The sequence below is a fragment of the Hippocampus comes genome, unplaced genomic scaffold (assembly GCF_001891065.2).
Source record: "Hippocampus comes isolate QL1 unplaced genomic scaffold, H_comes_QL1_v1.1 scaffold111, whole genome shotgun sequence".
NCBI classification, from domain to species: Eukaryota; Metazoa; Chordata; class Actinopteri; order Syngnathiformes; family Syngnathidae; genus Hippocampus; species Hippocampus comes.
Genome location: NW_017805698.1, coordinates 2,204,335 through 2,466,438, shown reverse-complemented (window position 1 = coordinate 2,466,438; position 262,104 = coordinate 2,204,335). Strand labels below are relative to the sequence as shown.

Here is a 262,104-nt window from a genome sequence, read left to right as displayed (position 1 = left end):
CTCCCTCCCTCCCTCTCACATTCACAAGCACTCAACTTACGCAAACACAAATACAACCTGAATCACACCAACGCCACATATTTTATTTCCTATTGTGTGCGGCTCCAACATCAAGACTGTCCGATACAAAATATAACAAACATTCTGGCTTTTTCCTAAACTAATATTCAACATTTTGAGTTCCATCCACTTAAATTGATCAATCATCTGTACCCTCCCTCTCACATTCACAAGCACTCAACTTACGCAAACACAAATACAACCTGAATCACACCAACGCCACATATTTTATTTCCTATTGTGTGCGGCTCCAACATCAAGACTGTCCGATACAAAATATAACAAACATTCTGGCTTTTTCCTAAACTAATATTCAACATTTTGAGTTCCATCCACTTAAATTGATCAATCATCTGTACTCTTTTTATCCTTGCTATGCACATGTGATCGCCCTCATTCACTGACGCATTGTGCGCCACGTACTTGTGTGGATTTAGGCCACTGCGTCTACACACATGCTGTATAATTATACATTTTGAAAGTATTGTTTCAAATCAAAACATCCACATATTGCAGAGTGGAGAGTGTGATTTTTTTTTTCAGCGATTACTTTGATTCCTTGCACTTTTATGCATTTTGGCCACTGGCAAAAAAAAAAATGCTTCACTATTTCATCCACAGGTAGGTCTATTTAATGTTTGTGATTTTGAATTATGATCATCAGTGTTGTTTTAAATCAAGTTAAGTGCTAGTTCTTGCAGGACCACCACAACCTGACTCATGGTGGCCCAATAGGGCCACCATCCAAAAAGACTTGATATCGGACCCTGATGCCTGTGTTATATTGAGGTCTGCATGGATGAAGCTCCTATGTTTCTTTAGACAGTAAATCAAGTTGGATGCGGAATTCTTTCTGCTTCATTCCACACATAGAGCCAAGTAAGAATAGGTTTACTGTGCTATGTGTCCCGGAAATAGCAGTGTCTGGAGAAAGGTTCGGAGCCAAGATGCAGCTGCAAATTGGAAGCTAGTCCAAAATGCCAAGAACCGGGTAAACATTTAGTAGGAACTGTTTTTGCTAATTTATGGTTGCAAAGCACAAACTTTTACCGTCTCTTAACTTAGAGTGATACTGAAGTAATTTTGCCATTTTCAGCAATAAAAAGTTAACATTTTATCTATAATGAATTTGATAACGTCACTACTTTTCACGTCCAAATAAGACCTTTAAAAACACATGTTGCTACTTGGTGTCACATGTGATGTCATTTCCAGTCGATGGTAAGTAACAAAATGAGTTTTTTAAAGGTATTCATTGCACATGAAAATCATGTTAAAAGTTATCAACTTTATTATAGACAAAATATTGAACTTTTTACTGTGACAATTGCTAAATAAGTAAAGTATCCCTTTAAAGAAGAGTTGAAGAGACTGCACTGGAAAAAATATGGTTAACAAACATGGTGACGTGATCGTAAATAATGAACAAATTTAACATTTACAGTTGTGGGCACCGACCATTTTCTCCACAGGTGAGGGAGGGGGAAAAAAATAATAAAATCACAGTTCACACAACAGGGAATTGGACCAATTATCAGCATGTGTGTGTACCCGATTTTTTGAAACATTGTGGACAATTGGCTCTTTCCAACAGGAACAAAATTGAAAAAGAACATAAATGCCTGAAAGCCTAAACCTGTGCATAGTTTATAAAAATATTGTCTTAACAACTGGTGACTGTTCCATGTGCACAAGCTCTTGTCATTCAGACACGCTCAATTTATTTTGTTTGTTTCATTGGCTTTACCATCAAAACAATATTATTATCTCATGATCACATTGCAGGGTTTATTAAGCACAACCCTCCCCGTCCACATCGATACAAAATCTTATGCAGTAATGTTACGTGGGTTTATGCTGGTATTATTTTGTTGGTCCTCACACTCTGGTCTCTCTTCTCTCTTTGTCTGTCCCTTCTCAAAATCTCATTCTGTCTGACCACATGTCGAATAAATATGGCTGTCAACACAAACTCCAAGAGTAGCAGCATGTGAACCTCAAAAGAGGACAAAGCAAACTGTTCCTGGCTCTGACCAGCAGTGCGGAAGCAACTGTGAGCTTTGACCTCTCTTGGTATTCCGACTACAAGTATAACAGCTGCTTCAAAAGCAAAAAAAAAAAAAAAAAAAAACGAACACACAAAGCTCAGCTTGTAAATGAAGCAAATTAGGGCTGGACAAAGTGCAACACTTTTGAGAAAGTGGGTCTTGATGCATGTGCTCCTAAACGTAGCTATGTTACCGTGTTCCGCTTCCTAAATGTTGTTGCGGGGCAAAATTGGCAGACGACGTGTCAAAACTAGTACTGGGGTATAACTGTTGAGTAAAGAATTGGAAGCTGGCTGTACTGACATACCTGAGGTGTGCACATGTGGGGGTTGGGCTTTAAACATCCGGATAATAAATTGTATGGGATACTACAGTATATCCAGTGGTTGTTTTTAATAATATGAGGACATATTCTCCTGAACTGGTGTCAGCAAGAAAGGGTTGACCTTTACCCCCATTTTCAACCTCAGACTGGGAGACAAACGTGCAGAAAGAAGGCTGCTGTTAGTGACTGTGTGCCGTTTGTAAGTCTCTTCACATTAAGACTTCATATGATGTCTTATATATGTATATTCCATTGTTTACCACTGATAAAAACAGGGAAATAAAGGATATGGAAGCATGTTGCCTTACCTTGCTAGACATTCATTAAGCTGAGAGGAACATGATCAACTTCAGATATTGGTTTGTTTTAGAGAGCAATTATAGTTCATCCCATACGTGCCACGTGCAATTCAAAATAAGAAAATATTCAAATCCACAAACACACGGAGAGACATATATCCGTATCTGGCACAATAGCAGAGTACAAGTGCTGCATGATGTCGTACAATAGTCATTTTCTTTAAATATTATGACAAAACAGTCCACACATACATGTACAGCGCCTTCCTCCGTCCACAGTGTCACCATTCCTTTTCATCGGCCCCCTTCTTAGTCATCAACAGACCATTATTAAATGACGAACGTTTGTTTCACTTTCATTTCAACTGACAGTACCACGCAGTTCTTTTGACAGCAATGTCAACTACGCAGATAGTCGGTCCAAAATTTTGCATATCAAATTTAAGAACACTTCCTTAAGACTATACACTGTAGTTAGAATTTTACAGAGATTCTGGTACCTGGCAGTTTAACAGCTCTAATATAATCTCTGGAAAAAGGCAGTCGTATCAAGTTCCCTGCAAAAGATCCTTAAGTAACTATAAACTCGTCAAGATTTATTGCCTTTGTAAGCTATACAACAGAATATGGTAAACCTCAGTGAAATGATGTAACCTATGTAGCACGAGCATGTCTAGCTATATATACACGTTTTATGCTTTCTTCAGGGGAGGAAAAAAATGGAGTAAATCAAAACAACATTCAAGTGACGGGCCAGTTTTAGATTGTGCTCATGTTGTGTCAATTGAAATACTATTTTCATAGTGTGGCCTCATCAACAGACCAACAGAAGGACTGACCACAGACCAACCGACCTTCTCTGAGGCATCTGGCTGATGAGTTGGTGATGGCTGTTTGTCTGGTTTAATTTCAGCAGCGCTGGTGGGCCAGATTGAAAGCGCATTGACTCGAGAGCTCTATCGGTGTTTGCCACGCAAGGCCACATTTCACAAGACTCGAGACTAACTTTTTACACTGGTTGCACCGGTGTGCCCAACTTTCATTCTTGGGTGCATCAGCGCAAAAGCATGCAACACTGAAATTGGGATAGGTTCACTCCTTTTCAAACAAAATTACTAGCTTTCTTTTTTGGGGATATTGACTGATGAGGGTCATGTATCGTGTTCTCTATTTGAATCACAACTCCACAGGACTGCAAACTTACTTAATAGTATTGGTGCATGAATTGTTTTGTGTCAGTGTTACTTCGGACTTTTGAACACATCGGCCCTCCATTTAACATTCAATAAGTTGGCAATCGTTCTGATCATTTCTTCAAATAATGGCAATTATTTCCAGTCTATATCTGATGGCCATTTTTAGACCAATATATTTTCCCCAAAACTATTATAACAAACAATATTGTTGATGTTTTTATTTTACACCGATAATATTATGATTGAGCATCTTAAATCGAGTGTATCCATTTTTAAGTGTGCATAACTCTTAATTAGTAGATAGTAATAGTGAACATTGACACTGAATAATGGAACAACAAAAGTATCCTAGATCAGTTAACAAATTTAAGTATAACAGACTCAGGCTCTGTTCGCAAATATTGCACTTAAGCAAATATATAATACCTTCCTCCCCCCACCTCTCAATAGGCTGGTTAAACCGGTGCAATCACTTGCTCCATTGATATATTAGGTTGCCTGGGCACCCACACTGGTGTTCGCCAAGAGCCCTGTTTCATATCATTACAGTTGTAAGACGTGTAGTGTTTAAGGATCAATCTGAAACTAAGTTCAAATAACTTGCCAAAAGATCGATTGGTGTTCAGCCCACTGCGAAGTAAATCTGGCAAAATGGATCTATTGATGGGTCTGCAAACAAAGATCTCTCCCAACTCCAGACTGGACTGCAAGCTTTCCAGGAGGTTCCGGTCGGATGGACAGGCAGCCGGTCCACTTGGTTAAACATGAACAGGCTCCTCTTTGACCAGGCTGTCACCAGCAGACGGCAACGGTCAAAAGAAGCCCGGTCCCAGTCAAATAAATGAAGGGCGCTAAAAGGTAAACACCACTCCATCTCAAATTAGTCCAGTTGTGAAACAAATAATAAACTAAGCCTTAGTTGGTTAGCTTTAAACTCTTACTGCAAACTTTAAGAAAGGGCCATTGTTTATGATGCAAGACACTGATGGCCAACTAAAGTGAATCATTCAAAACCAGATCATTTATTATCAAGTGTTCAATAGATACACAACGCTGGGAGTTAGCAGATGACCTAAAAACTAAGCAGGTTACACATGAATGAGTAGAAACTGACAATGGCTGAAAGAACGGCTTAATCAGTAAATATGAAAAAGGTTATCACATCAACGCACCATCTAGTTTTTTCACAGTCAAACAATGTCAGTTGGTAAGTTTAGTGTTTGTATTTTATAAATGCTACAAAATTAAAATGAATAAAGAATTTCATTAGTGCTGCAACTAACAGTTTACAATTTGATATGTTGACTTTTTTTCACTTAAAGAATCTTTTCATCCCTCTATTGAAAAAAAAATCATCCGTTTCTTCCCAGATCTTTCTAAGAATACTGTACATGTCTACATGCACGTTACTCATGTCAAGGTCATGGATGCGAGGACAATAAAAGTGGGGGCAGTGCCACAGGATATCTGATCTGAAGCATGTGGGTCATACTAAGCACGTGAGGTGGCAGAACCTGTGAGAATGCAGGTATGTCATCTCACATGAATCACCTTGAAGATCCTCACACCCGTAGGACACATATGACAGTGGCCAGTTGCTCTAAAATGGGGGGGTTTAACCAACCGATGCGACACTGAGAGACTTCCAGCGCAACGGGACCTAACATCCTTTCATGAACAGAAGAGCACAGGACATCGCGTGTTTGCCATTTCTGCAGCTGGGTGGGAAACGGGGTTGTTTTAATATCACTGAATTCTATACGCGACATTTTTTAAAAATCCAAAAGAAACAAACAAATCCTCCTTTTCTTTTTTAACACCACCATTCTCGTTAAAACGTGCTGCACTGTAGACATGCCTCTTGCGCAAACACTCTTCCCTTGGGAACTTGAAGGTCCCTTTGGGGCTTAAATTTGTGTAATACTAAAGACTGAGCCTTATTGCCATATTAGTAAGTATGCACTGTCAAAGGTAGTCAAGGTTTTTAATTGAGTACACTATATCGCTGCTGTAACACAATCTGGGCTGTGCTCCAGTCACAAGGAACAAGCTCCTTTCCTGGTTGTCATGGTAACAAAAGCCAGACTTGCCATTTGTCCAGCAGGATGCAGAAAGGTGTTCAGTCACTCACTTGCATGAGGACTACTTTCAGCGAGACAAGAAACAAGGTGTGTAAATTGTATAGTGGAATTCAAATTCATCTTCCATTCCCTTTAAAACCCTAAATGACACACAGATTATTATTTTTTTTTTAACATGCATTGGAAGTTGAAGGATGCTGATTTGTGTCACCGCTTTCCAACCTCAAAATGGACCAATTACGACTTTCCTATTAGTTATTTTATTCCATTTTTGAATCAGTGATACATATATGCAGATGTCTTGAATAAATACGCTAAAAACGATGCTTTATCTTTAACTGAAAACTAACTCGACCTTACATTGAGCAGTTTGCAGTTACCTCCTGATCAATTGTTAACCTCCACTATTACCACCAGGGATCCAGACCTTTCTCTGAATCATCTTGTCGAGTTTACCACCCTGCTCTCTCTGGCGTCAACACCACAAGGACCCTCGTCTGCCTGTCGGACCGCTAATGGGATCTTTGCTGTCAAGACGGTCGGCCATCAGCGGGTGGTCAATGCTAGCTACTACTCTTTTAACATTTTTGAGTGGCATATTTTTAGCATTTCAAAAAGAGCAAAAAAGCATGCGTAGCCATGAATAGGCGAGTTTTTCAGTGAATGATGGTTGCTGTTTGGTTCTATAGAGAAAAATTTGCAAGTGGCAAATCGATTGGAGGGGGCATTTGGTACTGTTCCGCACAAAGAGACTGAACAAATAATATTTTATTGACAATTAGAGTCTGAAAGAAGCATTATTTGGAAAATCAGATACATCTGCTGGTGCCTCTGTCAACACGTGTATCTCTGTCACATGATGGGGGGGGGGGGGCAAGCAAAATGATTACAAAAAAAAGAGCTTGGACAGCTTCTTCAAAAAAGAGAATAGGTCAAATGATGAGTCAGACAATGGAGAGAAACCGATATGTTTGTCTCAGGACCAATACCGATTAGCAGTAGTTAAGCAGGTCGATATTTGGAGCCAATATTCATTTACAGTAAAAAGGAAAATATTTCTGGACAAATTTTGAATAATACAAACTCCAGCACTTGGTCGAAATGCCGTTAAGCATGTTTGTTCAACAGCTTTGCATATTTGTAATTTGTAATTTTTTTTTCTTTTTAATCTTGGAGAAGTAGACATTTTTGTTTTCAAATTTTAACAAAAATTGCATTAGTCTGTCTTAGAAAATTAAAAGAAAACTTGAACAAATGGCTCCTTACAGTTTTTTAACAGTGAAATTTTCCAAAATGTCACTATAACTGCAATGTTAACATTTCACTAAGCTTTGTTTAAAACAAATAGTTCAGGGAGTTCAACGTAGAATGTTAAGAGAAAAAAATATATATAATCATCATCATTATCATCATCGTCATCATAATTCCCTGCTGTTTAACCAATTTTAATATGAACTCTTATTGGCCAGCAGATTTTTGAAAAAGACAGATGCCGATATTTATCAAAATGCCAAATATTGGCGCCAATAATCAGCCCGGACAATAATATGTCTACCTCTAATAGACAATATCGGTACAGCAGTCATTTTAAGGAACATAAACTACTCCTTAATATTTTGCTACAAGCTTGCAAATGGGGCAAAGAAAGTGTCAAACCTGATTTGGAACATGTAGCTTGCACTACAAAAAAAGACAACTTTTTTGGGGTGGGGGAAACATGACTCCAAGATGGGACTTGTGCAACAGAAAATCCTGAAAATTTTGTTGCCCGATGTGTGCATATGAATGCATTTAAAAGGTCAACAGCAGACCAGAAGAATACTGAGACGTTAATACCATACACGATTTGTGAGGCCAGGGGGCAATGCTGTATGAGCTCTTATTCAGCCTGCATGTCTTTCGACATGCCTAACCCTAACCTTGCGATGAAACCGAGTTTAACTCTGTCAAATCACATATTCTTCTATTTTGCGTTCAAGTGCAAACCATTGGTGCCAACATTTCCCCTTGGAGTCACAAATAATAATGAGTCTATGAGCAGCACCACCACTAATAACAACTAACAGTATAACTGTTGCATATTTGATTATGTATTTGTTTCTATGGTGGGTCAGCAAAATGTACCAGAACGTGAACCTGGTTTGTGATGCTAAAAAGGTTGGGAACGTGTGCTCTAGTCTATACAGTATTTCATCAAGTATTTAGCAGCATGGGAGCCTGGGAGTGGAGGGAGATACCTTTTTTACTGATCCCTGATGATCCCCAATCACACAGTGGCTACTTTGGAGGAAAACACATTCCAGATATGCCTGCTCAATAATACAGCAACCCTTCATTGAAGGATGAACCCTGACCAAAAATTGAAGGTTGCGCAAATGCAATACAAAGCGAGTGCTGTGTATGCACACAAACGGGCAGGAGCAGATATGATGTGAATATGATATCTGAGCTGCAGCAGGCAGCAGAGGGGCCGACTGCGACCCAAAAGATGTGGCACGGATGGTGGAGGATTACGTCATCGAGAAAAAAAAAATAATGAAAGGAGGACGCCTCAATCGCATGCAGGCTTCACTGGCATTATTAAACACCGCACCACTGTTTGATTACCAACTGTTTTGTGCAATTAATGACAGGCACGACAAAGACAATGGTTGACATGAAAGGCATAATGATTCCAAATGAATGGGGATGGAAAATGCATAGTTTAATTGTCACGATCTTCCCTCGCCATATTGTACTTTCAGAAGAGCGCACAAATAAGCATGTTGCTCTCGTTAATTGTTGATTCGTTTTCTTCTTCTTCAAATCAATGTGCGCCATAGAACTGGCTCTATTGACCACCAACCGGGCTGTCATTAAAGGGGCTTATTGTACACTTGTAACGTTACAATGAATGACCTATTAACGAAGTGGGACATTTATGTCGACACACGGAAGGCTGAGGCATATAATGCTTCATAAACGGCACTAAACGCGATACAACAATGCGGATAATTGATCATTTTGGTGTATTTCGTGGCTATGAGAAGTAACTGCGATGTGTTGAATGGGCAAAGCAGCGTTAGCAAACAAGGGAGCTGCACACTAGTGATGTATATTAAGACGCCATATACATTTAAAACATACCACTCATTAAAACCATTTGATGTTACATTTGGCAATCCGGGGAAAGCGTTAACGTAATGTTAATGTAAATTATTTTGCTTGGTGAATCAACTTGGAGTAAAGTGACAGCGCCGAGCTAGCCAGCTATGCTAGGTAACGTCAGCTGTCTGGAAAGAAGGTTAAAATGTTTTTAAAAATATGTCGTTATAAATCTTTTTCTTACCGTCATAAACTGCTCCGGGGGCGTCCAGTTTTCAAGGAATATAATTTTCGCCGTATGAGGAAATGGTCTTTGTGGGTAGGGCGACGAAGCCCGAACATTCAAGAGGAGTTCGCCCGCGGATGCCGACGAGACCTGGGCATCATTACTACGGACGGTCGGTCTTCACAAGTGGTCTCAGTCTGCCGCTGCCTCACACACATCCATCCGGCAGAGAGGGGCCTCCACCGGCCGCGACCATGCCACCACTGCCTCGGCAGCCACGGATGATAATCCACGAGACGCGCCGTGAGCCCCCGCAGTAAGCATTGGCTAAACGCGGCCAGTATCGGTCACTTCAGGCTCATTACATAAAACGGATGCAAATGCAAAAAAAACCCACATATAAAAATGAAAAGTAAATCGCTTTGTCAATTTAACCCCAAAATGTTGCGTTTCTGACTTCTGGCGCTCGCTAGTTGACTTCAGCCTCACTCCGTCTCACTGCAGCTGCTCATCTGAGCGACACAACAGCGGCGAGTGGCGACGTAATGGCGCAATTGGAGCGCGCGGAGGCGGGGCAACAAAAGCGGGAGGTGCGCTATTAGTTATGGAGCGCACCCAGGTAAATCGGCATTATCCTTTTATGTGTGGAGCTCCTCACGAGACCCGGATGTTGAGACTACATTGTGGTTCTTTACAAAGGGACGTTACATTACTGCGTAACCTAATTTTCCTCGACCGTTGAGAATCTATTTTGTTTTTTTTTATATTGGATATCATTAAAACTATTTTTTATGAATAAATAAATACCTCAAGTGTATTCATTCACATGTTTTGACCGAGCCGCCGTGTAATTCATATTTCTTGTACCGCGGACACGTCCTGATGTGGGTTGGAGTGGCCTCACGTGGCGAACAACGTAATAGCAGCCAGTGCACAACAGCAAGACAATGGGCCTTTGTACTGTCCATATCAATGGCACACTATTAAGTATAAGAAGATCAAGAGGAGACAGTGAGCCCACTGTTGCTGATAGGAACATCCCAAAGCAAGTCACACACGATGGACTGAGCCACAATAATGAAGTAATAGTTTTCGGGGGGGTTCTTTTGCTTAATTTTTGCATTGCATGCATTCAAAGCTGAGGCCTCGTTTCATGTTTCATACTTAATATAACGTGCCATTTCCACTCAATAATGAAACACGGAATAGTGGGACTTTAAGTAAAGTCTCTGGCCTCCTAAATTGCTCCAACCTGAGCACAAAGGGATCCCAAATCACATCTGGCATTGGACCAGGCACTGTTTTACGGAACCTCAGTGACAACATGTTGGGAATTCCCATGCACAGTTCCCCTTACTCGTAGGTAGAGCAATAACTGGTTGCCAGTCACTCAGAGGGCACATCTAGACAAACAACCATTCACACTCACATTCTCCTATACACAATTTACTCGCTTCAGTGAAATTCCGCACAGAAAAACCTAAGACAAGATCCAAATAAAGACAGGCTATCCAGTCAGCCAATTCTGCAATATTATTCATGACAAGCTGCTATATTTAGTTGAATCCTCAGGGTACCTGACTAGAAATGTAATTAAAACACATATCGGAACCTCGTTAATATGCAGACGGATGACCTCAGGGAGTGTGGTGTGATGAGTTCCAAGGTCCCACCGAGGTGTATATTAAGATGATTATCGCCAAACAAATTAGTCGGTCATGCAAATGTGTGCATACTTAAGCACGTTTTTCTCAGTTAAGGTTGTTTTCCTGGGCTATGATGGGGGAAAGAACATCTGGAGACACACCATGCTGGAGGGGGGAAAAAAGACCACAGGGGAAATAAATGACTTGCGCTGTGAAGAAAAAAAAAACATATATATTGCCTTGGTGTTCTTTTCCATGAGGTATGGCACACTTGCTTTCGATGTCATACCCAAAAACATACACTCAGCTGCATGTAATCGCAAATATGCTCCTCATAGTCCTATTATTTTTCTTTTGCAAGGTTTAATTCATGTATGAAGAGAGTGGTGTGCATTGCAGCACTTACAAGCTGTCATTTCACTGCCCGACCTTAAATTGGAAATAAGCACTGCAGTTGGCAGGCATAATAATTGGCCATTTTCAGTTGATTGCTGAAATTTGTAAGGAAATTATGTGTGTAGGTTCATGCACATTTTGTTAACCTAATAAGATAATTTCTATGAAAATAATATGAAATTAGAAAATAGTCAAATGTCCGTTTTTTTTTTTTTTTTTTTTTGCTTACAATGCTACTACTATAGAAGTACAGTAACCTTAAATCTTGTCCCTTTTCATTAGCGCGAGGATGCCCTCCCTCCTTGAGGTGTACGGCGTGTGCTTCAGTTGAAGGATGTTGGCGGGAAACAAGTTCCCACTGGGCGCATACATCTCTTCTCCTTTCTGTCCCATGAGTGCACGTAGGGTTTTGTTTCTGGACAGAATCTTGTCATAAAACTCCACCCCGCCCTTCGCATAGTCACGGGAGACCCCGGCGGCCCGCCGGTCTGACCTGTAATCGGACCACTGGGTGACAGCGTCCAAGGTGAGGAAGTAGGATACGGCGCCAAGCCCCAGCGCCACAAGATTCACGGCTCCACGCAACAAAGCGGGCCCAGCGTGAAGGCTGAACACTTGCTTCAGCACCACGCTGTACACCCAAACCCCACCCAGGCAAAAAGGGGCAACTGCAGCACTCACAATGGGTGCGCCTGAATGCAAACGTGCCACCTCTCGCGCTATGGCGAATTTCTGCGCTTGGAGGGAGAACACCAGGGAGTCCTTGAGAGCCGTGCCCATCTCACTGTCCCACTCCACAGTTTTGCCATTGATGAAAATAGTCCGGTTCGTGATGCCACTGTGGTCATCGTCCGTGCTGTTAAAGTTCGCTGGGATGCCAATGTGGGCCCCTGCAGGGAGCCATGGGACACCAGCACTGACTGGATGAAAACCAAAGGAGGCGAAGGCAGAGAAGTTCTTGGATGAGCTACCGCTGTAGTCTTTTAGCACCTATGAATGACAAGATTAACACACAGGTTTTAATATAATGTCACTGGGATCTATTATATTGCTTATATTGTACACTCTTCATGGCATCTTGGGAAGTTCATTTCGGGAGTCTGACGGTGTCAGAGTGCCCTGTGGAAAATATGCGTAGTTTCTGGCTGACCATTTCCTGTCACGATATAAAAAGAAGAACTGTGCCTTTGGATTGGATTCGGATTGGATACAATTTTATTGTCTGCCTTCTGCAGGAAAATCATTTCTCACACAATCCCACAATACAAAAGATATCATCGAAGCTGTTCCGGCTCTGGATATTGATGGGGGGGGGGGGGGGGGGGGGGGGGGGGGTCACAGGTCACTCTACCACTGAGCCATGCCGCCCAAAAATACTGGCCAATATCATCTTTTGATCTCAATCCTATTAAGATGCATCTTAACTGGGAGGGCTGGCCGTGAATGAGTTAAAAGAAAGCGCTAAACAGTAAAAAAAATAAAATAAAAATCTCCACATCATGTATAACTCAAGTGATATTTTATTTTTAGAGGAAAAGTCTAGATGCTAGTAGTAGGGCTCTGAGGTCTGCAAACCCGGGTCAATTAGTGGATTCCAGGTTTCAAAACAAAGCAAGGCGAAATGGCATTTACGGTAGCTGTGATGATGTTTGCCAATGTAAGAAGTTGCCAATAGAAGTGAAGTCAGCAACAAGTATAAATGCATTTTAAGTCCTCTTAAAAACATGTATTTTTTGCACATTCTTTTAAGATCTTGTCTTATATTTCAGAACACACTAACTTAAGCACAGCATACAGCAAATTTGCCCCTTCTGCCGGTATGACAACATTAAATATAACTTGGAAAATGCCCAAAAAACGAGTAATTTAAGTACGCACCTGCTGGAAAAGGTCCTCTAGCTTGTCAGAAAGGGTGACTGGCTCTCCTTTGGACCAGGCCTGGTAGAGCTGGCGGTACGACACGTCAGGGAATACGTGGTAGAACATGTTGGCCGCAAAGACGCCACCGCAGCTCGCCACGAGCAACGGAGTTCTGTACTTCTGAAGAAGCACCGCATACTTGAGGAAGCTAGATGCCATGGGGTTCTTTTCTTTGACGTCCGCTTTCGGGGGAACAATCTGAGAAGATAGATGGCAAGGATAGAAATCATACTGTGCACATCATTAAAGCATTAATATGACTGGAGCCTATTTCAGCTGTCTTTGGTCAGTAAATGAGGTACACCCTAAACTGGTTGCCAGGCATTCGCAGGGCACACATAGACGAATAACCATTCACGCTCACAATCACACCTGGGACAATTGAAAGTGTTCCATTAACCTACCACATATTTTTTTGGAATGTGGGAGGAAACCAGAGTACCCGGAGAAAAAACCATGCAGGCACGTTGAGGCCATGCAAACTCCACACATGAAGGCCAGATAGTGGATGGATGGATGTTTGACATCTCAAGGTTACGAATGGTGCAAAATGAACTCCTTTGTGCAGTTGCCTTGTTATTCACAATAATGCACACTCAGTTACCACCACACTTGGTTTTTAATTTTATTTTATATTCATTATGTAGAAGTGAAGTCGTGCTTGTATAGTGGTCACTGCCATGCATTGTGGCCGCAACGATCCTGGTTCGAACCCTGGTCTGGCTTTGTGCAAAGAGCATACTTGACTTGTTCATTTTCTCCGGGTACTCGGGTTTCCTCCCGCATTCCAAAAACATACATGGCAGGCTGATTGAACACTACAAATTGTCCCGAGGTGTGAGTGTGCGTGCGGATGGTTGTGCGTCTCTGTGTGCCCTGCGATTGGCTGGCAACCGGTTCAGGGTGTCCCCCGCCTAGTGCCCCGCGACCCTTGTGAGGATAAAAAGGATCGTAAAATTGATGGACGGATGGATGGACTTAGAAGTGTCTTTGTATACAAATATTGACTTAACCACTGCCTCTGTGTAGCGAGTGATGGGCTGCACCACATTTCGACCTACGTACAAACTTCGGTTACTTAATTTTGTCCACTTTTACACAATAACGATATTAAGAAAAACGTATGACAGCAACAATGAAGATTTAAACTATACACACAACACTGCACTGTATAGTTAGCGGTGGCTAACGGGCTGTTACTTACATGGCTTTGCTCTGGAGAAATTGAACACCAAGCAGCAAAAACTACTGCAATTAGAGTTTAGAGACACCTTAAAACGATCGTGTTGCCCGGATCATTTCAAGGACAGCTGTCAGTGTGTACGAATGTAACATGACAACCATGACACAACTTGGTCGTAAATCGACAGCGCTGCCGTACGGCTGAGGCACGACAGTTTGACGACAGTCGCAGTTGTCTGGCGTGAGCGAGAACTTTCTTAATTTCTAAGTGCTAAATATCGTTTTTATATTACCTTGTGCTTTGCAGTTACGCGGGATTGACAAGCCACAACTTTAGATAGTCCTGCACAAGTTAATCAGCGTTTTTGTGTAGTGTTGTGTAGCGCTAAACGTCATCCTACAATGGGAAAGCGTTTCTTATCTGTCTGTTACCTTGGTCCGAATACAGAGGCATACACTATCACTAATTCAGTGTTACGATGCATTGCCCGTCAACGAAGAAGAAATAGAAATCATTTCAAGATGTAAAACAATTCAATACACCAAGTGACAATAATTATGGTATTCACTTGACGCACTTTATTTTTGTCTTGCTGAAATCAACCTGTACAAGTGTGTGACTGACTGTACAGAATTTCCCTTCCCACATACTGCTGGGTCAATGGCGAGTACAGACTCAACTGCAACCCAGGGCATTGCTGTGGGAATGAACAGACAAATCGCACAGAAAAAAAAGCCCAGAATGTGTGTGTGTGTGTGTGTGTGTGTGTGTGTGTGTGTGTGTGTGTGTGTGTGCGTGCGTGTGTGTGTGTTGGGGAGGCGGGCAATGCGTCCATGAAGACAATACAAAATTTTCACTCAGGGAAACAGCGCCTCATTCACTATGTATGTTGTGTGTATGTGGCCCATGGATACATCATCAAACACAAATACCCCCACTACCACCAGGTCGACAACCTCAAAAAGCAAATTAGTACAGTATGTGTCACTTATTAGTTCACTATTCTATACACCCAACAAACCTCCATGCAGCTATGCTTACCTTTTGCCGAGACATGATGGCAGGAGAGTCGCAGCTGTGGGTGATGTTAGTGTTGCTGCATGACAAAGCCACAACAGTATCTCAGACAATGCAGTCATTTGAAAGTGACCTTGGATCTTCATCCAATCGGCAGACAAATTCAGTATGGGAGCGTATCGGGTATTATATAAATTAGCCCCACTGTAACAAATCAGTTGGCAGAAGTTTAGACAGGTTCGCTCACACATACATTTTCAGACAACAAAATATTTGCACAGTTGTTTAATTTCAGCATGCACTCCCAAAATACCACTACTTGTAAACAAGCCATTAAAATGTACGTTTTCCATTGTACGTGCCCTGCAAATGATGTTTGTTGACCGCTTGATGACTGATGACTCAAACAGAACAAAATAATCATTGCCAAAACAGAATATTTGGAATTTGAAAAACAAACATGTTTTGAATATATTTGAAGACAATCTCCCATACTCTTCATCTGTTAATTGTAGCTCAAGGTGAGAAACATGCATTTAATAAAAACATATAAAACCGTGTGAAAATTATTGAGAACATTATGCTTGATAAACCCCAAATTGAGTTTTTGTCCATAATTCTAAATGCACATCCGTCTCACAGCGCAGAGGTGCAGGGTTCGATTGCGGCTCCTACTGCCCCAAGTCAGCTGGGATAGGCTCCCGCACGCCCGCGATCCTCGTGAGGAAAAGCGGATTAGAAAATGGATGGATGGATAGATATTAAATACTAATCTTACTCTGGTGGCATCTGTTTGAGAAACGGAAGACGTGCAAATGTAATAGAGAGAAGCGAGTGAAGGATAATTGTGTGCATCTGAAAATTTTATAATTCGGGTTTATAGGCTGTCTGCGTATACATATGTGTTTGCACATATATACCAGATATGCTGATCCTAGTGGGTAAAGAAAATCCTGCTCACATGCTGTTGCCATGGAAACAGGCAAGTGAAAGTGTAGATAGGTGTGCATGTGAGTGAAAGAGAGAGAGAGAGAGAGAGAGAGAGGGCTGAGAGAGTTAAAACATACTGTAATGTGTGTGGTACAGTTTTAGCTTTTTTTTTTGTTTTTTTTTAAGCTTTTAGACTGTAAGGCAAGTATCAATAATATGCACTTTGTAGTATAAATCAAAACAAAAAAATGAATCCTGTCTAGATTAAATGACATTTTGTCATATGTGCTCTGAGTGCTCATGAGGTTTCAGAGAGCAGTTTACAGTCTTGAGATGTTAATGGTGAGGTTAATGAAACTACTTTCTGGACATGCATGTGCATCGGAGGATTGGCTTTCCTCCATATGGCTGCATGCACTTAAATGTGCACTCTGCAATCAATGCACCACAACTGCACACTCACATCTCCTGCCACCATAACGTGAATGCTCAAATATACACTTTTTAAAAGGGATATATTGTGGAGAATTGACTTTTCAATTCCTTGTATACAAATGATTCGGTCTCAGGAGTGCCTGCCCACCCATTCAAGTGTGAAATGAAACAACCACGAAAGTCTTTTCTCTGGCTACAGTGTTTCTGAAAATGTGTCTGTGAGCCATTGTGCATGTTATTAAAACAAAATATGGAGGGGCGGGGGGGTATATTTATCTTAACTGCTCTACATAACAAAGACAGAGAGAATCAACTTTAAAATACATTTGCTTAATGCATTGGTCCCGTAAAGTATAAAGAGTGTCAATGCAAGTTCACTATATTAAGGCCACAGTAAACCAAATTTAGAAAAAGAAAAATTTTAAAGACTCAAAAAACAGTTAATTACAGGCAGTTATTACATTGTCGTTGTAATGGAGAAGCAACAATTCTGTCAATCAGTCAGCAGACATCAACACTTCAAGGATTTCTGTGCTGTCCAATAAAAAATTTCCATCACAAAATTTGTGTTTTACTCTTTTTCACACGAAGAAAACAGAACAGAAAGTGTACACCGCTTGGAAATTGGTTTTCATTGGAGAGTAATTCATTTTCAATGTACTAGTAATCACTATTTGAGGAAGAAAAAAGTTGGTAAAATCTTGGATCAATCCTGTTAACCCAATATTTTATTAGCATGTTTGTTATGTGCTTATATTTAAAATACTTTGTCGCTTTCCATCCTGTGACAGTGAAGAAAAATGAAAAAAAAACACGGTCTGAAAACCGCCGCATTCTTTCGTCTCCTCGTCTTTTGACCGTACTGTACCCCTTTAAAGACGACCGGAGCAGTCCATTTCATCTGAAGGAGAGTTGTGCCGCGATTTGCGGAGACGTTACACGTATAACATAAGAAACGGCATGAAAAGAAAGTCAATGCGCTCTTTGTGGTGTTCTGGTTCACAGATAAACAATACTGAGTTGGTAAAGGAGTTATTCAAGTAGTTTTGAGTGTTGGGCAAAAAATGCTGTTCACCCCTTTCGGGCTACTCTATTAATAGCATCAGCTGTTCCAATACAAAGATGAGCTACTCGACGTATTGTTCCGCAGATGTGGGAAGCCCGACTACGGCGCGAGGGCGGCGGCGTGGAGCCAACACGGACGGAAAATGACAATTATGTTGTCTTCAGGGCTTTTCTAAAAAATATTGTTCATCAGAGGAACATCTAACGGTAAGTGGCTGCGTTGCCAATGAAAAGGACAGAGGGTGGTAGACGTATGCTATCGCGGATGAATTTTGCGTTTAGTTCCTGTAATATTTGGTGTAGAAACTGTTCCTTAAGTGCCACTGATGTAGGAAAAACTACTCGTCAAATGACAGTGCTTGTGATCGTTGCGGCACGTTTCGCTTCTCGTTTCGACTCAGGACCGTGTGCCGTTTTATGCTGCAAACTTGAGGAGAACGACGAAGCCACTTGTATATGGTACTGTATTCTTGGGCGGTTGCGATAGGGCTTCTCGGCGCGGCCGAATAAAGAGTCGCACAGCACGGGGCCTCGGCTCTGTGTGCAACGTTCTGTCATTGACAATCAGTGAGGATAATGCTCCTCTTTGCCCCTCCTGCATTTTAAGGAATCCTCGCACACCCACCTCTCCACCCAATGCATCAACGGTGTTGAGCCACTGAATAGGCACACAGGCTGGTGAACCTCTGTGCAAAGGGAACAGGGAGATTCTTGTTGTGTTTAATCATAGGATGAGATCATTCAGAAGCAACAGTCAGCAGAGACACGCACGCGCGAACACACTTACGCGCGCGAGTGCACGCACGCACACTACTCTGCTCAGGATGATGATAATGATGGTCAACATTAAGGTTCATTCATTCTGTATTATTGATTTGCCTCGTGGTTGGAACATCTGTGTCACAGTCAAGATTTCCTGGGTTCGAATCTCAGTTCAGGTTTTCCTAGATGGAGTTTGCATGTTCTCCCTATTCGTGCGTGGGGTGATTTGAGGACTCTAAAAGGTGTAAATGTGTGCGTGAATGGATGTTGATGATCAGTGTGCAATATTTTTGTCAAACCAGAATTGAAACATCTCTAAAAACAATGATGTTGCTGATTTTTTTCTGAAACATCACGATTTAAACAACACATGATAAATCTATATTGCACAAATTATCATCATCTCAGTGGGCAATAGTTATTTGAAAAAGTAATAATACACCCCCTGGCAGCCCTCATCTCCTTACTATGACCAACATCCACATGCCAAGTAAATACCAGAGCGCATAGTGCAGGGGTTTGAAAGTAAATTTACAGTGGGGGGGGGGGGCTGCTGGAGTAGGGTCTCTCTACATGGCAGGTTTTAAAAAAGGTGTGATTGGGACTGAGTGACAGGATATTTTTTCCTTCATGTCATTTCAGAATTTCGTTTCAACCAATAATTCAATGTGGGCCAACTTGTCAACAGCACTGCCGAAAGCTTTCATGAGTCTGAGCTGTTCATCCAGAAGTGATTAAACATAAAAGGCAACAACACGACAATAAAAGTGAGAGCAGCACTAAAGTTAAAATGTGATGTCAAGTAGGAGGCCGCAAATATCATGTTGCGGGCTGCAAATGGCCGCTGGGACCTGAGTTTGAGACCCTTGTTGTAGTACTGTATATAGATATACAACTAGCTTTTGGACTTGCACTCAAAATCCATGTTCGCACCTCGTTTCCCGTTGAAGCAGTGAGTCCCAAATCAACCCAAATGAGGTACTAATTGTACTTTTGCCGAAAAACACATCGTCCAAAAAATGAAAAATCCAGTTTAATGCTAATGGTAACTGGAGTGCACTTCTATAGTGCTTTATCTCCACCATATGTTACCCAAAGCATTTTATCAAGCCTCATGTTTTTTTGAAAACTCATGAGTGTTAACCAACGAGCTAAAACAGCTGTGTCAACCGACAGAACCGTTTTCCTTTTTATTTTAAAATAACTGCAACCTCCAGGAGCCCTTGCCATACACTGGCCTAAATCACTTTTGTTAAAGGTTTTAAATCCATCTGTGTTCTGTTATACCAGCGAGCTAGCAATAAGCTAACCCGGGAAAGTTGATTTCTCCGGTCCAACAACCTTGTTTGCAAACTTACTTAGCGCTAGGATGGCGTCAGAGGCTAACAGCGAAGTAATAAGGGAGGCCTGCCTTGATGGGCGTGAATGACTGATTGCTTAACAGTTTCATTTAATGATCATTAGGCGGCTAAACATTCCGATACACGTGCAAATACCTCCGGCTGTCGCTCTGCATACTCCACAGACGTACATACCGTATTTTCACGACCACACGGCACATTGTATTGCATCTCAATTCGCATTATCAACAATTCGCGCAGAGCCCTAATTCAGAACAAGAGGTAGCTCCACCGTTCAGTTTTGTTTACATATTTACTAAATTGATTTAAAGCTCAAATGTACACCATCACTTCAGCCTGAAAAGCACATCGGCTGATAGCAAGAAAGGCTGTTTTATCCCCATATGTATAGTAAAATGATCCCCAGCAGTATTTTATGAAACATCATTGTGTATACTACAAATGATTTTCCTTTGTGACAGCCATCCATATGTGACTGGATCAGGGGGCTTTGGCTCCGAAATTCTCCACCTACTGCTCATATTGACTGGCAGGTTTTCGAAAGGAAGGAAACATCTTCCTTCCCTCCATTGTGCAGGCCAGGATAAAATGGCCGGTTGCCAGCTGACAGCTGCTTCCCGGTCGCCCATAAGCTTACTCACATGCATGCAAATCTGTGTGGGCGCACACCAGTGAAAGGCCAAATAAGGTATAGATTAATTACTGAGATTGGTTAGCCCAATATTTTCCCCAAATTTGTATTTAAGCACCGAAAGACCTGTCGTAAGGTCTTTTGGTAGAAACTGATACTTATCAGATCTTGGGAGATTCCTGATTCTGATCTGCAGATGTCTGATTTCCTGCGTTTACCGCCCACTTCTTTTTATGTTGCCATGACACATAATCCAATATTCACTTATAAGCCAAAAATCCGCATTATGTCACTTGAACAATGTAACGTATGACTTTTAAACTGCATGTGTTATAAGCAAAAAGGCTGACTAGTCCAGCAGCATCAAGTCATCTTCACACCCTCATCTTGCCCCTTGGCTCGCCTCCTACTCATTCTTTTTGGCACTCTCTCCCACACTGTGGCCCGCTGTTACGTGAGCATTCTGCCATAATAGCACGATTGAGTGACATATTGACGCTTCGGTGTCATCACTCACAGATTGATTGCGAACACATGGTTCTCCAGACTGCACATATGTGACCATTTCTGCAGATAAGTGTCGGACACATGCAGAGTGGTGATACATGACCGTATTAAGTTGCACACAAAAAGGTCAAAACAACAACCACATTGCGAGGCTGATAAATAGTTTTGAAATGCAACATCAGAAAAGACACCGAGTCAGGGAGGGGAAATGAGAAAGGTTGGTATTAACCAGAATAGCAGTAACCATGGTTGCGGTACAAGCTGTGTTTGCTTGCATGTGCGTGTTGACTCCCTAAACTTGTTAACCACGAGCTTCAAACGAAGGGGTGAACGGAACACTGAAGCACCCTTGATTACATCTCTGCGGTAACAGGAGAAAAACGAATGTGAATGTCAAGTTCAGAGTTGTTTTGTTTCACCTTCAGCCAACTGAGCTAAGCCCTGCCAACTAATCAGCTCTTTGCCTGCTCTCACATTCTGCCCAGTTTTGTTTACTTTAGTCTTATAAATAGACAAGATGATCTTGAATTGCCTGTTTTTTTTGGAGGGATGGGCTGGGAGACAGATTAACTTCTTCCACCTTGAAGTGGCTAAAAATTTTGGTGAAGATCTTCACACTGAAAAAAGTGCTATTTTGCAATTTCAATGAAAGGGAGTTACCAAATTATGGAAAAACACAACTATGGTGCAAGAAATGTCAACAGCCTGGCCTTGGCAGAGGTCTGTGCTCGACTGAGTGCCGTGGTACAGGACAAGGTGTTCTCTGTTGGTGACGAGGTTTTGTTCCTACAACGGCAACAAAAACCCGAATCCGAGGGCAAATTGTTGCAAAAAGACAAACTCCACAAAGTATTCCTGCAGCTTTAGTGGCATATATTTGTGTATTCATTGTTGGCAAATTTACACATCTCCTTCTACATTCATTTTCTGATGACGATCATTTCCATTAATATCAGTCAAGGATGATTTAAGACAATGGCTACATTTTTGTATCTTATATAACCCCAAACCCTTTTATCATAGCATGAGTACCTCCTCATATGTGTGGATGATTCTCCAAAAGTAGAAGGCAACACAACTAATTAATAAATAATTTGATCTCATCTCCTTAATTTTAACATTTAATCATCAGGCATCGCCTTCCTTTTAACCGAAATTATAAAAAAAAAGCCTTCAAATTAATTATGTAATAAATTGTAAAAATATATAAAAACCAATAAACCCGTGTTTTGTTCAATATAATTAATTTCTATAATATTAACCATGCACACCTTGAAACAAGAATTCAATATTTAATTATCAGCAAAAAAAAAAAAAAAACACTATTTCCCCCCCAGGGAAAGAAATAAAAGCCCACATACCATTTATTGTCGGGCTTTTAAAATGCCAGAGCATACAGTATTTACTTATCATTCATCCATCCATCCATGTTCTAATCCGCTTAACCTCAAAAGGGTCACAGGCATGCTAGAGCCTATCCCAGCCGTCTTCGGGCAGTAGCGGGGGGACACCCTGAACTGGTTGCCAGCCAATCACAACCATTCGCACTCACTCTCACACCTTGGGACAATTGAAAGTGTTGCATTCACCTGCCGTGCATGCTTTTGGAATGTGGGAGGAAACCAGAGTAACCGGAGAAAACCCACGCAGGCATGGGGAAAACATGCAAACTCCACACAGGAAAGCTGGAACCGGAATCGAACCCTGCACCTCTACACTGTGAGGCAGACCATGCTACCCAGTCGACCACCGTGCCGCCTACTTATCAGCTTTGAAATAAAATATTAAATTGCACTCCGAGTTGAGCGCTGTTACAACCTCAGCACGTTACAATATTTGTAGGGACTGCCGTGACCGGAGGCCTCCCCTGTAGTTTGTTCCTGCGCCTTGTTGCACCTTCACTTGCAAAGGGTGACTGTTAACCGTGCAAGAGAACATTATTTGGGAACAAAGATCATAAAGTTCGCACCCGCCGTGGGAAAAGGAAACAAGTTACTGCTCTGACTATGGTGCACTTTACTGGCTTCACCTAGAATTCACTGGCGGACCAACCGGTCTTGTATTTACGATTTTGTATTTAACAATTCTTTCATATATTTAGAAGACTACAGCAAAGGTTCAAGCTTTGGCTCTCAAACAATGGGAAAATGTTTAATCTTTGTCGGCCAGCTTTCATCACAACGGCAGTTACGGAGTCGCTAGAATAGAAATGAAACAAAGGGCTGCATTTACAGTAAAGGCCTTTTGTGGGTTGCCACTGGGAGCCCCTGGTGGGATAAAAAGCATCAGCCACAGAAAGCACTCTATGCTAGCTAATGCAGTATCACTCCGTTTAGCTTCATGCCGTTTAGTGTTTCTTCCCAAATTTCGACCGATCTTAGCTGTAATCACAAACCAGTCGGGGTTAAAAAAAAATAATATAAATCTCAACTCAAGAGTCTTTTCTCTGTGTCTTCCATCACAGACCAGTGCCACACACGAGCCGCCTTCCCACCTTTCAACTCCGTCGTTGAGGGGTAGCCATGGCGACCAGCGCGGTGCCAAGCGACAACCTGCCAACGTACAAGCTGGTGGTGGTGGGAGACGGCGGCGTCGGCAAGAGCGCGCTCACTATCCAGTTTTTCCAGAAGATCTTTGTGCCAGACTATGATCCCACCATAGAGGACTCCTACCTTAAACACACCGAGATCGACGGACAGTGGGCCATACTGGATGGTGAGTGCAAGTTGGGGTATGTCGGGAAAACCCACGCAAGCGGGGAGAACGCGCAAACTACGTGTGGTAGGGCCTGAGCCAAGATCTAAACCCCGAACCTGTTGACTGAGAGGCAAATGTACTAACTACTAGTACACTGTGCTGTCCTGCTCCATTTGGATGTTTCTAAAAAAGGGTGGTCAGTTCCCATCTTATTTCGCAACTTGCTACATGTGAATTAATGGCAAAAGTCACCTATTCACTGTTTTTGATCTGAGGCCAAAGCATTATCTGTAGAAGACGTACTTTGGCTCTATCTTGTGGGATCTTGGCGATAGCAAACTTTCCTGTCGTAATGAGCGGAGCTACTTGTAATCATTGAAGCACCAACCAATATTTACAGGATGCCTTTATCTGCAACCACTTTCAAGCTACAACCTTTTGCAATTGTGATATTTAAAATGAATATTGTATTGAAAAAAACTGGCGCCCCACGGGTTAAGATCAAAACCAAAGCCATGTAAAACCATTAAACCTCCAGGTTCATGATTGCTAATATCAGAGATTTGGGATGCAGACCGATATAATCCGATCTAGGTGTTTTTGCTGACATCTGATCGGACACCCCGAGACATTTTTTTTTTTTTTTTTTTACTGTGTTCCTTGACTACGGTCATCATGTGTGACAGTTTATAGCTTTAAAATGAATAGGGAAAGAGTCAAATTTTTGGTGTGTGTGTGTGTGTGTGTGTTTTATTGTGTTTTTTTTTTCGTGCAAATGTACACCCACCCAGTGCTGGACACAGCCGGTCAAGAGGAGTTCAGTGCCATGAGGGAGCAGTACATGAGGACAGGAGACGGCTTCCTCATTGTCTTCTCAGTGACGGACAAGGCCAGCTTTGAACACGTTGACCGCTTTCATCAGCTGATACTGCGGGTCAAAGACAGGTTAGAAGACATCCCAAAACACAATTTTTTGCTCCATTTTTATTTTACAATTCATGTGTCATTCAGTAACAGGATTTTCGTAGATAATAGTATAAATACACCTAAGGTACCACGTGTTTCAAAACCTTTTCTCTTGTCACAGTTGTTGTTTTATAAAAATCATAACCACTTTGACTTCCGCTGAATAATAGCATCAGTGTGGTTGAGCTTCACATGCTCAGCAGAAAGGTTGGCGGGCGGCGTTGTCTTCTCAGTGTGACACTCATCAGAGGACTTCTTCCTTTGATTTAAAAGTGCACCACCGTTGGAGCAAAATGTACGACTTGTTTCTAAATCTCTTAACTGTGACCAACAGCCACCCTAAAAACGGACATTGCAGGAAAGAGGAAGTGAAACCAAACCCATTGTCTGTTCAATATTAAGCTGCACTCGATTCCCTCCGGAAAATAGAAGTCTGATGAAATATGCAATGGTGCGTCAAACTCTGATTTAGTAGAATTTCAAATGCAAAATTCCCAAGAAGATCAATTATATTTGGAACCCGAATTGAAACCCGAGTCCAAACACGACTGTCCGGTGCATCAGCGGTCCGCAACCTTTCATGACCCACCGACCGGTTTAATGTCAGACAATATTTTCAGGGAGCGGCCTTAAAGGTGTGCCGGATAAATAGAACAAAATAATATGACATGACCTGCATGAAAACGGAGATACAGTCAAACCTCGATTTTCGAACGTCTCTGTTCTCAACCAAATCGGTTTTCGACCAAAAATTTCGAGTTTTTTATGCCTCGGATTAAGACCGAAAATCGGTTCTCGACCAAACTGAGCGCACTTGAATGCGCCACTTGACTCCTCTCGCCTTCCTTACACGAGGAAGTGACGCTTCCTCGTGTAGCGTTCCATTGTGAGCAGACGTGTTCAATAAAGTTTTTTTTTGTTTTTTTTAAAGAGCGTGGTTTCGGTTTTCGAACAAATCAGTTTTCGAACAGCCTTCTGGAACGGATTATGGTCGAAAACCGAGGTATGACTGTATTTTGTTAGCATAATAATAAACACGAATCATGACACGAGGAACGTCCTATCTAGCCGCAACACTCTCTGGTTGCTATGGTAACACTTAAGCGTGCCTTCAAAATAAAATACGACACAAATACAAAGTGCATGAAAAATACGACTCACCATCGCCGCATATGATGCAGAGCGGGCTTGGTGCGTGGGAATCTCCCATTGTGATAAATCCGTATTTTATGCTCCCTATACTGCCTATTAAATGTAGCCTTCTTTTTCTTGAAAGTTATAGGCTCCTTTTCTGTCTACTGACTGGGCCTTTTTCCTTAACCAAAGACGTTTGTTTTTTACTCATTTTGCTATCTCCTGGGTTTCATTTTTGCGGTAACCTATCACGTGACCGAAAACCATGCCTTGACCTGCGTCAAGAGTGACATACTGTAGACGGATGTAACAGAGAATCCGGTAATTTTTCAAAATAAAAGATCTTTCAGATTCCGAAATGAATAAAACGGAAGTAATGTAAGTTATTCTTTTTTTTTTTTCTGTGTGGCCCGGGACCAAATGACCCACAGACCGGTAGCGGTCCGGGGTTTGGGGAACACTGCTGTACGTGATAAGTTACACAAGTGGAAGCACAAGTTAACCATTGTTAAAAACAGTGACACACGATAAAAAAAGGATGTGTAAAAAGCGATACTTTATGATGCATCTCATCTTTTAATGTTAAAAGCCACACAAATGTAAAATGAAAGTAACTGCAAACGTTTTGCAATATAACACAAACATGACACTGTCCCTAGCAGAGAAGCTAACATAGCAGTCTAAACTTGACTCAGTGTTCCTTCTCTTCAAAAGCATGGCACTCAATTCCCGGTTAAATCCACTGCAAATTCGTCTTCTTTCAATCCTGCTCTATTTTCAGACGGTGTCCCTAAAAGCGAAAATGCACATGTTTAAGCAACAACTTGCAAAGGGCTACCAGTTTGATACACACTTCTTCAATTAAAAAAAAAGGCTCAAATTACCTTTAAGTATATGATTAATAATTGATGATATTCATCAACGTGAAGACACCAATCACGTTAATGATTTAACAATGTAGGAATGTCAATATCAAACGCTATTTCTCGAAATCTCCGGGTTTGCATTTTCAAATGATTATTTCTACAGCAATAGCTGGAAATCACATTGTCCCAACACTGGTAAGGTGGTCCACGGGCTACATGGGAGGGGTGGGGGCTACTCTGGAAATTACACTCATTGAAAATATGTAGAATGAAGGCGTTTTACAAGCTTTTAAAGTGTTGAACAGCTTTCTGATTTGCTGTAACGTCCTCACAGGGAGGCTTTTCCGATGGTGCTTGTGGCAAACAAGGTGGACCTGGTCCATTTGAGAAAGATCACCACTGAGCAGGGCCAAGAGATGGCTGCAAAACATAATGTAAGTCGATACACCTGGAACAATACATGAAAGTGTTTGTAGAAATTAGCCAGTATGCCAACAAGAACCATTAGAGCACTCTGTCCCCGCCCCCCCCAAAAAAAAAAGATCACAAAAGAAGTATATTGCATCTATTTTGTTTAGATAACATACATTGAAACCAGTGCCAAGGATCCTCCAATGAATGTGGACAAGGCCTTTCACGAGCTCGTCCGTGTCATAAGGTAATAGGTTCAATGTTTTGTTTTTTCTTCTTATCTGAACACACTTGTCGCCGTTTTCAGGAATTACCTCCACCAAGCACAAGGCATGTATTGTTTCCCATGTGCGGTGTCAGCAGCAGTATGCCAAGACTCGTCTTACCTGATTTCCAAGATTCTTGTCACGCGTGGCTTTGGTTGACATCCAGATCAGGAGCCGTCCGGTCAGAACAGAAGAGTCCATCTTTTTTCCACAGGATGGGAGCTCAAAGGTCGACCTAGGAATTTGTCGGTTTCTGACGTGGTATCAGAGGTGTAACGTCACCAGCCCACGGCCAGAGTATGACTCTTTAGCATCCGAGACTCACTGGCACACACCCCTTTGTGTTGAAAGCAATTGCCACCATGCTATTTACCATTTATTGGCAATATAGTGTGAAACTGGCGCTGAATCGTCATAGACGACAGGAAGGGGCGGGGGGCGGACGTCACACAATGACAGTTACATGTGTGATGGAGGGAGGCTATCACGTGATTCAACCGGCCCGGAAATAGAACGACCATTTGAGAAAATCGACATTTCCCGATGGCCAGCACGCCCCTGGTAATCACCCATACAGAGTACTGTCTCGCAATTGTGATCAAAACATTTAAACCTGAAATATTGTTCAAAAATACAAACTACCCGAGAATAAGGCTTAAGTTTCACTCAAATATAAAACTTTTGCCTTATAATAGTTCAGGATTTTTAGTTTTTGTTTTTGTTTTGGGTGACTTCCGTTATTTTAAATTCATTTAGTTTGCATGAATTTTTTGAGCAGGTTTCTTCATTTTTCTTTTACAAAAATACTTCATTTTAGTTTTAGAATTTGTTAGGTGTTTTTTTTTTTTAAATACATTTTTTGATAGCATTAAAGGGGTCACTAAGTATTCGGTAATAAACTACCATTCCCAAATGACAGTTTGACCTTCCTTCTTCTGTACATCAATACAGAAATAAATGCATTTAAAATGAACCCCGAAAGCCCATGTGTATATTACCGGTAATTGACAAAGACAAGAATGAAGAACAATTTTTCTAAAACACTAGTTATTAGTTTCATGAACGTAACATGTAGTTTCAGTTACTTTTTTTTTTTAAGCTTTTTTTTTTCGTTGAGTTACTCCTCATTTCTATAATAACCTTGGTAACGACGTTTTACATTCATACATACAACTACATGTTTTTCTAAAAATTGGCTGTAACACAAGGTGGATCAGTTATGACATGTTCACTGTTACTTGACACAAAAATATGCTCCACTTGCACTTTCTGAATTTCCATCTATCCTAAAGTCAACGTTATTGTTTTTTTTTTTTCCTTTTAGACAACAAGTCCCTGAGCGAAACCAGAAGAAGAAGAAGAAGATGAAATGGAGGGCAGAACGATCGACGGGTTCTCACAGGTTCCGCTGCGTCATATTGTGACCTCTTTCCTCCACAATCAATTCCCACATAACCCACACAAATACCTTTTTTGGTTGTCAGGGAACTAACTACCCAGTAGTCCATGACTCCTGGCGCACAAAAAAAAAAGGGAGACAATTGGGAGGAGGTCTTTTGCCTCCATTTTCCCATGAAGGATTTTAATATCCCCCTGTTAATACTAAACCAGGAGTACTGATGTGTTTATTTGGTGTCATCTTTACTGTGTTCTCCAATGTGAAAGAAGGAAAGAAAACAAAGATGGCCCAAAATCACATGGCCAAAAAAAAAAAGGGAAGATCTGTTTGTGATTTTACCAGTCATCACCCGCCATCCCGGAGGAGAAGAGCACCTGTTGGGGGTTGGTGGTTTTTGATTCTGTAGACGTCAGTGTGGAAAGAAATGGAAAATGATGAAACATGAACAAATGGTTGTTTTGGGACGTCGTCGAAGGGTGACGGAAGGACGTGCCGCAATGAGCGGAGAAAAGCGTAGTGTTTTACCCGTGAACTTTGTATCGTGTACGATAACATTGAAATATTGTCATTGGAAATGGAAGGTTGCTCCAATCCACGTGTTGATGCCAAAAACGGTTCAGGCCGACAACTCAAAAAGAAAATCTTTTCTCAAAAGGGAAAGTGACGGGATATCATTACAAAACTTTGAAAATGTATCCATGCCACGTAGAAAAGGAAAAAAAAAGTTCAATTATGGGGGGAAGTCATTAAGTTATGAGAATCACGTAGTAATGAGAACAGAAGAACCCAACAAAATGTATACAAAGGCCAAAAGCATTTACAATGATGGTTTAAGTTCCTTAATTCACTCTCAAAAACACTTCTTTTCTTTGTATGAGTTTTGGAAAATAATTTTTCAATACATAATTTTCTCTTTTAACATTTCTCGTTCCTGTATTTATTACTTTATTAAATTATATATATTTTTTCCTCATATTACAACTCATCCTCATAAAATCAACTTTTTGCCATATGATTTTTTTAATTGAGCTCGTTTTTCAAACTGCTTTTATTTTTTTGTAAAATTGACATCTTGTAATACTTTACTCTCCGAAAATATTTACTTTACACTTTGTAATATCACAACTTAACAAATGACATTTTCAATAATATGATTTTTTTTTCCATGATATTCAAACTTTAGTCTCATAAATGTATTTTTTAAAACTTTTTACCCCAAATATTACAACTGTATTCTTAAAATTACGATTTGCAATATTCAAGGAATATTACCGTAAACATTTTTTAACCCGTTAAATCAGATTACAGTTTTGTAAACATGCGACTGTTCTCATAATATTACATTCGTGTCAGACAATATGTATTTTTTTTCTGTAAGATATGTCCGTATGTAAAAAAAAAAAAAAAAAACTTAAACGTAAGCATTTTTTGTGTAATTTGACTTTATGTGCATCTTTTTGTAAAATTATTTCCCATTTTTTAAAAATCTCATTAACTTTTTTCTTTAAAATATTGTTTTTGTCACCGTCATCACTAACCTAAAATTATGACTAAGTAGTAAAATCATTGTGCTTTTCCCTCATCATACTCAAATGTTATTTTTTGTAACATTTCCACCTTATTCTCCAAAAGATTGTGACTTTATATCTAGCGTCTGTAAAAAAAAAAAAAAATTCCCTCTCTCTCTCTCACTGTGGTCCCAGTAATACTTCTTGGTAGATCATTTCTATTGTGAATAGAAAATTCACCATCTAATTTTTGGGTGTTTCTTCACAATGAATGTGAATACAAGTTATGATCTTAACATTGGTGGTGGACGCTTGAAATGCCAAACTAATGTGATCTGACTTTTCTGTTGTCATGTGGGAGCTTTGCAAACCAATGAATTCAGGTTCATCTTCTAAGACCAATCACGCTCAGCGAAGGGACAGCACATGTTGAAATTGGAGCCCTGCGACTAGTACGATGAGATTTTTAAAAGGCTATACCTCCATGAGGCAATATGACGTCAAAATACGACAATTATTTTACTTTAGCAGTGAAACATTCAAGGACAGGTTGAAGGGGAATGTACAATTTAATAACCTATGAAATGGCTTGTACTGTTAACGCATTATAACAAACCATTTTGGCAACTGATTGTCTGAATGAATTTTGTCTATCAAAGGAATACATTTTTGCACTTTCAATGTGACATCGGACTTTCCTATCAGCATACGAGAAATTAAATGGTCCAAACGGTTTGGAAGATGTATTTTAGAAGAAGGAAAAAAAAAGAAGCATTCGTATTGTAGCTCCGTCCGTGTCTGGGGTATGCCTGTTGTATTCGTAAAGGCTGGGAATGAGACCAAATGTGTACTTGAGGTATTCAAAGGGAAACAAAAACAAAGTGAATGGCACGCAGTCACCTCGGAATAAAACAGTCTTGATCAACATTGGACATTAAAGGGACGTGACAAAGACTGAAAAAGGAAGCCAGTCACTCTTAAAATTGAATGTGTGTCGTGACAATGTTGCATTATGAAAGTTTGATACCATTTTGTATTATTGATATGAAAATGTGTGTGCGTGTTTTTTTTTTCTAACAATAATTTATTGATGTTTGATACCTCAGTGTGTCCTAGAACTGGACAAGAAAAAAAAACATCCCCTAACCTTATTTTCTTTCTTTTTATGGGACTTCAAAATGGGTTCTAGGCTTTTTGAGCTCAACAGCCACGTGAAAAGGTTTATCTTGTCAATATTATATTTATTTGCCGCGAGAGGATCAAATCCAAGAGTAAATGCGATTTGGATGATCACATCAATACAGTATTTGTCTGTCTGAGCTAGCAGATCGTTAGCTTAGCTTGGCAGCAAAGCTAGCAACTGTTTAATTTCCAAAATTCAAATTATCAGCCACCAAAAAGGATGTATGGCCTGCTCACTAAAATGTGACTAAGTATCCTTTGCTATGCCAAGTTACGTTTGCCTTTCGAGCCCTAATGCTATGCTAAACAACTGCTTCCTGCTCATATATTATTTTAAGCAACTACTTTTCCCGCTGTTATGCTAAGCTAACTACTTCTGGTCCTTGTATGCATATTTAGTCCTTGTGCTATGATTTCTTTTTTTTTTTTAAACTCCTCAATACTAAGCAACTGTTTCCGTCTCTTATGTTAAGTGAAGCAAATCTTTCTCGCCACTGCATTACGTTACGCTAGTGTTGTTTTTTTGCTTTTGTAAGATCAAATGTTACTCTAAACAACTGTTTCTTGCTTATAATGTTAAGGAACTACTTTAAGCCCTTATGCTATGCTATCTGCTTAACCATTTCTAATATCAGCAAGTATTTTTTGTTTGTTTGTTTGTTTGTTTTTTGGGGGTCGGGGGTGCTAATAATGTGCCAAGCAATTGTTTCTGGCCCCTATGCTAAGTGAAGAAATTATTCCCAGCATTTATACTATGCTAATATTTTTTTTAAATAACTCTAATGCCACTCTTCAACTAAATAACCTTTTCCTGTTCTTATACTATGTTAAGAACGTATTTTCTGCCTTTATTTAAGCTCAGCAACTGTTTTTTGTTTGTATTTTGAGTTATAATGCTACCCTAGCATTTCTTACCCCTATTGTTAAATAATTCACTGCCATTAACGAATATACTCATCAATTAGGTTTTTCCAACTGGTGGGAGAGGGTCTGATGCTGCTCCACTGCAAATATCAAGCTTGGAGCAACTTTACTGACACACAGCTGCCAGTAGATGGCAGCGATGTATCATTTTAGATTTGACCTCAGCCCAGTTTGTGAGTACGCATCAGATATTATGACAAAATGGCTCGCACAGGTCGTAAGTTAGAGCAGGTCAAATTTCGGCAGACACTAGAACAGATATTTTACATAGACAGTATTCACATTAGCAGAGGTTTATGTGTCATGAATATGACAAAAGTACAACAAAGATCTTGAATATATAAACAGGATTACAGATGCCATGTAAGGAGCCGGTAAATACAAGCCCAACACTGACGTGCCATCTGGTGAATTAGCATCACTCACGCAGCATATATATTTTGGTAAATACATGATTATTTTGCTGTCAAAAGCCATTCCTAAATGTTTATATTGCTGGTTTATAGAATAAAACAATGCTGTGGGTCTTGAAATATCAGCCAAATTATTCCAAAATGGCCGGCAGTGAATGAGTTTTGAAGTGTTTTTTGTTTTTGTTTTGTTTTATGATGCTATCCTAAGACACTGTTTTTTGACCTTAATCTCTTTTTCGTTTGCCCTAGTGTTGTACAATTTTTTTTCCTGCTCCTAATGTTGAGTGAAGCAACTGTTTCAAACCATTGTGCTATGCTCAGCAGCGGTTTCCTTTCCTCTTTTTATTTATTTACCTACTTACTGACTTTAATGCTACCCTTATGTTATGATCACTGTTTCTAGCCCTTTTGCGAAGCCAAGCAGCTCATCCTACTCTAATTCTATGCTAGTAACATGTTTCTGGAGCTTATGTTGACCTTAGGTACAGTTTTTCCCCCTTGTGCTATGATAAAAACACCTGTTTTTCGAAGCAACTGTTATTTTTATTTTTAGCTCTAATTTCACATTGATGTTGCGCTGAACAACTGTTCCTTGGCTCATGCTATGCCAAGCAGCTGTTTCTAACTCGATGCTATCAAACTGTTTCTGGACCTTTTGGTGAGCTAAAGTAGGCTACAATTTGTAACACTTCTGCTACAAAAACAAAACATTGTTGCCCAAATGCTGAGCTAAGCAATCATTTCTAGCCTTGGTGCTAAATGAAGCAACTGTTTGGAGCCATTTTGCTGTGCTAAGCAACTGTTTTGGTCAAGTAACTAACTAACCATTTCTTGAGCTAATGCAATGCTACGGTGCAATTTCTCAGCAGAATGCTATGCCAACCTTACTCCCCCCATCAACCGCCTTATGCTTTTATAAAACCAAACTATTATGGAGCATCAGAAAAGTATACGGAGTGCTTGCTTTTTCCCCACATTTTGTGTAACGTCATAAATTGGTTCCTCCTACACCCTATAATGACAACATGGAGCGTTTTTGACCAGTTATTGGAAAAAAAAAATCACCTGTATTTTTGATGGAAAAAAAAATAAGTGCATAACTAAAATAATGAAATGTGTGAAGAGTGCTGTAAGCTTTCTCAGTGCACTGTAACAAGTGTTTTATTTTTGACCCTTTTCTCATTGCATTTTAGCTGTTACAAAAAAAAAAGAAAATCTGCTGTTTGTTAATGAATGTCTGGCCAGACCAAATACAAAACGCTGAAGGTGAATAAAGTGTCGTCAAAACCCTGAATGTTATGTGAGTTAAATCAAGCACTTTGGTGTTCCATATTTTGAAACATATTTGACAAATAAAGCTTTTTTTTCGGGGGGGGGGTGTCTCCTAAACCAGTGTCATTTTGTAAAGGCCCGTCGTCATGTTTTACATTTGGGAGTTGTGACACTGTGTAGTTGTAAATGTTTTTTTTTTTTTTTGTACAGATCATTTGGTCTTCTGACTGAGGAGCTAGTCGAGGTGCAAATTGTGCCTTTTAATCTAGCCTCAGGGGGCCATTACAATAAAAATATTATGACTCAACACTGACTCCATTATTTTATTTCATCCCCCGTGTTGAATTAACCTGCATCAGCTCTTGTCTCACTTCAGATACTGTACATTTGGTTTAGCGAACAGATGTGAACATTGGGAATACTGACCGCATTCATGTAAATGCTGAATTGTAAAATTAACACTTCTAAAAGGATGAGATACAACTGTATCATACTTAGAACTTAAATAACTGTGCTGAACAAATGTACTGCACGTTTTCAAAAAATGTTGAAGACACAAACTTGATGATGAACAGGTTGAACCTTTAATACAATAATCCATTTGTGGTCCACATAGCACACTTTGAGAATCACTGTCAATATAAATGTGTTGGGGGGTTTTTCAGGATGCAAATTTCTAATTTTGATATGAAAAAACATTTTTATTGTTTCTTTTGTAACATTCAGATTTCTACAGCTGGTGGATCTGGGGTTTTTGTGAACTGTTAAATCTAGTCAGCAAATAGAAAATTAAATCATTAAATAGTTGACTCTGTGTAAATTAATTTTTATCTCACAAAAAAAACATGTTAATAAAAAGGGAACAAAAATTTAGATGGAATGCAAAAAATAATAATAATCGCAATTCATTTAATTGAGGTGTCAATCAAAAGCCACACATGTGATATGTTAAAACAGTTAGTGTGCTTGTATAAATAAAGATATATTGCATTTAGCAATATTACAAATACTGCACATTGTGAAATTTGCTTTTACATCAGGAAGCATCTTAAGTATACAATAAATCCTTTTCATTGTTCATTTTTGGATAAATACAAATGATGCTTTATTTCTCTATTGAAAATCGATTGTTCTCTTCTTGTCGACTGCATTTTCTATGGCGACATGCTAAAAATATTCAGAGGGGTGAATTCAGTCGTAGACATTTGAAATATATGACGAATGATTTAAATTGTGGAGGTGAGTGTGATCGGTGCGATACATGATGGTGCATTCATGACATTGACTCCCTCAAATTCATTTTGTGTGTTGGAAAAATAATGAAGTGCATAAATCTAAAGATACAATGTAACACGAGCAAAAAGACATTCTATACTTGATGCATCTGAAATGTCAAACACTTGGAATTGCACACAGTGAGGGGGGAGAAAAAAAGTGCTAGATTTTGTTCATTTGCATAAGCACATTAGTAGTTCATGAACCGACAGCAACAAAGGCTACAACACACACAAAACAATGCAACCGAATTGCATGAAATGTGTTCGACCCACAGTTAATAGAATCATCATTAATTAAAACCTGAAGACGATTATACAGCATGAAAGATTTCCCTTTTTAAATACTTGTAGCTTTATCCGCTGCTTATTCCCCAAGGAAGCGTCTCAATTAATTTGACTGCGGAAAAGACAGTTTCAGTAGTTCAATCCAAAAAAATGCACCTCAAAAATTCACCAGTGCAAGGAATTACGATATTACATTAAAAATATTGTTCGTTAAGAAATGATGTAGGACTTCTGTAGGCATTCTGAAAATATGTTCCAATTTTGGGTTGAATGAGTCTTTGAAAGGAAAGTTTCCCTTTTGTGACGTGAACTACTGAAATCATTTCATTAAGATGCGCCTACGAATATATCATCGCTGTTGGACGGAAAACTTGCATGTTCAAACATGGTCAGTTGCATATTTTATCACAAATCTATACTATTGGCCCCTGTGCCCATGTCATCTGTTATTTGTATTTTTTTTTAATGAATTATTAACCAATTCAGAGTGTTGAAAATAGCTTGCGAACAAATCTACTGAACTCAACTCTACCTCTTCCTTCACTCTGCGGGAGCCGAGAGGCCTTAGATCGCGTTTTATTTGACAATCGATTGAAAATACTTCGGGTTAAATATGTTTGGGCAAGCCTCGTTTGTTAAAAACGGGGAGCTGTAATGCTTTGTGTCCCGAGAAACTGGTCAGCCACAAAGTTAACTGCGCGTAGATTCATTTCCACCTCTGAAATGACTTAGTCAGCTTCCCATTTTATGTATTGTATTACTTGTGGCTCTAAAACCTTTGAGAAAGATTGAAACCATCGTCGCTTTTTGTCTGGTCGCCTGTAGACCTGATTGCGGATGGCTGCCATATGGTGACATGTCCTACCGTTTTTAATCGATGACAGCGTCATAAGTTAGCAATGATTTGAAGAATTAAATTAGCAATTAAACATGATGTTAGGGTAATGTGGTGTTTATGTTAGTCCAAGTAGAGCAATGTTTTTTTTTTGTTGTTTTTTTGTTTTACTTTTTTAAAAGTAGTGATGTGGAGATGTGGGAATTCTGCCCAACAGCGGTGATATGGTATTTCTCAATATACTTTATGGGTCGAGTAGAAATTAACGTCCAGCTTGCAACCAATGAAATGCTTTAAAAAAAAAAGTTGACTGCTACAACATCCACAAAAAAGCAAATAGTCTGTAGTAATGGTGTTTTTTGTTTTTCTCCCATCCAAAAAAAATAAAATAAAAAATACAATCGAGAATGTAACATCGGTATGAACATTTTGCAGTATAAGTACTTGAAATCCCTGAGGCATTTGTGCGTGTAGGTGATCCAACAAGAGCTACAATAAGATCTCATTGTTTTAAAAATGAATTCAAGTTAAGAAAGTCCAGTGAGAAGTGTGGAAACATACTTGGTAGTAGTACTAGGATGGAAGGACCGAATGGTAGCTTGAAGCGGGGTTTCAGTCAATCCTGCTCACTGCTAAATCGGTGACTCCAACTGGATCTGCATGTAACACGCCTGCCACACATACCAACGTCAAATTTATTATGCATATTCTTAAATATGTTCCCGTCCACTCATCCGATGTGAAATGAAACAACCAGGTATCTATTCTCCCATTATTTTACAGATTTATAAATTCTTATCGAGGCCGTGAGCAGTCCCCAAAGCACTACTTTAAAGCTCCTCCTCTGACTTGAGCAGTTACATGAAACCAAAATGGCGCCGAAACACTACTTTTCCATGACATAGAGCTTTGGCGACATCTTGACTCATGTTTTCTGGGTGTGGTCACGGATGTTATTCAATGTGAGGCTGAGGGCATTTTGACATCAGTTTCAGTCGACACCAGCAGAGGGCGGTACAGGACAAAATGGCAATGCCCTGATATTGATGAAATTATTTCACAAATGCAAGATAGTGAGTTGAGACTAGCGGGGCACATCGACCGAGGGAATGTTTGCATTGAGTTGTGCTTGAAGCTGTTGCCTTGCGAGGGAAAGGCTTCAAAAGCAGCCTTGCAGTCTTCTGCATACCTATTAAGCTAATTTTAAGACTCAAACCCTCAACACTGAATTCGGAATGCTATTTCCAGAGCAGTAGAACAAAAAGAAGTGGCGGTTGCTCACCTTCAAGGTGGTGAACATTAGTCCCAGCTCTCCATGTTGAATGTTCGGATCCATCAAGTCTTCGATCAAACTCACTTCAGCTCCCAGGTTTCTGATTCTAAGCAACATAATCCAGTGGTACGATGAAGCACATTTTCCATATTGAACTGAACGAAAATGATCACATAAATGTGTTCGAGCCCCCCTTTCAAGGTTATCTTATCTTAAAAACCACCACAATTTATGTTACATGTTTCTCATAAAGAAAAAGAGTGCTGTAAAGTGGTGCCTTGAGATCCAGGTAACTTAGCTTAGTGGTTTTTCAAGATACGAGCCTTCACTTGGCATCTTTTTTGGTGTTTAGATGTGAGCCGCAGGAAATTTCACAAAAGTTACGTTCGCCTCCGACTCAAATTGGTTTTCTTGCGGCGGAAGGAAAAGTGGCGGTAAAGCACCATTGAGCAGGTTGGCCAACCACCAATAAAAAAAGCACAGAGAAGAAGAATATAAAAGGAAGGACAATACATTAAGTTCAGTCACGTGTTGTGGTCATATTTTCTTTTTTTGTTGTTTTTTTTCTGAAAATGCGGAGAGCAAATCTTAGGACCGTTTTCTTTCAAAAAATACACACACAAAATGTGTGTTTTTGTTCCCATTCAATTAATGGCTGACACTGCATCAGCAACTGTGGTTCTCCTTGCCCACATGAAATGGCATCACCGTACCTTATCTGATCTGATAATTAGAAAACACACCAAGAACTATCCACGGCATATTGTGTGTGCGTGTGTGTGTGCGTGTGTGTGTGTGGGGGAGTGCGCACCTCGCCCTGAGCACAATGTAGAGGAAGAGAGGGAGCAGGTCGTCCATGCACCACAGGAAGTCACCGTCCTGCATGGGTTTGATTTCCTGGGTCAGCTCCTCAAAAGTGTTCTGAATGACCAGGAGTTTATCCGAGGGAGTGAACGTGGTGCTGCGAGTGTGTTGGGGACATAAAGTACCAATTAGCATCTATGCATGTGAACATTTGCGACATTTAAAGGGGCAAATAAAAGCTACCTGATTTGTTGGAGTGTCTCGACAGCGCTACCGAAGCTGACGTCTTTACTGCTGGATACAATCTGTCCCGGAGCAGTAAGAGAAAAATTGACAAGGGTTCATGATTGTGTACACAGCAAAGGTGTCCGCAGACGCCCTGTCAAAACAGGCTCATTTTTTGAAAGACAAATCCATGTGATAAAGACAACAAAAAAGTGAATGGAATTGCGACGGCCATTTTGTCATCTCATGTCTCCTTTCTGACTGAATATCAGAGGTGATTAGAATCGCCTCATGACAACCAACTGACCTCTTTTTTCTCCCCGAGAACAGACATCCACTTTGGCCAGAACTTTCTGTAAGTTATTAAGAAAAAGACAATCACACAATGTGTTGCATGGACGTGCACTGCTAATAAGATCCAATAAAAGAAGTGTCACAGTTTCGTTAATTTAGCTATATGTGTATTATCATCTTTCACGTTTAGTTTCAATCCTGTTAGCCCTTTGCGGCTTTGGTAAATTACACATTTACGTACAACATAAGTACGCAAAAGCATTTTTGTTACAGTAACAGAAGTGCCGGAAAGCAAACAAAAAATAACACGGGGGAAGTAGAAATAAAAAGAACATATTTGTTTTATGCTTCATACCCTTTGTCTTTACCTAACATAGGAACGTGTAAGTCGGTTGTTGTGAATGAACTTCTGTACAACTGTTACAATTTCCTTCACTAAATCAGCTCTATATTTTACAATTTCGCAACACTTTCAAATTTTGTCAGCAAACTCTTTGTGAACAATGCTACAAAATTATTCGAAAAAGCCCGTAGTACAATACAGTGAAGTTTTACAACGCGACAATGTTCCCTTTTTAGTCAATATTCATATTACTGCAGTTATAAAGGCATTGTACGTATTCTTGTCATCAGCAGAGTCGCAACCCACGAGTTCATATTGTAGGTTGCCACCAATATGACCAGTGACTTCAAGCTAAGCACTCACTGCCGAACGCCCAGGAAGCTGAGCAGGGACTGGTCGGGCTGCTTGTTGAGTCGGATGATGCGCTCCCAGTACTGAGCCTCCTGCTGTTCGTCGTGGAGGCAGTACAACATGAAGAGAGGTTGATAGAGTTGAGGGAGCAGCAGTGGGAGGAGCAGAGTGGAGCAGCTCACAACAGAGACAAAGCTGAGGGAAGAGAATCAGGAGTCATGGATTCGCACAAACACGTTAAGAATATCGGGGCGCATGCCTCAACATAACACAGCTACTCTTCTTTAGCTGCAAACTTGTATCAATGAACCCACTTGGACAGCACATTAGCCTCTAAATGAAAAACGTTTGGTGAGATATATTGCTGGAATCAGCTGTCACACTGTCATATGCGCCTGCCTTCTCGGACATCGTGAACACACACCTTGGCTCTTCGGAATATGAGCTGTATCTGATTCTACATGGAGAAACGGGAGTATCTGGTAGAACGCTGCCATCTTCTGGTAAGCCAGGAAACAGGAACCTGAAATACAAAAGCAGTGTCATGATGTACACAGTGAAACCTCTGAAGTTGTACAAAATCTGTTGTGTGAGAATCAAAGGTAAATACAGTAAAGTCAAACAATATGTTCTCGGCTCAAACTGCTGCCAACGTAAAGCCTCGTCCGTCATTATGACCCGCACTAAAAGACAGTAGTGTAGTATGCCCAAATACATACTATACTCAATATTACTGCAAGCCAACGTAGCATTACACACAGCTTGAACATCAAACTGCCCATACGTCTAGGAAAATGAATATAAAATGCAAAAACGGATTCAACAGAGATGTCTTACACATAAACTTAAATAACAATTGCCCCTCAATAAATATTTGAAAGCAAAGCATTATAAAAGACTGAACAGCAATGTATTGTACTTCAACGTTAATTACAACTGACCAGTACTCAAATATACTGTACTGGATAAAAATAAGATGAATGAAGTCTGTGATTATATTATCTACCACTAGAGGGAGCCCGCGTACCACACTTTGAGAACCACTGCTTTATGATAAAAACTAAAACGAAGGAGAAAAACTCACTGTGTCTCTACCCATAAAACATGAAAAAGCTAAAGAAAAGAAAAAAACATTTCCAGAGCAGGTGGGAGGCAAAATACGATAATTAATGGCGCTACCTGATAATGGAGTAGAAGTGTTTGATGTAGGCCTGCACCTCCTTCACAGCTTCCCTGAGCAGCCTGTGGTTTGACTCCACACCCAGGTAGGTCATCCTGTAGACGGTCACCAGCGTCTCCACCAGCCAGCCCAGAGGGTGGAATGGGGTCTCACATGCCTATAATGTACACAAAAAGCTCTTTAAAAAAAAAATGCATGCACACGTGCACAAGCACACCCGTGTACACAATTAAAACACCTTAGTGAGGTATTTTCGTATGTTGTCATAATTTGTGGTGGTGACTGCATCTACGTGGTGAGGAATACACTCCAAACACTCCAGCACTTTACTCTGAGACCTGCTCAGGTCCGGGCTACAGAGACACACAGAAAAAAAGAAATATCACGAGAAGTTCAAGTACTACAACAACATTTGAAGTTGTGTGTAAGTATTGTAAATCAACCTGTGTCGTCGAGCACTTGAAATAGAAACGGCAATGTTCTCCCAGGCCACTGTCCTCTCCCCTCTGCCGGGAATGTCACAGCCCAGCCGCCTCCAGCTTTCGTCGAAAACACACACCCACCTCTCTTCTGCAGCCACCACATACTGACCCAACCGCCTATGCATGCACAAAAAAAAAAAACCAAACAAAAAAACATTCAGTACTTTTATTTATAAATTGCAACCGTTGTTTTTAGTATATTGTCCATTTATTACATTGCAATACGACAATTGAATATTAAAACGTAGGCTATTTAATTTATTTAATGTATTGAATTACTCATTGTCTGGTATAAAACCTTTATTTATGCTTATGGTGAAAGAGCTACTTGGAAATGCATTACTGCCACCAAGTGGCCTGAAGACGCCATGCTCCTATTTGGTCTCCAGCTCTCCAGTTCAAATGAGACAATGAGAAGCATGAATGTAGTCCTCCTAGTCTGTGCCAAAATTTGACAAAGCTTTACAAGACATGACAATCATATTAGCATATTTAAACATCAAAATCTACTGGTCGGTTTATGTCTTTGATTTCTCTTAAGTTTCAATGTGCAATAGAACTATATTGGTGCCCTCAGATACAATTGACCCAAATTCCGAAGTTTTATGTGATACAAGTCATTGTCCAGTCGATTTTTTGTTTTCACTTGCGGAAAAAGATTCAGGTTTCAAGATGGTGGCAGTGAACTCAGCTCAACTGACTTCACAACGTGAACATCTTCTTCTTCTTCTTCTCCTTTCGGCACATCCCTATTTAGGGGTCGCCACAGCGAGTCAGTAATTTCCATCCGCCCCTGTAAACCGTCCTACCAACTCGCTGAACATCAAAAAAAAAAAATATATATATATATATAAATAAAGGTACAATATCAAAAAGTGCTTTTTTTTTTCTCCTTTGCAAAAACACATTACAAAAATTATTGTTTTTGGGAGGATGGAACAAATGAATGGCACTTCCATTCATTTCAATGGAGAAAGATGATTTGAGATGACAGAGACTGGCTGATACTTCATACATTGAATATAATAAAAATCATAACAAAACACTCACATTAAGTTTTTTCTATCCTTGTCTTCAATCTCATCAGTTGATAGTTTGCTGTAAATTCCGTCCACTTTGAGACCTGTGCTCCACTCCCCACTGAAGTGACCTTCCAAAGTGTCACCATTTGCGAGGGACAAAACACCCTGACAGAAAGAGAATGACGATGATTAGATTCCAGTCACACCTCTGGAATTAATTGACAAGCACCTGTCAAAAATCCCACCAAGGTAGTGCAAGTGTTTGACAAATGAAAGCGATGTTTTCTACCTTCCCGTTGGCGGTCCAGTCTTCTGAAAACTCCCCATGGAAAGCCGTGTCATCATCTGATACCAACAAACCGGGACCCTGAGAGAACACCCGCATCATCAAAACGATGCATTTGTCAAGAGTAAAGTGAGTCCAATCGGACACTTACACTCATCTTGTTTTCCCTGAAGTTCCCTTCGTAGTAAACACCATACTGAGTCACGACCACGGCACTCCCGTGCCTGTCATCATCCAGCCACATACCCATGTACTTCTCACCCCTGACGTCAAGACAACAACTACTAATGGGATTCATACGTGGTTGAAGGAGCACTTAAAAATGTAAAGCCAAGCTATAAAGGAGTTTCAAAGCTGTACTTGTATGATAAAAGATGTACCAAACAAAGACATGCACAGGTATTTACAGTTGTGTTCAGTATAATAGCAGTTTGTGTACAGTGGCAAAAAAACAGTTTCTGAGGTGAAACCAAGAAATACAGAAAAATTGTGGAATTTACTCCAATCACCCTGAACTGAAATGCCAGTTCACAGATGCCATAAATCAGGGGTGTCAAACTCAATTTTGTCGTGGGCCACATTGGAGTTACTGTTTCCCTTCAAGGGCCATTATGACTGAAACCAAACAAAAAAGTCAATAATAACGATTTATTATTTGTGACTGTAATGAGGGGTTTGGTTACAAGAAAAAGCTTACAATATGTCTCTTATTCATTACATATGAGAATTTCAAATGTTGGTATAGATTTTAGCATGCATCATGCAAGTTGACATGCTTGATTTGCTACCGCGGGCCACATAAAATGACGTGGTGGGCCGGATCTGGCCCCCGGGCCTTGAGTTTGAAACCTGTGCCATAAATCATGGAGTTTGACTATTTTTTTTTTTTAAACACGCAATTATTCTGAACACACTCCTTTGTCTTGTGTCATACAAGACTAGTGACTGACTAGTGACCACTGACTCCCAATTATTTATGACGTGTCAAGTTTGTATCCATTGCTGTCTCCGACAGCTGGTATGAAAATGTCAAGACGGGGAGCTGCACATCAGACCTGGTGATGTCGTCAGAGACTCCATATCCAGTCTTCTTGTCACAGACCCACTGGCCGATGAACACACCCGACGACGTCTTGTCCATCTTGCCTGAGCGCAGCATGCCATAGCCGTGGCGCTGGCCGTCATTGAAGCAACCCTCGTATACCTCACCAGTAGCATACCTGAAAAAGTCAGTGGAAACACATTTAACAGCATTAAACAAGAAGCAACACAAACACGCAGCTTTTTTTATTTTTATTGACCTGTAAACAAGCAATTAAAAGAGTGCTAATGGAGAATCGCCAACATGCCTTTTAAATAGAAACCAGGAAACTGACCTGTAGATGCCAAAGCCATGTATCTTGCCATCTCGCCACTGTCCCTGATAGCAACCTGCTTTATTCAGCAGTTTGTCAGGAATCATGCATTCGCCATAGCTGGAGGGACAAATGGCGGGTTGTTAGAGAAACCTACAGAGTCATTTCACACTAGTTCAACACGCTTGTAATGTACTTACCCATCCTCCAGTCCATTTTTAAAGTTCCCCGTGTAGATACGTCCATCCTGCCATCTCATTGTTCCTCTGTAAGTGCACAATATATTGAAAAAGAAGAGAAAAAAAAAAAGTAAATCCTCGATTTAGGGCCATATCAGTTGTTTTCCAGGAAGACGCGCATGCGCCACAACAGGCATCCTCGCTTATAACGCAGCTATTTGAGATACGTGACGGGGACATTTCAAATGAAATTTGACAGTCAAAAGAAAAATGGATACGACATTAAATCAGAATTGCATCACCTGAACGTGCGTCCATTCGTTTTCAAAACAATGGAGCGTAGCTTTAGTTTACAAGCCTTTGCACCCCCGCAGCTCAGTGTCTCAAACAAACATACAGATGCACCACAGACAAGATTTTCTGACGAGGCATGAGCCCATCGCCGGTTTGACGATTTACGGCGGTTTTAACCAGAATTTCCTTATTTATTCATTTATTTACACTTATCATGGTACACGTCTCTTAATGTATCAAAGATAAATGTTTTTTTGTTTTAAAATAAAACAGATTGTGTTCAATGGAAAGTAAAGCATTCACCCAAATATTTTTTTAAAAACCTCTCATTTCAATATCGTGACACTGCAATATTTTTGCTCAAGGTTATCATACCGTCAAAATCTAATATCGGCCCATTCCGATCTCTGACCTGCCATGAACTCGTCCAGCTAGCCAGCTCCCAGTATACTGAGCATCCTTGAATCGTCCGTCTCCCATGAAAGTATAGGAGGCCGTGCGGGACATTGCTGTTATTCCTGGCGATGAACCCTGACCTCCACCACTCAGCACCCGGTCCACCTCTTGATTAAGAAAATGCAGCCACTTGTTCTACACGGTGAGTGGAAAAACAACCCCCCCAAAACTTGTTGAGTGACAGATAGTCATACGAGACAAAGGTTTATTTTTAAACCTTGCTTGGGAGTGAAAGAGCCTTTTAAAGATGAGCCTGAGCATGAACTGAATACTGTGTACTACTTACTTTGTACAAAGTCATTTGCAAACATACAAAAGCAAATTTATGAGGATATAGCGTACCAACATGAACACTATAAATGTGTGCTAGTTTACAAGTTGACTCATATTGTGAGAGTGACGTTTACTGCCAGTGAGTTACAAAGCTCATTTATCAATGGCTGCATCAACGGTGTTATTTATTCCATTGAGACGCTCTTAATAATATTAAAACACTTTGAAAAAAAAAAATGCATACCTTCTCTTGTGGTGTTGAGGCCACCAGGATGAACGTCTCTTCTGGACATGACATTTTGATGGCATAGCTGGAGACACATGGAAGAAAACATGACAGGACTTTTTGCTTCTGCTGTTGTGTGTTTATTTTCACTGCTTGTTTCGCTGCAAACTTAAACATGGGCACACAGGAGGAGACACGCAGAGGTTCTAATTATGGTTGTGGCGATATTGGCTTTTCATTGGACAGTGAGGATATGCTGGTTTTAAATGCGCTAAGCGGACCTACCATATAAACATATAAATTCAACACAAACTTACCATCCACTGTCGTTTTCAGGAAGTGGTTTAACCCACAAAAGGTTGACAGGGTAGACACGATGAGTGGAGAACTGGAAAGAGACGGATGGGTTGTTTGTCATCAATTCCTCCATTTTGTTTCCATTGTGATTTGAATTCTGTTTTATGATTACAAATGTCATGTTTTGGGACACAAAAAATATATATACAAAATATATCATTCATATCAACATTTTAAAAAGACCCACAAGACAAGGGAAAGTTTTCTCCAGGAATGAGAACAAGTAAACTGAACTAGTGAAATTTGCCAGCCACACCGCAGCAGTGAGTTTAAGAGCTTTGTGCTACAGTATTCAAAAACTTGCGTACATATAGTCACCTCGAATGCAAACACTCCAGGTTTGTCACCAGGGTGTCATGCACAATATAAATCTCAATCCAGGACGTATGAAATGTTAAATGTGAATTCAGGTTTAAACATGAACAATTTGTTTCACTTGCAACCAATTGCAAAATATTTGAATCCAAATATTTTGCTCCAATACAAAATTAACATTTATAGCTCGATGCAAATTGAAATTTCAATTTCAATTTCAATAGGCTTAGAATTAAAAAATCCAATGCATCAGAAAAATGTCTTCCCCTCTCATGTCGCTGATCAAGATTTTCCAGTATGCTGCCACACACTTCTAAGTGACCACAACCACACTGAAAAACAACGACACCACTATGACAGTGTCAATCGAAACCTCATATTATCGTTGCAAAGGCATACTTTTGCTATAACTCTTATTTCGGATATTATTAGAATGCGCAAATATACCTAATGTTATGATAAACAACTTTCAAAAATGTAGTGTTCTCCATCCATTTTATTTTTTAATAGTAAGCTATTCATTGAACATTACATACAGTCCTGTTTTAAGATGAATAACCCACATCCTGTGAGTGTTTGAAAAGTGTGAGTACTGCGCACAAACGGGCCTCCCCCCCATGCTGCTGTAGCACAGAGCTTGATGAACTGCTATCACGTAATACTTACGAGGCTCTTAGGAGGAGCGGCGCGCTGAATGGGTGAAAAGACAATGGAACGGATACATTGGATTGCATTAACATGTGTGACTGAGGCACCACGCTGGTTCAAAATCCACATCAAATAACACCACGACTGTAGTCCAAAGGGCATCACTCAACAATCTATGTTGGGACAGAGGTGTAGCTTGGGGGTTTTGTGAGCTGCAAGCTATAATCATCTAAATTCTACATATTTGAAAGATGTCAAATAAATCCAGTGGGTAGTGAGTCTCGATAATGTAGTATACGAGTGTGACTTTTTGATTTGGACAACTGAAATGTAGTAACTCTTATTTTACCACATTCCCTTGATCAATTATGGGAAAAATCAAATGGTTTCTTTCGCTGAATATTCAAAACACTTATGATATAGCGCTGTGCTCTTCTTGTTGACATAATGCATTGTGTGTTTTATCTTCTACTGAAAGCCTCATTTCGATATGTATGTATTAGAACAATGTGACCTACTGTAACTTTCTAATGCAGTGGTTCTCAGACCTCTTACACCAAGTACCACCATCATGGGACCAAGTGTTCATCAAAAACGAGACAGGTTTCGTTCCGAATTGCCACTAAAAGATGACGACAAATTCTACTTTTTTTTTTTAACAACTTCTTTCGATATGTATGTATTAGAACAATGTGACCTACTGCAACTTTCTAATGCAGTGGTTCTCAGACTTCTTACACCAAGTACCACCATCATAGGACCAAGTGTTCATCAAAAACGAGACAGGTTTCCTTCCGAATTGCCGCTAAAAGATGACGACAAATTCTACCCTTTTTTTTTTTTTTTAACTAACAACTTCTACAGCTTATATAGCACATGTATTGAACTTAGGCCGTGATTCATGACATACCGTCGAGCATAACCGGAACTAACATTTACTTATGATTGGAATGAAACCTACATTTGTGCAATAGGAGAGACAGGTTTCCTTCCGAATTCCCGCTAAAAGATGACGACAAATTCTACCCTTTTTTTTTTTTTTTAACTAACAACTTCTACAGCTTATATAGCACATGTATTGAACTTAGGCATTGATTCTTTCATGATATACCGTTGAGCATAACCGGAACTAACATTTACTCATGAGAGGAATGAAACCTACATTTGTGAAATAGGAACAGGGCCATGCCTACAGTACACTTCAGGAAACATTTCATCCCGCAAGGTGTCTAGGCTGCACGCCATTGACTTGTCACATAGTGTCTTTGCATGTGTACCTGTATGTGAACCAAGGCGTCGTTGAACAGTATGAACCAGTGGTTGGAGAAGCGGCCGGCGCCCTGCAGAGTCAGGGTTCTGTTGCTGCTTTCACATAAGACGCGACGCTGTGGGAGACGCAGACCCTCCTGAAAGAAACACACTCAAGCATGTGTGTGCATTCACAAGCGGCGAAGAGCTCAGCTGCCTGACGTTGTTGAAACTTCACTTCGGTTTCAGCTCACTTTTCCTCTGCCATTGTTCCTCTCTTAAGCATGTGTGTTCATTCAATTTGTGAATGCTAATGAGTTTAAAAAGTCAATAATGTTAATTTCACTTCAGGCGTGTGGCACCAGCGCACTAAAACTGGTTAACATATGTTGACAGTCACAACCTTTCAAGACTGCTTGTTTGAAGGAGGCTTTAACTGACACCTGAAAGTGAACACACTTAATTAATGAGCCCTTCTCTAACAGTGTCAATCAAATGTGATCATTATCTTTGAGTTGTTGACTGCCAGTCAACACTGTGAATTACAATATCATGCACAGGTGACCACTAAGTATAGGAAATTCTCAAGAGTTTTCTTTCAAAATGACAAAATGTAGTAGGTCACACAAAGTGGCAGGTTGCACTCACAGTGTTTTTCCCAGAGTGAGTCTTCCAGAAGAGGAAAGTGGCTTCAGCCTCCTTCTTTCTCCTCTGTAGTGTCACAGAGAGATGTTCGTATTGCACAGCACTCTGATGGAGGGACTGATACTCTGCTGTAAGCTAGGGGACAATAAAAAGGTACCCATTCATCACACCGACCCATTTGGCAGTGGCTTACGTATCAGAATGTTTACCACATGTGTATATATCGTATGTCTGACAGCCAAATAAACGGCTTCAGCCTCACCATGTCATAGCAAGATTCCAGTTGGAGCAGGACTCGACTGTACTGCTGGAGCTGCTGCAAAGGCCAGTACAACACCGAAGCCAGATCGCCATCACCGCTTACTGATGGGTCCAGTTCAGAAAGTTGAGCAAGTTTGGTCTGCTTAGAACCTAAACACTCTCTGGACAACATACACATTGAAACATGGAGAATCTATTACTGTGTTTTATGACAAGCCTGTATTGTCTTGAAATACAAACTGGGCGGGGGGGTAATCCGGACTAGCAGATCATTTAATGAGGCCCCCTAAACCAAATCAATTGTGGTTACTGTTTTTTTTTTTTTAAATGCCTTTTCAACATCAATGAAACAATAATCTCGATATCCACAAAACGTACATAATTTCTTGCCACTATTTTCCATGACCTACATATGATTTCAAATTCAATTTGTCATGAATAAAATACACAAAACAAATAAAAGGAGTTGAACACCCCTATCGTAATCACATAAAGAAAATTACAGTGAGAGTTTATGGAGCGACTGCAATCCACCCATGACCTGGAAGTCCCCCACAGCACTGCAATACCTAAACGGAAACAGAATTTAGGTATCTAGTCACTTCAACTCCACAATGTAATGACCACCTAGAATTTGACCTTACTCAGTATAGATGTCAAGGAAGTGCTGAGTGTGGGTGAGCAGGTGAAGGGAAGTGACATCTCGACGTAACACGTGCAGGAAATGGGTGAGCGACGTCGAGTGTTGACCGATGAGGATGCTCAGGCGAACGGACGTTTTATAGAAGGAGAGGAAGAGACGAGTGCAGGGCTCACCGAGGGATGGACGCGCCTTCTCTGTGGGGAAACGTGGGCACACACGTGAACACATTTTATACAACAGCATCGTCGTTAGTCTTGGCTTTTGAGGATGGTTGACGGTACACAATAGAGCGTCAGCATGATCCTGTTTCAGACAGTGTAGTTAGTCACTTGAATGTGGCTCATAACTGAGTTTAGCTGATCACTCATGTCATAGTTTAATTTTACTCACACACAAGGGTGGACAGTTTCCTCCAGAGACTAAACTATCTGTATGGAAGCAATTAAATGTATATTTTCCAAGTATGTCCTGTCTAAATGTGAACTTAGCCACCTGGTGAAAACATGCCGGAAGTGGACAGTAGATAGATACTCACTCACCTTTGTAGAAAATGGGCGTAAGAAGCAGCTTCCTGACACTGCTTAACCAGCAGTAAAACTTCCTCTCGATGGAAGCCAGCTCGTGGATGGCCAAGATAAAACCCGAGACGTTGCGGTCAGTCAGCAGCGCACACTTGTGACCGCCACTACACACGCTGCTGATGTAACCCATCTATGCATGGAGACAAATAACATGGATGTTACATGCTTATGTGTACAAAGTTGTTGGTACACTGTGCTTTCAAAAAGCCCCCCCGCCGCCCCCCCTTTTTTTTTTTTAACTGTAAGTCATAGTATGTCTCTAGTCTTCTCCCACAGGTGAACAACCAACCAAAGGCTGGCAAGAAACTTCACATTCCTGCCAAGAACCACACACAGCAGGTCAACATATTTCTATGGGCCCACACACCTCTATGCAAAAAGGCATCAAGGAGGGTCGGACTGTGTAACTTTCAGCCCTGTTCGGTGAGCGCTGGTTGGAACGGGCCCTCTGGCAGGATGTCTCATTCCGTTTCGACCTCGGCTCTTGCTGCTGCCCACAGTACATCAGCACGGGCTGGACACCGTCTCCGTCAGCCAAGAGGAGGGAGTGGCTCTGGCCCGCCGACACATCCCAAGCCCGAAGATCATCGGATAGCTACAGAAGCCACCCAAAGATAGAGAGTCAAGAAGTACAGAAAAGTGCAGATTCAATATCTTCAATGGTCAATCCTAATTCTGATGTCTACTCTTGTGACGAAGGACATACTGTATGTTATCATGGTGCAATAATTTAAGAGCTCTAAATAATGGCCCAACCAATTAACACATTACAACATAAGATAAAGACATTCAAACATTCCTCCTTCTCCCCCAAAAATGGCAACAAAAAAAAATGCCAATTTTTCGCTTTGTTGTAATGTTAAAAAAAATATTGAAAAACGGTGAAATGGTCTGCCTGTATGTCATAGTGTATCTTTGTTATAAGTGTGACATGACCAAAAATAAGTTCTTTTTTTTTTTAGATTCTTTTTTTAGAATGTTATCTTACAAAATATCGGAATCTGCAGCAGCCTTGGAAGGCACAGCAGTAAAACAGCATCCACAAATTCTTTCAAACATGACTTAACAATCAAAACTATGATTTATACCTTAGCCTGCTGTGGAACAGTAGCAGGACTGTTGACGTGACCAAGTTGTCCACACATGTTGCTGCCCCATGAGTAGACCTGCAAAACAAGAATGATTTCTTTGTCTATAATGTTGGACTGTATGTTTAAGAATTTTTGAGATTTGTTTTTTTTGTTTTTTTTTAAATCTGAAGGAAGGGGAAAAAAGAAGAAGTTGTGACAGCTAAGGTCAAGGTTTGGGGTCACGAGAAAGCATTTGTTAAGCCTCAGAGTGTGACAGTTACGGTACCTGGCACTGAGCGGTGAGAGCCAGTGAATGGTGTGATCCTGCGGCGACTTTGATCACTTCCTCGCCTGTCAAACTCTTAATACAAAGAGGCTGGAGTCTGGGAGCGCGCACATGTGCACAGGCACACGCACGCAACACACACACACACACACACACACACACACACACACACACACACACACACACACACACACACAATGTTAAAGGAATACGTCTCGGAGAGAGTCGCTATATTTTCAAAGCTAATGTGTTCGCCGCGCCAGCTCTGAATTGGATCCCTGTGCAACCAGTCAGACCTTGCCAGTTGATCTCCATGGCCCAGTTGCCCCTCCGACCCTCTGCCCCAGCTCCACACCTCTGTCTCCAAGGACGGAAAACCATCCTCTGAAGAAGAGGATGGCTTGCTTCCACAATGTTGTTGTCGCCTTGGGGTTGCTAAGAAAAGGGGGGGGAAGCATGTGATCCAAAGTAATTATGGCTGAAATTATTGATTGAGTAACTCTGCTTCAAAGCTTCACATTTTTCCACATGGGCTAATGTTACTGCACACCCGCATAGCACCGTGTCAAATTCATGTGTTGGCGTAATGGCTGTGAGTGTAACACTCAACAATACGCAGACTGGCTGAGAGGCAGTCATCAGCCAGTTGCTAACCTGAGCTCACGATAGCTAATTGTAAACTATCATTCGCTGACTCCCACGTCACTCACCAGGCCAGGGCCCACCTTTAAAAGCCAGACACCCTCAAAGTCACAGATACCGCGAGGAATGTGAGGATGGCCACCCCAAGTGGACAACAATAATACCTGCACCTCACATGTATTTTTTGATTACTGATCGATTAATGGGATCATTTTATAATAATTGATTCTTAAAATATTTGATAGCTCATAACTGCAGCACCTAAAAGCTATCAAACGTCAGTGGTGATAAACACAAGAGAAGTACAAGGGCGTCTAAAAGATGACCATATGCTAAAAACACATCTTCCCATGCCAGCCAAATGACATAATCCGTGCTGTGTGTTCCAGGTCCACCCCGGGTCAGCAGCTATACTTTGGACTCACTCCAGATGATTCAACTCTTCACCTTCCTGTGTAAGCTAAATCACACAACCATGCAGAGAGGCTCCTGACCGGTCAATTTGGAGGCAGAGACACGAAGGCACATTGTTTCGCTACAACAGCTGATCCTTCGCACGGCTGCAAACAGTCCGAAAACCTTAAAAAGGCCCACAACCAGGGGAGGTAAATATAACCAAATAAAGTGCAAATAAGTTTAAAAAAAACTATTGTGGTTATCCACAAAAACAGAACTATCTTAACTGTGATAAGAGCAAGAAGAACAACTTTGTTAATAACTAATTTTGACTATTTTGGTGACGTTGTTAATCAGGTTGCTGTCATTGTTACCAACCATTGGTGGGTGTTCCAGGTAGGGAGAATCTCCTGTTTCCCGTTTTCCCTTTCAGGTTAATGTCTGTCAGACTAGAGCTCTTGTGTGACAGCATTACTTTTTTCTTCCGCAGAGGATCCTCTTCCAAGCCCACTAAAGAGGAAGACCGGACCACCTCACTGCTGGAAGAGGAGAGAAGATGACAATGAGGTGCCACATGGTGTCCAAAAATATTTGACATCATTTGCAGCACATCTTGGGCAAACTAAACAGGCTGCATGTTGAAAAATAAGAATTAACACGTTCAAACAGTTTTTTTTTCAACCAATTTCACAAAGGTGAACAAAAGTTAAATATCAGCACTGCATGTGACAAATCACAAGTCGGTAGTCCAGCTCCTGCCAAACACGCTGGAGCTTGCCTTGGGTTCAACGCCCCCCCCCCACACACACACACACACACTGTGGGCTTTGCTTCTGCATGTAGCATGTTTTTTTGGAGGGGGGGGGGAAACGAAATATGGATAATATGACAAAATTCTTGATCCGGGGGGGCATTTTGACAAAAGCATGTAACAAAAATGTCATTAAGGCATTGAGTACCGTTTTAAATTGTGTGTGTGTGTGGGGGGGGGGGTTAACTTTGTTTTTAGACATCTTGAGACAATTTGCATGAGAATCGGCTGTGTTGTTGAATTATGAAATGATTTCACATTTTTGGGGAACGCCCGGTACTTTAGGCGAAGGGCCAATGTTTTTGGTCATGTCTTACCGAAATGTCAAGTCATTTTCACAACTTGTGTGTAGCAGCTCATTAGAAGGAGTTGAGGAAAAGCTATCATCTGAAAAGATAAAATTAAAAAAAAAGAGTAAGGAAGGACGGTTAGCAAACCAGAGAGAACAACAAAAAGACCACGCATATGATATTCTATACTATCTAAACTACTTTGCATATTATCCAACCACCTGAGGTGTGACTGCTCAGTGAGTCTGCATCACCAAGTCTTCTGCTATGTTGCATCTCTAATGAGTGACCAGAGAGCTTCTGAAGGAGTTTGTGAAGCTCCAGCTCATTAGGCAAAGTAGCTTTCTTTTTATCTGTCAAGGCTGGCAGCGGGTATGATGTAGTGCAGCTGTCCGTCTGGGTTAGGGGGTCAGCGTGTTCGGCAGGCTCAATCTCCGCACCGGCCAGAGGAACATTTCTAAGGGACAGAAGAAAAAAAAAACGCGAAAGTGGAAAAACAAGTCATAGAACGAAACAGAAATGCAACATTTTGTAATACTTTACTCTTTATTGTCAGATATGCTGCAGGAGTATGGAAACGGATCAGCTTGGGCTTCATGGCTAACGCCAGGCTGCCGGGACCTTTGTTTGGAGCGTTTAGTGGCTGAAGTCTAAAAATTGAAACCACACAAGACTTAATATTTCTCCCTGCATCAGATTTTTGTTTTCATCAAGTTCAACCTCTGCTGTCATGCTTTCCGTTAACTCCACCCCAAGTGGACAGTAGTGCGCATCTTCAGCGGTAAAAGGCTCATCCCTCTTTGATGGTCGCCTCTCTAGTGGTTTTGGAGTGTTTGGGTTTTGAAGATGTAAACAACGGACCAGAGCCAAGCTGTGGTAGGCCCCACAAGCCACCTGTTAGAGATTACAACCATCATACTGGAAAGCTAGAGTGTTTATTTTTGGTGTTTAGATGACAAGATGGGTAAAAAATAAAATTGTACCTGAATCACATGCCTGCCTGCCAAGTGTTCCACCTGAACCAAAAATATAACATAACGTCAGCAATGATGTCATCATTAATCATAGTTGATAACAGGGCAGCCTAGTGGGTAGCACATTTGTCTCAAAACAAGACTTTCTGAATTTCAATCTCTGCTCAGGCGTTCCCGTATGGAGGTTGCTTGTTCTCCCCGCGCTTACGCGGGTTTTCTCCTGAGGTACCTTGAAATACGAGTCACCTGACTTATGGGTTTTTGAAGTATTTATAAATTGGCCTTTATACAGCCCGCAACGCGCATTGAATTGAATGAGAACATTTGACAAAAACTATTTCATCGGTTTTAATTCTACTTATGTCATTACTGTATGTTTTCATCAATTATAATTTTATAGTGACATATTTCTCCTAAAAACATACTGCATTGTACCAATGTAGGTAAAAAAAGTCTACCGTACTTGTGGGGGAAATATATATATACATGTGTGTGTGCATGTGTGTGTGTGTGTGTGTGTGTGTGTGTGTAATCTTTAAAAGCTAAAAATCGACTTATTTTCCATAATTAAAGGTTGTATCAAGTGACCTTTTGTGGTTTCCACACGGGGAAGTTGCTTGTGACAAGACCGAGCTGGCACCCACTGCCCCAGGCCCACAGCTCATTCTGAGCAGACAACGCCAGACTGTGCTCCCGTCCGCAGGCCAAATCCACAATCCGAACTGCTACAGGAGGAACCACCTCATTGTCCACCACAGCCAGCGGGTATGGTTCTGCAACTAACACAAACTGGGAGTCAAACACAGAGGCTCAAAAATGAGATTTGAAACAGGTTGAACAAAGAGGATTTATGTTTTCGTGGAAAGAAGCCAAAGAATAAAGAAAACGAGGTGATGACTAACCAGTCACATTGGAGTCCGAATCCCCCTCACTTGGTCCACACTGTCCTGCAGTGTTCTCCCCCCACATGTAGATGCCACCCTGCTCGCTCAACGCCCCGCAATGAAAACCACCACAAGCCACATGGACCACGGTCGTCCCTCGCAGGGAGGCCTCCAACAATGGAGCTGACGGAGGAACACTGAGCCCCCTCCACAGTAACTCTCCAAAAGAATACACGAGACCACCTGAAAGATTCATTCGACACAGTGTGAATTGTTTGTTTGTTTTTTTTTTTTTTTTTACTTTGGATTATATTTTACAGCTGGTTAAAAAGAAATCAACATACACACACATACATATATATACATACATATATACACACACACATATATATACATATATACATATGTGTATGTATATATATATATACATATGTGTATATATATATATATATATATATATATATATATATATATATATATGTATTTTTTTTAATTACAAAATAAACAAACAAATATCAAAATTTGGTTGAAATGGATCTTCTGAAAAGTGTTTTTCTGTTTAAATGTCATGCAATGTAGAACTTTCAATTTTTGGATTGAACTATTCAAATAATGTTTTCCACGATACTCTAATTTATTGAGATGTTCTGTATGGAATGTTTCATACACAAAACATGACGAGTGAATTGGAGCGTAATCTCTTACACTGTGCCAGCAGGAGTCCGTGATGTTCTCCCAGAGCCACCTGAAGAACACACTGGGACAGAAGCACTCTTTCTGGGCTAAGCGGCTCACTCGGTCCCCCTGATTGCCAAATGTGGAGCAGTCCTCGCTGTGGAGGTGTGCCGGCCTGCTCTTCTGCAAGGCTGCAAATGTAGTTAGTATGAATAAGTTGTGCCTGACAAACTTGTGTAGCCTTGATACCAAAAGCAAGTTCTGGTAATTGCACATGGATTACGCTGAACAACAATAAGATAACAACAGCAACGACACTTCAGTACAAAGGATTATCTGTGGTCTGGGTATATGTATTTGTCTTTTTCTCTGACTTTTATATAACACCACAGAGTCAAGTCAAGTGAGGCTGAGAGTAGAAGACCAAAACAACCTGACGATCAAAAATGTGTCGCTTTGGCTGTGTTTGGAGATAAAAAAAAAAAAAAAAAGGCTAACTTCTGAAAACACCAGCATTATCTTTCCTGTGTAAATACGGAAGGAATGTGCACATTCATTCATGAAGCTTTGAACACAAGGCTGCTGCCTGATTTAAAAAAAAAAAAAAAAAAAGCAGCTGTGTGTACATTGACTGAGGGATGCATTACTCCGACAATTCTTGATCCAAATATACAGACGCACACACACACACACACACACACACACTATATACATTGGGTGATATATTGACTTTGGGTGAATGACGGGGTCCACCCTGGATTCATCGCCAATCAATCGCAGGGCACATACAACTGTCCTCACTCACACACAGCCTTCTGAATATTTTAAGGCCCACATAAATGACCTAACATGTATGTTTTTAAAAGGTTGGAGGAAGCCGGGGTACTCAAAGCAACCCCATGCAAGTAAGGAGAGAAAACGCAAACGCCAGCGAGCCGAGAGTCAAACCAGGAACCTCTCAAATGTGAGGCAGATGTGCTTGAACCACTATGACACCATACATATGTGAGAGAATGGAAAGAAAATATCCTAGCAAATGCTTTTTTTTTTTTTTGGAATTGCTCTTATGTCATTGCAATATCATTGGCCTTTTTATTGAATGATTTATTTATTTGTTTGTTTATTGAGACGTTATTTTAAAAGCGTATGGGAGTAAATAATATGTTGGGTCTATACCTCTGCTCTTCGTTCTCCATCTCTTCAGAATTCATCCATTCCAAAGGCCAGGGAAGACATTTTTAGTGCAGTGTCTTTGGTTTTAAGTGGAAATCTTCCGTCATGTCTTGACAGCATTGTGCCCAGCCAGTGTGCAGCTATACGTTGCCTATAGGAATTACACAATACAACTTTTAAAAATAACTTCATACAGAACAGCATCTAAATGACCAGAATGCGCAGCATTATCAAATAACATGCATGATAATGTAGGGTTGAATGAAAGGCATGTACAGTACTACCGTCAATGACATGTTAGAACTATCTCCAACATGCATCAAGTTGCTGCATGTTGGTGCAAATACTGTGCATTGCTCACGTTTGACACGCAGGACACAAAGAATGAAATCACTTGCAGAACGGTTTGCTGAAAAACACACGGACATCTACCAAACGAGGCTAACTGGTATACTTAAGTGTTCTTTTGTGTGGCAGGCCAAGCCTCAAGGTTTGTTTTCATTATCGACACTTGGCTAACGGAATGCTACGAAAGCTAAGCTAACTCTTCGGTGAAAACTTACCGACTCTCAAAGTGAACCCGATACAAGGTTACGTAGGTTTGTGATGAGGGCAAAAAAGAAAAAAGAAAATACACACCGTAGCTGCGCGTGTGGCTATGGTTGTAAAAGACGGCGAGTAGAGTCAATTGCTCAAATGTCAATCAGTGCAGAGCAGTCAGTCGAGGGCTGAAGTTGTGACAGCTGAGTTCAGCAATGTTGTGGTTGGGAATCAGCAACAGGCTTCCTACGGCGGCCCGCTAAAATCAAACTTTACTCAGGCGTGAATTTCTCACAGCGTTGATGGTGAAAAACAGAAACTTCAGATTTTGACGCCCCCCGTTTACTCGTGGGCAAATGTCATTAATAAAAGGTTTCTAAAAAGTATTTATTTAACCAGGTGACGCAACTGAAAACGCATGATTTCTCATTTACAATGCCCACCTGGGAGCAACAGAAAGAAATACAGTTAAACGAATGCAACAAATACAATTGGGTGTCTTCGAAAAGATATATTTGCAATGCAAACTATAAAATAAGTTTTTCCCTTTGAAGTAATTTCCCTGCAGTCTAGCGCACTTTCCTGGCCTCTGCCAAGCCCTTCTGCGCTCCTGGATGGAAGGAGCCACAAATCAATGCCCCTTTCGACAAGAGCCTGTCCTGTTTATATCATAAACGATTCCGATTACAAAAGGGGTAACCCATGGGGTCTTATTCATATCATAAACGATTCCGATTACAAAAGGGGTAACCCCCGTGGTTTTTAAAAAATGGCATATTCTATTTTTTGCGTGTGTTTACATGGCCTTTAAAAAACTGAATACTGCTCTGTCAATATTCAGGTTTTAAAAGGGTTATTATTCTAACATCAGGTGGCAACGATGAGTAGCTGCTCACTTTTGTTGCAACACCCTCAAGGGTAGTTTTAGGGAGGGGGCCGGAGCAGCAGTTGCCAGTGTCCCTGTGACAAGTGAGTCTGTTCCCCCCCCCCTTCTAACTCCCACAAAGATTATACAGTACAGTACTCTGTGACAGTGCACACGCAGAATGTGTAATGATACGCAAGGGTCAACATTCTAGTCGGTGCTGTCGTATTTTGTATCAAGACTTCAAAAAATATTTTACAATGTAACTTAACAACTCAAGTCAACAGCAACCCTATGGTTATGTTTGCCAACACTCGAGCAACATCAACATAACACTTTAAGTATCTGGTAAAGTGCAGCCTTCAAAATAAGCGAATGTCGGTAAAATAACAACAGGATCCTTTTAGTGCATTGGACCATTGAAAATAGCTGTCAAGTTTTGTTGATAGACATGACAAGCTTGAATTTACCGTTCACCTAACAAGAAGCACTCAGAAGCAAGAAACACCATGGCAATAGAGTTGCTATTCACATGGGATAGGAAGGATAGGGATCAGGCTGACGACAAATAGCAAAAAATGCCATATAATTGCCAATTGGTGAATTTTCTTTTCTTTATTTTTTTACAATCTCCCCAATATTCAACAAAAATGATAATAAACATGAGATAAATATTTTCATGAAAAACAAAGGCAAAATGAAATAAAATGATCTACGCATATATATATTTTTTAAATCTGCGGACATGCAACTCTGTGGGTTCCGAATGCCAATTATGCGGGGGTCGACTGTATTGTTAGATGCTCTTCTATTGCTCTGTCCCAGTCGTCATGGCAATTTGCATGAGACAGAGCTGCTGACCTCAAGCAGAGGCGATGTTCTTTTGTGCTCCTTGGAATTCTCTTTCCTTTTTGTCGTTTGATGAGAGAATCTCAGAGACCTTTTAGGAGGCTGTTTTAAAGTGTGAAAACATTGCATTATCTGATTTCTAACGGATTATTTTGTTACAGCTCATCCAATTGAGGTGCTTCACTCAAAAGACATGACGCACGGGTTGCAATTGTGCATGAGAAGTGCAGTTGCAATGAGCTGACAAAGAAAGAAGACATCAGGAAATGGAAGTTGGAGCTGACAGGCTGGGAGAGCAGGTTTTCATCCACTCCCTCATGTCAGGTGTTGCTCTTTTCACTCACCTGTTCACTCATCCTTAATATGATTTGTTTTGTTTTTTTTTTACCTCAAGACACTGGCGCCAAGTAGGATTTATGTGTCATGTTTCAAACACAATAATTCAGAATCAATTGACTAAATCCTTTTTACTGATCTTTATACTGATCTTTAAAATGGCTTTTCATGCATTCAGGCAATAACAACGCAGTTGTATTGGCTGGTCGGGACGGTGCACATTAATGAACATCTACATGTAAAAATGCCAGAATTAATCAAGGGCTGCTTTCCATCAGCAGTCTCTGGCGCGTCAGAAGATGTACATTAAAATAACAACAACAATAAAGAAAAACAATTCAGCACATAGAGAACTTTACAATTAACATAACAACTCGCAAAAATAATGAAATGACATCGAAGCTTTACTTTGAAATTAGACAGATCTAATTTTTTTCCAGCCAGGCTTTTCATGCATTCAGGCAATAACAACGCAGTTGCATTGGCTGGTCGGGACGGTGCATATTAATGAACATCTACATATAAAAATGCCAGAATTAGCCAAGGGCTGCTTACCATCAGCAGTCTCTGGCGCGTCAGAAGACGTACATTACAATAACAACAACAATAAAGAAAAGACAGAGAAAAAACAATTCAGCACATAGAGAACTTGACAATTAACATATCAACAACTCGCAAATATAATGAAAGGACATAGAAGCTTTACTTTGAAGTTAGACAGATCTAATTTTTTTCCAGCCATTTTTTTCAGATTGAATTTAAAAGTCTCTTCTTGTCTTATTGGAGTTAGTATCTCATCCCAGACCTCAGTAACTTTGACTTATAAAACCTGATTGTTGATGGTGTTTTGTCTTTGTGGCAGGAATCTAAATAGGTTGAAGTGTGCAAAGTTGGTTTACAAGGAAATAAAATCAGACTTCCACGGAAGGATGATGTACAGTTGGCCAGGGAGATCGTACATCTGTGAATTAGGCACTCGAACACTGCCTTCCTTGTGTGTGAAACTCTTCTTTGTTTTTCTGCATGTCTGTATTATACTGACACCCGGTGGCCAAGTCAAGCCACAATGAATTAATCATGATGCACAATCTATTTTAATTATTTTCATGTTGTTACATGATCATTTTGTTTGTATGAAGTAAAAATCAATGGTGCATATAAATAGACACGTGCTGACATGAAGCCAGGCCACAGAACACAGTTCTAAGAGTGTGGTTTCATCAACCATGATAGCGTGAGGAGAAGGCAAAACAAAAACACCCTCCAGATGTACGTTTTATAGAGTACATATTATGCTCTTATCTACAGTGGAGGTACATTCCCATATTTTTGTCCGACAGTTTTATTTTCATCTACAATAAGTATGTTCTAAGATTGAAATAATAAACCGACAGCAGAATGCACACTAATAGATGATCATCATAGCTTTTAATAAGGTAATGGCAAATTTACGAGCCAAAGTTATCATCTGACAGCACAGTGACCTAATGGGGTGCATATCGGCCTTCACATTTCAAGAGGTTCTGGGTTTGAATCTCAGTTCAGGCCCTCCTGCGTAGAGTTTGCATGTTCCCCTGTTCTTGTTTGGGTTATCGGGTGTGAATTTGAGTGTGAATGCATATTTGACTCTATGTGCCCTCTGGTTGGGTGGCAAGCAGACCCACTCGTCCAAAATCAGCTGGGTTACATCTGACAGCACAGTGACCTAATGGGGTGCATATCCGCCTTCACATTTCAAGAGGTTCTGGGTTTGAATGTCAGCTCAGGCCCTCCTGCGTAGAGTTTGCATGTTCCGCTGTTCTTGTTTAGGTTATCGGGTGTGAATTTGAGTGTGAATGCATATTTGACTCTCTGTGCCCTCTGATTGGCTGGCAAGCAGACCCTCTCGTCCAAAGTCAGCTGGGGTCGGCTCCAGATCACCCGTGACCCTAATGAGGAAAAGGGCGATCAACAATGAATGGATGTTTATGTACTGAATATTGAAATGCCTGTCATATTAAAAGAACCAAGCTACTGATGAATTACGGATATGCTGCTTGTGCAATATAAAAAGGATTTAATCATCGACGCTTTTTATCACGATAACTTATTTTCTTTGATTAAGACTTCTCAGCTTATCCTTCACTTGATCCCAAAAAATGGAAGATGAGACTTTATTTTTGAGACAGTATGGGTGGGGTCGAGTTTCAATCTGGAAATGTGGGCTGAGGCCATGTGTGCAGGCATGCCTTTTAAGAATATTGAAAACACATGTCTTGAGCCTTGGAATAAAAAAATAAAAATAAAAACTTACGGGCACTGTGTGACTGATACACAGATGCAGGCAACTGCACTCCTGCCTACAGGTACAGAAGTGTCACTGATGGTGTCGCAATACATTCACTTGACTTCAGTGCAAGCAGTGCGGGTTCAGTTCATACTAAGCGACAGTGTGAATGGTTGTCAATCTCTATATCAAAGGTGTCGGGCCAAAACCACATACCGGTAAGTTACAATTTGGTAGTCTCTCTCTCTCTCTCTCTCTCTCTATTTTTTAAAGTCTATCCTTTTCATCAGTCCACATGTGTGGGTGTTATTTTTACAAATGATTGGCTAAAGCGTTGAAAATGGCTCAGGATTTGTTTTATCTATCTAGGATCTATCTGTAGCTAGCTACATAGCTAGCTAGCTAGATAGATAGATAAAGTTCTATGTGAACACAAAAGCCGTCCTCGCATTGTTTACTTAAGAGGCCACGGTTATGGGCTGACACCAAAGTGACATCTTCATATGTGTATTTTACGAATACATCATTCATTTAGATTTATTGGCTGACTGGCTCATTCACACGACGATGTGACACCGCTCTTTGGAAATGCGTCGAGTGTTCTTGAGAAGCTAGGTGTGGTCAGAAAGAAAAACTGTGTCATAAAAAGACAGCGACGGCCATCTGGCTCAGGTCAACCTCCCACCGAGGGTGCTGATCACTGTAGTTTGTGTGTGTGTGTGAGTCCCTCATAGTGAAAGGTGATGACCACAGCTGTGTGTGTGACCTCCGAACCGCAGGGGGGCCTCCCCCGACACTACCCCGCCTAATCCTCTTCCTTCTCCACGTTCCTTTTGTAGGGCCTCTGCTCCTATTCTTCAGCAATCCCCTCCCCCACACACTTCTTTATTTCAAAATCCTCCATCAAACACACAAGAATTAACAATTACTTTAAAAATCATGAAACACAAGGACCACAGAGCCAACATCCCCTCCCCCGTTATTTTGTATCAATTAACACCTGACCTCCAAGAAACATTTGTGCTGTGCATGGGGAGGAGGGTAAATAAATAACAAAGAATGATCATGCTGCTATCTTTTGAATGGAGTCATCATTGAGTCAAGGCCAGAATCAGCATTGATGTTATCTTATAAAATTGATGTTTTCTTGCATTTTCGCATATCTGTTGTCTGGGTCAGCCTGGGAAACGACGGAGTGAACTCTTAAAAACAACGGAGCCCAATCCACGGATGTGTCCACTGGGCCATTTGCGGCCCACCGTCCATTTTTTTCGGCGCGCAACGGCCATACTAAAATTCACATTTGTCACGACCCCGTTTGATTTGCTTGCATTTTACAACTCACTTTCCACACTCAATGGTAAAGCAAGAGAAGAGAAGAAAAAGGCAATTGTTCTCATTTCTCACTTCCTCATTTTCCACCCATCACTTGTCACTGAAATAGTAACAATATTTCTATTAGTAACGCCCCGATGAGTAAAGATAATTCCACTACAGCGCAATAGCAATCGTTTAGCACACTTTCTGCTCCATATGACAGCCAGTTTAATAGAAATCAGGGGTTAACCCGATTAGTCAGCTATTCAGTATTCAGCGAGTCAACTTTACAATACTCTGCATCGCCGTTTAAAACTTTAAGTCAACTATTGCTGGTCACGTGTTTATGGCTTTTGGCTTCTCGTCTTCCCTGATCACCTAATTTACAGACAACTTTCGACTCGCCCACCTGGTGCTTTTGCTGGACTATAATGTGATTTAATTATTTCAGATTAAAATAGTCACTTTTTAAAAACGTTGCATTTTGAGTCTTTTAAATGCTGTTGCTGTAACAGAACAACACAAACTACATTTAAAAAAAATGTTGCGTAAATGGCTCCGTTGAGGTTCCATGGTCTCTTGGATGACAGATGAATTCAAAACACGCAATCCATGTTTAAAGCTTAAACGAGAAACCCAGTCTGCTGTCATAGCACTAGGATTTGTCACCTTTCTCGGCAGCAGAGGCTTTAACTTCCTGATGAATCCGCACCAATTGGCAACTCCTCCCAATTCTCACCACACACCCAAAGCAAACGTGGCGTCAAAAAAAGATTGACGGAAGAAGTGGAATGAGTCGCATCCCATGCAACTTACTCAACTGGGCCGAGTGTTGTCTTGTCCGTGATTTTGGCTGAAGTGCATGATTTGTAACACTCACCTACTCCTCTCGTAACTACAAAGTCAAAACACATGTCGAGACAAAACAACCCTTATGGGGCAGGAAGTGCTAAACAGTTGGTGTCTGTCAACCTCACTGTGGAAGCATCAGTCACACGACCAACCCCCATTATATAAACACACACACACACACACACACACACACACACACACACACACACACACACACACACACACAGAACTAATGAGTGGCAAAAAGTTTCAGATTCCTTTTTTGGGAATAATGGGAATAATGACCACTTCAGCTCTTCAGCTGACACTAAAATATGTTGGCTGCATTATGAGCTTAGAGAGGAACATTCTATCCTTCTGACTCAAGTGCAACAATTTAAGACCCTAGTTAAGACCCTATTCAGTCTGTTATACTGTATGATCATTCCTTAATGAGGATGTTCCGTGGAATTTTTTTTAATCGGACTTGAATATTTGTAAACTACCGAGATTGCACCCAGCTCCTCTGCCGTGAGCTAGCATGAAGGTTCCAATTCCTGTAGTAGCTTTTATACAGAGGCGTCATTCCATGTCACGATAACTCTGATGTCTTTAATAATGCTCAGGATCTTTTACAACAAAACTGCTATGGTGCTTTGTTGGCGCTTGTGTCTTGCGCCTGAAATAGGCAGCATTTTCACAGGGCCGCTCGGTGCTCATGGACAGTCTGCGGCTGGATGGATGCATGGCTTGAGGAGCAGACGATGATTAGAAAGGAGCGTCAGCGCAGAGCGCCGATGCATATGTGGAACTGGGAGTCGTGGCTTGGAATTGAAGCGGATTTACATGGGACAGGAGAAGATAGCCAATCTCTTTTTTGTTAATTGATGCTACAGCTTTTTGTTGCTTTCAAGCTTAGCTTGTAGCAGACGTGTGCACATTTCAGCATGACGTCTTCGATCCACTGTTGAAAAGGACACCTTGAATCGCTCCTCTTTCATCTATAACTGCTTCAGACAACAAAGTTTATGCAGGGAAGTGGTTAAGATTGCACGATTGTCTCTGTCTAATGAGTTGTCTTGTATTATTTTGTCATTTTATGTTAACTTTTCTTTTGATGGCGGCGCGGGCACCCGCAGCGGCTCCTCTTGTTGTCTGTTTAAGAGGGAGGAAATTTCACATTTGACAATAAAGTTGTACTTGACTTGTTTGGTGGGGACATACTTACGCATTCTTACACTGAACACTGAACAGTCCATTTTCAACATTCACATTCAAGACCCATTTTCAGGCATTTGTCTTGGATATAAACGTCCAAAACAATGCTACTTCTAGTCCATAATCAGCAAAACAGTGCCGTATAAACAGCCTATTCTGTAGTGTGAGACTCATAGCTTACTGGTCCAACACATGGAACAAGCCACAGCCCTCTCCTATGAGCTCCCTTCTCAGGCATGCGAGACTCCTGCGCTCCCAAATGACCAGTCCTTAGGCTACATTAATCTCTCCTAAGCAGACCGCTGCTTAAGACCATCTTTTTCTTGGGAGGCCCGACTAATCATTCCGCACATTGCTCCTCACTGGAATATTCAGATCCTGCATGGAATGAGGGTTGCAATTCCTTGGGGGAATCAGCTGAGGTGGTTCAAGCATCTGATTACAACTCCTGAATGCTTCCACTTCAATGTTCTGGTGTGTGTGTGTGTGTGTGTGTGTGTGTGTGTGTGTGTGTGTGTGTGCGTGCGTGCGTGCGTGCGTGCGTGCGTGCGTGCGTGTGTGTGTGTGTAAAAAAATACGCTGGTAGAATTAAGTGTTGGCGTGGTTCTTCAGCGGTCACAGGAGAACACTCCCTCTTTTTCCTATCTCGGCTGATTGCAACCCTGACCCAGTTCTTGATAAGCACTGAGAAATAATGGATGGATGCGGATATGATAGACAGATCAGAAAGAGAGAAGGGTACTAGTACAGTATTAGTCATTCTTTTTAAGAGGCTAATGAGCCTCTCGTTGCAGAACACACACTCTGGTGGCCCAAATAAATACTTCTTTCAGTACCGTGCATGTGTTTGTGTGTGTGAGAGAAAGCGGGGGGGCGGGTGAGTAGTCCAGCACTGTGGGCTCTCTGTGCTGCACTGACAGACATTAACCAGCTGCCTGCATTCCTCACTCTCTTTCTCTCTCCTGATTTCTTGCTTGATTTCCCCATACCCTTATCCAAGTCACTACACAATAATATTCCACCTTTTACTATACCACTAGCACTATGCGAGTTACGATCAATCAGTACTCCTTTTCAGGACTGCGGAAAGACCTATAGCAGGGTTGGGCAAAGAGTTGCATTAAGTAACAATTAAACATACTACCTCCGCCCTTAAAATTGGTTCATTAAAGCATCCTTACTGTTTTTGTGGCTGGGGAAAAAAATGAGACAGGACAAGAACTTTGTGAAAAAAATGAGAAATAGACTTCAATCGAAATTTGCATGCGAGGAGACAGCCAAACACAACCTAATGCCTGATCAAAGAAGTGTCTGCCGAGTTCACCACAGGTTAGGTCATACAGTATATAGACACACATAAACAAGCAATGATCGTTTGCTCCACGCTACTGGCGTCTTTTCCAACCACAGACATCTTGCTTTGTCTCACAGGAAAGTGATAATACGTTATCAGAGCGAGAGGAAAACGGTCTGCATTCCTAACCTGACAATAAAGCCAAAGATAATTTATGAGGTCATTATTACCTCCACTGAAAAAAAAAGTCCTTGATTTTTCGGTTGCACGTGATTAAAATGTGTTAAACTAACAGATATCATGTGTTTATTTTTTAGGAAAACACAGGAAAAAGACATTGGTTTACCAGATTTTAATCATCTGCAACCAATGTATCCATCCATCCATCCATTTTCTAATCCACTTTTCCTCACGAGGGTCGTGGGTGTCCTGGAGGCTATCCCAGCCGTCTTTGGGCAGTCGGCGGGGGACACCCTGAACAGGTTGCCAGCCAATCGCAGGGCACACAAAGACAAACAACCATTGGCGCTCACACTCACACCAAGGGACAATTTAGAGTGTTCCATTAACCTGCTATGCATGTTTTTGGAATGTGGGAGGAAACCGGAGTACCTACAGAAAACCCGCACAGGCCCGGGGGAGGGGGGCATACAAACTACACACAGGAAGGCTGGAACCGGAATCAAACACTGCGCCTCTGCATTGTGAGGCTGACGTGCTAACCAGTCAATCACCGTGCCTCCCCATATACAGTATATGTATCTAACATTTGTTTCTTTATTTTATTGAATAAATATTAATTCTAAATCTACTAATTCAAAATAATACATTTCAAAAGGAATGCTATCCAGACACATTTTTGCTTTTCTTTTTCCCTCATGGAATGACTTGGCCCATTGATCTCAAAAGTTTGCCTCTCCCTCTGATCTGTAGAATCTCTTCAAAACATTTTACGTAACTGCCACTTGCTACTTCTGATAAGCTAAAATTAGACTTTATTGATCTGTCATGCTCATGATAAAATGGAACTGCAAAAACAAGCGCAGGTCATCACGTGCATTTGACTGACACCATTTTTCCCCGGTGATGTAGTCAGACAACTGGTTATTCTGTCCTCCTTGCGAATGTATTCCGGGACTTGCAGTCGATGCTCAGGAAAACTTATTTCACGTAGTTAAAATGATTGCTATGTTAAATATAAAATATACAAAATACATTGCTTTAGGGTTAAATCACTATCTCCTGCTAAATGTCTGAAGGAGTCATTCTCATCAAACTGTGACAGTAGAGACATATGGAAAACTTTTTTTTTATGGCTTAAATATCAGTAAAGCGTGACATCAAGCAATCAAGTGAATCTAGCCACTATCATGCAGAAAAAAAAAAATCTCACACACCATGTTGTCATGTCAAAGCCAAAAGCTAAGTACGTACACAAATGTTACTGGACGCGCAGATTAGCGTTAGCTAACAGCATTACCTTCTGATAAGCGCCATTTTCTTAAACGGTCTCTGAACTTGTCAACAAGATGGCAGTGGGACGTGTTTGTGTTTGGTGACATGACAATGTGCCACATACACGCAAGACGTGTGCCTCCGTGAATGGGAATGCTTTGTTTATCGTTTTGGGCTCTCGCTTCTGTCGTCCATTTGTATAAACCACATACTTCACTGTGGTGCCCTTGACTTGTGCAAATAAAGTACAAATTACGCCAATCGTGACCCAGACTGTAGTCTGTACACAGGCTTTATTTGACTGCAAATCACAAGATACACAAGTCAAAGCGACAGATTAGACTGTCAAGGTAAATCCTCTCAAACATGTAATGTGGCCAACCCACATGCCAACGAGGGCTGTCCACAAATTGAAATACCTCCTTAGCAAAAGTAGAAACCTTGTGTTTTCCCCACCTCAAGGCCATAAATTACACGGGAATAGATCGACACCGTAGCTGTTTTTTTTTTTTTCATGTGGAAGCTCAAATACTTGGCATGACATGCATGTGTCTGACTATTATTAAACCGTGTCACCAGTGACTGAACCCGGATTCTTCCTTCTTTTGTTTATTTCACATTGGTCTCCAGTAAATCTCCAACAGCCGTCCAAATACCAGCAGACTGTCTGGAAACCTGTTGGACTACCTCCATCTGCCCAACCACTGCGCACACCGCCCCGAAGCCACAGACATACACAAGCAAACAGCAGTAGTTACACAACTCAAAGCGTAGTCAGTTGACCTGACATGGTTGCTACATGCTACAATATGCAGGGAGACTACATTTTATTTGCTCTACTTGGAAATATGTCCCATGTGCAATAACAATTCAGTGGAATAATTCTTGACTGAAGTACTTGGAAATTCTACGTTTTGCGGGGAGAGTATGTTTATGTGATTGGACTTCTTTTGTTTTAACTCTATTATAGATGTAACTTATATGACTATTTAAAGATCCCCACCCATCCATAGGTGTTCTACAGCACTTTTTCCTCATGAGGGTTGCGTGTGAGCACGAGTCTAACGCAGTCACAGGGCACATATAGACAATTACATTTATGGAGAATTTAGAGCTCTCAGTGAATCTAACTTGCAAATTCGGGGAATTTGTGAGGAAGCCGGAGTACCTGGAGAAAATCCACGCAAGAACATGGAAAACTGAGAAGGCCAGAGCCAAGATTTGAAGTCTAAACCTTCGAACCGCAAGGCAGATGTGCTAACCACTTGTACAACTCAGCGTCTCAAGCAAATCCAGTACATTATTTGTTGGAGTGTTTCAATTGCAAGCACACAATGTATACTAGAAGTTGATATGATAACTTTTCATGGTTTATGATTTACTTAAATTGAATGTTTGCAATTTCAGAGATGTGTTTCTAAAAATACATTAGATGGGTTTGAAGATAACTGATAAAAATGTGAGAGGATTGAGAACAATGTAGCAGGGAATTGTGGCGATATAGCAGAGACGTGTCGTCAGGGTCAGGGCCTTCCCTGCAGGCCTAAACATTAAAATATTAATTATGATAATAGAAAATATAGAATTTTTAACACAAGTACTCAAGTCATCACTGTAAAAAAATTATAATAAAAGTTTAAATATCCCCCTTGGCACAGGATGGGAATGCTCAATGATCGTACTGTACTGGATATGCTGATGCTTACTTGTCTCCAGTTGAAGAGATGGTCATGTGTCAAACATTTATTTTCTCTTTTTCTTAAAAGCATTGCAGGAATGTTTTTACAGCTATGTCAACCTGTTTTGAATGTGCAGGTGCTGAAGTTTTATGTTACGCCGTGACTATGAACTAAACTATATGCACGAATAGTATGTTGAACCGCTGAAATCTGATCGGACTGACTCCAACATTTAAATTGAATAGCCTGCACTGTATTATTTGAAGGCTGTTAGCCATTAAACAGATGGACAGTTCTCCTAACACAAGTGATTGCAACAGATTATGTTTTACATAAAATAATATTTACTGGTTATTTGGGTGCAGAACAATGACTTATCCATCGGGAGTTGTGAGGTCCTGGGATTGAAAATACAAACCAATATAGCCGATAGAATACAAACTAGTACAAACTGATAACAACCCAACCTTCTGAGGGACAAATTCAAGTGTGCAGGGGTTGCCCATCACCAAAAAGTTTGGATTGCTGACTACCTCACGAACCAACCACACTGTGGTAGGACGCGGGACTGCAAGCCTGACATGCTTCTCTGTAGCACCGGGGCCCCACAAGGAACTGTCCTGGGTCCTTTCGTGTTCACCCTCCGCCTTCATATCACTAGTGGAAAAAGTAATGAATGGACCACAATGCGGTAAGACGTGGAATTGCAAGTCTGACATGCTTCTCTGTGGAACTGGGGCCCCACAAGGAACTGTCCTGGGGCCTTTTGTGTTTACCCTCCGCCTTCATATCAGTAGTGGAAAAACGAATGAGCAAACAGACATTGACGTCGTACAAACATGACTGGAGTGACAAAAACAAGTTCTCTGCAGGAAAGGTTACAGTTGCCTCTCCCTGCTCAGAGGGATGAGGGCTTTCAGTGTTCAGGGAATACTCATGAAGATTTATAACTCTGTGGCCGCAACATTTTTCTATGGAGTGGTCTGCTGGGCAGGCAGCATATCTGCTTGGGACAAAAGGAGCCTTAATGAGGACAAGCGGTATATATATATACTGGATTGATGGAATGTTAGGTTACTTGGGCAAAATGAAAACAAATCCTCCATCCTGCCATTAATACTTGTGTTTCATTCACCGGTTTATTGAGCTGTGGCGGTCCGACAGACCCTCAAGGGAAATCACTGCGTGTGCCAACATTCCTAATCAATAACTTAAGTGGCCTGTGTCTTTAATTATTTCACAGTATTGTTGACAGACATTTCACCCGAGTAATGACAAGTGGTCTGCATGCTGAATTAATCTCTGGCACGCACCAATTAGTTTCTCCGCGACGCAGACAGATGGCGGAAGCCTTGTGTCTGTTCACCATGAGACAATTTCATTGTTTTACAGTGACAAGCTTCCTCTTGTCATCAATACAAACTGTCTTCCTTTTAATGCGATGACACTGGTTCGTTATGCATTGTAAGAATTAGAAACACACAGTCACAATAGGTGCATGATGTTGCGACGGACTGTCAATACAATACATTTTCAATATATTAGACGAGGGTTGGGCAACTTCAACGCTGGAGGGGGGGGCTGCAATTTTTCATCAGTGCTACTGTGGTGCCACATCGGACCATGCACTTCCTCACCAGATGTATGACAAAAATGTTCTTTTAAATTGAGACAAAATACAAAATATCTACTCTTAATATTCTGTGAATTCTCAGCAGTTGGTGTTCCAGTGCTCTAGAAATTGAGTCGAGTCTGTATTTGTAGTTTTATACTCTTGTCTAAAAACTAAAGTGGTAATGTGTACTTTCTAATTTTTAAGCGCATGAGTTGATTCGGGACTTTTCTCTTTATTTCTTTGTGTTGCCATTTTTTTTAATGCAAACATTTATATTTCTGAAGTACAGAGTGCCTATACGTTTCACCACTTGCAGCTAGAGATTTTTTTTCTAAATTGTTGTTGTTGTGAAAGAGTGGGTGTTTTTTTTTTTTATCTCCACCCTCTCAGTAGAAAATGAGAGTGGGCTGCGTGAGGGATGAAGACATTTTTGATGGAAAAGGTCTGAAAATTTGACGACAGAGGTTTGACTTTGGATGTACGTCACTTGGACGACCGGAATTTTGTCTCTTTGTTTTGACAGAAAGTTTTCCTTTTTCTCCTCTTCCACAACTATGGGGGCACTGTGGCGGACCGCAGGCTGCGCGCTTTTGCTGCTGCTGTGCGGGCTGGATTTCTTGGTGTTCACACACGCCAACCGAAGGCTCGAGGTTTGCCAGCCCATATCCATCCCGCTGTGCGCCGACCTTCCCTACAACGAGACCATCATGCCGAACCTCCTGGGCCACAGCACCCAAGCAGACGCAGCTACGGATATGCGCCGCTTCGACCCCCTGTTGCAGGCCCGCTGCTCAGCGGATCTCAAATTCTTCCTGTGCAGCGTGTACGCTCCTGTGTGCACCGTTTTGGAAGAACCCATCCCCCCTTGCCGGACTCTGTGTGAGCACGCACACCGAGAATGCGAAGCCAATATAACCGCGATAGGCCTGGAATGGCCGGAGAGGATTCGCTGCGAGAAGTTCCTGGTGGGCGAATTGTGCGTGGGCACTGTGGGCGCAGTCTAGCATACGCAGGAGCCTCCATTTTTTTCAGCTTCTGTCTCTTCTACACGATCGCCATCATTATGAACTGTTTGAACATGAACATAATGTACTTAATAATGATTCATCCATCCATATTCTCGACTAGGATTATGGTTGAACTGGAGCCTAACCCATCTTACTTTTGGAAGGAATCAGGATACACCCAGGACTGGTCACCAGCTGATGACAAGACATATGGGGAAAATAAATAAAAAAATAAATGCATTGTACACTGAAGTGAAAGTTAAACAACTTAAATGTTTAAACACATGCCAACGATAACATGCAAATGCATGGAACTTCAAAGTTGAATACAACTGAACTGCACAGAGGCAGTGATTCTTTTCTGTACCACTATAGCAGGGGTGTCAAACTCATTTTTGTTGTGGGCCACATTGTAGTTACCGTTTCACTTGGAGGGCCGTTATGACTGAAACCAAATTAAAAAAGTCAATTTACTCAACTATTGTTTAAGTTGCTGGACTGAGGGGTTTGGTTCCAAGAAAATGCTTACAAAATGTGTCTTATTTATTACATTTGAAAATGTTAAATTTTGGTCGAGATTTTAGCAAGCATCATGGAAGTTGACATGTTTGATTTGCTTTCGCGTTCCGCATAATATGATGTGGCGTGCCAGATATGGGGCCCGGGCCTTGAGTTTGACACGTGTGCACTAGAGGGAGCCCTGGTGTCTGTAGTTGTACATGTGAAGGAGCAACGACACTATGAGATTCAAGGCGTAACCTTTTTGAAAATAAGGGTGTGTATTTTTTCATTTTAAGAAAGTAATACTTTCCAAAGGGCGGCCCGATGATCGAGTAGTTTGCGTGTCGACCTCACAGTGCGGAGGTCATGGGTTCGATCCCGGCTCCGGCCTCCCTGTGTGGAGTTTGCATGTTCTCCCCGAGCCTGCGTGGGTTTTCTCTGGGTACTCTGGTTTCCTCCCACATTCCAAAAACATGTATGGCAGGCTGATTGAACATTCAAAATTGTCCCTAGGTGTGAGAGTGAGCACGGATGGTTGTTTGTCTCTGTGTGCCCTGCGATTGGCTGGCAACCGGTTCAGGGTGTCCCCCCGCCTACTGCCCGATGGCAGCTGGGATAGGCTCCAGCACGCCCTGCAACCTTTGTGAGGATAAAGCTGACCAGAAAATGGATGGATGGATGGATATTTTGAAAAAGGCGGAACATATTTTCAAGAGTGATTCATCATTTCACAAGAATAAAGATGTCACAAGTTCTAGATAATCGACAATAAGCTTTTTTTTGTTAGATTTACTGTAAATCATAATTTCACAAGAAGGACACATCATCATCAAATTATCGACATACAATATTATCTCCACTGATATCTCCTTCATTTCCCTTTGTAAAAGGATGACTTAATTCTTGTAATGTTAGGACTTATATCAAAATATATGTATAACTTTTATGTTTTAAAAAAAATGTATTTTTTCCCCTCATAATATTGGAATTCATTTTTGCATTAGTCGACTTAAATCACTTCATGTATTTTTTTTTCCTTTTCAGTGTTGCCTTTTTGACCCAGAAAATTATCAAGACATTTAAAACAACAACAAAAAAGAAACTGATTGAAAAGTTTTATGCACAACAAAAAGCCGGAAAAAAGATTGATTCTGCAGATATGTATTGATTTGTTTTCATTTTAATGCTCCGAAACACAGTTGATGTGTGAATTGTTGCTGTTTCATGCGCCAAAATGTAGTTGTCATGTAAAAATGAATGCCACCCCCCCAAAAAAAAACAAACAAACATGTTTTGATCCCTTTTCTGTTGAAAACAGTCTCTTGGTTTGCTTTGGTGCATCTTTTTTTTTTTTTTTTTTGAGACATTCTTAGCTTTTGGTTATATGAAGTGTCTATTATTGGGGATACTATTTTTGCAGCATTTTATCTGATTATACAACAGTGACAAAGATCACTTTGTATAATAAGTGATCATGTGTTTGCTCGTTTTATTTGCTCCACAGCAATTCAAGCTGTCATCGTAGACTCACGGTACCATTGATGTTAAAAATATTTACTTTTGAAGAGCAAAACGATTCAAGCCTTTTGCAAAATGTGGCAGTGTTGTCAGTGGTTTGATTGAAGCGTGTTAAGCACTAAGAACGTTTGTAGAACATATCTGACATCATTTGTGAAAGAGTTATGCCCCAGTAACCATTATGGCATGAACGCAAATATAAGTGTAAGTATTATTTCGTTATATTGTAAGTGGTTAGCTGTAAGACATGTTAAGGGTTAACATTCTGAGACTTGAAGTGCTTTGGGATCATAGTGTGGGGTGCAATTACTATTTAAACTAGGGTTGTTAAACTCGTTTGCACTACGAGGCATATCATAGTTATGGTTTAGGGAGGCTAAAATATATCATTGCTAAATCATCAAAAATCCAATTTCGGTATGAACTGTGCTTTGGGTTCTAGTTCAAGGTTCAAATCACATTGGGTCCAGCAAAGGAACCAACTCCAAAACAGAGTGTTGGAAGTCACTGAAAATCAAACTTTAACTGCTTAAATCTGTTCTTTTTAGGAATGTGCAACATAGTTTTCCTTCTGCTCGAGTGTGAGGCAGTTACAGTTCTTGGCCCTTACCTAATATTTTCTGCATGGGAACTCTAATCACCACCCTAAAAGTGTCCATGCATTTGAGTATCATCATTTTTGTCATCTGTTTGACACAGTTTGACACCTGCTTTTAGACCTACAGGGGATCCAGGAGCTGTATCTTGGGTTATAATCTTACAAGTCTAAAGTTGTATTTAGCAAATGTACTTTTTAAAATGTGACTCTCTTTCCTTATTAAACTTTGACTTTAATGTAACAATGTTATTACTTCATTTTGGAAAAATATGACGTTATTCTCGTGTAATGTTCATTTCCAGTTAGGATGATGAGGGGATGGAAAATGGTCTATGAGGAATTGTGAAGGTTGATGACAATTGAAGCGTGAAAAGAGAAACCATCATTGGTTTTCTCATTTAGTCCCAGGAGAAATCACGTGTTGACAAACTATTGCTTTTGCGAGATGCCTAATCCAAATTGACCTTCTGGCCCATTTCAACACAAGTTTACTTGTTGTTTGGAGGCTCGCTGACAGCAAGGAACTCCACTGACTTTTCTTTTTTTGGCTTGAGCGTCACCCCAACTGGATCTCCCACTCTTTTCTCCCCCTGCCTCCCCGACCTTCTCTCTTCTTCCTTTCCTGTCCCCTCCCCCTATGCCGACCTACCCCCACATCCTTTCATCCCACTCAGGCAAGAAACCAAATGCAGCGAGGCCAACAAGAACTGCCTACACCACCACCCTCACATTTTGGCTTGTGTGTGTGTGTGTGTGTGTGTGTGTGTGTGTGTGTGTGTGTGTGTGTGTGTGTGGGTGTGTGTGTGTGTGTGTGTGTGTGTGTGTGTGTGAATCGATTGTGTTGTAAATTCGACCTAGTGTTGGTGTTTGTTCTCACATTGGTTGTTGCTGGAGGTGTTGCAGGGGATAATGGGGGGCTTGCTTAGAACTTTAGACATTTGAAAGACTTTGCCACACTTGCCATGGGCCTGAAATTTTGAGACAGATAGATAGCTAGATAGATAGCACATTGGTTTCAGTTAAAAAGTAAACTTTTCCCACATTGATCGCATATTGCTTTTAGTTTAAAAAAAAACTTTTCCTTCTAATGTCTGTCACTTTTTCTTGAGAACTTGGCATGAGTCGTGGTTGCGATTATTTCAGCAAAATCTCTGGTGTAATTTAATTACTGTAGCATATTTTCCTCCGACGAGGAGTAAACGGCCAATCAGCGACGAGTCCAGTAGGAAAACAAGCGCCGCGATTGGCTGAGACACCAATGTCGGTTTCCAGGCGCCCCGCGGTCGACTGAGTAGGGGGAGGGGGTTCTTGTGAATGGAGGGGTGCCTTAAAACCGACCACAGTGACGAGAACGAGCGAGCCTGCGGACTCCCAACCGCCTGGAGAAGCCGACACTCAGCCGGGTCGAGCCACAAAAGATAGCAATTTAGGACTCTTTTCTTTCGCGTTTTTTTCCACCAAAGCAACAACCGAGCGTTGAACTCAGCCTGAGACCTTTGATTCCCGTCGTTTTTGCTTTTTCGAATAGTGCAGGACGTGTTTATTCCCCCCCTCTCACCGGAGAAGTGAGAGTGGGCTGCTTGGAGTCACTTACAAAGACCATCAAGAAGTCATGACACGACGGAGATTTTATTTGGATGAAAGTGTATGAACTAAGCCCGGATTCGACCGTGGGTGGACCCGTTCGAGATACACGGACTACCAGCGACGCGCGGGGACGTTACGTGCAGATTTGCGACGCTGTTTTGGTCCCTTTTTGAGTCGCCCTACTTGGATCAAAGTTTTTCCTTCCTTCCCTCCCTCCCCCTCTCCTCCTCCTCCTCATCCTCCTCAACTATGGCGGCGGCCGGGTCCACCGCTGGCTCCGTGCTTGTGCGGATCATGTGGCTGCTGTGCGGCTTGTCCTTCTCACCCTCTTCTGCTCAACACTACAACAGCGAGAGCGGAATATCCATACCGGAGCATGGATTTTGCCAGCCCATTTCCATACCACTGTGTACCGACATCGCCTACAACCAGACCATCATGCCGAACCTCCTGGGCCACACCAACCAAGAAGACGCGGGGCTGGAGGTGCACCAGTTCTACCCCCTGGTGAAGGTCCAATGCTCGGCCGATTTAAAATTCTTCCTGTGCTCGATGTACGCTCCTGTGTGCACGGTTCTGGAGCAAGCCATCCCTCCTTGCCGGTCGCTCTGTGAGCGCGCACGTCAAGGGTGTGAAGCCCTGATGAACAAATTCGGTTTCCAGTGGCCCGAGAGACTTCGCTGCGAGGCGTTCCCGGTCCACGGGGCCGGTGAGATCTGCGTGGGTCAGAACACGTCGGAGCCCAGCAGCCCGGGCTCCTCGTCTTCCCCGTATGCTCCCGAACTGGTCACCCTTCCCCCCAGCTTGAGCCGACCCAAGCCTCCGCCGCACAACCAGTACCCGGAGTTCTCATGCCCGCTGCAGCTGGATGTTCCGTCCTACCTGGGCTACAAATTCATGGGGGTCAAAGACTGCGGGGCGCCCTGCGAACCCACCAAGCCCACCGGGATCATGTACTTCCGGGAGGACGAAGTGAAATTTGGTCGGCTCTGGGTGGGCATCTGGTCCATCCTGTGCTGCGTGAGCACTCTGTTCACGGTGCTCACTTACCTGGTGGACATGAGGCGCTTCCGCTACCCCGAGCGACCCATCATCTTCCTGTCTGGTTGTTACTTCATGGTGGCCGTGGCCTACGCAGCAGGCTTCTTCCTGGAGGACAGGGTGGTGTGCGTGGATAAATTCAAGGAGGACGGTTACAGGACAGTGGCCCAGGGGACCAAAAAGGAGGGCTGTACCATCCTCTTCATGGTCTTGTACTTTTTCGGGATGGCCAGCTCCATCTGGTGGGTCATCCTGTCCCTCACGTGGTTCCTGTCAGCCGGCATGAAATGGGGCCACGAGGCCATCGAAGCCAACTCACAGTATTTCCACCTGGCCGCGTGGGCCGTGCCCGCCATCAAGACCATCACCATCCTGGCCATGGGCCAGGTGGACGGCGACGTGCTGACCGGCGTGTGTTTCGTGGGCATCTTCAACGTGGACGCCCTCCGCGGCTTCGTCCTGGCCCCGCTCTTCGTCTACCTGTTCATCGGCACTTCCTTCCTGCTGGCCGGCTTCGTGTCCCTTTTCCGGATCCGCACCATCATGAAGCACGACGGCACCAAGACGGAGAAGCTGGAGAAGCTGATGGTGCGCATCGGCGTGTTCAGCGTGCTCTACACGGTCCCGGCCACCATCGTCATCGCCTGCTACTTCTACGAGCAGGCCTTCCGAGAGCACTGGGAGCGCACCTGGCACATGCAGACCTGCAAGCGCTTCGCCGTGCCCTGCCCGCTCCACAACTTTGCCCCCATGACGCCCGACTTCACCGTTTTCATGATCAAATACCTGATGACCATGATCGTCGGGATCACCTCAGGCTTCTGGGTCTGGTCCGGCAAGACCTTGCAGTCGTGGAGGAGGTTCTACAAGCGCCTTAGCAACGGTAACCACGGAGAGACCACGGTGTGAAGTGGAAACAAGGTACAAAACTACAAAAATAGAGAAATGAGGTCGGATAGCTTTCAATTTTCTACGATTTTGGACTTATTTTTCTATTTGTGACAACCTCGCAAGCCCACAGACAGAACTTTTTCTCTATATTCGATATTAAATGGAAGAATCTGCAGTTTTCTTTTAAATGGTCCCTGAACTCTTGATGGGGTTTTTTTTGTACTTTTGGATCTTAAACACATAAGCTCTCTGTCATTAACACCGGACTTGAAGTTACCCTTAATTAGTCACTCACTACACCATTATTGTGTTTTCTTCCATGTTGAATGTACGTTGTGTGTCCGCTCACACGGTGGCCAAACATGATGGAATGAGACTGATGGGCCTAAACAAAGTGCCAAGTGCAGCCAAAAGGTCCAAAGACTGTGAACGCGTTCCATAGGCATACCTGGGGTCGACATTTTAAGTTACTCTGCTTGTAGACTGAAATGCTTTAAATTGTCTGTTAGATTTTATGAAAAAAAAAACAACAAAAAAAGGAGCAGCAGCCCCTCACGTTGTTGCCAAATGGCTACGCACAATTCTCAGTAAAAAACCTTTGCCTTTTTTTTCTTTTTCTCCCGCATTGAATGTTCACTCCGAAGGCGAATGAAGTTACTGTTTGTGGTAGTTTGCACAAAGTTTTTTTTTTTTTTTCTTTTTTTAAGTGTTGAAATAAGTGACTGTTACACTACAAAAGGCTTGTTCGCTTTAGATGTAATAGTGGCAACTCAATTCCCAATTTCTTTGGACCCTAGAACGGAAGAGCCACATTTGGTCTGTTGCTGCCATTCTGCCACCCCCCGTCCCCTCCTCCTCAACCCCAACTGTTCAATGCAGTCCGAGCGCTCCTCATCGCTCTTGAACTATTCTCGCATCTACAGTATAAACCTTTTTTTACGAGTTGTGATGTTTTTGTGTCCCGTTTCATTATGAACTCATCAGCACCATGAAATGGCCGCATTTCCCTTGCAAGACTTTTGGAGACCACACACACACACACATGGGCCTTAGCCCCGGTCTGTGTGTGTGTGTGGTCCCTTACATTGGTGGACCCCCGATCAGAAAGACTGTTAATAGGTTTCTTCTGTGGGAGTGGATATGGTGCTTGAGAACTTTTGAATGTTTATTCTTGCTTAGATAAAGACGATTGTTCACACTTTAAGCCTGCCATTCTTTATTTTTGTTACATTTAGACGTGTTTAAATCTGTACGGGGGGGAGGGCGGGAGGATATATATATATAAAATATATTTTTGAAGTTGTTCCACATCCAGACTGACCTTTCCATACAGGACGAAGGCGCATGCGCTTTATGATCCGCTAGCGTGTGCCATACAGAAGCCATGTTTCTGTTCTTGATCCTACATCTCCGAAAAAGCACAGATGATTTTAAAAGTAACGTCGCTAGTGGTTTGAGTGTCGAGACATACCTCACTGTGTTTAGCAGTTGTCACTCGTATGCATGTCTAAGTGTGCTTGCATTTACATGACCTCGAAATGTTTACCGGTTCATAATGTTTTTACTTATGGACATGAACCAAGTGTCCTCAGAAAATAACTCGACCCATATGTGTTTTACAGGCAAGTACTGCTCGAACATGGAGTCCGAGTAATTAAAAAAAAATATGTATTGTATATTGGAGACACTATACACTTTCAGGTAGGCATTGAAAATGGTTCAACCCTGAGTAACAGCTCTTCGGAACAGGGCTTAAAATTACAAGTCTGTAGAAGAACCCTGTTGTTGCAACATCATTTTTTTGGGGGGGGGGGTCATGTTGCACAATTTTGTATGTGTAAATAAGGCAAAGATAGTGTTTAAGATGGATGGAGAATTAGTTTTTTTTGTGTCCATCGCACAAACTATATTGTAAACACTAGACCGCACATAATCCAAGAATACAGTTCATACTCATTTTGGTAGTGACATCCTAACAGTTCATGTTAAAGAAATCCCCATATGAATGTGTAAGGGAGGCAGTGTGAATGATGCAAGATTTGCCCCTTATTTTTTTTTTTTTTTGGTATCGATTCAGATTTATGCATGTATGTATGTGCGTGTGTGTGTGCGCGCATTGGAGCATTATGCAAATTAGCCATTTAACAGCCCCAACTTCTTATATTGTATTTATGGGGATGCTCATCTGTCTCTTTTTTTTGTTTGTTTTTTTTTAAAAGCCTGTGTCTGTACAGTCTGAATTAAAGTGATAAGGTTTGTAAAGTTGTCGTGTGGCCTTGGTGGTTTTGTACAAGAATTTGACGCGTTACTGACGGTTCACCCGTTCCGTATCGGGTTGCGCTCAAGTTGTTTTGTCAATAAGCGCTTGCATTTCTTCACAGCGACCATTTTAGACTCTCGAAGCATTTCAGGCAAAACAGTCCTGTCCGAGACACATGACCTATTAGATATCAGCAGTGACACAGAGGCTACATTGTGAGCCAGCTTAACAGAAAATGTCGCCAGATTGCGCACAACTCTTAATGGTTCACGTTGCTGCTGCTACTGCGGCTGACAAATCTACTCTTTTAACTCATGAACTGATTCCATTTTCCACCATTTTATGTGGTTTGTAAACTCCAAAATGCCTGACGCAATGTGTGCTCTTTTTTCAAACACGCCAATTTAAGTGATAAATCATTTTAATTGTGACACCGACATCTTTGCTCATCTCTTGAAGTACTTACTCGTTCAAATATACAGTGACTATTAAAAGGCCACGCACGCCTATTCAAATGGCGGATTTGTGTAATAAAAAAAAAAAAAAATTGCACGAAGTTAGTTTAAAAATGTTTTTCACCCTTGTGGTGTATAACCTGTTCAACTCAATTGAATGTATTTTATTTTTTAACGTATTTTTGAGAAGTAAAATAACTGAAATGATGTAGTTGCGCAAGTGTGCACACGTCATAACTGGAACGTGGCTGTGTTCAGAATTCCATTAAAACTCATGATAAATGGGAGTTCACACACACTTTCCACGATTTAGAGTTCCTCTGATTAAAACCAAATATAGTTTAGCTGTTCTTGTAGGCTTTTCCTGACTTTTTTTTTTTTTTTTGCTCTTTTACAGAAGCCTCAAAGTTTTGTGCTCTAGTTTAGCTGTTCTTGTAGGCTTTTCCTGACTTTTGTTTTTTTTTGCTCTTTTACAGAAGCCTAAAAGTTTTGTGCTTAACATTATTTCGGGCTGTCCGTTATCTGTCCAACTTTTCTAAAGCCTCAGTTCTCGCGGAACCAAAATTGAATTAAACCATGATGCTGCCACCAACATGCTTTACGGTCGCTGTGGGGCACTTTTGGTAATGAGCACCCTTTGCATTTATGGCCAAATGGTTAAACCTTGTTTTCATTGGACGATGGAAAGGTCTCCTCCACATCATTGGGAAAATGTATTATGGGCTGATAAAAATCAAGGTGTTATTGGACCATAACACATATTTTTTTTTTTTGCTATAATTCCAAAAGGTGTTTTTGGTGCAAACAACATTACTCGCCAAAACAACTCCATACCTGCAAGTGAAGTATGACGGTGGCAGCATCATGCTTTGGGCTTGCTTTTCTTCAGCTGGAACTGTCAAAGCGGAGAGAATTATCAACAGTTAATAGCAGTCAGTGTCAGGACAAAACCTTCAGGCTTCTTTTCAAAAGCAAAAACGTGTCAGGGGAAAGCCTTCTAGAACCGCCGAACTAGATCAGAGGTACAGTACTTTAAATGGTGGCGGGTGTGTGCTGAGTTTCATTTAACATGAGGTTGGATGTTACAGTATTGGTTAAATATGACCACAGACACGTCAGCTCCCACTTGTAAGAGGGTGTGCATCCTTGTGCAACTTGATTATTTCAGTTGTTCATTTTTGCTTCCCCTTTTTAAAAGGATTTTTACAAAACTAATCGAGCTCCACGCGTATTTTTATCGACTCTTTATGACATATAATACAACAAATTCCATTCCTAAAAATTCTAATCACATTATTTTCAGCACGTCTCTTTATTTGAACTACGTCATGTCCATGTTGGCAAAAGTGCATTTGTAAAAAAAAAAAAAAGTATTTTTATGCATGAAAAATATTGACTATTTTCTTTTACGCAATTACATGACAATACACAGGAGTAATACGAATTGATCGTCTCAGTGTGTAAAAATGCTTTGATTGATCTAAAACCAGAAGGTATTATTCTATTATTAACCAGGATATAATCTGTCGAGCAGCTTTCGGTTCATGACAGCTCTGATATCCAACTTTGTGAAATTCCGAATGGCACACACAGAACTGGTTTGAGCAGTGACATAAGAATATATTGTCACGTGGCACAAGGAAGCACGCTCAGTTACTGCTCTACCTGTCATTTCACTCTTTTAGATTCATTGCCTGGAAGTGTTTTCATTCACTTATGAACTGTAATTAATAAATATGACTTAGTTACAGTCACAAATATTTTCATTTGATTCTCTTGTATTTATGGCCGATAAGTGTTTTTCATACTATCAAATATCGACTGCAATTATGAATTTACTTTGTCGGCTCCCACAATGATTCATGGAAAATGCATTGAAAAATGGCCATCAGGTTTTTCCCTCAGTTATCGTGAGCATTTTCCGCCTCTTTTGTGCGATTCACAACATTAGCAAAACTATGAGAACAAGCAAACAAGTAAAAGGAATCTCAAACAAACAAGAAAACAAAGCAAGGAATTGCAAAAAAAACCCAACAACAATCAAACAAAAAAAAGCATCACAAACAAAAAGTAAGCAATAAACCAATGAATGAGTTTGTACAACATAGATGAAGACATGTTCATGTCATATTTTAAAAAGCGTGGCTAAGTTAGCAATAGGAGGAAGACCAAGATGGCGCTTTGATAAAGCTCGTACATATTGACAGAAAGTATTGATAATATTCATTTCACCCTAATACAAGGTCTAATTACGTCATTCCTAAATCTAAGAAAGATGTGCTATTATTTATTTATTCTATGTATTATTTTTACATTTTAAAATATGTTTTTGCTTAATCTGATGTCTGATTTGTATTATTTTTCTCATACGCGGTGCTTCTGTTTAAAAAAAAAAAAAAGATGAACAAAAAAGGTTAAGCAACGAATATTTACGAAACACTTCCGGTTCGTGCTCTCATTGTGAAACTGAATTGGGACCACTTCTGGTACCTGACTTAGCGACGTGCAACAACTTTACGATCTCTTCCTGGTCACGTGGGTACCTGGAAAACGTCGCCCTAAAACACTCGTGACCAAACATTTTTGGTGGAACCGACTATGGCCGGTCAGACATTTCAATAAGTATGATACATTTTACTGATCAACGCACACGGCTAAACGAACTCACAACACTGTGCACACACAAGTTGCATTGCTTTACGGGGGCATTATTGGAGAAAAAAAAACATTTAGAAATGCGTATTTCAATGCACAAGGGCAAAAAAAAAAAAAAATTGAAATGCGTATTTCAATGCACAAATATATAAAAAGAATATGCATCCGTAACCAGTCACAATTGTCTAACGAGAATCATAAAATGCGTCATCGATGTTACTAATGTGTTAAAATGTGCACTCATTTGTATGCGAAAATATACGGTTCAATGTATCCTCTCTTGTAGACTCTTTCAAAGATGATGCAGCGAGAGTGGCAGCCTTTACAACAGCTCCCATCCCTGTTTAAGTTTCTTTTCGTCCTTTTATTTATCTCATCTTGGGAATTTCTCCATTGTGAGACAAGTAAAGGTTTTCTTATACATCTGTAAGTGTTCGATCTTAAACATCGAAGCCTCTTGTTTGGCTGGATCTTCACATTTGACTTTTGCTACAATCCTGCCGTACACGACTCACAAATGCGTGCGGTGATTTGCGAATAGGTGGCTGGAGATGTGTGTGTTCACATCCAGACCACAACTGAACGCTCGTACCACTAATATTCCCAATTCGGTTGCAATTTTGTTGACCCGGCCATCGCCGGCGTTTGCTTATTTTGCGTGTTTCGGAGAAGGGGAACATGGTTGCATATGATGGGAAAGTACTATTTATTTAACATTCTTTAAAATGGAACAATTGAAAGCGTACTTACTGCACGCCGACCAGATTCCATTGGGTCATCTGTCTGATGCACCTGTAGAATACTAGCGCCCTCTTGTGGTCTGAAAGTACGGCTACGCCCACAGCACGCATTTGTGAGTTGTCTTCTGCAGGACTCTATCAAAAGTGGCTGCGCACGCACGCACGCGCGCGCGCACACTCGCACGCACACACGCGCGCACACACACACGCACACACACAAAAAAAGGATACAGTCAACCAAGAGGCTCGGCGTTTACAGATCACACGCTGACAGATTTATGGACGTGCATTTCCACATACAAATCAATGTACACATTTGCAAAATAATGTGACACGTGTGTAACATCAGTTAACATCAACATCAGTCAACATTCGACCAAGTTGCAGGCTCCTCGAAACACGTGTGGCACGGTGCATGCGGAAGTCACGTGAACTCAATTTTCACACGTGAACATTATACAAAGTATGCAAATTAGTAACCGTCCTTAAGGTTACGAAGGACTTTGTAGCCTTTTCTATAGTAATAAACTAAAACTAAAATGAAAAAGTGGTGTTCCAGGGGCAAGTTATTTACAGATGGCTCCAAAACGGATTGATATGATTGAAAATGAGTCCCAGTTTTATTTTACTAAGAAAAAAAGTCCAAAATGTGACTTTATTTTAGTGAAAACTGGACCACGATAAGGGTGTAAGTTTTTGTAATAGCCAGCCACTACCTTGAGCCAACAAGTTATTGGATTAGATCGAGGGTGAGATGAATTTAATTTTATGTACCTAATGAAGATGAAAATAACGTGTATGTTTTATTGCAGGTTTACAGAGTTTTAACAAGAGGAACTTTGGTCATCGATTTTGCCTCTTTAAATGTTTTTGCACTTAAATGCATGTAAACCTAGAAAGACAAATGATAGCTTGTTGTAACTATTTTGCTGCAACGCTTCGGACGCAATGCCCTTTGTAGACATTGTTCTCTTTCTGCTTGAAGTATCTGGATTGATTTGAAATTTTTGCAGCAACATCAATCGGTATTTTCATTCGTTAGGATTGACTGCAAGATGGTGAAACTCCATGCAACCTCAGAGGTAAAACCTGCCGATCCTCGAAATGGGACTTCTCCTAACACAGGCTTTAGCAGAAATATTCGGTTTAGTCTAGCAACAGCATTACAAAGACAAGAAAAAAAAAAGATATTTCCATCAGGTAGGATTCATTTTTAAAAGAGTTGCTTTAATGAGATTCTTGCAATAAAAAAGCCCCTTTTTTCACCACAGAAATCTTTGCACGTCTCAGGAAGGTTGAAGCCATACATAAAGGTAAAAGATGTACATTGTCAGGTAAATCCACCACAGCAATCCCGCTGTCCGCAAAACTAAAAGTGCAGCTGACAACCAAATTTTGACACAGAAACAATATCAAAACAATCGGTCACGTATTTAGCATTTTATGGGCATTAAGCTTTTTCTTCCCCATACACATTCACAAAAGAGCAAAAGCTTCAAGTTGCTTGCGATTGACTGGCAACCTGTTCAGGGTGTACCCCGCCTACTGTCCAAAGACAGCTGGGAGAGGCTCTAGCACGCCTGCAACCCTCGTGAGGATAAGCGGATAAGAAAATGGATGGATGGAGGTCAATCTGTGTGTACCGAACCGAAAAAATACAGGGGTCAACTGTAATATAAAAAAAAAGAGTGGTTGACAAAAAAAAAAACATAACTAACTAAGAGTGCATTTTACATTTCGAAAGCAAACTATTATTATCGCAAAAATATCCTTGATTTGCATCATTGAGAATGAATTTTGGACACGAGATTTTGGTGACTTGTTTTAAATGTATTTATTTTGGTCTTTCTGCACAGCCGCACAGAAGAAGGAAACTCAAAACCGTTGTTTGGGAATTGTCGTTTACTTTATTGATGTTTTTTTACCATGCACTCCGCAAATATTCCAAATTCAGTGTATATATATATATATATATATATATAACATTAAACTAATTAAAAAAATACTTTCTGAACTAATTAAAAAAACAAAGTCAAAAGGAAATGAAAGAATCATAATAATTCCAAAGCTATTGTAAACCAGGTTTGTATTAAAATCTGTTTTACTGTACATGTGACTCACATCAATGTTTTTTCTTTCTTTTCCATTGCTATTTGCATATTTCATCTCAGTAAATTATCCACATTTGACAGCTTTTCCACCCCTTGATATTTCAACAATTTGTCCACAAAGAAAAAAAAAACCCTTTCACACTCAGTTGCACATCAATTCATTTCAGAAATATTTGCTCTCTTATTACATCTTCAACGTCACGTTCTTCAAACTGTTTTGTCTTTGCTTGTAGTATCTGGCTTGATTTGACATTTGCCGCAACTACATCTGCTATTTTTATTCTTTGGGATATGAAAGGTGGCGGAGAGAGATGGTGAAACTCCACGCAACCTCTGAGGTAAAACCTGCACAACCCCTCCATCCTCTGAATTCGTTTCTTTTCCTAACACCAGGCTTTAGCAGTAATACTTGGCCCGGTGGAGGAATAGTTGTCGAAACATAATGAAAGCTGACATTTCCATCACATGTCATTAATTTTCAAGAGAGTTATTTTAACCCCATTCGGAGACAACGGTTACAACAGTGGACGCCTTATCATGTGATCAGGTTACAGGTTATCACGATTGGCGCATGAAAGGGTTAATGAGATTCTCGCAAGAAAAAGACCTTTTTCTTCCACGTTCGCTTGCAGGCTTCTCTTATCTTGGGAAGTTTGAAGCCATACATGAAGGGGGTGATGATTGGCTGGCAAACCAGCAGATACATTGAAAAAAAAAATCTGGACCTTTTCTGAGAAATGACGCGCATCGTTCCAGCTGTCAAAAAAGACAAAAGCGCAGCCAACCAACAAGTTGGACACAGAAACAATCTGAGGCGTGCAGGTAGTGATCGCTTTCTGCTTATTCTCTTTGGAGGTATCAAAACAAACGAGCAGGATCTTGACGTAGGACACCGCGATCAGCCCGACCGGGAAGACACTGGTCAGGAAGGTAAACATGTCAATGATGCTATTGACCTTGGAAACGGAACACGCAAGTTTAGCCACTAATTGATGGTCACAAAACACTTTGTCAATCACGTTTCCGCACAATTACAAATTGACGACAAAGACGACGGTGAGCAGGCAATTGGCGCACGAAAACATCCAGATCAGTGGCACGACGACGCCCACCGTCCCCGCGCTCATGATGCTGCTGTAGTGTAAGGGCTTGCAGATGGAGATGTAGCGATCATAAGCCATGACTGCCAAACTGCAAAACTCCACAGAGGCGGAAGTGTACATCCAACCCATCTGTAGAAAGCACCAGGAAAGGGGCACTTGATGTGCGTCTGAGAACATCTGTGAGAGCATGAGAGGATACAGGGACGTGCTGCCGCTTATCTCGTTCACCAGTAAGTTGCACAGTAACATGTACACCGGCTCGTGAAGCCTCCTGTCCGCAAATATGACCGCAATGAGCAGAGTGTTGGCCGCGCAGATCGAACAGTACCACAGCAGCAATATGAAGAAATACAAGTACTTCAACTGTCCCATGTCACTGTAGGCAGCCAGCACGAAGTACTCAATCTCACTCGAGTTCTCCATTTCTTAAGCGCATTGCTCCGATGAGGCAAAGTAGCGCAGCGTCGATCGTAGCTGGACTCACACAAATATTTATAAATCAATGCGAACACATAAACAGACATTCAGGCCCGAGGAAGATTAATGACGGTCACCTGAGAAATGCAAAAAACATATCATGAAAATGGCTTAAGAGGGCAGGCACATGTTCCACATCGCTTTCATTTCGTCACATTCACTACTGCTGGTTGAATGTCCTGGATGCTCTGAAAGAAAAAAACATCGTCAATCACATACAGCAAGTAAATAGACGTTATGTATGTCGTGTGTGTGTGTGATGGTGCACCTTGCAAGGGTCAAGGTGAACTCTTGGTGGCTCCTGATTTTGCTCCTCCCAGTCAACCGGAGAATGTCTTTATATCAATGTATACATGAGGTTCAGTGAGGCAGGTCACATGACTGGCTCAACAAGTCTTTGACAAGTCACATTTTCGAAAAACTTCCTTGATTTTGTTCTTTCATTTATGCAAGTATTGTTCCTGTAAATATCAACGTCTACACACCCCTGTTCAAATTCCAGGTTACTGTACAACACAGCAAATCATTTCAAAACGTTTACGTTTAAAGTGACCTTCAACTGTCAATTTGGCGGAAAAAAAAAATCTTTTGGAAATCCTTTTGTATGCTTCTCCTGACTGATACATTCGATCAGTGAGCTCCTTCTGAAGCCGCGGAAGGTCACTTCAGACCTCTGCAGTAAAATGTGACTGAAAATGTCTGAAAAAAACCTACTTGAACATCTGACCTTTACTTCGGATGAATCAGATGCATTTTAAATGTTGGCTGTTGTGTGACGACCCCCATAAAACATGAGTCAGAATGTGACTGGTTCATTCTGCACACAACCACATCACCATTGATGAGGCAAGTGTGCGCACTTGAGCAACCACATTATCTCAATTGTTTATTTTTTTTTGCTTCCCTCTTTAAATTTGTTTATTTTTTTTCCTGATGGAGAACAGACATATCGACACCAGCTGCAAGAAAGCTGGAATCGCAGGTTTCCCAGGCTGTGCGGAGCATGCCACAATGATTCGGGAGCAGATCCAGCTTTCCAGAAGGGAGAAGAAAGACCAGAATGTCGCATATCTCAAACTGGCGCATTTGATCATTTTATGCCGCAAAGGATTTGCACTGGCTGGTAACAAATTAAATTGATCCCGATTGGGGCAACTCAACAGTTGAGTGGATCGAAGGTTTTGGCCGACTTCCGATGAAATGCGCCATCAAAATTTTGGCTCTTGAAAAGGAGGGAGAAGCTTATCGCCTTGTGCAAGGTTGAAATTGAAGTTGCAGAAGTCCAGAAGCCTCTTCCTGTGGAATGAAGAACAGAATGAACCGATCAGATTCACCGTTGGAGGAGATGGCATTCCTACTTTTTGGACCAGCGTGGACACAGTCAGGGAAGGCCCTGCAGGTCCTGCCTCTTCGAGACGGTAACCGACAAAACCAATCTTGAGCAACTTTCAGAAGGCTTGGGAAACATCAACGCCAGCAACTACCAGGAAAGTAGAAAGAGTGCCGTTATAATTTCACTTTTTACTCAAGGCAGCTTGAGTTATACAGTATAGCAGTGTTGCATGCACAAGGTAGATCAATGTGCTTCACATAGTTAAAAATATAACATTTGAAGGCAAGCCAGGGAAATAAAACCAATTCTGGAGTGTAACGTGCTACCCAATATCAGAAAGCTTGGACTCAGTCACATGCCCTTGGTCGTCCATGAAGACAAAAAAAAAAACCAAAACAAAAAAAAAAACAAGAACAACTAAAAACACTAAAGAATGACTGTGAACATTGGAGATCTCTGAAGTGGCCCTCTATGAGCCCTGATCTAAATCCTATTGAACATCTTTGGAAGGAAATGAGACACGCCACTTACAAAACCTGAGATGTCCGCATACTCTGCTTGACCAAAATACCTCTCTCGAAAGGCTGTGGAATATCGACCATTTTCATCACATTAAATAAAAGCTGTTCAGCTACAATTGAAAAAGCAATGTACCGTTTTTATTGGTGAATTTATTAAAATGATTTCAATTTCACATGAAGTTATTTTAAGAAGCCGTATAGGTTCGCAAAGACTACTAGGCTCTTTAGATGATTCACAGTGTCCCCAGACGGAAGATTGGTCAGGGACAGGAAGTTTGTTGACATTATAAAACTAATTTTGTCTAATTGCAGCTCAGTGGCAAATACAAATACTCTTTGTATAAACATCAACAGCCACAGAGTGACTCTGTTATGCTCCATTTAAAAAATTCTGACAGAAGTCATAAAACAGAATCTTAAATGATGACACAACACCTGAGACAAAGTATTGCATCATTTGATTACGATCGCATGAAAAACAACGGTCAACATGGCTCCTCTGTTTGTTTGGTACGGTGTTTACTTGTCCCACACGTCCTTTAATGACAAGTTATTTTTCTCCAAAAAGACACAGACCAAAACAAGAGCAGATGAGACAAACATGTTTTCCCCAGTATTGATTAGACGTATGATTAGCTGACGTAATTCCCATTTGTTATGATGCCATGACGCACGAGGCAGCAACAGACACGGCGTAAACACGATGATTAAACCTCCGAGTCATGCGTCCACTATCCCCAGGACATCAATCTACTGTCAGTATATGGCGCTGGGACTGACTCCACACTCCCTTGTGGTCGGGAGACTTCGCCACACAAACATGTGTCCACAGTCCCTCCACACATCAGAGTAACAATAGAGAAGTCCAGAAAAAACAAAACAAAAAAACAACAAAAAAACAGGACAATAGCTCTCCCCTCGAAAAGTATTGTTTTAACTATAGAATAAAACCATTTGGTTTTGACATTAAAAGATGAACATGGGACATGAGATATAAACATTTCAGTTTTTATTTCCAGGTCTTTACATCTGGATCGGACACGCAATTTAGAATATAGCATTGTTTGTAACAGACAAAACCAGTTTGAGGTAAACAAAAGGATTCCAAAGGATGGATATAAAACAGACTAAATTGTCGCGCTTGGACACACACCCCAAATCTGCGTTCACTATTCATGTTCACGAAAACTAGCTAGCAGCGAATGAACTGGAATCAGATACGTCTTGTACCTTTTCTGAGATGTTTTTCACAATCCAACAAGGGAAAAGTCAATTTTAATGAAATGGTAAATGGAGTGCACTTGCCGTCATATCCCGACCAACGATAGAATCCAGAGTGCTTTAATCCAGTATATGCATCTGCATTATGTCGTAGCGGCTTTTTCGCACTAAGCTAACCTGTCATTTCACAGCCGCTGACAGCGAGTGATGAATGTGACGGATCAATTGTGCCGATTCGTGCTGACAGGGTAGCAGGGGGTGGTACACCTATCCCATCCATGCTCAGTGACTGCCCAACAGCCTTTCTATGTGCCCCTACTGCATTACAATGGCGGCCGAATATCGAAATGACATCATATTAATTGGTGAAAATAAGGGTCAGTACGAGTGGACATTTTTCTTCATCAGTGAGGAGCATTTCCACATGCTGATGGGTTTTGGGGTTGAAGCGCAGATCAGAAACAATACAGTCATCATAATAATGAGCTCTAGATTTTTGGTGTATTTGATGCAGCGCAAAGGTCGTGGGTTCGATCCCCGCTCCGGCCTTCCTGTGTGGAGTTTGCATGTTCTCCCCGTGCCTGCGTGGGTTTTCTCCGGGTACTCCGGTTTCCTCCCACATTCCAAAAACATGCATGGCATGCTGATTGAACACTCTAGAATTGTCCCTATGTGAGTGTGACTGCGAATGGTTGTTCGTCTCTGCGTGCCCTGCGATGTGCTGGCAACCAGTTCAGGGTGTCCCCCGCCTAATGCCTGAAGACGGCTGGGATAGGCTCCAGCACCCACCGTGACCCTTGTAAGGATAAAGCGGATCAGAAAATGGATGGATGGATAGATTTATTAAAAAGTGAATGCAAAAACACAAGCTCCTTCAATGTCACTTCTTGATGAGGCAATGACTTCTGGATCCATAACTTAAGTTATACCAGTTATATCAAAGTGTGACATAATTCAATATGGATCTCATTAAAACTTCACAATCTGGAATTTAGGGCCACCCACAGATTTCACTGAATCATGTCTTTGGTGGTTGCACACATATTGCCATGTTAAGCATGATGGTGCGTGTGTTCAAAGCTGAGACAGGAAAATCACCGTCACTTGAAAGCAGGATTTGAATTTAGCACAAATGGGAGAAAATCCCCTGTAGTGTACAAAATCACATTGGCAGACTTCAACTGGAACGGAACACTGTATTAATTTTCCGGTCCTCATGTGCACCGGCGCACCTCTTCTGTCCACCCCTGGTCATGCTGCTAGAAATGCATATTGATCAAGCTCCCACACTTTTCTTTTCAGAACGTTAACTCCAAACAGCCCATGTACATGCAAACAGCAACATATGTGAGCTTGCTGACAGGTTGGACAATGACAGGGTTGACATGTCTGGCTAACATTAGCATTTAATGAGCACACAGTGGACCTTTAGTGGGCAACCTGATTAGGTTAATAAGCTACCTGTCCTGGTTAACAAATTCAGAGCACTTTTTGTAATTTTTGAAAAGTTTTATGATACTTATTGATACTTCAAAATGACAGTGTGGATTTGTTAAATTTGACACCATCCAACAAGACAAGATGAAAATTATGCAGCGTAAGTGTTAATATTTACAGTGCATTTATCAAGCATTCCAAGCTCCACTGAAAAAAGACATCAGAATGTTTTGTAAGGGCAAACATCAATTTATAGGACACTTGCAAATTGTTTTTTATGATAGCCAAAATACAATCTACATGATAAAAAAAAAAAAACCCTGTTTTATCGAACAGCTTATTTCTGGACAATGAATTCATGGGAATGTGTTTAGTCAAAGCAATGGGGCCAGCTCTACTGAGATGGGAAACAAGTGAAACTGACGGTCAGGATCGTGATTTTTGTTTAAAAAAGTAACAAATAAAGTGTTTTAAAAAGTAGCACACTTTTGGATACTAGACCATGAAATAACATTTTCTTTCATAAACAAGGGTAGCTGGAATTCCCTGGCGATGGAGTACAGCACACCGCTGTTTTCTGATTGGAGCGTCGCGGTGCTCGGCAAAAGGATAAAAAGAAGCGTCCAGGTTGACCATCGTCATCCTCAGCATCCAAAACCACGTAAGGAAGGGAGGAGCAGAGTGGAGGAGAAGACAGAGGAAACAGGCCAGGGGAGTCGATGCGACCGATGGATCAAGGATGACGAATGCAACTGCGCTTACCTTTTTTCACTTGGCAGGGTTGAGTCACATGACACAGAGGCTCCGATTGTTTCTGTTCGCTGTTACCTTGTTGTGTTACGCTGCCATTTTGCTGGTCAACGGTGTTCTTATTGTTACCATCATACTGGAGAAAAAACTGCACGAACCGATGTATATCTTTTTATGCAATTTATGCGTTAATGGCCTGTACGGGACGATTGTCTTTTTCCCCAAATTCCTTCATGATCTGTTGTCCACGAGCCACATGATATCTTATTTTGGCTGTATGATGCAGATCTTTGTCATCTATTCTTACGCGGCATCTGAAATTGCCGTTTTAACAGTGATGGCTTACGACCGCTACGTGGCCATATCCCGACCGCTGGAGTATCAGTCCATTATGACCAAATGCAGGGTGGTGTTGTTGGTGTCCTTTTCCAGACTCATGCCAGTGTTCTGCCAGACCGTAGTGATGATCATGAGCTCCCAACTGGAAATGTGCGGTTCCCACATCAACAAACTGTACTGCGAGAACTGGTCCCTCCTTCAACTCTCCTGCAATCCCACAACTTCCAACAGCATTGTCGGATTTATGAACGTTGTATTTTACTTTGGGCACGATCTTTTTATCATGTGCTCTTATGTGCATTTGGTTAAATTGGCTTTCAGGTCAAAGGAAGGGAAAAAGAAGTTCAGGCAGACATGCGTCCCTCATCTGCTGTGCTTGTTCAACATCACGGTGGCTTTGCTCTTTGACCTCATGTACGCTCGCTACGGCACCGGCTCCATGCCTCAGAGCCTCCGAAATTTCATGGCCATCCAGATTCTCACCTTTCCGCCTTTGCTCAATCCTATTATTTATGGCTTGAAACTCTCCAAGGTTCGCAACGCTGTTTTACAACATGTGAGAAGGAAGAAGGGCTGAATCGTAAATTAGGATGTATTTTGTGCAATTGAACAAGATAGTCTGCTCTCTTATTTAAATGAGGTTTTTGGAAATTTGTCATAAGGGGAAAAAAATAACAAGGCTTGTACAATTAAGTCCCATTCTGTAGTTTCTTTTTCAGCTGGCTGTGACAAAGACAAGTAACTATATTTTGAGTCCAATGCTTATTTTTCTGGTTCAAAACACGCCTGTTACATGTTATTTGTCAAAAAAGGAGACTGGATGTGTGACATATGAACGCTTATGAAATTGCGAAACATTGCTAGATAACAATTTGGCACTCCTCATTTTCATGTACAACGTACAAATGCATTAATATGATCAAAATGATGAATATGTATTGCTGTTCCCTTCTAAATAAAAAATAAAGCTAAAACGAGTCAGTACTCATTTGTATTCCATCTTCATGTTGGTTAGTTAATGGGTGTGTGTGTGTGCTAGTGTAGGGCATAATTTGCATTAACTAAGCTTCATTTACATTTGAGCAAACTAAATGTCAGTTCCTCTATGAAGCTTTCTACATTATATTTATCTTGTAATTTGACTGTAACCATTTGAAAAAAAAACACGTTCTACAATATCATAAATTGATTTGCATTAATTACCAAATACATACTGTACATTGCATTTTCTAAACATTACCTTCTAAGATGACACTCAAGTATTTGTATTGACTTTAACTCAAGCCGATTAACTAAAAAGCAGGCAATGTAATCAGTTGGTAAGCAGAGTGCGGGTGTGAGAGAACGGCACACTGCAGGGCTTGCTCCACATCTTACATTGTTTTTTTTTGTTGTTTTTTTTTGTGGAAATTAATAAATTCCAGTGTCAAAACTGAAATATGTATTCGATGAGCATCTCTCTCTCTCTTATATTTCTTGGCATTATATTTGAGACATATTTTATCATAATTGGGTAGCGGTGGCTTCATATGACCATTTGATATCTTATGTTCACAATTCCTGTCATTTATTCATTTATAGTGAAATTATACAGTGTGAAGTGAAACTTTTTTTTTTTTAAAAATTAGAGCACCAAAATGAGCTAAATTATCTGTCCATTTTCTGTATCATGCTTGTCTCCATTTGGGTCCCAGGTGGGCCGAGGTCAATCCCAGCAGACTCTGGGCAAGTGTCGGGCTCCACCCTGGGCTGGTTGCTTGTCGATTGCAGGTCAGATGAATATATTAACGTTTATGAAAGATAGTACCAGCGGTACCCCTGGTAATGATGGGGAAACGGAGTAATATTGCAAAGTTTGATACAAAATCTGGTGCTCATTTTTGTGTCTCGTCTTGTATTTGCCCAAATTATCCCCTTGGTTAATTTTAATGCACAGCGCCATGTTAGGAATGGATGTGACATCAAGTCATTGACTGGGTCATCCATTTCACCCACCAGTTGCTATTACGTGACATGCCAGATGGTTTGCCTCAAGATCAAAATCTGTCTTTTCATATTTTGTGGTGACTCTAAATAAACCATCGTAGAAAAGGTCTTCCCAAATTAAAAAAAAATAAAGCCAATCTAATCTTTCCATCTATTTATTTAACTGCAAAGGATGGAACCTGACCCACGTCACAGACAGTCTTCCACCTTCGCATGTGGACGGCTGATTACCGTTTTTCTGCACTATAAGGTGCTTTGGAGTATTCGGCCCACCTTCAACAAATGGCTTATTTCAAAACTGATTTCATACATAGGGTGCACTGCATTATAAGGCGCATAGAATAGAAGCTACAATAGTAGCTGTGGTTGCGTTGTGCATCCCCTAGATGGAGCTACGCTAAAGGGAATACAATAGAATACAGCTTTATTTATATCAAGCTTGCACAACCGCTGCAGCTGGAACAAAGCGCTTTCCAGAACATTTAAAACACTATGTCCAAGAAATCAGAATATCCATCTATATATAAGGCGCATCGGATTACAAGGTGCACTGTCCTGCATAATTTCACTATAAATGAATTAATGACAGGAATTGTGAACGTAACAAGAGGGTTAACACTCTTGCGGCAAAGTGTACATTTACTGGCAGGTGGCATGATGGTGGGTTTGCTTTTACAGCTGCTGGATAATTAGTTTGACGTCATACCACCAGGTAAAGCAATTTAGAATAGTCTCACTTAGAATGATGACCTGGCTGCAGACAGACCAGACCAAGATGGCCTTCAGTGCCGCTACATTACGGCTCACCTTCTTGCAGTCAAGTATAGCTGCGCACATTGGCTGCCGTGGCGTCTCGACAAATACCGGTTTGTTCCGCGAGCTATGATAAGATTGCTTTAAATCAACCAGTGTCACCAAAAACGAGTTAGGCGGCAGTTTTTCTTGAAAAATCATGTAGATTTTTCCTTCCACCACAGCTAAACTTTAAATTCGTATGTTTTATCTTTTTATATTTTTTTTTGTGTTTTTTTCCGGATTAGACAGAAAATGTATTAATTCCAGAAGTTGCTGTTTATTAAGATGGCACAACACAACTTATTCACCGCTTATCATTTTGGAGATGACAACAAATCTCTCAAACAAAAGCCATTTTGCTTTTTAGAATCTGTTGCTCTCACAATTAATGCTCCCTGGCTCACATCATTTCATGTAGCTTAAGTTTTTTTTTATCCACCCAAGAGCTCAATCAACCAAGATCTCAAGTCGGGGAGTCATCAAAAAGTAGCAAGCTTACTTTGACAAAGCATTGGGACAGAAAATACAGATATCTGTTTTTAAATGTAGGGAGTAAAAGTAAAGCGCAGTGGAACAAAAAAAAATCCTAAAGTAAAGAACAGATACCTGGGAAAAAAAGTACTTTTTACTTTGTTACTTCCCACCACTGCATTGGGATCAGATCAAATCCCAAGAGTGCTACCAGACAGCATTAAAAGGCGTATGAACTCAAGACGTGTATTTCTTTAGACGTGAGCAGTCGCATGTGGAGAACAACATGAAGATACGTGTTGGTAAGTATGCATTTCGAGAGGACACACATTGAAAACAAACAACAACAGAGCCAACATACTTCAAAAAAGTGACATTCAGGAGCAAAATAGACTGAGTGGAATAGATGAAGAATGGGTGGTTTTATCGGGTTCCGTCTTGAATAGTAAATATGTTGAGCGTATTTTTTTAGACCAGTTTTAATGCTGATGTTACAGTGACATGTTATCTTTCAAGACTTTATAAATGAAGATGAGCCTGTGCAAAAAGGTGCCCATGCTGTCAGCGGTGGATTTAGACCAGTCTCTGAGTGGGCAAAAGGCATTTTGTCATTGGGGCCAATTCAGGCTTTTTTTTTTTTTTTTAAGCTTCAGTTGACCTTACCACGACACTAAACCAAGCAGATCTACAGTAAGAATCTATTTTAACCCTTTCAGGAACAGCGGTTACTAAAGTGGACAGCTTATCATGTTATCACTGTTACACGGTGCATGAAAGGGTAAATGAATGTTATTTGTAGACTGGGTTGCTGAAATGCTGATCTGTTCAATTGTTACGTCCGTTGTTCAGGAAAAAAAAAATGGATTTTTACATCCTATTTCTGAGTAGATCAGATTCTAAGGACTCGAGCTTTGGAGTCAAGAGTGCACAAGTTGAAGTCCTGCTGCGGGCAAAAATGTAAAAAAATGGTCGCCTTGTCTGCTTGCTGTCTTCATTCCAGGGTGGGCTGAATTTCCAGTCAAGGGACGATAATTAGTATGAGTGTTAAGATGAATAGCAATGAGACAAAGCCAGATGATGGTGTTGAGAGAGCTGAAAAAGAAGCACGTTGAGAGCACCGCAAAGAGAGAGCCACATGCCTTGGAAGAATTAAATTTTTTTTTTTTTTTAAAGAGAGCGTATAAACAGAGAACATGATGAAGATGGTGAAAATGAGACACAAGCAGTGTGCCAGACAGCGAAAAAGAATATACAGATACTGTATTAGGCCCTGTGGGAGACAACCCCTCCCTGTGCAGAAAAAACACATACTGAGTAAAACACACTGAAGTGGATATTGTGTTTTCTTAAAATATACTGGATTATAAACAACGGACGTTGTAGATTCCAGCGACGGCATGAGGTTTGATTTTTTACAAATCAAAACTAAAATGAAAGAACCTTGTCGCAATAGTTAGATTAATTCCCAAAGTGAGATTTGAGTTGTAAAGTCAAAGATGAAGAGTTCAAGTGACATTTTTTGTGAATTGAGAAAAATGTGTTTTCTTTTCTAGTTCTAGGTTGAAGCCAACCCTTTCATAGAGAGCTTTAAGTTAATATTCATTAAAAAAAAAAAAAACAACGTTTATGGGGTGTGTGGGGGGGGGGGCACTTCAAAGAGTCGTTTCATTTTATCGCAAAAGCAGACAACTGCAAGAAAATGATTTAGTGCAGCTGAAAAACAGACAAGCCCAACATTTTCCCAGAACCATAAAATGACACCGATATTAGGTTTACAAATGAATACAAATGAACAATGGGTCAATATGCTGCAATTACAATCTGTTTTTTCCCTTTCTCTTTTCACAGGCGTGGTGTCAAGTAACAGGTTGTTATGAATCCCGAGTGTGTTGGGTGTGTAAGGATGCCAAACCAAACGCTGTTTCCTTACTTTAACCTCACCATGTTCATGAACATCGGGCCATACCGCTACCCGGCGTTGGCCTCATTTTTCCTCCTCTACCTCTTCATCGTGTGCGCCAACTTGGCCATCGTGCTGACGATCTGCCGCGAAAAGAACCTTCACGAGCCCATGTACATATTCATCGCCTGCTTGTCCTTCAACGCCCTGTACGGCTCCACGGGCTTCTTCCCCCGCTTCCTGCTGGACCTGGCGTCCGACACGCACCTGATTTCGCGGGCCGCCTGCTTCACGCAGATCTACTTCATCTACACGTACGGATGCAACGAGATGACCACGCTGTGCGTCATGGCCTACGATCGCTTCCTGGCCGTGTGCCACCCGTTGCACTACCACAGCAGGATGACGGTGAAAAAGGCCCTGACCCTGGTCGGTCTGGCCTGGCTCTTACCTCTCATCTTTCTCACCACGCTTATCTACCTGTCGGCAACGCTGCCCCTGTGCGGCAACGAGATCCAGAAGGTGTTCTGCGCCAACTGGAATGTCGTCAAGCTGTCGTGCGTGCCCACGGTGGTCAACAACGTGGTGGGCATGTTCATGAGCATCTTTACCGTTTTCATCCCGTTGGCCTTCGTCCTCTACACGTACACGCGCATCATGAACGCCGCGTGGAGACGATCGGCCAAATTCAAGGGCAGAGTATTCCAGAGCTGTTTGCCACACATGGTCTCCTTTATCATTTATTCCATCACTGCGTTTTGTGATATTGCGCTCAGCAGACAAAGTGCGGAGGAGATGAACCCCTTCGTTGCCATCATGTTATCTCTCGAGTTTGTGGTTATTCCGCCGCTTCTCAATCCCCTGGTGTACGGTATGAAGCTATCATATATACGCAGGCACATCTTCAAGATGCTGTGAGATCGTGCCGAAGAATAACTGTGTTGTCGTCATCAAAACATTGAAAATACTGCTTTTCTTCTTTAAGGCAACAAGTTTCATTGAATTTGATTCATATTGTATTTTTAAAAAATTAATTTATTGACAATTTTGAAAGCCATTATAAAGCGCTTGATGTTTGTTATCAATTCAAATCAATGACATTTTTTGTCACACGCATTTGCAGTATGCAGAATGTTTTTGTGACAATCACAAAGTAAAACGTAAAACACAATCAATGTGTTGTGTCATTCATTTAATAAAGAGTGCAATATCATTCAAAGTGTGGTGTTCATGGATTTCAATGACATTCAAGTCAAGTCTCAGGAAAGCCCCATGATTCATGATTTCTAGAGAGGTTCCATGGCCAATGAATGGTGGCTCTTTGGTAAGGACGACTTCATTCACAACTTTCACACAGCCCAAAGCCTGGACAGATGAACCAGTGACAATTAAAAGACCGTTAAGGAAAAAAGAAAAAAAAAAGATTTGGCCACAAATGTGAGAATTGGGCCTTAGCGCTTGTACTGAGAAGTTACAGTAATCCCTCGTTTATCGCAGTTAATGGGGACCAAAACCACCCGTGATAAACGAAAATCCGTGAAGTAGCGACCCCCCCCATGCAGGTACATGTACATAATATTTATAAGGCCGAATTTAATGGTATACATGCATGTAGAAGTAAATTTTGAAGTAATTAACACGACTTAATGCTGTATACTAATAGATTTAAACATTGGATTGGATACAACTTTATTGTCAAATGTGCTGTATGTGTACAGCACAGATGAAATTTCTTCCCTCTCAACATAAAACAAGAAACAAGAGGATGTATATGTTAGGTTAGTTTATGAATAACAAAATACAGTAAACATATACATGTAGTACTGTATATGTTGCTCTATGTGACTCGCTGTTGTTTTGCTGACTTTCGCTGCTTCTCGCGGACCTTTTGAGGACTTTTTGCGGACTTAAAAAAAAAAAAAACCAACAACAAAAAATTATGAATATGTTTGAAAATATCCGCGATGCACTGAAGCCGCGATAAACGAACCGCAAAATAGCGAGGGATCACTGTAGTTAGAACGTTGGCAAGTTCACAAGACCATAAGCTACCTTGTTCGTGTTGAGAAAAGGCCAATGTCTTCCCATCGCGTTGCTATCATTCTGAGTTAAGTAACAACATATGCTAAATTGGCTTGTGATATTAACTGAAAAAAATACTTGTGCGTGTTACCTCCACATAAGATGAATGTTCTGATTGCCAGAAACTGGCTGTTTAAAGGCTAGCATACAGTCCGACGCATTCACCAACAAATCATTCTTAGAGGGACCATATCAAACAATTCTCTTAAATAAGGACATGGGAGAGAAAATGTTCTCCAAATCTGTTGTTCCCCCATGTCACTTCTATCCCTGTTCCACCACTGCTCCCCGCCCACCTTTTAAGACTTAAGATCTCACTCCATCAAGATCTCAATCATAGTTTTTTTAATATTGTGTAGTCAAAAATTAAAACCTATTTGTGACAAAGCAAGGAGTAAAAATAACAGCTATTTGCCTTCAAATGTAAGCAGTAAATGTAAAAAAGTAATCAGAAAAAATCCCAAGCACAGATACCTAAAAAAAAAAAAAAACTACCTAAGTACAGTCACAAAATATTTGTACTTTGTTACTTCCTGCCACTGCGCTGGCGTCAGATCGAGTCCCAAGAGTGCAAAGACGCGTAATTAAAAGATGCGTGCACTCGTGACGAGTGTGTCTTCAAACCTGATCACGAAGAACAGCATGAAGACGCATACTGGTAAGTATGCAGTATGGATGTAGCTTTTGAGTCTGTCATGTATTCTTGAATTTCAAACCTTTATTTACGTCTTCAAAAAAAAAAAAATTTGCAGGCAAAGCCTTCATTTTCAGCGATGTTGAGACGCGGCAGAGAAATGGAAACAACCGAGCATACAGAGTTAAAAAGATTTACCGGTTGAAGGGAAATATTATATCATCTTGAAAGAGTACATGGAAGCAATTGTAACTGTTGCAGTCAATATTAAGTATGCAGCAAAGCAGTTTTACCAAAGGGAGTCACTGATGGTGTCGTGGTCCACTTGACCGACTTTGGCACAAGCAGCCTGGCTTCAGTGTGAATGTTTGTGTTCATGTGTCCTGAGATTGACTCGTGGCAAGTCCAGAGTGACACGCGACTCCAAACAGGAGAACTGGTAGCAATAGTAAATGGATGGTTGGTTTCACCGGGTTAAGTCTTGTCTGGGGAACTTTGAGCAGCAAACACTTGAGTGCTTATGATGAGACCAGTGAGGTGCGCAGGAACGGTGTGGCATGTTGTCTTTCAAGGCTTTTGTAGCTGAAGAGGAGTCAGTTCATAAGCGTGCTCAACATCGAGACCGAATTTACAGAGGGGTGCCCGAGCTGGAGACAGTGGATTTATCTGAGGGGCACGTTAAACAAAACAAAGGAAGCCTGTAAGAGGAGCCTATTCCAATTCATGTTATTTACAGAGTGGGGTGGTGAACAATTGCATTTTCCAGTGCTTTGCCCAAAGTTAAAAATGCCGAGACCATAGTTCTTGTTCTGCACTAGTACCTCAGTCCGTAAGGACTGGGGCTTTGCGGCAGGAGGGCAAACGTTTGAGTCCTGGCGTGGATAAAAGTGGAAAAATGGCAACAAGTGGCTGGATGTCTGCTCATCCGCTTGTTGGCACCGGTCGAGATGCAGCACTGTTTGCAGACCTCTTTCACTCGGAATCTCTCCTTTGCATGCCTGCACGTGTGCGAATTTGCTTCTGTATGTTGTGTACAACAGAAAGAGTCAGATAACGGTGTTGATGAAAAAGCAAAAATTGAGGGAGAGGGAGAGCCAGAAGTCTTTGGAGACTGTTTGATAGCGAGGGGACACGGAGCAGGAATAAGGGACGGTGATGAAGAAAGAGTGATGCACGGCAGACTGTGTGACACAGACATACAGGTACTGTAGTTTGTATGTGCATCCTCAAGCACGTCACCACCAGGTTTGTGCTGAAAAACAATACTTGCCAGTGTGTGCGTGTGTGTGTGTGTGTGTGTGTGTGTGTGTGTGCGTGTCCAGCAATCATTCATGATCTGAGTTGTTTATCCTCACCTCGGATAAGCAGTAGATAATGTATGGGTGGATATTTATCTGACAGGGAGCATTTGCTTCTTGAAACTGTCTGAAAATGAACTTACGGTAATTCTTTATTTTCATCCCTCAAATCTGATCATTTCCATATTGAACGAGTCCAAATGTGTACTGACCAATCTCAGGCAACTGTTTTTATCGCTTTCTCATATTGAAACATGAAACTGAATTCAATGAAATTAATTAAAGCCACGTGCCATTTATGTTCGGAGGATGTTGACAGTAAGCACATTGCAGCGAGCCACCAAAAATATTTTCAGAACAAACGAAATGTTGAGGTAGCAGAACTATGTGAAGATTTCGGTGTTAAAGGCCACATACGACATTAATAGGGGTGTCTCGATACATGCGGTGTGTGATACGATTGATACGGGTGTCTCGATACATGCGGTGTGTGATACGATTGAAGGATGGTTTGTTTTAAATCAAAACCTTTTCCACGATTTCAAATCGATTTCCCTTACACCCGTAAAAATCGCCCTGCTTAAAAAAAAAAAAAAAAAAATGCAACCCTAACCACCAATGAATGTTTCTACTTCCTCTTTTCACAGACAATGTCAAGTAACGGGTTGGATCACAAGTGTGTGGGTATGTGAAAATGCCAAACCTAACGCTGTCTCCTTACTTTAACCTCACCATGTTCATGAACATCGGCCCATACCGCTACCTGGCTTTGGCCTCATGCCTCCTCCTCTACCTCTTCATCGTGTGCGCCAACTGGACCATCTTGCTGACGATCTTCCGCGAGAAGACCCTTCACGAGCCCATGTACATATTCATCGCCTGCTTGTCCTTCAATGCCCTGTGCGGCTCCATGGGCTTCTTCCCCCGTTTCCTGCAGGACCTGGCGTCCAACACGCACTTGATCTCGCGCGCCGCCTGCTTCGCGCAGATCTACCTCATCTACACATACGGCGGCAATGAGATGACCACACTGTGCGTCATGGCCTACGACCGCTTCCTGGCCGTGTGCCACCCGTTGCACTACCACAGCAGGATGACGGTGAAAAAGGCCCTGACCCTGGTCGGCCTGGCCTGGCTCTTACCTATCTCCGTCATCACCATAGCCATCTACCGGGCCACCACGCTGCCCCTGTGCGGCAACAAGATCCAGAAGGTGTTCTGCACCAATTGGAATATAGTCAAGCTGTCATGTGTGCCCACCGATCTCAACAATGGTTTGAGCATGTTTGTGACCATCTGCACCATTTTCCTCCCGTTGGTCTTCGTCCTCTACACGTACACGCGCATCATGAATGCTGCCTGGAGAGGCTCGGCAAAATTCAAGGGGAGAGTTTTCCAGACCTGTATGCCGCACATGATCTCCTTTGTCATTTATTCCATCGCTCTATTTTGTGATCTCGCCCTGAGCAGGTACAATGCGGAGGAGATGAACCCCTTTCTGGCCATAATTTTATCTCTGGAGTTTGTGATTATTCCACCAATCCTCAACCCTCTGGTATACGGTATGAAGCTGCCGGATATACGCAGACACATCTTAAAGATCCTGTGAGATCGTGATAGCCAGTGGTGTGGTTAGGGCAAATTTAGGGGCGTGGCAGCAGCCCTAAAATAACCTTAAGCCCTATAAATAAGAACTCAATGAAGAGTTGAACGCACTAGCTATTTGCCAGTGTCAGTAGCTTTTCAGTTGTGAAGCTACGATAGTGATCACATGCTTGTCTCCACAAGAACCCGAAATGCATCTCGTCCATTTAAAAGTTCAAAGGGAAGGAGGGAAGTTATTCTTTGTATATTCGACAAAATGGACATCTTGTTTTGTAATTATCCACTTTGTATCCTTTCATCCACTACATTTTTAAGGTAGCAGGTTTAATTGACTTGAATTTGATTACGTTTTACGACATTGTATTGAAGAAAATGTGACTTTTATTGTCTATTTTCAGAGCCAGATTTAAGTCCTTGTGGGGTTTTTAAATCTATCAAGACTGTTTTTTTGGTTACATGCGTGTACGTTGAACTGGGGGAGACATTGTGGGGCCCACAAGCATGCCATGAAGTCCCTGGGAGACTATCTGCTGCAGCACATGAAGATTAATGTGACAATCACAAACTAAGACGTGAAATGCCACGAAGTAAAGGGACTGTTCGGTAAGAACATGGTGTTATGCTTCTCCCTTCATTTCTTGTTGGAGGAATCATCTTATGACTGATTTCAACACATTTTACTTCATCCTAGCAATGTGAATCTTTGGTGTTTGTAAATTACCCCCCCCCCCCAAAAAACGGAAAAAAAACATTAAATAAAGTGCTGTCGTATGTTTAAGTTCTTTGCTCAAGGTGCAACTTTACAGAGATGAAAGTGGACTTTTCTGAAAATTCCGGAAAAAATATATACATATATATACACACACACACACACACACACACACACACACACACACACACACACACACACACACACACATTCCGCACGCATGCACACGCACTTGGCCGATCACGCATGAATTACTTTACACAAAACGCTATTCAAATACTCGACATTCAATGATTAATCTTCCTTTTGTGTGCACACGTGTACCCTTTGTAGCTTCCGTTCGGGCCGAAATTTTTTCAACCAATCAGCGCCGACGCAAATGACGTCACACACGACAACAGCTAAGCTAAGTTAGCCGAGACGACACTCGAAGTCGGACGGACACGATTTTCTGCCAATCTGTGTTTTTCCCTTTTTGGCCAAATATATTTTTTACTACAACTGTCTTGTCGACGGCGTCTTTTATTCGTTCCACTGGGGTTTAGCAGGTGTGTTTATAAAGAGACGAAAATTGTTTGGGGACTATCCCCCACGTTCTAATTGAGATGGTATAACCCAAGAGGCAAAATGACGCTTGCGACTGTTGTTGCGAGTTGCCATTCGTTCTACTAAGCCATTAGTCAAACGCCACCATGTCTTCTGTCGTTATTACACAAACAAAAATCTCTTTACTGTTACTAGTGTTAGTGCCTCAATATGGCTACGCTCGTGAAAGCAATCCAGCGAACTCAAACGCGTCTTCGTTCAATGTTGTCAACTAATATCCGGATTAATTTTATGCAAATTTTCCTCAATTCTCCGGAGAAATTTTAATAAAAATTTGAAAAAAAACGGAATTCCGGGAAAATCCGGAGGACTTTCATCTCTGACTTTAGAAACTGATGTTAACTGCAATTGGGTGTAAGGTATTTCAATGGAGATGGAATAACTCTTGGTAGTATAGTGAATATTGAGGTGCAAGCAATTTAATCCATTTCCTGAATGCAACACACCACTCAGCAGTGCCATTGAAGAGTTTGATTGTTTCCCTCGTGTGGTTACAAATTCTACAGTTATTTTTAAGAGCTTATTTTCCTACTAAAATTCAAATAGAGAGTATATTTGGAGGACTAACACAATGAGACCTAATTTAAAAACAAACACACACACACACACACACACACACACACACACACACACACACACACACTATTCGATGACTCCTTCATTCAACATAAAATGCACAAAACATCAAGTAACGTTTCAACATGTTAACAATAAAATGTAATAACTACTTACACAGCGACCCCCTTGACCAATACAACGGCATCCACGTGTTGAGCATACAGGTATACCGAAGCATCACGAATGACGTCGGGTATACCGGAAATTAATGCCGAGTTGCATTGTAGGAAAAAATCCTGACCGGAAATCATGCACTGCAGACGTGATAATAAAAAGTACGAATAACGAACGTGTTGGTATAATGCAAGCCAAATGCCCCCCAAAATCTTTTTTGAAACGCTAAGTTAATGACATTTAGCCTACAAATACTTTCGAGTGTATTTGGAAATACGTTCGAACGTATTCACCAGTCAAAATAGTTTACTTCACATTGGCAGTTCCGCGCTTCCGTTTGCATGAGCTCATCAGTCGGGCGAGACAGAATGGGGACGGGAAGATTGGGGGTGATCATTTCAATAAACGAGTTCGAGCGTTTCCTGATCTACCAGAATGCATTGCTAGACATGTTGAAAAGCTGGCAATGCGGCCCACCGCTCTGGTCGAACGGATGGGATTGTCGGACGTTACTATTTTTAGCACAAAGGTCGAACGATGGAAAAACGTAGCACCTTGTTGCTTACACTTGAATGTGTTTATTCTGCATTGGAAAGAAATTGTTTAATTGCCAGAAATGCATGGTTCCAAGGCTGGCACGCGACACAACACATTACCTTACTACAAATGATTTTTAGAGCCAACAAAATCAAACAAGGCTCTTTAATAAGGCCATGGGATAGAAAATATTTTGCATCTCTGAATCTGTTGCCATCACCATTAATGCGTTCCTCCAAGTCGCTGCTGTCCGTCCCCCCCCCCCGGCTTTTATGATCTCAATTAATCAAGCTCTCAATCATAGTTGACTTTTTTTTTAACACTCTGTAGTCATAAAAAAGGAATAAGACCAAGTTGACCAAGTGAGGAGTAGAAATGTCAGAAATTTGGTTTCAAATTGCTGGTCCAGCAAAAACTCATCAGAAAAATAAATACTCATGTAATATACAGATACCTGAAAAAAATCTACTTAAGTACAGTAACAAAGTATTTGTACTTCAGTACCCACCACTGCGCTGGAGTGAGATCGAGTCCCAAGAGTGTAAACAGACGACATTAAAAGATGCGTGCACTCATGGTGAGTGTGTCTAAACGTGAGCAGTAGATCACGCAGAACAGCACGAAGACACCTGTTGTAAGTATGCAGTACGGATGAGGCGTTTGAGTGTGTCATGTTTGTTTTCTTGAATTTCAATCCTTTATTTACATTTGAAAAAAATATTGCAGGCAAGCCTTCATTTCAGTGATGTTGGGAGGGACAAAGAAATGGAAACAACCGAGCAGAGTGAAAAACATTAAAAAGTGTTTTTTTTTTTTTTTTTTTTAATCATCTTGAAATAGTACATGGTAGCAATTGTAACTGTTGTAGTCAGTATTAGACAATCATGAAGCACAGCAGTTTGATCGAGGGAGTCAGTGATGGTGTCGTAGTACAATACACTTGCCTGACTTTGGTGCAAGCAGCTTGTCTTCATTGTGAATGTTTGTGTTAGTGGTCATCCGGCTCAAGATGTGGCCTGAGATTGATTTAGCGGCAAGTTCAGCATGTGGTCTCCCTTTCGTCAAAAGTCAGCTTGGAAATAGACTCCAGCTCACATGTGACTCTGAACAGGAGAACTGGTAGCTCGAGAAAATGGATGGTTGCTTTCACCAGATTAAGTCCTGTCGAGCAGCAAACACTTGAGTGCTTATGATAAAACCAGTGAGGTGGGGAGGAACGGTGTGGCATGTTGCCTTTCAAGACTTGATAAATGAAGAGGAGACCGTTAATAAAAGTGGCTACCAGTGATATCAGATTTAAAGAGGAAACCTGGCTGGGGAGGTCAGTGGATTTTTTTTGAGGGGTATATTAAACAACACCAAGAAATCCAGCAACAGCCTACCTGCCAACCTATTAAAATGGCTTACTTTGCATGACGTTTTGCCTCTAGTTAAAAAAGGACATCATGTCCTCGTTCCCCACCAATAGCTCAGTCCCTAATTACCCGGGCTTTAGAATTGAGACGGCACAGGTTTGAGTCCTGGTGTGAATAAAAATGTAAAAATGGCAACTAGTTGTTGGATATCTGCTTGTCTGAATGCTGGCAACGGTCGAGGTGCATGTTTGCATATCTCTTTCACTTGGAATCTCCCCATGCATGCCTGCATGTGTGTGATGTGCTTGTACGTGGTCTGCAACATGAAGACAAATGATAATGAGACAAAGTCAGAAGGGACCGTTTTTTTTTTGTTTTTTTTTTTGAGAAGACCCAGAACGGGGGGGAGTTTTTTTTTTGTTTTTTTTTGAGAAGACCCAGAACGGGGGGAAAAAGAGACTTTGATGAAGATGAAGATCTGAGAATAAGATACAGCAGTGTGTGACCCCTCACGTGGTGGGATGCCTCCGGGTGGCGCGAGGGGGGAACGCCGGGGCTCTTGGACCCCAGACGCGGGTAAATGCCCACCAGCCGGCGGGGAAGGAGGTGGGGTCTCACCGGAAGGTGAGGCGTCCAGGGCTCGCCCCGCCGGAACGGAGGGGAGTGGGAGTAGCCGCCCCACAACCCTCCTTCAACAAAAATCAGGCGAGGGCCTTTCCGGGGCCCGCACTGGGTGTGAACTTTGCGAGGCAGCAGCGAGAGTCATACCGGGTGTGGGACCCCTGGGGGGCAAGTCCCTGACGGGGGGCGATTGCCCAGGAGGAGGAGGAGCAGTGTGTGACACAGACAGGGAATATACAGGCACTGTATGCACATCTTTAAGCACTTTATCATAAGGTTTGTGCTGAAAAAAAAAGCCAGCCATTGTGTGTTACTTTTTATTTCGATGACATTGAATGAATTTTTATTCAACAGGGATGATACCGCCATTTGCTTGCTCTAACTCTTTTCACAGATGGCGTCAAATAACAGATTGTTATGAATCACAAGTGCGTGGGTTTGTAAAGATGCTCAACATAACCTACTTTAACCTCACCATGTTCTTGAACATCGGCCCATACCGCTACCCGGCGTTGGCCTCCTGCCTCCTCCTCTACCTCTTCATCGTGTGCGCCAACTGGGCCATCGTGCTGACCATTTTCCGTGAGAAGACCCTTCACGAGCCCATGTACATATTCATCGCCAGTTTGTCCTTCAACGCCCTGTACGGCTCCACGGGCTTCTTCCCCCGTTTCCTGATGGACCTGGCGTCCGACACTCATCTGATCTCGCGCGCCGCCTGCTTTACGCAGATCTACCTCATCTACACGTACGGCGCCAACGAGATGACCACACTTTGCGTCATGGCCTACGATCGCTACCTGGCCGTGTGCCACCCGTTGCACTACCACACCAGGATGACGGTGAAAAAGGCCCTGACCCTGGTCGGTCTGGCCTGGCTCTTACCCGTCTTCATCCTCACCACGGTCATCTACCTGTCCGCAACACTGCCCCTATGCGGCAATGAGATTCAGAAGGTGTTCTGCGCCAACTGGAATGTCGTCAAGCTGTCGTGCATGCCAACGGTGGTGAACAACGCGGTGGGCATGTTCGTGACCATCTCTACCATTTTCATCCCGTTGGCCTTCATCCTCTACACGTACACTCGCATTATGAGCACCTCCTGGAGACGTTCAGCCAAATACAAGGGAAGAGTATTCCAGAGCTGTTTGCCACACATGGTCTCCTTTGTCATTTTTTCCATCGCCATATTTTGTGATATCGCCCTAAGCAGGTACAATGTGGAGCAGATGAACGCCTTCGTAGCCATCATCTTATCTCTTGAGTTTGTGGTCATTCCGCCAGTTCTCAACCCTCTAGTGTATGGTTTGAAGCTATCGGATATACGCAGACACATCTTCAAGATGCTGTGACATCCTGGAAGCCGGTGGTGTGTGGGTGTGTGTGTGTGTGTGTGTGTGTGTGTGTGTGTGTGTGTGTGTGTGTGTGTGTGTCCAGCAATCATTCATGATCTGAGTTGTTTATCCTCACCTCGGATAAGCAGTAGATAATGTATGGGTGGATATTTATCTGACAGGGAGCATTTGCTTCTTGAAACTGTCTGAAAATTAACTTAATTCTTTATTTTCATACTTCAAATTTTATCATTTCCATATCGAACGAGTCCAAATGTGTACTGACCAATCTCAGGCAACAGTTTTTATCGCTTTCTCATATTGAAACATGAAACTGAATTAAATGAAATTAATTAAAGCCACGTGCCATTTATGTTCGGAGGATGTTGACAGTAAGCACATTGCAGCGAGCCACCAAAAATATTTTCAGAACAAACGAAATGTTGAGGTAGCAGAACTATGTGAAGATTTCGGTGTTAAAGGCCACATACAACATTAATAGGGGTGTCTCGATACATGCGGTGTGTGATACGATTGAAGGATGGTTTGTTTTAAATCAAAACCTTTTCCACGATTTCAAATCGATTTCCCTTACACCCGTAAAAATCGCCCTGCTAAAAAAAAAAAAAAAAATGCAACCCTAACCACCAATGAATGTTTCTACTTCCTCTTTTCACAGACAATGTCAAGTAACGGGTTGGATCACAAGTGTGTGGGTATGTGAAAATGCCAAACCTAACGCTGTCTCCTTACTTTAACCTCACCATGTTCATGAACATCGGCCCATACCGCTACCTGGCTTTGGCCTCATGCCTCCTCCTCTACCTCTTCATCGTGTGCGCCAACTGGACCATCTTGCTGACGATCTTCCGCGAGAAGACCCTTCACGAGCCCATGTACATATTCATCGCCTGCTTGTCCTTCAATGCCCTGTGCGGCTCCATGGGCTTCTTCCCCCGTTTCCTGCAGGACCTGGCGTCCAACACGCATCTGATCTCGCGGGCTGCCTGCTTCGCGCAGATCTACCTCATCTACACATATGGCGGCAACGAGATGACCACACTGTGCGTCATGGCCTACGACCGCTTCCTGGCCGTGTGCCACCCGTTGCACTACCACAGCAGGATGACGGTGAAAAAGGCCCTGACCCTGGTCGGCCTGGCCTGGCTCTTACCTATCTCCGTCATCACCATAGCCATCTACCGGGCCACCACGCTGCCCCTGTGCGGCAACAAGATCCAGAAGGTGTTCTGCACCAATTGGAATATAGTCAAGCTGTCATGTGTGCCCACCGATCTCAACAATGGTTTGAGCATGTTTGTGACCATCTGCACCATTTTCCTCCCGTTGGTCTTCGTCCTCTACACGTACACGCGCATCATGAATGCCGCCTGGAGAGGTTCGGCAAAATTTAAGGGGAGAGTATTCCAGACCTGTATGCCGCACATGATCTCCTTTGTCATTTATTCCATCGCTCTATTTTGTGATCTCGCCCTGAGCAGGTACAATGCGGAGGAGATGAACCCCTTTCTGGCCATAATTTTATCTCTGGAGTTTGTGATTATTCCACCAATCCTCAACCCTCTGGTATACGGTATGAAGCTGCCGGATATACGCAGACACATCTTAAAGATCCTGTGAGATCGTGATAGCCAGTGGTGTGGTTAGGGCAAATTTAGGGGCGTGGCAGCAGCCCTAAAATAACCTTAAGCCCTATAAATAAGAACTCAATGAAGCGTTGAACGCACTAGCTACTTGCCAGTATCAGTAGCTTTTCAGTTGTGAAGCTACGATGGTGATCACATGCTTGTCTCCACAAGAACCCGAAATGCATCTCGTCCATTTAAAAGTTCAAAGGGAAGGAGGGAAGTTATTCTTTGTATATTTGACAAAATGGACATCTTGTTTTGTAATTATCCACTTTGTATCCTTTCATCCACTACATTTTTAAGGTAGCAGGTTTATTCATTCATTCATCTTCCGAACCGCTTGATCCTCACTAGGGTCACAGGGGGTGCTAGAACCCATCCCAGCTGTCTTCGGGCAGTAGGCGGGGGACACCCTGAATCGGTCGCCAGCCAATCGCAGGGCACACATAGACGAACAACCATCCACGCTCACATTCACACCTAGGGACAATACAGAGTGTTCAATCAGCCTACCATGCATGTTTTTGGAATGTGGGAGGAAACCGGAGTACCCGGAGAAAACCCACGCAGGCCAGGGGAGAACATGCAAACTCCACACAGGGAGGCCGGAGCTGGAATCAAACCCGGTACCTCTGCACTGCGAAGTCGACGTGCTAACCACTGGACTACCGGGCCGCCCAGTAGCAGGTTTAATTGACATGAATTTGATTAAGTTTTACGACATTGTATTGAAAATGTGACTTTTATTGTCTATTTTCAGAGCCAGATTTAAGTCCTTGTGGGGTTTTTAAATCTATAAAGACTGTTTTTTTGGTAACATGCGTGTACGTTAAACTGGCGGAGACATTGTGGGGCCCACAGGCATGCCATAAAGTCCCTGGGAGACTATCTGCTGCAGCACATGAAGAATGTGTGACAATCACAAAGTAAGAAGTGAAATGCCACGTGTGAAATGGACTGTTCGGTAAGAAGATGGTGCTTCTCCCTTAATTTATTGTTGGAGGAATCATCTTAAAGCTTAAAGGTATGATGGATAGTCCCTCCCACCCCCTCCAGCCCACCCTGACAGCACTGGGTAGCTCCTTCAGCCAAAGACTGTTACACCCGTGCTGCAAGGAGAGACACTGCCGCTCGTTCCTCCCGACTGCTGTCAGGCTGCTGAATAAACATGCGTGAAAACCTGTAACCATTGTAAATAGCACAGCCACCTTATGTATGAATAAGATGCATATATGCAACTTATATTTATACTGTGTACAGTTTTTTTCTGAAACATTTATTTATTTTGTGCATGCAACACTTTGTTTTTGTTTTTCTTCTCGACACCCCCCCAATTTTGCTGCTGTAGACTGCAAATTTCCCCAATGTGGGACAAATAAAGGTTATCTTATCTTATCTTATCTTATCTTCTGACTGATTTCAACACATTTTACTTCATCCTAGCAATGTGAATCTTTGGTGTTTGTAAATTAACACTCCCCCGGAAAAAAAGCAGAAAAAAAGAACATTAAATAAAGCGCTGGAGTACTTCTAAGTTCTTTGTTGAAGGGGCTACTTTCGAAGCTGATTTCAACCACAATTGGGTGTAAGGTATTTTAGTGGAGATGGAATAATGCTTGGTAGTACAGTGAATATTGAGGTACAAGCCATTTAATCCATGTCATGGATGCAACAGACACCACTCAGCAATGTCACCAAAGAGTTTGTTTGTTCGCCGGGTGTGGATACAAATTCGACAGATATTTTTCAGATCTTATTTTCCTACTACAGTTCAACTTGAGAGCATATTTGGAGGACTAACACAATGAGGTCACAAACACAAGCACACACACAACTCGATGACTCCTTCATTCAACATAACATGTACAAGACATCAAGTAACGTTTCAACATGTGAACAATAAAATTTAGGAACTACTTACTGACACAGCAACCCCCTTGACCAACACAACGGCATCCACGTGTTGGGCATATACCGAAGCATAACGAATGCTGTCGGGTATGAGGCAAATTAATACCGAGTGGCATTGTGGGTAAAAAATCCTGACCGGAAATCGTGCACTGCAGACGTAATAATAAAAAGTCCGAATAACGAACGTGTTGGTATAATCCAAGCCATATGCAATAAATAAATAAATGTGTTTTTTTTAACGCTAAATTAATGGGATTTAGCCTACAAGTACTTTCGAATGTACTTGGAAATACGTTGGAACGTATTCACCAGTCAAAAAAATTTTCTTCACATTGGCAGTTCAACGCTTCCGTTTGCACAAACTCATCAGTCGGGCGAGACAGAATGGGGACGGGAAGATTGGGGGTGATGCTTTCAATAAAGGAGTTCGAGCTTTTCTGCATCTACCACAATACATTGCTGGACATGTTGAAAAGGTGGCAATGCAGCCCACCGCTTTGGCGAACGGATGGGATTGTCGGACATGTTACTATTTTTAGCACAAAGGTCGAACGATGGAAAAACGGAGTACCTTGAACCACCTGCTTTCACTTCAATGTGTTTATTCTCCATCAGAAAGAAAATGTTTAATTGCCAGAGATGCATGGTTTTAAGGCTGGCACGCGACACAACACATTAACTCACGAAAAATGATTTTTAGAGCCAACAAAATCAAACAAGGCTCTTTAATAAGGCCGTGGAATAGAAAATATTTTGCATCTCTGCATCTGTTGCCATCACCGTTAATGCATTCCTCCAAGTCGCTGCTGTCCGTCTTTTCCGCCGGCTTTTATGATCTCAATTAATCAAGAGCTCAATCATAGTTGACTTTTTTTTTACGCTCTATAGTCATAAAAAAGGAATAAGACTATGTTGACCAAGTGATGAGTAGAAATTTCAAAAACTTGCTTTCAAATGCAAAAACTCATCAGAAAAAGAAATACTCATGCATGGGCGTCATTAGGCCTATTTTAGGGAGGCTTCAGCCTCCCTAAAAATGTCTTTAGCCCCCTAAATAATTTCGTTGCATTATTTAAAAAAAAGTATTATTTATTTTTCCTGTACTTTTGCCAATATATTGCATCAAATTCAATGTAATGTGGCCATTTTAAATTATATTTCGATTCCCTGCCATTATTGTAATGTTAAATCTCCCAGGTTTCCTGAACGCAACAGGTGTTGCGTGAGCATCTGACGTGTCTGTCACCATCGCCACATCAAATGCTAACGCAACAACTGACAGTTCATTGGCGAAAGTCAGGTTGAGTCGACAGCATGGATATTCGACAGTTTTTTAGAAAGGCAAATTAAGTATTCAATGCATCCATGCTGATAAAACTAGTGACTATAGTCCGCTAAAATATCTCCAGTAACAGCAGAAACTGCACTGTAACAAAGTGTTCACTTTTGGATAAATTAAGGTGTTGCTTCATAAAAATTAAGCAACATTTTATGATTAAATACATAAATAATCATTACACCAACTCTTTGAGGCAACACCTATTGAGATTTTGGCCTTTATAAAATAAATAAATAAATATAAAATAAATAAATGTATTTATTTAAGTGATGAAGCTTTTGCATCTCATTGTACTAACTTAAATTGCTTATCACGGCAGGCATCTCAAAATACATAGTCTTCTGGGGGCTAAGCATATATTAATACATTTTGGTAGAGAGGAATAGAGGCCTACTGTCATATAGGTTATGTTATCGGGCATCCTTCTAATTCCCTTGAACAACCAAGATTGAACTTTTGAACTCTTTCTAAGTTCTATTATCTAGTCCAGTTAAAGTCCAGGGGAGGAAGCCCCATCATAGTAAAGAGGATACTAATGTGATGTGTGTAGTTAGTTCTTCATAGCCTCTTCATTTTGCTCTCAAAGTGCACGGAATTGATGGATTTTTAACAGAATGTAGAAAAAAATTCTCAGATGCCCCCCGGACCCCCCTAAAGGGGCTGTGTTCCCCTTGGGGCTAAGCTCCCCTTGTTCTTGAAACCTAGTGACGCCCCTGTACTCATGTAATATACAGATACCTGAAAAAATATCTACTTAAGTACAGAAACAAAGTACTTGTACTTTACCACCCACCGCTTCGCTGGAGTAACATCAAGTCCCAAGAGTTTAAACAGACGACATTAAAAGATGCGTGCACTCATGGTGAGTGTGTCTAAACGTGAGCAGTAGATCACGCAGAACAGCACGAAGACACCTGTTGTAAGTATGCAGTACGGATGAGGCTTTTGAGTGTGTCATGTTTGTATTGTTGACTTTCAAACCTTTATTTACATCTGAAAAAAATATTGCAGGCAAGCCTTCATTTCAGTGATGTTGAGAGGGACAGAGAAATGGAAACAACCGAGCACAGTTAAAAACATTAAAAAGTTTTTTTTTTTTTTTTTTAATCATCTTGAAATAGTACATGGTAGCAATTGTAACTGTTGTAGTCAGTATTAGACAATCATGCAGCGCAGCAGTTTGATCAAGGGAGTCAGTGATGGTGTTGTAGTACAATACACTTGCCTGACTTTGGTGCAAGCAGCTTGTCTTCTTTGTGAATGTTTGTGTTAATGGTCATCCGGCTCAAGATGTACCCTGAGATTGATTTCGCGGCAAGTTCAGCATGTGGTCTCCCTTTCGTCAAAAGTCAGCTTGGAAATAGACTCCAGCTCACATGTGACTCTGAACAGGAGAACTGGTAGCTAGAGACAATGGATCGTTGGTTTCACCAGATTAAGTCCTGTCGAGCAGCAAACACTTGCGTGATTATAGACCAGTGTGGTCGGGAGGAACGGTGTGGCATATTGCCTTTCAAGACTTTGTGAAGAGGAGACAGTTCATAAAAGTGGTTGCCATTGATATCATATTTAAAGAGAGGACCTGGCTGGGGGGGTTAGGGTTAGGGGTTTCGGTGGATTTTTTTTGAGGGGCACATTAAACAAAATCAATGCCCCAACAGCCTAGCTGCCAACCTGTTAAAATGGCTTACTTTGCATAAAGTTTTGCCTCTAGTTAAAAAAATGACATCATGTCCCAGTTCCCCACCAAGAGCCCAAGTCCCTCAGTACCCGGGCTTTAGAATTGAGATGGCACAGGTTTGAGTCCTGATGTGAATAAAAAATGTAAAAATGGCAACTAGTTGTTGGATATCTGCTTGTCTGCTTACTGGCAACGGTCGAGGTGCAACACTGTTTGCATATCTCTTTCACTCAGAATCTCCCCATGCATGCCTGCAACGTGTGCGATGTGCTTCTACGTGGTCTGCAACATGAAAACAAACGATAATGAGACAAAGTCAGAAGGGACTGTTTTTCTTTTTTTTTTTTGAGAAGACACGGGGGGGGCGACTTTGATGAAGATGAAGACCTGAGAATGAGATACAGCAGTGTGTGACACAGACAGGGACCGAATGCACATCTTTAAGCACTTTATCATAAGGTTTGTGCTGAAAAAAAAAAGCCAGCCAGTGTGTGTTACTTTTTATTTAAATGACATTAAATACATTTTTATTCAACAGAGATGATACCGCAATTTGCTTGCTCTAACTCTTTTCACAGATGGCGTCAAATAACAGGTTGTTATGAATCACAAGTGGGTGGGTTTGTAAAGATGCCCAACATAACCTACTTCAACCTCACCATGTTCTTGAACATCGGCCCATACCGCTACCCGGCGTTGGCCTCCTGCCTCCTCCTCTACCTCTTCATCGTGTGCGCCAACTGGGCCATCGTCCTGACCATCTTCCGCGAGAAGAACCTTCACGAGCCCATGTACATATTCATCGCCAGTTTGTCCTTTAACGCCCTGTACGGCTCCACGGGCTTCTTCCCCCGTTTCCTGATGGACCTGGCGTCCGACACTCATCTGATCTCGCGCGCCGCCTGCTTTACGCAGATCTACCTCATCTACACGTACGGCGCCAATGAGATGACCACACTTTGCGTCATGGCCTACGATCGCTACCTGGCCGTGTGCCACCCGTTGCACTACCACACCAGGATGACTGTGAAAAAGGCCCTGACCCTGGTCGGTCTGGCCTGGCTCTTTCCCATCTTCATCCTCACCACGGTCATCTACCTGTCCGCAACGCTGCCCCTGTGCGGCATTGAGATTCAGAAGGTGTTCTGCGCCAACTGGAATGTCGTCAAGCTGTCGTGCGTGCCCACGGTGGTCAACAACGCGGTGGGCATGTTCGTGACCATCTCTACCATTTTCATCCCGTTGGCCTTCATCCTCTACACGTACACTCGCATTATGAGCACCTCCTGGAGACGTTCAGCCAAATACAAGGGAAGAGTATTCCAGAGCTGTTTGCCACACATGGTCTCCTTTGTCATTTTTTCCATCACTGCGTTTTGTGATATTGCCCTAAGCAGGTATAATGTGGAGCAGATGAACCCCTTCGTAGCCATCATCTTCTCTCTTGAGTTTGTGGTCATTCCGCCAGTTCTCAACCCTCTAGTGTATGGTATGAAGCTATCGGATATACGCAGACACATCTTCAAGATGCTGTGACATCCTGGAAGCCAATGGTGTCTGTGTGTGTGTGTGTGTGTGTGTGTGTATTTTATATATATATATATATATGGAGAGAGAGAGAGCGCGCGAGAGAACACACACACACACACACACACACACACACACAAACGTATGTGTACACGCACACACAAACGTATTTGTACTCTATTTTTATTCCAATAGTGCATAAGTATGAGCACACACTTATTTGACACTTCATATTGTCAGTGGAGAAAGAAAAAAAGGGAAAGAAATTGCGAAATTTACGATCAGCATTCACTTTCAGTTACAGCAATTTCTTGGATAATGTCTTTTATTTTGCTTGCTCCGTCTTTCATTTTGATCACTTTTACCCTCTCTTCCAGCATCAGAGCTCTTGTCTTAGCTGCTTGATATCCAAGGCCCATTTTGTCGCCATTTTAGCAATGCAATGTCCATCCTCGTCTGAATCTAACAATAACAAATACTTCCTGGCATGCAATAAATGAACTTTTAAGCCAGCCACGGTACGCTTCGTAGTCCTCGATGGCCATCGTTAGCTCTCGAAGGCTAAAAACCTTCCGCTAACTGGAGCACTTCTCTCTCATTCGCGCTCCAGTTAGCGTAAGGTTTTTAACCTTCGAGAGCTAACTATGGCCATCGAGGGCTACGAAGCGTCCCGTGGCTGTTTTTAGCATGATAACAAGTAAAGCATTCGAGCAAATGTTCGTTTATTTGAATGTCCGTTGAGCCATAAGCAATTTAGCATTAGCAGCTAATCGGATGCTACGGATCTAGCTTCAGTATCTACACACATAGACAGTGAGGTCCCTCTTGGCCAATCGGAGGCCAAGATGATGCTCGGTAAGCGAATGGCAGAGGTCGCTGTTGGATTCGACTTCGTTGTAGTGAATGTCTTCACAAGGCTGGAGCAGAGAAAATGATTTCGTATAACGCAACAGGGTTTTTTTCGTCGTATGGGGGGCAGGAGAATGGGAATTCTGTTAATGCATGAAGATTTTTTCACATAAGGGGGTCTTTCGCCCATGTAGGTTTCGTTCTAGAGGAGTTTCACTGTACTCGCAGGCACATATTCTTCATCCTCTGCAATGAATGAATATTATTGGGCTTCCTGAGGAGCTGAAACGTCCATCCAACTGCGTTTGTATTTTACTGCCCCCAGGCGGCCAGGACACCAGAAGCAGCAGCATATTGTCCATTGATTGATGGAAAAAATGTGGCAAAACCTATTTCTTTACAGTGTATTTCATTATTTCAGTTATTAAGGTATGTTTTTATTAAGTGCAATTGTATCAAGTGCTGTTTTTCTGATTCAAAACAAATACGATGAGCGGTGGTGGTGGTGGGGGATTAGGTTCATTGCTTTTCCATTCAACTGTGACACGGTGACTCATGACAACTAGATGTATAACCTCGCACTTCAGTCGGATTTGGCCATGTTCCATAACTGGCAGATAATGCAACATAAATTCCCCCACTTTGACATAGTTAATAAAAAGCAACACAATCACATGCTCAAGAAAGCCTCTTTAAAAATATTGGTTTCTTTATATTCAGAGGTCATGCCAGAGCTGCTGTGTGGCCTTTAAGTCCGTGAGTCGGAATTAATGTGATTCACTGACCGTATGCAAGACTATGATAAGAAACTGAGGTGCTGTTACAAAGTTGGAATCTGGCAAGTCTTTCTCGTGAGATGCCTCAGGTACAATACACACACACACACACACACACACACACACACACACACACACACACACACACACACGACTAGCTCAAGTATTTACAGCTTTTCACAAATACACACACACTTCCACAAACCTGGTGAGCTATTTCAATGTCCACTCTGGGGACCAGCTCAGTTTCACATGCACTGGCATTACCGAACACACACACACACACACACACACGCACGCACGCACGCGGGGAGAACTGTAAACAAGTTAAAAAAAAAAAAAAACATTCATTTCTCCTACGTACAGGATTGACGATTCACACTGTTAAGGTGGTGGACTTTGTGAATGGTGAAAAGTGTGCTGAAGGAAGCAATGACAAGGAGATCGAGATTAGTTAGCGTGTGACTGTGCTGCATTTCCGAGAGAAACACTCACGGCAAAGAAATGCACCAAGAGTTGCTTTGTGAGTCAAGTCTTTTAATAACAGGTGGTGAGGGTGACAAAAACAAACAAACAGAAAAAGAGCCTTGGGAACAAAACCAACAATCAAACCTGATGACTCGTGAGGAATGAGTGATAATTGTGAGTCTTTTTCTTTTTTTTAAACAGTCGTGAGATTTCAGAAAAAAAAAACCCATCAAAGTCATTTATTGATTGAATAAAAACATCCTGTATCAAATGCCTGCATCCATTCTGTGAAAGAATTAAGTGAGAAATAAGGACTCCGTGACCAATGTGCTGCACTCAAGCAGAAGGTGACGAGTTGAACAGCTTAAGTCAGCGGAGTCCAAACGGAGTACTTGAAGGCCCTGTCCTGCATGTTTTAGAGGTTGCCCTCTTCCAGTGCAGTTGATTCAAATGAACAGTTCATCAAGCTCTGCAGAAGCCTGATGACGATCCTGATCACTAGAGGAGGGAAACATCTAAAAACATGCAGGATCGCGGCCTTCCACGACCAGTTTTGGACACCCCTGAAGTTATTTCACAAGTATACTAGTTATCACAAATATACCAGTGAGTGCACCTCCGCCAGCTTTCTAAAGTATACTATCGTAGCTTTCACGAATATACCAGGGAGTACAAGTATACCAGTTTTTACAAGTACATCCGTGGCTGCAAGTATGCCATCTTCACAAGTATACCAGCTTTCACAAGTATATTAGTGAGAGCAAGTATGCCATTTTCCCCTAGTATGCCAGCTTTCACAAGTATACCAGTGAGTGTAACCAGTTTTCAGTATGTTCAAAAGTATGCCAGTGTGTGTAAGTATACCTTCTTTCAAATGTGAACCAGTTTCCGCAAGAACGCCATTTTCCACAAGTAGACCAGTGAGAACAAGTACACCAGCTTTCACAAGCACGCCAGTGAGCGCAATCATCCCAGCTTTTGCAAGTGTACTACTTTTCACCAGTCTACCAGTGAATGTGACGATACCAATTTTCACAGGTTTGCCAGTGAGTGCAATTCTACCAAGTTTTGCAAGTTATACTACTTTTCAAAAGTATACCAGTGAGTATTAGCACAGTGATTTTCACAGGTATACCAGTGACTGCGAGTACACCAATTTTCACAAGTATGCCAATGACTACAAGTATACTGTATCAGCTTACATAAGCATATCAGTGTGAGTATCAGCATATCACTTCTAAGTAGTGCGCTCATCAGTTTACATCAGTTTCCACAAGTATACCAACGAGTGCAATGGGCACTCAACACTAAAAGAACAGCAGTCATCTTTTTTTTCTTTATTTTCTACTCAACTACTGACCTTTAGTCCTGATCCACTAGCACGGGGACTCAGTCAGCACAAATAAATCAGAAGCAGCGATGTCTAGTTTTAAGGCTTGCATGAAATCTCAACGGATGGAGATAATTCTGTCATCGAAAGGAGTACACAGAGTGGCCGCATGATCGCGTGAGCGAAAAAAAAGTTCACATGGACGCTACATGTGGCACAGGAGGGAGGTGGAAGAAGAGAGTGGAATATGTAACCTGTTAGGGCAAAAGATTGCACGACACTATGTACAGCGGCAGCTGGGATTTCACATGGGGTAAAAATAAATGCTAAAATGCGGTTACTGTACTTCATTTGCATGGTTTGCCGCATCTCAGCAGCTCTGTGTTACTCATGACAACGTAACCATGATGTGCGAATTTGCTCAGTGATTCATTGTTTGACAGGGTCAGAAATGGTGGAAGTGAGGTTGGACGCGGGGCCCTTGCCTGAGCAAGCTTGATTTAAGGCAAAGGTCAACTTATCGCTATTCCAGTCTATATGTGGCCGAGCAAATATGTCAACAGCTGTGCGAGGCTACGTGGCGACAGCTGGTGACCTTTTGTTTGGAATCTGGCAGAGCCACCCCAGCCACTTCACCTGTCATGGATGCCAGCTGACAGGCTGCAGTGTTTGAGGGGACACGGGGAGTTGCCCTAATTCAAAATGAAATAATAATATGGATGAACATGTAGAAAAAGAGGCATGAAGTACAGCTCTGGAAAGGATTACATGAGTCAACGGCAAATTTTAATCAGAGATGGCTTTACGTGTTTGACATATTTGTGATGGTAATTTTTTTTAAAAATGACTTTTTTTCTAGAACATCAGTCTTTTGAGATATTTTCATTTTTTTTGTGTTTCAGTTCAACCTATAAAAGGTAGCCTAATACAGATTTTAAACATGCGTTGTCATTTTTAGCTATGACGTTGCAAAAGAAAAAAAAAATCCACCTGTTGCTAAACCTAACTCTTAATTCAGAAATATTGCAGATATTATGATGTGCTTGAGAAAAAAAAAGGTCAGATTCGGAATCTGCACAAAAAAAAAGATGCATGTCAGATTTTTTTTTAAATATTTTTTTGTGTTGTGAGACCACTGCAAAATAATTGATATGTCGAGTGGTGCCTTACGTGAATTTGCTTTATAACTCAAACCACTTTAGCTTAATTCATCTTTCCATATTAAAATGGATAAAAAAAATAGCACTCCATAGTATTGTATTCATACAACCATATAGAATGTAACTAAAGAGTTTTTGCCATGGTTTTTGCTTCAATTCATTGGACATTGTACCGCTCCTACTGCTGTGCATGCCTTGGCCACCTGGAGGCACTATAATAGACAGGTACACAAATGAAAAGTTTCACAAGTGACTCAAGTTTGTTGCCAAGGATAAAGAATATATGCCTTTCAGTATTGTTATATTGTCTGTCTATATGTATGGCTCCAGCATTTTGTGTTCAAATATCCTTTGCTTAAGGGGTTCTAACACGACAGCACCTAAGCGACTGGTTAGCCTTTCTATGGCGTAGTGCATTATTTGTTAGTGCTTATGAAAGCAAAGCTAAGGGGAAGTTTTAAATACACAAGGTAATTCTCTTTGTTTGATGTTTAGTTTGACAATAAACAAACCAGGAGTGGCATTAAACAGTTTGAAGATAATATCACTAAAGCAAAATGAACATTTTTGTTTCATTCTATAAGCGACTGACAACATGAAAGGGAAATGAACATTTTTTTTTTTGGATAAAAGTTTCAGCGTTTTTTTTTTTTTTTTTTCCAGAGCTGTATGTCAGGTATGATAGCTCGCACATGCACAGCCCTTATTGAAGACAAACACCAGGATCAGGTTGGCATGATCACACGAGTCAATCAAAAGGGGACTGAGTGACATTGGAGGCTTGACGAGGGTTACACTTGATTTGTGTCCTTCTGAACTCAGCACATGACACAGTGCACTCCTTAGGGGAAGCTTCCAGAAACTAAAGGTGGGAGTGGTCCTGGGTTTGCGAGTCAGAATACCTCGTAGTCCATCAAAGCTATGTTAATGCAGTAATTACAGTGAACAATTGTATGAAAAACACTTCTAGGCCATGAATATAAAATAATCAAATGAATCAAATGTATGGTGGTAACTGAGTGTGCCTTGTTGGGTCCCGTATTCTTTAAACTAGTGCATAGTGCACCATTCCAAACCTGGAATCCCAGCTCCGTGGTAAACTCAGGACCCCGCCTACCAGTTTTGACATGGCACACTTTAGCTCATCAAGCTGTTTCCATTCTACATTTGCGTATCTAAGCGCATGGTCCTCACCGGCGTAAGGTGAACGGTCATATTTCCATGGTTTGGGGAAGTTTTTGCTTTAAAAAAGGAAAGCGGGTGCATGAAAGGGGGACTTGGAGGGTTGGGGGTGCACGCGGATGGAGGGCCCTGTTCTGACCTGGACTACATCGCCACTCCCTAATTGGGTGACGACAGACAGGAAATGTGGTTTGGTAGGGAGGTAGTGCAAAGCAGGACGCAGGCTATGTTTGTGGCCTTCCATATGACTGCAGGTAGGTTAAGAGGTGAGAGGTGAGAGGTTTAAGATTGGCGGGATTAACGGGGCTTGGCTGTGGAAAGTGGGTCACTAGTTGTTTTAAGATGCAGTACAGCACCCCCCTCCCCCACCCCTCCTCCTTCTCCTCCCTCATGTCTTGTGGACCCCTAGTGCTCTTACTCATTACGGCTTCTAAGTCTGCTCTCTATTGTGGTTTCGCAGCTGGGTCTCCTCCCCGACCGAGCGGCCGAATGGACGGTAGGAGGAGAGTGGGAGTCGGTCCGGGGTGACGCGTCTTTAGTTTTGTTTCTTGGTCTCTTGGTCGCCGTAACTGGAGCCTGTCTTCTTGACCTCGGTGACGCCGATCAGGCGGCGGATCGCAATGGAGGCTGGAGACAAAGAAACAAATGTCAGCTGTTTAGTAGAGGTAAGACAAAAAGTGGAGGCATAACGTTTGAGTTTTAAGTTGGGCTGTGAAACTGTACCCGCTGAAACAAGCCTCCAGTGGCTGCAATTATAACGATCGGGTCAGCAACACTTCGCAGTGCGAACATGCTTGAGTTTCATTTAAAAAAAAAAACAAAACAAAAACACCCCCTGGCAAATGTGCTGCATCAAAGGAGGGCACACTGGTTTTTATATAGTGGGAATGTGCATATACAGTATACATATATAATATATTCAGACGCATATGTCTTCGACAGCGTCTTAAACCGTTTATGATGGGGGGTTGATTGCGTGTCCGTACCTATGATGAGAAAGATGATGAAGCCAATGATGAGAAGCGGGGAGCCACTGACTGCCACCCCACACGCAAACTTGATAAGTGGCGAAAGCAGCAGCGTGGCCCAGAACAGGAAGTTGAGCAGCGTCCACGGACGGCGAGGAGGGATTACTGTGGGCCCCGGGAATTTGCCTTCCTTGCTGTAGGTCTCCTGTAAGGCATCCTGAAGGGGGGAAATATTCGTGAGCAACAACTGGATGTACTGTATATGTCTGCTAAAGAGGTTGAGCTTAAAGGTCAGATTCCAAAGATTTTTCAGTCTCCCTTAAAATTCATATTGTCATTGGTAGTATGCTTTGTAACATACACGTCACTTCCTGCAAGTCAACCACATTTCAATTAAAAAAAGGTTTGAATTACTCATTCTGAGTGTTTCCGAACCTACTGGAAAGCTTGAAGCATCCTGGGTGTAATTACTCAAGCCACCGCATCATTCTTAAGTGTCGACGGTGCGTGCAAATAACCCCCCACCTCTGGCCTGCGCCATGACGATCGGTGTTCTTCCTGCTGCAGGGGGTTGAAGTCACGTTTGCCGAAGGAAAAATTGTTGGCACGGGAGCTGGTTTCAATCCGGGTGGAACTACACTCGTATACCCGATGCTCTCTGATAAATGTTTGCTGAAGCACGCCGGTTTCAACGTGATCAGCACAGAGCTTGAAGTACTTGCTTGCCGACCACAGTTGACCACGCTTTCCGCCCTGCCGATTGACTTTCCGATCCACCGGTCAGGTATTTCTTTATCTCTTTGTAAAGATGAAGAAAATGTCGCAATTCTCTTCACCAATAGGGCAACCAACTGTTACACAATGAGTGAGCCATCATTTAAGTGCTAAATAATGTGGAGACCAGCTGAACACAAACAGCACACAACCGCATGCCACAGAAGCCACTAAAATGTTTGTCTTCTGTGACGTCAAAGCTCTGGGAAGACCTGAAGATGCGAGGGCACGAGATTCAAACCGCAGACAACACATTCTGAATTGTATTTAGTGATTATACTCCTGTCTGCCAACAACCTAATCACTTTTTAATGACAGTTATGCATTGTAAAGGAGTTCTCGTGGTCTCAAGAAGAACTTTGGAAATCTTTCGTCTCTGACCTTTAATGGCATCGGAACATGAATAAGTTCACTCGTCACACGTGAATGGAATGAAATGTTACCTTCTCCTGGTAGAGCTTATGCAGCCAGTTGGCACACTCGGCTTCATCAGCTGGAATCTCTTCCACAGGGAAACGTCTGCAGTGAAGCAAGAACAAGGGCAAGAGTAAATTCAACTTCATCAAGGCACAAATTGAAACAAAAGAGCACAATTGAGATGTAAAATGAGGGTATTACTAATATTTTGACTAAGGCACTGGATTTTCATTTTCGCCATGTTCAAATGTGTTGCGTTTGGAAAGAGACAGTTCTAATGTTGGAAAGATCATTAAATGAGGAGCTTTTGCAATTAGACACACATCATATAACAAAAACATCATATGTTATGTGTGACATCACATTGGACTTTTAGCAAATGTACATTTAACACAGCTTTTATTATGACGTTGCTTTCACTATGGATCGGCTTAATTAATTGCAATAGCCCCTTCAGATTTTAAAAAAATCTGTATGCACATAAAAGCGTAATATCGGCAATCATTTTTTCAAATCAGCAAACTAATTTGTATCTGTTTACATCCAAATTTCAGATAAAATTTACTCTGTTGTTAAAGAACTCACACTTGCCCACTTTAATTTAATAACATGGAAAGTGTTGAACTGAATGCTCCTTTAGCAATTCCATTTAACACGAGAGTTAGAAAAGACACAAGGACTACTAAATGATTCATGATGGTAGCCTGTGTAACTGCCTCACAGTCAAAATGTTGTGGTTTGAAATCCGCCTCCATCCCAGAGTCGGTTGGGATAGGCTACAGCTCACCTGTGACCCTAATGATGTCAAATGCTCCAGAAAATGGATGGTTTGATAAATGAATTGTGAAAATAATGTGTGAGCAGTGGCACTCTCCTACCACTAGGTGGCTCCCTCGACTAAAGGAGACGATTTACTAAAACGCTGTGGATTTATTATGCAAACGGCACCATATCCGTGTCCAAATAATGATACGCATGACTTTTTCTTTGTCAAAAATGCTTCCATGGGAGAGGTCAAAGGTGCCACTGTCTGTTGTGGTACTAGATAAGATTCCTCACCCAAACTGAGTGTCCTTGTGGTCATATTATTTATAGTCGGCACTGTTATTCATTTGCTCAAGGCAAAATGTGCAGCGGTTATGTGTAAGAGCAAACAGCCCGCGAGAAACAATAGCCACATCAATGCAGAGGGTCATGTTCAGACAAGTCTGTGGCTCATGCCAGTGAAGCGTTCTCACCTTACGCTCATGTCTGCTTTGTATTTCTTGCCATTGACAATGCCCAGGAGAGTGGGTGTCTGCTTATCTTTGAAGTTGAGTGTCACGTCATAAACGGCAGTCACTGTAAATAAGGGAAAAAAAAAAGGCACACATCAAAAAAAGATACATTCCAGATGGCATGTGTGTATTTTTACATTTTACCTGTGCCCTTGAGACACTGCAGGGTGGTGGTAAACCCTTTGGTGCGTGGTAGAAGGTGATATTTGAGCTTGGGCAGGCCTTTACTCTCTGCGACCTGCATGCTTATCTGGTGCTTCTTCTCTGTAAAGCGGGTCCCTTCACAATACAGCAGGAACTGAAGAGGGAGAGTAGGGGGAGATTTGCCATGTTATGATAATACACACTGAAAACCTCGCTTGGATTGTTTTGCCCCAGTGTGGCATTTTAAAGGGGAATTCAGGGCTCAAGGACAAAACAAGAGAGGGGGGGTGGAAAGAGAGAGAGAGAGAGAGAGAGAGAGAGAGAGAGAGAGAGAGACAGACAGACAGACAGACAGACAGACAGACAGACAGACACCTGCGGTGAAATGTTCAATACAGCTGGAGCAGTCAAAGAGATTCAGTTGTGTACCGGTGCCAAGATAAATGGAGAAAAAAATGGGCCAAAAGGGAAGAATCTGCTGTTTGGAGGACATTCACTTCAAAACCGAACAACATTACTATCATTATGTATATTTCACGCAAAGATGGGCACTTTACCCTATTTTGCCAGACCTTCCTCCGTCCGCGACCTGTGTACCCTTCCTTACTCATATAATAAGTGTCCTCCATCCCTGTCTATCCTCATCCTTTTAAAGCGCTTGGTGGGTGGGCACCGAGAGACATACAACACAGCCAGCTTTCTTAGCCGGCTGGATTGATCGTTTGTGAAATGGGTGTCCGTAGGTACTTTATGTTCTCTGACTGTACACTAGGTGGCAGTGTTTGAAGTGGCAGTGGCAGTGGCAGAGTTGAAAAAGGAAGGAGAGTTATTTAATGGAGACTAAGTGAGTCGTATGAACTAGTGTTGTTAAAATACAGCGCTTGGCTACACTCTGGCCTTGTTATTTTGCCTTCCGACACCACATACTTAACCTGTTTAGAGACGATTAAAGCAATTGACGAAAATTTACTTGCGTCCTTGCTTAGTCTGTCCTTTTAAAAAAAACTTCTTGTCCTCTGTCCCCAAAATGGGCGGAATGCCCATCTCTGATTTCAAGTTCATTCTCCTTCATTTGAAATCTATTTATGTGAATTTGTCGGTTATATCAACCTGCAATATTACATTTATGTTCACCGCCAAGCATGCTAAAACATTATTACTGTATATAAGTCCGGTCTGGATTGTAAAAAACTGGCCTAGCGAGCTTCAACCCAAGTGGATATGTACGTGCCAGAGTGGTTTTAGCTCATTTGCTATGTATTTAATGAGTAGTGGTGTTATGATTTTCCATAATTTGTCCATCACTTATAACACGGAGCTTCTAAAAATGAACATACTTTAGGTTGCAAAATTTGGATTTCGACCAACATTTACAGTAGAAAAAGTCCCACAACACTTTAAATTATCAAGTATAATTACACGCGAGGAGACCTTCGTTTAGTGCATCAAATATTTAAACCTTGTTGTGTGTTTATCTTTTATTTGTTTTGTCATTATTATTAATTTATTATTATTATCATTTTTTTACAAAACAAGATTTTAAACAAGTCCTCAGCATATTTCACAGAGGATAGGACGATAATACACCAGACGTAAAGTAAGGGGACCCGATTTCAAAACAGTCAGAATATTCTTCTGTAGCATTTGGATTTGCACTCACCCACATATGTTCAGGATAGTCTTTAAGCCTGTCCAATCCGCTGAAGACAGTTTTCCGGTCCTCTTCCCACTTCCGCTTGCAAAAAACTATTTCTAAGAAGTACCAGGTCCAGCCAATCAGAGGAACTTTCAGTAGCTCATGTTTAGCTAGGACTTTTGAACTCTGAAGGGAAACAGAAGCAGAGGAATTCAATTGTCATTTTATTCATTTACATCAGGACTCAACTCAGTTATCAGCACATTGGTACATCTTTAAATGTGCTAAGTTACAGCAATCAATTAAATCCAACTGACCCCCAGGACACCATATCGTTCACACATGGTCCAGCCACACAGGAAGTCAATCTCATAGTTGTGGTTGAGAATGATGATGACATGTTCTTTGCCAAATTTGTCCACCGTAGCCTGGTCCGTATACAAAGTGCACTCTGTGCCGGACCACCACTCTAGCAGCATCACCAGCTCTGTCCAGAAACAACAAAACACTGTCATTTACAATATCTGTCTGATCCAAGATGTTGTAATAATAATGGCCAAAGTGAGGAAACGATTCCAAATGTGAGACCGTCAGCGTCTGACGGATTAATTCGGTTTTGACATTTTTGTAAGCAGTTTGTTTTCTTGCCCAAGGCTTGCCAATTGACATTGGAGCAGTGTCACAAAAACTAACGCCTGGCAAGAAGTTTTTCCGCCCCTAACCAAGTTCATTACCAGTTTGAGAAGCTTTGCAGCCATCACACTACTCCAACTACAATTTCTGTTATCCATGGCAAGTTTGTCGAACCAGGAGCTGTTCTTTACAAAGCAAAGGGCCTGCTTCTAATGTTTGTGATAAAATCACCAAACTCTTACAGAAGGCATTCGCACAAAGCCGGGGAGAGTCTAAGTGGAGGGCTACAATGGTATTCAGCATTTATAAAAGATTGACTGAGCAGATGCTTTGGAAAATGATAAAGCATTACCCGTACCAATTTCAAGTTGTTTAATGGCTTCAACTGGAGGACAACACATCATAATGCAGTGCACAAACAAAAATGGAGTATAAAACATTGAATACAAATATTGGAGAATTTTTTTATCATTCTGATAGCATGATAATGACGTAGTTAGCATGTCTGAGGCACACTGCCTAAAAGATTCGCAGGGGACAAAACCATTCATTGGTTCATCACAAAGAAAAAGAAACCCATTCTACTCACGGCTCCAGAGAGAGTACGCGAGCCGGCAGTTGATTCGGCGATAGAGCTGCTTGTTGATTGGCCAGATGATGCACGTGCACAGCTGGATGAAGTTTATGATGAGGCCGCTCACCACAAATACAAAGCCCATCAACAATTGAAGAATGAACAGGCTCTTGATGTAAGCCAGGAGAGCCATGCTTGAGAAGCCCAGGGAGCTGAGGGGGCTCCTCTCTATACACGATGACCAACCTGAGGGATAAAACGAACAACATTGAGGATCAGAAACCAGAGTGGGAGAAGAAGCATCACAAAAAAACAAAACAAACAAACAAACAAAAAAAAAACACAAAGAAAATGTCCTTACCACGGTGGTATCCTTTTACAAGCCTCGTTTGCACGGTCCTTCGGCCAATACTACAGTCCTGAAACCAGAGATTTAATCCATAAGAAAAAGAAGCTGAAATGTAAAATGGCTTTAAAATAGTGAGCAAAAATGTTCATAACTGGTAATTTCCAGAAAATGAACAGCTCCAAAGTCTCACTCATTAATCATTTATATATCCTACCAGTGATGCTGACAAAACAAAAGTAGCCTCTAACTGTCTGTCCAGGCTATTGCTTGCTTCTCCCAATCTATCTCCCAATCTGCTCCACATTCCTCATAGGCACTAAATTTATCTTACATATTGCTTAAATTACAGATGTCAGGGACTCAACAAGGATCCAAAGATGTCTTACCATAACTGTTGGGTCTACAGTGAGAAATACAAAAATTGCAGTTATCTAATGCCAGAAGCACTCCAGAGAAAACATGGCATTGAAATGCCTTACAAACACAATGGAAAGACAACAGCAGTGGATGGCGGTCAGAAAAAAAAAAGAATGGATATATAATTCTGTAATTAACTGGGTTATAATTGAATATTTCTAGGGTAAAAAAAAGAACCCAAAGACCTGAAACACACTTTCAGAATATCAGCTCCCAAAAACAATGCTCAGTGAAGGCAAATGCAAACTAAAAGCACAAACTGCGCTGTCATGGCTTGGGCTTGCATGTCGGCCTTGAAATGTACTCACTCGTTTAAATTGATGATGTAACAGCAGAATTCATTCTGAAGTCGACAAAATTATTTTGTCTGGCAATTTACAGAAAAATGCACCCAAACTAATGGGGAGAAGCTTCATCAGGCAACAAGATAAAAACCCACAACACACTGCCAATGCAACAAAATATTAATTCCAGGATGGGACGTGTAAGGTCTTATGGCAAAGTCAATCACCAGACCCAATAGAGCATACATTTCACTACTTGATAGGAGAACCGCCCAGAAACAAACAAGAACTGAAAGAGGCTGCAGCAAAGGCCTGGAAAAAGCATTTCAAATGAAGAATGCAAAAGTGTGGTCAAGTCAGTGTGTTGCAGGCTTGTTCTTGCGAGTGAGGGTTATGCCACCAAATCTGAAAAGTTATTCACTTTCAGTTAATTTTGCTGGCTTGAATTGTGGGTTGCTTTATACAAAAGGTAAAACAGGTAAGGCTAGACTCAGACTCACTCACAGCACTAATCACGACAACCACTCCAGAGAATAGGCAGATGGATCGTGAAAAATGTAATAAAAAGTAACCCGTGCCCCAACTTTATGCAAGCTTAGTAGTAATCAGTCAATTTTAATTGGCCACACTTGAGCAAGTTTATTATGATATTGTACTATACCGCAGAACCGTGACATTAATAGTGATAATAAAGATTAACAGTCACTTTATGATTAAATCCTTTTTTTTTTGTTTTGTTTTTTTTTTTTAAATAACTTTAAAAAGTGTACTTTCATGAGCTGCCCCCTCTCCATTTTATGCAACCAAGATTTGGAGTGTGGCTTCTGTTTCAAAGTTGTCTTAGATCTTAAAAGTGAGACTTTGGTTCCTAAAAACAACTCGACACTGGGTGGGAGGGTTGTAGCTGCTGGTCGCTCACTTCATTCTTATCTCCAACCTCAACTGCAGAAGTAATGAAAAAACAGTCGCCAAGAGTTGCTGATTCAGTTTCTCATGCTGCCCTACAAAGCCACGTGCCTGATGGCCTTTGCATCTCATGTTACCCTGGGCACATGTTGATTGGATCAAACGTGACCGTCTGAGTGCATCGGACCACACTTGCCATCACAATCGGTCTGACAGCAAGGTTTGGACACATCAGCTCCAATTGAATAACAGATGTCAGCTCCCACAGAGTACACATCAGAACATGAAGTATGTGCATTGCAAATACATGCAAAATGTATTATTATTATTATTATTTGATTTGGGCGGCTTGGTGGTCCAGTGGTTAGCGCGTGCAGAGGTGCACGGTTCGATTCCAGCTCCGGCCATTCTGTGTGGAGTTTGCATGTTCTCCTGCGTGGGTTTTCTCCGGGTACTCCGGTGTCCTCCCACATTCCAAAAACACGCATGGCAGGCTTATTGAACACTCAAAATTGTCCCTAGGTGTGAGTGTGAGCGCGGATGGTTGTTCGTCTGTGTGCCCTGCGATTGGCTGGCAACCGGTTCAGGGGGTCCCCGGCCTACTGCCCGAAGACAGCTGGGATAGGCTCCAGTGCCCCCAGCAACCCTTGTGAGGATAAGCGGATCGGAAAATGAATGATAAAATATAATAATAATTTGACTTGTTAAACTAGCTGAACCAAACAAATATCAATGACACAAATCTGTCTTAAAGCCAAGTGTGCCTTTACAATACACCATGCACGAATCCAAAGCACAAAAATAGTATCTGATATGGTTTCAACTGAACCCCCCTAAAATATTTAACTGGTGTATTTAAAATCATTAAAATCTCTAAGTATGGATGGATGACATTCATAAATGAATACAAATCCTTTTTAACAGACATTAAACATACTAATGTGAAATCAGCTCTTCAAAGTGACCCACTGAGTGACCAAAAAAAGTTCAACATTTTTCATCAACTGTTTGACGGTGCTTGGAAAGTTTCTTTTAAATATTGATCTTTTCTAAAGGCAAACTACGACAAAACACCCCCACACAAAAATGTAATATTTCCCACAAGTTCATTTGCTGCAAAGTAAAAAAAAATCTCGACACAAATGGGAAAAAAACAAAACAGCAAAGCTACGATTTAGATCAGGTAAAATTCAAACGTGTAAGCAGTATGTAGCCAACAATTACGCTACATCGACAAGGCAAACGCATGCTGATCAATTCAAGTCATGCAGCAACTACATTACCTCAGCTCAGTCCCCGCGGCCAATAGACAGGGAATGAATCCACAAGTCAGAATGATAAAATACTGTCACGTGATTCTCTGTGTTCAAAGTCAATTGATGTCGTCAAGTCCAAACATCCCCACCCGTCTCTGATCAGTGTTGGCGTCGTGATAAATAGCCAGTGCTCAAGTCACCCTCGTGGTGCCTGCTATGTAACCGGGAAGGTTTGGAAATGTCAACTTACTGGGAATCTGATCGTTCCGACATGATTATAAAAGTAGGTCTGTCGGAACAAGGGGTGTCCATTGCAAACAGCTTATCGGTGAATGCATTGCGCTCAATAACTTGAACCTTTACGTGAAGACCAACTAGCAATAAATCGTAGAATCAGTTGTCTATCTTATCTGTATGTTGTGTAACTTTTAGCACAATGGTATAACCTGACAACATATTGACGGTTAAGTATTATTTTGACTTTAAATTAGAGGGGATTTCATAGATCTTAAATAGATAGGCGGTAAAGATGCATTTTTAACAAATTTGCATTCATGTATTCGACTACACCGACACGCGATTGGAATTGAAATATTCATGTGGGCAACTCCCAGTGAAAGAAAGATTTCTACACTTGCCAAGACCTTTGTTCTTATTTCCTCTTGACACACTTTTCTACTTACCTCACATGCTTGCACTTTGTACACACATCAAGCACCAGGACAAAATAAAGGCAGCAGCAGCTCATGCTGCCGGCCGAGAAAAATGCTGCTTAACACAAATTTTGCGAACAGTCAGGACCTTGTAAAAATTGCAAAATCATTCTACCCACTGTGAAATTAAAAGATGAAGCGAGAGTTTCACCCCGAGAGCCAACTGAACTTGACGGAACGATAAATCACTGACCGGGTTAAAGCTGCTTAGAACTGCACAGCTGTTTGTCTAATACCACCAAATAGCCAGCCACGGGTCACTTATAGGTACTGCGGTTGAACAAACACTAACACTTTGTGTACTCTCCTACTCTTTAAACTCAAAACACTTCACCCTGCTAAAGTCAACTGCATACATGCTCTACTTGCAAACAATGAGCCCGTACGGCTACCGACTCATTTGAAATTTCAGTTGCTCGGTCACCTCTTCTGATCAATTTGGTAGTACCCAGGATATTCTCCAGTGCCCGGAATCCATATTTGTCCGTTTCACTCACCAGTAGACATAGTAGGCCATTGCCATGAGCACTAAGGCGCCACAAATTCCTGTGAAGATCATCACAGCACTCTGGTTCAGCATTTTGGTGGATGATGGTTCACCAAAAGAGGGCCAAAATAAAAACAAAATGCCAGCAGTGAGCAGCTGGTTGTCACAGGCTGCCCTGTGCCGGCTCCATCATAATCCCATCGAAGGAAAGAGATTATGATGACAACAAGAACACCTTCTGTAGAAGGAATTGCTTGATCGGCAAGTAATTACTGACGACCAAGGAAGTCCCATCAAAACATCAACAACAAAATTTGGATTCCCAATGAGAGCAAGTGGAAAACCTAAACAAATATCCAGTCGGAACTGCAGACCGCGAGGAGATTCAACTAATGGATGAACGCTAGGAGGGCAGGCACACAGTCCCGTAAAAACCATCTGACTGTATTCTCATTCTCTAATCCAGGGGATTAGATTAGTGACGATTAGCAGGCGACGGGCATCCAGGCATCCTGGATATGTCGCGTTTCATTACCATTAACCAATAGGTTGGAGACGGCCGGTTGTCTGGTTGAGTTTGTCACCCAATTTTGCCATTAGTTGTCGTCCCAAATTAGTTGTTACCATCTTTTAAATGATGAAGGTGTTCGGAGTGAATATCCTTCGTAGAAATGCGAAATATTTCCAGTGTTCCATGAAGGTTTAGTTGTGTTAGCATATGAGAACCTGTCACCATGTTACAACTGTTAAATTGGAATTAAGACTACCCTTGTAGGTAATAGAAAACATCTCCATAATGATGGAAAAATTGGGAAATCGATCTCAGTGTCGGTAGCCTGTCTATGATGTTTTATACGGTGTGGAAGCATGAAGACAGTAACTTGGTAGGATGGAGTGATTTAGTGAAATAAACTGTGTAATTTTCTTTGCTTTACTTTTACGTGTACAGTTAACCTGAACTAGTACTGGCAATAAGCATCTTGAAGACGTGCTCACAATCACTGCCTACTAAATTGCGAAGTGTTGTAAATGTCCCTGCAACTTAAATTTTTGCTTGCAATGCAAGACAAAAAAAAAAGTGTTTGAGTACAAAACTTTTATGCAGTAGATGTAATTCTCTTTTACCACAAACTGCATCACTTTTAATGAAGTTACAGTCATTTTTAGCCTTCAGGGGTTGACTCAACCATGACCAGTAATAAGTGATTATACAGGATATACTAAATAATATAAGTGTTGACCTCAGTCAGCATAATCCGAAAGTAGTACGTCTCTCTCTCTCTCTCTCTCTCTCAATATATAAATATAAAAATCGATTGAAAGATAGATAGATGAATCCCGAGACAGATTTCCACCTATGTTGCAACCTGCCTATTTTAAAACCTTATCAACTAATCCTTTTGGACTTTGAAACCACTAAACGCATATCCAGTATCTGGGATGACCGTGCATAATGTAGTCTTAGAAATTGTCAATACAAAGCTTCGTATGTGATAAGGATTCAGAGTGACCCGAGTTATTTCTGCAAAACGTTTTACTGTGAATATGAAGTTTGTCTGCAACAAGCAGTTGGGTGACAAAACAGATATCTTTTTATATATCATTTAAAAATACATCTAATACATTTTCAAATAAAAACAAAGCATAAGAACAGACATGCATGTGCTTACATGAATTGTTTTTTTTTTTTTTTCATAAATACGATACTTAAATTAACACCAGCATAACTATCAGCATTGCTACACCCATTATAATTCAACTCAAGGGTGGCCGGTTCACCTAACACTCTTCCCCAGGGAGAACCACAATTTACCATCCTGCCTGTCATCATAATCTATCGATTTTTCGCCCCTTAACCCTGAAGGCTAAAAAAACCCTTCTTTTAGTTGCAGGAGAAAGACCCTAAGTGAAAAATATGTCTATCTGTATATATCAATTCATACCAATTAGTGGTGTAACACGTTGGGCCTAACCGATTGAATAGAGCATCATTAGGTATTTGACGTATTAGGTATTTTGAAATCACCCATTTTTGCCGATTGTTAACACATACCAACATAAGACACAGATAATGACATTCAAGAAAAAAAAGCAGATTTTTCTGTTTTAAAGTTAAATACTAAAAGGGCAAACTGATGTAAGACTGTCAAATGTTCTGCCTGTTATTCATACACAGTATTTATTGTTGTAAGGTTTATGGGTTAAAAAAAAAAGAGAAACATGCGTCAAGTTAAGGAATTCGAATGTACTGCAGGGGTTTTCACTGCACAGTAATTGCAACAAGAATTACCACTGCACAGTAATGGCAACAAGCATTAAGACGTCACAACAACCGGATGATGAATGACAAATATTAAATCATTGCGTTATTTTCACAGCGCTCCCTCTCAAACGTCAGCTGTAATTGTGTTGAAATTAGATCGCGACATGGTGATGCAAGTTCAACGTCAGCAGACGTGTACTCATGCTTCCAGTGGTTTCACACACACAATTTGCCTGCGTATAACAAGTGCTCTAGTGTTCAACTGGCAATCTGTAAGCGGTTAATTGTCTGAGTAAAACCTCCATACGCCACTAGCTGCTAGCATACCACTCATATGGGGAACCGTTAACTGTGACCCATGTGCCCGGGACGTCACACGCCAGTCCTGTAAACTCCCAATAGAAAGCTATATTGTTGCAGGACTTTATTTTTGTGGAAAATTAAAATATTAGCCGAGCTCTTCGAAGCTTTCCCAAGACAAACAAGAGGCGGACACAAGCCCTGCATCTTACGTTTAATGTGTAATAATTAACCCAAAAACTACAACCCAGGGAAAGTAACCGCTATCCCGCCGAGATAGCATATTCCGACTGTTTAGGTTAGTCCGAAAATGTTTAAAGCAAAGAAGAGGAATGTTTAGGTCGTGCAGCTCAGTTGCCGGCGAACCCGTGCGGCTTTCTTGCTAGCGTTAGATGCTACGCTAGTTGGCTAGCTACGGCTAGCTGACAGTAAGGCACAACCTCAGTGGGCTTACCTGCAAATGGATCACTTGGGAGTGAAAGCCCAGTAGATTCGATAAACGTCGGCCGCAGGTTCGGGGCCTCGTGAGATTGTTAAAAAAATAAAAAATACCGCCCCCTTTACAGAGCCCCCTCTATCTACACAACGTGGCTTAACAGAGACGGTACAAAGATGACTTGAGGTCATGCGATTTTCAAGAGCACTATTGTTTGTCGGTTAAAGCGCCACATTTCCTCAAAGCCCCCCTCTGAAGATGTCCATCCGGTTAGTCCGGACTACCACCCCCCCTCTGCAACACACCTGCCTCTTCAACTGTAGTCACTACGCGACAATTAGAAAAAATGTAGTTGCTCAACTAGCACAGTAGACGACGTTAATCCTTTTTCCACTTGTCAGTCATTGCTTTGTTCCTTCCCTCCATGACCAAACTTTCATTTTTTTTCCTTTTTCTGAATAAATATTTACATTTTGGACGAATCGCTTGTGTTTGAAATCCAATTCACACATTATTCCAAAAGTAAATGCAATTCGTTAAATGTTCTCTTTGATACGCACGTCCAAAATATACAGTGCATATTCTGTCGTCTAAGTGCATTCATTCTCTCCGGCGTTAGCTATTTTAGACCTCTTCAGCCCTCTGCTGGTGTTTTAGCACATCTGCGTCTTTAAACGACTGTTGCCCAGTCCGTTATTAAACCAATGCACACCTTATATTTCACATTTCACTTTGGTGAGCCCTGCTTTAGACTCTGAAGTTTACAGTCAAAATTTGAGACTTCAATTAACCTAGTAAGTATGTTTTTTGGAATGTGTGAGGAGGTCGGAAACTCATACAAACTCCACACATGGAAGGCCAAACCTGGATTCCAACCATCAAACTTTAGTGGTGGATGTGCTTAGCAGTGGGTTACTGTGCCACACCTTTACATATTTATCTTTATCAATAACTAATATTTGTTTAGACTGATCATGTAAATAAATCATTGGAATTGGACGAGCTGTTGTATAATTTATCATAAAAAAAAAAAAACCCAAGTGAAATTGGGTCCTTCTGACGATCTCAATATAATCGAATGTGCAGCGCGACAGTAGTTGGGGTATCAACTGCTGTGAAATAGGCCCCTCCTGAGATCGTATCCATCTTTAAAATAGTCAAATGAATGTAAAACTCAGTAAATCAACACTGCCTGCACAGAAATTAACTTGAGGATAGATACACTGTATTGTCTTGAGGAGTTATTTAGGTTAATGCCAGCTCTTCATACTGTGGATTAGTGCTGCACAAACATACCTGCCCCTAATCACACAGCATTAAGCACTTTATCTGATGAGGGGAATATTTAGTTGCCTGTTTTTTTTTTTTCATATTCAGTATGTAATCCTAATTATGATCAAGTTAAAGGCACATTTTGACCGTATTATTTTAAACTGGAAGGTGAGATTTTAAATACCAACAACACGCTCCCAGCAAAACAAGTAAATCAAAACAATAAAAACACTTCTTTCCAAGAATTCATTTGGCCCTGTGTTTTTGATTAAAATAGCCGGCATTTATTTGGAACATTTCCATTTGGGCACTTAAGGTATAGCAGTTGTAGGAGACTCAAAGGCTCAGTACCAAAGTATAAACAGAAAATATATCACACATGGGAAAGTTATTACATTGTTTTTATTACATCAATCATTCCATTTGTTATGTTATAGAAGCAGCTCAATGTTTTGGCCTTCAATTTATATTTGTGAAGAGCAACTAATTCAGTTGTACACACACACACACACACAAAAAAAACATTCAAAACCAGCTTCACTTCCTATCTGCTTGAAGGCTATTGATTAGTGCTGAGATATGGCAATAACAAAAGAATGCCGATCAACAGAACAGTAAATATTGTCTTTTAAAAATGATCTGTGCAAGTACCTCAATTTGAGATGGTTTAAGACAGGAATCTAATGTGTACTTATTTGGAGGAACATCATGAAAATTAAAGGCGTGGATTTAAGAGGTGTGGTGCTTAAAACACCAACTAATCATAATTGTCAGTGGGGCTACAATTCTAAAACAACAAAAACACTGGCAAATAAATCGTACCAATAAAAGTATATGGATCATGAACAATCTTCACCGGGTTTGAATAGTTTAGTACAGCGTTGCAGTACACATATCATAGTGCCTCAAACCTCAACGCATGAGCTGTCACATTTATTCCATACACCGTTATTTTAAATGACGTGGTGACATCATTACTGCATATTTCAGCAAGTGACACCTCAATGATTTATCCCAACCTATTTTGTCAAGTTTTTAGAGTTAATAATTACAGATTTATCCGAACCTATTGTGTCAAGTTTTTCGCGTTAATAATTACAAAGAGAACAACACACGGATAGCGATGAATTCAGCTCTGACTGCAGCGGCATGTACAAGCATGCACCTGTTTATAAATTACAATATATCTAACAGGATTATTAAAGTACATTTAGTAGTCAAATAAACTGGCTCTAAAAATAAGCCCTATAGGCTAATATCTGTTTTAAAACTATGCAAAGGAAGATGATATTTACAAAAGCCATAGTACAGCGATGTATGGCAGTGATTCTGGAGTGTCTCCATACAGAGTGCGAGTAATGAGTCTTCACAGCTGAACATCTTCAGGGATTCTGAAAGGAAGAAACACATGACATGCTTGGGAAAATGTTACATATCCCATCCCGATCTTTATATTTATTCATGAATGTTACCATCTTTGATATTAGGACGTTTGTAAAATTTTCGCTTCCACAACGATGGCAGGATTCTCAATATCGCCTTTGCTCTGAACCATTCTCAGCTCCAACAGTGCAGGGCTGGGCCTTTGCCCTGGACCGGCTTTTTCTGAAACATTGCAGAGCAGTTCATAACATTAACTACAAGAATATTGCAGTAATTATTTTCCTTTGATAATTGTGATGCTCGTTTCAAATCTGTACAAACAAGGCTAGGAACAAATTGTATGAAATAGTCAGAAGTCTAAGAAAAAATGACATACCATTAGCATAATTAATGGTCCGTTTAATTACATGGTGCATAACCGAAACAGTCTTTTCACAGGCAGCCTGGGGGTAAAAAAGAAAAAGAGTCAGAATGATTACACCGAGTGGTCATTATCACATTGCGTCAGCTATTAAAGGACTGAGAGAGCATTGCAGAGGGGTGTCTGAACCTTCAGGTCTTTCGGATGATGATGTGTCCATGCAAGCAACAAGGCAGCAAACAGGTCCCCCGTCCCCACAAAAACAGCGTCAACTTTGGGGATGTCCATGCAGATCTTCTGAATGCTCATCGTACCATCTGGCTTTTCTACATGGCAGAATGGACAGCAATATTTGAGCGTGACGGGTACTGTTTGCAATTGCAGTTTGTTTGTTGGGGTGAAAGCCATTTGCAAAAACTACACAAAACTTTGCAGATCCAGGATGTTTTTTGAGTTCCAATTGAATTTTGTCTTTGCCCAAGAATGGAAAGGTACATGACAGATATAAATAGTTTAATGAGTCCTGGCCCCCATTCATCGTAGCACACAGGGTCACCATTGCATCATTAGAACAGCCTGTCCACAATCAAAAGTGAAATAAACACTGTTCTCATTTGATTTATAACGTTTTATCTACCATGAACCAACTAGTCACCTGCTAACAAACAGATGGACAAAGAGTGCTTCACTAAGAGCTCTTCTCGTTAAGAAATTGTGCATTTTGAATATTATTCTATTCAAAGTTTGTTTATAACTTACCTCAAAAGGTTAAAAAGGGTTGAATGTACACAGAGTAAGTGGCGATGCTACTTTACCAATTTTTTGGCTTCCGATGGCCACAAGGTACTGGCCTCCTTGATTCGAAGGCAACTCAGTACTAGTGAGTACCACTGTTTTTGGACCCATCTTGTGAAGCAACTCCATTGCCTGAGGAGTACACGGGACACAATTATGCACACAATCTTGGACTGCTTTTTATAAAATTCTAAATTGAATGACAAAAGGTACCCACATTAAGAGCATCTTCTATGGTGTGGATTTTCTTCCCAGTTAAAAGCCTGTTTAAGAAACGCAGATGAATTTATCGTCTGTCTCTTTTACAAACATTTACTCGTGCATTTCTCCTAGACTGTATCTCTGACCATGTCACATCAGTCGCTTTCTTTCTCCACCTTTGTATTCATTAAAAGGCCACTCACTCTGCTTCAAACTGGTTGGGGGTAAGAATGTCGGCCAAAGGCACTACTTTGTCCCGGTAGACTGGCAGAAGTTCCTCTGGGACATACTGGAAAAGGCACCAATTTAAAGGTTTGTTATGACTTTTTTTTTGGATATCGTCTCACTTCTGCTGAGTCTAAACACATATTGAACGTATGGAAAAACGACAACAAAAAGATCTTCACAAAATCTATGTTTATGACAAGGGGAAAACTCATAAGGCTCAATTAGCTGCTCGCACCAAAAATGGGATGGGGGTGGGGGTCAGGTCACTCTGTCTGCATAGACATCGTCAAACTTGCTTAATATTTGCAAGATACCATTTTTATCCTTTTTCGGATTATGGAGTAGGCAAGAATAAAGCAAAACCATAACGGCGTATTAATACAGTACATTAAAATGCTCACCATTGCACCATGGTCTCCCATTACAGGGTCACAAACTGTCACAAAAAAACAAGCCAAAAAAAAAAAAAAAAGGGAGGAGTTAACTACTTGGAAGATTTGTCTGTTCAATTTTGCATTGAATCAACCAGTATTGCACTCACCATATACTAAACTGGGATTGGCCTTTTTGAGCTCTTTAACAATCTCAACAACAGTCATCAGGAAGGACGTGTCCCTGCTGTACCCTAGGTAAGGAAAATGGAAACAAAACACGTGATTTAAGAGGTATGCAAATGCAAACGAGACTCGGTCTTGTAAAAGCTATATTTCAGAGCTTTAGCCGCACAATAACTGTGCGAACAATATAAACATTCCTTTAGAACAGGGGCAAACGCAAGGGGCCACATGAGAAACTGGAGCGCTTGCTGAGAGCACTAACCTCAACTTTGTCTCTAATATTTTGAATACAGAGTACAAATAAAAATTATATCGTCACGTTTTAATAAAGTGCTCTGTGTGGAAATATTTTCACACTTTAAAAATTATTTTAATTTTGTGCAGCAACTCATCTGGGAAGAATGTTAGCGTATTATTGACAGTGACATATCATGATGATGTAGTGATGACTTTTACTGTACTCAAACAGAGCTGTAGTACCAGAGTCCGGACTCGACACATTTTTTTTTTGGGGGGGGGTTTCTTTGACTCCTTGGCATGTGACTTGTAAAAGCTTCTTCGCCACTCAACTGAGTCCAGCGATATTTTCATTCCTGATTATTAACGTCCTTGAAACGAAACCTGAAATATTTTTTTTCAGATGATCAAAATAGCCACCTGATTGGTTAACCTGACCGCGAGCGCCAAAGCACGTTGTCTTTTTCTTTCAGTCATGTCAGCCAACATCGAGGTTAGAAAGTTTGTTACTACCAACCATCGAGAACTGGCCACGTCTTAAAAAAAACAAACAAACAAACAAACATGAACTTTGTTCGACACTTGCAGAGGCACCACAATAGGAGGTAATTGTTTTGGTTGTTTACCCTCGTGCACAGGTTCATAAAGTAAAGGGTTCCATGCCATCTAAGAAGAGTGCTGAGCAGAATAAAATTTCTCATACCGTTTGGTCGTGAAATTTGTTTTTTTCTGTCTTAAAGTTTACTCTTGATCTCATGTGGACTTGGAACTTGTGGACTCTGACCTCACTTGGACTTGGACCTTTGTGACGCAAGCTTGACTTGAACTCGATAAAGGTGGACTTGACTACAGCCCTGCACCCAATACGTACTGTATATGAACTTGTAGATTTACGTACAGTATTCTTCGGACAAATGTTTTTGGCCTTTTTTCCAACACTGTGCAGGATATAAAAATGTTGCAAACATTAGGACCACTCTTGTCATTTTTTGCTTGTTTATTTTTTTGTAAAAATTGTTGCTAGAGGGATTGAAAAAAAACCCATTAATATTGCAAAGACTTCACAAAAGTGGCAACGCAGCAGACATAAATGGTAGCTAGCTACCTCACTTTTACTCGAGTCCACACGTACAATAAAAGCACAACTGTCAAAATAAAAGCATAATGTATTTTATGTTTTTGTTTGACTTTATGGTCGCCGTGAGTGCTGGTCAGAGATTGACCCCCGGGCCATACTGTGTCCACATCTCCCTTAGACTCACCTGTGAGGATGTAGTCATAGTGGTTCACCTTATTGAGCTTGATCCCCTCATAGAGCACATTGAGCTCATCAGCTTTCAGTACTTGACCCTTCCAGTGGGCATAGCCTAGAACACGAGACAAAACTTTGATTATTGGTGTTTTTCAAGAACGCCATAGAAAAATAAATAAATAAACTGTGGTAATATTGGAGGGGAGATATTTGCATAAACAGGGTGTGTTTCTTCCCTTTTCTGTCTGATCACTGACTCACTGTGATGCAATCACCCTCTTAAACAGGGCCTCAACGCTGAGGGGAGACGATGTCTGTATACGGCTGCCAGTTTTCCCCTTTTTTGTGCCCCTTCACCATGAACCCACAATAAACTCCCACAGCTGTTCGGACTGCAAATGAAAAGACTCACAAAAACATGGGCCCTTCACTGACCCAGAGCTGGCCAGCACAGCAGCGAGCATCTCCTGCAGTGAGATAAGCTTTTACAGGGGAAAACACTCTCAGACCTGCACTGGGAGGTTATAAACGAGGACATTTTCTTGTACAGGTCAAATTACAAGAGTGTGATTTCGCCCACATGAACCAGTTTTGGCTGGAAAAAAGGAATATATAGATATCAGATATATTAATCTAAGAGGCTGCTGTGCAAACATCACCAATCATGTGTGAATTCAAATTCTTTCTATGCTTTGGTGTATAAAAGCCAGTTCTAATTATAATTATCTCATGAGCAACCTTGGGACCCTGATTTATTCTCATTAGAGCTGCAGGTGAATTCAAGGTTATCCAAGCTGAATGTTGATGAAGGGCAGACTACATCCTAATCATAGGACACATGAAGACAAGCTCACATTCACACCTAATGACAATTTAGTCTTCAGTGAACCTAACATGCGTGTTTTTGAATTGCAGGAAGAAGCCGGAATACCTGGAGAAATCTCAAGCAAGCGCTGCAAGAACAGACAAACTGCACTCAGGAAGACCAGTGCCAAGATTCGAACCCCAAATCTTAGAACTGTAAAGCAGCTGTGACGAACCACTGGCCCCACCATGCCGCCCTCCTCCCCACTGCATCTTAGTGGTATTTATAGTATCACTGTTGTGTAAGTTGAAATGAAACCATCCTCGCAAAAGAAAACAAATAAATTATTTTTATTTAAAAAAGAAGTAGAGCTTTTTATTCCCCCCAGGCTGCCCTTATAGTTGTTAAACACGAATCGAATGTATCTGCTAGTGTTTCCTTCCTTCGAAAAGAAGTTTGGACCTTCTGTGCAAAAGAATCCAGGGACTCCATATAAATGACACTGTTGTCCTTGTTACAAGCCAGTGGACCATAAAAACTGGAAGAAGTCCTTCTTAGCCGTGGATTATTAACGGCTCGTAGAGTAGTGCATCATGTGTTCAAGTATATTATACTCTTAAGTGGAAAACCTCACATAACCAAGTACTAAAAGCCTCATTTACCATATTGGAGCACTGCATCTTATAATGGTTGCGAGACAGTAATCATCTGTGTTGAACATCTACTCAAATTGACCAGTGGTCAACACTATCATTTATTTATTTATTTTCTTTTTCAAGGGAGGCAAAGTACAAAAGCCAGTAACTATGTATACACTACATAAGACTTTTATCTATACACCAAAGTCACCAGGTTAAAATGTTACATCGGTCAACCATTTTTTTGGACACTTGAGGGAGAAAAGGTGCTGAAAGCAAACTTAACACGGTCATTCCGAACATGTTTTGAAACCTAAACCACAAACAAAAGGATTGCAAAATACTAAAAAGAAAATAATTCCACCCCGAATTCACTCAAGCGAGGCCTCTGTAAAAGCATGAGCCAACCTGTGTGATTGGAGAACTGCACAGAATTGATGGAGTCCACTTCAAAGCCCAGAACCTGAGAAAAGTTTAACAAAAAGAAAGAGAGAGAAAAAGAATTGGAGTTAATTGACCTTTTTTTGTCCTAATACTAAACTATATAAAGCAACAACAAAATTTATTGTGCAGACTAGCCCTCATATTGGATAGGATTAAATTACATGGGGCCATTATACCCTAGTACGAACCCACTAAACTGGCGTTGTGTGGCTTCGTAGTAAAAGAGTGCGGATACTAGACTGGCCTGCCTACAGTCCTGACCTGTTGGCATTGAAAATGTGTGTTGCATCATGGAGCGTGAAAAAGGACAACGGAGACCCTGGACTGTTGAACAGCTGAAGCTGTACATCAAGCAAAGCTTCAACAATTAGTGTCCTCAGTTCCTAAATGTTTATCGAATGTTGTTAAAGTGATGTAATATAGTGGTAAGCATGATCCTGTCACAGCTTTTTTGGAACATGTCGCCGCCATAAATTTGTAAAATTATTTGCTAAAAAGAATAGCGTTTATCAGTTTGAACATTAAAAAGCTTGTCTTTGCAGAATATGTAATTGCATATAGGTTTAAAGTGATTTGAAAATCATTGTATTCTGTTTTTATTTATGTTTAACACAACATCCCAACTTCATTGGAAGTGGGTTTGAAATACAGCATGTTGACTTGGTATATCTACATGTATAAAACATTTTAAAGAGGATTGAGATCGAATAAAATCTTTACGAATACGTTCTAATCGACTATTTGGAGTGAACAAAATTGTAACTGTCCACACGCAGAGCAAGTGTTACAACTACTCACGGCGTTTAGTCACATCAAACACATCTCGTCTCTACAAGCGAACGGTTTCTAGTTTTCATTCATTGGTAATGTTAATATATTTTATCTTTTAGCAAGGTAAGACAGGAACACGACATGGCACATATTACATAACGATAATGCAATATAGGTATACTATCTAGGAATTGTTAGTGTCGTATATTGTATACCTGCAGAGGGAATGTTGCAGACTTATTTCCAACATATCCTCGGACAACATGACTCTGAATGGACAACACGCGACATTCCATCGCCGCCATGAGCAAAATTGGGATTAAAAACTCGAAACGCAATCAGAAAATAAAACAAGTGCAAGAGCAACATTAAAACTCCGCACAGCTCTGGGCGCGCTGAAAGTTAGCATGGAGCCCGTCCAGTCGTCAGCTGGGAAGGGCAACGAACATAACCACCCCCACCGACCTTTGCTTATTCAACTCATAGGCTATCTCCCAACTTGCTTTCTCTTGGGTTCGTTAGACGTCATCTCTAGGCGGACCGAGGAGCGAATTACAGTACTGTATCGAATTGCAATTCTACTTCCGCACACACCAAAGTACCCGGATATGGCAGCCCAGACTCTTATTGCAGCCCATGTGGTACGGCAATTCCAACAAGACAAACTAAACCATGAGGTCATTACTACTGTGATTACAAGTTAGATTACTGATTACTGTATACTAATCGAAAGGGCAACCAACGAAAGGTTTAAAACGTCATCATTCTTACATGTACAGTACCAGTATCTTGAAATGTCATTTTATGTCATTTTACACACAGGTCAAAACAACCTTTAGTTTCCCGTCTCTCACTTTAACTGGCCTTTAAGCGTGTTTCCACAATCTGACAAAACCCGTGTCTTTTATGCGTGTGACCACCAGATGGCGGCTCAAGACTTTTTCACGTGATTGACTGGAATTGTTTTATTCAATGTTCAAAGAGACGCACGTAAATCTCCAATTAGAATACATACATACATATCCTTAATGGATTTAAAACTGGAAATTGACTTGACCAGTCTAAAACCTTTATCTCATACATACACGAATTATAAAATATATTACAGCAACTGTTATAAAAGTAAGAAGAACCATTCAGCATTTTGAAGTGCTTTCATGTGATGTTTAACCATTCCAAAAGAGGAATGAAGAATTTCAAACTTAAGTGAATTATACCCAAATTTGAGCCAGCATGCAAGGCTTCCAGGAGAAGTTATTGACGTTTTTGAGTCTGTTCTGTTTGGTCTTCATAGTCTTCCACTGTACTCCATCTCATTCCTATGTTTGTTTCATGTTTATTTTTTTTCTACGTTAAGCTTTTGTCGACATCGGCCTTAGTTATCGCCACATGAAAAATTATTCAAACAAAAACTGCCATCTTATAATTTATTCATAAAATCCTGATCAGAAAAAATGGGCCTCTAAAAGGCCAATGCATGTGTATCTAATAATAAGAAAAATATATTTCATTTATTATTTTATGATTATTCTCTTATTTTGTGTACAACTCTTTGTTACTGCTGTGGTTTTTAAGTGTTCTAGAAATAAAGATGAATTTATGCGAAATTGTTCATCTCTCGTCACTTGCTCTCTAATTGGCGGATCCTACATCAGGGGCAAGAGATAAAGGTTTTAGACTGGTCAAATCAATTTCCAGTTTTAAATCCATTAAGGGTACAATTTACCATCTTAATATGAATAAGTGACTAGAAATAAAAGTTTAAATATTGATCTATTGTCTAATATTCATTTTTTGATGTGAAACCCAAATGATTTCTCTTAATAATTATCAACAATGACTTAGCAAGGCAGTAAACGCTTCAATATAAATTGTCACATGTTTACTTCTGCAACAATTAAAAAAATATATATATATATATATATAACAAGAAATCGCCATTTCTATAATACATTATTGTTTTGGGGAACTATTTGGATTTAATGGGAGATCATCATCCATCCATTATCTTAATCCTCATGAGGTGTGTTGGAGCCGAACCCATCTGACTTCGGGCAGTAGGCAGGGTACACCTTGAAGTAGTTGCCAGCCAATCGCAGGGCACACACAAAGGCAAACAAACATTCACACTCACCATCACATCTATCTGGACAATTTGGAGCACGGATGTCAAATTCAAGGTATGGGGGCCAGATCTGGTCCGCCAAATCATTTCATATGGTCTGCGAAAGCAAATGAAACAACTTGCTAAAATCTTGCAAAATTTCAAATTCTTCTATGTAATAAATAACAGACATCGTAAGCATTTTTTGTTACCAAACCCCGCATTATGGTCACTTAAACAATAGATGAATAAACCATTATTCTTGACTTCGTTACAAGGTTTGACAGTCATAACACTACTCCAAGGGAAACAGCGATGACACCGTATCCCTTGCATGTTTGTTTTGAATGTTGGAGGAAAAACTGCGGTACCCTGAGAAAACCCACGCAGGGATGGGGAGAACATGCAAATTCAACATCGGAAGGCCAGGGCAGGAATTGAACCCACAACCCCTGCGCTGTCAGACAGACGTGCGAACCAGTCGACCACTGTGCCACAGTCCAGCTAGTCAGATTTGGTAAATTGATTTATTGTTAATTGGGTAAAATATTTCTTTAATATAATAACGATCATACAATTTAAAAAAAAGATTGCCTCTTTCTCCTGCACATCCCCTTTGACCTACGAATGACCTGACCTCGTGTCCCTTTTAAAAATTTGGCTCTTGATCAAAAAGTGTAGATTATAACGAACCATGCCAACCGTGGTGACCATTCATGACGGGATTGTATGTGGTCATCACATGGCACAATGTGGGTGACCTAAATAAATATTCCTCCGCGTAGTTTTGCGCGCACGTCCACTAACAGGAACTAGACCCGCCTTGCCTGGCTGCCTCCGGGTTTGTCACCCACGTCAGAAGGGGCGGAGCTATGTAAGCAGCGGTCCTGACACGTAAGAGACTCACGCAATTTTTCAAACGGAAGAAGTTTCTTTCCAAGAAGTTGGATGAAGAAACGCCTCAGAATTGATGCAGTTGACCTGTAGCGTCTCTACAACGTACACCAACCTGGAGGTTCCTTAACAACTCACCGGGACGCTCCGGTAGAGCAGCCGACGCGCCGACATGAGATTCCCAGCCCTTGTTTCTGCCCTGCGGTCGATGGGCCCGGTGATAATCGGCATTTCTTTAGGATTCACCTTGAGTTTACTCAGTGTAAACTGGACAGAGGAAGCGTGTTATGCGGACCAGGGTGCTCCTGTGGGCCGTGATGAACAGCCCAAAGGAGCCCGAAAACCCAATTCCATTTCAGTCGTCCACGACGCAGAATTTGAAGCGGATTTCGAGCCACGAATATTGCCCTATAAACAAGTTGAGCCGAGTACCGCTAAGAAAGTTTTCAGGTGCGTATTGGGATTGCAATATTTATGTTGTACAGCAGCACACAAGTCTGTTCTACTACTACACCATGAACTAAGTTATAAACACCTACTACTACACTATTCACTAAGGTATAAATACACTCACGGCCACTTTAGGGAGATAACCGTACGTAAGATTAATATGGCTGGACAAACTTTATTTGTCTCTTTATGTTTATATCTGTATTTTGAACACATCTTCTGTTTTCATTGTTTTCCTGCACTTTAAACTGTATACACTTATATTTTACTGTATACTTTATCTTTACATTAGTAAACTTTACACGATCAGGATTTTGGAGCCCATCACCGATCAGCTAGTTGAAGAAAATCAATAACCGATCACCAATCCAATTAGAAAATGGACCAATCTATTCAATCTTTTTAACCAACATTTTTTTTTCTTTTTAACAGTACAGTTGGCTTTTTGCAGGCGATCGGAACCGTCCCGGACCACCAATAGCTAAATTTCGCTTATAATGAACAGCCATTGAAATGCATGGGGGGTTGGGGGGGGGCATAATAACAATTAAACCTTAAACATCCTCCCCGAAATGCTGATTAACATTCATTAATTGGGAAAATAGAGGGGTGACAGATAACCCCCCCCCCCACAATATTGTCAAAAAATGTCGAAAAAAAAACCTTGGATTATTAACAATGGCAGCACAGAGCGTCACCTGAGTCAACGAGTGTGTTTGCTGTAATGTCCGATCACTGACGTTGATTGATCACCATCCTATGACAGTACAAACGATCACTGCATAAAATGCAAATATCTGCCGATCCGATTCAGCCGATAACATTCATGGAAAGTCAAGTTTAGTGATTCACAACCTTTATTGAGCTGAGGCACATACTTAAGTTTGAAAAATGTCATGGCACACTGTCAAACAAAAATGTCACAAAAAGTGGATGCATGTCAATTATATATAATACTTTCTGCCATCTTATAGAAGACTTGTTCTGTCTGTCATTATAAATCACTGGCATAGATAGAAGAACATCCATCTATCCAACCTCTCCTGATTGCCAACTAATTGCAGGGCGTTTTAAAATTATATTATTTATAATTAACCAACCAAGTCTTTAATATAATTATTTTTACAACTCTTAAATGTACAGTCAAACTTCGGTTTTCGAACGTCTCGGTTCTCGACCAATTCGGTTTTGACCAAAAATTTTGAGTTTTTTATGCCTCGGATGACGAACAAATTTCGGTTCTCGAACAAACTGAACGCACTTGAATGCACCATTTGACTCCTCTCGCCTTCCTTACACGAGGAAGTGACGCTTCCTCGGGTAGACGAGGAAGTGACGCTTCCTCGTGTTGCTTTCCATTGTGAGCAGACGTGTTCAGTAAACATTTTTATTTTAAAAAGAGCGTGATTTCGGTTTTCGAACAATTTCGGTTTTCGAACAGCCTTCTGGAACGGATTATGGACGAAAACCGAGGTTTGACTGTATACGTAAAATTGTTCATTTTACTAGTAGCATTTATTTATGTCATATCAATTGATTCATAATTTTATGAAATACATGATTAATATATGTTTTAACACATTTTAGAAAAAAATAAATAAATAAAATGCTCAATCAATGCAACAAATATTGCAGGCCTTTTAATCATGTAAATGCTGTGGGTCGGACTAAACCACACGATGGGCCATTATTGGCCACATACTTCACCCACCCCAAATCAAATACTGTACAGTCGATTTTGGTTGTCAGAACAATTGTTGTTTGTCCGATAGTACAGTGAAATTGCGGTTTGCACTTCTGCCTCATTGTTGAGACGTCCTGGGTTTGAATCTTGGCTTGGGTCCCTTTTTGTGGTGGTGACATGTTCTCTGTGTGCATATTGAGTTCATTGGAGGCAGTAAATCAGTGGTTCTTAACCTTTTTTTGGAGGGGCTGAATCACATAAGTTTAATATGAGAATTCACAGAACCTTTTGTAATTGGAAAAACAGAATGTCTTTTTTTTGTTTCTTATTCAATATACTTATATAATAATACACAAAATGAATCATGTATCTATTGCACACAAAACAATGTGTTCAAAGAAAAACAAAACATGAAAAGCGCTGGAAGAAAAATGAAAACATAACTCACAGAACTTAACCGCAAATCAATGTATTGTTTGGTTTGACAATGTGCGTGCCTGCTGTGAATGTCCTTTTTTCGTCAGGGTTCGTTCAAGGACGCAAAAACGTTTGCCAACAGTTTTAACGGTCGCAAAGAGTTTTTGTTGCAGTGAAATTCTGAACATACAGTATTAAAAGTTTCCTGGCGACAAGAAAACATGTTTGCAACTGTTAAAGCTGTGGCGCATCTGGCGAAGGTCTTCACGACCTTTGAAGGAACCATGACGAAAAAAATAAACATTCGGCCGTGAGCAAACATTCGCTATGGGCTTTACTGAGATACGTTCAGGTATGCTCCGCTTCACCTTTCACCTTCACCATAGCATTTTTGCCAAAGAAAAGTCTGTTCCTTTTCTTCGTTCTTACATCTACCATCCTAGTAAAGAATTACAAAGGATACATTGTCTATCCCGCCCCACGCCCAAAGACAGCTGCAGTAGGCTCGGCTCATTCGCAACCCGATTGAAGACAGTTCCAATCAACAACATGGTTGGATAATTTATTGCCAATTTAATTGAGTTTCTATTTTCTCATATCTGCCTTTCATTTTCCAAAAAACAAATTATCCAAGTTACTTCATCATCCCATAAACACAGTGTCTTACAAATAAAATTTTAAAATCTGCACCACCACCCGCCTACACTACTAACGTTTAGTTCCTACACAACAGTCACCCGTTCCAGTGAGGAAACTCTTAAAGTACATGCGGTACTCATGCTGCGCTGACATATTCAAATATGTCCACATTTTCCTGGACTCAGTCCCTGTTTAAATATTAGTCCTCACTCCCCAAGCGACTTAAATATTGAACCCGTAAGTTTTAATTTAAGAAAAAGAAAATGCCGTCTAACAGAGGTGAGTTTTGTTGAGTTGTGGTACAGTAAAGTTTCCTTTGCTAAAAGAGTTTTTATTTTCATAGCATCAGACTGTTGTTGTGACTTTCCGCTTGTCCCATCACGTAAAAATAGATTTGTCTTTGAATGTAATTTATGTTTCAAGGAATTTATGAATGAATAAGTCAATGATTCATCTGAAAATATTACTGTCTGTTACCATGTGTAGCTTAATCATCTTTAATCACAGGTTTCAAAATAAACATGCTACTTTAGCAGCTGTTGCACTTGGTTGTTCTTTTGAAAAGTCATGTCACTTACTTGAGACAACCAAAAGCAGCTTGGATCATGGATTGGATGGTACCATAAGACCTTAGACGTAATAGTTTAAAGCTGAAGCCCAGTTAAAAAAAATTCTTTTGCATTATGTTCTGAAGTAAGTGCCCCCCACAAGATTAAACACGCTATTATGATTAATATTTTGGTGGTGGAATAAGAATTAAGAAGATTAATTAATCAGGTTTCAGCTGCAAGGCGTATGCAGGAATATTGGTTACGGTTGCATGATTGTCCATGTCTCATGTTGTTTGATATGACCGTATTTTATTTGATGTAGCTGTTCTGTAATGTGCTTTGGTTCAGCTGCAGCTGTTGTGAAAGATGCATTGTATGTATTGTAACCTCAGGGAAGCAGCAATTTTGGCATTATACTGCCCTCTGCTGTTGACTCAAATTGACATCAAAGTGTCTTTGGGCGACACATTGCGAACATCCCGCGGCCCAATAAAGAAAACAGCTGAGCTGCGATATTTGAACTTGTTGTTTTGGTGTCTTTTTCAGGGCCAAATATATCAGTACAGAATTGGGGATTCGCGAGCGTCTGTTTGTTGGAGTCCTGACGTCCAAAAACACCATTAACACATTGGGTGTGGCCGTCAATCGCACCATCAGCCATCATCTGGACTCTGTCGTCTTCTTCACTGGCACGCACAACCGCAAACCCCCCCACGGCATGATTGTCGTCTCACACGGAGATGAGAGACTGATCTGGAACATGTTTCAGACGATGAAGTACATTTTCGAGCATTATATCAACGAGTATGACTGGTTTTACTTTGTCCAAGATGACGTCTACACAGAAGCCGACAGGATCAAAGATCTTGTGGATCACCTGAGTATGAATCAAGAAGTTTACATGGGCTGTCCAGAGGAGTTCATAGGCGGGGAGATGGAAGGGAGCTACTGTTACGGAGGGTTTGGGTACCTGCTGTCTCGAACCTTGCTGCTTCGGCTCCAGCCCTTCCTCGAAAATTGTAGGAACGACATCCTCAGCGCCAGGCCTGACGAGTGGCTCGGGAGGTGCATCATCGACTACACGGCTAATAACTGTGTCAGCGACTTTCAGGTATGTAACTGAGGGTTTTTGTTTTTTTTTTAAGTGTTTGGTCTTTTAACATCAACACATTGGACAAGAAGAGTTAAAAGTGTAGACCTTTCAAATGCTGCTTGTTTGCGGCTCTTGCCACTTTGTCTTGTATTTGGAGGAAGTTAAGCAAAGAGTGACTTTCCCTACACCTCACATGATGTGATTGTGTAACACTGCCACCACCATGTTTGACACACAATGTGGTCTCATTTGGATCATGAACTCTCCCTATTCTTCTCCCTACCCGTCTCTTAACACGGATCGTTGACTTTGGTTTCATCTGCCTGAAATAAATCTGACTCGTGAACACCGAAGGCTATTTTTATGTTTTCTGGTTTTAGGTCAAATCCGTCTTTCCCGTGAATGTTAGCACCGGATTTCATCTTTTCAATCGTAGATTTTGACAATGATAGATCTATCCACGCCATGTTTTTCTTGACCTCTGTTAAAGCTTTGAAGCGGTTTTGTTTAGAAAAGAAAGGAGGCTTTTGTAGTCATTCGTTGTAGCTATTTTCAGACCTTTTTTTGTTTTCGAGCTTACCTTTTCACAAGGTGAAATTCCCCAACGTTAAATTACATATTTTGGTGAAGACTGAAACAGTACATTTGAATCACTTCCTAATCGGCTTATTTAACACACCCTGTGGTGTTCCTTGAAGGCAAAATCACAAAATCATTCTGAGAGCTTCTCCAATATGCTTCACAATGTGAAATGTTAAGTGTGGGAGAAAGAGACAGTTTAGAGTTTAAATGAGCACAAAGACCTGAAGGAAAAATTATGGGAGATGGTCAATGGAAACAGCTGTGTCAGGGTTTACTCGAGGGTTCCAAAAAGTCATGACTTTGATCTGTGAGTATGTACTTAAAAGTGAAAGACAGCCAAATTAAACTATAATAACCATGCTTGCATTTACGGTATATTACAGAGTGGGTTGCTAATACTCTTTTGTTTGTTTTTTAACTCTGTCCGCTGTATTGGAGAGCGAAACAGAGCACACCGTAAATCTCCTGCAGTTCACACTATGTCACTATAACATCACTGGTGTTAAAAGTTCAGACGTACTTGAAGTCGGATGAGTTAAATGGTGCCACGGATGTGGAAGCGACATGGCATCATACCTATTCCATTCTGACCTCAGCTAGTTTGGGGTTTTCTTTTTCATCAATCATCCTGGAAGATTTGGAAAACCTGAAGTACTGTCAGGCGTGGTTCCCCGTGGTCTAACCCATATTCTTTTCTTCCATAGCTGTGCGGGAACGATGACTAATGGACAGAATATAAATATTCCTATCCTTTGTTTCAAAAAAAATTGTACACTGAGCCAAAACAAACCAAATTTGATGGAAATAAAAACAATTGGAACGCTCAAAAGAGGCTTGCACAAAATCGGGATGTGGGAAGAAAACATCCATTTTTATTTACCGGCAAGACAAGGAGAGACCTCCCTGCTCTCTTAGGCAGTCTTGATTCTTGGCCCTTTTAATAGCCAGATAAATTGGATACACTTTTTTAATCACTCAGGCTCCTTAGGTGGTTACTTTGTTTACATCTTAAATGACATCATCTTCGGTTGTTGTTTTATTGACGTAATCGTGACCCCCTTTAACTTCCAAATTCATACTTCTTACTCTGTCCTGTTTCCTAATTTAATGATTTGAAGTACAAAACAAAACCAAGATTTCATTCATATTTAACAGCTGTTTCTGCCACTTTGAATTCTAGTCTTTCTTCCTTCTGCCTCAGGGTCTCCACTACCACCATTATCAGTTGGGCAAAAACTTTGATCCAAACAAAGAGCAGAGTGAGCAGTTTCGAAGAGCTCTGACTGTCCATCCGGTGTCTGACCCTGAAGAGATGTACCGGCTGCACAGACACTTCACTGAGATTGAACTGCAGAAGACTTACGATGAGATTGCTAAGCTCCAGGTAAGCTGATTTTCAAGTGTCACAAATCACCTGTTCTCTCCGAGCTCGATTCAGAAACTTGTGCTCAAGAAGCCGCCCTGGCGCTGTCACGTCGGTTGTACGATGATTCTACCTGTCGTTCCGCAGGAAGAAATAAAAAACGTCAGCGCGGATGCCTTCGAGGGCAACCGAAGTGCTCAGTGGCCGATAGGAATCAACCCACCTTTCGAACCAAAGTCTCGCCACGAGGTTATAAAATGGGAATACTTTACAGAAGAGGAGATTTATTCCTGCATCGACGGTTCCCCTAAATGCGATCTGCATGGCATCGACCTCCTGGACGTGGCCGATGTCATTGACGTCGCTGTTGAAGAGCTGAACAAGAAGTACCAACCCATTTTGCACATGAAGAAGCAGCGCCTGATTAACGGCTACAGGCGCTTCGACCCGACCAGGGGCATGGAGTACACCTTGGATTTACAGCTCGAGGCGGTCAGCCAAAAAGGTCACAGTCATTCTATTGCCAAGCGTGTTCATCTGGTTCGACCTCTGAGCCAGGTGGAGATAATTCCCATGCCCTATGTCACAGAGGGTACGAGGGTTCATGCCATTATACCGATGACCGCGTTGGAGCGGGATTATGTTGAGCATTTCCTCAAAGTCTTTGCCTCCAATGCCTTTGAAACCAGTGAAAACATCATCCTGACCTTTCTGTTCATTTACGATCCAGTGGAAGCGCAGCAAGTTAACCAGAATGATATATTTGCCAACGTTAAGACTCAAATAAACCTCTACGAGCACAAATACCCGACAGTGAAAATCCCTTGGATAAGCGTCAAGACAGACACCCCATCGCAGATCAAATTCATGGACATCATCTCCAAGAAGCATCCGGTTGACACGCTGTTCCTCCTAGCTACCGTCAACACCAACATCAATTTGGAGTTTGTGAACCGCTGCCGCATGAATTCCATCAACAACTGGCAAGTGTTCTTCCCCATCCATTTCCAGGAATACAACCCCGACGTGGCCTATCACAGCCAACCACGTCCGGCCACGGTCGACCTGCTCAAGGAATCGGGACATTTTGACCGCTGGTCATTCGACGAAGCCTGTTTTTACAATGCGGACTACATGGCAACGCGCACCAAAATGGTCGCGGATGTCCAAGAGAACGAGGATATACTAGAGACCCTAGACATTTATGACATATTCGTAAAGTACTCCGGGCTGCATGTATTCAGGGCAGTAGAGCCGGCATTACACCAAAACTACCGCTACCAAAACTGCAACCCGCGGCTCAGTGAGGATATCTACCACAGGTGTGTTCAGAGCAACTTGGAAGGTGTCGGCTCTCCCTCCCAACTGGCAATGCTGCTGTTTGAACAAGAGCAAGGAAATAGCACTTGAGCGCAAAGGGCCAACCCTCCACGCCTGCATGTGACACAAAAGAGCTGAGTTCCTTCAAATGGATGTTTGGACTAAAAAATTTGAATAGAATGGCGACGCTGAACTTCACATACATTGTTGTCCGTTTTCGGGCCGTGGAACCAGCTCGATAAAATGAATGCAATAGTATTGTAAAAAAACAAACAAACAAACAAACAATAATAATAATAATAATAATGTTTACAACACTTTAAGGCACACTGAGCAACGCAGCGGAATGCGGCTGAACCTGACAGTTGCCAACAAATCGTATCAGCCACTCCTAGCCGCACACCCTGCTGATGCACACATCCCAACTTGCTTAGGAGAGGAAATGGCGAGAATAAAAGCGAAAGTGGATGTTTCGGAGGCTGTAAGCAATGATACCATTCACTGAATTTCAGTGACAGATACTCTCCACCCTTTGCTTTTTAGTCACAGGTACATCTGTAACTACAATATAGTTGACAGTTTTGTTTAAACCAATGGATAAACTTCAATTATGCGACTTGGCAATAGCTGGCTGAATCTCACGTTGTACCCGTGAACTTGATTTTTGTTGTGAGATATCAAGTGATACAACACGGAGTTTGCGACGCCCTTCACCTGCCATAAAAACTTTGCGGCAAAATGAGTTGCCCACTGCCGGCCACTCATGGACACTAATTTCACCAACCCGACGCATTGCGTGACAGTTCAGTGGCGTTTGTGCGCGTTGCTCAGTGTGAGGTAGGCAAGTAGCTGGAACCAAAGGACGTTCCTACCATTGTCATTTGCAATTAGCAGTATTTTGACCACTATGTTACGGAAGCAGGGTGTTGTTGTGCCGATAGTCCAACCATTTTTTTTTTTTTTTGTGATCTGGTGTTGGCGCGTGCCCTGTCAGCTCCACACACGTCTTTCTCTGCACCTGTAGTTTTCAATATTGATCAGGATCTTGATCTTGGATCTTGGTTTTGTGCTGTTACGTGTGCTATTCCTCTCATTTTGCACTAGGGGCCAGTCTGCAATTGTTTGTGATGGACAGAGCGCGGTTGCTTTGGAGAGATTTCGAGAGGTTTAGAGAGTTAAACCAAATAAAATATTGAAAAGTGGTTTGCACTGTGACAGAAGAGCACCTTCAGGAGTTCCGCTCTGGTTTTCTCTCAGTGTTCCCTCAACCCTTAGTGACAAAAAAACTTGTACATTGAGTCAAATGTGGTCCTTTGCATGATCAATGATATTGACCATAATCCATTTAATATTGATATGGATTATCTGTAACTATGCATCAACATCTACAATGTCACAGATATGAGTGTATTCAAACAAAATTGCTGTAATTGTGCCTTGAAACTGATTTTTCCATCAGAAGGTTGTTTTTTTTTAAAAGTCGCATTGATGTTACGCAATAGTTTCGCAATTCAGGTGCTGAACTTGCGCTGTGCTTTTTGTCAGTGTTTTGGTTTGAAATGCCAAACTTAGCCAATGTTTGACAAAGCGGAGTAGAGATGTTGCATCGCATACTGCTTTTCGAGGCCCGTTTGGCAGCAAGCGCCTTTCCACAAGTTGTGTTATGTGCCTCAAACCACGCACTGGAGTATTTCCTGTCGGTCTTTGGCAAATGGAGGCATGAGTCCGTTGAATTCTTCACTATGTTACTAAAGATGGACTGACAGAAAGCCTGGAAAAACAATGAATTTTTGCAGGAAAACAGAACAATGATGATCCTTTCCTTCGAGTTTCTGCACAAAGTCTGGTTTACTTTGAAAGGAGGTGGTGGAAATTCTTCATGGGAACAATGTTTGTCACATGACGGTAGTTTGTGTGATTTGTGAGAGCTCACATTTGGCCTTGCCAAGGCTTTCATGATTCCACTTTTAATCCCACTATTCATTGAAATTCCGTATTATTGTCCTCTTGTTTTCCTCTTCTTTTTTTTTGTTCCATTTGCAAGTGCAAAGCTTTAATAGATCAGTTTTACTGCAACTCTATTAGAATGGTAGCAATAGTCGTAAGATGTGGTTTTAATTTTTTTTTTTTTTTTTTTAATATAGGATACTTAAGAAGTGCAATATTGCTGCTAACGCCACTGTTGAGCGACCACATGGAGTACATTGGCATTTACTTGACAATACCATATGGTACTTTTTTCAGGGGGGAGGGGTGGGGTGGGGTTTACGGTCAAGTGTTTGTTCATTTTATGGTACAAGGGGTTGAAAATAATCCATGTTTGGCAAGTTTTCAAGATTGCTCCAAACGCAATGATGGGATGTATTTGTGGAAGGATGTCTGAAGATGCTGCCCCTCCGCATGCTTTTGGAGATTGGCCGAGGAGAATTAAAGAGGGCTTTTTAGGTAGGAACTGCCTCCAAGAAGGCCAAGGGCTAGGAGTATAAGCACAGACTTTTTTTTCCCCTCTTCTTACTCTGATTCATGCAATGATTCAATAATAATAGCAGCACAGAGCGGGAAATTAGCATCATGAAAAGCTGAAATGACCAATTTTGGTTTCAGGAACAATATGGCATTCATTTTTCAACACACTAAATGTATGTACTTGATTCCCAATTGTAGTTTACACGGTTCGAATGTTTTCATGAAATCATCATGATGAACATCGCATTCTACGATCAATCCTACACATTGGTTGAACTGAGAGTGTATGTTGAAAGCACCGTGTTTATTGCAAAACTGTTTTGCTGTATTTATGTTTTAACGATTACAAATCACAGACCAAGCGGTGACTGTCTTGCGGTGGTCGCTTTACTGCCTGATTTTTTTTTTTCTTCTTTTTACCAAGACAATGCTCTGCTGAATGTTTTCCTATGAAGAGCATGATGACAAAATGAACCAATAATTGTTCACGTTCCAAAAACCACTGTGAATTTTGACTACAACAAAATGAGTTGTGATCTGTATGTGTTCACCAAAGCCGACAAAGTAGAACAACGTTGAAACGATGCTGTAGACTGTTTTGTAATAACGCACTAATTTTCGAGGTACTTTCTAAAGACTTTTTTTTTGTCTTTTTTAATTCCACACATCACTTCATGTTATCTGATAATGAACACAACCTTGCTGTTGTTTGTTATGTATTTGCTTATTTTGGTGTTTGGCCTTAATGACTTGATGACCGTTTCAGTAATGTTTTGTTTTTTGGTCACGTCATGTGTCAGACTATGTACAGTAAGTACTTTTTTTTTTTTTTTTTGCATCTATGTGTTTGATTTATACTGGTACCAATCTAACCAAAGCAGGTGAAGCAGGATGTTAGTTGATGCTCAACATTTTTTTTTCAATGTGTGCTGTAATTACCAATCAAATGTGAAATGCAAGTTGTTGTTTTTTCTTAAATTAAATAAAATGTTTTATTATGAGGTCAAAGTTCATATTTCTGGTCATTTTAAAAGATGAAAACACCTTTGTTTTGAATGGTAAAATCGAGTTTGTCCTTTAGGTGTCAGCAGAAGAACGCATTACCATTTGCAACCGGTACTAGGTGCCAATTGTGAGCAATATGCATATTGGAACATTTGAAGCACATTTCCTTTTATTCGGGTTCTTGACATGTTCTTGACCATTAGCGTTTCTGCCCATGTCAGACGCACTTTTTGTCTGGTTTGGGTAAAAACAAGGGGAAATACTGCAAACGTAATTACAGTTTTAGTTATGTCAAGGGTCCATATGTACTCCCCCGAGGTATGTCGTAAAACCACATAATTACAGAGCAGCTGGGACTTAATTGTAAGCTATCATTTTGTACTTGGTTTTATGCACTTTCTCCTCCCACGCAGGAGGCATATTTTCTTCAAATCATTGAGGAACCGATTTAGTTTTACCCTGACAGTTTTGGGTTCGTGTTGAGGTTATATTAAAAGTCACATGGTTTGACATTCAGTCAAAAAAAATCATCAGGAAATAAGCAAATGATTTCGACATGAAACACCACCTTTATGTAGTCTAACCTTTCAAATGCATTTCGGCTGGCGGCCATTCATTACGTCCTTAATGCTATCTCGTTACGCTTTCCAAGTGAAACTCAATAAACTGAAAGTCACGCATACACAAAGACACCCACCGGCAGAACGTCTGCCTCACAGTTCCCATGTGCCGGGTTCCAGTCTTGGCTCGGTTTGTATGTTCACACCGTGTGGGTTTTTTTTTCTATGGGAGACTTTCTCTCGCAGAAAAAAAACATACATGTTAGACTCGAAATCAAGGTTACTGATATACAAATCTTAAAGGGCCACAAATACTTTTTCTTAGAGAGTCCATGGTCCATTTATATAGGGTGGTCTTTCTACCTGTGATATGATTCCAAACAACAACAATCCAAACGGAAATAAAATGTCATTTCCGTTTTGACATTAAATAAATCATTTAAATGATGTCTAATCATAGAATCAAATGACCTCTTGGAAATGTCACATATTCCGTTTTTTGTCTGATTTGAACTAAAGTGATTTTTTTTTTATTTATTTTTTTTTTGTGGAGCTAATGTGTCATCAACACGCGCTAAATGCTATCCTGTGATGAACAATTGCCCAGAAAGTAGACTCCTAAAGGATATTGGGGAATCCCAAGAATGCAGGCCACATGCTGTCCTGTCGGCTACGGTGCAAGCCTGAGGCCTGACATTGTGCCTGGCAGCACCCCACTCGGCAGCTTACATGCACACGTGACAGCAGCTCTTGTGTAAATATGTGTATGTGTATTTGGAAACAGTTTTTTTCAATCAAAACCGTGTGAGCCATGCAGGTTATATACCAAATGGGCCTCCGACGTGGATGGCGTGAAGAAGACAACAAATCAAATGCTCCTTGATTACCATTCAAGTAACCCCCCCCCCCAAAAAAGTCCTGTCTTCCTGTCGACTCGGCAGGCCCCTGTGCGACTTGTCTGAGAGCGGTCACTATTATTGATGACAGAGGAAAGGATTGTTATGCAGGGCCTCGTGTGGGATGCCATCAGAGAGTGCAATTGGAAACCTTTTGAAAATGTCAAAGTGACACATGATTATGAATATTAAACAGTCATATACAGCCCATGATCACTTGACAGGAATAGGGGAGCTGACAGATGGCGGGGTGTGGTAGCTCGTAGTGAATATCCAAGTTACAACGGCCTAATGCGTGGAGCAAATTATTGGAAAAAAACATGTTGTCGTTATTGTTGCTCAATCCACAGCCCAGGCAGAAATGTCATGTTTGTTAATGCTTGTTATGAAGTTAGTTTGGAAACATGTCACCCAACTTGCCCTCCTGCATAGGAAGGACTGACGACCAATCCAGGATGTAGTCCGTTCGCTGGAACGGGCTTCAAATGCTGTCCTGTGCACTCCAATTGTGTTTTGTATTCCTCAGCGTGGCCCCAATACTTTGTTTGTGTATGATTGATATTTATTTATACACCCTTTTATATTTTAGCCCACATATACAAACCTTATAAATGGGACGCAATATGTTCTCTTCACTTTAAGTTGTATTACCTCACATAGTACTGTAGATATGGAACACTTCTGAGTTTCATTGAATGTGAAAAAAGAGATTAATATTACCCCCCCCCCCCCCGCAAAAAAAAATAAAAAAAGATCGCAGTGCTTTTTATATAAAGTCCAGTCAAGTCCAACGATAAGGGCAAAGGAGTAAGAAAATATAAAAAATCTCTATTAACCCCAATTAACATCCCAGTGATGCACAGATCTCCGAAGCAAACTGATTACACATTAGTTTGAATCGCTAAATTCCATTTTGAGGCTCAATCTACATCAGTCTTATCATTGTGACCTCTCAAAAAAAAGAAACATTTGCATCAATCTACTGTACATTAAATGAGTTTTATGACTCTTGCCAGGGTACCTTATTTTCCACACTAAAAGGCGCACTGGATTATGAGGCCCACCTTCAATGAATGGCCTATTTTGTAATTTTTTATACATTGTAAGACACAATCTACAATGCATCCACTAGATGGAGCTACGCTCAAGGAAACGCCAACAGAACGATCAGATGTCAGTAAAACTTATTTAATAAAGCAGCGACACAGTTCACTTAACCAACAGCAAGTTATAACATTGACTCGTTAACGTTGAACTCGCTTGCCGCTGCTCTATTTCCGTGTTCAAATGCGTAACCGATCGCCTTAAATTTGAACTCTGCGTTGTCAGCATGTCTCGAACAAGGAGCCATTTTGGGGGTCGCAATATTACCGTAATGACCATACACAAGGCGCATCGGATGTTAAGGCGCTGTGAACTTTTAAGGAAATGGAAGGTTTTTAGGTGCGCCTTATAGTGCGGAAAATACGGTATCCATATCCTGACACTTGGGCCAGACTTGAGCATTTCTGTTCGATAAAAGTCGGCACAGGCCCAATGCTTGGAAGTCTCAGGAAAATCAGCGATTGTGTGGTAGATGTTTTTTGTTTTTTTTTTCCCTGCTCGACTTCATCTGCGTGGAAAATGTTGAGAGCCAACAATCCAAAATGTTAAACCTGACTGCTATTACTGATCAGAAATCCGAGTTTGGCTGTGCCGTGGACGTTTGTGATTTTTATTTTATTTTTTTTTGTAGGAAAGTGTACATTACAGTTAGGACGCTTGTGACAAACAGCTACCCAAATTGTTCATACACGGTAAAATATCAGGTGACTTTACTCTGACTTCGAAAAATGAGATCTGAATAAGTTATTTATTGAGAGTGTGCTGTACTCAAATGACCTCCAATAAATGATATTACAGAATTGATCTCTTAAGTGTGCAGTACTCAAATGAACTGAAGTAGCAACATTTATAACAAGCTTCCAGTACTAAATAAAAAAAATCTGATATTGAGCAGTGCAGAGGTCTCTCTGAAGTCAGCTAACAATGATTGTCTCTGGTGCTCCACACCTAAATTGATCAGATTGAAAAAAACTCAAATAAAAATCTTACTCGTTGGTGCTGCTGCAAGAAAAGTTGCTGATCTTCAATCATCTTTTTCTCATGAATCATTTAAACGTAAAGTTGGAAACTACGCTCTGTGTATCTGTTCATTCCTTGAAATCCGCCTGACTTTTTGGAGACAGGTCCGATTAGAATGTACAGTGGAACCTCTAAAGATTGAACACACTTCAAATATCAGATAAAAAACTCAAGTTCGTTATGGAACATTTTACGATTTCAATGCCACACAAATAATGTAAAAAAAAAAAAAAAAAAAAAAGACAATGGGGATAAATTATCCCTGATGACATATTGATGGATGCAAAATTTTATGTTCATCTGCCTTGCAAATATAAAAAGGACATTTCTGCTTGTGCTTTAGAGGCAGGTCTCCTCACATGAAATTGGAACTGAGCGACTTTCACATGTACCGGTACTTTTTTTTTTTTTTAAGGGATTATTGTGGACTATTGTGAGCCAGCAATGATCCGTTCTGCTCTTATATTAGAATCCGTTCACCTTCCACTTCCATTGTCATAGCTGTTTTGTTTGACTTTGGCAGTTTGCATTCCTAATTGTACAACCTGATTGGGGGGGGGGTCATCGAATTTCGAGGTTCCACTGTACATGTTCGTATACAAAACAGGACCTCGCGTGTAGGGAAATAATGTCCACAATACATAGTCATTGTTCTTACCTGTACAAATGTATTGATATTCTTCTTCATCTGCGGATTTTTCTGTGTACAGTAATTGCTACAATCGCGATCGCATATAAAATTATTTCTCTAAAATGTATAAATAACAAAATGATTACATAAGTTTTCTATATATATCTATGAATGCATTATAAACAGGAGCCATTTAAACAGAATCTCGCCCATGTTCTCCTCATTGGTTTTTACAATGTTAATGTTACAATGTACAATGCTACTCTCTAACACCTTTACCACAAATCAGACTATGTGTATCATGTGGAAAGATGCCACTTCAATCTTCAAAAAAAAAACCAAAAAACAAAAAGAAACAAAAAAAAAAAAAATCAAACAGTTCCACTCCGAGAACCCCTTTATAATTGAAATTACACACAAAAGAGCTTCGTTTACTTTAGAGTTCACCTTGTATACAATATAGAACATATGGATCTAAGTATCTCTTTAAATGATTAGATATATTCATAAAGTTGCAATGTCTTAATGCAGCAGTTCAGTGAGTGCTCCAATAGCTTACGGGAAACAAAAAGGATCAAGATGGCTAAAAGAGAAACGAATCAACAAACAAATTATATTGTCTTTTTGGGGGGGAGTACAAATGACGTCAAGGGGTCATGCAGTCCTCCGCCTGTTTCTTTTTAGTGAAGGAGCCACGTACCGAAAATTGGTCCTACTTGAACATCAAGTGCCTGACTTCTCAGTTGAAGTTAGACAACATTAAAGGGGTCCCATCTTGACAAAACAAAACAACCAAATATAACGGAGTGTCCATTTTGTGCCTACATACATACAAGTGCTATGTTAGCATCACAAGTTTGGTGTTGGACTTTGGCTGGAGCTTTTCACTGACGGCAGCAAAGAACTGGCGCTGAATACAGAAGGTCTCTCTTGAATGGCAACCAACAGATGCTTTGCTCTCCCTTGGTTGTCACTGCAAAGAAAACGAGGGAAACGATGGTTGGATCTAGCATGTGAAGTCCTCAAACACCCCGTGGTGTCCCGTGTGATGATGGTGGTGATTGGGCAGCATCGTGTTGGCGTACGCCCCTTCTGGGTGACTCCGCGTCACGGCATTGGGCTCCTGTCGAAAGCACAGAAAACAACTTGAATGGTACTCGATCATCCATGCTGAATTTGGGTGTTGAAAGAACATTGCAAAAATAAAATTTTCCACTTTGGGGGGTTGTTTATTGGTTATGGCAATAGACAGAATCTGAGTCAAAATGCATAAAAACATGAACACAGTGTTGTGCGTTTGAGTGTAATACTGTGCTTGACACAAGCAGGAGTTTGGCGGATACTTGAACAATTCTTCTTCTTGTTCTTCTTCAAAAAAAGAGGCTTCACTCTTAATGCTACTCTCAGTTGAAGTTTACTATGTAACTAAACAATATAGAGAATTAAATGTGTTTTTAAACAAACCACATTATCTTTGTCTTACAAAAGTCCACTTAGCATAATGCTAACAAACGCAAGTAGCATCAACGCATGTCGACAGACAATAGAACACTACTCACATTATGTACTGTATCCTCAATGAAAGACAGCTACTATTACTACAGCATACTAAGTCACTTACAGTAGTTGTGAACGTCTTCTTTGTTTTTTTTTTTTTTTGCGTTTGCATGACTGTGTTATAATGCCCCGTGGCGGCGAGGTTGTGCACACCAAAAGGAGCCACATCGACTGAATTGCACGAACTGTTCAATTCTTTGCGCATTATTTATTTACGTTATGAAGATGTTTCTCCACCAAATAATCATGTTTTGCTTGGCGACCAAAAATGTATTTACTTCACACAATTTTTAACTGGACTTATGTCTATTGTCAGAACCAATAAACACTAAAATAGTAGAGAGTGTTAATTTACCTATAAGAGGGAAAATCTACAAATTCAGTTGCAGATCAACAAAGCTTTACTCGAGTTTTTAATCAGAGGAATAAAAACCTTTCTAGATTAATATTTTTTGCACTGACACTGAATCTCTCCTTGTTGTTTCTCTAGCACATCCGATTTTAATAATATTAATAATAATAATAATAATAATAATCACAATAATAATGTCAGGGCGATAAATTACAACACAAGTTTTTACAGGTCAAACTTAAAAACCAAAAATGAAAATGTCTCAAAAAGCTGATGTGGTAGAAAAAAAAGTAATGGCATTAATAAAATCAATGTCAAAAATACACTCATGGGGCACATCCAGTAAAACTGCCTCTGATAAAAATTTGCTGTTGACCAGTGAAATTAAGGAATACTTTGGACAATGTTTTGCGTCCTGGAACACTTTGGCGAAGGCCTTTTTCTCTCGACCATGACTGCCCAATTGTACAAAGCAAAAAAATCACCAAAAATACTTTGTCATAATGGTGAATGCTGTTCTCCTTCCAACGTGTCATGTCCCATTACCCCAAAACTTTGGTCTGTATTGTGAGATAAGATTATGACATTTTCATACCCGCGAAAAACAAAACAATATGACTCATTTTTTCCATTCAAAGTGAATTATATTCCAGATGAGGCCTTGCACAAATTTAAGAATCGATTCATATAATGATGATGACTGAAAAAAAGCAATCACCCAGGAAAGGGTGACGTAAGCAATGAAAACAACAAACGGTAACAAGGACAAAAGAACAACCGTCCTAACCCCATGTCATGACAGCACCCTGATCTGGGACAAAATAGAAATACAAAATGAAACTTAAATATGTCGAAAGTTGTTGGCGAATGCACTGATTTTAATCACTGCCAGCACTGAAGTAGCAGTGAACAGCACTGAGAACTGACTCTTGGACTCGTTTGTGAAACATCCAAATAAAGTTGTGCAATAAACAAATCTAGCCTTTGAGCAAATGGCTGTGATGTATTAAGAACACTGCATATCATTAATAGAGAAGTGGGAAAATATGATTTCCCCTGAATATTCCCATGTACAGTAGTTTCTCAGTCGAAGCCCAGCGCCACGGGAAGTAGCCGCGACATGAAAAGAAGCACAGTTTGTTGCGTTACAGAATGTGCCAGACCTCGATCTTCATTTCTTCCAGACCCACTGTCGCAACAGTGGCAGGCTGCGGTTGCGGCTTGGTCTTCTTTTCCTCTCTTTGTGGCCTCAGTACACGTTGTAGCCGTTGCTTGAAGACCTACATGAAAACAGCAACACAAAAGAACAAAGATGAGAAGCGGACGGGGCCTATCCGAGACCCTGCCCATGATTTGTGGCATGAAAAGAAATGCCGCAAAAGCTCAGATGATGACACTAATAAGGAGTAAGTAAGTACCCATTGTAACATTTTAGGTCCGGAGATACAAGTAGCAATGATTTTTATCCACCCATAGTGCTTGTCACATGAGCTGGACTGGCTTTCCATTCACATATTCACATCCTGTATCTGTTCCGTCCTTTAACAATCCATCTGTCCATTCAAATTATCACATCTTGTTAAACAGCTTTCTGACAATTTACGCATACATAAAATAAAGGTAAACTGATGTCAATATAGAGTGGGGACATGCAATCCTTCGACCTTGTTTGTCCAAAAAAGGTTGTTTCTCACATTTGCCTGTGGAACTACTGTTATTGCTTGCTTACGTGATGGCAAACATCCGATTCTGACGTGCTGGATATGCAACCATGTCGTCTGGGGCCCGGTATGCTCATTTAATCAGGCAGCATGACATTAGTCAGGCTGCACGATAAATGACAATCAGTCTTCGGGGAATTCAGGGCGACATTTTGTCTTGGCCTGCTGAATCGAGGTCAAAGAAGGGCTTGCTGTGTTTAAGCCGACTGCCGGTGGGATTTATTTATTTATTTATTTATTTCTAATCTTACTGATTCTTGGTCTGCAAAGCTAGGGTAAGGCTAGCATGGACTAACCAAGTTGCATTCACAATAAGGGTAATATTTTATGTTTAAGTATCTAGTGTGACATAATTAAACACAGGTCACAATTTACCAATAAGTAAAAGTTCACACATTTTTTTTAAAAATTCTATTTTAACTCAAATTAAAGGAGTGGAGACAGCATGATGACTACTGCTTAGCACATCTGCCTAACAGTTCTTAGAATCCGGGTTCCTGTATGGAGATTTCATGTCCTCCCTGTGCCACTCACTGCAGGTTTTCAAGCGCTATAGAAAACAAATTAATGGCTGAATGCATTGTTTTTCGGATTAAATTGATCAGTTAGTTGTAAGAGGTTATGATTAGGACTACCGTATTTTCCGGATTATAAATCGCAGATTCTATCATTTGACATGTTATTTTCACATTAAACCGCAAGAGGGGTCTCTAGGTCTGTGTTGATGCTTTCCACATTGACAAAAAAAAAAAAAGCCTACGATGACTCTGACGTCAGCGAAGTAGAAGAGGAAGCACTGTCTCTTCTACCACCGAAGTTGGCAGAGTTGCTTAGAAGTGACAACGAGGATGAAGATTTCATTGGATTTAGTGATTTGGAGTGACACTGATGGTTTGGTGAACTTGTTAGCATGATCATTATGCTACAGTTATCTGAATAACTCTTTATATGTTACGTGAACATACGGGCACATTCTGAGTTCATTGTTTATGCATCATGTAACGTTAGCATATCGTACTCTTATTCAGCCTGTTGTTTTATTTTTATTTGCCTTCAAAGATGACATGTCTGTTCTTGGTGTTGGATTTTATCACATAAATTTCCCCCTAAAATGCGACTTATACTCCAGTGCGACTTATGTATGTTTTTTTGTTCTTTATTATGCATTTTATGGCTGGTGCGACTTATACTCAGGAGTGACTGATAGTCCGGAAAATACGGTAATTATTCTAAAAGTGAAACCATTATCTTGATGGATATCTACAGTACCCATTCATGGCACTTTTTTACCAACCGTCACTTTTCCATTCTAGGGTCAGCCAATTTTGGGACAACACCCTGAACTGGTTGCCAGTCAATCAAAGGGCATGAAGAGGTTAACCATTTTCACACAAGAGTGTGGCCACTGTACATGCAGACATGTACATTCAACCAACATGACGCTTACATGCAAACATAGATACGGACACCATACCTCATAGATATAATCTAGGATTTCTAAAATAGTCAGGATGCTGGCTCCGATGAAAAGGCCCATCTGTCCGCCAATGTCACCTAAAAACAGCGTATTCAGACAAAAGCTGAAGTCATCGGCTGTTTTTTTTTCTCCAGCATTTTGACAAATTATCATTTCATTAATCAACACAGTGGTACCTTGAGATACGAAAGAGGGCGTTTGCACTTTTCAAATTGCCAGCGAAAGTGGCTACAATTCATCACCTCCTGCCCCCCTTTAGTTTCCGACCCAAGCCACGCCCTTCCCTAACGTGAGCGTGCACGAGACAGGCACTGTAAGAATACGCACGCGGTAAACAAGCAATTCTTCGCCACAATTTCTACTTTGTCAGCGTGACTCATTCATGTTTGAGTGTTGTGTTGTTACTCTTGTTTTATTTGGAGAGAGTCCAATTCATTCTCTTTAACTTTAGCTGCTTACCGGAAGTAAGTAATCCGGCCATGAAGCATTTTAACAAGTATGACAAAGGTGTTTTTTTTTTTTTTTTTTTTTGGGGGGGGGGGGGGACTTCAAACTAGCCTTTTATAACAGGCAGCAGTTTGACAGGTGGAGGACAATAGTTCAAAACAAAAGGCTTCTACTTGAGTTACAAGCGTAGACATGAAATGAATTACACTCGTATCTCAAGACACCACTGCAATACATAGAATTATGGCGGCAGAAGTCATACCTAATAAACCTGCAACGTCATAGGCTTTCTTTTGCTCTATTGTTTCAAAGTTGAGAGCCTCAAAGAAGATGTCCAAAACCAGGAAATTGTCTCTAAGAAAAGTGGCAGAATATTATAATATAGCAAAAGCAAAAAAAAAAAAAAAAAAAATCACAAGACTCAGATCAGATCAGAAATATGACAATATTCTATCGACACTAGACTTTTCACATTAGTGAATAAAATGTCGTTTTAGTGAACCCTTTGTTATATACTGCATAGAGCTGCAACGTTTAACAGATAACTAATCAGTTATTAAATCAATCTAAATATTTTCTGATTTCTGTAGTCCTCCCTGGAAGCAGATTCTTTGTGTTTTTTTTCTGCTTTTACATTGGAAAACCATACTCAACATTTTTACGCATTTTCCGATATGTAATGGACCAAACTAGTAACTGAGTTATCATTAGTTCATGTCCAGTGATTGAACAAAGGGATGAAAATGTTTTTTAAAAAATAAATAAATTCCGATTCATTGACAAAAATTAACCCCTCATACTGTTCTCTACACATATTGTGACCTGACAATATCAAACGATATATTGCTCACAATAAAGCATAAAAAAGTAAGGTGATGCGATAATAAACATTTCTTGTTGCGTTTTATGTTGTGTGCAGGTGATCGTAGGCTCGAGGTCAGAGTTAATGATCAGTTTTTTTACGAGAAGCGCATCATCGCTCTTACTCCCTCTCACTCTCTGGTGAGTTAGGTTGTCGCTCTGGAGCGCTCCTACCTGATGTAGTCTTCTGACTTGTCGTATTTCCTGGAGAGATAGCGAGCCGAACCCTTGCTAGGGATTTTGACCATGGAGAGCTCTTTGCCGTAACGGGTGAGATTACAAGGCGTCTCGCATGGACAGGTGTCCCCGCTGGTCTTCTGGAGCTGCGCTGCAATGCAACCCAAAATAACTTCTCATCTTATACCTGCATGGCTGACTAAAACACGAGACAGAATTAGGAGGAATATCCCAAATTGTGGTGTTTAAATTGGATTTTTGGAAATTTTGCAGAGATTGCGAGGGGTAAACTAGTAATATCGGACTATTCACTTCTACCACATTTGTAGAAATGAACAGGATTGTCCATCTGGCTGAAAATGGAAGTCTTCTATAGTTTGCTAATTCATGTTTAAGCAACGCTAGTTAATTGATTTTGCTTTCAGTGTTGTGCCTTGCTTCTTATTCACATTACAGTTACAAAACAAAATGAAGATTATTTACATCCGTGATTCTGAACTGGTGGGTGAGGTCCCTTTGTAGAGCCATTTGGGTGGGTCACCAACAAGTAGTCATAAAATACAGGGGGAACATTTCGAGGTTACAGATATCGTAAGAATCCTTTTTCACAGAGTACAGGTAAGCACAACCAGGGCTTTTTTTATGACTTGGAAACCGCGTTAGCGACTTGCGCTCAATACGGGTGATGTCGCCACCGTAGGAGCAGTCAAATATGTCAATGACATTATGGCAATCACCAGAAACGTTATTACATGGGGTGTAAACACAATGTCTCATGTAAAAAAGCCCATTGCTGTTTTAATAATCTAATCATACAGACTGTTAAATTTGTTGCGGTTTCTTTGGTTTTCATCCTTCGTTCGAAGACACTTATTGATGTTGCACTTTTCGAAAGAGATCAGTGGCAAGATATCCATTTTTGTTGAAGTCCATCATCAATTTCTTTACAAAAGTGTTCTTCGAGGCACTTTAAACCTGTAATCATGTGTAATTCAATTAGCATGAACGGTACACATGCTTGAGGAATCCATTTGCGTTAATGTTTTAACAACTACTAAAGTGGGTGGTGACTTGCTGGTAAAAGGCGGTCTCGTGTGATAGATGAGAATGAATGATTTACCGTTTTTTTTTCTTTATGAAGGAGAACAATGGCGTATATTTCTCATGAGGGAACTCTTCCTCTAAGAAAATATTTTTAGCTATTACCTTCCACCAAGAAGTCATAATTCATATCATTGTATTCACAATTATATATGGATATAACCTCCTCCTAATGTATTCAATAAGTTTTAAATTTAGTAATGAGAGGTGTAATTAAATTTGTGAATGAAACGGCAGAAAAGGTGTAATTATACCGCACATATATCTACCCATGTCTGTGCATTAGCATAAATTATTTTAGACTGCAACATTAAAGCCATTGAAAGCGCTGCGCTTTTGTTCCGTCCCAATATCTGCGGAAGGGAGAGCGAGATCAGATTGAAGACGGAGGAGACGCCGCAGAAATGACGAATACGTTTAATATTAACAGTTCAACAATGCCGGTCATTCCACTCGAAAGTGACAAAATCACAATGGGGAAGTCATTTCAAGATATTCAGATTACTTCCGGCTATGGTATTGCTTGTATATCTATTTAGATAGATAGATCTGTCTATCTCGATAGATTTATAAAATATTCAAAACACTGTACTGTATACATTTTGCATCGTATTCTCTCGTGTAATGCGAAAAGAAATGAAGGCAGATTGTTTCTTACCAAGTGCTTTGTCAACACAGTTGATTTTATTAGGAGGACAGATATCAGCGGTTCCTGGAGAGGAGAGCACATAATGAGCCTGATCAATCACAAACAAAATGATCAGTGACCCGTATCTACCGCAATGAGGAAGAACGGCTGTGAACAACACGCCGTCGCTTATCATCCATCTCCAAACGAATGCAGCCACACGGAGGATGACTTGCATCCACGGGCATGGCCGTCTCTGAGAAATGAAGCATGCAGCCTGCATGTGTAGAGTAAACATCCTCAGAAAAACACATTGGCCAGTCCATCAAACGCGGGAATTCATTAGCGGCACTATCATTAGCAGAGTTCTGCTGTTTTGCTTCTTTATGAGGTGCGGTGATTAATGTACAGTGAAATGACATTGGCTTGTCTGTGTGACTTTTTCCACGCTCACAGTTACGTCTTGTTCAATCTCGTTTGTACAATGTTGTGCAATTATCGCTGCGTATAAATTACAGTCTTGAATAATAAAAAGGGCAGCCCGACTTTATTTTTGTCTGTAGAGACAAAAGCTGTGTCCTTTTTCCATGAGCTGTCCACATATCACAGGACAAGAACACCCTAATAGCTTTTTTGGGCAGTCGCCCAAATATAGAAAGAGACCAGACACTAAAATATTTACTTTGAGGCAACCAAGTTGTGGAAAACACATTTTTGCTTCTATGCCTTAATGGTGGTATAAGATTTAAATGTGGGAGATGCTTTCCAAAGAGTCACATAAAGTCACAAAATGGGTTTTTAAAATAAGATTTTATCGACTGCTTATCCTCATGACGCGTTCAGTTCGTTAGCTAGCCACTCTAGAGTTTTATCAGACCCATGTAGACTTACTGTAATCAACTGCGCAAGAAGAGAGGAGACAGTGTTGATAAGTGTACAGCATTGCTAGTTTAGCGCCCCAACATGCCATTCATCCATTTTCGGTAGTGCTCAATTGTTCTCATGAATGTCACGGGTGAGCTAGAGCCTATCCGGGACTGATCACCATCCAAGTGAAAACAAACAGAAGCTACTGCTTTAAAGTGCTTTAAAGTCTTCTAAGTCAGACATTCCAGTATTCAGCAACCACCACAAGCAGCAGCCCTTTGCATATGTTGACGAGGGAATGGAAAACTCGCCACCAAATAGATGACAAAGGGACAACACAGTGAACGAGTGGCTAGCACATCTTACGGTGCCAAGGTTGAGGGGTTTGAATCGGTCTCTGGCTTTCTTGTGAGGCTGGTGTTTGCCATGAGCTTGTGTTGATTTTATTAGGTCAACATATAGACTATTCATACCCACATTCACACCTCCGGACAATTTTGTTTATCGCACTAGCTAACATATCTGTCACGGTTGAGGGTTTTGCTGGCAAATGCTTGAAGACCCAAGTGTAGGAAGGCAGAGTGCAGTTGTCTCAAAAAGAATTTATTTTCAAAAACACAACAACAAAAAGTGAACAAGGAATATAGAATCAAAAAATATTTAATGTTGAATCAAATCTAAATTCTACATGTCAACAACAGCAACAAGGAAACCAAAACAGCATGAGTGGGATCGTGTGTAATGACAAAGGCTGCAGTGTGTGAGCACCGACACCAACTTACAGAAACAACAAATCAACAGACAGACACCAGAGGAGCTAAATACAAGCAAACTGACGAGATAATGAGGTACACCCGGACACGACACGAGTGGCTGAGGGAGCTGATCGGTTGGCGCAAGGAACAGGGCTGACGAGGACAGGTGGAAACAAAAACCTAATGAGACAGACGAGACATGGAAAGGGGACACACACACACACACACACACACACACACACACACACACACACACACACACACGCACACACACACACACTAAAAAAAACATGAAACAAAACTCCAGACACACACACACACACACACACACCAAAAAAAAAACATGAAACAAAACTCCAAAAAAAAGTCAACATAACACTGATCATGACAATATCCGCTAATTGTAAACAACATCATATTTAACGGACATGTTTGCGAAGCTCTCAACACTTGCCAACTACAATTATAAAAATAACAACTTTGATTACATGGTGCCTTTAAAAAGACCCACGAACGAACTATGAGGGGCAATTAAATGTGCGTCCAGTTCCTAAATGTAGACTTTGGTGAACAGATGGTGCCTGAGGAGTTTTTGAACATATACAAACAAAACTATAGCTGGGGCTATAACCACTGCATGTGCAAGACAGGATTATCTTCCACATCCTGTTTACTGTGTAAAAACTCTATAAGTCAGCGCTGTAACATTTGAACAGCTGTGTGTGTGTGTGTGTGTGTGTGTGTGTGTGTGTGTGTGTGTGTGTGTGTGTGTGTGTGGTCAAGACTGAAAAAGACTTTCTATTCACAAGTTGGCCTCCTGCCCCTTTGACAAGCTTTTGAGCCAATTGCTCTCAGGAGTCCTATAAAGGAATTTGAGTCTTCTTAATCAACAATAAATTGTTGCACCCCGATGTGTGGTGCCCAGCACAGGCCTGCTTTACCAAAGCCAGCAGGCCAAAGCTCCCACATGTATTAAATCTGATATCTACAATAAATAGAATTCCTGATGCAATATATCACCGTGGGAAGCCAAAGCGGTGCTGCCACTTTCTCACGACTCCCAAGTGATTGTTGCTCACAATCTGTTAATTCAAATGTGTCTCCCAATACGGACCCGTTTTTTTTTTTTTTTTTTTGCTGTCTTGTTCATTTGCAGTGGGGCCGCATTTCTTGTTAAAATGAGTTATTTCTCAAAGTAAACTTGAGCTTGCAATTTCTTCCCTGGACTGACGCGCGAGGCAATGGCCATTTATAATTTCGGTCACAAATTGATTTCCCACTGTTAAAAACAGTGGACCAGCACTTATAATAGTACAGCTGTCATACCATAATGTAATAGTTGTGGCCCTGAGGAATATTTGAAAGCAGCACTATTATTCTTTGTCCATTCTCAATTTCTCATTTCTATACTGTATATTTTTTTTCCAGACTTAACAATCCAAAACATGAGTGATTTGCAGACAATCCAACGTTGTTTCCTATGGAAGTGATACGTGCACTTTGTGGCCTAATATGTTGACTGTACCCTGAGTTGGTTGTGTGGTGTAACAGCTTGCATTTTTTTTTTCCTGAGCTTAAATGCAGCCACCAGCTCTTTCAAAATAAACACACATTTTACATTCAGTGGCATGACTGCAGCAGTATTGATGACACACATGCTGTGCGAGTCTCGGCAGCTCATTTGGTGTTTGAAAGACTGGCGTCTCAGTCATATCCTCCAGATGATTAGGGAAAATGAAAAATTGGTAATCAATAGAGATAAATGTCTGTTTGACACAGCAAACACCATTTTCTAATCTGACTGGGCTGTCTGTGCCTGTCGGATATTAGGTCTTTTACTTCATTTGCACCAATATTCCATCATAAATATACTATTACTGTGCAACATCCAAATCCAAAATGCATTAAAATGGCACTGTATAGAGTTCAACAAAATAATTGGGAAAAATATGAATCAAAAGTCGCACAAAAACATTCTACATTTTCTCTTTTTTTGTTTCTTTCCATGTACATTCCAAATGACACTTAACCTCGATTGTGTTTACACTCACGGAACACATGAAACATGTGTCTGGCATCACAATTATTGGGACTATTTTTTGGCTCTTGCCGTGATTTATGTTTTCTCAGTTTTTTTGGCTCTTGCCTTTGCGTATGTTCTTCGTTATTCAAGTAAGTCGTTCTTGGTGTATTTAAGTGTATCCGTTGTTTGTTCTCCATCTGGTTTGGTCTTTCTTGTACTTTTGTTCCAAGCTATTTTCATTTGTGTTTTTTCCTTGCCATGTGCAAGCACTATTTGTTTTCTTCGCTTAATTCCTGGTTTGTGGTCCAGCGCCATTATTTGTACTTTGTTGGTCTTGCGCCTCTATTTTGTAAATCAATATTTTTGTGAGTTCAACTTTCCTGAGTCTATGTTTGAAGGGTCTGATTCCATCCGTAACCTTCCGGATGTCCGACATACACCAAAAGGAGCAACATGATGTCCACTGAAGTGAAGCAAAAAAATTTTAAAACATTTTCTTGACATTTCATTTAAATATGTCATTACTTATGTTACATTACTACTACATGATGTTGGAACAGAAATGGCATTTCTTTTCATTTGAATTGGGAATAAGCACTGTTTGCATTTTTTTTTCCTATGACGCATATCACAATTCGACACTTGACACTTGAGAGAACAAGAGAAATCAGAAATGAACCATGCAGTGTAAGTCTGGTTGAAAGCGTGTGTCAAAAGTGTTTAAACCGCTTCTTGGAATAAATGTGTTTGCCTTTGGAGGTTCCACAGTATTTCCAGTACATCCACCAACTTAAGCGGTTAATAATTACACTAACTGTGGAGTGGAGCAAAGACCTTTGATAAAACAACAGATCCACTTGTCATAGCAGTACTGGTTTGATTCTTTGCTTTGGTCTGCCATGTGAATTGTATACTGTATTTATGAGTCAAGCTGAGCTAAAAACATGCAACCATACACAACCGAGAACGCGACCACAAGCTTCACGCTTTGCTATTAGAAGCCGGAATAATAAATGATATAAATGGACGATGGCCTGGCCGAGCTAAAGGTTTGGAAATTCACTGAGATGTTAATCACGAATGACACCTGACTGAGAGCTGCCATTAAAGCTGAAGAGCTGAAGAGCATCGCATTCCTGGTACAACAGCTCAAGGTCAGCCACACCAAATTACATCTGTCCCCCATGGGTTCAAGTGGGCCAAAATGCAGATGGGTTATTTTGCATATGCCTCATGATATCATGTAAATGCAAGGCTGCTGCGGATCAGCTGATTATTAAAACAGTTGCCTGCAAATATTCCAATGATAAGCGGTGACTCCTAATTGGATTCTTCATTCAGCCTGGCTGCCACTCACTCAATCTGATCCATCCTTCCGTGATCTATAGCTGCTTATTCGGTTCAGGGTCACATTCGGGCTGCAGTCTATTCCAACTGAGTTAGGGTGAGAGGTGGGGTACACCGTGGACTGGTCCCCTGTCAATCACACAGCTGACACATGTTGACATCTAGAAAAATGGGAAGTCGGAAATGTCCAGTGTTGCAAAATGAAATAATTACATAGAATATTAAAATTGCACAAAGACGTTGTCATTTGACACTGTATGGAAATTGATTTTCAAATATTCATCTAGGATTCTAATCCAATTGGTGACCAAGCTTGGATTCATTTTACCCCGCAATAAGTATAGAAATAGACATACCCTATTTAAATCCTCCCTATGCATGTTTTTATAGCATTTACAAGACATCATTTTTTATGGTCTTGAAACACACTTTTAAAATAATACAAAGACATATAAACAAATAATATATTGAGAGTGTGCAAGAGTAATTCATAACACAAAAATATTATCCAAGTAGCGGAACAGTGTACCATCTATCCATCCATCCATTTCTAATCCGTTTGTCCTCACGAGGGTCGCGGGCATGCTGGAGCCTATCCCAGCTGTTTTAGGGCAGTAGGCGGGGTACACCCTGAACTGGTTGCCAGCCAATCGCAGGGCACACAGAGATGAACAACCATCCGTGGTCACAATCACACCGAGGGACAATTTAGAGTGTTCCATTAACTTCCCATGCCTGTTTTTGGAAGGTGGGAGAAAACCGGGGTACCCAGAGAAACCCCACGCAAGCACGGGGAGAACATCCAAACGCCACACAGAAAGGCCAGAGCCGGAAGCGAACCCTGCACCTCTGCACTGTGAGGTGCTAACCAGTCGTCCACTGTGCCTCCCGGAACAGTGTGCCATGCCTATATATGTCTACAGTAAGCAACCAAACTTATCATCCCATAATGCATGTAAATAATCAAGCCCAAAGAAGTACATTTTGAAATGTATCATTAACTGTCACTTTCTGTAGGTGTAAAAAGTAGGATTATATAGGATGAAATTCAATCATTTTTCACAAAAAACTATACTAAGCTGAAACTACTTCCAGTACTTCGTGTGCTGTAGTATTTGCATGTAGCATGTATGCCTTTCAGGGGTGAGATGAAGTGAGTGACATCAGGAGTTGGAATTGAGTTGGCCATATACTGTACTTCAGTGTGAGCATCTGGGCGTGAGTTGTGGCCTACCGCAGCTTCTTGTTAGCGCTCTCTTTTTATATTTGAGTGTTTGACATTTTGTACCATTCAAACAAACAACTGAAAGTACTTTTTTTTTAAATGCCAAACACAGAGCTACTATTTATTGTTTCTGCCAAAATGACAGCAAAGTATATTTTACACTCTGTATAGGCGAGAAACGTAAAACCTCGACAAAATCAGATCATACCTGGCATGTGCACCATCCGACAGTTGCACACTCGCACAACTTCATTGGTCTCGCAGAGTAGGCGACAGGCGCTGATGCTGTAAGTGTCGTATCCGGGGAACTTCTCCTTGCTGCTGGAGCGGCAGTTCCCCCAAGGCTGGGGCAGATATGTCAACTGAGCATAGAGATTTATTAGCCAGGCAGCCAGCAGAGGTGAACTGTTCAGGACTAAACCAGTATGGTAGTGATGGTGCTCGTGGGTGGACTTGACGATGACGACGATCAAGACCTACCCTTTGCTCCTGACATGAAACAAAGGTCTGGAAGCCTGGCGAGACACCGAAGCCCAGCTGGTGAATGTAAGGAGGCTCATCTTGACTATGGATTTGAACTCGGATTCCGGCCTCCAGAGATGTCTCATCTTCAAAACGGAGCACACGCAGGGCATGGAAAATTCAGAGGAAAATGGAAATGTGATGTCAACATATCACACTCCAGATTGAAATGCTATTAATGAAACGTAAGTTTGTTGTGAAAAGCACATGGAAACTATACCTTCAACCATTTTGACATATATGCCAGTTTTTTCGGCAGCAAAGTGATTTGGTGCCAGTACAGTGGAACCTCATTTGACAAATTTAATTTGTTCCATTGTGTTTTTCATGTGTTTTTGTGTTTGCGTCCACTTACAGGATGTGCATGCATTGGTCACAAAGGGCAGTGTAATGCAGACATACAGATACGAATGTAGAATTTCAAAACTGCAGTAAGTGACTCAGTAAGCTGCAGTAGTATTCGTTGTTGTTGTTGTTGTTGTTGTTGTTGTTTTTTGCAGAGGATAAAGAATATATGCCTGTGTGTATTGTATTGTTTTATCTATTGTGTTGCTTCACTGTTATCATGTGTTCAAATATCAGTTGCTTAAAGGGTGATAGCACAGCAACACTGATGCTTTCCATTTGCCCGTCCGTGGCGTTGTGCATCCGTTTTGTATAAGGCAACGTCATGTGGTTGTCATGTGCTACACAACGCGTCATTCTCAATACAATATATTTAGTTTGACAGGAAACTTCAACTTGAAGCCTCTTATTTGAAGGCTGTCTTCCAAACTGTTGCTTGTTGGGAATGAAGTTGAGTTTTATGACACCATCTAAAAACCCATGTGTTCAAATTTTTGCTTGCAAAAATAAAATCATCCAAGTGCACGAGAACACAGTTTACCTCACCAGAGACAAAATGTTTTAGCGTCCGACGGTAAAGTATGTACTTTTTTTATTTTTCTTTGGCTTTTTTTTTTTGGGGGGGGGCACATTTCAATTGAGTGTTTCATTGTTTTAGGTTTTAAAAGAAACAGAGGTGAACTAATTTTTGATGATGGTACAATTTAGCACTGGACCTGATTATAATACCGCACTTCTAATTCCAACGTATTGGGCATTGACCTTGGCGTGTCCAATCTACGGTAACTGTATTTCGATTATTTCGTGTGGGATGAATTCAAACTTGCTACAAATCGAAGTGAAAACAGCCACGTGAAATGAATTATGTATAACCTCCAAGTGTTGACTCGAATACTAACAATTTTCAGTCAATGGGTTCAGAGTTGGTATGGCTAAGTTTTCTCATCAGTTTACAAATTCTGGCCAGAAGAGTTGCAGTACATTCCCCGCCCCAAAATGATGTCCATTATTATTCATCAATTATGTTAATTCAACATCAAGCAGTAGTGTAATAGATTACATTGGACTCAAAATGTTTGCTGGCTTACTTGTCTCTCTCCATATTGGCAGATATTCATCCTGCTGGATATCCAGCATGATCTCCAGCCCATTTCCCATTCCCCCCTGCTTGGTTTTCCTGGATGTGGTCTTGTTCCCATTAAAGGTGTAGCATTTCCCATATCTGGTGTAAACCTGCCAGAAAACACAACCTAACATGAACTTGACAAATTCAAGGCGCTGACGGTGACTAGATGGGATGAGAACGAGATTGAAATGAGTGCAGAAAATAAGTACGGTAAGCTGACATTCTGTCCATGCAAGTGACTGAATGTCTCTCATGAACATCCGGATACGATTATTATCCACTGCTCACAATGGTTGTGATTAATTATGTTTTAATTGGGCTTGTTGCTGTTATTGTACAAATGAGCCCTGTCATTTGGGAAAAGTCAGGTTATGTTATATTATGATAAGGAACAAACACGTCTTAGAGTTCCACAGAGAAATGGGCAAAAAAAAGCATGGCAGTAAATTGCAGGAAAAGCAATCAGGTAAACCCACGGTCCCTCAAACTTTGATGTCAGCAAATAACAGTAAAATAAAACTGATGTTGCTGTGCTTGCTTGCAGTGCGTTTCTTGATCTGTGGGTTCGCCAGCTTGCTGTAGCACTTTGTCGCCGTGTTCCCTGACAGAGGCAAGGACGCCACTGGAGATAATAAATAGCCAAGATGTCACTTCTTATAGGCGCATTTCATTTTATGAAGAAGGAATCATTATCCAGTCCCTCAAGCAACTTCATTTGGGTTTAATCACAATGGCAGGATGATGAAATAGGGAACGGATCGACTGATTGAATTTCAAAAGTTGATTTGCTGGACTTCATGGCGTATATGCATAGGTAGATACATCACTCAACAACCAATCGCCAAGTTCAGCATCAGTTTGCATTGACCTGAAACGCGTATGCAAAGCTAAGTAAACTCCATCCAGTTATTGTTTCAAAGTGTGTTTTTGTGTATTTACGTTCAAAACATAGATCCAAACTTTCCCCGCACCATTATGTTGAATCCAATCCACTTTGAAATACTTTGAAGACATTGGAGTGGCAAAACCCCTTGCTGCAAACTCCCTTAATAATGTGCAATAATACACACCCATCGGCAAAAAACAAAACAAAACAAAAAAAAACAGTGGGGAAACAAAAGGCTCATTGTTGGTAGTGGTGGCATCCGCATCCCACTGAAATCTGTTTCCAATATTTTGTTGCGTATGTAATCGATCAAGACAACATGATGATCTGGTGGTTAGCACATCTGCCTGTGGTTGGCTAATGACGAGTCTAGGGTGTAGCCAACCCCTCGCCCAAAGTCAGCTAGGATCGGCTGTGGCTCACACTCACAAACGGTATAAAAAAATGGTTGTAATTGGGATGTTTCTGTGTGTGTATGATTTGCTATCATTTTACAGCACTAGAAATTACGTTGTACCTAATATACTGGCCTGTGAGTGTAAACCTTGATGGACGGCTAAGTAAGGCATTCATGACCACAGTGACAAAAATCCACTGGATTCGTTTAGTGAAGAAAACGTTGGCCGGTAAATGAAAGTGTTGGAGAAGAGGAAATGTCCTGGCAAGGGAGTCAACCAAGAACCCCCCCCAGAGACACAAATAACAATCATGCTGACGTCTGTGTTCTGACTTTGACATCAAACAGATCCGCCAAATGAGTGCACCGAGCATACAGTAAATTAAGGCTGTTTGCAAACCAACAAAAGACCTTATTTATACACCACCAATGTGTTTACTTCTGACAATAAATCTGAAGGTGCAGGGTACAGTCCTTGCCGAGGCAACTACGATTAGAGAAGGAAATATGAACCATGTAACGTAGGTTAAGGGGGATTTTTTAAAAAAATTTTTGCAGTAATTGCTTTGTGCCCTTTAAACAAAGTGCACAGTTTGTATAAAGGATGAGGCCAAATGTTTGCCTTCATAGGAAATGAATCCTGACAGTATGACTAAAATAAGACTTCTGCAATATAACACCTCCCGGAGGTGCTGCTGTGGAGGTTTCTGCATTGACCAACAAGGCCGGGACCCACTTCTTTGAGTGCGTCTTCCTGGAGGGCTTCATCTGATTGGATGTACTTTCAAACTATTTCAACCAACATTGTATAGCATCATATGAAGCATTAAATGTTGCCTACTCGGCATCCATTGCAGCCTGGTTGTCCTTGGAGGGGGGGGAATCCCCCATCTGCGGCCCCTTCTCTAGGGTTCTTATTTTTCCCCAAGATGTTTTTTTTTTTTCCTTGCACTACTGCGGGTTGAGATCAATTGATGTCATTAATATTTGTCAACTGTGGGCATGTGAAGCTCTTTGAGACTTTTTCTGTGATTAAGATTTATATAAATAAATTTGACTTGACTTGACATGTAAAAGCCAATATACCTTACGTGCACTGTATATTCGGTATTTTTACGTCTTGGCGGGAGGTGTCTGTTTCATGCTGGTTTGAACCTGGAAATTGATTTTACATCTGTGGAAAAGTTTCTGTGCATTGAATGGGCTGTAATTTGCATGCGATGGCGATTCTTATTTTGAAACAAGTAGCCCGGGACTTTCCACTCGTGAAATCCTCGAGTGATGTGTACAGTGGAGGCTTAAAAAGGTTCTGTTGATCCCGCCTTACCTCAATTGATTGCCGACTGTTGTAAAGGAAAAGTAACAGAAGCCATGCCAAGCCAAGCAAGATCCGTTCTGGAACCAGGAATGGAAAAGCCTGCTCAGGAGCTGCCAGATCCCCTGATCCAATTTTGGGGGGGGGAGAGTAACCAAGAGGACCATCATCTCATCAAGAGCATGCCCAGACATTGGTGGGGGGGCATACAGGTACAGTAAGTGTAAGTCATACATGCAGAAGTTGAATTAGCCTATATTGTAATTTTTCCACTTTGTTTTTTTTTTTGAAAGGATGATTTTGAATCCAGTCCTCAATGCTCATTTGAGAATTCTTACTCATTGCATTCCCATTTGCAGTCTTTTGTTTTTGAACTGAAATGTCCGTCATTGACAGCTGTGATTTCTAATTGAATTGTTTCTCTTATGTGTTTTTTTTGTGCATGTCCAGCGAGTATATTTAGAAGTCGGAGTGGGAACCCCAGAAATTCTAGTACGTGTCTGAGTGACATGTGCTGCTAGCTTGGAAAGGTTTAATCTCAATTTGGCTGTTGCAGAGTAGCCGAGGAGGTAAGCTTCACTTATCGCTGATCCTCTCAACCGTTCATTGACACACTTAAGTCCAACAGGCGGACTTCCCCTGATGGAACGGGCAACAGAGTTGAAGGAGGATTTTGCTTCGGAAATGCTGAAAAGTGCCACAACCAAGCACCTTGGGTCTGCTCTCAGCACTGGAGGACGTTGATATATTCATATGATTCCCCCTGAGACCATGGCAAGGTCTTCCAATTATTTTGCCTCTTCAAGATTTTTGGGGGGGCGCCCAGTGTGTTTTTTTTTTTTTCTTGGCTTTTAAATCCAGCTTCATCCTTCCCATCAGCAAAATAAATGGAGCATTTTCTCATGTTACACGGGTCTTTCCCCAAGGGGGATTTAGCACAACTGTTTACTGGCTGGTCCAAATCCAATAGATAAAAATGTTTTGTATTTTACCAAGTAAGTTAATAAAAAAAAAAATAAAAAAAAGCAAGGAAACTAAAATAGGTTGCATCATGGAGCTGAGATGTTCCTGCAAAACAACTAAAAATATAAATAAATCAGTTTACCATGACTAAGGATAAATATTTAACAACTCAGTCGAGACAGTGCCATCACGGCCCCCGCCCTCCTCTTTAACCTGCACCCGAGCAAAAGAGGACTTAACAGACAACAAAAGTGCACCACCTTCAAAGAATATGGCAACATAGACACGAAAAGAAGATGACAAATCACGATAAAGTAAAACCTAACCAGATTTTGAACTTAGCAGGGAATGTTATGAAAGAAAAACAAATGATTCATCATACTTGGAACAAAATAATGCAACTTTATACACCAAAGGGAGGCTCCCGTTGTCCTTCTTGATGCGCTTAAAAAAAAATGTATTCTACCAGAAATTCATAATTAATACATGATGATGTATTACGCATCCTGACTCGACAGCAGAAGAGATTTGGGGTGCTATGCTGTACGACATGCGGCCGCATCATACAGAAGGTGAAGCTCTGCATAATTCAAGTCATTGTGCGATAGTTTTGTGTCATGGGATATTCATGACATATGAACAGACCCAAGTAATCGTCTTAGAAATGTCTGTGTCCCTTCTCATTCCAGATGTTGACGGAAGCCCGACCAAACATCTGAAATTATATTGTTCAATGAATATATACAGTATGTCACAATGTCAATCAAAACTAAGCATAGTTAACTCCATAATGGCAGAATTTTTCATTATGTTTTCTGGATACAGAAATTGAAATGTCCATTATGTCACATTCCTGCCTTTCTGTTTTTTTTTTTGTCTCAAAGGTCCCCAGCGGTGCTACTTTTCCTCGGCTCATTCTTTCGCTGTTTATTAATTTTCGGCCAGTCGTACTTACTAGGTTAGGTGAGTACCGATACAGGTACTGGTTAATTTTAAGCTATCTCGAACTCATGGTGATACCGATACCAGACACGGCTACTTAAGGCCCCACAAAGTCTTCCTCGGCAGTAGTAGGCGCTATATTATGGCCGTTTGGCACATCAGCGAATCATCATCGGCGTCACAAAGAAAGCTCGTTGTTTACAGTTTTTCTGTGTTAAATCGGTATCGGTGAGTATTGAAACAAACAGTCAATATTTGCACTGGTATCGGTCAGAAAAAAGATGTTATCGAACATTCCTTTGTACTTAGGAGTACTTTCTGTTATTATGTATTCCTTTTCTGGTGTTAGAGTTCGTCTTTGTTTTTTGTTTGTTCGATACCTGCAGAACTGGTGAAAACCCACAGAAAAAATAAGCACTGGGCTAACATGAAAACTCCTCACTGGAGGGCCTGAACTGAGATTCGAACCTAGATTTAAGGATTGTGAGGCAGATGTGCTGACCACAGATGACAACCTCAGCAAAAACAAGAATAGGTTCTCTATAGAAAAAAAACAAAAATGAAAACATGGCCTTTTTTTTTCGGTTGGTTGCTGGAGAGGTATGTTTGCTTGACTTAAACATTTGACTAAAGGTGACATTTATTTATTTTGGCTCAGTTCAAAGCACATCAGTGTTGGCGCAAACCGAAAGATGGAATAGGATATCCGTAGATCCCTAGAAGGACACTAAATAGGAATCATTATTATAAAAAAAAAAAAAAAAAACACAAATATGCAATTGATTTAGCTCAGGTCTTCCACAATCTTGAAAAGCTGCAGTGCCCCTTGATTTAGCTCTTTTAAATCCTTGCGTTTTCTGTGATTAAACCGGGTTGAAATAATCCTTCATCAAAAGTCAAGCAGATTACTTTTATCATGGCTTCGCGCACTGAGATCACATGCTGTGGCTGGTAAACACAAATCTATCGTGACCTTCATAAGCACACTGTCGTCACACTGGGAGATCAGCGGTTGGCCTAAAGACAGGTCTAACTTTGGCTAAGTGACAAATCCGAACAGAGTGGGCCGAACATAAACTACAATTTCGGCATAGCCACTCACTATGTTATTGCGCACACATATTCCGCAGATCATTACACAGCTGAGTGTTTCAATTTCACTCGTAGCTTCTCATAGGGCAATCCATGCAAGCTCTATCATTTGCAATTAGTGGTTTGTCATCATTCTACCGCTGGGCGGAAAAACACGCGTGATAAATGTGATCATTTCCTCAAATAGTCATGACAAATTCAAATGAATGGGGAAGCATTAGGAGTAGTCCGCCGAGGCTCCCTGATTAATAGGATGATCATCCAACGTGATGAATTTGGCACTGTTCGGTGTTCACTCCGAGGGAGGTTTTCATAAAAAGCTGTTGTACCCACTTGACCGTTTGAAGCCGCGTACGTTTGGCTCCAGCGCCGCATAGAGTAAAATTAAGTCTGTTGTCAAACCTCCGGGGCTTGTTTCAGTCATCTTTGTGGGAGTTGTGACTCATCCCCTGCCCTCTTTCCGGTCCCCTCCAACAGAGCATCAAAAATAAGTTCAGCATCGCAGTCAGCGTGCAGCGCAGTGAGCAAGCCCTCCCTCGATGTTCCCATTTTTGTCCCACTGAGTTTTCCTGCCACTCACCCATGCACACTCATCTAATGGATCGGTGATAGATGCTCTTGAAATAACAGGTTGGAAATGGACAGGCTCTCCAGCACAATACAGCGACTCAGAAATAGAACTTCCATCTTTACAACTCTCACAGTTGCGTGGCGGCTTCCTGTGACCGCGGTCTGCACTAAATTCAAGGCCACAACCCCACCAGGGCGCTAAATGTGATTTGCAGCACATAACAGGATCACGGTTGGTTGAGTTGGACCCCCGCCAACATTCAGACGCCACTAATTTATCATGCCGAAGAATTGGTACGTTCAAAATTTCCAGTCGCAGATATGCCCCTTTTGGATTGAGCGGGTTGAAAGCACTCATGTCCGTTTGGATGATTTGTCTGATTTTTTATTTTCAACCCTGCTCAATCAGATAAGATAATACACAATAATCTATTCATCTATGCATCTTATTTTCCATACAGTGGGGCTTTGAGATATGACTTTGACTCAAAACACCCGTATCTCAAATCTTCCCCCTTTGAAATGAATGGAAAAACTTAAATTATCTCTGACTATTATTATTATTATTTTATTATTATTATCCATTTTTCATACAATAAAAAGACCATTAATGTTCATTAAAACATACAGTAATGACCTAATAGTAATGTAAATAATGAAATTTACATTCTTTGCTTCAGAACCATTGCCATTGTGTGCTCCTTGGCCGCCAGGGAGCAGTATACTGTAGACAGACACCCACAAAGGAGTTTCTGAACTACCTCTTTATTATTAATAATAATCATAATAAAACAACACTAAATTCATATGTAATATAGTAATATATTTAGCATTATTTATGAATTAAGGGTTAGGTCCAGCAACAGGGACTTTTTGGAATTTTTGTCTTAAACGTCATACCTGCATGGTGAAATCCATTTTGTGCAAGTTTTATAGGTTAAACTTCAATACAAAAATGAAAATATCTCAAAAACTTGATGTGCTAAAAAAAAAAAAGGTAAAGGCCTTTTTGCAATAAGCATCAAAAATGTGTTAAAGGACAGATCAAGTCATCTCTGATTTGCTGTTGACCAGTGTGACATGCCTCTGAGTACTGTTCTATTTACCTTTGTCTGCTAATCTGTATTGCTCCAACATATGTGTTCAAATTTCTGTTGCTTAAAGGGTCATGACTACGACACTAATTGTATTTATTAGCATTTTGTGAGCATTAGCTAAGCAGACTCTTCATTTTACATAATTTTCAAGCCTCATTTTATATAGTTTCATTCGATTTTGGACGAGTTATACACGACACTCAACACTCTGTTATGTGTCAAATCAAAAAGAAATTTGTCGCTTCATAGGGACTTTAAAGTGAAAAATCCTTTGCATCAGATATCGGCAGAACCAACTTCACCTGCTCGGTTTTTTCTTTAAAATGTTCAACTTTTATATTTTTCTTCCAGGTAGGTAACAAAAGGAATATATTAAGACAACACTGAAAAGAAAAATGTACAACTATTTGCATCTAACGTACTCAACATGTGAACTCCACAGAGGAAGGCCAGAAAAGAGATTTGAACGCACCCCTCAGTGCTATGAGACTGTTGCCCGACCACAAACTCACGATGCTGTTGCATGTCCCAATACTTTTGTCCATGCTGTTTTTATATCTATGCTGAGTTCACCTATGACACTCAGCAGGGTTGTTGTCGGCACTCATTATTTATTCTCCTATTCTATTTCAGCTGGAGTGGTGACTGTTTATTCCTCCGAGCCGCTTTAGCCGATGGCATTGAAGAGGTGTGGGTGCAGTACATTGACGGGGAATGTTTCAACAAATGTCTGTAAAGATAGCAAAGAACACATTAGCATCGCAGAGAAATGGGTGTTACGCTTTGCACTTCACCTCAAGTTGCCCTTCGCTGTTTGATGAGTGTGTCAGGAGACAGGCGGCGAGGAGAAACCCGCAGCTGAATCATCCCGCTTTGTGCGCTCGTCTACCTTTTGACTTTCTTTGTCTGCGGACATTCTCATATTCCTATTTAATCAGGGCACCTCCGTCATTTACACAGGATTTCATTTCCCACCTAAAATAATGAAAAAAAAAAAAACCCTCCCCAGAAGAAACTACGATACAGTTCCCGCAGCATCCTTTTTTATTTGTATTCATCAGAGCCAAGACGTCTAATCGGTTGGTTTTTCACAGCCCAACTTTGGGGGATATGTTGGACTGGGGCCACATGCTGTCGAAACATGGATGAAATGTCTGGAGAGAAGAGGCCGATATGCTATCTATGCTCAACATTATCAGTACGAATTATGGGAGAGACTTGGGGGGCGGGGGGGAGGGGATATACAGGCGCGCATAAATAATACTGAATGCAAATCGGAGTTGTGGAGTTGTGTTTTGCATATCAAATCGATACATGAGTTTGAGTATCGACAGCTGGCGGAAAGCAAGCCCGCCTCTCAGTCGAAAGGTTCTGGGTCGGAATCTTGTCTCCGGGCCTCCTGTGTGGAGTTTCTTCGTATGTCCTCCACAACAAATGCAGATGATTCAATAAAGACGACAAGAGTTTGCAGGTTATTCAGAATGATTATATATGTCCTGCTCTGCATTTGACTTGTGACTAGTCCAGGGTGTACCTTTCTGAACACCCGAAATCAGCTCCAACAGACATACTGAACACTGTGGGGCAAAAAATAGTGGAACATTTGGCCATTACACTTGAAAGGAACTGAAACTGGAAAAAAAAAGGAGTCGTTTAATCAATTTCCACTACTTCCGGAAGTTTTTTTTACACCACTGATCTTGTAAAGGTCAGAGGACTGTTTTGTCCTGAAGACAGTAGATCAGTGGTTCTTAACCTGGGTTTGATCGAACCCCAAGAGTTCGGTGAATCGGTCTCAGGGGTTCGACGGAGCCTTTGCCGTCGAGGTTAAGACACACCCAACTCAACATGTCATTTAGTTATGCCACTCCCGCTTGGCCATCATTGGCTGCAGATGATCACATTACATAGCTTGTCCAGTCAGTGCTCAGTAGTCAAGGTGTGACTGTCGTGATATTACGCTGTGTGATATTTTTAGAATGCTTTAATGCCTGCTATGTTGAGCAAAAAACAAACAAAAAATAAAGTGGTCAGACGCTTATGTACTTCATTGATTCACATGCATCGCAGACACGATGGGACTCAGCGTCCGATCTGCATGATTTGTCATGTCAAGTTGAGCAACTCTTGTCTCGCACCGGCAAAACTGAAGGAACACTTCTTGAATTTTTATTTTTCACTTATGAATAGTTCGATAAATACACATAAGAACTGGTTGGGTTCGGTACCTCTCATAAGGTTAAGAACCACTGCAGTCGAGAAACCTTAACTTGTTAATGTTACCCCCATCTGCCACACAGTTCTGAGATTCTATGTTCAAATCTCAGCTTTGACTTTCCTGTGTGGTAGTTTGCATGTTCTCTCCATGCTCGTGTGGGTTCTCACGCGGTACTTCTGACTTACAAAAACATCCAAAGACTCAAAATTATATCTGGCCTATCCAGGGTGCACTTTTTTTTTTTTTTTTTTGCTGTAGAAAACATAAAGCTGGATGTATTGTCCCGGGTGGTCTATTGCCATGCAACATTTTATTCACAAGATGGTGCAATAAGTGCACACACTTATCCGGCCAAAGGCTTATCTTATCTGGATGTTTCTCCCACAGAAACAATATTTGCCAGGATAGCATGAAACATATATGAGAACGCGGGGGTGGGGGGGTGGGGGGCGTGTTTTTCATTCTACACGAATCATCGAAACAAACAAGCCTGATAATGGTTTTGCTGTGGGTTGTTAAAGAGCCTGTTTGGAGCCAAAGCATATCTCACAGATCATTAGACAGAGCTGGACGCCGAGCCAGATTCCAGGGAAGTTTGACCTGAGGGTAAATGCCACCTATCTGGTCTAATGACAGCCACTGCACATGAATTAAAGGGAAAATAATTTACCCTTTCGTGCACCCTGTAACCTGATAACATGATAAGTTGTCCAATGCGGTAACCGCTGTCCCTGAAAGGGTTAAATAAGACATTTAAGGACTAACTGAAAGATCTAACAGAAACCTTTCACAGGTTTTTCTTTTCTCCTTAACTTCCTTTCTTTCTTTCTATTATTTGTTGACGTGCACCACTGAGAAGACATTCATGAGATTTTTAACTAAAGAATTACCGCATTTCTTCTAATATATATTAAAAAAGTTTATAAGTAATCCAGGCACATCCGCATAAAATTGGTGGTGTACACATCTCAGCTTTTATAAAAGCTCATGTAAAACACACGCGCACACACACACACTTACAGACATACATTTTTAGTGTTTCATCATCAAATGTGACATTAGGAAAAGCTCCCCCCCCCCCCTGTTTTTTTTAGAAGCTTTTTCCTCTATTTCTGTTTCGGCTGCTCTGTCGCAAAACAACAAAAACAAAGGAAGTCGGTGAAGACGGTAGACAAACGGAAGCGATAGACTATTAAAAAGTGAAGGGAGGAAAGCAACAATGTCTGCACATCAGAGATGAACCCAATATTTGGCCCGGCTGCGTGGCGGCATGCCACCTGCCCAGATGTTTGGCATGTGAACTGTATTTGCGCCAAACGGGAGTCAGGAGGGCACACATTGCAGGCAGAGGAGGATTCTGAAAGCTCAAAACGAAGCCGGAGAAAAACACACTTCAAGGCGACAACATTAGTTACATGTATACGTTACAGTAAAAAGAGGACGAAAATTCTTTCATCAAGCTATCTTGCAGCTATCACACGCGGACGCACGATCATGCGTAGAAGGTGGTTTCCTAGTACCCACTTCATATTGGCCCTTTTAAATCATCTGAAAGTGAAGATCATCTTGCAGTTTCTTTGAAATGTACTTTGCTTCCGCCATGTAGACCAAATGCCTCTCCTGTGCTGAATTTAAAAGGGAATCATGAGTTGACAAAAAACAGCCATGTTCACTCCCATAACAGCGCAAACTCCCATTTCTACCTGGACGTGTCTGCGAAAATACCAAAAGAACGAACACCTCACCTATGTAGACTGACATGAAAATAGAGCCTGTTAAGTACAGTTCAGTTGTATTTAACTTTTAAGTGGTACACCACATTTGTGTTTAATCGCTCAGAATTAGTCATGATCAGATATCTATAATTGACCCGTATGCATCAATCAGACTTGGTTCACTGAAAATGTACCTTTGTTGTCAATCATTTGCTCAAAACTCTGTGTTCATAATCAGGTTAGTATGTGTTTTAAATGAGAGTTTTGTCAAATTTGACTTCAAAAAGCATTCGCTCATTCATTGTATTAACAGTCATGCAGGAGAACCCTTATAAGTGAAAATCACGAGCCCCTCTGCCAAACTCAGGAATGGTCTGGCACTGTAATAGGACAGCCAAGTAATTTCTGAACAGGACTACCACAATGCCATTTTATGAAGTTATTATCAATATCTGGCATATACACAGCTGTACTCTTTCATTTTATGCTGCTTAAATTTGTTTTTTTTTCCCCCAAACATTTCCCATCAAAGCTTAGAAGGCAACTAGCATTTACTCCATCCGCCGTTCGAAGTCGATGACATGGTCTCCACCCTTTTCCGTTTTTCATTATGTAGTAACCTAATATGCACTGTTGATATCCTGCAGACAAAGCTCAGCTTGGCTCACAAGGAGTTGTTGTTGGGCTCAACGTCTTGTCAATCCCCAAGCATGCCGCCTGCGCTTTGACTGCCAGTTAAAGAAGTTGCTTGCGGTCTGCTCGCGCAATAATCGAAGGCTTCCTGTGGCTACACACTGCACTGTCATTTTGCTTTTGATCTCCTTGGAACGGACTAAATTGCTTGTTGGTGCGGGGCAATCTCTGCCTCGGAGCGAGGCTGCGACCATGTACGGTACGCTTTACCTGAGCTGCAACACAGGAAGTTACTCAACTGAACTTTTTGAGCGCTGAATGACAGCAGACACACATACATACAAGGTCATCTTGAGATTGTTGATTTGTCGGTGGTAATATTATTAACGTAATGTATTGTAATTGATCGATGCAAAAAATATATATATTCGGCCTACTCACAATGTATTATAGGGCTGCATAAGACTCAGTCTGAATGCTCAACTCAACTCAACTGTATTTAAAGCCATATCTGCCATGTAGTGGTGGATGGTGATATTACAACTTAAAACAAAAGTCAATGCCTATTTGCCGTTCGGCACCATGGAAAAAAGTACAATGTCTTTTCATCATCATGTTTTGGATTTATAAAAAAATAAAAACTCAACTCAACTGTATTTATAAAGCACTTTCAAACAGCCATCGCTATCGCTATCGATATATATATATATATATATATATATATAAGAAAGGCTGCACTGAGATTCAACAAGACTATAACTGTCACCGTTCGTGCATCCGTGTTCAGTCTTATATCATGTAGTAATTACCGATAAGTAAGAGCTGTCACTGTCCTGTAATGAGGTTGGAAATCTGCTATTTATCAAAAGGACTGCTTGAGGTCATCAAGTTGCTGAGGTGATTAAGCAGGCACTTCAGACATGCAACTATTTGTATATAAGTAAAAAAAACACAAAAAAACTATTTTCCACAAGATTTCCCCTTAAAGGGCCTTCCAGGATCATGAGTTTTACAGTTATTATAAGAAACATGATTTGGTTTGTTCTCCTGAAGGTACAACATAGCTTCTGTGTGTTGCTTTTACAGCATGCTTTTATATGAGCCAATTTTCACCTCGGAACTCATAACACATGACTTATTACAACAAAGCCATTACTCTGAAAACTAGCTGTGCTTTCCGCAACTTTGCCCAAGATTTATAATTTGCTGCGACAGATGTCAGGAACAGAGCATGTTTATTTTATTTCAGCCGCGCTGTGACAGCAAGCTGAAAAATACACCTCGGTACACACCAGACGACTGGTGTCTGTGAACACTGCGCCGTGCGTGCCTTATTAGCATGTGGTAACGATTACACAATTCCATGCATTGGGAAACCAGACGGAAAGAAAAATGGTTTTGTTTTCCTTGATTGAAAGGAGCTTTGGATTTCCAGCTAACCTAGCTGATCATCTCACGGCGAGAGAGACTCGGTGTGGGAGTGATTAATTTAAAATTAGTCGCACTGTTCCCAAACAGTGGCTTGGAAATTCAGAACAGCTCGCTCTCAGACACATTTTTAGAAATAGGCAGATAAGATTTCCGTTGTCGTTTTAATTTCACTCGAAGACAGGTGGGCAGGAACTCCTCACTATTTGCTTACAGTCAATTCAAAAGTCAGTTTTCCAAAAGAGTCTCCTCTCAGGCTAGATTGTTTACACTCCGACAACATCAGCATCATGACACGACCCACCACCATGTCCTCTGTCCTGAAATTCATCTCACAACAGATCAGAGACAAAAACAGCGTGAGGAGGTTTTTTTTTTTTGTTTTGTTTTGTTTTTTTTTGTCTGAAGCAAACTCCAACAAAGAAATGATAAGATTACGGCCGCCGACTTCTATTTGTTTAATTCCTCTCCGTTGTCTGTTTACTCCGCAGCGCTGTCTGATCAACACTGCAGTCAATACATCAGCAAGCACGGCGAAATGAAGAAATCAATGTCAGTGTATTCTCATGGCACTTCCATCTCTGCCAGCGAGCCCTCATACTGAGATGGAAAGTCATCAGGTGAACTTACCCAAAGGGGATAGACACCTTGTATTGATGTGTGAAGGGTTGCTCCGAAAAGTCTGAGTAAAAGTGAAGGATTACCCAAGCAAGCATGTCTTCCTCCAACGCGGTCCACAACACTGGCTTCCCCCCTTTTTGATGGGTCATTAAAAAAAAAAAAAAAAAAAAAAAAAACAGACGAAACAAACAACAAGAGAAGTTAGGAAGGACCATCCATCAATCCTACTTGGTTTTTCACTGTTGTTTGCTGAGCTGCACAGAAAATTCGGTCTGATGGAGTTTGACTGCTGAAACCCACTTTTATTTTGATATATTCAACATGACCAAAGCGTTGTTGTTAATCCGTCACGAGTTACTACACTGAAAAAAAAAATGCTGTTGAATTTACTCAATTTTATTTCGTCATCTGGATCCAGATACATTTGTTTAAATTAGATATACTGTCAGCGGCACGGTGGTCCAGTGCACGTTAGCACGTCGACCTCACAGTGCAGAGGTACCGAGTTCAATTCCACCTTCAGCCTCCCTTTGTGGAGTTTGCATGTTCTCCCTGGGCCTGCGTGGGTTTTCTCTGGGTACTCCGGTTTCCTCCCACATTTCAAAAACATGCTTGGCAGGCTGATTGAACACTCTAAATTATCCCTAGGTGTGAGCGTGAGCGTGGATGGTTGTTGGTCTCTATGTGCCCCGCGATTGGCTGGCAACCGGTTCAGGGTGTCCCCCGCCTACTACCCGAAAACAGCTGGGACAGACTCCAGCACCCCCAGCAACCCTTGTGAGGATAAAGCGGATTGGAAAATGGATGGATGGATGAAGTTGCTCAATAGTTACACAGCACTTACACTGTGCAACCACTTGACAAAAATAAAATCACCTGCATCCAGATAGATTTTTTTTGAGTAGATGTGTAGTTTACTTCGAGTATATCATCATCCAGATTATTTTCTTTCACGCAACCACTTAAAGAAATATAACGAATTAAATTAAACAAAAACTTTTTTCAGTGTCACAATAGGCACTTTTGGAAACTCTATTTTTCAGTGAAGACAAAAGAAAATTCCCCAACCTGTAATATTTATTGTAATTTGACTATATTCATCTCCTTCGTCATGTCGGTTAATGAGGCTATATGTCGTGAAACACTTTTAACCAGGAATGATCAGATACTTCAGAAACCTCTTGAAATAAATTGATCTTGTCAAAGAGATCAAGGCAACACCAGGACAAGTGTTGAGACTTAACCTCAGGAGAATCTAATTATTTCCAGTTCTACGACCGGTCCATCAAAGCCATTAGGGACCTTCCAGTCAAAGCTGTTCAAGGCCAACTGTATCGTCACACAAAATAGTCTTAAGTCACCAATTGTTGTTGTTGTTTTGTTTTGTTGTTGTTTTTTTTGTGGAACAATAACAAGGCAGGCTCATCATAAAGTGGGATTTTCATTGGGCAGAGACAATTTCTATTCCCTTAACCAACAGCTTTGTTATTTCACAGGCCTGACTCAGAAAACAAATAAGTGCAACATTCTATATGTTGTCACTTGTATGTCTGCCAACCAGTCGGCAGTTTAGAGCAGTGAAAGGGCAGCAGGCCCCATTAGCGGCTGGCTTTCGTATCCCGTGCAGAGAACGCACAGCGGTTTGCTATGCTGGGACCGAACACTGAACACTAATGCCGCTTTTACACTCACAAAACTACAAACTACATTCGCGTGGGGTTCTGACAGTAGAAATAATCTTGCACATCGGAGCGAATCATTAGAAAACGCAATTGCGGCCTCTTAAAAGTGTGAATTTCACAAATTAGGTGAGGATGTTAAGATTAACCAATTAAACAGCAACTGTAAAAAAAAATAAAAAAAGCCTCATGGCGTAATGTGGGAGAAAAGAGTCACGGGAAAGCGTTTGCTTGCCTCCTGCAGGGTCCGCTGCACCCTAAAACATTATATCCCCTTCTGATTTTCATTTATTATTACATAAATCATCTCGGTATCATACTTGAGACTGTCCACACGTTTGTTTCACCCCTGAGCGGTGACCTCAATACACCAAGCAGTCTTTTACACACGACTGAGCCATGGGTGTAAACAGATAAATATGAGGAGTTGACCTCACAGAAATTCCCACTTTAATTAATGCCAGGTCCCCTCACTGTAATTTCACATTTCCTTTATTAGAAATTTGAAAAAGTGTTCTCTCAAGAGACTTTGCGAGTCACAGGGAAATTGTGGCACAATATGTTTTTAATTTCCCAGGAGATTCTTGCACAGCAACTATTTAACGACAGGGCAGCGTTGCTGAATGGGGAAACCAAACATAATGCTTTCTTTCCTTTTGTAATGGGGCTTTGGCACCAACATGAAATATTCAGCCTATACAGAAGGGTCTTGACTGGCGACGACGCACATTTATTTATGGTCCCTCTGGTGCGACCTGCGCCGACTGCTATACTGAAGGAGATGTCTGTATAATTCACCTTCAACTAGTAAAATAAACTTTGAGATCTTTTTTAGATACTTTCCTAACAATGATGAAATCACTTTTTAAAATTTATTGGTGCAATAAAGCCAAACGCAGTATGTGGTGCTTACAATGTCCAAGCCAAGCAACAGCTTAACATGATCATCAGCCTTATAACATTTTTAATTCCCTGTAACTTATGCGGCCATTTTTAATAAACATGTCACATCTTTTTAATGAGACCTAAACACACCATTAACAAATTCATAAAAATCTCAGTTGGATGAATCTTTCATATGGGTGGGGTGAAAATACTCCTCAGAGTTCAAGGGCAGTTGTTTGATATAATCTTTGTGATCTGAACACAGACCCTCGTCTATCTTGATTATCGAATTACATGAAAAGTCCTTGATTGACTTCAAGTTCAAATTTGACAAGAAGAGCTCATTGAGTTGCAAAGAAGCCGTTTGAAGCCTTCATTGCCTACACTTCACATTTTAATGTGCCGGGTTACTGTCTCCTAATGTGCTTGTAATATACTGCATGCTCCTCAAGATGACACAAATCAATAGATACACTAATCCGCCTGTATCCACTGGGGCAATCTCTTATCCTTCTGGATTTTCACACACTAACCTAAAAATCCGTGGAGTGTTCTTAGGGGCAAGTTTCTTATTCCTGTCAGAAGTAGAGGGGATTATGCATGATACTTAAAGCTTCACCCACTTCGAGTTCAACTTTTTTTTTTTTTCCCCAGCAAGAAGAGAGAAACTAAAAGGCCAGTTTTGCTTTTGCTGACATTAGTGAGTGTGGTAAACAAACAGAGGTTGTGCAAAGGTCTCCATCAAAGTGTCAGATAAAATGCGCAGTTTTTCTTTGCTCGTGTCTTTGAAAGGCTGTTATGATGCCTTAAAACAGAACTTTCTATTTGTGTCAAAGTGAAAGAGACGTGCCGGCTGAGCAGAGAGCATCATATTGTGTTCCAAACAGAGATGTTATTATTTCTCTAAACTGGTTATAATCACGTGTCCTGTGTGGCTGCCCTTCTCGGATGATAAAAGCACAGTTCCGCCAGCTGTTTGTGACCAGTCTTGGCACTCCCGCAAGGCTAAGAAATACTGCAACCCACAGGTGTTAAGTTTATACAGTTTGAAAGGTGTGTCTGGGGCATCTTTGATTACGCCGCAGAGGATTGCTTCTTCCTTTTAGTCCATCTGAAGCAGATTTGGTTACCAAGGCAACCAAGGTTATGGATATCTCGATCCGATGCTCGTGTTCAACAGGGTCTCAGGACAAAGAAATAAACATTCGCAACATTGGTGCCCTTCAGGGTCAGTGAAGTGACAGCAAGGGATCCATGATGTGGTTGTATTTCACATCTTTTCATCATTTTTAATGGATATCTCAAATACCCTCCTCCATACAGCTTATCTTGTGCAAGGTCATAGAGGTCTGCAGCATACCACACACAAACTTAGCGCCACCGACAATCAAGCGTCTCCTCCCCCAAACCAGAGGTTTACTGTAGTGTGTTACAAATACTGATGTGCGAGAAGCATTATGGTGCCATCGGGCAGAAAATCTGGCAAAGAGGAATTGTATAAGAAAAAAAAAAAAATCAACTAAAAACTAAGCAAACTGTTCGCTTATCTGGTAGTTATACATTGCGGCTTTAACCCTCGTTATACTTTATTGGGTGTGTCAAAGGACAAGTAAGTATCAGGTGTGACCAGCGTTTAGAGTTGATAAGATTAATGATTGTAGCCTGTGGATTGTTGTTCCACTCCGCTTGAATGGCTGTGTTAAGTTGATGGATATTGACAGGAACTGCTGGAACAATATACTGAATGCATATGCCACTTCAGATCATCGCAAATAGGCTCACATGACATGCCCGGCGAGTGTGCTGGGCATAGAAAAGCTGAATGTATTTAGCTTCCAAGAATTGTAATACAGATGATTGTAACATGGGCTTTGCATGATGATAATTGCAACTCAGTTTGATGTTGATGGAAGTCTTGGATCTTTGACTTCAGCTCATGAAAAATGGATGCAAAACAACGGTGTTGCATCTATATTTTTTTTCTCAATATAGGCCTAGCTTATACAAAACTCAACATGACCGGTTGCTCCTGTATTTGCATCCGACAATAGTGAAAAGTTGAGTTAGCTACTAAATTCAAAATCCCAGCGCCTGTCGCTCAGCCAAAGTTGGTGTTGACAACACACAAAGATTTACGATGTTAAATATTGGACAGCTTTAACATTTGCAATTGTCGGGCCATCCATTTTCTCAGTACATCCACGCGCTACTGTTAACACAATCCATACCACAATCATAGCTAGCTAGCTAGCTAGCTAGCTAACCAGATAGATAGATCAAAAGTCGCACCTTTCCCCAGGCTCAAGAGTAACCTGATTATCGATGTATGCGTCCCATTTTAGGTTGAGTGACTACAAAGATGGGCTCCACGATATTCCCAATCCTTTTAGACAGAGAAGCGATTATATCTCTGACTGAAGATATTTGACCTGAATCCTGTGTTTACTTCAGTGATGCTCTTAACAGAGCTTATTCTCCATTGGCGGCTTTCAGAATTGCCACTTCTGCTCTCTCTTCATCAAATGATGATGTTTTAGAAGCATCCAAAAGAGGATAAAACAAGGCGTCTGATTGACGGGAACTCTTTTCTCCCAAACCTTGAACTGTACATTAAAGCACCGATTCTTGTCTCAAGTCACATCTAAAAGAGCTTGGGATATGATATTGTCACAGAGTCTGCCTGTAATTGAATGGAAAATCACAAGACCAGGGCATATTGCAAAGGAAACTTCCCGAAGACAACAAGATTTGCACCCAAGTCACAATTGCGGTCGACATGAATGGCGTCCAAGTCAAATCCCCCTTCGTATGCGTCTTGTTGTGTCACAGCGAGTCCAAATTCCCCCATCAGTCGGAGCGGTGGGTGACACGATCCTCGACAACTTTTCACATCAGCGGAGGGATTAGAGGCATAAGGTTTACGCTGGCCTCGCCTGGATCCGGGATAACATTTCTGATTCAGCAATTTAAACTAATTTCAAGGCTGGCTCTGCAGCAATTTTCTGGATCAATGGAATGTCATAGCACTCTTGGTCACCGGCTCTTATCACAGCTAGAGAACACACAAGGATGCCATGCTAATTTAATGCTTTGAAGGCTTGGAGGGGCTGCACACCCTTACCTGTGATGTAATGCTTATAGTTTTGACCTGGAAATCATCGAATTTATGAGTCAAAGCGTGCACATGAAAAGAAGCATTGGAAGCCACATTGTAAGTCATTGTTCATAAATCATCATTTTGGAGCAATCAATCATATTAAGAACAACAAAAAAAGGGACAGAAAAGACATTGTCAAATAGGACAAAACCAATGCTGAATTACAATACAATTAAAAATAGTAATTCAGAGCGTGGTGATATTTTCCTTGTGTTTGAAGTCATGGGTCATCTGTGCATAACTGCTCAAACTATTGCCATTACTTTTTGTTGGGAATTATTGAAGGATGATCCCGGCAAACGGTGTGGATCAGAAACTCGCATCCACTTTACTCTTGAGCCTGATTTCTCACCCTTCTGAACAAAGTCTATAAAGGTATGATCTGGGATGTCTCCGAACGCTTCTCCTGAGCCATCACCTGTTTTTTATATTTAATTTTTTATCTCCATAATTTTGCAAGGATTTATGGATGACCCTTACGAACAAAATTCTGGCTGACGGAAAGTGGCTATGAGAGGATGTACAACTATTTGGCCTTTTTGGAAGGTGGTCTGCGCCGCATTGGCTTTGGGCGAATATTTGAAATGTATCACCCTCTATTCAAATTATGTAAATAAATGCATTTCTTTCCATTTTGATACAAATGTTGAACATACATTCGTATTTTTCGATTTAGATTTCATTCCAATAACTGACATCTGGCCATGTTTTTTTTTTTTTTTTTTTTTTTTTTTTTTAACGCCCTGAACATTAGAGCATGAAATAAAGAAACCATTTCCATACTGCTGCTCCAGGGCTGGTCTTTATCTCTTTGACTATGTTGTGATGCTTCTGGCTTTAATCTTCGAAAAAACAATATTTGTTGTCGCTGAAACATCAAGCTATTAAATGTGACAAGTATCAAGACAAAAAATGCAAAGATACTGTCTGACAAAATGGAGAAAATTTGAACGACGCAAAGACTTTTTTTCAAGGGATGAGCTATTTCATAAGTGATTTGAGACAACACACGAAAATGCACCTTTTCTTGCGGGGGGGGGGGGTAGGGTTCCTCTGGCATACCCAGTTCCATTTTCTTTTATTTCAATTGAAAATGGCAGAGCAAAGCCGCATAGGCCGAGGAAGCAATTTCCCCAACTACATGACAGCTGTCTAAATACATGGTGGCAAATGTTGGAGGAGAACCGGAGGAGGAGGTAGGGGGCAGATAAGGGGGTGAAAGACACCATGGTGGTACTGGCGGAGTAGCGAGGTTAATCCTGCCGTTTAATCTGTGGTCGGTGGGAAAGGGGGGGGGGGTCTTATCTCTGCTGCCTGCTGCCGTTGTGCTCTTCTTCAGCATCCAGCATCCCTGACAGTGTGACATCATTCAACGCAAGGTGGCGAGAGGCTGGCTGGGGTGAACAGGAAGGCCTACGCCTCGCCTCTTGCATACCCTGTCATGTGATGTGGCTTGGTGACGGCCGCGGGAAGTTAGATGGCGCTGATTCTGTACATCCGCTGGGACCGAGCACTGACAACATCAATTTCCATGTTTCGGTGCAGCGGCGATGAGGTGGGGGGGTGGTGGGGTAGAGCGGTGAAAAATGCTGGAACTCGTTGGCCCGCAATCTGACGAGAAGTAGCACACCGAACAGCTGTCAACTACCCCAAGGCAGCAAAGAAACAACACAAATTCCGTGTGGACACACACACAACATGTTTGCTAGCGTGGCTATTTGTGAAAAGACTGAAACACGAAGCACCATTTCTCCAGAATGGACGAGTCTTTACAGTTCAGCTTTTTGCTCTGCTTTGTTTTTCGCTACAATTGTGTAGGGACTGTCTGCCTACAGCAAGATGTTCAAGCTGCTATTATTAACAATAAACAATTAACAGAGCTTCACGAATGAGGAGGATATACATCTTGTGATGCTCATCAGCACTTGACCCTGAATTTAGGAATCAGCCTTGAATCAAATGCCTCAAACAAAGCATGCAAAAGAACATTTCCCATACATTTCTCCTCATTTGAGCCGCAAGGGAGCTGTAGCAATTTTTAGGAGCGGTTTCTGGCATGTGCATTATGTGAGGCCCAAAATTAAAAGTAATTTCTACATGGAGTTATAATCGATGTTGTAATGGCTTGCGATGACCCCTTGAGTAGAGTCCTTCATTTTTTTTCCAAGCCGAACCAAACTGTAATCATCAGTCGGTCAGTTTGTCATGTTATTTTAACCGTGCTTCTGTCAGTAAATTTGAGATCATCATCATGGCCAGTTAGTGAACTATAAAAAGACATTTTCGTACAGGGAGACATTCAAGCTCGCCTGCCAATCGAAGCCGATTTTGGACGAGAGGGGTACATCCTGGACTAGCTAGCCTTTCACACTTCCATTCACACCTACGGACAACTTAAAGTATTCAATGAACATAAAATTCACATTTTTGCCATGTGGGTGGAAGCTGAAGTACCTGCAGAAAACTCACAAAGCAAAAGTTACGATTGGAACGAACCTCTTGACTCTGACGTCGCCAAGCCACTGTGTTACCGTCCCCAAAAACATTTTTTAAAATGACATTTACTCAAAGGGAAGCAGTTTTCCCCTGTTTACCAAAGTGCAGCATGTGGAAAATGTCTTCCCGATGGTTTCGCCCATCGGTCACTGTGATACATGTAACATATACATTTTCCCGATTGGTTTATTTAAGCATGAAGTATTTGGCAGGAGGCTGACAGGAATCAATTTGTGATTGTTTTTGCATCAAGTTGCGTCGATGACCTTGAGTGAAATGGGCTCTCAACCACTAAAGCTGTCATGTGTTTTGCATCATGTCATTGCAGAGACAACTAGGATGACTCAAAGGTGCGTATCTCACGTATACACTATAACCATGCAATGACTGCATCACAGAGCGAAAGAGTCATTCTTCTGTCATTCCACTTTCATTTCCCCTCATTTAAAAGGAAAATGTTCTTTGGCAAAATATATGAAAAAGAAGGTATGTTTGTGAACATTCGGGCAAATGGATGGCGTTTTGATTGTGATCTTGCACTTCGTGTCAGAAGCTAAGGTTCTTTTCAAACCCAGACTCCATTTCAAGATGACTTTGGTTTCCCTGAGATCCATATATTAAGCCCCGGGTTGCAAAAACTATTACAAAAAAATCCATTTTCACATATGCAATATGGGTTTAATGTCACTGGAGATGGTAAAATTCAACTTTGCATTCATTTGATTGTTCTTGTTGTTTTGGTTCTTAGCAACATGAAGGAAATATTGTTTTGTCAGAAGCTGTTTTTATATAAAGTAGCCGACATAGATCAAATCTCTACAGTGAATAAACCTCTGGGTGTAATCCTGGTGCGAGAGGACACAATCAATCATAAAATCATTCAGAAGCTGGATGAGACAACAGTTTTTTTTTGTTTTGTTTTGTTTTTTTGCTAGCTGTGCAGGCTTTTCCCATGTCATACTTCATTTCTTCCAGATGGGTGAAGGACTGCAGTTATGATTCTCGCTCAGGAATTGTCTCCCATTTTCACAGAGACCCTGAAAAGTCAAGTCATCATCATCGTGGGTCTCTTGGTTACCTCTCGCACCAAGGAGGATTTACATATTACAGTATATCTAAATTATATTACATATTCTCATGACCAATAAGTACTATGAAGACTTTGTTGGATAACATAGACTGCTTTTGCATTTTGAGATTCAGTCGAACACATGAACTTGGCCAAGTGCTTGACATGCACACGAAAGTGGTGAATAATCAGATCTTTGACCTTGATTATCTCTGACCAGAGAGTCTTTTAAAATCTCGAGATCTGTCGAGGATAGGACTGCTTAATCACTGACAAAAAGAAGAGGGAGTACGAATGAGCAAATGTGGCAGACGGGGTGTCCAATCTCATCAGTGGCTTTGCGTTTTCGTTAAAAATCCCTTTCTATTGTTACCATTTTATTTATTGACATTTAAAACGGCATTACGGTATTTGATTTCCAGCCGCAGTGTTCATCTGATCTAATCTCCCGTTTCAACTGCGGCCACCCAATCATCACGACGCTGACAGCCAACCATTTCCAGTGAGCTTCTTTTTTTTTTTTTTTTTTTTGCTCAGCTGGTCTCTCGACGTTCATCTTTCTTGATGGTACTTAAACAGCAGGCACATTTCGACATAAAGCAATCTTATAGTTTTCTAATTGGAGCAAGACCATCCTGGATGCTCAGATCCTGTTTGAGGCGTTCATGCGTATTTGGCAGGACCGAAAAATTGAATGTCCACTTATCCCTGGCTGTCAAAGTCAAAGTACTTTGCAAGTGTGCACAAAAAAAAAAACATATATATATTACACACCCACACGCACACACACACACACACACACACACACACACACACACACACACACCTTATATCAGCCTCACAGTGCAGAGGTGAAGGGTTCGATTCCTGTGTGGAGTTTGCATGTTCACCCCGTGCCTGTGTGGGTTTTGTCCGGGTACTCCGGCTTCCTCCCACATTCCAAAAACATGCGTGGCAGGTTGATGGCAAACTCTAAATTGCCCCTAGGTGTGAGTGGGAGTGCGGATGGTTGTTCGTCTATGTGTGCTCTGCGATTGGCTGGCAATCAGTTCAGGGTGTCCCACGCTAACTGCCCGAAGACAGCTAGGATAGCCTCCAGGACATCCCGCGACCCGTGCGAGGATAAGCAGATCAGAAATTATATATATAAACATCACATTTTATATATATCTTCCCCGGGAAGAGCTGGAAGAAGTGGCTGGGGAAGTCTGGGCTTCCCTGCTAAAGCTGCTGCCCCCGCGACCCGACCCCGGATAAGCGGTAGAAAATGGATGGATGGATGGATTTTATATGGTAGGTCTCAAGACAAAGCAACAATTTGATAAAATACCTTCTCACATTTTATAAAATGAGGACAAGGATGAGGGTGGTTCATCTTTGAACTGCGAATCTTTAAAAAAAAAGATTGAAACGTTTTTTTTTTTTTTTTTTTTTTTGCTTCAGCAAAGTACATTGTTCATGGCAATTCTCATGGGAAACCTTTTGAAACACATTCAACACCCACACGCTTTGGTCATAATTTTCCATTCCTTGCCAGTGAGTTCTGATGTTGTCTTTTGTTCTGATGCTGCGGTTTACCTGAGCTTACCAACGCATATCGTCTTTTCTCTCAGTTTAAATCCTCTGTTGATAAATAGTTGGCCCCACAGGTCACATGCTTTCTGAAACAACACATTTGGCCGTAAGTCTTCGTGCTATTATTACCGAGCGCAGGTCACTCATGTTTGTTCATACCCCTCAAACAAGTGTTACCTTCATTTTCATTCAATGCCATAATGCTTCAGTATTCTCCTTCTTCTTCTATACAAAATATACATGATTTATGTTTCATAATGGAGCCAGTGATGTGGTTCACTTGCCTGGCTTTCATACTCGCAGCAAGGGTTTAATTGTCCTATGACTCACTGCGTGGTGACCAGGTCAGACTGTAATCTGCCTTTTGGTCGGAAACCAATTCACTGCAAGCCTAAACAGGATCAGCGGTATAGAAAATGCATGGATGAATGGATGGATGTTCCACAATTGTTTTACGCCTGTGCTTCGTTGTGCGGATTTTTTTTTTTCCTAACTACAGAACAAACATTTCCAATTTGTTGTTTTGTTTAAGGAATTAAAATCATGCCTCGAAGTTCTACTGCACTTGTTGTTAGAGCATTTTTATTGTTATAAAAACAAAACAAAACAGGTTGCACCTGGTATTTTTTCCGGATCCCGTAACAATATGAATGACACAAACCATTCCCGGGGTGCCTCATTCTTAATAACAAAGCAATTGTTTTACTATTTACTTCCAACACTCCAAAAACTAGCTGCAATTTCTCTGTGTCGGCAGCGAGACTCAAACACTGAGCCTCCAGTTCCAAAGCCAGAATCATCTATGCATGTCATTTGTGCAGTGTTGCTCTATAGATATATAACGAGACATGCATTTCTTCCCCAAAAGTGACAGATTCACACTTTTCAACATACCTGACTGACTGACTGAGTAGATCTGCTATTGCTGCTCCCGCAGCAGTCCAATTGGGGGAACAAAAATTACCGTTCTCAATAGGTTTGCTGAGGCTGCCAGGTCCACTCTGGAAGACACACAGCCCTAAGAAGCCATTCGGTGGTCCAGGGGACATACTTGAATGTCACGTTGGATCACATCACACACCCTGTGAACAAGGTCAGCAGTGAAAATCAACAACGGCCTCTGTGGATCCTCGGAAGATCTGTACCGGACAAGCACAGCTGCCTCGACCGAAATGTGTCCATCCGAGGAAGTGCCATTTGCATTTGCCACCACAATCCGGTCAATATGAAGGCCATGAGAGCACAATCCTTCCAAATAATTGGAAAACTCTTCATTCCTAATACCGTATTGGCCCGAATATAAGACGGTGTTTTTTGCATTGAAATAAGACTGACAAAGTGAGGGTCGTCTTATATTTGGGGTCTGGACATTATACCCATTCACGATGCCCGATGGTGCCAGATATGATTAAAGCGAATGCTGAACTTTACTCCCCAGGCCAAAGTGAACCACTGTCACGAAGAATAAAAATAAAAATAGCGGTAGCACGAAGAAGAAAAATAAAAAATAGCGGTAAAAAAGAAAAGAAGAAAATAATAGAAGAGATAACAGAAAATGGAGAAACGTAGCGAAAATCTGGAGAAAAGTGGGTCGAAGATCGGCCAGGTTAACCGGCACCTGAGGAGAAGTTATTACGTAATTTACATTTCAAAAACCAGAAGCCATTCATTTACGAATGTGATTGCACTTTAGTTTACATATTTAAATGTTCAGATGTTAAGATTTGAATGAGGCAAAATAACATGCTTTTTCTCTCAAATATATTGTTATAATCATTTGTTTCAGATGTACTGTAATTATTTTCTGTATAAAAATTAATTTGGTGTTCAAAAAGTCTTTTTTCAAACTTGAGTCTTGAAAAAGAGGGGGTCGTCTTATAATCAGGGCCGTCTTATATAAGGGCCAATACGATGAGTCCGTCAGGGTTGTAGCCAAATAGATTTCTATGAACTATGCTTCAGGATTTAAAACAACAAAAATATAAAGCAGCGGGTACATTTAATTATCCATTGAGGGATTTCAATTAGTGCATTAAGAAAATACAATTAAAAAGGAAGTCACTGATTGTGTCGTGGTTCACTTATCCGCCTGCGGGTCAAGTTCCAGCTGAGTGTGAATGTGAGTGGTTGCTTGTCTCGACATGAGTGACTGGGCACCAGTCCATGGTGTAATCCACCTTTCGCCCAAAGGCAGCAACATGGTGCCCGCAGGCCTGTTCTAAAAATAGCTCATCAGTGATAGGATCTTGTGATTTCCTAGGAATTATGTCGGTGATCATTAAAAATTGCAGTGATTTACAGACAAACACTTGCATAGTGATATTTGTCTGTTTCCTACCTTTTCAAATCGATGTTGGTAATGATAGTGAGGAATGAGGAAAATTTCTTCACATGGATTAACATTATTAATAATAACAGATCCACCCATCCATTTTTCAAACCGCATATCCTCACTATAATTAAAGACAATTTCAGCAAACTTATTACAGCACTGCGCATCAAACTGGAAGTCATTTAAATTAATATGTACCCAAGAAAAAGCTACACGAGTGCAACTATGCGCATAGCATATGTGCATACATTGTTTTTAACTGATATTAATACAGTGTTAAAATGACATTACTTTAACAGGCCAACATGTGGCTTCTCTCTAACCCGATGTGTCCGTCTGACCACTTGTTTGATTATGCCTCGAAGCTCCGGAGATGCAGCAAAGTGCTTTGTGCATCCGCATCCAGCAAGAGCAAAAGACAGAACCCTTTTGTCAGCAACATGCGAGCACTTCCAGTTAAATGTCAGGTAATAAGACTAAAGGGAAAACTAGAGTGTGCGTGCAAAAGCTCTTTAAAATGCACTACGATCTTCTACGCCTGCAGCTGTATCACTTGATAGTTGTAAAGCAAATTTAGCTCGGGAGAAAGTCAATGAAGTGATGATGAAAATGAGCCCCTCTTGTACATCTGATTGATTTTTTTCTTTTTTTTCGGGGGGAAAAATAGCAGGCAAATGAGCCCCTCTTGTACATCTGATTGATTTTTTTTCTTTTTTTTTCCAGTGAAAAATAGCAGGTGCCCAGGGAGTACTTTGCTGCACTACACACATCGCACAAGGTACGGGGGAATCATCTTCAGTGGGTTCTCTCTCAGTCAGGGGCCACTTAATACCTTGATATTGGCGAGGCTCTGAAGTGTTTGACCTTGAATGAAATATGCAAAGCAATCATCGAATCACACACTATTTGTATGTCTCTAATCTTAGGTTAGCCCCCGCTGCCCCCTTTTCTTCCCCTGAAACAGATCAGACGCATTTAAGGATGACGGAAAACTGCCAGCTCACACCGCCTCAGCCAAATGTTTAAACAGTAGGTCCATACTTTTCCCCTAAAATCGAGATTAACACTCAATAATCATGTTCAAATACAAAACCGAAGCTGCCTTCAAATAGGTTTGCCAGCCATGTATGTCACCAACCCGACTTAAGAGATAATAGGACCTAAATCTTACCAGGTTACATTAAGCTGAAAATTCGGAGCTAAAAATATGTTTCTTAAACATGCTACATGTGTGTGCTAACTGCCCTTAGAGCGTGCGGTACATTCAAGATGATCGACAAAATACACCACACACTACAAAATCTCTGCAGACAGCTTGAAAGTCTTTGCCTCTAGATGTCAGTTGCTGTACCAAGGCAATACACAGAGAGGTAGTAGAAGAAGAAATGAAAGAAGCTAGCCCAACCGTTAGCTTAGCCGGTTGTGTTGAATGATTTGTTGGACACGTTATAGAAAAACTCAAAAGTTGTGTCCGGCAACAGCTCGAGCTTCAGGTCATTTCCTAAATGTTCCGTTTCAAGGCACCATCATCGAAACCATGACTCGCTCAAACACGGTGCTGAACATTCGTGATCATAAATATTGAACAGGTTTAACATTTATGATTGCTGACCCTGACATTTCCCCCGAGCAGATTGAGAAAGGGAGGAAAAAAAAATCCTATGTTTGCTGACATAGATCACAAGGGAGTTAAAAATGCTTAAATTTTGTATGACCGTCAATATGTTCGTAACCCAGTTTACATAAAAGACAACAAAAAATGCGGGGCTCGCGGATTTTCAGCCTTCAATCACGAAAACAATTTTGCGTGCTGTAGGGTTGCATCATTTGACATTCTTGGCACACGAGAAAACAGACGTGCAAAGGAAGTGGCAACCATAAAGTTGCAGATGCCAGAATGCACTGATCTGGGAGCAAATGTAATAGAATTGCTGCTTTACTGGAGCGATGACACCCTGGGACTCGGGGACAGAAACGGATCCTGATGTGACAATACATCTCTCCACATTGTTGACGTGTGGAGAAGAGACAAATATCCTATTCCCCTTCAGAGACCTGAGTGAGAACAAAATTGGGAATTGTTAACTAATGACATGAATGATTATAATCACGCGGCAGTTCTGTGAGTGGGTGTAAACAAGATATTGTCTACTGAGGTTCCCCGCTCTAAGAATGACATGATTGAATGTAAACACAGAGAGTATTCGTGGGTTCTTTGAGCATTTTTTTTCTTTGCTGGTGTGTGAAAAGAGACATGAGTAGGTGGTGGGAGATGGGAGGTGGTAGGAAGTCGGGGCGTCGAGCAGATGAACTGATGGCCTTTTGCTGTGTTTTACAGGACTACGGCACAGCCAGTATTGTTTCTATTCCCCAGAGGACAGCAGTCAGCTGCTAGAGGCTAATGTTAATTAGAGCCATTCTGCAGCGCAGCCTTTAAAAACGTGGCCATGAAAAGGTCATTGTGCTAAATTTAAACTATTTCATGCATTTAAACACGGGGGTCCATTTTTCTTCTCATTTCTAGGAAATAGACGCCCGCAAAAGCTTTCATGGTTGCCGACATAATAAACGAGGGAACTTCATTCACAATCGAGTGCTGTCAAGTGTCTTATAAAATCTCACACAGCCATACAATTGTTCAAGTGATCTTTTTCAACATTATAGGTGAATTTGCAATTTAAAGGGAGGTTTGCCAGCAAAGTTTTTTTTTTGTCTGTATTTTGGAAAACCTGATTCAATAAATAATCTGATGACAATAACAGGGAAAAAAAGAAAAGAAAATGTTTGTCTTCCAATATGTGCCCGACAAATGACTGGCGACATCTTGACCAAAGATTGCTAGGATAGGCTCCGGCTCACCTGTGACCCTAATGAGGACAAGTGCCCCCCCGCAAATTTTTTTTTAAATGATGGATTGGTCATCAGCAGGCTATTTTCTGTGAATGAACTTGTGAACTTCAAAGACGGGACAACATCAATCTTTCACTCTTGAGGTAGAGCAGATGCGCAAAGGAATAAATGGCAACATCAAATCATAATATAAGAATGCTGACATACAAGGAGGCCCTCGTTTGATAGATTTGTGGTCATGTAGGGCTGCAGTGATGACGACACTATTCTGAGTCTGTTAACCTCCAATAGATCAGGTGACACTTGCTTGTCTGACAGCGACCTTCTTGGCTTGTCCTGAAGCTACACCCGTCTCTTGCAGTGTCACACCGAATTCTCCCTCGGCCAAAATGCGCATTGTCCACTCTTCGCTTGTACACGTCACCCAGAAAAAACCCAAAACAAAACAAAAAAACACCCTCTGGATTGAAGAGTACTATCCCCCCCCCCCCCCATCCCCACCCTCACTCCTCTCGGTTAAACTGACTGTGGACAGGTAGAGAACAAGTGGAAACGCGTGTGTCACGGCTGGACCTTCACCACACCAGCTTCCTTTTCCCTACGGTATTGTAGCAGAGATAATACGCCATTGGAGACCTCACACTCATCCTAATACACTGTACCCCTTCTGATCCAGCACACAATTTCACATTACATCTTTAATCTGTGTAAACAAGTCAAAGGCCAACCGAGGTCTCTGCGGGCAACAGATGGAGGAACATTATACAGGGCAACTCATAGAGCATGCTGCCTGAACCTTATCAGAGATTAGAGAGGATGCGGTGGAGTTGAGTCAGTGGATGTGTGTGCGAGTGTGTTTGTGCGGGCGCGTACGCGCCAGCAGGTGCTTTCTTTGTCCCCGTTTTATATTCCCATATGCCTTTATGTGCATTTTCCACTCCACTCCGGTCTGTTCATCACAGCACAGTGTGTGATGTTTCAAATGGATGTTTTTAATCTGCACGAGTTCTCCACATGATGTGATCTACTACACTGTGCACAAAAAAAAAAAACTAAAGAGGTGGAGGAAACATTTATCTGAGAACAGCGCTAGGCAAGTTTTCCCAAAATGTATGTTATTATCATTTTAAAGACTTAACTACCGTACTCCTTTTTTTTACTTTGAAGTTGTTTTCACCGTTACAAATGCAGAATTACATTCCATATTAAAGGTTGAGTTTTCAGTGCCTCTCTTGTTTTAATCGATTGTACATTCCGAAAAATGACAACACCTATTTCGTTTTTTTTGGCAATAACCCATCAAGTCATGCTAGCAACATATCTGCTGAGCTACGCCGGCGCGATAGTCGGGTGGAGGCATTTTTTTGGTCAGACGGGGGTAGCTTAAGTCAAGTGAGGCTATATTCAAATCTTGATAGCAGCTTCAAGCTGCAAACCCCAATATAGAAATGGCACAGCATGCAGTCATCATGACAGTCAGAAGCACCTTGGTTTGATTGTGATCTCGGGCCTTTTCGTGTCGAGTTTGCATGTTCTCCCACATTCCAAAAACATACTTACTACTTCAATGAAGAAAATTGTCAACGGGTGGGAGTGTAAATGGTTGTTTGTAGTATATATTCCCGACGATTGACAATATATATTCCAGGGCTGTGCACGAATTAGTGGTGATTTCGAGTGGAATTTGAGTGGATGTGGAAAAGCAATCAGCAAATCAGATGGAATCTTAAAAATATTGTTCCAGAAAGTCAGTATATGTGACAATATGCGAGACAATTGTATGCTGGCAGCCAAGCAAATGAGAGAGGTGTTGATACACTGCCAAGATTTATGGACTGTACGGTTTAACCCGTCACGTTTTGAATGGTGGTAGGTAGAGGACCCCAAAAAGCAGGGAGGCAAGGAGGAGTGGGAGTGGACTGAGCAAAATGTATTTCACAAAAATACAAACAGGAGTACACTGATAAAAACCTAACTTAAGTACTTGAACAAAGTCCTGAAAATCACAAGTAACCAAAGTAGCAAAACCCTATGACAGAAACCAAAAACATGACAAGGGCACACAGACACACACACACAATGATCCAACCAAGACTGGCAAAACTCAGGGAACTAAATACAAGCAAAGTGACGAGACAACGAGAAACACCTGGACAAGACAAAAACGGTTGAGGGACCTGATTGGTTCAGCACAAAGGACCCGGATGATGAGAACAGGTGAAAAAAAAAAAAAAAAAAGAGGGGGGGGGGGGTGGCTGAATGACCACTGCATAGTCAACTCAAAAGCAGAAGTGAATAAAACGTAAATGAAGAGATTTGAAAACATTTTTGGTCATAAAGCAGTGACGGCAAAGCGAATCTCGTACCTCTTGTGAAATCAACTAAAGAACGTAAATTACGCAAAGACGGCCTGACAAAACAGTCCACATTTGCATCGGGGAGAAACAATGAATAATGAATCAACAAAATCCTTTCTGTAATCTCTGTTGCCAGCAACGGTGAGTTTTATGAGGAATAATGACTAGGAAGTTGATAACAAGCATCACAATCATGCGTGAATCGTTCTCCATTATGCTGCACGTTATTACATTTCTTTTTTTTCCTTGTTCTTTTTTTTTGTTTTTTTGGAATGCTGCAAATTATTTCCCAAGACGGTTTAAAGCTGATGATGGCTCACACTGATTTTCTTCTTTTGTCATATGCTCACCAATTTTTAAAGTGTGCTCAAGTTGTCCTTGATTATTCATCTCATTTGCATGCAATGTTCATTTGAGGAGCAGAGGTCCAGTCTTCATTTCTATCAACAAACAGGAAAACAACAGAAATGACACACGCATGCTGAAAAGTGCTGCCAGTGTTCCAAAATATCAAAGGAAGAAAAGTATCGTGCCGCTTTTTTTTTTTCCTCTTATCACAGTGCATCACAAATTCTGTCCAATGCCCGAGAATTCATAGCGACAACCAAGATTTTTCATTGGGGAGGGGTGAAAATACTTGGGCATGTCAGAAAAAGGTTGCGGACCCCTGAAATCTGAAAAAGTGTGCTTTGCTTGTTTTTTTTGACAGCACGGTACCATTGATGTCACTTTTTTTTTTTTTTTGACAGCATGGTACCATTGATGTCAAAAAGAAAAACAACAGTTATGCTGACATGGAACTCACGCCTCTTAGAAAATCACTGCGTGACTGTGTTTTGGCTGTTTAATTCAATAGACAAATGACAAGTATGCTTTTTTTATCGTTTTTCATATTAGCTATTAGCGAGCTAATTTATGTAACAACCACGTCCACATAGGATTTCTCCACTTATGACATGATAAGCTTGGTTGGGCAAAGATCCATTTCCACATTCTACCGACACATTCAAGCTGCCAGACTACACCGTGGAAAACACTATCATGCGGAAACACTTAAATCCTCCACAGGTGTCACGTCGATGCCAAAAGGTAAGCAGAGCTGCAGTGAGTTTTATTGGACTAAATACTGATAACCAGTGAACGCTTAAATGCGATGTCAATTTGTTGGCACAGTGCTGCTGGGGGTATTTGTGTTTGGTGATGTGTCCGTGTGCCACATACAGACAGTTTAGTGTCTAAACTGCTGCCTGTGTGGATAACACTCCCATGAGTGTGAGCCGCTCTTGTTGCAATGCACATCAAAGTCACGATTGGCCCCACAGTAGAGCTAAACGGGCTGAGGCACACGGTCACCAACTCGCACGCGACAGGCTACTTTCCGCAAGACAAAACCTAGGCTATGTAATAATTATGTTAGAATTCTTGATTCTTCAGATAACAAACATACTGTGCATACAACTCGAGTAGGATTAATTCTCACTCAGTGCACAGGGGGCCCTCATCAGCTAGTTTGGATTCCAATGGCGTAGACAGGGTAAGGGGGACAAAAAAAATTGATGAGTGGGCGGATAAATTAATTAAATTTCCCTTATTTCTGGGAGGGCTCCAAGTCCCCCAAAAAATCGGCATCCCGGAGGGATTTATTTGACCTTCCTGGTTCACGATCACCGCAGATGGGATGCAAATATGGCACCTCGTGGCGCACTACATTGACAACAGCAGTAATAATCATTTATTCTGCATTCCATGACTCCATTAGAGCCTTATAAATCAGATTTGACTCTTTTTCATGTTTGTAGTGTCTCTGATAATGTTCCAAGACGCAGATTGGCCAATTTAAACATGTACTGTGAGCAAGCAAGTCATTTTTGTTGTACTTATGTAACACTTTTCACGGTGGCTTCAAAATGCGTCACATACAAACTGTCCAAAAAAATAAAATACTGCAACATTTAACTGCAAAAAAAAACACACTTCAAACAAATCAAGTAAAAATAAATACAAATAAAAACAATCTAGACTTCCTCGAATGCCTGCCTAAGTAAATGGGGTTATAAATGATAACTAAACTAATTCTGTATGATAAGTAGTGATAAATATGCAAATGGTTAGATTTGTTTTTATTTATTTATAATTTCCTCCCTTGGGTATGTACATTATTAATATGTTCAATGTATAATTGGTCGATGTGTGCGCACGTTTTGTGCATGCATACCAACGTTGCATTTTGCATTCTACCCTAAATGCTTTACTGACGTACATAAAGGAAAGTATCAGCAAATCGTGCGCGTTCCATTTTCTAATTACTTGCCTTTATCAATTTGGAATTTGGTGCGGAAAAGAAAATTGCAATCAAAGAGTGTGCCTTCAATTGCGGCAAATGAAAACATGCCGCGGTGGTGCAAAATGGAAAACATAGCAAAAAAAAAAAAAAAAATCAACATCAATTATCGCTGGGAAAACAAACAATTTCTACAGCGCATAAACAGATAAGAAAAAAAGAAAATCAGCTCTTGATGGGAAGACTTGATGCAGAACTGCCTTGAGACATCTCGACAGTTTTATGCTTTGTTAGTAAAGGTCAGGCCGGCACATTGATGGTGTGCCTATTATCTGTCTAAGCGGCAATCTGTTTCAAATTACCTCATTATGTTGATGACCGTATCAAGTGCACCCCTGGGCCTTGCGCACTCCTCCTGAGACGCAATTTATGCCCAGTCACGGGCTACCAGCGACTTCACGTTAGAGAGGGCCGAGGCGGCGTGGCGTCAAGATACATGCATGCCTGCTAGGCCATGACATGTTATTAATTAACAGTCCTTCACGTCAGTCGGCCTGATCTCCTGATTGGAACCACAAACACCGGGGGCATCTCGAGTGAGGAGATGAGTCGTGCCTTGTCAAGCATTTCTGCAAAAGTCACCCCCAGGGAAAAAAAATAATAACAATAAATGTTTGGTATTTGTTTGCATATTTGGCTTATTGACATAACAAGCATTTTGTGCACAATTTTAAGCATCTCCCTGTTGTCTTAATAAAAGTTCTCTGACATTCTTCTGTGAAAATACACCCAAAGACACGTAAAATCCACTTGTCACACCATTTCAAATCACGGCGTTTTGAGGGGGCAGTTTTGTCTCACGCAAATGTCAAGAACGGCTTCGGTTACCAAGCCGATCAGGTCACAGTTAAGGCATTCAACCAAGCCAGTGGCTCCTCGGTATTGCCAACTTCGTGACTTTGGCCAAATATTTGGCGACTTTTCCAACTCCTCTACAGCAACAACTACGACTAAAATGAATGCAACAGCCTAATTTCAACTTTGGGATGCCATAATTCATCAAAAATCCTGAAGAGTTTGGTCACAAACATGTTTTCATGAAATGGCCAGATTTACATTTGTATTTTCACACTGGCGCTCAGGAGACTATTTGTATCCAAGCATTTCAAGTCAATTTCCTTTATGTCCCCTTTAAGGGATGTTTTTACAAATGAGAGTCCCCAGTAAGCTCAATATGTGGTTAACAGTGGCAGAAGTAAGCAGCAAAAGCTGTGATGATCATATCAAGACATCGAACAAACGAGGTCGGTATTCTTTACCAGGTTTTTTCTTTTCTTTTTAAGCTATTCACTGCAGACAGTCTGACTATTTCAAAGCTCAGCTTTCAACTATTACAATGGTATTGCTCCATTGAGTGTGGTTTTGTGTTATTTTAAGGACAGACAGAGCCGGAATCATGGAAGTGGCTCCATGAAAGAAATTCAGCCTCATGTAGCAAGGAAAAGGCTCCATTCCGACGTCGACATAAAAGCCCAATTCAATGTGGTTTTGAGTCATCCGAAAAAAAATACCCAATCCCCGTCCCCTGAAAAAGTGCATAAAGCATTCAATTTATACTTGCTGCAGACTTGAATTCTGCAGAAAAAAGATGCCACAAACTCAGAATTGTTTGTTTTGACCAGCCAGAGTTTCGTGATTGAGTTTCATTCGAAATGTGAAAAGAAATGAGGCAAAAGTCTATTTCAGCCAGCAAGAAACCACCTACGCAAATGTGTTAGACCTCAAGCTCAGAATGACAAAAAAAATGTACAGCTTCAAGCGCCTTCCTGTCAGCCATTTACTTTCCAGTCATACTCAGTTGGTGATGTTTTTGATGGAGTGTGGCTTCGAGAAAAATGTCATCTGACACATCAAGAATTGAAATGGAAAAATCCAGAAGTACGCGATAGGAATTTGTTGCCATGTTGGCACATACATGAGCCTGTTTCCACACTATTCGTCGTATTTTCAATGCGAGGAAGTCCAGTGAATGCTCTCATGCAGAACATGTAAGTGGCCACCCGAGCTGTTATTGATCAGGCCCAAGCGCGGTGAAAGATCAGCCATTCACACTCCTTCGGCACATTTTAAAAGAAATCTCACCTTCCTGCTCAACCCACTGAGATGTGAATTATTCAACTGCTGTTTGGTGACGGGCCACATATAGCGACGAGAACAATGGACAAATACCGACGAAAAGTCAAATCGAGCAAGGCCGATTTAATATTCAAGTGATATTTCACCAAGCTAAAGAGTGAATTTGCCTCGGTGGACGGGAAGCAAACAGGTAATGCGTCACAAAGCTGCAATTAAACTGCAGCCTAATTAAATGCAGTTTTTATTTTAACACTCTGGGATGCAACCGGCTAATTCTACTATCATTAACCTCGGACTGACCCTCATTCAGCTTTACAATTCCCCGGGCTCCGAGGATTACGTCTACATTTAAATAACTCGGGTCAGCAATGGACAAACAGCACATGTGCAAGAGCTGAACTGACATGATCGCTATTGAATTTGCTTGAACTATTCCGACAAGGGGGCTTGATTTTGCTCTCCTGTGCATGCAAGTGTTGCTTATGTAACGTGATGTGAACCGAATACGCTATTTAGGCTCTTGGATGTGGCAAGGATCACTCGATTTCTTCACAGTCCAGTGCAATAAACTCCAGTTGAACGCAAGATAGTCACAGAGATTTTCTTTATTTAAAATAAAAAGGTTTTTATTATTATGGGCAGCACAGAGGAATAGTAGATAGCATCTCAAATAGGTTACAGATTGTATGTACTTTTGCCGAAAAAGATGTCATTCTCGGAACAAAGAAATGTCCGATTTGATCATAACGGTAAATGGTAAACGGAGTGCACTTTTATAGCAATTTATCCACAACCGTATGTTGTCTGAAGCACTTTACCATGCCTCATGTTCACTTTTATCACAACATACTAGAGTCGTAGAAAGGGTAGAAAGGGTTCCGTCAGACGTCATCTGTACCTGTGGGTAAAAAACCAAAACCCACAGGTACAGATGACAACTGACGGAACCCTTTCTACGATGGAACTTTCCTGTACGACTGAGAGCCTCCACAAGCAACATACTAGAGTGTAAAAAGGATACGGTAACGCAGCCGTGTCAACCTACGGAAACGTTTTCCTTTTTAGTTTAAAATGACTTAATACACAGCCAAAATGCTTCTATCACGATCGTTTCAGTTGCTCCCCACCCCACTCGCCATTCTAGGAATCTTTCATCCGTGCAAACGCAGACTGGATTCAAAAACAAACTCGATGGCACATTCTGAAGAAAATGAAGCCGAATTCTGCCCGTTTGAGGCAAAAAGTAGAGAAGGCGAGAGGAAAATAGGTTTCATCAAAACTACCAAAGGTTTGGACATTGTTCACTGTGACACCAAATGCGCTGAGAACAGCAAGGACCAGATGCTCTTGCAAGTAGTAGCAGGAGTAATCTTTTATGACATATACGTCACTATTGAGGTGGTCAAATGCTAATGCACCCTGGATTGGATGCCAGTCAATTGTAGTGCTGCGTAGTACTTGAACAAATTGCTAAATGTGGCGACACTTAGCTTTAAGTTCCCAACCTCTATGACTACAACAGATTAATGTTCGAAATGTGTAAGAGCTGATCTGTTGGCAAAGCGATTAACCCTTTGCATGCACAGAGTGCTCATCAACCCACAAGCTTCCTCACACTGAATCTCATTGAACACCTGCTGTTGGCATCTTTGATCACTGGCATGTTAGAAATCAATTAACGCCTACCTCTTGCTCTAGATTTCACATTTTAAAACGTTTTTTTTTTAAACTTCCTAAAAATGAGATGAATAAAAACCATCAGACAGAGGCTTGGTGTTGGAAGAGAGCCAATCACAATGAATCATGTGTGATAGGAAACAGGAAGTAAGAGACACACAATCTGGTGTTTCTGTTGCATATTAAATATACTTCCAACAAACAATCTGGCCACTGGAAAAATTCCTCATAAAACAGCAGCACCTTAAGGTCCGAGCTTACTAGGCGACAAACGTTCGCAAGTGTGTGCACATGTAACGAATGTTGTTGTTTTTTTTTCCGTCAAGGTTGCAAACGGTCACAAAAGATGTTTGCCAACAGTTTGAATGACTACAAACATCCATCCATCCATCCATCCATCCATCCATCCATCCATCCATCCATCCATCATCCATCCATTTTCTGATCCGCTTAATCAAGTCAAGTCAACTTCATAGTCAAATGTGCTACATTTGCAACATACAGCACAGATGAAATTACATTCCTCAGGAGGGAGAGGAGCCGCTGCGGGTGCCCGCACCGCCATCAAAAGAACAGTTAACATAAAATGACAAAATAATACAACGCAACACATAAGACACAGACACAAGGTTATTCTCACAAGGGTTACGGGCGTGCTGGAGACTATCCCAGCTGTCTTCGGGCAGTAGGCGGGGGGACACCCTGAACCTGTTGCCAGCCAATAGCAGGGCACCCAGAGACGAACAACCATCCACGCTCACACTCACACCTCGGGACAATTTGGCCTGTTCAATGAGCCTGTCATGCATTTTTATGGGAATGTGGGAGGAAACCGGAGTACCCGGAGAAAACCCACTTGACCACGGGGCCGACCTGACCTCAGTTTTTATTTTTTTAATTAGTTCAAAATTTGATGACGACAAGAAAAGTTGTTTGTGAGCATTCAAACTGTTTGAGAATGTCTGGCGAACGTCTTTGCAACTGTTTGAGACGATGTAGGAACCCCTAAAAAAAACATTCACGATGTGCGCACATACTTGCAAACCTTCGTAAGATAAAGACAAATGACTAAAAGGCATCTTGCAGTACAATTTCCTCTGGAAAAAAAATGAGTGAGAACTTTACTCATTCATAACACATGAAACCATGCCTTGGAAAATACAACCCTAAAATCCAACGAATGCTAATTAGATATTGATCCCATTAAATCATTACATCAAGCAGCCCATCTCTCCGTACAGTATTCCATCCCACTGCCCGACACAAGGTCATTCCTCCCTGAAATATTTGATCATGTCTGACGTGTTTTATATGTAGGGGATAGCGTGTGTGAGTGGCACACATCTCCTCTCACTTCGCTCTCTTTTGCCATTCTGTCCTTTTCTCTGTAGTCACAGCGTGCAGGCTTTCTTACCATTTGAGGCTCAAATCAGCGTTGCCCTTGGCGCTAATGGCCGAGTGAGTGACAGCTTGGTGACAGGAAACAAATGCGAGCCTTCATCGCGCCGGCTGTTCACAGAACCACTCAGCAATACTCACAGTTGGGATGTGATGAGGAGGGACACAAAAAAAAAAAGAGAAGAGTGCAGCAGGGGAAGGGAGCGGAGGGCGACCTCGGGTGTCACACAGTCCACATTTCATTTACGCAGTAGTTTGGACTCCTCGCACCCGGCTGAGACAAAAGACAGCTTTCTTTTCCCAACAACAGTCGACCTCCCATCTGCAGAGACTGTGGATACTAGAGTGGAAATGACGATTTGCAACTGGGAGGCTTTGATTCACTTCCGCGGGAAAACACACACCTCTGCCTTCGTGGAAGGCGTCTATTACATCTTACATCTATCCACAACTCACAAGCGTGTTTGTGTGTGTGTGTGTGTGTGTGTATATATATATATATATATATATATATATATATATATATATATATATATATATATATATATATATATATATATATATATATATATATATATATATATATATATATATATATATATATGTTGAATGACAGGAGTTACAAGTAGAGCAAAGAGCAAGAAGAATCCAAGATGTTCGGCCAAATTATGCAGTGTGCCCGCATGGAAATTGTATAGTGTGACGGGGACATATCTGCTTTTTGGAGATCTACAAAAGCATCTGGTCAGGATGAGAAATTGCAAATTTCATTCCTACTGTCTGCATTTTTTACTCACTTATATGGAACTTGGAAATAGTCAGAATAGCAAATACATATAGCAATTGGCATTCATTCTTCTGCAAGCAAGGTGGCTTTCTGTATTTTTTTTAAATGTATTATTATTATTATTATTTTTTTGAACCATGTGGTGCCTTGAGATCCAAGTTTAAATTGTTTTGGGGCCATACTTTTGAACTCAAAATACAGTATCTCACTTCATCTTTTGGCATTTAAATGAATTGAAATGCAATTAATCTGCTCCAGACTCTCAAAAAAAAAAAAAATGTTTGTAATGTGTTCTAAGCACTACATCATGCTTTATTATGAAAACTCACTGTAACGACATAGTAATTAAATGGGAATATAAAGCAATCTCAACAATACAATATAAAAAAACAAAAATAAAAACATAAAATTATAAACAGGTTTTGCCTTGCTGTGTTTTTGCTTCAATTCAAAGTACATTGTGCTTATTCTTGGCCCCCTGGGGGCAGTATAACATATGGATGTACTGTACATGAAGCTGATCTCAGGTCGTCAGTCAGATGCAGTAATATTAGTTGTTATTTACAGAGGAAACAATAATGTATGGATGCGTGTTTTGTGATCAAATCAGTTACTTCACTCATTCAATCCCACGGCTGTATTTTTATGTCTTTGAAGAACCCAGATATTCCCTCGCAGGTACATCATTTCATGTCTTTTACTTTGTCTCACATGCGAAGGTAAAAGAAGGTCTGAAAATGGCTGGCAATTCTGTTGTTTGAAGATAAACTTCAAATGTTAATAAGTGGAATGGCAAAATATGTTGTTGCATTTTCAACTCATTGCATTTTGACTCGTGGCTAGATTACTGCACACGCAGCCGATACAAACTGTGATTCAGGCATTTTTTTTGAGGGGAAAAAAAAGTATAGCATACATTGCTCAACAGTTGTTTCCCTGTGATGGCCGTTAAAGTATATATATATTTTTTAAACACATCTTTCTCCAGCTCCAATTCACTCTCGGCATCTGACACCACAATGCGGGAGATGTAACATGTTTTTTTTTTTTTTTTCTTGATTCAATGTGCCATTGTTGCTGTAAATCAGCCCATTTTCATTCTGCACCAGCACTCTCATTCGAGACTAATGGACAAACGTTCCCTTGTGGTGCAGCATCCTTTTCTATCTCAACGTCAATCATACAGGACTCTTTCATAACCCTCTTTGCCATTGTCCCTTTTGGGTGAACATTGGAAGCCAGGAATGCAGTCGCTATGTGGCTCTTCATCCATCCATCCATGATCCGAACCGCTTTATCCTCACAAGGGTCGCGGGGCACGCTCAAGCCTATCCCAGCTGTCTTTAGGCAGTAGATGGGGGACACCTTGAACTAGTTGCATGACTCTTCAATGCAGTTTTTTGCATACTTTGTATTAGCGGTAAAAGAAAGATGCCATGAAATGAAGTTTAGCGTATGAGAATTTCACTTTGATACATGCATGATCACCCGCAAACATTTCAAAGACCGGAATGTAGGATTTCCACTGTGGATATTTTTCCCTGATGAGGATGTGGGGCACTCCCCTGTGAGTCTCATCCAAAAATGTCGAACAATTTTACTTTTGTGTTTTCTGTGTTAGTGTGCATCTGATCTGTATTTTCAGTACCTGCGCTGCTGCCATGGTGCAATAATCCTCACGGCAAACTCCGGTCGTCAAAAATTCACTTTGCCTCTCTGCTACATTGCCCCGATTGAAAAAAAACTCAAACCATAACAGACTTTTTACACACAAGCTGCAAGTGAAAATTACACAAGCATTTCACATCGACGCACCATGTGCGATATTGTCATTAGTGTGAAAACGCAAAATCTGAAAACCTCAGACGTGTCAGATTCAACAGGAGCGTCTCCTCGGCACGCTGCACCTCAAGTGATGTTCTGATTTAGTTAACATTCAAACCATGAACCGCTCGGCTAGTTTAAAAAAATGTCAGGTCATTACAGATTGTATTTTTTTTTTAAGTTAAAACGAATACATGAAATCTTGATTACCCACAAGGCAGGCGGAGGGAAGACACCTTCAGAATAATTCCTTTCTTCTCGCGGTCTCTTGGTCAAATCAGACACGCGGTACCCTCCCCCCTATTCGTTTACATGTTCCCGGGCCAGTCATGTCAGGGTCACTGCCTAATCACATTAGGGCCTGATCAAAGTTGCAAGAGAGGGAGAGCAGGAGAAGCGCATTTCTCACAGTGTGGGGATTAAAGCTCCAGCAGCATCCCTGCATCATCTGCATTGAGTCGTATCCCACAGGTCCTGCCAAGCCTCAGATGGCTGGTGGGTGGTGGACAGGCTGCTGAACCTCTTGTAATCTAGAAGACAGACTACTGATGGCAAAGCCAAGCTCCATGTGCTCGGCCAGATAGATGACTGACTTGATAAAGAGGAAAAATAATATACTTCGAGTAGATCAACTGTTGCAGACGGGTGTGAGGTGGCTGATCAAATGATGTCAAGTTTTGGAGCACAGGGAAACTTCAGGAAGATTTCTGAGAGAATTTTTTTTTTTTTGTCACCATTTCACATTTTCCAGAGTCAGAGTGGAAGTGACGTGCTCCGTGTCACACAGTCAAGGCGATGCCACTCTCTTAAATGAGAGTGGCATTGACATAAGGCTACCCTTTGTCACTGATTCTGTTCATTACTTTTGTGGACAGAATTTCTAGGTATAGCCGAGATGCTGAAGGTGTCCACTTGGGTGGTCTCAGTATTACCGTATTTTCTGCACTATAAGGTGCTCCGGATTATAAGGCGCACCTTCCATGAATGGTCTATTTCAAAACTGTTTTCATCTGTAGGGCGCACTGCATTACAAGGCACATGGAATAAAAGCTACAATAGTGGCTGCAGTTGTGCTATGCATCCACTAGGTAGTGCTACTCTAAAGGGAATACAATACAACACAATACAATACAATGCAGCTTTATTTATGACAATAGTGGCTGCAGTTGTGCTATGCATCCACTAGATAGTGCAACGCTAAAGGGAATACAATACAATACAGTTTTATTTATACAGAGCCTTCACAACCAACAAAGCCATGAGAACTGGTCACAAACACGGACATGAAACATATAAATACAAATGGCACGACAAAACAATAAATGAAAGACAAAAGTTATGAAGACAATAAAAAGGCATCGAAAACTCGTGGGCTCACATCCACAATAAATAAAAAGTTATGAAGACAATTGATTCAATAAAAAGGCATACAAAACTCGTGGGCTCACATCCAATAGGGGCTAAATATCCTTAGAAGGCTATCCTTGCTTGTCTCCTTCCTTCGTTTAGTCAGGAGTTAACTATGATTTGGGTATTATCTTTGTTTCATAATGGCTGCGCAGAGCTCACAAAGTAGTTGTCTGTTGGAGTGTGTGTTGGCGAACGCACATGTCAATTAGGGTCAGGCAAAACCGTTTTAGGTTACAATTGGTTCCTGCTAATAAGCACTACTAGATGGCATAGGACCAATAACAGGGAAAGGCAGAGCTCACAAAGTAGTTGTCTGTTGGAGTGTGTTTTGGCGAACACACATGTCAATTAGGGTCGGGCAGAACCGTTTTAGGTTACAATTGGTTCCTGCTAATAGGAAGGGAAAAGGGATATAACTCAATGGGGATATAAAGAGACAGTAACTCCATGTATAAAGCACATCGGATTATAGGGCGCCCTGTCGACTTTTGAGAAAATTGAATGCTTTTAGGTGCACCTTATAGTGCCGAAAATACGGTACATCTCTGAATTTTGCAGATCACATGATACTGTTGCCTTCCTCAAGCCGTAATTTTCAACTCTCACTGGAGCAGTTTGAGGCCGACTGTGAAGCGGTTGGGATGAAAATCAGCACTTCCAAATCCGAGACCATGTTACTCAGTCGGAAAAAAGTGGAGTGCCCTCTCTAGGTTGGAGATGAGATTCTGCCCCAATTGGAGGAGTTCAAGTATCTTGGGGTCTTGCTCACGAGTGAGGGGAGGATGGAGTGGGAGATTGACAGGCGAATTGGTGCAGCATCTGCAGCGATGCGGACTCTGTATCGTAGTCAGGAGGGATCTGAGCCAGAAGGCGAAGCTCTCAATTTACCAGTCGATCTCCCAGTCCGGGAGGAGCTGAAGGATGTGGCTGAGGAGAGGAAATTCTGGACTTCCCTGCTTAAGCCGCTGCCCCCACGACCCGACCTCAAATAAGCGGAAGAGAATGGATGAAAAATTTGTGGCAAGAATTGTCAAGAAATGACGCCACCCTCCTATTTTGTTCTCAAAATAGGCACTTCTGTGTTTAACTGTGATTTATCTTAACCTTCGAAGTGCTACTGCTATTCATGAGGTGTGCTTTGTTTTCGTGGCGGTAACCAACTGCACCTGGTGTCTGTGCAGCATCCATCTGGAGATGCCTTGCCTATTGATTGAGCTGAGGAACAGCGACACAGAGTATGAAGCACGTTTTAGCTCACCCTCAGCAGTGCGAATCAAAATGAAAGTTTCAAGTACTGACGATTTGGTTTTCTCAACATCTTTCTTATGGCCAATCCTTGAAATGATAACTCAAACCTTTCCACCATAATGTGCCCACATTGGATGGGGTAAGCAAAAAAGATACGAAATTAATTGTTGCCCATGATTCTGATTGTCACTCCATCCGAACGGCTTTCCTAAATTTGGCAAATTCCCAAAGAGAAGTTCAAAGTGTGAGCACAGGAATTCTTCTAAAATGGCCGCTTCAAGCAAAATGTGCCGACTTCTTGCAACATTTCCGGCATGTTCTTTGAGACCATTTTGTGCGTCCTGTTTTGATAGACATGCCCTTCCCCACTTTCATGTCAATCAAGGAAAATCGTACGGGCTGCAAGTGTTTGCTTTTTATTTATTTATTTTTTTAAGAGGGCCCAATGAATTATGATTGGACATTTGTTTTGGGGGGCCCTGGAAGAATAAACGGTGATTTCAAGAGTGCCTTTTCAGCAGCCAGCCCCCACATATTGTATCTTTGATATATCAAATCAAAACAATGGCCCGTGGCAACAAAAAAAAACCCGTTCATTTAAACTTTATGGTGGTTATGCGCAACGGGAATGTTTTTATGCCAGCCTCCTATTTTGTTCCCATGACACTATGATTAAAATGCATTTGACAACAAACAGACCCCAAAACAACTACCGGTAATGACATCTGCAAGCAACCAGAAATCACAGTCGACTGTTCACAAAAACAACTTCTTCAACAAGATCATACCAACTACATCACCAAACACACAAGAATGCAGCAAAGACTCATGTTGCGTCCACTCCAGGTTAAGCAGTGAATTCATTCGGATGACATTTTAGTGAATCCACACAAAGCTAACAGCCAAATGTTGAGAGCAAAGTGCTCCAATATGGATGGGTAATCTTAATTAAATTAATTTCACCGCATGCTTAACCCTATTTCGTTGTGGTCACGCTCTATATAGCACCGTTGAACATTAAAATACGATGACAAACGAGCGTCTAAGTCAGTGAATTTGACGGTAGGCATGAAAAAGCCAAAGAAATAGTCCGCCTGATTGGACTCAGGAAAGGACTTGCACGGTGAGGCGACACATCTCTGAAAACGTTCTTATTAGACATGATAAGAGGTATTTTTTGGCAGATGAGTTGTAGTTTACAGCTCTTCGGCAGCGAGCTAGAAAGTTAATATAAGACAGGGGTCGCAGATCATGATGACAGGCCGGCGAGACAGCGTAGTCAAATTCACGGCCTGATTTCCTGCACTGCTCATAGTGACACGAGAATCTTTATGATAGCGATCCACTCCGACGACAAACACTAACAACCTCGGAGTTTGAAAGCGATTATCAGCCAGCAGCAGTAAACACACCACTGACATTTTAATCAAAAATCCCCAATGTGGGATCCATTTAGATGCATTTCACATCCCCGGGAATACAAAATGTTCAACATGCCATGCAGAGGTCTGTGAGATCTGCATTGAAATACCAACATTAACCTTTTGCAAAAAACTTGGCTTTGACATTAAGCAGCCACCCAATGCTGCAATGTGCCGTTAAAACAGCTAAATTGAAGTAGTGATGTGGGGAGTCTGGCCTTTCCAGGCATTCCATACATATTTCATTCATATCTGCCTCCCGCAGACATCTAGGAAATGTGTCTGAAAGTTGTGTATTTGAATTTAAATCATTTCCTGTATGCAAGCAAAAATAACAGTGTGGTGTCTATGTTTTATTCTTATTAAAAAGATAAATCAACAAACCATTGAAAATATTCATAGCGGGCAGACCATCTCAATATTTAAAATCGGAATAATTTCTCAGCGTTACGGTTGCTATTTGTCTCCCCAGGCAGATGAATGCAACCGTTGTTTTTTTTTTTTTTTTTTTTGGCTGCATATCACCCTGCTGAATGTGCTCCCTAATCCTTGGGAGGCACAATCCGGGGGAAATTACATGCTCATGCCAAATATTGCACAAACTGGACATCAGCAGGAAACACTTTTGCTGGGGCCACTTCATCTCTGAAGCAATTGTGCAACTCGTATCCGCAAGGTCTTGAAGAAGGAACACTGTTGGGATAACAAAGTATCTCATGGTGGCCTACAACAGAATATTGTGCGGGGGTGAAGGGGGGGGGGCGGTGCGGCGGGGTATATACAATGAGTTTTAACATCTTATCCCATTAAAAAAAATACAAAAAAGAGTAACTCCTCATTGTGTTTATTGAACAGGTTTAATATTTACGATTGTCAACCAAGACTGTTTTCTGATTTCATTGGGGAAGGCGGGACAAAAAAAAAAAAAAAAAATCAAACTGTTCAATGAATTTTGAGTACGTTTTTTAATCAGAGATGCACGTAACCTTTTCTGAATCTGCCCTCATTTTTTTTTCATTTTTTTTTAGCAGATCAGGTTATACTACTCCTAATACAATAATATACATATACTGTACATACATATACAAAATATGTAATGTAGTATATTTTGTAAAATGTATGAATTAAGGTTAGGTTCAGCAACAGGTGAAATTTCTTGCTGAAATGCTAGAGCAAATTTTATAAGTCAAACTTGAAATACAAAAAAATGAAAATGGCTATAAAAAAAAATCGGATGCACTCCAAATAATGAGACATATTTTTAAAATCTGTGTCAAAAATACATTTCGAGCCATCTCTGACTAAAATGTGCCATTGACCAGTGTCATTGTTAACACAGTGTGTTTAATGCACTCCACACCCAAGGATAATATTTTAAAGATAACTATTATTAAAGGAAAAAAAAGCCATATACACTTATAAAATGGATTCAATGTAATTACAACCTCAACACTGGTGTTTGAGTGTGACGTTAAGAAAGCAGACATTTTTCCTCCCTCTCTCTTGATCTTGTATTACCACTTAGCTAGAAAACATGCAAGATGCCTGAGCCTCAGGGTCATCATTTGCATGAGGCAGATGACAACCGCTTGCTCATTTGTGTATGTGACCTCGCATCGGCGGACACCTCTTTCAGCAGTCATCGGAGCGTTTTGGCATTGTCTCTTGCAGGTTTTCATTCAATTGTATGTCAGTATTTTCAAAGTACTTATCCTGAGTCATCTTTGAAAGGCTTAACTTTTTTTTTTTTTTTACCCTTAACAGTCATGCACTTTGCTAACTTCGATTGGAAAATGAGGCCAAATTATCAGTACGTGTGTACCTTGCTTTCGAACCACACTGAAAAGCTAAAAATTACAGTCGCATCCATTTGTATTTGGAATAATTCTCGTCTGAACTAGCGCTATCATAAAACCTCTCACTAACTGTACAAGTTTGAAGAACATTTCACCAACGTGAATGGAAGCATCTTCATCTCGATGACGCATTTAGTATTTGCAGGCAAAGCCTAATTACAGTAGATTCTCTGAGCAATTACGGATCTCTTGCATGGTCCTTTGTCCACCGATTCCAAAATGATCACTCCCTGAGGACACGCTGATCCCGGCATCTTACACTGGTGCTTGGATTTATTCAGCGGCATCTACTCTGTATACGGGCGATGTCTGGCGAGATCAGGCCACGGTGCTGCATAACCTGCATTTGAAAGAGGCTTGGTTAAAGGTGACCCCTTCCGTGCATCATCACAAACCTTTTAAGGAGAAGTCCTGGTTTATTTGTCAACATCCAAGCTGCATTCTTTGAGTAGGTGAGTGATGCAACATTTTTGTTGTCATCCAATTGCAAAGGGTAGATGCCAAATACCAATTCTTGTCTATTCTTTGCTCGTATTGTTATGCAGAATGTAGTAGTTGAATAAGAAAATTGCAAGTATCGATCAAGTCCTAGATAAGCCTATGTCATGCCATCGGGGAGAGCACTTGACTGACTTGCAAGGTGAGGTCGACAGCATGGAAATTAAGCACATGATGGCTGTGTTTGGATGACTAGAGCAGCATACAGCAAGCGGACTCAAGAGAGGAAGCTCTAATTTGACGCTGAAGCCAGCTAGTATTGAAATTGCGTCTGCAGCTGACCTCACTAGTCACTCTGTTCCCCACTGAGCTTTTATTCCCCCTCCCTTGTGCAACTCAGTCAAGAGGTGTGGCACCACTAAAACTTATCTTGCTTTTGGTTTTACAAGGCTCACCTTTGTGTACAATTGTAATCTGATCAATAATTGGGACAATGACTTTATTGTCAGAAAAGGAGAAGGTGGCCGTATTTTCCGCACTATAAGGCGCACCTAAAAGGATTCACTTTTTTCAAAAGCCGACAGTGCCCCTTATAATCCGATGCGCCTTATATATAGATCAATATTCTGATTTCTTGGACGTAGTATTTTAAATGTTTTGGAATGCGCTTTGTTACAGCTGCAGCGGTTGTGAAATCTCAATATAAATAAAGCTGTATTGTATTGTATTCCCTTTAGCATAAATCCATCTAGTGCAGGAGTGCCCAAACTTTTTGGACCGAAGACCGACTTTTTGATTCATTAACTTCCCGCGATCGACCCGTTACCGCGCACACACATACACACGCGCGCCATGATGAGTAACAGCCTGACACGGAGGCGTGCGACGCACTTTTGCAGCCTGTTAGCTATCGTAGCTCACACGTACCGCTTGAAAATGCTTCCCTCGGCCCTCCAGATATTCTTTGCCCGTGCCCTCGGTGAATTGGACATGAAACAAACTATGAATGAGAATAATGATAACGATAAAAGATATAGTGCTCTGATAGAGCTCTGATCACAAGCTGCGATTGCAGACTGATAAGCGTTAACAACTTCCGGTGACGCAGGTCACGTGCCACCGTAGGTTAAAGATTTACCTGCTTTATTTTATTGTATTTTTTTACTACTTTTTGTGAAAATGAGACTGATAGGATGATTAGAGTGCAGTATACATTAACACAAAAAAATATATTACGAACGTGCACAAAGACACACAAATGGGTGTTTGTTTTTTTTCTCCTCCATACCACTCGCGATCGACTTGGGACCAGTCCGCGATCTACCGGTCGATCGCGATCGACGTAATGGGCACTCCTGATCTAGTGGATGCGTAATGCAACCGCAGCCACTATTATAGCTTCTATTCTATGCGCCTTATAATGTGGTGCGTCCTACATATGAAAACAGTTTTAGAATTGGCCATTCATCGAAAGTGAGCCTTATACGCTGAAGCTCCTTATAGTGCGGAAAATATGGTTCATGTTTATTTGCCTTACAGAAAGCTTGTCAACGTATCCACTTGCCACAATGTCCCATAAGTCTCTCAAAGTCATGCTAATTAAATATTTAAGCTCACCTAAACACACTAATTAATAGACAGTCTAAGGGCATGCTCTTATGGCATGCATATTCAATCTGTCTCTTGGGATCACTTTCATTATAGAACGCTACACACACAGCATCTATTTCAAAATATCCCACTAATTCTCTTCAGAAAAGATAGAGGGAAGGTCACACAATGGGAAAAAAAACCCACACTGATTTGTGAGTGAAACGCACTGACATTTATCCCTCCCTTCACATGGACTTTCAAGTTCTGTTTGCAAAGATGCTGACAACCTCCACATCGCCACCACCCCTTCTTTCTTTATACTCAAAGCGAATGTCAAGGACGCACATAAACAGCAATGCCATACTTCATTACTGGTCCTATTTATTCTAAGGTGATACCCTTATCACAGAGTTTGTAATTAAATGGATGAGACCACGATTTAGGAAATATTTTTCTTTCTTCTTTTTTAATTTTTATTGCCAACGTCCCGCATGGGTTGTTTAATGAACAAGCCATTTGTCTTTCCCAGCCATGATGCCTGTTTCATGCTTTAAGTGTAAGATCTGACAATTGCATTCTTTGAGAGGGGCTAATTATAGCAGCCTCCCATGAGTTGGCATTATACCACAGAAGCACGCAAGCATCTGCAAGTCCAACAAATGACACACTGAGAAAGGCTCTGTGGCATTTTACATATGTTCAGCGGCACGCTTTGAAATTTATTAGGAAGCCCACTGGCTTGTTCTGACATGACACTCAAAGTGTTAATGGATATAACACATCGCTATTCTGTTATGGGGCTCATATACCCGCACATCACTATCATATATAAGTTAAGACAAGCATATATGTCCCATTAATATTCTTTTCAGGAGCAGTGTTGTACATGTACGTTTAATGTTTTAAGAGTTTAATCGGATATACTGAAATGTATCCGAACGATGACATGTGGAAATGGCTTTCTACGATGAACTGACACAAATCTGTTCATGTTTTACGCAGATTGTAATGATAGGCAAGATAGGACAGACAACGTTGACACCAAGCTAAATGATGTCAAATCATTGCAATGGTCGTATAAAACATCAACCTAATAGTTTTTTACAACCGATTTTGACTGATAAAAAAAGAATTTGGTTTGATGCTAATTCGCTCCAGTCGGACAAAATATCTTTTTCTGAGCCGCAAAAATAATGCCACATCCCAACAGCTTTCAACACTCGCACAGTTTGTATCTAGTTAGTATATTTAATTCTTACAAAAACAATACGGTGAGTTATAAAAGTAATGTCTGTTGTTTATATTTCTGTGGAACTAAAAATGCCCGCAGCATCCATCAAGCGAAGGGGAGGACACATTGAATGAATACAAATGTCTAATTATAGCACGGAACAAACAGCAAATGAAGTTCCAGAAGTGGAAGAGTTTAAAAAATACGGCCAGCAGCAGGAACTCAAACACAAAGCTCTGTAAAATAGCTTAAAAGTTTGGCACTGTACATGCTATACAATATATGGTGTCGTAAAATGCAGGACATGTGTACTATTAATGTCCGAGGGAGTCGTCTCCCGGGGCCAAAGTGTTGATCGGAGGCAATAGGTCTCCTTCCTACTGGATCAATGTCAGCACAAATTTCAGATTACTTTCCTGATGCTCGCCAGGTTATCTGTGATTCAGCTTTAATAGGTTATTGAACGGAGCCAGCATTAGGGGAGCGGGGCCGTATTTCATGTTATTGACAGTGAAATGTTCACTACTTTGTCATTAGCATGCATTAGGACGAACGGAACGAATCGTGACAATGCCATCAAGGAACAGTTGTACGCTTGTTTAAACAAAAAGTCGTTACTTTGTGTACACGTGAGCAGGGGGGCAACAATAAAATCACTTTCGACAAAGGAATGCTATTAAACTGAAGACGCAAAGAACAGAGAGAAGCTAACACTTTCTGCTAATGATATCATTATCATTACCATAGAATATACTGAGAACGAGCTAGTGAATACTATGAATGACAATCTGATTAACATAAAACAATGGAGAACATGAAAATTCTACTCAGGGAGGCCGGGGCTGGAATTGAACCCGGTACCTCTCACTGTGACTCGCCCACCACTGGACCACCGGGCCGCCTCCACACACACACACACACACACACACACACACACTCAATTTACAGGATTGTATAGGCCGCTGAAGCTGGGCTAAACCAAAACTGCAAAGTGTTGGCGATCAAACGAGCGGAGGCAAGCTGGAACTGTCTGTGCTAAATCTGGTGACATTTCACAGCATGTGAAGGTCAAGCGTTTTGTCAACATGGACAGGACTTGACTGCCAAGCTGCCGACACCACGTGAAGGATTTACCCTCCGCAAGTAAGTCAAACAAGACGTGGACAAAACTCAGTGGAGGAGGGATAAGATGGGCAGTGACAGGTTGTTGTATTCAGCTAAAAAGAAAAATCAAATAAAAATACACTACAGTGTTTGAACACGATTAAATAAAAACTTATTCACATGTGTATGAAAGAAGAAACTTTCCATTTCCGATCAAATTAGTGACATTTTCCATTTCAAGTAGAACGTCTGGTATAACTGAAGCGGGTTCAAATGATGTGTACCCATTTTCAAAATGGGAGGTACTCGACACATGAAGAATGAAGCTTACTACTCTGATCACGAGGTGTATTCAAGATGACCAACACACACTCCATCACAAAATAAGGGTCTCCACATCCAAACCAGATGCCTGTTGTAGTACCAAAACTAATCTGTGAAAGGCAACATGGCTATCAAGAGTACTGAAAAATACAAAGAAGAACATAAACATTTGCCATTGCAAAATACTCAACAGGTCCAATATTTATCGTTATCCGAACCGATTGGGCAGGAAAAATAGTTTTTAATACACCCTACCCAACAGAATAATATTGAGACATCAAGCAATTTGGCTTTTTCTGACTTTGATCCAAAGCGGTGAAAAATTGATTATCACAACGATGTGTACCTGTATTTACACATGCCTACAAAAAAACAAAAACAACAAAAAAAAAAACCTAAACTATCAAAAGCAATCCCTTAAACAGACTCAATCTGTCCTCATGTTGAAAGTGCTATAAGAAAATATTCGGGTTCAATTTGTATGCCAGTAGCCGCAGTAGAGGAAAAAAAAAAGACCGAAAACAATTCAAAACGATGGAAGCTCAATAACTGCCTATTTTGCAGAATTTGACTCCTCGAAGTAGGACAATGAATGGTGTAAACACTGATCTTAAAGAGTGCTCCTTCCCAATAATGTCGCTAAAGCCGTGCCAGATTGAATGGCATGTGTGAAATGGACATTATTAATGTTGTTCACGTGAATTAACGTTACACCTTCGATTTCTCTGCTTTAATTGTTTGCTAGGGAAAATCATTCTAGCGTTTTAATCAGATTAGATCGAGCACGCTCGGGTGACCGGCAGCACTGCCGCGAGGCTGTCAAGTGAACATTTTGCTCTTGCTCAGGGGCAAATCTATCATGATTCTGCACTTGTGTGTCTTCGGCAGGTGGCAGAGGAGGGCCTTCCCTCCAGCATGCACACCTGCTGCCAATGTTAATCAGCCCACCATTTAAGGACTTCCAAGTTCTCATGTCTCTGCCGGATAATTCATCTTTGCTCAGGACATCTTTGCCACCAAGTATTGAATTATTCAAGACGTTCCATGTTTCATGCTCTTTTTTGACCTCACCATGTTTTTTGCACTTCCCTTTGCAAATATTTTTTCGTTGTCATTGGTCATCACGTTTTTTTGTGTCATACCTGGAGTCCAATTCTGTCCAGAACCTTCTGGAAATCCTGACAGAATCTGGAATTGAGCTTTCGAACTGCTCAGATCATAAATAATAGAGTACCACGCACTTAAAGCCCTCATAGACACTCATAGAAAGGGCATTTAACGTAAAGCCTGGTAGCTAATGAGGAGTGCCAACAATTAAAAAACAAAAAAGGTCTAAATACCGGCGCAAGTAATCTAACGTGATTTTGGTGACTTTGATTGGGGCGCAGGCACACGGATTCTGAGCCTTATCGACATGTGTGTGGATCTCATCGTATTTCATTCACAAATATGACAACACACAACCCCCAACCCTTTTTTTTTCCAAATACAATGGCTTGCGTATGCCTGCGGAATGACCAAAACTCCGTCTAACAGGCCACCATGAAGATTTATGCCGTGCCGGGTTTGCACCAGTCACGAAAATAGAGCCCGTTCTTTCCATACATTTCTGCAAGTGTTCACATTTTCAAATAATCACTTCTACTGTTGCCAGGATATCCCAATGTCCCATCACTGGTGAGTCTTGGGGGCGACCCGGTGCCTGCAGGCACCATGTTGGTAATCTGCAGCCCTTTTTCAACATCCCCAAACATCAGTTCAGTTTGTCATACGTTGCTGTACTGCATTAAAAATCAACCTAATTAACAGACTTAAAATTGGACCGTCCCGGTGACAGACGTCCCATTGCCTGAGGTTATTCAACCTCAGGCAATGCATATGGTTGTCAGGATTACAAATCATTGCTCAACATCGATTCTGCTGGTGATGGTAATGTGAGAGTTCACGCTGTAACTGCTAACTCACTTCAAGTCCCCCAAAAGCTGTTTGTCCCGCAGCGGCTATCATACACAGACCCACATGGATCTCAGGAACTGACAAGCTAATAATCTGCAGTGGGCAAGCGAGACAATTTGAAGAACAAACAAACATGGTCATTTCTGTTTTCTGAGCCACTGATTCCAGTGAGCTCCATTAGCTCCAACATATGACTGCACTACAGAGGAAAGGAGGAGCCATTGCAGTGCATTCTGGGACATGCCATAATCAGATGTGATTTATAAAGTAGGTCGTCTGACCTTTTCCGAGGATGGGACTGAGCTCTGGTGTGAATAGTAACATCATTACCTTATTAACAGTTTATACTGTAACTACATCACAATCTATGATCTCCAAATATTTTCATGTCATTCTGAATTCATCTTCATTCTGAAAAATATAATGCTCAGATTTTGAAAAAAAAATCACTTAATACACGGTAAATGCGTGTGTAGGCTCCATGCTGCGAAGACGCTTCTGAAATTCCACTGAGCAAGGGCTTCGTTATCATGTGGGATCTTGGGGTATTGCGGAAAGAGCACAAAAAGAACAAATCAGTGAGTTTTCAAAACATAAAAAGATGAATTTATGAATGGTGAAACACATATAAACTGAAGTTCACTAAACTAACTGGCCAGTTTCAACATATAAACATTGCAATCCAAATAAAAGTGCTCTTGTCACTTCCTGGTTTTCTTGATTGCATAAAAAAACTAAATTCAAATTAAGACATTAGAAACAGTCATAAAAATTATGATCATGATCACATTCAAGAGTGGTGCATTATGGGTGGGAAGATGAAGTACACAAGACAGAAAAGGATCAACCGAAGCCGATGTTCATCCGGTTCAGGGAGGAATAGACATGCATCACTTCAAATGTAAATAAAAATAACACACACACACACACACACACACACACACACACACACACACACACACACACACACACAAAATCGCGTGATGCATAATTTGCGTTTAACTAGGGGTCCTTCAAAACAAATGACCTCAGAGGACCTTCAGAGCTTAAGGCGGTCTTAAATTAAATGAATCCCAATTTCCTGTAACTGTGCATTCTTCCATAATATTGATGTTCAGAACAAAATTATTTTAATTCCGTAACCTTAGATGCATTTTCTGCCGACCTACATTTTGAAGCCATGCGACGTGTGCCGACATCCTCACACGGGAGTGTTGCTTCAGGTGGTATATGCTTCAAAGTCATCCGGTGCAACATTTAGAATCTGACAAAATATCACACCTGTCATGACACTTTAATATTTGGCTCACGTGGAGTTCAAACCGTGTTGGCGTTGTCTCAAGCTGGCACTAAAACCGGCAAAAAGGCGGATCGAGACAGAGAAGGACGTTTGGATTAATTCGTGGAGAATGTCTGATGATATGACATCAGACGTAAGTTAGAATAAAGGCCAAATGTCCAGTCAAGCAGACGGACGTGAGCCTCCTGTTTGGACGACACTACGGTTATTCGCACTGACATTTTGGATGTACACTATGATTTTTTTCCAGTGGTTAAATTGAAGCCGACTGACCTTTTTTATCCCAGTCACACACCGACCACGATGTGTATATGCCAAATTGTTTTGTTGTAAGAAACACAAAGCACACAATCAGTCGGAAAAAAAACAAATGACTGCATTTTTCATCTCACCCATGCCACCACCACTAATGCAAGGTACACATTTCAATTTTTCTTTAACCGAAACCTGGCGTGGTGAGTAATGTGAGATTGGAGAGTTGGCTTTTTTAACTGGATAACATTGCCCGTGCAGCTCGTGTTTTACCGTATTTATTTTTTTGTTACCATTTGTAAAATAAAATAATGCAATTGAAAGCGCACCGGCAGTTATCTATCCTCGAACACCTGTGGGGGGCGTCACAATATGTTCAAATAGCGGCGGTAAACCGTAAAAAAAAAATTAAATAAATAGCTAACCATGTTTACATTAGCTTGTGTTGCCAATCATGGACGAACTGTTGTGAAATACAATTCTGCATTGCAGTAGATACGTTCCATTTTGCTACTGTGTCTTATAGGGTAAAATGATCCTAAACTTTGGACATTCTTGGGCATTTATACACTCTTTCCTCACTCTGAACACACCCTTCACCACAGGACAATCTTTCATACACATCCGAGAATCAAGACTTCCCTGACTTTAATTGGATGCACAGAAATGTTATTGTGAAGTATAAATGAACCAGCCAGTACAAAATATGTCACAACAATTGGGTCAAACTTTCAGAATTCCGCTTACTAATGATGAAAAAAAGCCAGTTTCAAACATGTGTCATTTAGATGTTTTATTTGGTTTCATCAAAGCATTTTTTTCCCCTTGTTGTCTGTTGAATCCTCAAAAGAGTTTTGTTAGTTGTTAGTGCCCTCGGGTATTGTTGATCACTTTCTTTTTAATCTTTCTTTTCTCCATGATTTTTTTATTGTACATGTTTTTTCCACCGACTTAAGAAAAAGAGAAATGATCTTACCTGTCTGTCAAAAAAAAAATAGTGATTAAAAAAAACATCTCACCGATTGACAATGGCATCTCAGAAATTGTATGCTGTATTTCCCAGAATTTTTTTTTTTTGTTGCAACAAAACGCATGATTGATCAAATGTGTTCAGTTTATTTGTATTAAGGAAAATGATTTAATGAGCAACCACCTGCATACGCTGTCTCCTGCGAAAATCATTCAAATATACAAGCAAGGGAAATGAGGAGGCACGGACTCATTATGTGGCTGTCGTGGCCTAAAAGCGAGCTTGGTTAATTTTTCAGGGACATTTGCACTACTGCTTTCAAGATTGAGCAACATGGACCCCCCCCCCCCAAAAAAAAAGCACACTTAAGCTGCCATCTCAGAGGGAAAAGTCTATTTAGCCAAAGGCTTACAGAGTGACAATTATCTCCACGATGACAGCTGCTTATCGTTGTTACTGAAAAGAAAACAATTGGACTTCTTCATTAAATGATTGTGAATGTCTCTCGACAAACAATATTTGTGGGACTTTTCTTGCTGTAATCCTCAAGTTCTCCGCCGTTCATTGTAAGAGGCCCTCGTGTTTCAGTGTGAGGGCTATGGTACAAGATCCAGCAACTAACCCTCCAGAACTATAAGGCTTTCGGCCTACAAATTCTGTAAAACATTTATAAAAACGCTAAAAGCACACATGGGCAATAACAGGACTAATGCTGACACCAATGAAAATCATATATTGCATTTTGGGAGCTAGACTGAAAGTGCTGAAATTGTTCTAATACGCTCAGACCTCCAAATGGTCACTGACGTCTTTTGAAAGAGATTTAGTAGGCAGAACGCACATTTCTTGTGAGTTGCACGGACATGCTGCGGTCAGTGAGTTGCTGAATCTTTCAACCTGTGTGAAGGCAACCATCTTGCGATTGCGGGAACTCTTAATGAGCGTTACCTTGCAAAGCAAATGCGGTAAAATGTTTTTGTTTTCTTCAGAAAAGGTGATGCTAGTTCATTTGACCTTTTCCAAAGGCAAAACTGAGCTGTTTTCTTTTTAGTATGCGATACACTGTGCAATTTAAACCTGATTTTTGAGTGAGAGACTCCCATTCTAAGTCGTGGAAGATTTAAAAATTAGTCCGGATATGTAAAGCGGGTTACACACATCTGATAAGTGAGCTGTATTTGAGCATTACCCATCCTACCCTCTTCTGTCCAAGTCAACAGAAGCCTAATTATAGACGGTGTCAAAAATTGTTTGGTTTTTTTTTTTCCTCCTCCGAAAAAGTTTAGGACAGACAATCATAAAAGTTTTACGTCTTTACCATTAAAAATCCTGTAGGTGTATGATCAACACTGGATTCGTCTCTGTAATCGTGATGGGAAAGAGAATGACAACCCTGGCTAAAAAAAAGAAAAAACTTAAACTTAACTTAAAATTTATGTTCTTATTTGGAGTGATCACAGATCAAAACATGTATTTCCGCTATTTACAACACTGGAGTGGAAGGATTTCTAAAACCGCTCAGTGTAATCCCAGTGCCATCACGCACAGTGAATCATTTCATATTGCTTAAACATTTCATCTCCCTATGAGCAAAATAAAGTATGTATTGATCGATTCCACGTATACGCTGAAATAAACATTCTTCCATGGGAGCAAATTTGTCACCTTTGCTTGTATTAACCACTGCAGCCGAGACGGATCCCAAAACCCAAGCACGGGATAATTAGTCACTCTTGGCTCGGCGTTGGAAAGGCTGGGAAGCAATGTGACTGAAGGATGTATCGATCCCTCGGAAAGGGAGCGGCGCGCCGTCAGGAGTCATGATCAATCTTGGAAGCCAACTCTCAATCTGTGAGGAAACCTGGGTGTGTTAGTGTGGGAGAAACATTCTCTCTCCCATATACACGCAAGACACTTTTGTGTGCGTGTGCGTTGTGTGCAGGAGAAAGCACATTAACACTCGCAACGGCCTCGTGTATGACTTGTCAGAAAGAGACAAATGTCTGTGTGACTAAAAGACTCCCAGGGGTTATAAGGGAGAGGGCGAAGCTGTGGTGAGGTGAGGAGGGGTAGGGGGTCTCATAGCGGTAACCACAGCATCGGAAGCCTTTATTGTCCCGGGGCCTCACACCATACTCATCCAACCAAACGCTACAATTCGAGGAACAGTGAGAGGTTTTAAAAATCACATCAAGGCACCATTGAAAACCGCAAGCCTCCACGAGAGGCAAGGCGAGGCAAATATGAACCGTTTGCATATCGTGTGATTCTATCACAGGTGGTCTTCATCGGATAAGACTGGGGTGATGCATATCAGCAGGAGCGGTAATTCATCTTTGCCTGATATGCTGGAGCAGCGAGAGGGAAGTGCAGAGGGTTTGGTGGAATCTGAAGAGGCAGCAGTCCTCTCATTGGAAGGTTTCTGTGTTGTTTTTTTTTGTCCAACGCAAATTTGGAGTGTTTGGCCTCGGCGAATGTCTGTGGTCTTCTTTGTGCCATTCCAGACCGTTCATTTTATGTTTCAGTGAACAACATTCTAAAAAAAGATTCTACTGGTGACCGATGGACCAAGAAGGTGGAATCAATTTCCGTATTTTCCGCGCTATAAGGCGCTTCGGAGTATAAGGCACACCCTCAATGAATGGCCTATTTCAAAACTGTTTTCATATATAGGGCGCACCGCACTATAAGGCACATAGAATGAAGCTACAATAGTAGCTGCGGTTGCGTTATGCATCCACTAGATGGAGCTACACTAAAGGGAACACAATACAATACAATACAGCTTAATTCATATACTGCTTTCACAACTGCTGCAGCTGTAACAAAGCATTTTACAGAACATCTAAAATACTCTGTCGAAGAAATCAGAATATTGATCCCGATATAAGGCGCATTGAATTATAAGGCGCACTGTTGGCTGAGAAGATGGAATTCTTTTAGGTGCGCCTTATAGTGCGGAAAATACGGTACATCCTGTACAGAATAAATGTCATTTCCAGTTTTTACTTTTGCTACTTCTGGTTAGTTTACTCGCAGGACTTGACAAAAACACAACATTTTAAAGAGGCTTGCATGGATTTTTGGATTGATTTTGGTGTGGATTCATGAATGTATTTTCACCTTTCATTGTAACATTTTGTTGGCATTGGGGCAGAGACCAACATCGGATCCAACAAACGAGGCTGAAGTTCAGAAAACTTTGTAATCCACTTCACCATCCCATTGAACGAATCAGGTCCTTATTTTGCACTAGTACCTAAGCTACCAGACAGGGAGTAGCCCGGTGATTTTTCTCTCTGGTTTGTATGTTTAAAGCTCAGGCTTTGCTGATAACAAGCAGGAGGTGTGAGACAAGTGAAGCTTAATTTATTTTAAGCTACATTACAATATTTTAACACTTGAAATGTCCAGTGTTAAAAATACCAATATCACATTCCCACTACTTCCAATCAACTTGTTATATACAACGTGGCGGAGACCATTGTTTCCCACATCATGGTACACCATTAGTCTTGTGTCCCAAAACCTCGGGACACTGCACTAATTATTATTTCCTCTGTTTCCTCCATGTTGTTTCATAGGTCATACAACTCTGCCCAAATCTCTTGCTGTCGTCACTCTAAAATCACTCCACTCCCACCTCACCTATTGAATGCGTCGTCTGTCGTCACAGTGGACTGCCATCCCAACTGAGCATTTTTCAATTCAGGCATGTTTGCTGTCGTGGCGCTGTAGTGGCAATATCCCACCTCGCGCGCCACCACACGACACAGCGTGGTGCCCCGTCAGCGTGCCGCGGCAGCACTTGCACAACGAATGGGATGGTCGATGCTGCACGGTGTTCAGCTCAGTGCAAATCTGAAAAGGTCTCTTTTCAAGATCGATCGCCGTTGGTTGAAATTTAGTCCATGTCTGTGTCATTCCAGTAACAGTAATACCCTTTATTTGAGACTGTTGGCACATTTTCATTCATTTCTATGACAGCATTGTTTGGGTCTTTACGAAAACATTGAGGCGCATTAACGTGCTTGGAATTTCACCACACAAATAATGACAATTTGCATGAAATAGAAAATGGATGAGAAATGTGAGGAAGAAACCTGTCGCCACAGTGCGCGTGCGTGCGTGTGTGTGTGTGTGTGTGTGTGTGTGTGTGTGTGTGTGTGTGTGTGTGCGCGCGCGTGTGTCTCGAATAGTATATTTATTGTTGCCTCCAGGGTCGTTGACATGAGGCTCACATGACGTTACTTGCAAGTGCGCACATGCACCGGGACACACACACACACACACACACACACACACACACACACACACACACACACACACGCGCACACACACACACACACACACACACACACACACACACACACACAAAGCAGTGCAACTGTAGATGTCTAATTGACAGGCTGTTGGGGACTGAGCTGGTTGGGATAAGCCAGTCACTTTTACGCTCCCACCATCGTCATTACCCACCGAGCTGCATGTTTTTGTGTGTGCGTGCGTGTGTGTGTGTGTGTGTGTGTGTGTGTGTGTGTGTGTGTGTGTGTGTGTGGCGGTGTTGTTGAGTGCTGTGAATGCATTGAACCCACCGAGGAAGTGGTTGTCACTCTTTTCTGCACATGTGCACGGCTCATTTCTTCAGACACACGCACATACATGCACAAACGTGCTGAAGTTACATGTACAGAATGTGTTTCTTGTGATGATAACAGTCATAATTTGCATGTCACTTTCGACACTAAACAAGCCGCACCGGCCCTGAGTGAAAATCCGACAATCTACAAGCATTTTGGATCGAAGGGCATATGTATTACCAAAAAAAAAAAAGGAAAGAAAGAAAGGAAGAATTTGACTAGGATGAGTGAGCATGATTTCACATCTCAGTGAATACCCGTTTACTGATTTTTTTTTTCCTGCCCATATAATCAGTTCAACCTGTTGGTGTAAACAATTCTTTCAACCATCTCTGCAAATAAAAGTTCAAAGTGTGATTTAAGCTAACGAGGAGTTGCAAACCTTGCTTCTCACTATGGTGGAATTGTAAACATTAATAATGATTTGCTTGTTGTAAAAGTAACAAACTGACAAGTTAAAGTGTCAGTGTCTCAGCTTGCTAGAGGAATTTTCACAGTAGATGCTTGATTATCAATTATTATCAACTATACAGATAGGAGTAGAATACTCCATTGTGAAAAAAAAAAAGCAAAAGTGTCAGTGTCTCAGCTTGCTAGAGGAATTTTCATAGTAGATGCATGATTATCAATTATTATCAGCTATACAGAATTATTATCAACTATACAGATAGGAGTAGAATACTCCATTGTGAAAAAAAAAAAGCAAGCTCTTGTGCCAGAGACATGACGATGGTTAAATCCACATCACATGCTTTATAGACGCCTGCTAATCTCAGTCTCCATTTCTGCTGGATCATTTTTTAGCCTTTTGTAAGTGGCTTTTTGGTGAAGGAAGTGTGTGTGTGTTTTGAAGGGATGTCTGTTAATTGGCCAACATCTATTTGAATTGAAAAAAAGAGCTTATATAACTATTCACTTAAAATCCAATTAATTAGAAAGCCTCTAATTAATTACCTCGCCCTAATGGGGTCCCACCAGTAGGTTTACTTTGTCAGTAAAAATGTGCTTAAAAGCCCTTGAGTGCTTCAATCCTAAACTGGTATAAATTTGCACAATTTAGAAAATGCATGACTTCACAATGTGTGCTTTAGAGTTGTGAAAAAAACAATAGAACACTTATTTTTTGGGAACCTAAACATGGTGTGCGCAACGGTGTGTCTTATTTCTTCATGGAATTGATTTACTTGGAGAGAGGTTCTCATTCTCACCATGATGGAAAAAAAATACAATTTGGCAATATAAACAACAACAAAAGCACACCGATGCCATGCGGCTAACACTATATTCCTTCGGTTTGCTTCACGGGCAGAGAGAGAGTAGCATCAACGTGAACCCAGATTCTAATAGATTACCTCGCAAACTACCTCTTAGCTGTTTAGTTCACTCCATGAATATATGCAGAGGGGATCTGTCCTTGCTGAGAGCAAAATCTAATAATGCATCAGCAAACATAACTAGGAGTCAGAGCAAACCAATCAAGTGCGCTGTCCAGGAAAAAAAAAAAAGAAAAATAAAAGCCAAAGGGCTTGCAGCTCATCTTTCTGACAGCTCCACACAATAGATTTACAATTAAGCTGTGTTAGACTGGAAGAAAAGTATTGTATTTACTCAGGGCTCGTTGAATCAGCTTTATCTTGTGTGATGAAACCAAGTCAACAATGAATTTCTGTAATTAAAAAGTTATCACCTGTATTGAATAACCGCAATGAAGTGAAAGGGTAAAATACATCCATTTTGCATGGTAATATATTCCCCCCACATAAATTAGAGCAGCCAGACAAATGTTTGCAGACTGTGAGCTGTTTATTAGCATACGGCGTTTGAAATGGATAAAGACCAGTAGCTTTCTGAATTATCAACTTAAAAATGGAATGGAAACATTCTGACCTGATTTAAAAAAAAAAAAAAACATTTGTATATATGAACGCATGCAACAGAAGCGGTGACTTTTCATCCAAATGATGAACTCTGACGCTGATTGCAAACGAAAGAAAAGCATAGAGATGGCAAGTGAAAAATGCCAGGAAACATCACAATTTTGCCATGACTCACATCTTTGTGACTCTTGGCGAAATGGAACATCTGACTCGCCATGATGATCAATCGGGAGAAAACGCATGACAAGAAGCCAATCCATGAGGTGGTTCCCCACGAGGGCACAAGTAATGGCTGGGGGGGCGCCGGGTTTCTGCATCTTTGGATGTGATTAATAGCGCATCACGACTAATAATAACTTCCTTCTACTTCCAGGTTCAAAATAAATGGCATACAAGCTATTATTTGCTTTAGTTTTTTATTATTGTTCTTTTTTCCGATAAAACACCCATGCAGGCAATCACGTTCCTGTCCTTTTTTCTGCTGACACAATTCCCTGACCACGTCGCCGCAACACTTCAGCCATGCTCCCAAATCCGAACTCGGAGTAAATGATTTGTCAGGCGTATAGGCAGCAGCAAGTAGCCTGTAACAAATCTAAGTGACAGCCTCCGAAAATGCAGATACACTCGATCACAAGGCTGACAGAGAGGAACAAGCAGCTTAGGGATCCGATGAAGTCACCCGGAGTCCAAGAAGTGCTAATAGACGCTTCACTGGCTGACTGACATGTGCCTGACATTTACTACATGACACATTTGCACCGAAATTCAAGTGGGAAGTGTACTGTTTATGGCGCACGATCAAATTTTAAAGCAATATTGTCACTACAAACCGCTTCTCCTCCCGCACGATGTCTCACGTGTACTTTTGGCTGTTTAAACCCGGCGAGGCACAATTTACCTGTACCTGTGACGTTAGGTAAGCCCTATTTTAAAATGCACGCCCGTGAGTAAGGGAAAAGCAAACAATGAATTATTTGTGTGTAATTGAAAAATAAATTAAAGGCAGTGCACTGTCTTTGCCGTATCAATATTGAACACACCCCGTAAAGACTTGCTTTATCAACACTAAAGCAATTGCATGAAAAGATGGGGGGAATCCATCTCCTAGGAGGAGAGTGCCTTTAATAACTACTGTTGAAAACAACAAGAAACTCTCTCTCTCTCTCTCTCTCTCTCTCTCTCTCTCTCTCTCTCTCTCTCTCTCTGTCCCCCCTGTAATACAAACACTCACTCACGCCCATTCGCACGGAGATTGTTTCATCCCTTTTAGTCAATCTGGCTAATGCAAAAATCATGTATATCTGTCTTTAAATATTTAAACGCACAGCAGCCCGATTGAAATACAACGTTGAAGAAGCATTACTCTCCTCTCAGATGGGAGAGAGTGAGAGAGAGAGAGAGAGAGAGAGAGAGAGAGAGAGAGAGAGAGAGAGAGAGAGAGCGGCAGAGAGGAAAAAAACACGAGACGAGGCTATTTTTGACGACGATTTTATTTGCCGCGCACTCTCGGCGCAACGACTTTGAGGAAGCATCAGAGGGATTTGCTGGGGAAAAAAGTATGCGCATCCCACAGACGGTAGCTTTTTGTTTTGGTCCTTTGATAGCAGCCTGGGATATTTGTCATAGTTGACAGCAGCATAGAAACGAAACGCTCAATCGGAGTGGAAACGCTGTTGCTGCGTTAAACTTGGTGAGGCGAGAGGTGGCTCACTGATGGAGCTTGAGTCATGAATCTTGTATGAAGAAACGGATCGTAGAGACCACTTGTACCCGGGAGTTGACTACACACACGTACACACACAGGTGATGTCTCCGTTTCCTTCCATGTGAACTGGTTTTTGGGTGAACAGGATGAGACTTTCACAAACTGTACCCGAAAGATGTGTGCAATTAAAGATATGTCAAACATATTTCCACATGAATTTACTTCAGAAAGTTCCGATAATGCGGTGATGCGACCCGGTCCAGGAAAAGGGAAGAACTTTGAGAAACTTTCTCACTCACCACAGTGAAGTCCTCCGCCGAGCAGTTTTGCCCGCTGAAATTGCAGCTCATGAGCATCTCATCCAGCTGATGTCCCGTCCTGTTGAATATGTCCTGCATGTCAGGCGCAGGATACATAAGATCGGCGGGCTTGTGACCGTCCCTGTTTTTGGGGGGCAGTCCCGTCAGGTTAGCCAAGTGGTAGATGTCAGCATCGGTGAGCGCGGAGAAGCGAAAGCGGTTGATGTTGCAGATGGTCACGGCAGGGAAAACCATCTCAGGGGTCGCCTCTTCGTTGAGTGCGGTGACATGGGGGTGCTCCAGGTAGGAGATGGCACATTTTGCTGCCTGGTAAACAAAGAGCGCCAGTGAAGTGAGAAAAGCAAGAGCCCACAGAGTCTGCCGGATACCAAGTCGTCCAGAGACAAAGATGTGATTAATCCCATGTAGGGAGCAGGAGTTTGCGAACCCAGCCAAGTCCTTGGCCGGAGGTACGCAGCTCTCCTCAATCAGACTCTCCTTGTCCCCATCCTGTTTCTTTTTCTGCTTCTCATCCTCCTCTGCAAACTTGATTTTGCAAACAAATTCGATAGGCATGGGGGCAGCCAGGTCTGCGATTGTTTCTTTCTTTTTTTTTTTCTTTTCTTTTCTTTTTTTTTTTTAAAGTAGCTACCTAGCCCAGGATAACCTCCTCCTTTGATTTCCTTGGCGTTTGTGCTCCGAGCAAAGAAACAACTCCGGGAAGAAGAGAGAAAACGAGAAGAGTTTGCTGCTGCTGCTGCTGCTGCTGCCGTTGCTGCCTGCGCTGTGACTGATTGTGCTGCTGCTGCTGCTGCCTCTACCACGGCTCCTTGTGACCACGGCGCTGCTGCTCCTGCTGCTGCTTTGCTCTCAATGCTTGTCTCACTACTTGATCAGCTCACACGCTTATCAGCCAGAATACAGCTGTCCATAATATTAAAAAAAAAAAGATAAATAAATCAACACCTTGAACCGACGCAAGTAAATGCAGTACAATGAGTCGGGCTAAAATAAGAACAGAGTTCTTAATAATTCATAAGGAGGTAGCGTGGCGATTACTTCCCCTTCAGTGGCGCAAGTTGCAACTTGCTGTGGTCATCCATGTGATTCCGACAACCCCCTACCCCCGTGCACCCCCCCCCCCACACACACACACACAAACACACACACACACGCACACAGCCCACCTGGTTCAGATGACTCTTCCACTTTAAACCAAGAAAATGCTGTCAAATATTGGCCCAAACATTCAATATTTAATCAGTGTCCCAACATATCACTCCTCACGTAAGTCTATAGAAAAGTTCTAATTACGTCTGCCAAGCATGAAATGGAAGGATTGTTTGGTTTGTTCGTGAGCAGGAGTATGCAAAGACAAGAAATACGATTTTAATCAAACTTTGTGCAGGGGCAGCTCATGCGCTCAGGAACAACTTGTTGATTATTGGGTGTGAATCAGGAAGCAAAGCTGGTCAAGCAATTCATTGGCACTGATCTCTATCTGGTTTACAATATACAATAACTGGCCATCTGTAAAATGCCTCTTTTGCCTCTTCATTACTTCCGTTATTCTTCATAAACTATTATCTAACTAACTAAAAGGTAGCACACACACACAAATAGAGTGTTTTCCACAAAATCACACTTCAAAGTGAACTCAGAGATTTGTTTTTAAATACATTACAGATGTCTGAAGACTGAGTACTATGTAGTGCTAAATTGTGGAGCTAGAGCAGTTTTTCCCCAGTAAATTTTTTTTCCGGGTTTTCATGGCTGAAACAGAACCCAGTGACGCACTTGTCTGGCATGGGGCTTCTCTTAAAATGGATTGTGACGGACAAACAAAGAAGTCACGCAAATGAAACTTCTGTGTAATACTAAGTATGATTTGAGTTGTGATCAAAACAAGCAGAGGTTCGGGTGCATACAAGGCTACTGCTATCATCCAATTATGCCTCCATTATCTGATCTGCTTATCCTCACGAGGGTCACGGGTATGCTGGAGGCTATCCAAGCTGTCTTCAGGCAACAGGTGGTGGACACCCTGAACTGGTTGCTAGCCAATCGCAGGGCACACAGAGACGAACAACCAGCCGCGCTCACACCCACACCTCGGGACAATTTACAGTGTTCAGTCAACCTACCAGGCATGTTTTTAAAACGTGGAAGAAAACCAAAGTACCCAGTGAAAACCCACACAGACGCATGGAGAACGTACAAAATCCACACAGGAGGGCCGGAGCCGGAATTGAACCCTGCACCTCTGCACTGTGAGGCGGACGTGCTAACCAGTTGACGCTGCTGCCATCAATCTTTCAAAAATAATGTGTTACTCTCTTTCTTTTTACGAACAATAATTTTGGGCTGCTATTGAACAGTTTCGATAGTGATGCTCTGTCTCCCCAGTCAGAGTTTGCTCTGGCACTCCCGGAGAGTGGCGCTCTGAATGTCCAAACAGCACATTTCAACAACGCTCTTTGAGTTTCTATCTATCTGTCTATCTATCTATCTATCTACTGTATGTGCCTGATGAAACGTGATGGTAAACTTATAACAATTGAAACCACTGAAGAGATCCATCATGTTGTCGCAGCAGTTTTAAGTCTTGACTTTTTAATGGCCTGTACAGTCTTCAAATATTTGGGTCTGCAGAGTGACCGGATATCCATCAAATGTGAAATTAAAGATTTTGTTATTTGCTTACTGTATGTCAGAAAATGTGTCTGTGAGTGCTGGGTCCATGTGCCACATGCACATATCTGCTGTCTCCAAGTGGAAAAAAAATGTATGTTGTCTTCATGGGTATTTATTATTAATTATAAATAACTTTAAAAAAGAGAAATATATTATTAAGGTACATGGCAATTGTTTTAAATTGTGTAAAAAAATTACACATTCGGTCCGCTTTAACCCTTTCACGCACAAATAATGATAACCCACATCACAATTTTTTTTCCTCAAGTATTTTTTTGTCATTAGGCATAAAAAAAAAAAAATCACCTTGAATGGCAACACACATAAGGGTAATGGCTGATGTACAACTGTGACATTAAGATGAATTAATATAAGAGAAAACAACATTTGAAAAGCTGTCCACCCTTGTAACCGCTGTCCCTGAAAGGGTTAAAACAAGAAACAAGCATATGTGTAGCATTAGAATTCCTGTATTATGTTTGCAGTTGGCCTTGATATCTTATGATTTACAGTACAGTACATATTTGCTGCCAATTGACCAGCAAAAGATATATGACTCACTCTGTATTTCATATTGTACAGAAAAATTAAAAACTGAACTCAACAAATGCATTGGACAAGATTAATAATGTTGAAGCGACAATAATAATGTGCATAGTTTGAACATTTAATTCAGTAATTCTTTCACATAGCGCTAGAAGGAGCCCGCATATTTTGAGGATGACTGCTTCAGCACCCCCCCACCCTCAAATCAGTTTTAATGGGGTTTTAAATCTTGTTATCAGTTACATGGTATCAGTACAGATTGTTATTTCATTTTATGTCTCTTTTTTTCTTTTAGCAAAAGCTATCCTTCCAACTTTATCTGATAAAACTGCAGTGTAATTCTACTGTGTTATGGATATTATATTATGTGAGGTGACCATGTTTCAGTTTCGCCTCTGGCAGCAGGCACGGGGAGGTCTTGCTACCACACAGTCTTTTTATGTGGCTATCTTCCAAAGATGCAGGGCTTATTTACAGTCGCACATAGGGAAGCAATGCTCATGTCTGAATAGCATGCGAAAATAAAAGCATACGGGCACATCTGGCAAATAAAAACCTGAAGGACTCACGGAGTGGATGGCATTCTACATGTGTCCAAACCAATTTTAATCAAACAAAGGGTCTTATCTCGCTGAGGCTCCAAAATGACACTGGATGGATGAAATGCTGCCGACCTTTGACTTATTTCCATCTGTCATTTTGCACCCTTTTTTTAAAAATGGCTTCACCTATGTATCTTTAGGTTGAATGTCAAAGACAATTAGTAATTCCATGGGTGGATACGATTTCTCATGCACAAATAGCAGTTCTGAATGAATGTGTGGACAGAAAGAAAAGATGCGTTAAAACTGCTCACTTTGGTCCATTTATCAGGGAATGAAATAAAAGAGAACGCAGGACTGGAAGATATGGATGGATTATATGCTCCCAAGAGAAGCAGCTGATTATCATCTTGTTCAAAAAGCTCCATCTATTGGACGTGTGCATTTAATTGCCGCAGTGCAGCTCTCTTTTGCTTAAGCTGGAGGGACTAAGTAGACACATGCTCTGCATGACCAATAATTATCATCATCCATCCATTGCTTCTATACCCCACTCCCAAACAATTACGAAATGATGTTATTTTAATTTATTTGGTAAAGATTTCAGTTTGAGAATATTTAAACATTCTTTTTCCCAATTATTTGGACATCCATTTCAGGGCTACGATGCAGCATTCTCTGTTGTGTTGCCATTTTTTTGATTTGGGATCTGTAAATTCCGTGAAACACAAAATCTCTACTTTTGAATGAACCCCAAAAAAAAAAAAAAAAAACCTCCAAAAGTTAATTCCCTCTTTCTTTGAAACCATCAATACCGTGTGGGTGTTTTGAAATAAGATTTAGAAAAAGGAAAAAAAAAAGGACATGAACAACAAAGCACCGCGGAAGAAAATCTCTGATGTTACAAATTTATGACCTTGGATTTATACCCTGCCAGTACAAAGAGAAAACAAGAAGAACATTTCAATTAACTGTTTTGTATGACCGAGCCAAATGATAAACAAAACAAAATTCTGTGATTAGTGGTTGTGTATATGAAAGTGCTGGACACCAAATATCTGTGAATAAGTCTCATCAAAAGTTGGTCACCAAGCGAATGCACATATCCTCATGAATTAACCCCCCAGCTGTGCTCCTTAAAAGTTTCCATTTATTGACCAGATGTACAAAACAAAAACCAAAGTTGATTGCAACGCCAATACATCCATATTAATAGTGTGAAGAAATAAAAGCTCAACAATGTATAAATTAATTGTCGCTTGTCAGCCAAACTTGCTGAGCTACGGCACAGGTGTGAGAACAAGTGCCCAAGGAACGAGACCACGAAATGTTATGTATTCATCTATCTGTGCATGCTGGAATGCAGTTGCAATGATTTGAAATAACTGCATAAAGATGAAGCTGAACTAGTGTTTTGTGCATTCGGAACGTGTACATGTGCCTCTATTTCTGATGGAGGTTTGCTGGAAGGAAAAAAAAAATTGCTTTCCACTCATTACCCTTCAATCATAAAGGTGCAGCCGCAAGATAGGCCTTCACCCTGATGTCTTTGGCACACAACTATGATATATTTGGTACACAATCAGCTCAACTTTTTGGACCTGCCGGCTTGTGGCTTCTATTTGACAGGTATTTATGTGGTGAAAACAAATAATGACGACGTAACGCAACAAAGGACGCCGCTGCCCTAGCGCTAACACATGCAGGTATCAGTGGTCAACAGAAAGCCCAGCTCTGTGCAGCCAAGGGAAATGTCAAATTTGCATAAAAGCCACTAAATATTGTATTTCTTGTTGTTCACTGCGCCCCATGTTTGAAGGAATGCAATGGTGTCGCCTGCAGAGCGCAGGTTGATATTTGCTCTTTTTTTTCCCTTCAAGAAAACACCGTAGGTCACAGCTCAGTAAAAGGGACATTTAAATGGAGCTGTTACCGTTTAATAGTGAAATGCGCTGAATGTGATAAGGCCTGCTGCATAGTGGGCCAAATGTGTCTGAACTGAACCATACAGTGGTCCTATATATCCAAAACTAGATGTATAATTTCACATGTGCCTGTAGTTAAAAAAAGTGAAACGCGGAGAGTCTGTCACGGAAATAAATGAGTGCAATCTTTGAATGGGGTGATAGTTGAGCATAGCCTCTTAAATAGCCACATTCTAAGCTCTATTTCTCCTCTGTTTGCATTATTATTATATAACTACAGCAGCCAAAGAAATCCAATTCCCTCCTGAAACTTGCACCATGTTGTTTCTGGGTTCAATAAAAAAAAATACATTACCGTATATGTGGCACCTCAAAACATTGTTTCCCAATAAGAACGCCGGGGGTTGCAGTTTTTCTGTCGCAGTGTGTTGATATGTGTGCACGGGTCACTCGCCAAGTGCACGAGTGTGAGTCGCCGAAATTTCTTTGCGATTGTCGAGTTCAGTGATGTTCGGCCATTGTGCGGCGGTCTTTCGCATCGTAAAGTTACTAATGTATTCTCTTCACAAATGATAATTTTTACAACTTTTGTTGAGTTGTCGCCTCCACTGAGAGGCCATCTGTTAAACAATTGAGCTTCAATTTCACTTGAGTTCATTTCTGTGCAATACTGCAGTATTTGTATGCGTTTCAATCATAGCAAAGCTGTGACTAATTACAACCAATTCCGGATGTGCAAACCCACATCTACTGTGGAATCATGATGACATGGAAGTCGACACAAATTACGGAATGGATTGGGTTCAAATTTGAGGCGCCCATGGTGGAAGTAATAATTCATTTGGGTCTTTGATTTTCACAAGAATCATACAATGTAAATTACCGTATTGGCCCGAATATAAGACGGTGTTTTTTGCATTGATATTAGACTGAAAAAGTGGGGGTCGTCTTATATTCGGGGTCTAGACATTGTACCCATTCATGATGCTAAATGGCGCCAGATATCATTGAAGCGAATGCTGAACTCGACTCCCCAGGCGAAAGTGAACCCCTGTCATGAAGAATAAAAATAAAAATAGCGGTAGCACGAAGAAGAAAAACAAAAAATAGGTATGAAAGAAAAGAGAAAAAAAATAATAGAAGAGATAACAGAAAATGGATAAACGTAGCGACAATCTGGAGAAAAGTGGGTTGAAGATCGGCCAGGTTAACCGGCAGCTGAGGAGAAGTTATGATGTAATTTACACTTTAGTTTACATATTTAAATGTTCAGATATTAAGATTTGAATGAGGCAAAATAAAATGCTTTTTCTCTCAAATATATTGTTATAATCATTTGTTTCAGATGTACTGTAATTATTTTCTGTATAAAAATTAATTTGGTGTTCAAAAAGTCTTTTTTCAAACTTGAGTCTTGAAAAAGAGGGGGTTGTCTTATAATCAGGGCCGTCTTATATTCGGGCCAATACGGTATAGAGAATCTAGACTTAAGTGTGCTGTCCTATAAAAGTAAAGCAGGGTTCACATTTCACGGTTGTTACAATTTCAACCACATATAACGATATCTCCCATGACAATTGCGAGTTTCCGCCAGCCAAGCATGGCATCAGAGTGCTTCCAGACTCCAGTAGACCTCGAAGCAGACAGAAGAAGCTAAGGAGCTAACTGTTAGCATGTCAGATAACTTGAGCGCATTTGTACATGCTTCTCCTTGTCATATTTTCTGCGGTGAATGAATTTTGAGACGAGGTACATATATTCTGGACGTATATACGTTGTTGGGGCTGAGATTAAATTTGTATTCATCATATGATATGATTTCGTAGATTATGTAAATATGTCACTCTCACATACTGTCAATATGTCTTCATTTATTGCAACTCTTATTTCGCTTTGTTCTCCTCTGTTGTGAGGATTTGGCTGGTCATAATTGGCTATCGTGTTCCATGTTACAGTCACGTAACCTGCGGCTGGGTCGAATGCGGCGTTGATGGATTTGCTATGATATTGAACAGCTTTAACAGACACCATTGTCAGTCCCGACTGTTTTTCAAGTAGATCAGGGAGGGGGGAAAAAAAAAAACACTCGACACACCCAACACGACAGAATAATCACTCAGGATGGTATTTCAGACACACCCAATAATCAGGCCCTTTCTGATTCGGATTGCAAGTGGGAGTAGGGGCGGAGGGGACACTCAAATCTTCCCAGATTATTGGTATGTGTGTACCCACTCTTCAGAAAGAGCACGCATCTCCATTTAGTTTTCCGGCAGCCCTTTTTCTAACAAGTACATTTTGCAAAGGCTCCACATGAGTGGAATTGTGGTCTCGTACGTCAACTCATTAGAAATGCAAGGGCTTCAAATTTTGTTTACGCCAAATGATCAGGCCGCGAGAGTGCGGCATGACCGCAGGTGTTGAGACAGAAGGATCAAAGGAGGCCATTGAATGTGGACACACACCACCTTTCAAATGCATGCGTAATGTTGAACTGGGTTGAATCTACTGAGCGCAAAAGGGAATTTGCAGACACGCAGTCACCCACTTCGTTTTAACTGTAGAGCATTTGAGTTTGACTGGCGCTTTCATCTCAATGTAAGTGCTGAAATGACTTGGGAGGTAACATATCAGCTCGCTGAGATTGGACACACTGTGGTTCAGTGGTTCAGTTCAGCATTTGAGAGCTTGGAATTTGCTACCATGCTCTAATAGGAGATGAAAGTCAGAGGATCCACTTCCTAATGAGAGCTTTCATTACGGCTGTTCTAACTCCTGTCGGACCTTACGTGGATTCATTCTCTATATATGTAAGAACACACAGCCCAAAGGGAAGAGAAAGCTATCCAAGCTTATGAAGTGGACTGAGGAATTGCCATGGCTTTGCACATGAGTGCAAAGAGCAGGGTTCAATGATTTTCGATTGCCCCGAGCGTTGTGTCTCTTCAAGTCAGCATGCTGCTGGATGCTGCAAAGTCACAGTTTTGCTACTCATACACCCCCTCAATGTTAATAATCAAATTAGTCAAGAAAACAAAATAAGCACAATGAATGTGACCACCATGTCGTTTGCCATCAGTGAGCGGCAAATGAGGGAATACGCCAGATTGGAGACCAGTCCGGGGTGTCGTCTGCTTGGGCCCAAAGTCAGCTCGGATGGGCTCCAGCTCACCATGACTCAGTATACGGAAAAGCAGGACTGGAAATTAATAAATGAATTTGTTTAAATGCACCAATGGGTTACTGATATAGTTTATTCTTTCCACTTTTTCCACCCTGAAGTCTCAGTTCACATACAACCATATCAATCTTTGTACTTTTTTGCAACTCTCGGTGACAAAGATGTTCCTTTCAGCTTGGTTAGCTGTGGGGATTTGTTGGTTGCTACGCACTGTTTCCTAAGTGGTTCAAACGGAGTGATAAAAAAAGGGTAACTGTGGAACTCTTACTGTTTTGGACACAGGCGATCTGCCTGGTGTCTATGGAAGTCTTCAAGGAATCATTGGATGCTGATCAAAGGCAAATATGATGCATGATTTGATTAGCGCATTAAACACATTCTGGTGGCTTGCTTTGATTTAGTATTAAAAATAAAACACTTCACTGCCTGGGCAATTATTTTAAAAGCACTCATTGACAACATGTTAATGACGTGTCTATGTGTATTCTCATGTGACCTCATAAAGTTTCTTAACACAAGTACGCCAATGTACTTGTGGATAATGTTTTTTAATTCACCTTTGCAGATTTACTTCATTGTATCAGTATTCAAAATGTGATGTCCCCCCCGCCCGTTTTTTTTTTTACATACATTTTCCTTTCAGCCGCATGAGCAACAGCAGAAAGTCTGCACCAATATTCAATTGATGTAAGTGAATACAAGCAAGGGGATTGAGATTTCCCATTTTCTGGATGTGTTATTTTTTTTCTAGTCAGTTAGATGAAGGTGCATTTTAAAAGTACGGTTCCAATGTATTTAACGCTGTGGTTGGAATTTCTTGGTGAACTACATGTCAACGTAGCACTCTACTGTACATGGCTCTGATACCAGTTCATTTGATTACCCTTTCATATATATTACAAATAACTCTTATTCTAGGTTCTTTTGGTGCTTTTTGTCATGAAATGCCTTGTAAAATGTCACCTAGCATGAGTTTAGTGGGCACCCACCAAGAGGCATTCAATAAAACAACAGAAACATCTCACATATCCTCTACACAGGACTGCAGGACCTGGAGCAACAAGGGACATACTTCATGTAAGGCGGTTGTGGGTGGACTACAGTTCTACATTTAACAAAACCCCAAACAAACCTTTCACAGTCTGTCAGGTTGACCCCTTACTGCTCCTTCACTCCTGATTCTCAGCATAGGAGCCCCAGAAGGCTCCGTGTTGAGTCACTTCCATTACACTGTACACTTATGACTGTGTACCATCTCATAATACCATCACCCTCATTGAATTTGAAGATGACACAACTGAGGTGGGGCTGATCATAAAAGGTGATGAGTCGCCCTCAAGAGAGAGGGTATCAGGCCATCATTTTAGAGCATTGAACATCTGAGCTTGAACATGGAAAACAATAAAAACAAAAAGCTCATATTTGACTTCAGGATGAGGGTAGATGCCCATTTGTCACTGTACATAAATAGGAAGAGGATAGAGAGGGCATCCAATTCCAGCTTCTTGGGCACACTCGTAGAGGACCTAACAGGGAATGATAACACTGCAGCAGATGTCAAAAAGACCCAACAGTGGCTGTGTTTTCAGAGAACGCATAGGAAAGATAAACTCAACGCAGCTGCTCGCTCCTGAGGTCGTCCTACTGCTGTTCCATTGAGTGTTTCTACTGATGTCACCCTACTGTGGTTTGAAAGCAGCTCACCAGCAAGACAAACAGACCCTGAAGAGAATCATAAAAAAACTGCTCAACACATCATATGACAACAGCTACAGGCAATAGATTACATTTTCACCTCCCCTGCCTGAAGAAGACTCACCACGTCCTAAAACGACTCATTTCACCCAGTCCATTGAATGTTTGAACTACTGCCCCCCCAAAGAAATGTAACAGGTCCAACAGAACACACACCACATTCTGCACGGACAGTTTTTATCGGCCATCATCATACCGGACAACTAACACTGAATCACTAAATGTTAAATGGACAAAACACGATACTTTTCCGAACTGACATCATCACGCTACGAGTCTTGCTGACGTAACTCTCTAGGTTGCGGAATTTACCTGCAAAATATTATTTTCTAAAAGAAATTTAAAAGATTCACATAGTAATTGTTGGTTTTGTCAAGGGTCATTGATGATGTTTTTCAGATTTTGGAATTGCCCATTCTCTCATTAATTACGTTTTGGGCGGTACGGTGGCCGACTGATTAGCACAAAGGTGCAGGGTTCGATTCTGGCTCCGGCCTTCCTCTGTGGAGTTTGCATGTTCTCCTTGTGCCTGTGTGCGTTTTCTCCAGGTACTCTGGTTTCTTCCCACATTCCAAAATACATGCATGGGATGGTAATTGAACACTCGAAATTATCCCGAACAAAGACATCTACTCATTACGGCCTTGTTGATTTTGTGTGTTTTTCAGAAAGCTCCTTGTTTGGTTTTTGAATTGACTTATTGGTCAGTTTGTTTTTATCAGATTTCTATTGCTCCACCTCTAAGCTTGGTAAGATGGATTTGATAACAAATTTACCTAAATCCAGCTGCCGCCAAGATTTACTAACAAGACTTGACCAAAGCATGTCAAGGCATTCGGCGCAGGTTTCTTTTGAGACCCATAAAGATTTGTGTACCCTATGCCTTTCGAATTTTGATGTGGAATCATCAGGAATGGTTGGAATGGTTTCATTCTCATTTAAATTGGACTTATCTCTTGCGGTCACAGCCCCTTCTGATGATAATATCGTCTCAAAGGAAATAGTGTGCATTAGGGGTCTGGCGTCTGTGCCTGGTATTTGCATAATATGGTTTGCCATCTTGGAAAAAAGGGCCATTAACAGCATCAAGACATAAATTGTGCAAAATTAATGAAAAAAAATGATGGATAGAGGCAGATCGATACTTTAAGTGCATTTGAAAATGCTCTCCGAACGTGCTCTGCTCTGCTCCAATCCAGACTCTTCAGAAACTCAGAGCGTTGTTGAAATGTGCTGTTTGGTTATTCAGAGCGCCACTCTCTGGGAGTGCCAGAGCAAAGTCTAACTGGGGAGACAGAGCATCACGACCAAAACTGTTCAACAGCAGCCCAAAAGTACGGTACGTAAATTAAAAGAAAGAGAGCACGCTCTGCCTCTTGGAACACTCTCACCCGACAAAAGATTGAATTTACGAATACATCCTTAATTTCAACACCTTGACCAGAACCTTTAGTTATTTGATCATTTTCTCATGGTGGGCATACCCTTTTGATCTTCCCTCCTGAAGCTCTGACGTGATCGTTTGATCGATATTATTGTTTTTTTTTTTTTTTTTAACGCTCGATAGCAGTAGTGTGGCACAGTGGTCGAATGGTTTGCACATCCACCTCACAGTGGAGAGGTTGTGGGTTTGAATCTGGCTCCTTCCTGTGTGGAGTTAGTATGTTCTCCCTGCGTGGGTTTTCTCCGGGTACTCTGGTTTCCTTCCACATTTTAAAAACATGGATGGGAGGTTGATGGAACACTCTAAATTGTCCCTAGGTGTGATTATTTCTTGAGGGAAGTGATTATCCACTTGTGACAAAAATAAGTTTTATTACTATTTGTTGAAATGAAAGGGTTTTTTTTCGACTTTACTTGACGTCCTTGCGTAGTCTGCCAACCACGTCGTGTCCTCTTGTTTTAAATTTTGCTGCCGTAACGTCCGCTAAAGGGGGCTTAAAGGTTGCATCCAGGCACCTTTCCTTAGCATTTGTAGAATTCAAGCGACCCTCTTCTTCAAGTATTTGGGGATAATCTCGTACAGATAGGACAAGACAGGAAAGTTCTTTGGCAAGAGAATTCGAAGAGGCCCGAGGTCAATCATTAAAAAGTGTCAAAGTTTACTATGAGTAATTGGCAAGAACAAGGATCGCTGGAACTTGACAAGGTACAACAAACTTGCGATGAGACATGAGAGGCATAAGGTAATTGGGGATAACGAGAAACAGGTACGTAAAGCACAATCAGGAGCAGGTGAGCATAGTTCGGAGGAGGAGGCAATCTGGGATAATGAGACACAGGTGATGAAGGCACAATCAGGCATAAACACATGCACGCAAGCACAGATGACATGGTGAATGTATGATGACTATATACATTATTATTATTATTTGGATAAAGTCGACGAGACGGATGAAAATGCCTTTGTCACAATGCCAATGCATCGTTCGTGCTTTACTTTTGTGTCCAGTACAGAGTCCAGTCTTGAGAA

The 262,104-nt window shown here is 41.1% G+C and overlaps 17 protein-coding genes and 2 long non-coding RNA genes across 28 annotated transcripts in view; 11 read left to right on the top strand and 8 right to left on the bottom strand.

Moving 5' to 3' along the window:
* The window catches only part of ptpn4a (protein tyrosine phosphatase non-receptor type 4a), a 58,847-nt gene extending 48,983 nt beyond the window's left edge, over positions 1-9,864 (bottom strand). For both annotated transcript variants that reach the window (XR_002169738.1, XM_019882395.1), the window contains exon 1: positions 9,338-9,864. The gene's annotated coding sequence lies outside the window, so the exon portion shown is untranslated. The remainder of the gene's footprint in view (positions 1-9,337) is intronic.
* Positions 9,865-11,308: 1,444 nt separating this feature from the next.
* On the bottom strand, positions 11,309-14,673 carry tmem177 (transmembrane protein 177). 2 transcript variants are annotated; one of them, XM_019882396.1, is made up of 3 exons: positions 14,486-14,673; positions 13,240-13,479; positions 11,309-12,351 (listed from the first exon to the last, which is right to left on the bottom strand). In XM_019882396.1, the coding sequence occupies exons 2-3, from the start codon at positions 13,438-13,440 to the stop codon at positions 11,620-11,622; spliced, it is 933 nt and encodes a 310-aa protein (XP_019737955.1). In that variant the 5' UTR covers positions 13,441-13,479; positions 14,486-14,673; the 3' UTR covers positions 11,309-11,619. The 2 variants fall into 2 exon arrangements, with proteins under 2 accessions (XP_019737955.1, XP_019737956.1); XM_019882397.1 differs by lacking the exon at positions 14,486-14,673 and adding an exon at positions 14,295-14,318.
* Positions 14,674-17,969: 3,296 nt separating this feature from the next.
* LOC109523396 (ras-related protein M-Ras) lies at positions 17,970-29,688 on the top strand. Its single transcript, XM_019882532.1, has 6 exons — positions 17,970-18,118; positions 23,637-23,887; positions 24,661-24,814; positions 27,170-27,269; positions 27,414-27,493; positions 28,837-29,688. Exons 2-6 carry the CDS (start codon positions 23,695-23,697, stop codon positions 28,934-28,936), a joined length of 627 nt encoding a protein of 208 aa, XP_019738091.1. The 5' UTR covers positions 17,970-18,118; positions 23,637-23,694; the 3' UTR covers positions 28,937-29,688.
* A 5,083-nt stretch (positions 29,689-34,771) lies between these two features.
* LOC109523295 (alsin-like) lies at positions 34,772-82,733 on the bottom strand. 5 transcript variants are annotated; one of them, XM_019882327.1, is made up of 41 exons: positions 82,507-82,733; positions 57,553-57,700; positions 56,407-56,567; positions 55,720-55,944; positions 55,406-55,596; positions 54,827-54,859; positions 54,564-54,737; positions 54,387-54,493; positions 54,065-54,300; positions 53,871-53,940; positions 53,121-53,281; positions 52,001-52,139; positions 51,705-51,801; positions 51,437-51,514; positions 50,716-50,943; positions 50,307-50,478; positions 49,769-49,961; positions 49,628-49,693; positions 49,126-49,285; positions 48,867-48,998; positions 48,248-48,376; positions 46,989-47,012; positions 45,968-46,038; positions 45,669-45,735; positions 45,108-45,286; positions 44,423-44,488; positions 44,244-44,342; positions 43,923-44,087; positions 43,019-43,130; positions 42,871-42,948; positions 42,610-42,746; positions 41,521-41,676; positions 41,316-41,430; positions 41,077-41,234; positions 40,322-40,420; positions 39,910-40,092; positions 39,217-39,262; positions 38,928-38,989; positions 38,692-38,841; positions 37,890-37,986; positions 34,772-37,278 (listed from the first exon to the last, which is right to left on the bottom strand). In XM_019882327.1, exons 2-41 carry the CDS (start codon positions 57,585-57,587, stop codon positions 37,240-37,242), a joined length of 4,890 nt encoding a protein of 1,629 aa, XP_019737886.1. In that variant the 5' UTR covers positions 57,588-57,700; positions 82,507-82,733; the 3' UTR covers positions 34,772-37,239. The 5 variants fall into 5 exon arrangements, with proteins under 5 accessions (XP_019737886.1, XP_019737884.1, XP_019737887.1 ...); XM_019882325.1 differs by lacking the exon at positions 82,507-82,733 and adding an exon at positions 58,113-58,340; XM_019882328.1 differs by lacking the exon at positions 82,507-82,733 and adding an exon at positions 58,113-58,340 and having other exon boundaries at positions 53,121-53,278.
* On the top strand, positions 72,211-73,035 carry LOC109523297 (frizzled-7-like). The gene has a single exon (XM_019882332.1). The coding sequence runs from the start codon at positions 72,291-72,293 to the stop codon at positions 72,816-72,818; it is 528 nt and encodes a 175-aa protein (XP_019737891.1). The 5' UTR covers positions 72,211-72,290; the 3' UTR covers positions 72,819-73,035.
* Positions 76,755-81,222, top strand: LOC109523296 (frizzled-7-A-like). The gene has a single exon (XM_019882331.1). The coding sequence runs from the start codon at positions 77,275-77,277 to the stop codon at positions 78,973-78,975; it is 1,701 nt and encodes a 566-aa protein (XP_019737890.1). The 5' UTR covers positions 76,755-77,274; the 3' UTR covers positions 78,976-81,222.
* A 4,358-nt stretch (positions 82,734-87,091) lies between the features above and the next one.
* On the bottom strand, positions 87,092-88,980 carry LOC109523260 (olfactory receptor 142-like). The gene is given in 2 exon segments (XM_019882277.1): positions 87,092-87,893; positions 87,895-88,980. Coding segments are annotated over 2 exon segments (945 nt in total). The 5' UTR covers positions 88,705-88,980; the 3' UTR covers positions 87,092-87,758.
* A 93-nt stretch (positions 88,981-89,073) lies between these two features.
* Positions 89,074-114,788, bottom strand: LOC109523251 (uncharacterized). Of its 2 annotated transcripts, none has more exons than XR_002169723.1 (3): positions 114,599-114,788; positions 90,117-90,238; positions 89,074-90,054 (listed from the first exon to the last, which is right to left on the bottom strand). It is a non-coding gene; the product is annotated as an uncharacterized LOC109523251 (long non-coding RNA). The 2 variants fall into 2 exon arrangements; XR_002169722.1 differs by lacking the exon at positions 114,599-114,788 and adding an exon at positions 107,178-107,222.
* Positions 93,769-95,138, top strand: LOC109523248 (olfactory receptor 10H4-like). The gene has a single exon (XM_019882265.1). The coding sequence runs from the start codon at positions 94,010-94,012 to the stop codon at positions 94,934-94,936; it is 927 nt and encodes a 308-aa protein (XP_019737824.1). The 5' UTR covers positions 93,769-94,009; the 3' UTR covers positions 94,937-95,138.
* Positions 99,417-100,446, top strand: LOC109523247 (putative gustatory receptor clone PTE01). The gene has a single exon (XM_019882264.1). It carries the CDS (start codon positions 99,485-99,487, stop codon positions 100,427-100,429), a length of 945 nt encoding a protein of 314 aa, XP_019737823.1. The 5' UTR covers positions 99,417-99,484; the 3' UTR covers positions 100,430-100,446.
* LOC109523250 (olfactory receptor 1496-like) lies at positions 104,149-105,291 on the top strand. Its single transcript, XM_019882267.1, has one exon. It carries the CDS (start codon positions 104,220-104,222, stop codon positions 105,132-105,134), a length of 915 nt encoding a protein of 304 aa, XP_019737826.1. The 5' UTR covers positions 104,149-104,219; the 3' UTR covers positions 105,135-105,291.
* LOC109523246 (olfactory receptor 6N2-like) lies at positions 109,961-111,064 on the top strand. The gene has a single exon (XM_019882263.1). It carries the CDS (start codon positions 110,026-110,028, stop codon positions 111,040-111,042), a length of 1,017 nt encoding a protein of 338 aa, XP_019737822.1. The 5' UTR covers positions 109,961-110,025; the 3' UTR covers positions 111,043-111,064.
* LOC109523249 (olfactory receptor 1496-like) lies at positions 111,683-112,777 on the top strand. The gene has a single exon (XM_019882266.1). It carries the CDS (start codon positions 111,751-111,753, stop codon positions 112,663-112,665), a length of 915 nt encoding a protein of 304 aa, XP_019737825.1. The 5' UTR covers positions 111,683-111,750; the 3' UTR covers positions 112,666-112,777.
* A 3,179-nt stretch (positions 114,789-117,967) lies between the features above and the next one.
* On the top strand, positions 117,968-119,142 carry LOC109523269 (putative gustatory receptor clone PTE01). The gene has a single exon (XM_019882292.1). It carries the CDS (start codon positions 118,145-118,147, stop codon positions 119,138-119,140), a length of 996 nt encoding a protein of 331 aa, XP_019737851.1. The 5' UTR covers positions 117,968-118,144; the 3' UTR covers positions 119,141-119,142.
* Positions 119,143-122,348: 3,206 nt separating this feature from the next.
* LOC109523338 (uncharacterized) lies at positions 122,349-122,746 on the top strand. Its single transcript, XR_002169740.1, has 2 exons — positions 122,349-122,440; positions 122,482-122,746. It is a non-coding gene; the product is annotated as an uncharacterized LOC109523338 (long non-coding RNA).
* Positions 122,747-123,456: 710 nt separating this feature from the next.
* On the bottom strand, positions 123,457-139,119 carry agpat3 (1-acylglycerol-3-phosphate O-acyltransferase 3). 3 transcript variants are annotated; one of them, XM_019882416.1, is made up of 10 exons: positions 138,749-139,117; positions 131,681-131,738; positions 131,335-131,565; positions 130,430-130,599; positions 130,137-130,298; positions 128,477-128,630; positions 128,294-128,396; positions 127,082-127,157; positions 125,883-126,081; positions 123,457-125,523 (listed from the first exon to the last, which is right to left on the bottom strand). In XM_019882416.1, the coding sequence occupies exons 3-10, from the start codon at positions 131,510-131,512 to the stop codon at positions 125,432-125,434; spliced, it is 1,134 nt and encodes a 377-aa protein (XP_019737975.1). In that variant the 5' UTR covers positions 131,513-131,565; positions 131,681-131,738; positions 138,749-139,117; the 3' UTR covers positions 123,457-125,431. The 3 variants fall into 3 exon arrangements, with proteins under 3 accessions (XP_019737975.1, XP_019737976.1, XP_019737978.1); XM_019882417.1 differs by lacking the exon at positions 138,749-139,117 and adding an exon at positions 134,559-134,694; XM_019882419.1 differs by lacking the exon at positions 131,681-131,738 and having other exon boundaries at positions 138,749-139,119.
* A 1,267-nt stretch (positions 139,120-140,386) lies between these two features.
* On the bottom strand, positions 140,387-148,278 carry LOC109523386 (pyridoxal kinase-like). Its single transcript, XM_019882519.1, has 12 exons — positions 147,890-148,278; positions 146,868-146,922; positions 145,027-145,131; positions 143,512-143,595; positions 143,372-143,406; positions 142,946-143,031; positions 142,759-142,804; positions 142,562-142,673; positions 141,936-142,072; positions 141,762-141,828; positions 141,475-141,607; positions 140,387-141,393 (listed from the first exon to the last, which is right to left on the bottom strand). Exons 1-11 carry the CDS (start codon positions 147,977-147,979, stop codon positions 141,486-141,488), a joined length of 939 nt encoding a protein of 312 aa, XP_019738078.1. The 5' UTR covers positions 147,980-148,278; the 3' UTR covers positions 140,387-141,393; positions 141,475-141,485.
* A 2,371-nt stretch (positions 148,279-150,649) lies between these two features.
* Positions 150,650-160,058, top strand: chpfa (chondroitin polymerizing factor a). Its single transcript, XM_019882513.1, has 4 exons — positions 150,650-151,122; positions 154,960-155,524; positions 157,290-157,472; positions 157,599-160,058. The coding sequence occupies exons 1-4, from the start codon at positions 150,845-150,847 to the stop codon at positions 158,859-158,861; spliced, it is 2,289 nt and encodes a 762-aa protein (XP_019738072.1). The 5' UTR covers positions 150,650-150,844; the 3' UTR covers positions 158,862-160,058.
* A 6,179-nt stretch (positions 160,059-166,237) lies between these two features.
* On the bottom strand, positions 166,238-250,042 carry asic4a (acid-sensing (proton-gated) ion channel family member 4a). Its single transcript, XM_019882531.1, has 10 exons — positions 248,989-250,042; positions 182,947-183,091; positions 181,472-181,599; positions 181,200-181,353; positions 174,805-174,858; positions 173,043-173,196; positions 172,270-172,361; positions 171,558-171,637; positions 169,526-169,642; positions 166,238-167,576 (listed from the first exon to the last, which is right to left on the bottom strand). Exons 1-10 carry the CDS (start codon positions 249,562-249,564, stop codon positions 167,460-167,462), a joined length of 1,617 nt encoding a protein of 538 aa, XP_019738090.1. The 5' UTR covers positions 249,565-250,042; the 3' UTR covers positions 166,238-167,459.
* Between the last annotated feature and the right edge of the window lie 12,062 nt (positions 250,043-262,104).

Excerpts from the sequence above, each read along its gene's own strand:
- tmem177 (XM_019882396.1), bottom strand. The coding sequence starts at position 13,440 with ATGGCATCTAGCTTCCTCAAGTATGCGGTGCTTCTTCAGAAGTACAGA. Across the intron at positions 12,352-13,239 it reads TAGAGGACCTTTTCCAGCAG|GTGCTAAAAGACTACAGCGG; the intron begins GTGCGTACTTAA and ends TGTCATTCATAG.
- LOC109523396 (XM_019882532.1), top strand. The coding sequence starts at position 23,695 with ATGGCGACCAGCGCGGTGCCAAGCGACAACCTGCCAACGTACAAGCTG. Across the intron at positions 23,888-24,660 it reads ACAGTGGGCCATACTGGATG|TGCTGGACACAGCCGGTCAA; the intron begins GTGAGTGCAAGT and ends ACACCCACCCAG. Across the intron at positions 24,815-27,169 it reads ATACTGCGGGTCAAAGACAG|GGAGGCTTTTCCGATGGTGC; the intron begins GTTAGAAGACAT and ends ACGTCCTCACAG.
- LOC109523295 (XM_019882327.1), bottom strand. The coding sequence starts at position 57,587 with ATGAATTCTGAAGAGATGGAGAACGAAGAGCAGAG. Across the intron at positions 49,962-50,306 it reads TACGCCCATTTTCTACAAAG|AGAAGGCGCGTCCATCCCTC; the intron begins GTGAGTGAGTAT and ends GTTTCCCCACAG. Across the intron at positions 41,431-41,520 it reads TCAAGTGCTCGACGACACAG|CCCGGACCTGAGCAGGTCTC; the intron begins GTTGATTTACAA and ends GTGTCTCTGTAG.
- LOC109523297 (XM_019882332.1), top strand. The coding sequence starts at position 72,291 with ATGTACGTCACTTGGACGACCGGAATTTTGTCTCTTTGTTTTGACAGA.
- LOC109523296 (XM_019882331.1), top strand. The coding sequence starts at position 77,275 with ATGGCGGCGGCCGGGTCCACCGCTGGCTCCGTGCTTGTGCGGATCATG.
- LOC109523248 (XM_019882265.1), top strand. The coding sequence starts at position 94,010 with ATGACGAATGCAACTGCGCTTACCTTTTTTCACTTGGCAGGGTTGAGT.
- LOC109523247 (XM_019882264.1), top strand. The coding sequence starts at position 99,485 with ATGAATCCCGAGTGTGTTGGGTGTGTAAGGATGCCAAACCAAACGCTG.
- LOC109523250 (XM_019882267.1), top strand. The coding sequence starts at position 104,220 with ATGCCAAACCTAACGCTGTCTCCTTACTTTAACCTCACCATGTTCATG.
- LOC109523246 (XM_019882263.1), top strand. The coding sequence starts at position 110,026 with ATGAATTTTTATTCAACAGGGATGATACCGCCATTTGCTTGCTCTAAC.
- LOC109523249 (XM_019882266.1), top strand. The coding sequence starts at position 111,751 with ATGCCAAACCTAACGCTGTCTCCTTACTTTAACCTCACCATGTTCATG.
- LOC109523269 (XM_019882292.1), top strand. The coding sequence starts at position 118,145 with ATGATACCGCAATTTGCTTGCTCTAACTCTTTTCACAGATGGCGTCAA.
- agpat3 (XM_019882419.1), bottom strand. The coding sequence starts at position 131,512 with ATGGCTCTCCTGGCTTACATCAAGAGCCTGTTCATTCTTCAATTGTTG. Across the intron at positions 130,600-131,334 it reads CGCGTACTCTCTCTGGAGCC|AGCTGGTGATGCTGCTAGAG; the intron begins GTGAGTAGAATG and ends GTTTCTGGACAG. Across the intron at positions 128,631-130,136 it reads ACTATCCTGAACATATGTGG|TTCCTGCTGTATTGTGAAGG; the intron begins GTGAGTGCAAAT and ends CTCCCTCTTCAG.
- LOC109523386 (XM_019882519.1), bottom strand. The coding sequence starts at position 147,979 with ATGGCGGCGATGGAATGTCGCGTGTTGTCCATTCAGAGTCATGTTGTC. Across the intron at positions 142,805-142,945 it reads CCCAACCAGTTTGAAGCAGA|GCTTTTAACTGGGAAGAAAA; the intron begins GTGAGTGGCCTT and ends TTTCTTAAACAG. Across the intron at positions 142,674-142,758 it reads CCATAGAAGATGCTCTTAAT|GCAATGGAGTTGCTTCACAA; the intron begins GTGGGTACCTTT and ends TGTACTCCTCAG.
- chpfa (XM_019882513.1), top strand. The coding sequence starts at position 150,845 with ATGAGATTCCCAGCCCTTGTTTCTGCCCTGCGGTCGATGGGCCCGGTG. Across the intron at positions 151,123-154,959 it reads ACCGCTAAGAAAGTTTTCAG|GGCCAAATATATCAGTACAG; the intron begins GTGCGTATTGGG and ends TGTCTTTTTCAG. Across the intron at positions 157,473-157,598 it reads ATGAGATTGCTAAGCTCCAG|GAAGAAATAAAAAACGTCAG; the intron begins GTAAGCTGATTT and ends GTCGTTCCGCAG.
- asic4a (XM_019882531.1), bottom strand. The coding sequence starts at position 249,564 with ATGCCTATCGAATTTGTTTGCAAAATCAAGTTTGCAGAGGAGGATGAG. Across the intron at positions 183,092-248,988 it reads CGGCGGAGGACTTCACTGTG|GTTTACACCAGATATGGGAA; the intron begins GTGAGTGAGAAA and ends GTTTTCTGGCAG. Across the intron at positions 181,600-182,946 it reads GCCAATATGGAGAGAGACAA|ATGAGACATCTCTGGAGGCC; the intron begins GTAAGCCAGCAA and ends TCCGTTTTGAAG.